The 288,358-nt window shown below is 41.9% G+C and overlaps 3 protein-coding genes and 1 non-coding gene across 11 annotated transcripts; 2 read left to right on the top strand and 2 right to left on the bottom strand.

Moving 5' to 3' along the window:
- Positions 1-9,970: 9,970 nt before the first annotated feature.
- On the bottom strand, positions 9,971-10,046 carry TRNAI-GAU (transfer RNA isoleucine (anticodon GAU)). The gene has a single exon. It is a non-coding gene; the product is annotated as a tRNA-Ile (tRNA).
- A 12,102-nt stretch (positions 10,047-22,148) lies between these two features.
- On the top strand, positions 22,149-77,332 carry JADE1 (jade family PHD finger 1). Of its 6 annotated transcripts, none has more exons than XM_008143492.3 (11): positions 22,149-22,212; positions 39,615-39,692; positions 49,844-49,929; positions 52,605-52,762; positions 54,959-55,146; positions 56,782-56,993; positions 59,955-60,122; positions 61,284-61,400; positions 64,465-64,986; positions 70,032-70,149; positions 73,619-77,332. In XM_008143492.3, the coding sequence occupies exons 2-11, from the start codon at positions 39,641-39,643 to the stop codon at positions 74,500-74,502; spliced, it is 2,505 nt and encodes an 834-aa protein (XP_008141714.3). In that variant the 5' UTR covers positions 22,149-22,212; positions 39,615-39,640; the 3' UTR covers positions 74,503-77,332. The 6 variants fall into 6 exon arrangements, with proteins under 6 accessions (XP_008141714.3, XP_054573709.1, XP_054573708.1 ...); XM_054717734.1 differs by lacking the exon at positions 22,149-22,212 and adding an exon at positions 23,678-23,734; XM_054717733.1 differs by lacking the exon at positions 22,149-22,212 and adding an exon at positions 24,142-24,172.
- Positions 77,333-82,142: 4,810 nt separating this feature from the next.
- On the bottom strand, positions 82,143-191,087 carry SCLT1 (sodium channel and clathrin linker 1). 2 transcript variants are annotated; one of them, XM_054717731.1, is made up of 21 exons: positions 190,614-191,087; positions 179,118-179,185; positions 170,398-170,456; positions 169,778-169,850; positions 166,501-166,556; positions 164,635-164,770; positions 161,431-161,553; positions 159,163-159,228; positions 148,937-149,007; positions 133,433-133,523; positions 131,790-131,881; positions 127,530-127,707; positions 124,728-124,826; positions 122,249-122,320; positions 117,942-118,016; positions 115,878-116,023; positions 113,888-114,080; positions 108,383-108,579; positions 90,502-90,580; positions 87,399-87,494; positions 82,143-82,629 (listed from the first exon to the last, which is right to left on the bottom strand). In XM_054717731.1, the coding sequence occupies exons 1-21, from the start codon at positions 190,645-190,647 to the stop codon at positions 82,567-82,569; spliced, it is 2,067 nt and encodes a 688-aa protein (XP_054573706.1). In that variant the 5' UTR covers positions 190,648-191,087; the 3' UTR covers positions 82,143-82,566. The 2 variants fall into 2 exon arrangements, with proteins under 2 accessions (XP_054573706.1, XP_054573707.1); XM_054717732.1 differs by lacking the exon at positions 82,143-82,629 and adding an exon at positions 85,086-85,448.
- A 124-nt stretch (positions 191,088-191,211) lies between these two features.
- C6H4orf33 (chromosome 6 C4orf33 homolog) lies at positions 191,212-213,043 on the top strand. Of its 2 annotated transcripts, XM_008143498.3 has the most exons (7): positions 191,212-191,278; positions 193,797-193,928; positions 199,419-199,608; positions 204,255-204,315; positions 207,406-207,457; positions 207,586-207,785; positions 212,671-213,043. In XM_008143498.3, exons 3-7 carry the CDS (start codon positions 199,428-199,430, stop codon positions 212,774-212,776), a joined length of 600 nt encoding a protein of 199 aa, XP_008141720.1. In that variant the 5' UTR covers positions 191,212-191,278; positions 193,797-193,928; positions 199,419-199,427; the 3' UTR covers positions 212,777-213,043. The 2 variants fall into 2 exon arrangements, with proteins under 2 accessions (XP_008141720.1, XP_054572955.1); XM_054716980.1 differs by lacking the exon at positions 193,797-193,928.
- Positions 213,044-288,358: the final 75,315 nt, after the last annotated feature.

The following is a 288,358-nucleotide window of genomic DNA, read 5'->3' as shown; positions in this document are numbered from 1 at the left end:
GTGGTTTGTCTCTTTCCTGATCCCAGCTTCTGCAGAACAGATTGGTCATGGTTTTAGATGTCCCAGGGGAACCCTGGCCCTTGGGGTCTGGTGACACCACTTCCTCCTTTTAGTCCTCCAGCCTTGGGATGTGCTATTGCTGCTAATCTCCAGTTGCCTCCTCGTCCTGATTGACTTCTTAACTCTTCCATCACCTCTGTAACCAATTCATTGTACCAAATGCCCTCCGCTCCAGACATCAAAACAAAACACAATACAGAACAGGCAGGGAGGCATGGAAATAACCAGTACCATTTCTGATAGGAAACTGCAGTTAACTGTGAATAGCTATGGTGAACAGGGAAGAACAAATAAAACAAGAGAAGGAGGGTGTTAGGTGCTAAACTGAAAGAACAGGAGCCATTGAAGGACTGAGCTGGGATCTGACAAGCATGTAGGAAGATCATGCTAAATCCTGGGAGCATTGTAGAGAATGGGTTATTGAGGTTGACCATGGGTGGATTAGCAGCAGAAAAATCATTCAGGGAACTGTTTCAATAACCCTGATGAGGCATAATGCTGGCATGGACTAGGCAGCAGTTCTCAAACATTTTGGTCTCAGGAGCCTTTACACTCCTGAAAATTATTAAAGGCTCCAAGGTGGAGCCTTAGAAACCACATGCAGGCACCAGCCACGTGATAGATGAGAGATGATCTGTTCATGCATATTTCTGTTTAAGAGTCAGGATAACTTTTCTCAATCATCCCTCAGCTGACTCTCTCCCAGTGCTTAAATCAGTCACTGAAAGAGGGGGCAGACGGAGTGTCTTGTTTGATTTAAACCAATCATTATTCTCTCTCTCAGGCCAGGGTTGGGGTGGGGTCCAGTCACCTCTGCAGCTTAGAGAGACATCTACCCACAAGGAAGAATGTGGAGAGGTCAGTGCTGTCAGGGAAGAAATGATAGAATTCATCAAAGGCTCTTTTCTCCTTGTGATTAACCAGAGAGGCAATGAAGTAAGATGAGCTGAGACCTGAGGACGGGACTCTAAGGAACATGGACACCTAAGGAATGAGCAAAGGAAAAGGCAGTTCTGGGAGCAACTGAGCTGGGCAGGAGGGACAGCAGAGAAGAGCATGCCCTCCAAGGCCATTCTGGAGTTGGGTACTTTCTGACCTTGAGGAAATCACTCAGGTTTTCTCATCTGTAAAATGGGAGAAGTAATTATGCCCATTTCATTAGTGCCATTAAAAGGGGAATTAAATAGTACAATATGTGTAGTTGGCATAGAACCCTTAGTAAATGAGGACTATTGTGTTAGTAGTGTTAGCATTCCATGAGGACCTGCTTCAGAGCCAGAAAGATAATCAGATGTAACAGAAGCCAGGAGAGAAGAGAATTTTAAAAATATCTCCAGTGATAAATACTAGAAAGAAGTCAGATAAGGTAAGGACCATCATGAAATGGTTAAGGGTTGTCTTGTTCACATTTTTAATATCTACTATTGCCCTATATTAAACTAGCGCCCACAAAGTTTTTCCTTTTTTTGCACAAACTCTAGCCAAAGCAGGTCTCTTTCTTTCTGTCCCTGTGTAGCTGACTGCAGGACTTAGATTTTATCCACCACTTTGTATCTAACCCTTGATTTCAGTCCAGTGTTCCAACCTGACAAGATCAATTTGCATCATGGTCTGTCATGCTTACATCAGATGGATATTCTTCCATTGTGAATATCATCTATATATGTGATGAGTGCCTCTTGTGTATTTATTATCCAGTCTTATTATACCACTGATGTGCTAAGAGTCTTTAAAAGAGAATAAATTTTCTCTTAAGCTCCATTCAGTTTCCTCATCTGTAAAATGCTATAATTATATTTTATTGATTTCAGAGAGGAAAGGAGAGAGAGAGAGAAGCATCAATGATGAGAATCATTGATCAGCTGCCTCCCGCATGCCTCCAACCTGGGCATGTGCCCAAACCAGGAATCAAACCTTGACCTCCTGGTTCATAGGTCGATGCTCAACCACCGAGCCACGCCGGCTGGGGTATATTTGATTTCACATAGGGTTGTGACAAACAAGTAAACACCTGAGCATGTCCAGTACTCTGTCTAGCACAACCATGTCTCTGACTTTGCCCTTGTTTCCTCCTCTGAGTGTCCTTCCTTTCTTTAAATTTTTAAAAAAGTTAATTGCATTAACATATTGGTGTGCTTAGGAAGAGAAATGACACATAGAACAGAACAATGTATTGAAATTCCATTGATTAAACTGAATGTGATGCTTTGAGTTGGTGACGGCTCCCTAACTTCTGGCTCCTTTTCTCTAGATCCACTGATCCCCGCTCATGCCTCTCCCTCACTGTACCTCACCCTCGCTCTAGCCCTCAAAGCAGATCACAGTTCCTTCACTGCGAGGGGAAGGATATGCATTGAGTATCTGCGATGCCACAGCACCGGGTCAGGGCAGAAGGTACTAAAAGCTGAAAACAGCCTCTCTGCCTTTGTGGCCCTACTGAGCTGGCGTTCCCGGGTCTAACCTCCTCAGGCTAGAGTCTCTTCCTGTTCCTGTAAATCAACCATCTCTTTTCCTGGGGGAAAGAAAGTCAGAAGAACGCTTCTGGTTCTTGCCCTCGCTCTCAGGTAACAGGCACATTTCACATGGGTCTTCTTCATGCTTTCAACAAATATTTCTTAAACCTTTATAACCCTGGGCCAGTCACAATAATAAATGCTAGGGATCCTGCAGCGAGCGAGGCAGCAAGGTCCCTGTTCTCCCGGGATTTACAGTCTAGGGAGGTGGGGTGGGGGGGAACCAGACAATAAACATACGGAAAAATGCACAGACAAGACAATATTAGAAATAAGTGTGCTACAGAGCATTTGAACAAGGGACATGCTAGGGTGTGGCTCCTTTAGATTGGGAAGGGGGGGGGGGGCGGGGCGCAGGGAGCAGGAAGAGCCTCTCTGAGCAGGTGACATTTCAGCTGAGACCTTAATCACAAGAAAGCACCGGGCACACTAAGATCTAAAGAACATTCCAGGCAGAACAGACACTAGCACCAAGCCCTGGAGGAGGGATGAAATTGCTGTGTCCCCAGAGCCCAAAGGAGGCCAGTGTGTCTAGATGGCAGCGCCTGAGGGGGGAGGGTGGCAGGAGATAAAGGGGCAGAGTTGAGGGCCAGGGCTGGTGGGCAGGGGCTGGCAAACCTGAGACCTGTTAGAGTCTGCTGGGGAGACTCATTCGGTGCCTCCCCCAGAGGTCAGCTTCCCTTGTTCTGCGGTGGGGCCCAGGCACCAAAGCTGCCTAGAGGGTTCCTGTGTACGGTACAGCCAGGGTTGGGAATCAGGGATGCCTGGGTTTCAGGGAGTTGGATTTCCTCCTAAGTGGGATGGGAAGTCACTAAAGGGTATTAAGCAGAGCAGTGATGGGATTGGAATAATTTATTTAAAAGATCCCTCTAGTTGCTCTATGGATTGTGGTGGATCAAGACAGGAAGCAGGCTATTATTGTCTTCGTGTGGACGTATGCTTTCATTTCTCCTGCGTAAATACCTAGGAATGGAATTGCTGGAAACAGCCCAAACATCTATCAAAAGGTGAACGGATAAACACATTGTGATATGTTCATATAATAAAATACTACTCAGCAGTAAAAATAAAGAACTACTGGTTCGTACAATAACATGGACAAGTCTTAAAACCATTATGTTGAGTAAAACCAGCCAGACACAGGTTATATATACTATGCTATTCCTTTAGAGGTTTAAGGAAAGGGAAGACTTATCTACAGTTATAGCAACCAGAAGTGGCCGCCTCTAGGGGTAGCAATTTCTTGGGAGGGGGTTCCTAGGGAATTTATTAGGGTAACAAACATGTTCTACATCTTGATTACACGGTGCACACATTTACCAAAACTCATTGAATTGTACACCTAGGATCTGTACATTTCATGGTATGTGAAGTTTGTCTCGATTAAAAAACAAAACAAAAAAAGACTGCCACACACCTACTAGAATGGCTTTAAAAGCAAAACCCAATACCCAAGTGCTGAAGAGGATGTGGAACCACTGGAACTCTCATGGATTACTGGTGGGAATGCAAAATGGAAAACAGTTTGGCAGTTTCTTATAAAATTAAACAGGTACTTATCATATGACTCAGCAAGCTCACTTCTAAGTGTTTACCCAAAAGAAATGAAGTATGTCACACGAAGACCTGTATGTGAATGCTTACAGAGATAGGCAACAGGGAGGCTATCTAAATAGTCAGGAGGCTATTTGCGATGTCCTGGCTGATGGGAATGGAGATGAGCAGGTAACAAATACATAGTGTGCTCTGGAGGTAGAGTCTAAGCTTGTTGGTTGTGTGAGAAGGAGAGAGAAATCAAGAATGATGCTTAGGTTTGGTACCGGCACTGGATGGGTGGCGATGTCATTTGTGGAACCATGGAAGACAGGGAAGAGGAGGCTGGGAGAGGAAAGTCGAGAGTTCTTTCTAGCCATGGTAAGTCTGAGTGTTTATCAGACTTTGTGGACACCTTAGCCATACATTTTCGGAAAAGATGCTTCCAGCTTTTATTGTCAAAATATGAACTCTCGGTGCTGTGATGCTAGGTGGCAGCAGATGCACCTCCTTGAAGTTGGGATAGTAGAGTTAGGAATAGGCTTATGGCACACAGATTTAGACATGCCCTAAAGTTTCTGTATCACTGTGGACCACACAGATAGAGTAGGAATGTATTCAGGATGAGATGAAGTCATAAACAGTTCAATCCAAGCAAAATGGTGTGGTCACCTGAGTGGAGGTTATAGGAGCTAGTAGGCTTGAAGATTAGATATTGATATGATTCCCATTCAGGGATGTGGGCTAGATAACTAATAAGACCATTCTTTATTAGTTATCTATTAACATAACAAATTAACCCCAAATTTAGAGGCTTAAAAGGACAATCAATGTTTATTATCTCATAGTTTCTGTGGACCAGGAATTTGGGAGCCGCTTAGTGATTTTTGTATTTTTTGAGTAGGAAGGAACTACTTAATTTTGAGGTGGGGTGTCTCGAAAGGTCAAACTGTTGGCCAGGGCTGCAGTTATCTGAGGGTTATTCAGAATGGTGTTTCCCAGATGGGTGAGTAATATACATGGCTGGCTGTTGGTTAATAAGTTAATGCTGGCTGTTGGTTGGAGGACTCAGTCCTTACCACACACACCTCTCCCCAGGGCTGCATGAGTAGCTGGCTTCCTCCAGAGCAAACCATCTAAGACAAGCAAGGTAGCAACAATGTCTTATGACCTGGCTTCAGAAGTGTCTCTCCACCATTTTCACACAATCCTATTGGTTACACAGGTCAGCCCTGTTCAGAATGGTGTATCTACCCAGGAGGCATTGGGGGCCATTTTGGAGGCTGGGAATGTCTCCTTTTTAAGTTTTGGGGTAATGACATATGAAGAGTATAAAGGGACTCATCTTGGTAATGGTGTCATGAGCAAAATTCCCCTAGGTATTTGTGGCTCCAGACCTCAAAAGAAATTTAACCAGCTTTGGAAGTATGATCAAAAGAATTTGAGATATAAAATTTTTTTAGAGTGGTAAGCATGTTTTCAAACATTGAGAAGGGTTACAGTTATACAGAGAAATCTTTAAGAAAATTAAACACATTGTACTCATATTTTCGTGCAAAAGAATCTGTATATTTAGTTTTCTAAATATTTGTCATGTTTAAGAGGATATAACCTATTAGAATAACATAGTAAATGTGTAGTACTATTTAAAATGTAATTGTAATGTAAATGTAATCTAAGTAATTGATTTACACTTGTGATTTTAAGTGGAAATCTTGTAAAATGTAAATGTAATATTAGACGCTCAAAAGAACTTAAAATTAACATATCAATAAGATTAATTTATTGGATATATATGAATTACTTAAGTACTTGGAAAGAATTTCTTTTTTGTCAGACAACTGAAGTACTTTTAAAAAATCAAATATATTAAATTTACAAATGCAGTTCAAATATTTAAAGTAGGTCAATTAAGTAAATTTGCAAATGTGACCAAACATTAATCAAAAGCCCCCTTAGAAGTGGTTGTTGAAAGGTAGCTGTATATCTACAAAATTGTAAGTTGAATTTACAAGCTTATAGGAAAATCTCCTTGGGTTTTCATTTTGTAAAGTCAAATATTAATTTCAAAATCAAAGTAACTTCTGAACAATTTTTCTGTGCATGAAAGTCACCCTGGAGTAAGCAAACTCCCTTGGACGGCAGGTGGGGAAGGGGAAAGAGAGATTTGGGCTGATGGGCCAGATGATGACCAAATAAGCTTGAGCCTGACCCTTGCTCCTGCCTGATGGCTAAGCTGGTTCACGGGATGAGCTCCTCCTTGTCGGGGCCGGAGGGTGGGGAAAGGGAAGCAGGGAGCCCCTGCTCGGCCTGGATTGTCTGTCCCCACCCCATCCCCCCTTCCTCACTGTGCTCTGTGCATGTAGTAAGTGCTGCTCTGGCCTCAATACCAACTCACAGCATGATTCTTGCTCTGTGCAAAGAAGCTGAGCACATGGAATAATGGCCTTTCTTTATTAACTTGCTCTTTGATTGTGCAAGGGACTGCTGGCTGACCTGGACTCCGTGTGGCTGTAAAACAAAGTACAGTAAAATCCTGCAGAGGTCCCTGAGCATAAAAGCTGCAAATGCACCACGTTGTAGTAATATGACTTGTGGATATGAAAGAAAAATACAGCTGCCCTGGCTGGTTTGGCTCAGTGGATAGAGCATCGGCTTGCTGAAGGGTTGTCAAACAACTGCTTATCTCTCATCATTGATGTTTCTATCTCTCTCTCCCCCTTTCCCTTCCTCTCGGAAATCAATAAAAATTAAAAACAAACAAACAAACAATAAAAAAGAAAGAAAAATACAGCCAAACCTGGTTGTTTGAAGTAGCAGAGTCTCGCATTGCATTTTTGGTATTAATATCGAAGATTTAAATTTACCATAACTTATCTCGAGCTTGAACCCCCTACCCAGCTGAGTTGTGGGCAGGAGTGCTCTAAAGTTTCCTAATAATTGTCTTTGTGTGTGTTTAACTCCTAGTTCATGCTCTTTGCCTCCGGTGGCATCCAGGTGTGGAAAGGGAGCCTCAGAAGTCCCAATGCGCCGAGGGAGGGGCTGCTCTTTTTTATTTTTTCATTTTATTGATTTTTTACAGAGAGGAAGAGAGAGGGATAGAGAGTTAGAAACATCGATGAAAGAGAAACATCGACCAGCTGCCTCTTGCACACCCCCTACTGGAGTTGTGCCCGCAACTAAGGTACATGCCCTTGACTCGAACCTGGGACCCTTGAGTCCGCAGGCCGACGCTCCATCCACTGAGCCAAACCAGTTTCGGCGAGGGGCTGCTCTTGGATCCAGAGTGGTGGGTGGCTCAGTGCTGCCATGCCCCACCCCCGGATTTTACATATTGCTAATTGGATTTTGGGAGGGTAGGGATGGGGAATTTTATTTAACAAAGAATTATTGCCTGTTGTGTGCAAAGTACCCTGTCTACAAGGATTCAACGCCCTGGAAAGGGAGAAAAATGTGTTTTCAGGTATCTTCAATAGAAGCCAGAGATGGCAACTGCGATGAAGGAAGGTCCCACAGAGTTCCTCCAGAGCCTGGAGGAGGGCGGGTGATTCTGAATGGACAGATCCAGGGAGGCTTTCAAGGAGCAGCCACAAATTCTGAGGCCTGTTTAGGGGAACAGGGCATAGGAAGGAAAAAATACATGGTTTCTGCTCTTGAGGATTCATGGTCTAATGGCAGAAATTGACATATTTTGTGGAAAAGGTGACATTTTAGCTAGACTTTGAAAGACATGTGTGATTTTTAACAGGCAGAGATAGACAATAAGAGAAAAAGGGATTTCCAGAAAAAAGAAAGCATGAGGACACTAATGTCCCATGGGCATTAAATGGTTCCTTTTTCTGTTTCCCCTCCCAGTTCCTTTTCGTCCATAGGTTTCCATAAAAATTGTCTTCTTGGCACCATACGAGCACGTGGTTTCTGTAAGAATCATCTTCTGACCATATATCAGTTGGTGAATGTAGGTAGAATACTAATCCAACAGGCTAACCAGTTCTTCCTTACAAATTTTGGAACTGAAACTGAAAGAAAAAAAAATTCTCTTTGGGTATCAGAAAGAGATAGTCAGCTGTTGATGACTATGACCTAGAGAAATGTAGGAAGAGAGAGTGAGGAAAAAAAAAAAAAGGGGAAGAGAAAGAAATGATGATCCCAGCCCTTGAGCAAGGTTTTATATGACACTAGAAGCCCGATGCACGAAAATTCGTGCAAGAGTAGGCCCTCCTGCCCTCCCCTGCCCCCCCCCGGGCTGCCAGCACCTGGGACCCGGGCTTCCCTCCCTTGGCACCGGCAGGCACCCAGGACCCCGGCTGGCTTCCCCTGGGCCACCCAGACCTGGGCTGGCTTCCCTCCAGCCCCGGCTTCATCAGGAAAGATGTCCGGAATGATGTCCAGTCTAATTAACATATTACCCTTTTATTATTATAGATTATTCATATTCTTGGCCTTGGATGCCAGTTAAGTCTCTCAAGTCTAAAACTGCTGTTTAAAGAAATCTGCCCATCTTACAGACCTGCAAGTTAACTAACCCGCCTGTTTGGTTTTGTTATTTTTCCCTCCCAGAGGATTTGGCTCTGTTGATTTCCTGCCAGCTCTTACTTTCAAATGGAAATAGTTCAATTTCTCTGTTTCTAGAACATAGAATTCATTACGCCTGGATTTTTGCCAACAATGTCCTTCTCGTGTTTTTAAAGCTGAGATGGATGTTACAGAGTGGCCTAGTGGGCTCGACCCAGGATTAGAAGTCAGGCAGTGATATATTAGATGTCTGTGTGGATGCTCTGTTCTGGGTGGCGGGGCTGCTAGGGAAATGAGTTGGGGGGGGGGAGGGGGGCAGGGGGGAGGGAGGGCACCCAGGGTGAAACCTTGGGTCTAGAGTGGAGAACTGTGTCCAAGAGATTAGGTAAGATTTGGCTGATGTGAGGCAAGATTTAGATCCTTCCTCTGCCCTCGGAGCCCTGGTGAGTATTTACCATAGAAAGGGCATCGCTGTTTACTCCTTTTGGCCACGTGGGTAGAAAGCAGAAAACCAGGTGACAGAGAATATTTATAAAGGAAGAACCACTCTGTTGTTTTTTTTTCCTTCTATTTACAATGCTCCTTTTCTCTTCCTACCTCTGCAACCCTGCTCATCCTCTTGTTTCTGCTAGTGCTGAGAAGACGTGCCTTCCTGCACAGGCAGGGACCTTAGGAATGTGTCCATCAGCATGACCTTAGGGCCAAAGGGATTTCTCATTCATGTGGCTCTGTTTCATCCCTTTACCTTTTAGATTAGGTTACTTTCTAGGAATATGTTAATGTTTAATTTTTTTTTTCTCTACTAGTTGGCTATATATTTTTTAAACTAAACTTTTCATTTTGGGACAGTTGTAGATTCACATGCAGTTATAAGACAATACTGAAGAAAAAAAGAAAAGAAAAACAAGAAAGAATACTGAGAAAACTTGTGTACCCTTTACCCCATTGTATGATGCCTTCATGTACAAAATAAATGTCATCAACATTGATATAATCAAGATACATAACAATTCCATCGCCACAAGGATTCCTCATGTAGCCCTTTTATAGTCACATACACTTTCCTCCTTCCCTTGCCCCCTCATTATCCCTTAATAACCCCTAATCTAGTCTCCATTTCGATAATTTTGTTATTTTGAGAATGTCACATAATGGAATGACACAGCATAAAACCTTTTGGTATTGGCTTTTTTTTTTTTTATTCAGCATAAATTCCTGGAGATTTGTGTATATATTAATAGTTCTTTCTTCCTTTATTTATTTTTATTGATTGATGGATTTGAGAGAGAGAGAGAGACATAAATTTGTTGTTCTACTTATTCGTGCATTCATGGGCTGCCTCGTGTATGTGCCCTGACTGGGGATTGAACCCACAACCTTGGCATATCAGGCCAACACTCTCACCAACTGAGCTAGCCGCAGGGCTCTTTTTGTTTTTTAATTGCTAAGTAATATTTCATGATATGGATGTACTACAGTTTGTTTACTATTCACTCATTGAAGGACATCTGGGTTGTGTCCAGTTTTTGGCTATTTGAGTAAAGCTGCCACAGGCTTTTATGTGAACGCACATTTTCATTTCTCTGGCATAAATGCCCAAGAGTGCAATCGCTGGGTCCTGTGGTAGCTATGTTTAGTTTTATAAGAAACTGCCAAACTGTTTTCAAGAGTGGCTGGACCACTTTACATTCCCACCAGCGATGTGATCCAATGTGATCAGGCTCCTCCCCATCTTTGCTACCACTTGATGTTGCCACTATTTTTCATTTTAGCCATTCTGATAATAGCGCAGGGTTAGCTCACTGTGGTTTAAATCTGCATTATTTTCCGGATGGCTAATGATGTTGAACAGTTTTTCATGTGCTCATTTAGCGCCAGTGTATCCTCTTTGGGAAACGTGTTCATGTTCTTCGCCCATTTTTTAAATGAGTTGTTATATTTTTTTAAATTGTTGAGCTTTGTGTGTTCTCCATTTATTCTAGATACCAGTTTTTTGTTGGATATATGGTCTTAAAATATTTTCTCCCAGTCTATAGCTTGTTTTTTCATCGTATCAGTGTCTTTGGAGAAAAAAATATTAATATTGAGAGATACAATACATCAATTTTTTCTGTTTATGGATTATGTTGTTGGTGTCTTTGAAAAACTCATGAAAGCTTTTTCCTAAAAGTTTTATAGTTTTACGTTTAAGTCATGACCGCATATTTTAAATTAGCTATTTAGACCTCTGTCTGAAACAAGCTTTCTGAAACAAGCCCTAGCATGTAGAATACTTCCTGCTCTCATTTCCTTTCTCAAGCATCCACTGAATGTCAGCTATGACTCAATCACTGATACCAAGTCCTGGATACAGTTCTCGATTAGGTACGTGCTTCTGACTTGGTGATGAGTCAGTTGAATGATGTACTTAAAAGCGTGAATGTTGGAGCCAGATTCTTCTGATTCAAATGCTGGTGCCACCCCTCAAAAGCTTCGTGATCTTTAGCAAGTGATTCAGTCCCCGAACATTAATTTTTCACATCACTCACGTCTGAATGAAAATAATCACAATACCTATTTCTCAGGATTGGGAGAAGTAAATAAAATGTCACATGTAAAATGCTTAGCCCAGTACCTGGCATATACATAGAAAACACTCAGTCATTTTTGGTGCCCCTCCTGATCACCCCCCAGGCAGAGATGCTCCATGCACCTTCCTCACCTCAAGGGTCTCCTTCCCTTGTGTCCATTTCTTCCACTTTGCCCCTCCTGGTCCTAATTATTCTACATCTTTTATGAAACCTTCTCAACCTACTTCAGCATCTGATAGAATTCCCTATCCAAATCATTGTGGCATTCGTGTACGTGTTCAGGTTGCCTTTATTGTTTAGGGATGTGGTATGTGCCTCCTTGAAGGCATGCCCCAGCTCTCCATGGAGTTTAGTGGGCAGCTGGCAAAGACGCCTCACGTCCACAGGATGCTGATAGTGGGATCTTAATTATAACATGTTTTGTAGAAAGCAATTTGGCAAAATGAAATCCAGAGCCTTAAACCCTCTAATCCAGTGATTTGACTTTTTCAGATTCTGTCCAAAGAATGGTTAGATACTTGAACCAAATTTTATGTATAGGTTCAAGGAATATTTCTCACAGCTTTATTGGTAAAAGTAAGGATTTAGAAAAACAAAATATTTTTCTATAAGGATTTAGAAAAACAAAATATTCATAGGAATATTTCTCACAGCTTTATTGGTAAAAGTAAGGATTTAGAAAAACAAAAGTGTAAACAATAAAAAATCAGGACTTGCCAAAACAGGTTTGGCTCAGTGGATAGAGCATTGGCCTGCGGACTGAAAGGTCCCAGGTTCGATTCCGGTCAAGGGCATGTACCTTGGTTGCGGGCACATCCCCAGTCGGGGATGTGCAAGAGGCAGCTGATCGATGTTTCTCTCTCATCGATGTTTCTAACTCTCTATCCCTCTCTCTTCCTCTCTGTAAAAAATCAATAAAATATATTTTAAAAAAATCAGAACTCATGCAAAGTCCACTTATATGGTGGAATATTATATTGTCAATAAAATTCTATTTTCCTAATCATAGAGTATATAGCTGTGATGATATTTACTAAAGACCTCTTTGTAATAATGGGAAAGCCCAACTATATGGATAAATGAAATCTAAAAATTGTCACAAAATGGAATTATAGTATTTCAGTATTACTAATTTCAATAGAATTACAGTATTAATCATTTTTTTTTGGTTAATCCTCACCTGAGGGTATTTCCCCCCGCCCCCCCCCCCCCATTGATTTTTAGAGAGAGTGAAAGGGAAGGAGGGAGAGAGAAGGAAAGAGAGAAACATAGATGTGAGAAAGACACATCGATTGGTTGCCTAATGCATCCCACCGGGCCTGGGGAATTATGACCCCCCCCCCTTTTTATTCTATTTTATTATTATTTTTAAATATATTTTTATTAATTTCAGAGAGGAAGGGAGAGAGAGATAGAAACATCAATGATGAGAGAGAATCACTGATGGGCTGCCTCCTGCAGGCCCCGTACCGATCAAGCCCGAAACCTGGCCATGTGTCCTTGACTAGAATCAAACCTAGGGACCCTTCAGTTCTCAGGCAGACGCTCTATTCACTGAGCCAAACAAGCTAGGATCCCCCCACCCTTTTTTAATGTATGTATATAGAGACACACATACAAGCATATAAAGAAAATATACACCAAAATTTTAGTGGTGATTGTCTTCAAGTAATAGTGTTTTTGGTGACTTTAATTTTGATTTTGGCTTCTCTAAAACATAACATTTATTACCTTTAGCAAAGAAAATGACAGGTATAATCTTTTTTTTTTCTAGACTGTTTACACAAATATAATGGTCATTCATTCATCACATTCAAAACATTTATTAACTGCCTACCAATTGTTAGGCTCAGTACTAGGAACACAGTAGAGAACACAACTGACACAGTCCTTTAATCACTAGTTCAAGTGAGTGGTGCAAACGCTTAGAAAACACAGAGAGATGTGATGACAGTGATAGTACTGAACGTTGTGGAAGCTTAGAGAAGGTGGGGGTTAGGGAATAGGATAAGGCTATTTGGTAGAACATAAGTGACTTAGAGCCAAAAGAAAGGGTGTAGAGAGGGGAGAATGATCCAAGCTTAGGGATAAGCATTTTCAAAGGTTCTAAAGGGACACACCACTAAAGAAATGTGAAAAGTCACATGGCAGGGGCATGGAAGGGGGACTGTTGGAAGGCAAGCTAGAAAAAGAAAGTAGGAATTGGAAAACGAAGGTCCTTATGGGTTATGTTGATGACATGTTCTATCCATAAGAGTAAACAAGAAAAAAAATGGCATTTAATGGGTTTTAAATGTGATATTTTTGCTCTAAAGAGATCACACCGACTACTGAGTAGGGAATGAATTACAGGGAGACAGGACTGGAGGCAAGGAGACTGTTAGGCAGTAGCTTGGGTCACTGTGATGATGATAAGGGCTGTAGGGATGGAGAGGTGAGACCTGATGAAGAAGTGACTTGGTGATTGATTGGGTTGGACTGGTGGTGGTGGTAGAGGAGGTGTCAAGGTAAAGCAAGTGTCAAGGACAGTGTTTTGGCTCCTGGGTTGGCCATTGTGTCTGGTGGTACCACTAATTGAGATATGGGACAGATGAGGAGGCGCAAAGTGGGAGGGAAATTGAGCTCCATTTGGGACACGCTGAGTTTGAGCTTCCTGTGGGAAATCCAATGGGGTGTTTAGGAAGCTGTTGGGTAGATTCAAGTCTAAAAGTGAAGTGTGACACTGGCCATAGAGACAGGCGTGTTGGGGGGGCGCGGGGGGGGCAATAATGAAGGTAGATGAGATCACCAAAAGATGTATATAAAAAGCAAAAAGAGGGCTGAGGACAGGGCCCAAAGGAAAACCAACCTTTAGGAGACTGAAAGTGAGAAAGAAAATGGACTCAAACCTGGTCTGGGACAGAAATTTGGTGTGTGATGTAATTTACAACTCCTTCTGGGAAGCAATTAGCATTCCTGATAAAGTGCGTGAACAGTTTTCTGACAGACTTTAATAAGACTGAGAACTCCTTCTGGGAAGCTAGGGTTACCCATCCAGCTGATTGACTAGCCTAATAATCTTTAACCAGATGTTCTTTTTTAAAGTTCCATTCTAAACTTGGTTGGTGAACCATTCTTTTTTTTTTCTTATAAAATGCCTCAACCAGAATTACTCCTTCAGTTGATTTTTTTCCCCAAAATGCTTCTTCTCAGGTACTCAAAAACAATTTGTTTGAGGCCTTGCTTTAGCCAAAGAGAAAGAGAAACCTGCAAGAGGGTAAGAAAAGGCAGGCAGGTAGGAGAGAATGCAGAGTCTGTTGGTGTATGGACGCCAGGCGAGAGCAGGGCATGTGTGGACAACCATGTCACGTGCCAGTGGGATGTTAAGGACAACAAAGGTGACAAATCGCCACAGGATTTAGCACCAAGAATGTCAGTGGTGATCTTGGCAAGAGCAATTTCTCTAGAGTGATTGGGAGCATAATTCAGAATGCTGTGGGCCCAAGAATGAGTGCAGACCATTCTTTCAACAAGTGTGACTGCAAAGAGAAAGGAAGAGGAAGAGAGCTTTAAGAGGGTTTCTTTTCAGTGGGAGACGTAAGTACATTTAAATGTTTGGGAAGGACTCAGTAGCCAGAGAAGGAGGAGGTACCCACCTGAATGAAGAGTTAATCTTTTTTTAAAAAAATATATTTTTATTAATTTCAGAGAGGAAGGGGGAGAGTGAGAGAAATAGAAACATCAATGATGAGAGAGAATCACTGATCGGTTGCCTCCCTTATGCACCCCCACTGGGGATTGAGCCCATAACCCAGGCATGTGCCCTGGACCAGAACGGAACCTGGCACCCTTCAGTGTCTGCAGGCAGACACTCTATCCACCGAGCGAAACCAGCCAGGGCAAGAAGAGCTAGTCTTGAGTTAGAGGCTCGTGAAAGTGAGTCAGTCTCAGGGCATTCTCAGCCCGTGGAAGGTCATCTCTCAGCCTTTGTGATAGGAAAGAAGGGGGAGTGTGGAAGGTCAAAGCTGGGCCTGTGCAATGGCCGCTGTCACTCCTGTGACGTAGGAGTCGGGAGCTCTGCTAAAGGTGCTGCGGAAGAGGAAGGATGGCAGGCTGAGGGCCACGAGGAAGCTCAGAGAAAGATCCTGAGCACAGTGGGAGATTACTGACTGGGAAAATGGTGATTTCAGGACATCCCTGAGGTGGCCGAGGCTGAGTACATAGTGGACCCAATAAGTCTGTGTTTTTCTCGAATGGTGCTTAGAAATCCTGATTTGGGCGTGAAGAAGGCTAAAATATTTCAACTAATCTGGACTGTCCTCAGTGACACCATGGAAGCTTTGCAGCTTCCTCTGCCCATCCTTTTCATACGACTCCTTCGTTTCCAGCTCAGGCAGGCTCTGCTTCGAACTCTGTAGACACTTCTGAGTGATCTCCACTCCCATGGCCTCAGCTAATCTCTAAGCTGTAGCCCCGCCTTTCCCTTCTGCCTTTTAGGCATTTTCAACTGTGTGTCTCCTCAAATGGAACTCAGCAATGTCCCCACTCTCATTTCTTTCACTCTGAAAATGAATATAAGCTCAGGAGGGCAGGTCTTTCCTTGTCTTTTTCACTCCTGCACCCCAGAGCTCAGAGCTCAATGAATGCCACTCAGTTCTCTAAACCTTTCTTTTTTTTCTTTTAATTTCTTTTTTATTGAATTTATTTTGGTGACAATGGTTAATGAAATTATACAGGTTTCAGGTATACAATTCTACAACACATCATCTAGATAATGTATTGTGTGTTCACCATCCCAAGTCAAGTCTCCTTCCATCACCATTTATCCCCCTTTACCTTCTTCTATCTCCCCTCCCCCCTCCCTCAGGCAATCACCAGCTGTTGTGGGTCACCTTTCATTCCAGCTTCTTCCTCACTTCTGACATCCAAGCCATCAAGTCTTGTCTACAACTAAATGTGCTTCAGAACAGGGGGGAAAAGTGAATTCTCAAACAATTCTAACAGAAACCGCTTGCTTTCCCTCCTTTTCTTTGCTTCATTAGCACTGGAACGAAACCATGGGGGGCACTGCCATCCAGCTTCCTTTCCCCCCACATCCTCCAGCCCACCCCCTTAGCCTCAGAGAATAGGGAAGTCAGTTTTTCATTTGCTAATGATTGGGGCTCAGCTTATAATGGGCCATTAAGGGGTTTCGGAAGAGAAGAGGAAAAATGGAGCGGAGGGATCCAGAGGCGCTGGAGTAGCAACCCTGGGAAGTGAGGGAGGAGGGGCCTGGGATGGATCGGGGCTGGGAGACCGGGGCCCAGAAGGACCTGCAGAGCCCCCCATCCCCCACCCCCTGACTGCCGCCTGAGTCCAGGCCTGAGGCTCCGCTCTTTAGGTGGCCACCGGGTTGGGAGCCCTCCGCCCGGTGTCATCAGTGAGACCTCCAACTGCTAATAAGTCAAGTGACAAGGAGTTGGGGTAAGGAAAGCGACTTTAGTCAGAAAGCCAGCAAGTCGAGGAGATGGCAGGCTAGCGTCCTAAAGAGCCATCTTCAAAAAACACGGAATTCAGGCTTCTTCATGCCAGGAGAAAGGGAGACGGGAGGGACTTGAGGTCAGGAGGTGGCTGATGACCACGGACATCTGGATCTCAGCAGGGGCCCCAGGGTGGTGGCGAGAGTTCTTTGCTTTTGGTCAACAAACTCCAGTTGCCTGGTCCCAGTCCCAGTTTCCCGTAAGTCTTTTGATGAACAGTCATCATTTTTGCACATACCTTCCTTATCTCCCGGGGGCGGGAGGCAGTTTCCAGCAGGGAGGCTGTTTCAGTCATTCCTAGGCTACCGGTTGGATTCCTTTAGTGATTAGCATCGCTATGTGCAGGACTAAGCAGAAGTCGCTAACTGACCTGTGATGGGAACTGGGCAGGCTCCAGCAAGGTGGGGTCAGGCAGACTGATTATTTTATTCCCTCACTGCCCAGCACCATGGCCTCTACTTAGTGGGAGCAGGGAGGAGCTCTCACCCCTTCCCAAGCCCGTGTTGAACTGAACAAGCTGGAGCCCTCTGGAGGGCTGGGGCGGTGTTAGCTGTGCCTCCATCACAGGCTGGTGTGCCTGCTGTCTCCACCACAGTCAGCGACTGCCGTCTAAGCCCCTATCTCACCTGGTCACTGCAGAAGCCTCCTATCTAGCCTCCCTACCTGTGTCTCACCCACACCCATCGGTTCTCCACACAGAAGCCGGAATTTTTGTTATAAACAAAAATCAACTCTTGGTCTCCCACCCCCTTCCTCACCTGGCGAATCCCTATAATCCTTCAGGGTTCAGGTTAAGGTCATTTATTCTGAGCCGTCTTCTCTGACCACCCTTCTCCCACCCTCCTCCCACCGCACACACACAAGTTTAGGGTCCACGTATTCACTTCCTCAAAACCCTGTGGTTTACTGTAAAACTTGTTTATATTTCAACTGGCCTGTGGGCAGGGAATAGGTGGGTCAGGGACTTGCCACCTTGTCTGGTGCCTGATTCTGTGCTCCAGTGTGGAGGTTGGAAGTAAGATCTACGTGAGCGGCTTTCAAATGTGGGTGTGGGCCAGAATTACTTGGAGGGCTCGTTAAAACACAGATTGCTGGATCCTCCTTTCTGATTTGGTAGGTCTGGGGTGGGGCTGGAAATAATGTGTCTCTGCCACGCTCTCAGGTGCAGCTACTGGTGATCACATTTTGAGTTCACACAGCTCTGTAACCAGTCAGAGGAGCAGACTGGAGGGCTAGATTGCAGTGACTGTTCAGGTAAAAGGAAAGGTTGAGTGAGAAGCATAAGCTTTGGAAGTCTCAGAGAGAGTAAAGTGAGAGACTTCAATCTGATATTAAAGATGGCAGCACTTTCCAATGGTTGACAAGGTCCAGCGAGTAAGTATGAGCGTGTGGGGCTAAAGTGGCCAGTAGATGAAGGTGTGGTATGCAGGCAAAGACCTGAAAGTTAAAAAATAAATAAATAATGTTTACTTAATAAAGTACAGGGCTGAAATGCAAATAATGAAAGAGGTAAGTGAAAAGGAAGATTGTAAAGTGGAATGTGTGACATTATTGCCATTTTATTAAAAATGCCTAGAAAAAGACTGAACATATGTGGCAATATTTATAATAGGTGAGCTTTATTTCCTTCCTTCACCTTTCTAAATTTTCAAAATTCTCTCCATTATCATCTTTTCTTTTCAATATTAGGGAAAATCTTTTCCTATTTTATTTATTTTTTTAAATATATTTTATTGATTTTTTACAGAGAGGAAGGGAGAGGGATAGACAGTTAGAGACATCGATGATAGAGAAACATCGATCAGCTGCCTCCTGCACACCCCCCACCGGGGATGTGCCCGAAACCAAGGTACATGCCCTTGACCGAAATCGAACCCGGGACCTTTCAGTCCGCAGGCCGACGCTCTATCCACTGAGCCAAACCGGTTTAGGCAATCTTTTCCTATTTTAAACCTCCTCAAATGTCAAATGTCTTGGACACTTCCATCTAGTTGAAGTAATTTATCTTCTCTCCTGTCCCCTTGTGAGACTTGTCTTTGATATCTTAACTTGTGCTAAAAGTATGAAAACCAACAAAATGTAAACAATCCAAAGCAGACAAAAGAAGAAGAAAAAAAAAAAGAAGAAGAAAGAACCTCAAGAAAAAAACAATTTAGTTGGTACTGACATCAACAAAAAGGTATCTTGGTTATTGGCCTTCCAATCATTCTTACAACTGAATGTTGTAACCACCTACCTGGCTATTCGGGATGGGTGACCTCATGGACTGGTCTGACAGGGAGCTCTGGTCCTAATCACCTACCTGTGACCTCCTGTTTCTTCTCATGTGGTTCAGGCATGGGCTGAACATTGTTCCCAACTTCACTCTTCTTGTTCAGAGTATCCATATATTCTTCCTTGAATTAGATCCCCTCCCACCCAGGTAACGTCATTCAAAAAAGGTAATAAAGTTATTCTTTTCTGTCATTTAGTTATTAAAATTACTGTTTTTTAAAATTACTTAACAAACTAAGCTCTCTTCATAACAGGGTTTATTTGGGGCATAAATTCAAAGTTACAATCAAAGTACAAATAAACTCTTAGAACACAACCCATTTTATCCAGGAGAGTACTTGTGCAATAGAATATTCTCTATGCAGCGTAATGTATACCAATTGGCAATGGTATTGTCAGTAAGAATTTCTTGCTCATTTCTCTAAAGGAATGAGATAGTACTTTAGCATGCGAATCTACTTCACTTCAAGTATAAATAATTCTGAATTTCTTGTCAAGACCTTATAATTCTTTACCTATAGAGTAGACACAAAGGAAATCAGTAAGTAAACATTTATAGGTGTAATTATGAATGATTTCACAATCAGAAATATGAATATCCAAATTTTTATTCCATAAAAATCCATTACATGGAAAAAAAAAACCTGTGTATGCTACAGCAAAATGCATGGAACATATAGAATTATAATTATCACCAAGAATATTGATCAGATCAGAAAAGACTAGAATCTTAATATTTCAACTACACTGACTACTTAGTAGCTATTTCCTTAGCTATCCTTTCATCTCCGAAAATAAAGTATGAATTAACAAACCCATTCAAGAGATCGGGAGATGGCAATCCTCAGCGATTGGGTAAGGCAAGACACGAAGTGACAGAGTGGAACCAGAAACTCGTTTGCCTAACTCTCAGCTTAGTACCTCTTATTCTAGCATGTATTGTCTGTGCTGCCAGAAGGCAAACCATGTCACCGCCTTTCCTATTTTAGAAATAAGTTTCTTTGGAGGTCTGATGGCAAAAGACACCTGTTATTTTAAAAATGTCAGCAGCTAATGATTTAATGACAGTGTTTTTTTTTTTACATGTCCTTTCTCCATTCAAGTTGTCTTCTCGTTAAATAATCACTTTTTAAGTTAGGTAAGAGCAATCAGAAATTAGGAGTTAAATTTGATCTTGTCTATCATCTCAATGGGAAAACTAAGACCCAAAGAGATTTGTCCAGGGTCTTCTGGTCCAGGGTTATTTATAGCACATGACACTGCCTCAGCCATAACTATTCGGAAGAATTGGCATAATTGAAAGGATGTTCCTGGAACCATCAGTCCTGATCAGTGTCTCTGTCTGCGTGGGGTGTTTGGGTGCCGTTTTACTTCTTTAATTTTCTTATCCATTTATTCACTTCTTTGATTTTGTTGCCTGATGTTTTGGGAATGGAGACAGTCAGTAAAAGACATGTAAAATAGCCAGTGGCCAGTGCAACTTAGATATTTTAGGGGGAATGAGTGAAGTAAGTCTAAACTGGAATTTAGAAGTTGTAATTTTCAATGGAGAGAAGACCAAGAAAGGGATATTGGAGAGATGGCTGAGGGAATTGATAACCTCCTACTGCCAGGGCCTCTGCTGGGCACTTTTATGGGTTTATCTCATTCCTCTTAACAACCCTTTAGGTAGGGGCTATGAACCTCATTTTATTCCTTTTGAGGCTCCGAGTACTGTTATTTACCCAACAGATACACACCGATAACAGGTAGAGGCAGTCCAATGCAGAGTTTGTCTGGCTCTGAACCTGTGTACTTCACTTCTGCAGTAAAGTTCGTGTGAGGCGAACCAATGAAAATAATAACTGCAATGCAGTACTAACAATAGTAAGAATGGTAGCCTAGTCCTTTACATCTGTGATCACTTTGAACAGGATTAAGTGAGCACATGAATTGGGCCGATGTGGTGTCTTTTACTCTTGTTAGTGAAACAGGCTATGTCTATACTTAAGATTTCCTTTGGCTTACTTTGTTTTCTGAAAAATAATGGAAAGGCTCAATTACTTTTGCCACGTTCATCAGCTTTTAAGTTCGTCATGTGGGTGGATGGGTTGGTGTGTGACCCTGTGAGGTCAAACCGGATATATTCAGAAGTGCCTTTGGGTTAGATACTAAATTTTGTAATTAGTGATCACTGTTCCTATTTACTGAATGGGAATTTTAATCCCTACGGAGGTCTTTTTTCCTTTTGAGGCTGAATATCATATGCACCCTTATTTCTTTAGGGCAGGGGTCCACGAAAGAAATATGTCAACCTTCCCATGAAAAAGCAAGTCTGTATTCAGTGGAAAATCGATAACCACTCATTTTCACCCCCAAAATGAATCTCTGATGACTAATTTTGTATTAGTCTGCAACTCCAGTTTTAGCTTTGGGCTCAATCCTCATATTTGGAAGGTGATGTCCAGTGGTGTGGTACTGTGTAACAGAAAGGTGGTGTCAATTTATAAAATTCTTCTAATGAATTAATGCTCATTTGCAATTATCAGTTTGATACTAACTTAGGTAAAGACGTGTTCCAGCTCCAACACTGGATTCTCTGTATTTAAAAATGCCATTCTAATGCGAAACTGTTACTACAAAAGAGTTATTTATTTTACCATTCAGCCTAAAAATAAAACCTTTCACCCAAATTTTACGCCTTAATAGCCACATTTTTATCTACACACTTTTAAACTGATTTGAAAGAATCCATGTCTAGATTCTGTGATGTCGGACAAGAGTTGGGACGGGGACAGTTAGAAGGGGATAACGTAAAAATCCACTCCCCAGCTGGGAGACACCTCAAGAATTCCTAGGCTCACAAGGGAGCTGACGGAAGAGACTCTCACAGCTGAGCCGGGCCTGCCCCCGCGGACGCAGGTCGAGCGGGCTGCGGCAGGGCCGCGAAGAGTTAACCAGGGTCTCGGAGCCCCCCGCGCCGCGGGCTCCCCGCGCTCCCTCCGCCCTCCTGTCCCCACCCTCTCGTTTTGGCAAGGGATTAAAGTGCTCCCCCCTGTGGCAGCAGTGACCCAGAAATGAGTTCGATTCACACAGTCCTTCCTCCATAACAAGCCAAACGCCCGTCCGAGAGTGCCTCCCCGCGCGAGTGCCGGGTGTGTGCGCGCCGGCGAACGCAGGGGCCCGCCCGGCTCCCCGCCCGCCCTCCCGCCGCGGCCCGAACTCATGCGGCGCGGAGCCCAGCGCCTCGGCCGAACCCTTCCGCAGCAGGTACGCGCGCGGGCCGCGGGGGGCGAGGGGCGCGCCGCGCGGGCGTCCGCGCGTGTCCGCGTGTGTCCGCGTGTGGGTACGTGTGCGCGTCCCGATCCCGCGGCGGCGGCGGCGGCGGCGGCGGCGGCGGCTGCAGGACGAGCCGAGAGGCTCAGCCATATTTGATGGTTTTGTTGCTTTGCTCGGGAGTTCTCGGGAGTAATTTAATGCCGAAGGTCGCTGCCTAGTGGAAATAATATAGTACGTCATTAATATGGCGCCAAAAGATTGGGTTCTCGATACGTAGCGAGGAGGGAGGGCAGGCAGCCGGCGAGCGCAGCCTTACTATCCCACCAGTAACTTGGGCATTGCCGGGGCGGGGGCCAGAGGAGGAGGAGGAGGAGGAGAGGAGGATTTTTGGAGCCTGAGAATTGATTTATGTTGGATCAGTAAGTTTTACTATGATTATTTTTCAATTTTGGGGGGCCGAAGACTTAAGAGCTTTTCCTTCTTTTGGATCTGTGAAGAACATGCGGTTTTCAGGTGAAGCATCAATTAAACGCGTTCAGGAGCAGAAGCCGAGTATAGTTGGCCCAAAGTGCATTAGGCTGCATGAAAGTGGAAAGCATAGTAGCAACTTGGTAGACAGATGGCAATGGCAGAACGCAGGTTCGCATACATACATGAATCCAGGGTGTGTGTGACCGTGGAGGGAGGGGGACGACTATATTTGTCTAAATATAGGTGTGTGTGTGTGTGTGTGTGTGTGTGTGTGTGTGTGTAGAGGTACATTGTGTAGGGCGGCCACAGCCCCGGCTCTTGTCACCGCGTCACCACATGTCCAAAATATTCATTGCATCAATTCAAGGGCAGTGAGCAGGGGGGCGGAGGGACAGCTTGGCAATTAGATTCTTCCAAATTGGGTTTCCAGTGATCAGACCTTTTTACTTACAGCGAGAGTGCCTGTGAAGTGTAAAAGCCTTCATCGGTAAAATTAGGAAGGAGTTGCATTGGTAGAGCAAAGTACCGATTAACCATGAACTTAAAACGGATTGCAAATTGCAACCTTTGGCACCATCTGCAAATTGTGGGGGTGGGGTCGCTTAGTATTCGCTGCCTTAAACGAACGTGCAGTGTGTACCCTGGGACTGCAAGTTGCAAAGCCCTTCAGTGCACGTGTCCTGTGCCTGTGAGTGTGTGTTTGTGAGTTGGGGGGCTGTTGTTCGGCAGCCAGCAGGCTTTCCGGGTTGTTGGCGCTGGCTTGCAAAATTCGGGAGAGGGATGGAATGTGGAATGTTGACCGGGGAACCGAATCCTGTCGGAACGGTCCCATTTGCTGGAGAAATTCGATCCCTTCCACCTCCTTCCCGCTCCCCCCCCCCCGCCCCCCGCGCCCGCCTGCGGGCAGGAGGCGGGGCCGAGGACCGGGCTGCTGCTCAAAGTGGCGGAGCGCGGCGGCGGGAGGCAGGTGCACGGCACCCGCCAGTGGGGGTGCTTCAACTTCCGCGGGCGTTTAAATAGCAGCCTCTCTCCCCTCCCACCGGTAATAGGTGACCTGGCGGCCGAGGGCGGCGGGGGGGGAAAGGGCCGGGGAGACCCGCGAGCGAGCCTCCGCGGCACGTGGGCAGGTGCTGGGTGGCCCGGGGGCCAACTTTTGGAGCCCGCCTCCGGCGGTGGAGGAGAGGCGGCTCGGGGTGGAAATGGGGGCGGGGGGCGGCCGAGGTGCTGCTTTCTCGGCCGCGGTCGGAGCGTCACCTAACGGTCCCAGCAGCGTTGCGGTGGTCGGGGTGGGGGGCTTCGGGGACGGGGATGCCCGGCCCGCCGCGCACAAAGCCCGCGCCGCGGGGGCGACCGCCGCGCCCCCGCCCGGGGAACGGCCCGCAGCCCGTCGCTGTCCCCACGCCGATTCCGGCGGCTGCCGCAGGCGTTTGTTTGTTGGTTCCGCGCCGCCTTCCTCGCCGGATGGCTTCCTGTGACAGAGGTGATCCACAGTTTCCAGAACTGCCTGGGGGCGGGAGCGGGAGCGGGAGCCGAGCCCGCTCGGGGCCGCTCGCCGCCGCTCCCACCTCTCCGCCGTTCTCGCCGAGCGCCCGCCCCAGCCCGGAGGTGCCGCCCGGGAGGGCCGCGGGGAGGGGGCCGGCGCGGCCGTTTCCAGCGGCGCTAGTGGCTTCTGGACGCGAGGGATCGTTTGATTTGCCACTGGGGCCGCGCGGATTGGTGCGGCGGCGGCGGCGGGGCGGGCGCAGGCGGCGGCGGGGGGTGGCCACTTTCGAACGGAGAGGGCGGCGGCGGGCACGTCGCTGCGGAGAGCGCGGCGCTCGGTCGCGCCGGGAGAAGGTGTCATCACTGCACCCGGGCTAATTCCGGCGAAGGTGCCGGGAGTTACTTTCCCCTCCTCCCCCGCTGTTGTTTCTGTCGCCTCGGGAGGAGGACGGCGAGGGAGGGCGGGAGGAGGCGGTGCCGCGGGCCTGCGCGCATCCCGGCGGGCGGGCGGGCGCTGCGCGGTGAGCACCCCGTGCAGGGCGGCGGCCGCACCCCAACCCCGGGTCGCCCCTAGCGCACCCCGCCATCTCCCCCTCCCGCAACGTCCCCATCCCCACCCCAGGGACCTCCGCCCGGCTCTCCTCGCGGCTTCCCCTCCCAGGCGCACGGGGGTGGCCGCAGCCCCGGGGCCGGGTGAATGCAGCGAGCAAACAAAAAAGCGGGCGATTTAAACGTGCCTTCGAAACCCGTTAGGAATGCGTCGTCACCCGGAGATCGTTTAAAAGCAGCCTGGGCTTTCTAGTAACGGAGAGGCGGGCGCTGCACCGCGCCTCGGCGGGGACCAGGGTCTGTCCTCCGCTTACCCCCCCAGTCAAGAGAGAATTCAAAATTTCTTTTTGTAAAGTGATAAGCTGCAGTTGAAGGACTTAAGACAGCTACGTTTTCAGGGAAGTGGCAGAGAATCTGAGGTTTCCATTAATGGGGATGCTTGGGGGCTTCTTTCCCCAAGGTTTTTATGATGTGATCTTTTTTTTTTTTTTTTTTTAGAAAACCCGCTGTGAAAGGCTAGCTCTCTAGTTACTTGTAGCTCAAGGCTAATAAATGAACTAGTTTTAAGATTCAGAGAAAATTATTTCCCTGAAAGCTGATTTAGGTAGTGATCACCAGCGGTTAGAGGTTACAATAGTAAGTTTCATTTTCATCCAGTTACCACTGATCGATATTTAATGGAGAAAGGAAGTCTTCAATGTAACCATAGTTAACACTTTTGGTGGGATAATTTGTTGCAGAGGAGGCAGCACGGATCGGAGAGAAGCTTGGGATATTCTTGTAGGTGACACTTTCTAGCAAATAACTGCAACCCAGAATCGTTTTGTCCCAGATATTTCAGTCTCATGTAATGCCACTTTTAAATAAGATGACTTTCTGATTGTTTGGCCTTGAGCTTTCTTCCTTAAATTTGTGTATTTTTCATACACAGATGTATTGTATGTGATTCCAGCACTTTCATTTCCACATCCAGAGCAATTACAGGTTTCAGGTATTTGTGAGGTTTCCCCATATCGCTCTTCATCTTTTCACTAGTCAGAGCTAAAGGGTGTTGCCTGACATGCAGTAGAACTTGACCTTGATTCCATCTTAAGATCATAGATCATACACTGCTTTCTAGTAAGTAAAGTTGCCACAGACATGTTTAACTTTGAATAAGCCGGAGAGAAGGATCCTCCCTCCCCTCACTGTGTTCGTTCCTCCTCTGTCACAGGCTTTCAGCCGACAGAAGAGTGTTTTAGCTTTTATATTAGTTGCCGGGGTTGAAAGAGTAGCTATAAAGGGAAAACGGTGAAAAATTATTAGTGTGCCTGGGAGAGAACAGAGAGAAAAAAAACTCTTTGGAGTTTAAGGAAATGTTATATTTTAAAAACGACTGTTGCTTAGCCCAGAGGCTTGGGGAGAAGGATTAACTGAAAAAACTTGGAGGCCTTGGTGAGAATAAAAGCAGATCTCTGTGTGTCTCACCTATAGTAGGCACTTCATAAATACTGATTTTTGACTTGAATGAGCCCTTGGTGGCTTGAAGTATTATTACAGAAGTGGTGTTACATGTACATTGTTGAAACTTGGAAAACACAGAGAAGCAAATATAACCACGTATTCCTACCACCCAGAGCTCACCATTGTATTGCTTTCCAGATAATTGTCTATGCATATGTGTGCATGTTTTAATCGAAATGAAATCATACTGTATATGCAGTTATGTAAGGAGTTTTATTTTGATTTTCCTGTCAGCTAGCTTGGTAAGTTTTCATCTCATCACTGGGACGTAGATTTCCTCAGTTGGCCCCCAAATACGACAGCAGCTTTGTCTATATAGCACGTCTGGTCGAGGCGCATTTATTGCATCTGGTTATTCTCCATACATAGACTTCAACCTACAGAAACTCTTTGCTAGAACCTCTGACATTGAGGAGGCAAGCCTTTGGAATTGATTGTGATGGGAGTTTTTAAAAAAGTTGGAAATCAAAATATCATTTTATTGTAATTTATTGGAAGTCTTAGATTTTGTTTGGAAAATACTGCTCTAAAGAAATTTGCCTGATGAATTTGTCCACAGACTTGTTGGAAAAAGAAGGATCAGTTTCAGTGCTGCGCTGGCTGGAACAGCAAACATCCTCATCAAACACTGATGACCTCCTGTGTCTGTAGGGTTTGCATGCCTGAGGAGGAAGCAAGCATGAGTCTGACAGTTCTGCTTCCTTACTTCCTGTTGGTGAAGCTCTTCCCTCCTTAGTGTTATGGGCACCTGTTACGCCATCACAGTTAATGGTTTGTCAGAATTGGAATTACTGACTCAGTTTTCCCACAAGGTTAATAAAGTAGACATGTTCTGGAGGAAGATATGGCCTCTTAGCCAATACACCTTGCTTCTTTATTTGGATTGGCCGTAAAAAGTTTGGCTAGGTTGTCCAAACACTGAATTATATCAGTGTTAAGCTTCTTCCCTCCCCTCCCTGTCCAAGCGTATGAGTTAGAACATCGGCACCATATTCAACAATACTGGTTAAAAATGTTAAAATACAGGGCGGCTTTGCTTGGAGTTGTTTCTTACTTGGCATCAGAAGTTTGGTAGGAACCTTAACTGGGAAAGTATTTTAATTCCTGAGATGGTAAGTTGTTTACTTGACAGTTCTGGTATTCAGTCTGCTTTCCCCATTTTCAAGATGTTGCAGCACTTTATGTGATCATGCATTTAAAATTTGAACAATTAATGTTTAATATTTTAGTTCATGATATTTCAGAAAGTCGAGACTTGATTGAAAATCTATTGTCACTTACTAGTGTGTGGTGTACTTAGTATGTGGTGTCCTTATTCAAACTGTTGGCCTGGGATTGTGAGGGTATAGATTTTGATGTTTTCCCAGTTGGCGGGCTCTGATGGCGGCAGTTATCCACATTCCTAATAAATGCAGGAGTGGCCCGGAGGGCCTTTTTACCTCTGAGTGAAAGTAGCGGCCTGTTTATATGTTTAGTTATAGTGGAGTAGCTTGGAACTGAGAGAAAAATCTAGTCTAAGAGGATACCAACCCTGACTCTGGCCATGTTATTTTGGCCTTATCTAGTCTAGACCTTGAATGATTACTAAGGATGTCTTTCCTCACCTGAAAGCACCAAAAATAAAGATGGCCAGACACGGAGTAGAAAGCGTGGTCATTGGCGAAGGGATTGTGTGCTTCCATTTTGAATCCTCTATTAACTGTAGACCAGTGGTATATGATGTGCACTTAACAAATGTTCAAGGACCAAACCTTTGGTTACGCTACAACCAGTCCAGCATCTAACCACTGATTTTGGCTTTTAAGGTAAAGACATACTAAGGCAGTGATGGCGAACCTATGACACGCGTGTCAGCACTGACATGCGTAGCCATTTCTGATGACACGCGGCCGCAGGCCGAGGATGAAACATTTGCTGCTCCTGAGGATGAAACATTTGCGACTAGAGTCTTGGAGTTAGTTTTTTCCTCAAAGTGACACACTACCCGAGTTATGCTCAGTTTTTTGGTGAAGTTTGACACACCAAGCTCAAAAGGTTGCCCATCACTGTACTAAGGTGATTGAGGACAGTTGGAATAGTTCATTTTTAAAAACGTAGGTTCTGTTGGACTTACTTCTTGAAAAAATTAAACCATATTTTTCTGTTGTTTTGAAAGCATTCCCAACTGGCATTGATATATTTTTAATATTGATCAATTAATGTCTGCATATGAGACTATTAATTTGAAACTTCACAACAGCTTCTAAGACCCTTTTTAAGCACGTATTTTAAGTGAAGCTTTCAGTGGTGAAGGTACAAACCAAAGACTAAAACCAGCATTTGTTCCCTTTACTGCTCCCTCCTCCAGGGCAAGGAGCAGGAGTTGGCAAGGTTAACAAGCGGCTGGAGTGTGAGCTGCCTGGTTTGCTTTTGTTTAGCCCAAAGTACTCTAAACATGATTTAAAATTTTTCTTGATGACTCATGGCCAGCTTTTTTATACACATCAGTTATTTCAGTGTTGAAATATAATGACGCACTTAAGAAGTGTAGGCTGAGTGCTGGTGGCTTGTAACTGTTTTAAAAGTCAGATTTAAACCTGTGGGACCTCTGCCCCAGAAAAAGCCAGGGGCACTGAAATGTACATGTCATTTCAGGGACTCACTGGATACTTTGGATCCCAGTTTAGTGTTTAAATTTTGGGGACTTCTTTTTATGATTTCTGCCTGATCCTTTTATATCACTATTAACCACGGATTGTCGTTAAAATCCCTGTCTAGAACAGTCGTTTTCCTGCTTATTGGTTATTGGCTTGAAAATCAGATAAGAAGCTTGTTAGAAGTTTTTACAACTTAGTGTACACTGGCCCAAAGTAGGAGCCTCAGGGATTTCCTTTGGAGAAAAATTCTCGGTTTTCTAGACATGGCCTTCATTTAAGTTGCTCAGAGCACCCTTCCCCCTTTCATTTCCCCTTGTGATTTCTGTCTGTTCTAGTTAAGGACTTCTTAAGGACAGAGTGTGTCTGATCCTTAACTTTGTAAGCATTAAGGTATTTGTCATCTGCCCAGGACCTGGTAATTGACATTTCATTGAACATGTATAATGCTGGTTTCTAAACATCATGCTCCCGGTCTCTTGGTTTATAACAAGGATCAGTAAACTTTTTTTTTTATGTGTAAGGTCCCAGATAAGATAGTAAATGTCAATGTTTTAGGCTTGTGGGCCTGACAGTCTCTGTGACAACTGTTCAGCCATCGTAAGTACAAAGGCCTACTACTGTGGGCAAAAGGGGAATGAATGAACATGGCTGTGTGCCAGTAAAATTTTATTTACTGTCAGTGAAACTTGAATTCTGTGTCATTTCTATGTGTCATGAAATGTGCTTTTGATTCCCTCTACCCCAGCCCCAGACGGTTTAATAGGTGAAAACTATTCTCAGCTCAGGGGCAGGACAGAAACAGCCCCGGCCTCTGATTGACAGTGAGACACAGCCTGACCTGGTCACCGGATTGTCTCTGTTAGGGCTCAGTTTCCTTTCTGGCAGGAACCTGAAATCAGAAGTGTGATAAATATGGAGGGAGCTGGCTAGTCTGAGGACGGAGGCTTTTAACCCTTTGGTCCCAAGATCCCCTTTGAGGATAGGGTGTGTCACACGGACCCTGTGTACCTAGGAAAGAAAGCACACTGGGTAGTTGCACCGCCAAGGGGGCCAGGCCAAGGAGCCCTGCGTACGGGGATATGCTTTATAAAGCAGTTTCCTGCAGAGGGAGGTAACCTCTCTCCAAGTAGGGTGTGTGTGCCGCGCCCATCAGAAGTTAGTGCCTGCTGCTCAGGCGACTCGCCCGTGACAGTGTTCAGGAACTTCTGGCGACACACTCCTCCAGCTCCACAGGCAGCATGGCTTTTGCAACCCTCGTCACATCAGCTTGCCAGGAAACCGTGTTTGCATTTCCAAGTTCACAGACTGTTGTTTCACTGATTACATTTTAGTTGTCTGCTCCCCGATAACATGACAGGGCATGGCCTTCGTCTTCTAGATAACTTCTTTCTAAATCCTAGTAGGCCTCCAGGTGGAGGAAGCCAAGGTGCAGGCACCCAGGTGCCCACCCACCTTGGGGGCTGGTCTTTGGTTCGGGGACTGGCTTTGCCCTAGACCTGAGTCTTGACTCATGCTGCTTCACCTCTCCAGGATTCAGTGCACTGGTCTTTAAAATTCGGAAAGGTAGGTTTAATTATCCTTGAAATGTTCTTTAGCACCACAATGCTGACTTGATGGGCTTCTTTTGGGAAGTTTTCCTGTAGATACCATCCATGGGGTAGACTCATCAGCTTTAAACACAGAGAATATTTCCCAGACCTGGCTGCTGAGTTTGAGTCCATCTTGTGCGTCTGTTTCCATGAACATAACAAGATTTGTGCATTGTGATGACATGTTTCTTTTCATACGTAACTCAGATGGTGTATAAATGCAATTTTTGTTCAGTGTGCCATCTAGGTCTTCCAGTTCATACACTGGGAGACTTTTTTTTTTTTTAAACAGTACTTTAAAATTTTTGGAGACAACATTGTTAGTGGTAACTGATAGTTTTTGACACCCGGCTATAATCAAGGAACAAAGTTCCTCAAAACAGCTGCATTTCAATCTGTGTGCAGTGTAATTGTCATTAGCTGGTTGAATCTGGTTTCCGCAGAAGCTGCTTTGTATATCCTGTATAAGAACATCTGGTTTGAACATTTAAAAATCTTTTAAAATTCCCCTGTAGACACTTTGCATTTATTGACTTATTCTTCCAAGGGTGGAATAGGGGTTGTAGATGCCTTTCCTATCCTTACCCTTAACTATGTTCATTCAGAAACCATCTCCTCTGAACACTTAGTTCTTTTAAACCAGGGGTCCTCAAACTTTTTAAACAGGGGGCCAGTTCACTGTCCCTCAGACCGTTGGAGGGCCGGACTATAGTTTAAAAAAAAACTATGAACAAATTCCTCTGCACCCTGCACATATCTTGTTTTGAAGTAAAAAAAAACAAAACGGCAAAAACACCTGCATGTGGCCTGCGGGCCGTAGTTTGAGGACGCCTGTTTTAAAGTGTTATTTTTGTTGTTAATTCTCACCTGAGGATATTTTTCCATTGAGTTTGAGAGAGAGAGGAAATGGGGCGAGGGTGGGAGGGAGAGAAACATTAATGTCAGAGAGACATATTGATTGGTTGCCTCCCGCACACACCCCAACCTGAGCTGGGGATCGAGCCTGCAGCTGAGGTACATGCCCGAGGTACCTGAGACCCTTCAGTCTGTGGCTCGATGCTCTGTCCACTGAGACAAACGGGCTAGGGCTAAAGTGTTATTTTTCAGTGAACTTTTAGTTTCCAGATGTGTATACGTGCGTTATGTAAATTAGAACTTGGTTCAGAGACTCCGACACAGAACGGAACACAAACTTCTGATTTCAGTGAAATGCTTTAGAAAAGACTTTATTTTCATCTATTCTGAAGAGATTGGTCTTACCAGGTAAATGGTCAAACAAGTGTGCAAGGAGGCAGTAGGACTTTATCTCTCCTATGAATTCTGACAGAGTGGGAGCACTGTGTATTAAGCAGAATTCTGAAGTCATGTCTGGAATTGTTGAAAAGAATGACCTAATATGGGTAGAAGAAAATGGTGGTTGGTAGTCAACTCTAGAACATAGCTTTTTTACGTTTATTTTTCCTCCCAAATAGTACTACTCTTAAAATGTGTAAGAAGTTGAGTGTTTATTCTTTAAAGGTAGTTTATATCCTAGTTTTCCAGTCCGGGTTAGTTTTTCTATTCTTATGACAGACATTTCTAGTGACTTGCTTCTGGCATTGGCTATTCTTATATTTTGAAAACTTTTGCTTTTGAACTACATAATGAATGGCTGATAGTAGCATTTTACAGCCTTATCCTATTACCTTTTCAATTTTTTCCCTTCTGCACTGTTCCATCGGGTATTCTTTTGAAGCAAGACAAGCCTTTGATACCCATCTCAGGAAGGAGGTGGAATATATACTTTATTGATGGCTGTTCATTTTAGGCTGGTGCCTTGCATGGGGCCAAGAAGCTGTGCCCCAGGGTCTTCTCCATATGGAGAGGAGCAGGGAGGAAAGGTTTTGTATTTTAAATCTTTACTGTTATAAGTGTAGCACAGGATCATGGTAACAAAGAAAAATTTTATAATGATCATAACGAGACGTAAAAGTTCCCAACCCATTCTATCTAGAACACTTTGGTCATATTTCTCAACGATTAAACACTATTAGCCTTTATGATCTTCTAGTAATTTTTCATGATTATGCAAGCAATTGGTGTACGTATTCTCTTCCCTCCTCCCTTTTATGGATAAATTAATCTATATTATATTTCAGGCCCTCCCCCTCTGCCCCGCCCCCCTGCAGTTTGCCTGTGTTTCTTTCTTAATATGTCTTTGGCATCTTTCCATACCTGAGCATATAAACCTAACAGAAAGGATTCTGAGTACATGAAACTAGGAATAGAAGCTCCACCTTGGAGGCCTTGATGACTGCCTTCATCGTTTGGGTGTGAATTCATTTATTTTTCTGTCCAGGAAAGTAAACAAACAAACAAACAAAAAACATTCCAAATACAAATGATTAGAATGTTCGCAGCTGCTTTTCAGTTGTTGACTCTGATTGAGTCAGCAATTACAGAGGCCTGGAAGGGGTTAATAGATTGTTTTGGGCACATAAGCAGGAATTGGATTATTTATAAATTGGCAGACAGTGGCTGCTTGTGATTCATTTAAAACCACTCAAATTTATGAATTCCTTAAAATCTTGAAAAACACTTTTATTGACTTTTAAAGTCTGAGTTTCAAAATAATTTATGAAGACTTTACAGTTAATTAATGATAGTACTTGGGCTTTATTAGTAATGTTCATAGGAGTAAATGTAGTTATGATTATCTGGTCATTTTTTAAAATCTTTGCTTTTTTGGGGAGAAATGGTTATTTATTGCTAACATAAACTCTTTTCAGCTGAATATTTTCAAGTGTGACAACTTTGCAAAGGCTTAGGATAGTAGCTTGGGCAGCATTTTCCTTAAACAAATTTTGATGTATGACATAAAGGACACATTTTTTAAAGTTCCATTTGTGGGGGTTTGAAATATTTAGACAAGGTTAAAACTTTTAACAGTTAAGCTCTAAGCAGTTTGTCAATTAAATCAAATCTATATTACTGTTTTTAAAAAATGTTTTTATTGATTTCAGAGAAGAGGAAGGAAGAGGGGGAGAGAGAGAGACACATCATTGATGGGCTGCCTCCTGCACGCCACCTACTGGGGATTGAGCCTGAAACCTGGCCATGTGGCTTGACTGGGAATCCATTGGTGACCTCCCTGTGCAAGGAAGAACACTCAAACTACTGTGCCACTCCGATTGGATATAAATCCTTTGATTAAAGTGAGAAATCTGGGTTTGAATTATAGTCACATTAGTATTTTTAGACTCTGGGAGCATATGAATTAGATAATGTTGCCAATTTGAAAAACTTCTATCTAGGCAATTAATGTTTGTTTTAAAATTGAGGTAAGAGCCCTGCTGGAGTGGCTCGGTGGTTGAGTGTTCGACCTATGAACCAGGAGGTCATGGTTTGGGTTTGATTCCCGATCAGGGCACATGCCCGGATTGCGAACTCGATCCCCAGTAGGGCATGTGCAGGAGACAGCCTGGTCAGTGATTCTCTCTCATCATTGGTGTTTCTATCTCTTTCCTTTTCCCTTCCTCTCTGAAATCAATAAAAATATATATTTAAAAAACAAACAAACAAAAAACAGGTAAGAAATCATCTGGATTTTCTTCACATTCACTTAGGGCCAGGAAATTACTGTGAAGTATTGGTCATTGTATTTGGGTACTTTGGTATACTGAGTACTGCATACTCTGTAGGGGACTAGAAGGTGACCTATTACGAAAATGTAAATCTTTTTTTCATTGGCGTGGATATGTTATGGTCAACAACTTAAGAATCAAATTACCAATTACATAGTGTTTAAAGATAGTATTCAAATTGTGTGAACTTAGCAAACAAACAGAAAGGAGTAGTTCATTACAAAATACTTTATGTGTAGGTAAGACGCCCTTGGTGACTGAAAATACATTCTTTAACACTTTTATATTATACATTTTCTAAATACATTTTTAAATACTACATTTAAAACACATATTTTTATTGATTTCAGAGAGGGAGAGAGAGATAGAAACACCAATGATGAGAGATAATCATTGATCAGCTGCCTCTTGCATGTCCCCTACTGGGGATCGAGCCTGCAATCTGGGCTTGTGCCCTGATGGGGAATGGAATGGTGACCTCCTGGTGTATAGGTCAATGCTTAACCACTGAGCCAGGCCAGCTGGGCTGAATATACCACATTTAGGTATTAGATTAACTTTCACAAAGCATGGAAGGACACCAATAAATTTAAAAGTAATTTAATGGAAGTTACTCCAGTTAAAGGTCAATTAGATATTAAAGTGAAAGCTTCTCAAATTCCATAAAGCCTGTGAGCATTGGATACAGTTCATGTACGGGAATTCAGTCGTTCATCCAAAGGTTATTGTGATGCCCAGCGCTGCATTAGGGGATAATCCAGAAATATAAGAGGTCTTTAACTGAACCTTCTTGAACTTCTTGAGAGTGAAATAAATAAGAATGGAAACAGTAGATGAAATTGATATTTTGAGGAAGAAGCTAGCCTTTCTGAGTATGAGCCATAAGATAATTAAAATCACTAGTGTATAATTCTTATTACAGCTGTAGAGTTTATGGCCGGATAAGTGGTCCCTGTTCAACCACAGTAATTCTGGTAACTGGACAAGTTTGTTTCCCTCAAATGGGTCCCTCTTTCCCAGGAAAAGCGTTGAATAAACATCCTCAAAATCTTAATCATCTTATTCTTTTGTGAAAGCCCTTCTCTCCTTGTCCCTGGGAGTTCATTTCTCATTCTTTCTTAGAGTCACATACCAGTCATGCCTCCCTGGGACCACACCCTGGTCACTGAACTTGTTCCCTTACAAATTCCTGACCCACCTTCGGGATGGGTTCCTGCAGCTAATGGCTGCTCTTAGTACTGGTGTCTCTCTCCTCCCCCCACAAAGGAAACTTCCGTTTCAAGGTTGTCAGGTACATTGCTATCTAACGGACAGGTTCCATGTCCCACCAAAAGCAGTGAACGGTAATCCGGTAACGTTTAGCAGTGGCCACATTGAAGCTGCTGGTCTAGTTGTGTGCTTGCTGCGTCTCCCTGTGGACCATCCGTATCTTGTTCACTGTGTCTCTGGCATCAAACTCCATGCACGTTTAATTGGATTAATATTAGCTGATCCACTACTGCATTTTAACTGAGGGACAAAAGAGACTGGAAGAGTGATCTGGCCCTGGCTGGTTTGGCTCAGGGGATAGAGCGTTGGCCTGCAGGCCAAAGGGTCCTGGGTTCGATTCCGGTCAAGGGCATCAACCACCTGTACCTCTCAGCAGGGCGTGTGCAGGAGGCAACCCATGGATGTGTTTCTCTCACATTGATGTTTCTCTGTCTTTCCCTCTCTCTTCCACTCTCTAAAAAGAGTGATCTGCATGGAATATTGAGGCTTGGGCCAGTGAGGGGAGGAGTCTGCTTCCTGAGCAGGTGCTGCTGTGAGCAGCCACCACACCTCCCCGCTTGGCATGCCCCTCTTTACAGCGGGTAGGCGAGGAGGAGAGGGCAGAGGAACCGCATTAGCAGAGGCTTGAGAACAGCGGAGGAGGTGTCTCCAGGGCTGGGGCTGAGAACAGAGGAGCAGGTGTCTCCAGGGCAGAGGCCTGGCCCAGCCCAGGTAAGCTGGTCATGTTGGGAGAGAGGCTTGGGCAGAGCGGAAGGGCCAGGTGGCAGGAGACCTCTGTGTTCTGCCCGGACCTGTTTGCATTGTGGAGCAAAGGGAGAGGTTGGCTTGGAGCACGGCTCGATGAGGTCACCTCAGAGGGAGGATTCGTTTTTTAGAATAATTGGAAAGGGTAGGAAACTGTAGACACCAAGAATGGAAGGGTGGTGCTTTAAGCAATGTAGGTATAGGTGGTTGATGACAGACCTCTGGGGCAGTGGACTTGAAGAATTCATACATTGTGAATCGACAAGCCTTGGCAATGGAGCATAGCATAAGAAGGGATGTGTATCAGTACAGAAATGAACAAATAGTAAAGGTTCTTAGTGCGAAGAGGCTGCTCGGAGTAATATGCTAGGTTGGATACGTGTTGTTAAATACGCTAGTGCTTTGCCCAAAATGCTGTGCTTCCTCTTCCAGTTCCCTCCCCTTTGTTCTTCCCGACCTTGCTCAGAATCCCTCCTGACTCCACCAGCCTCTGTCCCACACAGGGTGCGTTGACCGCTGTCAGGCACTGACCGTACTGGGCTCCTGTGGCCGTGCCGGTCTCCTCAGCTGCACCAGAGCTGCACGAGGTCGGGACGCTCGCCTTCCTCTAATGCCTCCTAATAGCCCAGGGATTCACGTGCTTGTGGGCCATCCTCCTGCAGCTATCTCTGGAGTGTTGAGAGTAACCCTGTGATTGATCATTACTTACACTGTTACCGTCCAGATAATAGTCAGCCATTGCCCTAAGAGGCAGCAAGGTAGTGATGCAGGGGCCCTCAGCTCTCCCACTGGCCTTTATTGCACAGCTGTTTGTAGCATTCAACCACTGTATTGTGTCCTAAAGGTAGTTCCATGTATTTTGACTTCTTGATGTCGTAAGTAACCCCAGGTGAGATACGGCAGCCTGATGTCAGTGCTTAAGTCCGCTAGAGCCACCGAGGAGGAAACTGTGCCCAGCGCTCACCCCATCACCTCTCGGGGTTCCCTACAGAAGTACATTACAGTGTTCTCAACTCCATCACTCCGATCTTCCAGGGCAGATGAAAATGGAATTCATTAGAAGAAAAGTACTATTTTCACTCTTCTTTACTTGCATAATCTTGCTTGAGAGTGTTGATGTGTGTTTAGGAGAAGAGTATCATTGCTTTTGGGCGGTGCTTGCATTTTTCATTTAGTGAGTGACTGTTAAGTAAGTGCTTTCCCTGGTTTGAGAGGAGGAAGGCATTTTGATGCAAAAAGGTTCTTCATTCTCCATGTTCTCCTATGTAGGTACATTTAAGTTGTCTGCATCAATGAAGATGTGTAGTCAGCCTTTGTTTTCCTGTTTGTCGCTGGGTGGTTTGAGGGGCCTTCTCAGCCTCCCACTCCTCCTCTCCACAGTTCTCACACCAGCTCAGGAGGTGGGAACTGCATTCTTCCCGCTGTGTTCTGCTGCTTCACACCGTTACTTTAAGGAATTCCTCTTTTGGTAGCACTTTCTAGTTTTTTTTTTTCTTTTTAAACTCGCTTATAATGTAGGCTCTGAGAGCTGTACCCTGGGGATGAGTGCTCCTTTCTCTCCCTTCCCCTGTACTGCCTCCTGTGGGGTCCTGAGGGGAGCAGGGTGTCACTGTGAGCAGTTAGTGTACGTGGTGACAGGGCCAGAAGATGAGCATTTCAAGTGGGGAGTGGGCCACAGGTGTTTGTGGGCCGTGGACGATTTTGACTTCAGTGAGCCTGCCCCAGGCCCAGTTGTAGGTAGCTGGGTATTAGTTATGGGTGATAGGGCTCTGCAAGGAGGTAGGAGGGTTTAGGACTGTGACCCTGCCCCCCAGGATGAAACCCTAGCCCATAAGACAACTCATGACCCAGATCAGGACTCATGTCCTGGCTCTGTAAATTCTTTCAATGTTTTTTGAAGAACCCATTGGCAAACAAATATCCACACATCTTAACTGGGGTAGTGTTTCAGAAAGAAAATATAAAATATTGGAATTAGAGATTAGGGGCCTGAATATTAGTGTGGGTTGCATAGGTGTATTTTGCAGGTGGGGACGGCCATCCTGTGATCATTTCTGCTTTTTTTTTAATATATATTTTATTGATTTTTTTACAGAGAGGAAGGGAGAGGGATAGAGAATCAGAAACATCGATGAGAGAGAAACATCAATCAGCTGCCTCCTGCACACCTCCCACTGGGGATGTGCCCACAACCAAGGTACATGCCCTTGACCGGAATCGAACCTGGGACCTTTCAGTCCGCAGGCCTACACTCTATCCACTGAGCCAAACCGGTTAGGGCTCTGCTTGTTTTACAGGTCCGTTTAGAGAAGAGCTCTGGGTTTTTCTCTTGGGTCTTGTACTAGCACAGTAGTTCTCCATACCATCTGTGGCCACACTCCTGTTCACACCACATTCTAATGCTGTGGGTCACACCCGCCTGTGGCCACACTCCTGTTCACACCACATTCTGATGCTGTGGTTCCCTGTGACTCCAAAGCCCTCCTCCCTTCCTGCGAATCATTGATCTGCAGTAAGATCAGGGCCCTGAAGATACGTCAAGGTGATCAATAATTGTAGTTTGGGGAAGTTTTTGGATAGTTGCCCTGTGAGTCCATCTAAGTTCAGTGACCAGCCATTGAGGCTCCATCCATGGCCCTTTCTCACAAATGCAGCCTTCCTCTTACCCGATGGGGCTGAGGCCTGTTATCCCCCGTGTCTCAAAGGAGCTGGCTAAGTGGGCGGGGTGTCTGTACAGCTGATTTCTTAGTGTGCTGCGTGAGGTTGGACTCCTGGACCTCTCGGAAGGAGCTGGGGTGAAGTGTAGTGAAATTGGACTGGATTAGGAGCTCCCCTCCCACAGAGTGACCTATTTATTTATTTATTTATTTATTTATTTATTATTTATTATTTATTTTGCTTCAGTTTCCTAATGTGTCAAGGGGAGGGCTTGGATCAGAATCCTATGGCTGTCTGGTCCCTTCCTGTCCCCGCTGTGCATCGCTGGGGGTTGGAGGTGGCTACGGGAGGCCTTTGCAATCCCACCACCCCGTTGGTCTTCTCTAGAATCTAGGTTATTCGGTTTTTAGGGCTGTTTCAGTGAAATATGCCTGAGAAGCATAATCATGCCCGGTGCAGTGTAAATATTCACACATTCCGGCACACCGCCCCCCTTCCTGAGACAGGAGGCTGTCTGCAGAGGAAGCACCGTGGTCGTTGCCTGGGTTTTTCCTGCAGCGCTTGCCACTGCCAGCTGAAGAGGCTCCTGGAGTAGTTGCCATGCTGTCACAGGAATGAGCGAGGAGCCTGGCACCTCTGGGAGACTCCTGATACGTGACTCCCCGGCCCTTCCCCCTCAGTTCTGAACCTGTTCTGTTAATGATTGCACCTAATTATGTGTCTTTGGGCTTTTCGCTGTTTACCATTCAAATGCTCCTTAGAGCCGATTGTTTGCTTTTGTGTGCTGTAAATCCTGGCTGCCTTCTGAAGCACAACTTGATGATTGTGTGTTATCATCCTGGGTTAAGTGCTGTCTCATTGCTTTGCAGGCTGCCTGCTGTTTCCCGGGGAGATCATGAAACGAGGTCGCCTTCCCAGCAGCAGTGAGGATTCTGACGACAATGGCAGTGAGTCCTGCTTTGTTGTTCTTGGAGCCCACCGGGGTCTGGGGCAGAAACGTGATTTTCTAATGTAATGCTTTAAGTAGCCGAGGCCCTTGGCCTCCCAGGCAGGTCTCGCCTGTCAGGCAGGTCGCTGGACGCCCAGGCCTGGCGAAGCACCTTGAGGGATACTGCAGGTCTGTAACCACATCTCTCCGGTGACGTGGCTGCGTGGGCATTCCTCGGGCTTCTGTCTGACACCCAAGGACGAGGAATCCAGTTCCAAGAGTCACTGGCCTGTGTGTCCTTCCTGAGCATCACTTACGGCACTTCACGTTGCTCTTTATGAGAAGGGAACTTAACCGAAGCCAGTTAATTATTAACCAGTTCAACCCGATACAAAGGGAGACTGAGGACTGCCTGGCGGGATGGGAAGTGTTCAGTACCGGTCTGCAGAGGTGGCGAGTCGCCCCTCCCCGGGTTTGACGGTGACTGTATTTAATACCGCTGCTGCCCGCACCGCAGCTCGCTGGCATCCTCATGTTTTCACAGTGCAGCTGAGAACCAGAAGTTAGTTGGCTTCCAGGCAGTCAAAATAAATGTCACACAGCGTCTGTGTACTGAGCAGCTAACAGACTGCTCTGGAGCTCCCCTCAGGTGCCGAGGGAATTTTGTCCCTAGCACAGTGCCTGAGCTCCAGCCCATTAGCGGGTGTTTTACATTAGAGACGACCCGCGGGGAACCCAGAAAGAGTGCTTGCTTTCCTGTGTGATGGCGGAGGTACCGGGCCAGCTTTCTGAGTCAGGGGTATGTAAACTCCAGCTCTGATAGACGACGTCTTGGGCCGTGGCAGAGATGTCTCTGGTGCCCTCTGCGAACGGTGAACGCAGGCACGGTTCACAGGAGTGGGGGCCAAGGGGGCCCGGGGAGGAGATGGAGGTTGGGAGGCCAGGGGCCCGGGGAGGAGATGGAGGTTGGGAGGGCAGGGGGCCCGGGGAGGAGATGGAGGTTGGGAGGGCAGGGGCCCGGGGAGGAGATGGAGGTTGGGAGGGCAGGGGCCCGGGGAGGAGATGGAGGTTGGGAGGGCAGGGGCCCGGGGAGGAGATGGAGGTTGGGAGGGCAGGGGGCCCGGGGAGGAGATGGAGGTTGGGAGGGCATGGGCCCGGGGAGGAGATGGAGGTTGGGGCGCCAAGGGGGCCAGGGAGGAGATGGAGGTTGGGAGGGCAGGGGCCCGGGGAGGAGATGGAGGTTGGGGGGCCAAGGGGCCCCGGGGAGGAGATGGAGGTTGGGAGGGCAGGGGCCCGGGGAGGAGATGGAGGTTGGGAGGGCAGGGGCCCGGGGAGGAGATGGAGGTTGGGAGGGCAGGGGCCCGGGGAGGAGATGGAGGTTGGGGGGCCAAGGGGGCCCGGGGAGGAGATGGAGGTTGGGAGGGCAGGGGCCCGGGGAGGAGATGGAGGTTGGGGGGCCAAGGGGGCCCGGGGAGGAGATGGAGGTTGGGGGGCCAAGGGGGCCCGGGGAGGAGATGGAGGCTGGGAGGGCAGGGGGCCCGGGGAGGAGATGGAGGTTGGAGGGCAGGGGCCCGGGGAGGAGATGGAGGTTGGGAGGGCAGGGGGCCCGGGGAGGAGATGGAGGTTGGGAGGGCAGGGGTCCGGGGAGGAGATGGAGGTTGGGGGGCCAAGGGGGCCGGGGAGGAGATGGAGGTTGGGAGGGCAGGGGGTCTGGGGAGGAGATGGAGGTTGGGAGGGCAGAGGCCCGGGGAGGAGATGGAGGTAGAGCAGGTCCTGAACGATGAAATAATTTTTAGGCGAACAGGATCGTTTTGGTTTTCTGGTCTCCCAGTTTTCAGTAGATTAAAAGCTGCAAATGAGAAAGCAGGGCTTTGCTGCCTTGGGGGCTGCACTGATAGCCACAGGGAACGTGGAGAGAGGGGACGAGGAACATAAAAACATCTTAAACACCGGATTTGGTTGGCACCCTGGTCCAGGCGTGGAGCAGTGGGAAGTAGCGTTGGTGGCTGTGGGAGGGGTGTCGGAGTTGGGGGGCACGAGTAAGTTAAGCCGTGACCAGATCAGGAAGCAGCTGAGGGATTGGGACTTGGGGGGACGCTGCTGTTTGGCACAGGGAGGAGTGAGTGTGAAAGGAAAGAAAAACCAGGAGCCGGGGCTCCAGAGAGAGGGTTTTCCTTTTATTTCGGGGAGAGCTCTTGAGGGTCTGGCCCGGGCCCAGGCGGTAAGCCACCTGTCCGCGCCTTCCATGCCTTCTGAGCTTCAGGGCCCTCACCGCCTGTGTCATATTTGCTTGGCTTTTTGCCCCTTGAGGCAAAAACATGCTTAGGTAATTTTGTCTGCCCCCTGTGGTGCCTGTCAAAGTGTCCTCGGAACTTACAAGAGCTCAGTAACTGCTTGTGGAGGACACACTTCAGTCCTACAGCAGTTTTAAAACTCTGCTTTTTGGTTACAGTTAGTCAGGGGAAGGTTTCACGCGCGGCCTCCACCCAGCTGTGCTGGTAGAAGGCTGAGCCCCGTGTCCGTGCTCTGTGGGCAGCAGGTTCCTGCTCCCTCTGTCCCCGTCACTGCCTCAGCTCCTCCCCGGGAGAGCCCGGCTCTCAGAGGTCCTGGAATGCTCCCCCAGAACTAGACCCTCCCCTCTCTGGACTCCAGCTGCCCAATTGGATGGAAATGTTCCAATCCGGTGTAACTGAGGAAGTGAATTTTAAAATTTTATTTAATTTCACTTAATTTCAATTTGAAAAGCCTCGTGTGACTGGTGATGACCGTATTGGACAGTGCGGCTCTGGGCGGGGGCCCATCTGCTCCACAGTAACCTCAGCTCAGGCTGGGCTTCAACAACAGAGGCTTATTTTCTCACGGTTCTGGAGGCTAGAAATCCAAGGTCAAGGTGTGGACAGGTTGACTTTCTCTCCGAGGCCTCGCTCCTTGGCGTGCAGGTGGCTGCCGTCTCGCGTGTCCTCACATGGCCTTCTGTGCGCGGGCACCCCTGTGTCCGCGTGCCCCAGTGTTTTCTTCTTAAGGGGACACCAGTGAGCTTGGACCAGGGTCCACCCGTAGACCTCATTTAACTTAGTCACCCCTTTAAGGCCCCGTCTCCAAATACATCCCTTTCTGAGGCACGGGGGTCTGGCTTCCACTTAGGAATGCTGGGGGACACGATTCAGCCCATAACAGCCATGGAAGGCCACATGCTTCATCTAAACATGCACCCCTCCCCCCCTTCCCAGACTCTGGTTAGAAATGAAGGAGGAGAGGGGCCGCAGCCCCCACTAACAGTGTGTCCATCACACGTCACCTTTCTGGTGACGGGCTATTTTCTTCCTCCTCCTAATGCGCTCATATCCATGTGGGGGGCAGAGGGTTCAGGTTGGAGTTTAGAGGGTCCTGGGGGTTAACTAGAGACACGACCAAGCTGGAAACACCGCAGCGCTGCTCCATCCAAGAGTAGGGCTGGACAGGACTAGACGTGGACAGGACAGTGGCTGCTGGTAGCTGGTGGCAGGTCATCTTTGTCAGGCAGCTGGTTTGGTGTAAAGCAGGCGTTGATGCCCCATAGCCCTGCTGTCCATCCAGGCCTAGTGTTGGGCAGTTACGGTGCCTGGTGGTAGTGGTGAGAACCCTGGCATGCCCAGCCTTAGAAAATATGCACGCCACCCACGGAACCACCCCTTTCCACCTTCTCCGAGGGAAGCTCCTTCAAGGCCCCTGCGCACTGGAGCCGCCTGCACTGGAGCCGCCCGTCCTTTTGTGAAGTGAGGTGCCTTCTGCCGCTGCAGTCAGGTCCCCAGGCCTGAGCCCACCCTCAGCGGATCTGGGCACTTGGAAAGCCCTGCTTGCAAGAAGGGCTGGGTCTGCAGTGGCCGCTCTCCAGCCTGCAGCCCTGACAGGATTCTGGCAGCAGCTCCAGCCCAGTGCAGAGCATGTCCAAGTGGAGGAGAGGGAGCTGCTGACGTCAGCGTGGGGCCGCAGCACCCGCCGCAGCCACACCTCGCCGCTGGCCTCGGGCCGGAGCCGGGTCAGGGAGCAGCAGCGTGGTGTTTACCACGGGGAGTGGACGGGCATTTTCTGTGCCAGTGCGGGCCTTCCTCCAGCTGCCGGAGCCTCTCCAGGTGCCCTGGGGGGCCAGCCCTGCTCTTGGACGGAGCGGCGTTGCGGTGTTTTCAGGCTGCGCCTGTACTTGCTGGGCTCCTGGGACGGGGTGGCCCTGCCAGCCTCTGAAGTTGTGCACTGTGCCAGCGGGTGGCCAGGGAAACGGGCCCTTCATTTCCTGCTTCCCTGCCTGGGATCCTCAGCCCTCAGGGGTTGCTGCAAATGTGCAAATGGGGTCCACCAGCTATTTTCAGTATTTCCAGAACCTAAAGGCGATCCCATTTTATCGGTAATAAAGCTGCAGAGGCTCATTAAGACACCGTGTTCTTGCTTTGGCAGGAGTCATGTGTTGCTGGTTATCTCAGGCCAGTTAACAGCTCTGATCAGCATCCTTATATATTTTTTTCATGTAAAAGTAAGACAAGAATTAAATAGTAGAACATAAAGAAGACTGTTCATTTGGCCAATTTTTTAAACACGTGTGGGCTTTGGCCAGGAGAAGGGAGCCAAGTGTAAGTGGTGTTTTGGTGTTTGGGTTGTTTTAAAATGTGCCTCTCTCTCAGAGACCCAGAGGGAAATTAAATTGGTTCTTTTATTTTCCACGAAGAGAGAAGAAGTGTGCTGATAGGTCAGAGTTTTTCCTAAAATTGTGAAGTGAGGCTTCCTTTTTCTGTCTGATGTCCTCTGTTTCAGGGCTGGGTCCACTTCCCTATGGAAAGCCGGCTGTGGCTGGGGTCGGGAGCCAGGCACCTCCCAGTGTCCACACCTGTGCCGGCTGGGACACACTCCTGTCTAGTCCAGTTCTGCCGCTGAGCTCGGCTCCACCTCCTGTCATACGAATGGGCAGAAAAGACTGCTGAGTCAGATTCACACCGACTAATGTTGCAGCTGGTAATGCAGGCCGATGGCTGGCAAGCATGAAGCTATGTGGGGGCTGTTCTTCTGGGCTCTCTCCAGCTTACAGGCAGCAGTGAAGGCACCATCGCTTTTAGCGGATGAAACACGCTTTCTGTATCGCTGCATTTGATGGATTCCCATCCAGTTTTTGATAACTTGTCTTCATTTTCTATGTTTGGCTGGCTGTGCTTGGTCACCCCCACACACGTCTTCGGTGGTTTCTCTTCTGCATGAAAGTGCACTCGGTCTCAGATCTGCTCCTGCTTGATGGCACCTTTAATTTGCTCCTTTTCCACAGGAGTTGCATCGGGTGACACACCCAGGAGGTGCATAGTTCAGTTGCACGGAAATGTGGGAATTTTGGCTTGAGTACTGCAGAATGTATACTGTACCCATGTCTCCTCAAGGCCCACAGGTGGCTCTGCCCCTTTTCAAACCCAACTTGTGACTGGACTTTGACATTTGATGAAAAGGGTAACAGCTTGGGTTCAAGGAGCCACTGGCACAAAGGATCCTGTGCATGGACTAACCTCTGTGGCCCTGGGTCTTGGATGTCAGCAGGAGGGCTAAGGGCTGGGAATCAAACGCGTGTGCCAGTTGGTTGAAGAACCCAGTGCACTAAGTATGTCGGAACGTGCCTGGGCCAGTTCTTTGAATGTATGTGTTATGCTTCTTGTTTGGGAAGTTGGCAGTGATTTGGACGATGGAGCTGAGCTATGCTGGGGTGGAAGGGCTGGGGTAGGCATAGGGTCAGCCCCTGATAGAAACGGCGGTTGTATCCGAGGCTCGCCTCCTGTCATCCCATTAGAGTGAATAGCCAGTGACGACATTAACTCAGCTAACTTTCCGATAGGAATGTCCATGGCTCTGATGGATTTGCACAGGGCTAGGCTGGCCTTCCCTGGAAGTGACGCACGGGGCCTCTCAGGTCTGCACTGTCCGCTGATGCTGGCCGGCCACTGGACTTCACGCTTGCCGGTCCTAAGCATCTTACCTTGTTAAGCCGGTTTAACGGACTGGAGACATCAGCATGTTGTTTTCTAGTGTCAGACACAGGGACTGAGACACAGGGACTGAGACACAGGGACTGAGACACAGGAGACGCACCACTGGGTCCGAGGCGAGGTTCTTCTGTCATTTGCATTTTGTGGTGTGAACACCCAGACCACCATTCATTCTAATTTCTGAACCTTTCATGCACTGCACAACCTGGGAGGCTCAACACACATGAGCTACTATGTGTGAAGTCATGTGCAACACGTATTAGGTTTACTCTTGAGGTTTTTATCTTTATTTGAGATCTAGGGCAACTCAGTGTGGCTATTTTTAATATTTCAAAGGAGCACATTTGCACCATCAGAAAGCTGGTGCGCCCAGGATCTGTGCCCACGGTGTTGCCACCTGCGAACCTTTGTAACTTTTTAATGGAAGGTGGGGATATTAAAACAAGACATTTTTTCATTCATTCTTTACAGTATTTAATATACAATATTGTTACTCTAACAAACAGCATAAGAATTCCTAAAGTTGCTTACATTTGTCACGGAGTGGACTTCGCTTCAGATACTCTCTTGTGTGTGGTCAATAAAATAATCACAGACATCATTACCAGATTAGAGTTCCCAGCTCCTCCTGAAAACAAAAAGAAAATAAAACCAAGTTGTACTTGTCACATTCTTAAATTTAGTCTGCCATTAAATGTTAGCACTCAGAACAAAGCAGAACGGGGCCCCACCCAGTGTGGCCTCAGCGCACGGTTTCTGAGAACTAGCCAGTGGCAGGTGTTTGCGGAGATAAGTCTGTCTCCCTATCTCTTCAGGGTTTGAAATACTCCCATTTCTGGTTTCATAATTTATTCCCATCCAGCGTTACCTAGCTTTTTTTTCCCCCAGTTACAAAGGGATGCAAATTATTTTTGTTTGGATCATATTCTGGGAGCTTCTTGACCATCGGAGAACTATCCGGAGAGAGCCTGGCTGAGGGAGGAGGACTGGGCAGGGACGTCAGGACCCTTGTTCGAGTCTCCCGCTGTGGACTTCCAGGGAACCTGTGGATGTTGCCGCATTCTGATCCAGAGGCAGTGGCCCCACCAGGCTGCCTTTACATGTAGCACTGCTTTATTTTCCTTGAGCTCAAACCTAACTTCTGATAGGCAGAACGGGAGCGTGTTCTCCGTGCCTGCTGCTTCAGTTGTGAAGTGACAAGGATGGTTCTCGCTGAGTATGACAGTCCTGAACAACGACACCACATTCTTGCCCACTTTTAAACACACTTATTGAGGATCTGCTGTGTCAAGGAGATCAGGAGGAAGAGACCACCAGCAACAGGGACCTGCAGCTGACGTGGAAGGGTCCACTGTCCCCGTCCCACATTCCCATCTGGGTGGGCTGCCAAGTCCCGGCTTTAGGCAAGCCACCTGTGCCAAGTAAAATGGAGCATTTCCTTTTTCTTTGTTGTCAGTGGATGATAGAAAACCATCAGGTATCTCCTGCCCACATTAAAAGTGGATACTCTGATAAGTTCTGACATGTTTACAGCCATAAAACTCAAGGAAATTCTTCCCACCCACCTTTCCCCTCATCAGATGATTCACTTTCTGTCGCTGGAGATTAGTGTCCATTTTTCAGAGTTTTCTGTAGGTGGAGTAATACGCTACAGACTGGCTGGTTTCCTTCACTCGATGTAGCTCTTCCAACATTGTCCACACGGCCTGCCTCAGAAGCTCCTTTCTTGGTGCAGGGGAGTGTTCCGCTGTGGATATACCACCGTTTGTGTATCCATGCCGTCTGTTGGCGCATGTGTGGTAGTTTCTGGGTTTTGGCCTTTATGATTAAGCTAAGGACATTTTTCACATCAGTGATAATTGAAACTTAGCTCCCTCCCCACAGCCTCACTTTCTATAAAGTGGGTTACACAGGATTAACTTGTACTTCTCTCCCGTCTTACGCATCACGTCCATTACAAGGAAGAGGAATGGACTGCTTCTGGGTGGACCAGTGTTTCTCTCGGGTAGTATTACTATCAGGTGCCAGATCTGCAGCGCCTTCGGTTCTCTGTTTTAGAAAGTAAGTGTGGTGCAGACACGCACTCCTCAAGGATAGAGAAGCGGCAGTTTCTGTATGACCGTCACTACTTCGGTTGTTCCATGCCAGCAAAGCTGCAGGCTCCTGGGGACCTTGGAAACTACGCTGGAGGGATGCTGACGGATGCCCAAGAAAAGGCCACGAGGTCCCCAACCCACCAATGACAGGAGCGTGGTTTCTGCTTAGCTCTGAAAGGACGGACTCGCCTCCCTCCACCCCATGTGAGGTTTACAGTATAGCGGGGGAATGCACGGTCCTTGTTAAATTTCCCGGTTTGTTCCTTTTCATTATAACCTTCCATCGTGACTCAGAGGAAATGATCATGCCTTCCTGCTCTAACCTCCCTTCCCCTCCTGAGATCCCCGGCACCACCTGGAGTTGCCTGCTGGTTCCCTGTCTCCTTTTAGCCCTGAGCCGGCCCTGCAGGACCCCAGGGTGAGCGAGGCCTGTCTAAAGGCATGAGCCACCCAGCACCTTCCTCTCCAGGTTCCTAACTTGGCTTCTGTCTGCTTTTGCCAGTGATGACAGGATTTGGAACTTCTGTACGTTGGGTTCACCCCAGTGGCCCAGAGTATTTCCTTCTATGTGGGTGTGAAGCATTCTAGTTCACATTCCCTATTTCTTAAAAAAGCGTTTTCTAGACGCTTTACTGAGCGTGGCTACAGGGGCCACCTGCCGGCGGAGGCCTGCTTCTGCTGTCCTAACAGTCGCCCCGTTTTCAGGCCTCAGAACTGATGAGTGTGGGTGGTGCCAGAGGGACGCTTGGCGATAGATCCCCTTCAGCCTCCGTCATCGCAAATCCGATGATAGGCTTCTGTGCAGATTCTATCTTAGTGTCCCCGAGGTCTAATGGGCACTCTGGTTCTGTCCCTTATCTCTGGAATCTGTAGAGATAAGAGCTTCCAGTGTGAGTGACAGTAGAATGGCAGTTCCCTCCGGTTTTGGTTTTGGGGGGCGAGGTGGGTTGTTCATTTCTGGGAAGTGGTAGGTATGTGTTCAGGGTGGAGGTGAGACCTACTGCAGGTGGGGCACCCACAAACAGGAGGCCGCAGCCAGTGTCTATACAGCACGTGATGGGCAGTCAGGGGAGTGGGGGCCGACCGGGAGTCCGAGGCGATGGGCAGTGAGTTAATACAACTTTGCCATTAATTCTTAACATGTACTGAGTGAGGAGGGTCTGGGGCAGTGGTTCTCAACCTTTCTAATGCCGCGACCCTTTAATACAGTTCCTCACAGGTTGAGAACCGCTGCTGTAGAGCCTAAGACCATTGGAAAACACAGATATTTACATTACGATTCATTCACAGTAGCAAAATTACAGTTATGAAGTAGCAACAAAAGTAATTTTATGGTTGGGGGTCACCACAACATGGGGAACTGTATTAAAGGGTCGAGGCATTAGAAAGGTTGAGAACCACTGGTCTAGGGAGACTTAGATTTCTGAGTTCAAGTAGACACGTGATCCTCACCAGGTTAAGAATAGACGGGGGAGGACAAGTTTGGGTCAAAGGTTGGGTCCAGTTTTGTGGCGCTGAGGTGACAGCTCTGGGGCGATGTCTTCATTCGAGGTGAACATGCACCTGGAGCCGGGGCAGGAGGAGAGTGTGAGGTGCGGGTGTGACCATCTCCTGCTCGAGCCGGGCAGGGCCTGGGCCTGGGCCTGGGCCTGGGCGAGCGGAGGGGCACAGAGAGGGGCACCAGGAGGGAATCACCACCGCTTCTGGCTTTAAGTTTTGAGGTTGGCCTTAGGATTTAGCATAAAGATCTTACTCTTCGCGTTAAGAACGTTTCCTGAAAACTCAGTGAGATGTTTCCCAGTTTGTATTTAGCACCGGGAGACGCTGACCCTCTTAACTTCAGACGTGCAGGCTTCTGGCCCAGAGCCGGCGTCCTCCTGTGTGCTGTGCTGGGGGTCCCGCGCGGGGGAGCGCGTGAGCCCTGGGAGTGGAGGGGCGCTGAGTGCCCAGCGCTCTGCCCAGCGTCATGGCTGCCTCATTGGGGGTGTGGAGGTGAGCCTTGTGGGTTTGGTTAAATAAAACTGAGCACTCAGTGATTTCCGCACTTTTAATTGTTCCTCTGTGGATATTTGTGTCTTCAGGCCTGTCCACCACTTGGTCTCAGAATTCTCGGTCCCAGCACAGGAGAGGTTCCTGCTCCAGACATGAAGATCGGAAGCCTTCCGAGGTATTTCCCGAATGCTGGCGTGACGTATGTCTGACACGTGTGCATGAGAACACGTGACGACATACAGGCCCGAGGCTGATACTGATGTCTGTCTGTGAAACTTGGGCAAGTTATGTCACCTTTCTGTGCCTCAGTTTCTATCTCTGTAAGATGGGGATAACATAGGTGGTTACCTCAGGACTATTGTGAGGATTAAGGGGTTAATACACAGAGGTCAACACATACGAAGCACATAAAAAAGTGCTCAGTAACTGTTAGCTATTATTATCATTAATTATATTCTTCTTTTCCTTTCTGTTCCCTGTTTGCTGGCTCCCAACAACTTTTCCTCTCGCCAGGACATGAGCGAGTTCGGCGGCTGCCAGTCACTGCCAGCCTCAAGTTAGTTTTAGCCGTACATTTGTGGCTTACTTGGCAACAACAATATAGTTCTGGGAATTTTGTTTTGGGGATTATGCTTAAGGCTTTTCCCTTCTTTTCCAGTTTGTTTCTCATCTTAATGTCTCCCCTGCTCCCCATTTTGTTATCTATCTCGCTGTCACCGTTCATTCTATTTAAGATTGTTTTTCGGTGCGTCTCTCTGCTGGCTTTTGTTGACTGGGGGCTCCTACCAGCCCTGAGGTGTTTCCTCTGAAAACCTCTGCTGGGCTTGAGCACTGACACCCTGGGAGAAAAGGCATTGTAGTTCATCCCCGCGTCCACGTGAGCAGGTTATAGGGGAGAGAGTCTGGTTCTGCCCCTTGGTTTTGCGCTGCCTCTTGGCGGGGAGACTTCACAGACGGCCTTGCCTGCAGCACGCCTGCTTCTCTGGCTGAGTGGGGCGTGCGGGGTGCTGTGTTAGAGTGTAGCAGAGACGCCCTCTCTAAGAGGAAGTAAGGAGTGCGCATCCGTTAGAACTGTAGAAACCTCCCCAGGAGACACTTCAACCTTCGGGAAGGTGGCGGTTTTACCGCCCCGGCCTATTCCAGGCTCTGTCCCGCGGAGCCTGCACCGCCCGCTTCCCTTTTGGTAGCCCTGGAGCGGCCAGGTCTGCGGCTCCTCTTTCTTTAATTCCCCGTGCTGCCGTTAGCACCCTGCTGTCTTTCTATGTACTCCTGTGATTTCAGGGCAGGAATGGGGGGCTGGGGGACATCGGGGTCCCCCGGGCACCTGGACTCCGCTTTGTGCCTGACCCATGTTTTGTTCCAGATTTTTTCTAAGATTTCTCTGAGTTCAAACACCTTTACACCTAAAAGCACTAACGTTGAATTCTGCCAGGGACCCGGGTGTCCATTTGGGGGCACCTGTTTTGGTTCTTGAGCATCCCCGTCCGAGTCTGAGTAAGGGCGTGGTGGGCTGCCGTTTTTCATTACTGCAGTTTGATTCTCCTTCTTCGGAACACGCCTGATTTTTTCACTTACAAGACTCAGTTGGAATGTGTTTTCAGTCTGATTTTCTTCCTGAAGCTGTGGACCTATCTTTTTGTTTTAAAGGACTTTTTCTTTGGGGCGGGGAGGCCCTGGCCTGGCGGGGCACCTGCTTTGGGATCAGTGCTTGTAAGGAAGCCGATCTTCCTGTGCTTTTGTGGGGACTGCACGAGGTTCTCGCTGTTCCTCGGGCGCTGGGAGCGGGGAGTGGCGTGCTGGGGAAAGCTCAGACACTGCCTCAGACTCTGCTCTGGTGAAGTGTATTAAAGTCATCACCAGCTTGAAAAGCCACCAGGAAAAACAAACATGGCCCTATTAGCCGGGATAGAATGTGAGCCGCGCTCCGCAGCACAAGAAAGAACCCCCTGTCCTTCTCGGGGGGAGCGAGCTCAGCATTGTGACTTGTGTAAACAGAGAGCGTGGCCTACAGATGCAGGCTCGCTCCCTGCCAAGTGCGGCTCTGGTGCCAGGGTCAGCGCTGTCGCCCAGAGACGGGCGTGGACGAGGAGACGGTGCCGGCTCCAGCCCCGCCAGGGCAGCAGGCCTGCAGGACGCCTTTGTGTGTCCCCTCGGGGCCCTGACACAGGCTGGGGGAGCTGTCTTGGCTGAGGGTCTGTTTCTGGCAGGGAGAGGAGAGGGCAGTACTTTGCTTGTCTTCTTTCCCTCTCCCTCTCCTGCCTCCTCCCCACTCGGCACAAACAGCCGTTGTGCCGGGCAAGGTGTGCAAGTGTGCACGTGCTGTGAGGCCCTTTCTCGGACCAGACTCCCAGGCCTGTCCCTGCTTCTGTCCCGGTCTGCTCTTCGCCTGGCACGAGCCAGCTGGGACCTGACCTCCCAGACACCTCGCCATCTGCCCTGGGGCCTGGGGCGGGGGGCGGTGAGGCGGAGTGCAGACGGGGAGGCCCTGGTGGTTCCCGTTCCAGGTTTGGGTTTGAAGTTGCTACAGGTCCGTGGAGCTTTGTTTCTTAAATACCGCCTAGAGCACGCCGCCCTGCAGGGATGCCGCCCACGGTTTCAGCAGCGCTCCCCGAACTGAGAGGTCGGGAAAGCTGCTCTGCTGATGCTGTTGCAGCTGCTTTGTGGACGTGGAGCCACCGAGCCTGAGGCCAGGGTGTGGCAGGCTCAGGGCTTCCTGTCACCGGCCAGACTGGTTCTCTGTTGATCCAGTGACCTTGTTACAGGGCAGCTCCATGGTTACCCTGCAGCTGCCAGTGCTCTGAATAAGAAAGCAAATATCAAATGTCCGTGACCCTGTCTCTCCCTCTCCAGGTGTTTAGGACAGACCTGATCACCGCCATGAAGCTGCATGACTCCTACCAGCTGAACCCCGATGAGTACTACGTGTTGGCAGATCCCTGGAGACAGGAGTGGGAGAAGGGGGTCCAGGTGCCAGTCAGCCCTGGGACCATCCCTCAGCCTGTGGCCAGGTAGACGTGCCCCGAGGAGAACAGCTCTGCCTCTCCCGTGGGGCCCGCCTGCCCCTCAGCCAGGTGCCGAGAAGGGCAGCGTGTCCTCAGCACTGAGGTCCCCAGGGGGCGTAGGAACATGTCAGGTCACTTGGAGGACTGGCTGGGGCTTGGATGTTTGCACCCCCTGCTGTCCCTCTTCCTGAACTTGCATCTCCACCCCTGGTCACATTCACGCTGCAAAGGTGGCTTCCTGGGTCCCATGGTGGCCACTCCCCCTTTGGAGGAGGACAGGTGTGGGGTAGCCAGGTTAGGTATGTGGAGGGGAGTTTGGGGAGATGAATGGATTAGGTGACTTTGCCCAGTTCTTCTTGTGGGGCTTTGTCTCGGACTGACTCACAAACCACTTTTCCCCCTGAGGGTCGGGTCCTCAGTGACTCGGCTTCGCTAGAAGCTGCAGCCGGTTTGCACTTGTCCTCTCATCCAGCTCCCCCGACCCTGGGCTGCTGGTGGGGAGAGGAGGGAGCGCCCTGGGCTCCGCTGTTGCATCCTCACCATCGCAGAGCGGACGGAGCTCGCCTCACCCTCACCCTCACCCTACCCACTCGGTGTCTCTGCAGGCACTGGGGATGATCGAGTGTGATCCTTGCTCTTCGGGATCTCTACGACAAATGTCCACCTAGATCTGCAGGTTTAGATGGGTTGGGTGGCCTCCGTAGGCCGGGCTCCTGGCCTGTGGGCGGGCCCGTCGCGGGGCGCTCGGGATGAGCAATGTGTTTGCCTCAGAGTGCACGCCTGGGGCACGACACCGGCCCCGCAGTCCCAAGCTAGGAATTTTTCACCAATTGGCTCGCGACATTTGGGAGCCCAGCATAACGGTTACACAGCTTATGGACATTTTTAGCTGAACAAAAGCCTGCTCTTGGTTGAGTAGGAGAAATAACTGCCTAGTTAGCCCATCTCTGTCCTGTAGCTGAAATCACTTTGTAATGATAAAGGTGATGACGAAACTTTGACACAGTCTCTGGACAACTTGGATGTTCACGCCAACTGCTGAACAGAGATGTGGAGGGCTGTGCGGGCTCCCAGCCGGGTGGTCTGATAACCTCTCGTGCCATCCGGGCCTTCGGGGGGCATGGTGGATGAGACTGCTTCAGGTGTTAGGTGGGGGCAGAGGGTAAGGTCAGGAGGAGAGGTGCGGGGGCCTGAATGCGGCGGGGGCCAAACATGGCGGGGATCTCCCTTTTCCACGAACCGGTTCTAAATGGAGGCGGCCAGGGATTGAGAAATAATAGAAATAAAGAGAGCAAGACGCAGAAATAGATTCACAAAGCTGGGGGCTGGGTGGGACGCCATTTTCTCTGATGGAGAGGCAGCATGACCCTGAGCCACACAGCAGGTTTATTTTATCTCCCAAAAATCCAGGAAGTAACACCAAAACTTAGGATCAAAGGAGCTTATTTGCGTTCTTAACTAGGCCCCAGCATTCCTGGATTTACATATCTAGACCCGCCCCTGCTGACACCTGGGCTGCTATGAAGTCAGAACCGATTAACATGTCCAGCCTCATTGGGGAAGCCTGTTCCCAGGGCGTGGCTCGGCCTACACCCTGAGTTCAGCTGACGATAATGAAAAGAAATGCCCAGGTGCCTCCCAGGCGGCCCTCTACAGAGCGGGAGCGCGGGTTCTGGTCCTGGGATGTTGGGCGAGTCCCCGGCTGGGCTCACTCTGGTTCTTGGACCGCTGAGTAATGGCTGAGGTCTGGTTTATTTTTAAGGTCAGACAGAGGGCTGCCCTTGGTTCCCCAGCATCAGCGGTGGCTGCTCTCGCTCCTCGATGTTCTCGAACCCAGTGCTTGGCGTCCAGCAGGCTGGGTGGTTCTGGTTGGAGGAAAGGGATTGAATGGGCAACGCTGGGCACCTAAGCGGCCACAGCACCTGCCGCTGTGGGTGGTGGTGGGGACGGGGTGTCGGGGAAGCTGAGTGGAAGGAGCTGGTTTTGAAGACTTCTGCAGGGTTTGCACTTGGAAGTCTCTCCCTTTGGGTGCGTTAAGGACTCCTTAGTTGTATTAGCAGTGACGTCAGGACCTTAAGCCTGTTGGTCTGGCGATGACCTGGGTTTTGGGTGGTGGTGGGGACTCCCCTGGGGCCTTTGCACAGCCTGGCTGGTCTGTGGCAGAAAGGATGACCCGGCTGCCTCGTGTTTGCTGTTAACTAGGGTCGTGTCGGAAGAGAAGTCCCTCATGTTCATCAGGCCCAAGAAATACATCGTCTCTTCAGGCTCCGAGCCCCCGGAGCTGGGCTACGTGGACATCCGTGCGCTGGCCGATGGCGTGTGTCGGTACGACCTCAATGACATGGATGCGGCGTGGCTGGAGCTGACCAACGAGGAGTTCAAGGAGATGGGTGAGGCCCGTGATATTGTTTGTAACGAGCGCTGTCCATTGAGATGGACGCAGGGACCGGGCCGGTGAGGGACCTTCCCGCTGGCCATGGAGGCAGGGTTCCCGCCCTGCCCTGATCTTCTTTACCTCATGGGCACGGGAGCCAGAGAAACAAAGTGACTGTCCCTGGACCGCAGAGGGCCCAGCACTCCTTTCCCAGTGGGGCAGTTCGGATCTCTGCCCCGCCGCGGAGTCCACTCCAGCGCTGAGTCCCCTCCGCAGTCCTGATTGCTGAGGGTCTCTCGAGGTGTCCCGATGAGCAAGACTGTGAAGTCTAGTCTGAGCTCGGTGCAGAACACCGGGAGGATTTTTGCACTGAGCTCAGACTAGACTTCACAGTCTTCTCAGAGCTCTCTTGGAGGTGAATGCTGTTTCAGCTTCACTTACCGCCTGCTTTGTAGCAGTTTTGTAGAGACCAAGTGGGCTTGACTGACCAGGTGGCCTGTGTTGGGCACAGGGTACAGCCAGAGCCACTGGTGCCTTTGAGGTGGTTTAGTGATGAGTCCTGGGCTGACTCAGTCGGAAGGAAGTGCCCAGTACGTAGGCAGCTGTGTAACATAAACTGAGCACATGCTTTTATTGGTCTTTTTAATGGTGAGAATTAATTACAGGGCATAGGATTGTATTTTCAAAACCAGTGGTGTTTTTAGAACTACATACTAGGAGTGCCTGGCCACGCAGAGACTGTCTCATAGTTAAATAGGGTTTGCGATGGTAGGTGCTTTTTTTGAATAAGCGTTTAGGGCTTATCACACTGTCAGCTCCATTGTGGTGGTTCTCAGATTTTCGTAAAAACCCAAGAAGCGTTAATTTGATGGCTTTAAACTTGCGATAGTGCACAGAGGTTGTTGTTGGCTCTAATGACATTTCTGCTGTTTCTTGCCACTTCAGTGTTCTGTCTGAATAGTATTTGCAGCCTATTTTTTTCTGTCTGCATGAGTATTGTCATTGTAGGGAGTTTGGACTATATCCACAAGTGGGAGAAAATAGAAGGCTCATCCCACCACTGGCTATAACCACGAGAACCACTGGAGATGTATTTTTGATCCTTCTTGCCTAAGAATGCAGTTTATTTGATTCACAGTGAGCTGTCTCCTAGGCTTCCGACAGTCCTTGTCTTTCGGCCTCTCATGTGTCTGATTAACTGTGCCTCTCAGTGTAAGTCAGTTCAGAGGGTGAAGAGGGATGAACCGGGTAAGAGCATCCAGGGCTCACAGGGGAATCTGTTGTCAGAGCACCATCACAAGTCGTAAGGAAAGTTTTCAAACAAACACCCAAGCCACAACACGGGGTCAGGTCAGGGCTTCGAAGTCACTCCCACGATCGTTTATGTATGACATTGTAATGAAGTGACTATTGAAGGACAGTGCGTTGAACATCCTCGATCCCTTTTGGGGTTTATCTTGTGTTTTCTACTTACAACACAGCGTCTCCCGCGGAAGGGTCTGAGGGCCTGCAATAGAAAATGTGTGGGGCGCTCAGGATGGATTTACTTATAACATTACTTATTCACTGCAAATTACTCATACATGTAAACACACGGATGCCCGGTGATGCCTGTGGCTGGGGGTCACTGAGGCGGGCTCTGCGCCCCCAGGCATGCCGGAGCTGGACGAGGGCACCATGGAGAGGGTCCTGGAGGAGTTTGAGCAGCGCTGCTCCGACAACATGAACCACGCCATCGAGACGGAAGAGGGCCTGGGCATCGAGTACGACGAGGACGTCGTATGTGACGTCTGCCAGTCGCCGGACGGCGAGGACGGCAACGAGATGGTGTTCTGTGACAAATGCAACATCTGCGTGCACCAGGTAAGTGGGCAGCGAGGCCCAGGCAGAGACACCGGGCCTGAGCCCCTCTGCCACCAGGGCACCCAGAGGGGCCGGGTCTCCCTCCAGACAGGGCCCTTCTCCTGCTACCCCGAGGGAGTTAAGAAACGGGTCCCGACATCTCGCTGTCCCTAAGCGGTTCTTAGTGTTTGAGGTATTTCTTGATACTTTTACAACCAGAAGCATAGACTCCTTTGTGAGACTCTCTCTCCTTTACATGGTCTTAGTCCTGCCCATGGAAGTCAGGTTCACTTAAAAAGAATGTACGTGCCCCTCTGCCCGGCGCCAGCACCTGAGTTCAGGTGCTGAGAACACTGAAAAACCTTGGAAAGGCGGATAGTTAGCTGGACCGGTTTCCTCGGACTGGCATAACGAAGCGCCACAAACTGCGTGGCTTGAACACAGACGCTTGTCTTGCTGCTCTGGAGACGAGAAGTCTGAAAGCGAGGTGCGGGCAGGGCCCATCACCCGAGGACCCTTCCCCGCCTCTCCCACTCTCCCAGTGTCGTGCGGTTTGCTGACCGTCGTCGGTGCTCCTGGACTTGCAGTTGCACATGTGTCTCTACCTTCGCCATATGGTTTCCTCCTGTGGGTGTCTTCACACCTGACATCTTCTCATAGGGCTACCTGTCTTATGGAATTCGAGGCCCACCTCTCCCAGTGTGACCTCATCTTAACTGACCACACCTGCAGTGCCCCCGTTTCCAAATAAGGCTGCATTCCGAGGTACTGGGTTAGGACTTCGGCATCTCTTTTTTGGGGTACAGTTTAACCCATAACACTTGCAAATGTGTTAGTGTGTAAACTGAGCTGTTAAGGGGAAGGAGTTCCCTTTCCTGGAAATTGATTTCCTGTCCTCCCGATTGATTCCGGTAGGGTCTGGGGGTTGCTCGCTGCCTTCTGTGAAAGGACTCCGTAGGCGTCAGTAAGGGCGGACACTGGGACAATCTCAGTCTTTCTCACCTCTCTTACTTACTTTTAGTGCAGTCATGAAGTGACTCGGATGTCTGTGGGGACTCACGCTCACATACACTGTTAGGATTTAAAAAAGACTACCCTGAGGTCCTTTCTTTGAATTCACCTGTTTATGCCGACATCACCTTAACTTCGACAACGGGGGAGATTGCTCGGCGACCTTCTGGGGAGAAGAGTCAGGTTTGCTCTGGGACTTCCTTGGATTATCTTTTTCTGTACGATGTGCTGCCTCTTGGCCTCCCCTCTGCCTGCAGACCTCGCCTGCCGCGGTCCTGTCCCAGAGCTCAGGCTCTGTCCCTGGCCACACAGCAGAGCAGACTCTTCTCATCCCGAGAGAGCGACACAGCCTCTCCTGCCGTCGCCGGAGCCCGGCCCGCAGCCCTGGGTGTCCAGCTGTTGAGGAAGCTTCCCCGTGATGACCGAGACTCCTTGTAGGGCTTCGTTGTGACAAGGCCGTGAGCACCGTGACCACCATCGCTGTTTTTTGTTGCTGGTGCTGTTACCTTGGATGACTTTTCAGGATTTTTTCCTATTTTACTTACTTTGCCCCTGAGAAACAGTTTGTTTGAAAAAAGGGGTTCTGCTTGGAAGCTCTCGAACCCCGTTTCATAGATAAGTGACTGATGTCAGGGGGCCTGCTCAGGGCCCCTGTGGGTGAGTGGCCATTGGAGCTGGAAGTTGGGGTGTCCGGGCCCCCAGCCACCCCTCTGCCTGGTCTTGTTCCTCCTGCCATAACCACATTGTGTCTTTCCTTAGCTTTTCCTTGTGGTTCATTTTTCCTTTGAGGCGTTCTTCTTCAGGGCTTGACTTAAAGGCATATTTTATTTAATCTTTTAATTTTGTTTAGACTTGCTTTTCTGGTAAAAGAAAAAAAAATTATCTTTTCAAATGTGACTTTCTCTAGAATGCCTGATAGAAACCTTTGGGTGTTGGAAACCTTTCTAGTGTCATTTCGCTCTATTTAAAGTTGTTTCCCGTCAGTCTGTGTTGACAGTGGCTCATTCATGGCGCTGACATCGCGCCCTGAGCTCCGTCTGGCTGCTCACTCCGCCCGCTCTCATCCCTGCGGTTTCCTTTCTGCGTCCGGCACTCTCAGACGGCACTGGGCTGCTTTCCTGTCTGGAGGCCTGGAGCCCGTGACTGTCTCCCGACTTCCTGACTCCCAGTTCATCTGAGGACAGCGGCTGGCAGTTGGCGTTTAGAAGGCTCTGAACCTGCTACCATCGTGGTTTTGTTTCCTCGCTTACCTAACACTTTGCCTTCTCGTGCTTTGAGCCATCTTAGCGACTTGGCTTGTAAAAAGCCTTGATTTCTGCGATTGGCTTTCTGGTGCGGAACAGGTTTTGCTCTAAGTGTCAGTTAAGAAGACCAGATCCTCTCGGTCTAGAAAGTCGCACCTTTCGGGGCCTGCGGGTTCACTTGGGAGAGTGTTGGGATCCGTTGGTAGCGTGTGAGCCCGGGGAACGAGGATGGATGCTCCTTAGCTCGTGTTCCATTTCATAGCTTTGGGAGGCTCTCGGGTGCCCTGTGTTGTTTTCTCACTTTGAGTCCCCCCCCCCCACACCAGGAAGCTGGGGGGCAGCTTCCCCTCTTTAACCCCGAGCCCTGCCTTGAGGATCTGCGTGCGGCTCAGGGTTGAGAGTTGGGTGGCCCGTGGTGTCCCTAGCCACACAGCAGAGCAGACGCTTCACAAACCTGTCTGTCCTCGGGGAGTGTTCCGAGTCACCCGGTGGTGAGCACGTCGTATTGTACCCGCAGACATCACGCACCTCCCGGCTGCGGGGTGAGGCCGCCTGGCTCTTACCTGAACGGAGAGGGTCCCTGTGCGGTGGGCACAGGAGTGCTTCTGTTTCGCCACTTGTCCTGTTAAAAACCTTCCGGGTGTTTGAAGAGTGATAGGTATAATGGGAAAAATGAATCCTTTTCTTTCTCTCTTTTCTCTTTTCCTCGGGGGCGCTGGCCTTACAGGCCTGCTATGGAATCCTCAAGGTCCCCGAGGGCAGCTGGCTGTGCCGGACGTGTGCCCTGGGGGTGCAGCCCAAGTGCTTGCTGTGCCCCAAGAAAGGCGGAGCCATGAAGCCCACCCGCAGCGGGACCAAGTGGGTCCACGTCAGCTGTGCTCTGTGGATCCCCGAGGTGGGTGTGGTCTCACGGGGGGTTCTGGCTTTTAGCTGGGGTGGAGGAGGGGGGCCGGTCACAAATAGGCCACATGGTAGCCGATGAGGAAAAGGACACCTTTTAAGTGCTTCCCGTTTCCCCCCCCTTCACCTGAATCTCCAGCGCACCTCCCTCTAGCCAGGGGGTGCAAACCTGTGGCGATATTAACCGAGGCAGCAGTGCGTAGGATGGTGTTCAGGCTTCGATTCAGTTGTCCATCACAGCTAATCCTCCCACTGGGACACGGGCCCCAGGAGCAGACCTGCAGCTTCTGGGCTGTGGCCTGGGCGCCGAGCCCTTCCCCCAGGACTGCGCCTGGCGACGGTCCCCGGGACACCACCACGGTTAGGAGCCACTGCTCTAGGTCATATTTCTGTGATTTTTATTGGAATTCTCCCTTAGCCTCAGCCTTTTTAATTTCAGGTCTGGTGTAATTTATTACCAGTCCCAGACCTTGACTAATTTAATTTGCATGGTTCACTGTGGAGAATATCATTTTCGATTCAAATTTCAGCGTTTTTTGGTGTGTGATTCTTGGTGCATTTTCCTCCTGAGGACAATTATCTGGGGACGGTTGGGGTTGCGGCTTCATGCCTCAGGTCCCGGTAGCGCCGGGCCTCGTGGTTTGCTATTAACGGGGACCCGGTTCAGCGACCCAGGCCCCGTGCCAAGGAGAGCTGTGTGTCTTGGTAGTTTTCCACTGTGTAGTAACCTTTCCAGTTGGAAGAGGATGGTTTTCTTTAGTGAGACGGACACTGAAGTCGGTCTGTGTAGACCCGCCCCACCGTCAGCCCTGACCGCTTCAGGTGGGCCCGCGCTGTGGTGGGCGCTGGGCTCAGCTGAGACGTGCACGCCCGGTTATCTGAGTGTTCTGGGAACAGGCACGTCTGAGTCACATGACTCCCAGATGCTCAGGGTGGAGGGAACGGACCCTGGGCTCTGCGCTCTCCTGTCCCCGAACTGTCCCCTGACCTGTCAAGTTGGGGGTGTGCCCCTCCTAGGAGGCCGAGTGCCCCTTGCCCCTATCTGGGGGCGGGGGGGGGGGGCACGGGAAGTAGCACATCGTTCAGTGTCTGCCACCATGTTCAGCCCCGGTCGGTCTGACGGCCTCGGCGCGCTCTCCTGTTTCTTGGGCCCTAGGTGAGCATTGGCAGCCCCGAGAAGATGGAGCCCATCACGAAGGTGTCTCACATCCCCAGCAGTCGGTGGGCGCTGGTGTGCAGCCTCTGCAACGAGAAGTTTGGGGCCTCCATACAGGTATGGCCTAGCCCCAGGGGCCTCTTTTCCTTCCCTGTGTTGCAGGGAGCAGGATGGGGTGGGGGGGGGGTGTCTGTGAACTCTGGAGATTGGAGGTGAATTCAGGAAGCAGGATGGGGGTCTCACGCTCTTACGGGGAGCCTAGGACTGGCTCCAGCGTGGTCTGGCCCTGTGTTGTGGGTAGATTGTGTTCTGTGTAAGCAGAACGCCAGCTTGGCCATCACAGGGCCACTCGGGCTCCGTCTGAGCCGCGAGGACGGTCCGTTTGTCTGCTGGCACCCTCCCGGCTCCCAGCCTGGCAGACGCCTCCGGGGAAGAGCCAGCCTTGGCACTGGAGGGCCGGCCACCCTCTTACCTATTTGCGGGCTGAGCAGGCGACCCACCTCCAGCCGCCCTGACACTGCTGGTTTCCCAGGTGTGCGGGGGTCATGTCTCAGGTGAGGCGTGGCAGCAGCCTGGCATAGCTGCCTGAGGCACACCACGCGGTGCTGCACCGGACACAGCCTGGCTGTCTGGTTCTCCGTGGCACCGTGTGCGCGCACTGTAGCTTTCATGTAAACCTTGCCTGCTTCCTTGTCCGCACACAGACAGGTGTAGAAAATCTTCAGGTAGATAGAGTTAAGGAGAGAATATACAGGCACGCTATCCTTTTTCATGTTGTCTAAAACTACTCGAAGTTAATTTCTGGGCCTTAGGTTATTGGCATCTCTAGATAGTCATGACAGCAGTGCTGTCCCCGCGTCTGCAAACGCCACATGTCGCTGATGGTGGCCCGGAAGGCCAGGTGCCAGCTCAGGCCAGGGCTCCCCCTCGGTCTCCCCCTCGGTCCCCGTCACACTCCGAACAGGCGCATACTCCAGGAGCTCGGTCCAGCTGCCAGTCATGGGTTTTAAGAAAATGACCTCATTTGGCAAAACCGATTTGTATATGGCGGATAAATATTTCTTTCGTTACGGTACCCACTGACTGGTGGTTTTAAAAATTTCTCATTATATACTGGTGTCCGAGAATCCAGAATGGAACAGAAATATTCAGAGGGTGAGGCATGAGACGGCTAGTGGGATCGGGCTGCGGACCTTGAAAGCAGTGCAGAGTTTTGTATTCGAATAGAATCTGCTTAAAACTAACACATGGCAAGAGCCTCGAATTAAAAAGGAACGCATTAGAGTGTGTGTGTGTGTGTGAACACTTGCAGGAACAAGCTTTGCAAACCCAGGAAGATGGAAATCCTCTCCTTCCCAGTTACCTGCCTTGAGTCCCCGTGAGGCCGAGTCGATGCCCTCCCCAGCACCCATCCTGGTCCACACAGGAGGTGGGCGAACAGGGTCTCTGTTTCTCTTTCGAAGAGAGATGATCAGATTATTTTTGTGGCCATTGACCTCTTTTCCCAGAACATTCATTTGAAAGAGAAGAGGCCAAGGAAGGCTGGTGATTTTTCATATCTGCACAGAATGGGCTGATGTTATTAAAGAATTCCTCCCTGGAATGTCTGCAGCTGTGAGGGCTGTGGTTTATGGTTCTGTAACATCTGTTTGCTGAGTCAACCTGAATCGGAAAACCCAAAGGAAGGCTGTTTGGCGTCTTTACAAAGTCCTGTGTAAATATTCCGCTGCAGCGCCTTCCTCCTGGCGGCCGGGCGCCTGGGTTAAGCGTAGTGTGAGCCAAACCCAGACCGAGTCTCCGGCCTCCGCGCCCGTCCCCGCCCCCTGGGCTGTGCTGCGCGCTGTAGGGAGGAGCCCTCCTCCCTGCTCTGATGGTGGCGGCCAGGTGTGCCCGTGTGTGTGTCCTGCCGATTTCACACGTTCCTGGGAATTGAGGTTATTTATGGGTAAAATTACAGATTTCTCTTATTTGGTGTGTTAAGTGCTGGTAAGGAGGGAATGGTGGAGGGAGCTGGATTTTCCATGCTTGTGGGTATAATAACGGGAGAAATCCTGAGTGGCAGTGAGTCACGACCTGTTACATGCTGCAGTGATGGGGGAAGAGCCCCAGCGCCATCCTCTGCCCTCCGTGGTCCTGGGTTTCGGCTGCTGAGTGAGTGTAATTAAGCTTTTCAGCTGGCCCGGGGCACGGGGCTCTGCTTCCCTCAGCCCTGGCGAGCCCAGGTCACTTGGCCTCACGCGGCATACTTGCTTTTAAGGGACCGGCTTCAGTTCTCACCAGAAGCCTCTTCCAGGGGTTCACCCAGTGAGATCAGACGGGAGACCTTAACAGCTGCCCTCCTGCCAGGCCGCCAGCCCTCTGAGCTGCAGATTGTAGCCCTGATGCCGGGGCGAGCGGGAGGCTCCTCGGGGAGGGAGGCACAGCCATGACGCCTGGCCTCCAGGCGACCTCCTGACCCGGGGGTCAGGCCCCTCGTGGTTCTCTGCCACCACAGCCAGTCCCAGGGGCCGCTGGGAGCAGCCAGCACCGCCAGGCAGGGCGCATGTGGTCTAGTGCCATGTCCACTGTCCCGGGAGCATCGGGCGAGGGTCCCAATGGGTGTGGGACCTCCCTGGGCTGGGCTCTCCTTGTCTCCTGCTCTTTTTCTCTGTGGGAGTTTGTGTTCACCTGCCTCATCTTGAGTGCCAGGCTTGGAGGGAATGTCCCGCTTGTGCTGGGCTCCGCTGGCCGGGGGTGAGAGCGAGCATTCAGGTTCCCGGAAAACCTCCGACTAGTTGTCACTCCTCCCGGGGAGATTCCTGTCATCCCGGCCTTTTATATAAACACTAAAGAGCTCAGATCCAAAGAAAAAGCACATCGGTGCTTCCGCGTGCACTCTGCTAGGTGAGCACACGTTCTTTCGTGTGTAGCATGAGCGCCAGCCCCACTCAGGCCACGCGGCCTCGTGCAGGCGGTCTGTCCCAGACCATGGGCCACAGGGGCCCGTCTGAGAGTTAGGGTTGGTTCACGAAACCTTCCATCTGAAGTTTCCTGAACTCTCAAGCCTTCCCTTGTTTAAGGGCTAACTCGGGGGGCTTTGTCATGGCCACACTGGGCGCAGCTCTGCTGTGTGCTGGGTGCCTGGCACCCAGGGGCTTCAGCCACTGTCCTGCATAACCGTCCTCCTTCTTGCCCTCGCCAGTGCTCCGTGAAGAACTGCCGCACGGCCTTCCACGTGACCTGCGCTTTCGACCGGGGCCTGGAGATGAAGACCATCCTGGCGGAGAACGACGAGGTCAAGTTCAAGTCCTACTGCCCGAAGCACAGCTCCCACAGGAAAGCCGAGGGGAGCCTCGCGGCGGGGGCCGCTCAGGAGAACGGGGGGCCCGAGTGCCCCCCCCGGAGCCCGCTGGAGCCCTTCGCCGGCCTGGAGCAGAGGCAGGAGGAGGCCCACCGGGTGAGTGTCCGCAAGCAGAAGCTGCAGCAGCTGGAAGACGCCTTCTACACCTTCGTCAACCTGCTGGACGTGGCCAGGGCCCTGCGGCTGCCCGAGGAGGTGGTGGACTTCCTGTACCAGTACTGGAAGCTGAAGAGGAAGGTCAACTTCAACAAGCCCCTCATCACCCCAAAGAGAGACGAGGAGGACAATCTCGCGAAGCGGGAGCAGGATGTCTTGTTTAGGAGGCTGCAGCTGTTCACGCACCTGCGGCAGGACCTGGAGAGGGTAATGATTGACACCGACACCTTGTAGTGACTTAGAGAAGAGGACTGCTCAGAGGCCACGCTTGCGCAGAGCCAGCGTGGCGGCCGGTCACTCGCTCAGACCCTGTACACACTGCAGCATGAGGGTGTGTCCGTTTAGTGTCCCTGGGCTGGGAAGCTCACACAGGGGGCTTCTCGGTGACTTACTTTTAAATATTTCCCCGTTAATCCCAGTATTGTTCTTCTGCGAGATCAAATGGGGTGTGTTTTCCCTCCATTCTAGAGCTAGAATGATCTGAGCCCCAGGAAAATGACCAAGGGATTGGCCCAGAATTGTTTGCAAACGGTTAGAAAACCAGTTAGAACGGACTTGCCTAACGGTGGGGCGGGCAGGGGGGTAAGATCTCTCGTTCAGCCTGGGACACACCGGGTGCTGGCCACGGTGGCTCTGAGAAGAGTGGGGGGCGCTGCCTCTGCCCCCTATTCCCGGCTGGCTCATGGGCGTCCTGTGCTGAGGGGCAGGGCAGGTTGTGGGTGCTGGCGCGTGTGTGAGCACTTACACACGCGTGTCTGCCACAGGTCCTCCTGGCAGTGAGGTGCTATGTCATCCCTGAGGCTGTGTGTATATATCACGTGTGCATGTGTGTCTGTGTCACGTGTGTCTGTGGTGTGTCGTGTGTGGTTGTGGGGGTCCCGTCCCGCTCAGCACGCACAGTATCACTGCGCATTGCTGGGTGAGGCGGCTGTGGGCTGCCTGGGGCCATGGCCGCTTCCTTCAGCTGTTGCTGCTTTGTGCCTCCGCCCGTTACCTGGGGAATCCCAGGTGGACTCCCCTTCCTGCACAGGTGTAATTAGGAGGGCCGTCTCCCCCCGGGGCCTCCTGCTCCCGGTAGGTAGTTTCTGACTGAGGCTTGCTAATTGGAGATGCGTCTTAGAGCACCTTCTGCGCAGCGGCAGCTCCCGACTGATTAAATTCATTAGCGCACAGCTGGACGCTGCTTCTGGCCGAAGCAGCCTGCACCACGGCGAGGCCTGAAACAGTTAACGCCCCTCCCTGAGCTCCTAGCGGGAAGTGATTCACCTGCCTGGGAGAGGCTGCCTCAGAGACGATTGGAAATGAGAGTGTAGGCCAAGCTTAGGGCGAATGGACGTATTGAACCAAAAGATGCAGATCTCCCAGAGGGACCTGCCTGGCCCTGGGAGAGGTGGCATCGGCGTGCACGTGTTTTTAAGTGTTCATTGGAGACCTTGTCTGCACACGACCCAGGGCCAGCTTGTGACACCCCTTCCTGGAGCAGGCTAGGATTGGGGTCAGGCGAGGCCAGCAGGGGGGAGGAGGGCTGAGGCTCTCGTGCTCCCACACGCCCCCTGGTGGTGAGTGTGCAGAAGACCTCACCTCCAACCACATGGGTGTGTGGCGTTTTTGTTAAGAGGAGAAAGGGATTCTGAGGGGTAAGCTGGAACCCTGGCGAGGAGCCAGTACCTGACGACCGCTGTCCTGGGCGCACGAGCCCGGAGTCAGATAGTCCCCAGGAGGGAGGACGAGAAGTCTGATGTTTGGACTGTGTTTGTCTCACAATCACCACAAAATAAAAGTGTAGAAAATGTTTGTGGTGTACTAACTCTTTTCTGTGCTTAAGTTACTCAGATTAACACGGACTTATAATTAAATTCTAAACATCTTTTTGGAGTCATCACTGTTGCTTTTTAAGTAGAATGATGCCAATTATGTATGAGAAACAGGGAATAAATCAGGATTTCTGTGTGTGTGTGTGTGGCATTACTTACATTTACTTTAATAAAGAGCTTAACAGATTTTAGGGTATTTAGTGTCAGTTTAAAAAACGGGCTTATTATAATGAAAAATACATTTTCCAAAATGTGCCATGAGGCCTGTGATGGTGGGGCTTTAGAAGATTAAACCTTTGCCGTGCCCCAGAGAGTCCCACGGTTCTTTGTAATTCTAAACAAGAAGTAGATCAGGCCAAAGGCTCATCAGAACAAATCATAAACGTATGCTCTCTTTGTTCTGCCTACTTCACACAGTCGCACATCATAGCAGGCACACAGAATCAGGTACCACCCGGGACAATCAGGGTTCGTGGTCAGTCCCAAACTGACCCATGAGCAGCCTTCATTAGAAATGCAAACAGCTGACGCATGACAATGGCAACTGCTCTTTCCTGCAAAGACACAGCCGGAGGCGTTGCACACCTGGTACCGGTTCTGGACCAGAAAGGATAGGGGTGGCTTTCAGGAGGGGCTGGGGACCCACCCCTTTAAGAAGACGTGGTGGCTGGTCACGGCAAGTCCCCCAGGCACCTCCCCTCCCGAGGGATTCTTCCCCCTCAATGTGGTTTGCTGCGAGAGGCAGCTGAGTGCCTGCTGAGGTAGACACGCTGCCTCTACATCAGGCGAGGCATCCAGAGGGGCTGGTCCTGGGGCCTGTCCGCTCAATGCCCAGTGGCACGGCCACCTGTGAAACTGGAGCTACCATGTCCCTGGACAAAAGGCACGCTCCGCTTTGGTGTGGCCAGCAGTGCTTGGGATTCCAGAAAACCCTGAAAGCACTCTTGGATTCCTGAGGGCAGTGGTTCTCAGAATGGTCCCCAGCCAGCAGCATTACCTGGAAACCTGAAATGCCAATTTTTGGACCCCACTTCTGACTCCAGAATTCTGGGGTGAGGGGGCAGCATTCTGTGTAGGGAAACATAGACATATGTAGGTTGATTTTAGAGAGAGAGAGAGAAAAATAATCGATTTGTCCCACTTCCTCATGTATTCATTGGTTGATTCTTATATGTGCCCTGACGGGATTGAACCTGCAACCTTGGTGAATCGGGGTGGTGCTCTAACCAGCTGAGCTACCCTGCCAGGGCCGGCAAACACTGCATTTGATGAAAGCCTGACTCGGGTGTCACGTGGTGTGAGGGTTTACTGTGAGCTGGTGTTTCGGGGTACCTCCTTGCTGGCCTGTTTGTGGGGAGTGTGCAGGAAGGGCCAGGCAGGGTCTGTTTGCAGGGCAGAGCCTCCGCTCAGCTCTACACACCGGGGCTGCTGGTGCACTTGTCCCGTGAGGAGTGTGTGTGTGCGCCCCAGGGGGGACCGGTTAGGGTGCTCACTATTCTAAATAGCCAGGCCTGGGCTCTTCAGGGGCCGCTTCGTTCCAACTGACCGTGAACCTGGGCCTTTGCCTTTTGGGGTTATAGTTGGATGTTTCTCATCAGAGGTCGTGGGGATTTCCCAATTAGCAGCCAGATGGGGAGGCCTTCCCCGGGGAGTGGCTGAAGCCCCTGAAATTAAATTTGAAGAATACACAGCGTCCCGGTCTCTGGCTCCCCAGGTCTCTGTCTCTGTGGATAATTTTAAGGGAGAGATGTGTCTGCTGTGCATCCAGCTGGAACAGAAGAACCGCCTCTACTCCTAGAGCCAGAATTAATTCCCATTTCCGGAGGCCAGATTCCTCCTGTTTGTTTTCCAGAGGTTTTGAATCTGTGACCTCTATGTAGGTCTTGCCTCTCCCTCTTTGAGCTTCCCCTCCAATCTTCCCTGGGTGGAAGATTGCTCATGAACGAGAATAGCCTGGTAGCCACCTCTGTCCCCAGGGTTTTAATAAAGGACACCTGCTTCCTGGCCTGGGGGTCTGAGGTGAGGCTGTGAGATGAAGAACCAAAATATTTACTCAGACAGGGAGCGAGACTTTCTTCTCAGGTCTTTAATGTTAAGATTTATATTCTTTTTCTGTGAAGAAAAGTGTTAGGAAGATGCTAAATACGTTACACGTGGATGCAAATGCAGGAGCCAGCGAGCTGCCCCTCTGAGAGTCTCATGTCCTCTCACTTTGAACCCAACGGGAATCCCTGGGGCTCAGGATGGACTGAGGACGGAGGGGCGGGGTCTGCAGGAGCCGGTGCGGTCCTGTGTGCATGGCTGGTCCTCATCCTCACTGCCAACCGCAAAGGGCGAGGACCTTTGACCTCTTCTGTTTCAAGGCAGGCGGCGGGGGAAGGGATTGCCAAGCATAAGGAAACGGGTTTTTAGGAGAGTTGGGAGCTGATGGGGAACAGGAGTCACTGTTCACCGCTGCCAGGGAGGATGGGGGACATCTTGTCCACGTCCCGCAGGAGGCCCGACCGTGTACTCGCATCTGCTCTGCTGGGTTTTGAGATCTGTGCGTTCAGGCCCCTGGAGTCTGGTTAGGTTTACCAACAGGTCTTAGGACTGAAGGATTTAAGGGGGTTTATTGACAAATCCTTTAAGTTTTGTTTCTGTGTTGTCTGACCCCAGGTGGCTTAGGACTGAGTCTGTGTTGGTTAGTTAGTTTCGAGTGTGTGCACGTGATCCCCGGGGGTCGAACGTCAGGCACAGAGTGGTACTGTGAGCACCTGGGTCTTTTCAGTTCCTTACAAATGAGTCAGGAAGAGGGCAGCATCCATCTCTCAAGCGTGACTCAGACAGAGCTGGTGACTCAGACAGAGCTGGACGTCCTGTTCGGTATGCGCATCAGCTGCCTGGGAGCTCCGGGTGGTTTAGTGCCCAGCTGACCGAGGCATTCACTTGGGTCCGTGGAGACCACTGGGCCTTCTGGTGAGCCTTGTGCAGGGGGTGGGTTTCTCTTCTGATTGCCCTCGACCCTGTGTTGACCTCACTTCCCCTTCAGAAGGTGCTGGGTGAAGGGCAGCGCAGGGGCTTCTGACCTCTCTGAAGCCTTTCACCTGCAGGTGCCGGGGCAGGTCCTGGTCCGACTGGGCCCGGCGGCCCTCTCTCTGCTGCGATGAGTCTAAGGCCGGGTGTGGTGGCGGCGGCGGGACTTTGGCGGGATCCCGTAGGTGCCCCTCCCACCATCTCATCCTGTGTGGAGGGGTGTACGTGGAATCCTTGTTAGCAGCCCCAACGAGATAAGAGATTGGATAACGTATTCAAAGTACATTTTGATTTCAGATGTCACTCAAGGCCCTAGTAGGACAATTTTCTCTCAGGTAAAAAAAAACAAACAAAAACAAAACACCCACCAAAGTACTGTTACAATGCATTGCTTACTTAGAATCTTTATTCTCTACATTCTAGGTTCGGAACCTCACTTACATGGTGACCCGCAGGGAAAAGATTAAGCGGTCTGTGTGCAAAGTCCAGGAACAGATATTCAATCTTTACACTAAGCTCTTGGAGCAAGAAAGAGTTTCAGGTATGCATCAGCCTCGCAGCTCCGGCGGCAGGCGGGGCTGCAAGCCTAACGCTCTGCTGAGGAAAGCAAGAGTAGCTCCTTTCACTTCCTTGTATCCGACAGGAGAACCTCAGAAGCACAGACTTGCATACTAAAGGAGACCTTTAAGCATCTGAGGCATGGGGTACAGGGGAAAGGGCTAAGGATTTGGCCTCAAATATCGGTCGCATCCTTTATCCTCTACTTCTGGGCCAAACACAAGCAAGTCTCCAGTTTTCCCAGCCGCCCCGTTTCCTCATATGTAACTTGAGGACGGTATCGCCAGCTACCGCCCGGGAACTGTTATAAGGCTCAAATGAAAGAGTAACGTCTATATTGCAAAGCACTTGATAAACGTAAGGCATCATGGGGAGGCCTAAAAAGATGGGTGGGTTACCTAGCCTGGCACCTGCCTGTAGCATGTGCTCATTGTATCTTAAGACCGCGCTCGAGGCATATGTCTATGTTTAGAGAACATTCCCAGTGGACTTCTTTTGGTGTAGGGCAGTGGTCGGCAAACCGCGGCTCGCGAGCCACAGGCTGCTCTTTGGCCCCTTGAGTGTGGCTCGGCGTTAAAACCACTTCTTCAAAATAGACTCGCAGGCCCAAAACCGCGCATGGGCCACGAAGTTTCAATCGCACTGTACGTGCGCGCCCGCACATGGTATTTTGTGGAAGAGCCACACTTGAGGGGCCAAAGAGCCGCATGTGGCTTGCGAGCCGCGGTTTGCCGACCACTGGTGTAGGGGGAATTTGCATCCTTTGGAGATTCAGCACCAAGTATTGATGCATTTCGTGCCTTCAGTTTTACATTGCTCTGGGCTAACCAAAGGGGAAAAGGAAAAACCACGGTGATTTCTTGGAGATCAAGTACACGGCTGGGCCCGCTGTGTGACCTCCCTGGGACTCTGTGGGTCCGAGGAAGAGGTCGGGTCCGGAACCAAAGTTGCCTTTTGGCGCTAAGGGTCTGTGCGCACCAACGCCGGGAAGCAGGGTTAGGCGGCTTTCGGAAAAGGTGATGTGCTGAGCGTGGGTCAGGCAGAATCAGGGGCTCAGGGCTCAGGGCTCAGGTAGCTCTGAGGGGAGCTCGTCTCGTCTCATCTCTGTGCCTGTCTGCCCTTCAAGGTTATAGCAGCAACATCTGAAATACTGGCACTGCGCTGAGCCATGGCTGGCTCGCTGTAGATTATTCTGACACGTGGAAACAAGGAAGTTGTTGCACCCTGTAGTGTTGAAATTCGAATTCTGATTTACCCCAAACCAACCAGATAAAGGTGACCCGAGGTACAGAGGTCCTCACAGCGCGTCATTTTGCTCAGTGCCGTTTCATGAGAATTTGAGGAGCTGCCGTAGGAACTGCGCCCTTGTTTCTATCTGTTGGCCTCTGGTGAGTTGGTTTCCCGTGTGCCCTTTCACGGGACGCCGCTGAACCTGTTGGCGTGAAGTGAGGACTTCCTGTAAAGTGGTCAATGGAAGAAAGAGAAAAAGGCCTACGGAGTATTAGGTGACATTCTTGAAGTAATATATAATTTTAATAGCATTAACTTACTAATAATATTATCTTAGATTTTTTTTTCTCCAGGAATGTATCAAGCTAATATCATCAGACTTTTAAAATAAAATTTTCTAAGTAGGGTGTCCTAAGTAACAGCAGTTCAATTCAGATTCTTTAAAATGGACTTCTGTCTCTTCATTGACTCTCCGCGCGGATTTTTCCTCTGAGGAAGCAGGCAGGTCCCCGCCGCGGCCCGCGTTGGAGCGGGGCAGCGGCTGAGTGCAGGCCGCGCCTCAGGGCGCTGGGGCCTTTCTGTGACTTTTGCTAAATCGTTGCTTAACGAGAATGAGCTGTAAGGAGCATGTGCGCCTGATTTCACCGAGTCATTTTTCACGGCTGTTGCCGGCAGCTCTCTGCGTTTCCCGGCTGAGGTTTTTCCTCGGCCAAGTGGCTGAGACCCTGAGCCAGGTGAGGATGTTAGTGTAACAGCTGTACTGCATCCCTCCGCTCGCAAGTCCTGCGGACAAGGGAGCCCCATGGGCCTCCCCACCACTCCAGTGGGAAGGGCTGAGCGCAGCATGTGCTCCCTGTGGGAGCCGCGGCCGGTGCAGGGCACACCCAGGGCCTTCGTCTCCCCTTTTCCAGCGTTAGACTCAGTTGGGCGCTGCCTCTGCCAGCCCATCTCCTGCTCTGGCATCACGTGATCCCAAGTGAAGCAGCGTGGACACCCTTGACTTTCGCGTGTCATTCAGGGGCCAGGTCTGCTGTGTGACTCTGAGGACGGGTAGGGCTGTTCTGCTGGATGACTGTCCCCAGTGGAGAGGCTGCCTGTAGAGGTCATGCGTCGGAGACTCTAGAGAGAGGAGATTCCAGGTCAAGTAGAGAGAATCCGAGTCAGAAAACGCGCCCCCCCCCCCCCCTTGCTATGTCCCCCCACGGGAGGTGAGAAAGAGCCACCAGTGTGGCGTGGAGGACCCTAACCTTCGATGCTTGAGAAAGCAGGCGCGTCCAAGCCTGCGGATGATGAGCAGCCGCCCCCGGGAGGTGGCTTCTGTGTTTAGGGTCGCTGGCTCTGTTCCGTTTCACGCTTGGCCCGTGCCTGCTCAGCAGTGGGTTCCTACGGGTGCTCCGGCCTGGGACTCCGGTAGAACCCACTCTCCTGCTGGTTCTCACCCCACAGGAGACAGGAACCCGAACCGGCTCTGAGGCCCTGGCAGGACCGTGGCCCTTCCGATGAGCTCACCCCGCCTTCCCCAGACCGAGGGTTAGGACTCAGTGGGTGGTGAGAGGCGTTGAGGAGTTAGTTCATCACTAGCTTTAAAAACAAGTGAAACAGAAAAGGTCAGAGTGCATATCAGATGATGAAGGACAGTAAGACTCCAGGAAAAGTGGGGCTTTTACGGAGTAATGTGAAATTTAGTTCTTACTGTGATTTGCATGAAACATGTTTGAAAAAGACCAACTTAACTTATCTCATGTTGGGTTACGTTTCAGCTTAATTCCACAAATGGGTTTTACGTCTAATAGTAAACATTTAAAAACCATTTGCTATGTGTCTGGGATGCGTTTAAACACCTTCCCTTACTCATTTCACAGCTCCACACATTTCCCCGCATCACAGCCTGCGAGGCACACGCTTCCCGGAGGAACCGTGAGAGCGCCCTCCTGCCTTAGCCTTGCTGGGAGGCAGCGCCCCCCCCCCCCCCCCCCATGGGTCCCTATCAGCTCAGCTGTTGTGTCCAAGGACAAGGTATTCCTTGGAAAGATGCTGCTTCATGAAGTGACTCGGGCTGTTTTACAAAAGGCAGCCTGCTAGTTGTCTGCAGCTCGAGGGCTGCTTCCCAGGCCGGGACACCTTTCCTCTGAGTTTTACCACCGGGGGCCCCGCCGGGTCTGGGATCGCCGGCGTGGCCTTGCCTCTGCTGTAACTTCTCTCTCTCTGCTTCTCCGCCACAGGTGTGCCTTCGTCGTCCTGCTCCGCCGCCTCCCTGGAAAGCATGCTTTTGTTCAACAGCCCTTCGGTGGGCCCCGACGCCCCCAAGATCGAGGACCTGAAGTGGCACTCGGCCTTCTTCCGGAAGCAGATGGGCACCTCCCTGGGTCGCTCCCTGAAGAAGCCCCACCCGCGAGCCCTGCTGCAGAGCAGCCCGCGCCGCGGCGGCAAGGCCCTGCCCAGGGCGGGGGCGGGGGCCCCCGAGGGCTTGCTGAGCTTGGACCAGACCTTCGCCGACGCCCGGCTCCTGTCTGCGCAGCAGAGGAACGGCGCGATGGTGCCGGATCCCGGGAGCAGGAGGGACCACCGCTTTCATTGTGAGCCCGGCAAGGGGGACGGGAAGGACAGGCCTTTCAGACACAAGCCTCTCAGGTCCACGGACGGGTCCCAGCGGCATCTGGACCCCGCGAGGGCCGCAGCCTCCTCTGCGGGGGGGCAGTCGGCGCCGGGCGCGAGGAGAGAGGGCTTGCCCAAGTGCAACGGCTCCCTGGTGCGGGGGAGCTACCACCAGACTGCAGTCAAAGTGCCTACCACGCCTGCCAGCCCAGGGAAGAACTGGGGGGGCTTCCGGATTCCAAAGAAGGGGGAGCGGCCGCCGCAGGAGGCCCCTGCCCCCGGGGGCGCCTGCCACCCGCACGCCGACTACCCCTGCCTGGGCCTGGGCCGCGGGCCCGCCAAGGAGAGGGCGAAGAGCAAACTGAGGTCGGACACCGAGAGTGACGGCTACGCCCCCGACGTGGAGATGAGCGACTCGGAGAGCGAGGCCTCGGAGAAGAAGTGCATCCCCGCCGGCAGCGCCATGGCCCGGAGGACAGACTTCATCCGCAGGGGCATCCTGGCCTCCTGATGGGCGCGCCCTGCGGCCTGGCACCCGCCAACCCAGCTCCTGAGCCACGCACACACCTACTTGCAATTCAGATGGATTTTTTTCAGTCATTTGTAAATCGTGAGAAGTGTGTGTTATTTGCAACTTGAGGAAACACGGAGGTTGCCACCGCACGGCACGGCTGAGACTAGAAGCTTAAACACTAAGAATGAATGACGTGCGTTTTTAAAGAGGGAGAGGCCTACGGAAGCCTCGTGAGTTTTTATTGCTCTGTCTTCTTCCCAAAGCACAAACTCTTGGTTACCCGACTACGCGGAATCAGATCTGGTTCTAGACACCCTCCCGTACCGTTTACTAGCCCACAACTTACTTTCCAGGACGGTGGTGGATTTGAAACCATGTTCACCGCTGGCCCCAGGCTGTTCTTGTTGCATTGCAGTCTGCAGGCAGCAGCTCCGAGGCTTGAGGAACTCGAGGGGACTTCGGTGCACATGTCCCAGATGGGAGAAGTACTGAAGGTCACCCCTGGAGGACCTGCAGGGGAGGGCAGGGCTGCTGCAGCTGGAATGAATGTAAGGGAATGTGGCGCCTCAGCCTGCAGCCCTGGGAGGGGGGTGGAGAGGCATGGTGCAGAGCGAGGTCACTGGGAAGTTCTGTCTGTGAGAGAGGGCAGCGGAGGCCCCATTTACCAGTCCTCTTGACACTCTCTTCCCTAACTGCTGTCTGTGGGCCAGCCGGGGTGGGGTTCCCCAGCCATTGGCAATCCCTGGTCCGCCGGCCTCCAACAATACAGTAGTCATTCATGTTCAAGCGATGAGCTTCCAGACTCCGGTGACTCACACTTCCCAGGGTCCCCAACTGGAACAGATTCCTTAGGAACAAGGAAAAAAGAAAAAAAGAAAAAAAAAAAAAAAAAAAAAAAAAGCGTGAAATAGGCTATATTTTAGAAACAATAGAAAGGCAATAAGTTGTGATAACCTCTTACCATTGACCAAGTTTCTACAGGAAAGAGTTTTAAGTGTAGTAGGTTTTTTTCTGGAGTCAGTTCTAGGCTCTGATTCGTAACTTGGACTTCCTAATTGCAAATGGCAATAACTCGTAAGTTATCAGCAATAATGAATTTAGCATTAATTTGAGTACAATGTTCTGTTTCTGCACTGGCTGCAGTGCATATGTGTTAAGACAATGGATAGTGTTAAGGTCCTGTTCATTTTCTTTGGAATTCAATGTAGTTGTGCATCAAACTTAAGAGAAGGGAAGTTTAAATAGCAAGTAGACTTAGAATTATGGGCACTTGGAACAAGCCCAACTTCCCCTAAATTGCCCCTTAGTTTGCTGGTATCGGTATTCAGATTCCTGATTCATTTATACATCTGTTTCCATGTGGCAGGGACATTCTGATACTTGATGAATAATGGTTTGAGTCCTGCGGTTAACTTTCAAGTCTTCCAGAGGATTGTCAACAACAAACAAGGCTTATTGAATTCCATCTTGCTATGCAAGTTTTGTCAGATGATCAAATAGTAGATCGGATGCATCCCCATTGTATGTATGACATTTTCAGACCAAGTCTTAAGCTCTTTGAATACATTGTAGTAGCTAATTCAGGAGAGGGGAAAGGATGACCCAGGTTTAGATGGACTACTTTTGAGCTGTGAGGCTCATTTTGAAAGACTGTTGTCCAGATAAGCTGTTGCTGCAGATAGAAGTTTCTTACAAATCCAAGTTGTGCTTTCACTCCTAGCCTAATTTAAAAGTCAGACTTTTTGCAGAGGAGCAGAAGCCTTTTGCTGAGCACAGAAGGTGGACTCTACCCGGTTACCTTTGGACTACAGGGACAGCTCTGCTGAGAGTTCGAGGATGTGGATTTGTCAAGCCATAGAAAGAAAACCTAAATTCTAGTAAGCGTATGACCTCTCACCATTTTAAGAGGTTCCAGATTCATTTGCACTATTAGGAATGCTAGTTTTGTGCAAAAATAATGCCTTACCTGTTTTCCCCCACATTTAGGTTGAAAAGCTTTCAAACGTTTCAAGTTATGCTGAACCAAAAAAAAACAAAACAAAAACAAAAACACCAACAAAAACATAAAACAAAAAAATAAAAAAAAAGAGCCCAAGGAAAACAAGACACACAAAATATAAAAAGCCCACTTTTAATTTCTGCTTTGAGATGCAAATGGCTAGAGCACGGTTTCTCCGGTGTAATGATAGCTTTGTAGGTCAGTTTTCTGTCCTGCTGGGATGTCTGTGAGGCCACCAGCAGCAGCAACCAACCCCCCCCCCCCCCCCCGCCCCCATGTACACTTCTTAGTGTGGGACCTACCATTTGCTCTTTTCTTTCTTTTTTGTTTTTTTTAAGCTTTATCTTTCCTTGTGCACCCTGACCAAGAAATATCTTTGATTATGATCAATGTATTATGTCAAAATGTAGGCTAGTTAAACTTTTGTAAAGTTGCCTGGAATGTCATTTGTTAGGTTATAAACACAAAATCGCAATGAAGGGTTATATGTGTTGTGTACAAATCTTAATTATTTTCAAATGGACAAACTTGTCATTACATTTGTAACCTTGTACAGAGGATTTTTCACTATGTGCCTAGCTTGGTGTCCATTCAGCTAAAATTGAAAAAAAAAAAGGTGCATGAAGAGTTACAAATCAGAAATTAAACAAAGTATATGTAGAGATGACTATTTTATATGACATGGCCCAATCCTGTATTTATTTCTACCCCCTTTTTGAAAGTATTTATAAAACTAGTTGAGGACAGCTGTATTTTTTTGTTGAACTATTTAGTAGAATTTGTGCCTTTTTGTCTGTATGTGAATAAATGCTGTACATTTTTGCAATACATCTTAAGTGTCTTTTGAAATCTGCCGTTGCTAAATGTTTAAAGATGTACAAGACTTAGTCCTGAATCGGCGTGTAGCAAGTGTGTCCTGGTTTAGATGATGAATGCAAACTGTAGGGAACAGGACAAGAGGTGGACGCCCCGCCCCCCAATGGGGGAGGGGGGGTGTCTCTGCCCAGCTCTGATGCAGAGACACTGAAAGAAGGTCACAGTTTGATTTTTGTCTTCCCTACCTCAATGGAGTTCCTTACGGAACACAAGTTTAGATCTGAAAACAACTAGTTGTTGAAGCAACTTATGTATGACCTTAGGGTCTGAGAGACTGGTCACATGACCTTGGTCAGATCGCCTAGCCTTTATAAGCCTCAATTTCCCCTTCTGTGAGAAGAGGGTAACATCCTACAGTATGACTGGGGTTACTGTGATACTTCAAGCAAGTCCATGCAGTAACTTAGGGAAAGCTGTAGAAAGATTTAGTAGCTGGGAGACTATTTTTATGACTAGGAACAAGATTTTTTTCCAACATATTGTTGACTGGTGAGCATTCTGAAGCAAAAAAAAAAATATATGTTATTCCTGAGTGACAGGAAGATTATTTTATAAGGCTCTTTAAAAAGATAACTTTTAAGAGCACGGTTTTATTAAACGCATTCTTAGGTATTATCTGCATTCTACAAAGATGTGTCGAGGTCACCGCATTAGGCCTGGGCTTCGGCCCCACTTCTAATGACTAGCTTGGTGCTCTCCCTGCCTGAGGCAGCACTCAGTCACCACACACAGAAATTGGCATCAGTGACGTGCAGTTTTCCGTGTCGGGGACAGCCAAGCCGACGTGGGTGTGCATCCTCACCTAGATTGGGGTGCACAGGACCACACCAGGGTAGCGCTACTGCCCTCATGTATAATTTTTGTAGTGATTTGGCCAGTGTTTTTTTTTTTAAACATGAATTGTTCATACATTTGGCTAGAAGTTAATTTCTCCTTGTTCCTCCTTAGTGACTGTTTACTTCCATGTTGCTTGCTCTGTAAGACCCCAGAGAGAAAGAACTGGGATTCTTCCTACAGGGTCTTCAAGTTGAATAACCACAATAGCTCCCCAGGGAAATTAAGTCCCCGGGAGCCACAGGAAGGGCTGAGCCGTGGCAGTTCTGCGACGTGATGGGGGATGCGGCACCAGGGGCCCGTGCCCCTGTGTTCACCCAGATCTTAGAGAACGGTTTCTACCTTTGAAAGTCGCCATCAGCCCCAAACTTGGCGATGAACTTCAAGGGTGCAGGAGGATTTCTCTTTATTGCTCACAACTGCGTGGGTGAAGTGGTCTGGTCTGGGGAGAGCAGGAGAGCTTGGACTGTCTGGTTATTGAAAAAGGGCCCTGAGCAGATCCCGTATCTCCTTCCCTGGCTTCAGCTGCTCTCTCCATGGCCGAGTCCACACCTGCACTTGGCTCCTCCTGCGCCGAGCCCGCGCCTTTCCTCGGGATGTAGGCAGGGGCTGGGGGTTTCGGAACTCATCCTTTCATATCCTGCCTTAGAGACCGTAGCTCAAGCCTGGAACCTGGGAGTGTGCGTGAGTCCTTCCTTCCACTCCCACGGCCAAGTCGTAGGTCTGTGGAGCGCACTTAGTATCTCCTCAGCATTTTCCACTTCTCTTAATCCCAGTACCACGTGCCACGTAGCTCAAGCTGCACCAGTTCTTGCCTCGGTTATTGCAGCTGCCTCTTGTTGCCTTCACTCAAGTCTTGCTGAAATTAATCCCTCCTCCCCCTCAATTAGCTGCAGCTTTGCCAACGCCATCTCCATAGTGATAGCTTGTGCAATTAAAATCTGATGTTGTCATTCTGCGCATAGCCTTCAGGAGAACCTCCAGACTCCTGCAGATATGACAGGGGCTTTCACATGGCAGGCACTGGGCTATTTTATGGATAATGACTGTGTTTAAGCCTCACAGGTGAGGTAAGTGTTATCTAATTTGCAGATGAGGAAACTGAGGCACAAAAGTCAAGTTAATTGCTCGAGATCAGTAGGTGGTAGAGCCAGGAGTCAGTCATTCCCTTGAGCTCGGCTGCCTCACAGAAAATAAAAATAGTTCCCATGAGGAGCTCTGGTGTTCCTGAGTGTGCTGGGGATTACACCTGGGAACTTCAGGTTAATGAATTTCTATAAAGTAAAGCTGATAATCATGGTCTGAAACCTTATGTCAATGTCCTGGCCAAATGACTCTGAAGGTAACCTAATAGATAATGGCTAATACAGTCAGCTTGTGGTCATCGCTGCCTTCTTCTAGGGAGAATGAAATTAGTTTATATGGCGTCATATACATCATGTAGCGAGCACACATACACATTTTCAGATAAAATATGTACATATATGAGCAAAGAAAAGAGCATTGCTATCAGAAACTCAGTCACAATTCTCCATATCCTGACACCTGTCTGGAAAGTTAGAGTTTATTTAGAGTCAAACAGTTTCATGATGCTGAATCTAGAATTAGGACTAATGTCCAAAAACTTTAAATTGATGCTATGTCAAACCTTCAAATCAGTATTTTTGTGATAGAAGATATAATAAACCCAGTTAATTTTTCAAATAAGCCAAGCAATGACTTATTTGTCAAATTAAATAGCCAAGATAAAAAAATTTTGTCAAATTAAATAGCAAAGATTTTAAAAAAGTACTGTCATTCCTCATTAACACTAATATATCTTGATATTCTCACTACTACTCGGCTTATATCTGGCTGAATTTTAAGTGGTACATTTATAATTATGGATTAATTATGGCTAATTTTACCCACTCATCTGGCTGAAGGTTCTAACCCCAGGAATGGTTCTAACTACCAGTGTGGCATTCCCTCTCCCACACAGCAGCCTCAGGGGCCAGGTCCTCCTTTCCTTGCTCACTGTTTGAATCGCTGAGCTTCTTTTTCAGATCAGATGCTTGTGATCATATCTTTGCCTCTACTAGTCCCAGGTCCCAAATTTTGACACAGGAAATCATACAATATTATACCAACCACTTTACAACTGCTAAACAAAATTTAACGTATTTATGATTTTTGGTAGATGCTTCATAGTGATTTTTACCACTCATTATAGAAAAAAACAAATCCGACTATATATGAAGTTGCTTTTCTTATACCAAGTTTTCTCTGTAATGCATATTAATTAAATGACCAAATGGGCTTTTTGGGTTAGTCAGAAAAGGTAAAAAGGAAAGAAAAAGGGCTCACAGTTCAGATTTGTTATGATAGGGTTGATGAATGAAAAAGTGGAAGTAGAATTTTTCAAACCCTGATTTGCACCTATATTTCCCATCAAGAACACGATCCTTGAACGAGAAGGACTCACTGATGGGTAGTGAGCAACCGGCGTGGAGGGTACCAGTAGAAGTTACATGAAGTCCAGGACGAGCAAGTCCAGGATGTGGCCCAGGTGAACTCCACCCCAGGGCAGCCGAGAATGAGAAAGGCGACTGCTCAGCCCTGTCAGCAAAGAGGAGAGAGGTCAAAGGTGTGGCTTCTGTGGCCCTGGAGATGCCGCCTGGCGAGTAGAAGGCGTCTGGTGTGGGAGAGGCCGGGTGTGAAACCTCAGAGCCACTTCCCGCTTTTGACCCAGAGCAAGTTGGTTAACGTCCGTCATGCCTTCTATCTTAGGAAATGGAATAACATCTCCCTCGCAGGGTTGTTGTATTATATGAGCTAATAAATGCAAAATGTTAGCACAATGCCTTATGTGTGTGTGATAGGTGCTCAATAAACAGGCATCATTAATACAGATCAGCATGTTTACTGCAGACCCAGGGAAGAAGTCTCCATCAATTCTTGTGGTTATTTATAGAAAGGTGATTATAGCTTCTCTCCTCTTTTTAGATGAAAGGTGATGCTAGTCTCATGTTTTTAATCTTCACAGATATAAGTGCTAACAGATTTCCTTATATATCACATTATGCTCTAATGGTTTTTTCATTCTTTCAAAAAAGGGTGAAAATATTGAATGAAAATGTCCATGATGCCATATTAAAGGGGTGAAAGGGCTTTAAAAAGGAACAAGCAGTAATTACTAGGAACTCTGTTGAGTGCTAAGGTTACAGGGATACCTCTCGGAGCCTGCAGCCTGCTGGGGTGGAGAGGACCTTAAAAGAAAAACTCAGTTAGTGACAAGTCTCGGGAAGCGCTGTGGAGAAACCCTAGAGCACACTCTACGAGCAACACGGCAGCCCTCCCCTAGACTGAGTGGCACCTGAAGAATGTGCACATGTGAGGTGTGAACACAGCCCTGTGTGGGGAGAGGAGGACGTGGTGATGGGAGTAAAAGGCAATGTCAGGGTGAGGGCAGGAGAGGAGGGGTGATGGGGAGTCAGCCCAGCACGCAAGGCCCAGGGCCAGCTCCTCCGCGCCACGGCCCCAACTCTCAGCTCCACCAAAGACCCCACGACATCCTGGTTGTCAGCATCAGTCCTAAACTTCCCACCGCGGGTGAATATCGAGACACCGCAAACTCAAGGCGCTATCTTTTACCTGAACCACCGCAGGTCTCCCAGCTTGCTGTCCAGAGCACACCTATCTGCCCCACTCCCACCAGGAGCAGAGAACAACCGCAAAATCTGCAGTCCCAAGAGCCCACACGGCGCAGCCTCAGAACCAAGTCCATCTGATCGCTGCTGCTCAAACCCTCCCACACCTCCCAAATCCTTACCGTCAGCATTTGATAAATCCTGGAAATCATGTAAGTGAAAAACAGAATCACTACAGTTACATATTAAAATACACGACAGCATCATTTTAGAACACATAATTTATTATATTTACGAGTTCATAATAAAATGGATACTTGGGAACCTTAATAATGAATTAGAAGTAACAATCTGATGTAAAATTCTCAATCTTGGAAACGGAAATCTTAAAATTTTAGCATTTTCTTAAAATTTCTTTCTCATGATTAGCATAGTCTAAAATTATTACGCTCTTCCAAAGGAGGGGGTGGGGGGTTAGACAACAGACACACAGGTGGAGGCAATGAGGTCTTCTCAGCTGCTTTATTCTCCACTGAAGCCCGTGCCGGTTGTTTCCTTTACTCCCAGGAAGCTGCCACTGTCCTGCTTCCCAGTAACCCTCAAACCCAATGGCAAACGCGCATGCCCGGTGGCAGGGCCTTGGCCCTTCTCGGCAGGTTTTCCCATCCAACCTCCTAGTGCAGCAGCTTCCCCCTCTAAGGCTGGGGGTGAACTACGGGCCTTTTAGACATTTTCCAGGTTCATCATGGAGGCTGCTTTTCTTCTCTGCACTGTAACCACACTGAGCTGCAAGTGAAATGAACAATCGGTAAGCAGTCACTTTCCTATGGAAAGTCTTGGGTGAATTTTCCACACAGTGAAATCCGCCACAGCTTACAGTCATTGAACATAACCTTCGTGGAATGGGTCTTGGGAGAGGTCGCCCTCTGTGCTCACTTGTGTTTTACTCCTGAGACACTTAACCTTTTGCACTCGGATGTCGAGTGTGACTCGACACGGTTAGCATCTTTGAATGTATCAATAATTTGAAATATAAAAAAATCCAAATAAATAAGTTTGTATGAAAAGAAACTCCAGTTTTTTATTCTACTGCCGTGCTTTGTAAAATCTGGGGTATTTAAAAAATTAAATACCGAGTAGAATAAAGGAATCGAGAAAAAAGCAAGCGAGTGCAAAGGGATAAGTGCCTGCATCACACTAGACACACAAGCCAAGTACGACATCCCACAGCTCAGTGACATCCTGAGAATTCCAAGACATATTCCACAGATGGAGGAAGAACAGTCAGAGAAAAGGTAATTGGAAAAGTGGCTAACACACTAAGTGTAAGCCAGCACACTGCAGGGCTGGTAATAAAGAGATGATAGGTCCTGGCTGGTTTGACTCAGTGGATAGAGCATCAGCCTGCAGACTGAAGGGTCCCAGGTTCGATTCCGGTCAAGGACACATGCCTGGGTTGCGGGCTTGATCCCCATTAAGGGACGTGCAGCAGGAGCAGCCGATCAATGATTCTCTCTCATCATTGATGTTTCTATCTCTCTTTCCCTCTTCCTTCCTCTCTGAAATCAATAAAGATATATTAAAAAAAAAAGAGAGATGATAGGTTATAGTAAGAAAAGTCTAATAGGAAAATAATCTTTAAGTATTAATTGGAATTGATTAAAATATGGAATATACACATAGTAAAAAAACCTAACAGTGCAAAAAATAAAACGAACAGTACAACGTAGCATAAGGGAAGTCTTCCCATCATTGTGCTATTTCCATAGCCTTCCTTCCAGATACAACCACTGTTTCCAGTTCCTAAGCATCTTTCCTGAAATATTCTAAATGGGGGTAGGTATATGCATATATTTCATCACCCCTTTTTATTTAGAAAATGATAAAGTATGATGCAGACTTTTCATCTTGTTTTTTTTGTTTTTTTGTTTTCCCTGCTACAAGATCTACCTTAAAAATGCTTCCATATTATTTTCTTACTAAAGGCCCAGTGCACGAAATTCATGCAGGGGGGTGGGGACCTCAGCCCAGCCTGCACCCTCTCCAATCCGGGACCCCTTGGGGGATGTCCGACTGACGGTTTAGGCCTGATTGGGATTGGGCCTAAACCGGCAGTCGGACATCCCTCTCACAATCCTGGACTGCTGGCTCCTAATCGCTCACTTGCATGCCTGCCTGGTCACCCCTAACTGCCTCCCCTGCTGGCCTGGTTGCCCCTAACTGTCCCCCCGCTGCCAGCCTGGTTGCCCCAACTGACCCCCCTGCTGGCCTGGTTGCCCCCAACTGCCCCGCCTGCCAGCCTGGTTGCCCCTAACTGACCCCCCTGCTGGCCTGGTCACCCCCAACTGCCCCCCCGCTGCCAGCCTGGTCACCCCAACTGCCCGCCCCCTGCTGGCCTGGTCATCCCCAACTGCCCGCCCCCTGCTGGCCTGGTCATCCCCAACTGCCCCCCTCTGTCGTCCTGGTCGCCCCATGCAGCATGCTTGTTCGGTCGTTTGGTTGTCCCTCACTAACCCCCCTGCTGGTCTGGTCGTGGGCAGCCATCTTGTGAGGGTGTGAGGGTCAATTTGCATATTATATCTTTATTATATAGGATTTTTTATTAATCCTCACCTGAGGATATTTTTCCATCGATTTTCAGAGAGAGTGGAAGGAAAGGGGAGAGGCAGAGAGAGAGAAACAACGATGATGTGAGAGAGACACATTGATTGGTTGCACACACGCCCCAACCAGGACTGGGCATTGAGCCTGCAACCGAGGTACATGCCCTTGACCGATATTGAACCTGGGACCCTTCAGTCCATAGGCCGATGCTCTATCCACTGAGTCAAACCAGCTGGGGCGAAATGGTTTCATATTAGATCTATTTTATTCCTTAACAGCTGCTAACTTTCCCCTGCCTGGATATTCTATAATTTAGCTGGTTTTCTGTTGATGGGCATTTAGATATTTTTAATATTTTAAAAGGATAAGCAACGCTGCAATTAGGAATTTTCATGCTTCTGTGTACAGCTGTGCCCAGGAGCAAGGAACCACCTGCAGAATAAATTCTTAGGAATGCTGAGTCCTAGGTTATGTTCATCTATAGCCTGTGAGAGATCCTGCCTCACAGGGCTCACTGCACCAATAGCCATTGACACCAAAGATGTGTGAACTGCAGCACTTCTTTGCTGACGTAGCCACTCTTTATATGCATTCACGACATTAGCCTCTTGGTCATATACTTGTTGCACATACTTTCCTCAGTCCGGCACTGACTTCATGACTCTCTTTAATGTAGAAATTTGACATCGTCACATTTATTGATGTCTTTCTTAGCTTCTAGGTTTTGTGTTCTTGCAGAGAAAGGCCGCCCCGCCCTGCCTTCTAAGACATGGCAGTCACGGCGCACTGTGACTCGGAACACGTGGCCACAGCACTGGCCGGGAGGCGGGAGACAGGACACCGGGGAGCAGGGTCAGGACCGGCTGAGTCAGGACTGAGGGGCTCTCCCTGGACCCAGCACAGTGCTGGGCCGCACTGGTAAGTACAGACAACGAGGATCTCTCCATTCCATCACTGCGTTAAATATCAGGCCCTTAGCAGGATATCACTTCTATTAGCAGCTTCCATTTTTTGGAGGAAAATGAAAAAATTAATTAGAAAGAATTCAGAGAAGGCAAAGATAAAGGTTAAAAAAACTGAATATATGTCTCATAAACAAAGTTTATAACTTGGACTCACTTAAGGTGGAAAAAATATTAACTCCAGGGGATAAATTCCTTTTTGTGGATGGGGAGAAGGCTGAATGGTTACTTTCCATCTTTAAAGGAGAACAAAATAGGAGAAGGAAAGCTTACGGAAAAAATTGTGATTTACTGAAAAAAACATTAAAAAAAAAAAAAAAAAAAGCTCACAAAGAGAATGGGGGCAACTTTGCCATCCAAGTTTCACAGGAGGCTGCTCAGGTTTAACTCTGTCCGGAGGGAGACGCAGCCAGATGTCACCGGGACGCTACAGCGAAGTTCTGTAACTGCACCTTTTTACTACGGGACTCGAGGTAGGTGATTTTAAGTAGGCATTTTCTTTACCACATTCCTTAAAAAAGGCAAACTCCAAGCTTTAAGGATTGTGGTGTAAGAAATTTAATTTCTTATATATCTATCTACTTACCATTTAATGACTAAGTGCTCTGTATGTGTGAATTCCCTTCATCTTTCAATAACTCTAATGGAGGCGTTATTATCCTACGCTGAGTAAGAAGAGCGTGAGGCAGAGAGAGATGGAAGCGGCCCTAAGTCACATGGCTACCGAGGGACAGCAGACTATTTGTCGACACCAAACACACGCTCCGGACACTGCCCAGCACACCCTCACTCCTACTACCGTATAATCCACATGAATAGAGGAATTCTTGAGTAACTAAGTAATCTGTTACTTCATTATTCCATAAGTAATTAAACACATTTCATAAAGCTATAATTACTTTCAAGAGGGAGGAGACAGAAGAAGGGCAAATTATGGCTGGATTTCATTTAAGTGTCGCCTCATGGTCATACCAGAAGTAGACTTAAAAAGAAAATCTGTAAATATCACAAACATAAACTGAATTCAGTATTCAGAGTTGCTTTACTATGTATAAAATGGTATAATATCTAAGAGTAATATTAATTTTAATTAAAATAGTAGACTTATAGCCAAATATAACTAGTAATGTATTAACTTGGTTTGTTTTTGTCTGCTTGCCTGCCTACCCATACCTATCTATTGGTCTGTCTGTCCATCTATCTGCCTATCTATCTATCTATCTATCTGAACTGTTTCCAGCCTATCTTTATATTCACTAAACTGATCTCATTTTGTTCCCAATAGGAGGGACTATTGCTCCTATTGCAGAACAAATGGCCCATTTCCTAATGATGTGTGTGCACTATGGATAATTACCCCCATATCAATATTTCATGGATGCATTTTCAAACTCTATTTCCCACTGGACTTTATATCATATTTTAGATTTATAGTCGTATACAAATGTGCATTAAATGAAGTTAACCTATACACAAAGTAATTTTTTTCCATTAAAAAACTACAATAAAAACCAAGTCAGTGCAATTGAAACAATGCATTCAAAGCAATGCTACCCACTTCTGAATCTGTCAGAAAACACCTGCCAGTTCACACGCACAGCCTCTGGGGCAGGACGTCGCTCGGACTTCCTGGGACAGAGCGGTTCACAGTCATGCTGTCTGATGTGACAAATGGTCATTGAGCACCTGGAATCTGCTAGTCTGACTGCAGATTTATTTTAGTTTATTTACTTTTAATTAATTGGAGCAGCTGCTGGTGGCTAGTGTCTGTGAGTGGACAGAGTGGTTCCAGAGGTGGGAGTCTACTGCAGAGACGGATGTTTATTTCTGTCTTTAAAGTTTACTTTCAACCCCAAATAATAGAGACTAATTTCAAATAGTTTAATCAGGTAAAAATAACCCTCCTAGTTTTCCGGGGACTTCTGAGGAGCCTTTCTTAGCGTGACCCACCCGGACAGTTCCCGTCAGAGACGGCGAGGAGCCCCCTACCTGCTGAGAAGCGGACGCGGCTCTCTGCTCCGCCTGACTGAGCCGCCTCTGGAGTCTGTTGGCTTTTTCTTGATGCTCGAGAATTAACTTTTCACTCTGTGAAGAGGAAATGTAAAACAAATGGGTTAGAGATCTATGCGTGACATGGAGGCGTTTGTGGAATAATCAATGGGAAATCTGGACATCATCTGACCACTAAAAAATGCAAAGAGAGTGTCTCAAAATGTACATTTTTCAAGTTATGAAATTCAAAGCTGGTTGTACATCCTCACTAAACCTTTTTACCCCTCCATGCCAACAAAAAAGTGGATTAAGTGCAAAGCAAAGAGAATCAGAAGTTGAGAACAGGATTTTCAATTTTTGACCTGTTAACCTTGAGATGCTAGCTCAGTGCTTCCAATGTGGAGAGCATGAAAACACAGACTGCCGGGCCTCCCACCTGGACCTGCTCCCAACCTGAGAATCCTTGTGTCTACCATGTTCCCAGCGGGCGTTGGCACTGCCTGCTGGTGTCCTCAGAGCCACTGTGCTAGGACCAACTTCTAGGGAAACTGGGACATTGTCATTATTAACATTCAAGAAATGAAAAATATTCATTCTAGAAATCCTGGTTTTAACAGTGTTAGATGTGCCTTAAATGATTTATATGCTAAAGGTGTTCTTTAAAAGGTGACGAAGTCTGTTTTTACATGTTCCCCAAACAGCTGTATACTCCACAAGGTATTAGGGTCAACAGAGTTATTAAGACACTAGAGGCCCGGTGCATGAAATTTGTGCCCTTGGGGGGTGGGAGGGGTGGGTGTCCCTCTGCCTGGCCTGCGCCTTCTCACAGTCTGGGAGCCCCGCGATCGATCGCCCCAAAGAGGTAGGCCCTGCCCACCCACCACAGCCCACCAGTCAGTGGCCTGGGCCTCCCTCTGCAGGGCAATCATGGGGCGATGGCCGGGCACCCGCCTTGGCTGGCCTGGTGCCAGTGAGTGTCATAGCATGGTCATCTGAAAGGTCGTTCTGCTGTTTGGTCATTCGGTTGATTTGCATATTATGCTTTTATTATTATAGATTGTTATGGGTTGAATTATGCCCCTAAATATATATTGAAGTCCTAACCCCCCATACCTATAAATGTCTTCATTTGGAAATAGGGTTTTTGCTAATGATTATGTTAGAATGATATTACCAGGCTAGGCCTTAATCCAGTGATGGCGAACCTATGACACGCGTGTCAGCACTGACACGCGTAGCCATTTCTGACACTCGGCCGCTGAGGCGGCCGCATGCCGAGGATGAAACATTTGCTGCTCCTGAAGATGAAACATTTGCGACTAGAGTCTTGGAGTTAGTTTTTTCCTCAAAGTGACACACTACCCGAGTTATGCTCAGTTTTTTGGCGAAGTTTGACACACCAAGCTCAAAAGGTTGCCCATCACTGCTTACCCAAATATGACTGGTGTCTTTATAAAAAGGGGGAATTTGGTCAGACAGACATGTGCAAAGGGAAGACCATAGGAAGACTCAGGGAGAACACCATCTATGAGTGGAGGAACGCCTGAGGCTGCTGGAAGCTAGAGACAGGCATGGACCGATCGATCCTCCTCTGAGCCCAAGAGGAACCAACCCTGCCGACCTCCTGACCAGGACCTTTGCCCTCCAGAGCCGAGACCGCACTTCACAGTGGTAACCTGGTAGCGCAGCCTTAGGAAACTCGCAGCATCACGAACATAAATCTGACACTGCACGCCGCCATGCACATGGCTCCAAGAAGCTGTGAGTTAAAAAACGCACCAGTCCTCCCATACTTACTCTCCTGAACAAAATGTTTTTGTACAACTGGTATTGTTATTCAGTTTTTCTGGCACTTGTGGGAATTGAGAGAGTAACCAGCCTAATCAGGAATAGAAAGAAAAACACGCTTTCTATGAAGAACAATATAGTTCCCATGTCTTAACACACAAGTGATTACAGGGCCTGTCATGCCTAGTAACATAAAATATTGAAATAACAGTATCCTGTTAAAATGAGCTTATTATATTTCTCAGTGTGCCCAAAAGCAAAATTAAATTTTATGATGAGAACTATACTGGCTATTCCAATTTACAAAATTGTTTAAATACGCAGTCTTAAATTTAAGAGGCACATTTTAAAACTAGAGCGAACTCGGGGAAAAAATGCCATCATCTATAATAATCATTTTCATAGTCACTATCAGACTGCACATAACGTACATATTTTTCTATGCTGTCATAATAATGGTTAAGGCACAGTCCAGATTACATAAATCATAATATATAGGTAATTGTTCTTTTTCAACGGTTCATTGTGGTTGCTTCTGATCTTCCGATATTATTAACATTACTGTGTTGAATATCTTCCTTTAAATTTTTTCCCATTTTAAATGACCCTCCTTAGACCAGATTCCTGGAAGTGGGAGCTATACCAAAGAGTACTTTAATGGCTAGGGTGGAATTGTTTTCTAAATGGTTCATATCAATTTACAATGCTACAAAACTTAAGAGTAATGATTTCACTCTGGCAGCTATAGCGGGCCACAAAGAGATGGTGGGCCAGACAGCCTGTTAAAGAAATTCCAGCAAATACATTTGAAGTTGGAACATCAAAAGGAGAACTAAAGTTCTAGAATACCCTAATCATAATCTAGAAATTGCTTCCTTTTTTAACACTTCAAGGAAAAAAACCTGAACTCTTGCTCTAGTTAGCTCTCAAGTCATCGACAGGAGTATTTTAATATATTCCAGGAGGCCAAAGTATTTTCTATGCCTCTCTTGTGATGGATGAAAAGTAAACAAAAGGAACAGGTTAAAAAATAATCTCAGACACGCACAGACCTCCGAGGGTCCTAGCAGTCTCTGAGACGGGACCAGCCCCGCATCTGTCATGTGCACATGATGGATCCCTGACTCTCAGGCTTTTAGTCACATGGTACCACCTGAGGACTTTGGGGTTATGGATGATTTCTACAAGAAATACGCACATCTGTATGGTCATTTCCAAGTAGAGAATTAATTTGGACTTGGCTCCGGTAAAATTCTCTAACATGTATATCAGGCTGCAGCAGAAGGACCTCCCGGGGGAGTCATTATCTTACCTCAGCTACCTTTTCATTTGCCATTTCCAGCTGAGAAAGCAGCTCTTGGGTATGAAGTTTCTGCCGACTCAGCTCACTCCTATTAATGAAGGGAAGGAGGGAGGAAGTAGGGAGGGAGAGAAGGAGGAAGGGAGGGAGGAGAGAGAGGGAGAGAGAAGGAGAGAGAGAGAGGGAGAGATTGTTTTTAAAAAATGAACAAATAGAATCCTTATTAGTGAGATACATGTTCATGTTTCTGTGTGTAAAATAATGTTTCTTATTAATACACCATATCTAAAGGACTCATTCATTTCTTTATAAAATGCACATATATTCTGGAGATTGGTTGTACAGTAATGTGAATACACTTAACACTATTGAATTGTACACTTAAAAATGGTTAAGCAGATAAATTTAATATTTTATCACAATTTTAAAATGGTTAACACAATACATTTTATGTTATACTTCGCCACAGGACCCCTCTACCCCACATATGTACATGTATATATACTAGTATATTAACAGTACCAAAGTGTCTTAATATCTTGAGTATTATTTGGCATTAAATGAAAGCACATTCATATTAAATAGATACAGTATTCATTACTATAACTACTCATAAACTACTGTGATATACAGTGCTTCTTAGAGGAGCTCAACTCTGGGAAAACGGACGTAATGTTAACCACTCCACCATCATTTCAGGTTGGTACATTCAGGACTGGTGTTTGGGCTGCATATGTGCTATATTTTATACATTCATATCGCTTATGTTTTATTAGCTGGAATTTTCTTATGCACAAACCTTTTTTTTCCTATTCAACATATATGCATTATATTGTTTTTGGCCAAAAATAATTTGAAGAGTCCCAGGTTAGAAGTAGATACAATGTAGTCTTAAAAATAACTTAAAAAAAGGTCAACTCAATGTCTTGCGTACTAAAATAATTATTCAGGATTCATTTTTCATCCTTTGACCTTCATTGTTCTTTAAAAAAATCAACAGATTAACACTTCCAAAATAACTTCAGCTTTGATTTTTTCCAAAGGAGCTACACAAACAGCTTAAAAACTTGGTCTCTCAGGTGTCCTATAACTAAGTGAATAGTTATTAAAATCAGAAAGCAATCTGGTATAAATACATAGGAGAGAGAAAATAAAAATGTCTACAAATCAATTCCACAAGTAGTTACTGAACATTCTTCGGGCAAAGTGCAAGGTACATGGTAGTAAACACAGACTAAGAGGGACACAGCTCATTCTAACTCACATAGCTTAAAATTCCCCACATAACAAAACAAAAAAGCAAAATGACTGAAGTGGCAAGTCTTCTAGGTTAAATGCAATTAAAGGTAAATGTTTTACATTAGTGCTGATGAGAAATAACCTTTGAGTACTACTGAGATGAAGATGAAACAATGATCATATTTATAAAGTCGGCCAACATCCAGCTTATAGAAAACACCTACTGCATAATTTGATGTCTAAATTATTATTCACTTATATACCCATGACAATTTACCTGAACGACAGTAATAATTTCTAATAAATACTATTAGTAATAATTTCCCAAAAAATTAAAAATCACTAAAATACACATTATTAAGCCTAAGTTACTTTAAAAAATATATATTTTGATTGATCTCAGAGAGGATGGAAGAGGGAGAGAGAGATAGAAACATCAATGATGAGAATCATTGATTAGCTGCCTCCTGCACGCCCCCTACTGGGTATCAAGTCTGCAACTCGGGCATGTGCCTTTGACCCGAATTGAACCCAGGACCCTTCAGTCCACAGGCTGATGCTCTCTATCCACTGAGCCAAACCGGCTAGGACAAGCCTACGTTACTTTTTAATCTGTGTAAATACTATTCTCTTGTGTGTCAAGCTCTGTCACCCCTGGATGGTGAGCAACTGGATCATTCCTTGTGGTCCCCCTTAAGGTCTGGTTCTCAGCAGAGCTGGGCAAGTAATAGTGCAGATGATGATGATGATGGTGTTAACAGCAAACACTTCCACGTGCTTCCAATGTGCCAGACACTATCCTAGGTGCTTTATTTAAATAAACTAATTCGGTTTTTATGATAACACTATGGGACCCCATTCTCACATATGAGAAAATTTAAAGACAGAGACATCCTACCTAATAAAAGAGTAATATGCAAATTAACCACCACTCTGCTACATGCACAAGCCACGCCCACCAGCCACGCCCACCAGCCAATCAGAGTGAGTATGCAAATAAACCCAACCAAGATGGCTACAGCCACAGAGAGCAGGAGGGAGGCTTGGGTTTCCCAGGCAACAGATGAAGCCAAGCTTTCCGCCTGCCCTTCCCGGCCTAAGCCTCCACTCAAGGCTACAAAGTTTCAATTATAGAAGGTAAACAAATCCAAACAGAAATGGTGGCAGCCACGGAGCTGGAAAGAGCAGGAGGCTAGGGTTGCCCCCCGCTTTCCGCACATCCTGGCCGGCCCAGGCCTCCGCTTAAGGCTACAAAAGTTTCAATTATAGAAGATATACACAAACCCCAACAGAAACGGCTGCCGGCCACGGAACGAGCAGGAGGCTTGGCTCCACTCCAGGCTACAAAGTTTCAATTGTAGAAGGTAAATAAATTCCAGATACCAGGGCCACCACTTGTGGCTGGCCTGCAAACCACCACAGGCCCCTTGCTCAGGCTGCCCCACACCCCAAGGGAACCCCCACCCTGATCTGGGACACCCTTCAGGGCAAACCAGCTGGCCCCTACCTGTGCACCAGGCCTCTATCCTATCTAATAAAAGAGTAATATGCAGATTGACCATCACTCCAACTCACAATATGGATGCCCCCATGTGGTCAAAGATCCTGCCCCCATGTGGACACAAGATGGCCACCACAAGATGGCCAGCAGGGGAGGGCAGTTGGAGGCACCAGGCCTGCAAGGGAGGGCAGTTGGAGGCGATCAAGCCTGCAGGGGAGGGCAGTTATGGGTGACCAGGCCGGCAGAGGAGGGAAGTTGGGGGCAAACAGGCTGGCAGGGGAGCAGTTAGACATCAATCAGGCTGGCATTGGAGTGGTTAGGGGGTGATCAGGCTGGCAGGCAGAAGCGGTTAGGGGAAATCAGGAAGGCAAGCAGGCGAGCAGTTGGGAGCCAGCAGTCTGGATTGTGAGAGGGATGTCCGACTGCCCGTTTAGGCCCGATCCCACTAGGATCGGGCCTAAACGGGCAGTCGGACATCCCTTGAGGGGTCCCAGATTGGAGAGGGTGTAGGCTGGGCTGAGGGACACACCCCCCCCCCCGCCCACGTGCATGAATTTAGTGTACCGGGCCTCTAGTATAAAAATAACGTGAAGTAGTTGTCTAGAGTCACACAGCTAGTCAGTGTAGAGTAAGGATTGAAAACAGGGCCTTTGCTTCCAGTGTATGCTCTGAGCCCTCCCCTGGATGGCAGGCAATTGCTAAATGAGTAAGTGAAGGACTATGAATTTGTGTGCGTATCAGGCATTCTAGATTATAAAAAGTAACACATTTACTGAAAACCGAACAAGTTTATCTTTATTTCTGATGTATTTCCCAAAGGTTCAGCCTTACATTTAAACTTGATGCCCAACATCAAACTTCTTACACTGCCTCCAAAACCTACTTCTCATCCTGCCACTCAGATTTCATCCCGCCCACACATCTGCCCTGGTGGCTTAGGTTAAAAGTGTAGTCTCACTTGCTCTGCCACGCAGGGTCTAGATTGCCCCTAAATAGACCCTTCCTTTGCAATGACTCTCAGATCTGTTCTTCCCTTCTACTCAGTGTTACCATCACAACTCAAGTTCTGAATTTTTATACTGATGGGCATAGCCAGCGGCTCAGGCGTCTGTGAGGCACCCATCACCGCACACACACAAGTGCTCAGTGAACATAGCAGCCTCCCCTTGCTAATGCGCCAGCATGCTCTCTTCCTGAGATACCACTTTAATACCTTGCTTCCCTGAATGATAACTTCTGGGCATTCTGCTACTGCACAAAACAGTCCAAGACTGGCATTCAAAATCCCCCTGAATCTTCCTGACCTTATCTCTGATAGGAGTCTTCCTTGTTATTTAGGCTCTCACTGTCCTGCAAACAAACCACATGTATCCCATTAAGCTTGCATTATGTCATTTTCTGAATCCTTGTGTTTAGATTTGCCATTAAAATCCTGCTCTTTCTTTAACCCTTTGCACTCGCTTGCTTTTTTCTCGATTCCTTTATTCTACTCGGGATTTAATTTTTTAAATACCCCAGATTTTACAAAGCGCGGCAGTAGAATAAAAAACTGGAGTTTCTTTTCATACAAACTTATTTATTTGGATTTTTTTATATTTCAAATTATTGATACATTCAATACAATTCGACATACGAGCTGCTACCGATGCTAACCGTGTTGAGTCACACTCGATATCCGAGTGCAAAAGGTTAAGATTCCACTCTGCCTCAATTCTTTCTATGCCTCCTTCCGAATTCATTTTAATTTCATCAAAGCTTTATGCTTATTTTATGTATAGACATTTAGCAATTCTGTATTGTAATGCTGATTAGTGGTTTACACACACACACACACACACACACACACACACACACATACACAAGAATAATGAAAAACTTTTAAAATGGGGATTGCTTTGCCTTGGCTGGGTAGGTCAGTTGGCTGAAGTGTAGTCCCGATATGCCAAGGTTGTGGGTTTGATCCCCAGTCAAGGCACATGTAAAAATCAACCAATGAAAAACAAAAGAATCAACCAATGAATGCCTGAATAAGTGGACATCAATGTTTCTCTCCCCATCTTCTTCTCTTTAAAAATGAAATAAAATTTTTAAAAATGAGGATTGTTTTTAGTTTCCACAGTATCTACCAAAGTTGCTTTACACATAGGAATTCAGTAAATATTTGCTGATTTATGGCTAACTTTTTGTAGAAAACCTAACAGTTAGAAAGTTTTATTCCTTATTTGCTCAGCAAATATTTACTGAGGAATCTACCACAAAACATATTTTAGATAAAGATCATTTTTATTTATTTAGATTTGTATATATTCCACTTGTTTCTACAAAGGATTTGAAGTGGCTAAAAAAAGTTTTGTTTTTTTTTCCCAGTTAAGCATTTCCTTCCATCTCGTTTCTGAATGAAATTTGGGGCGGTGTGAAAGGGTGAAGAGAAGAGAACAGTGGTTTCACCAGCTCTGTCCCCTGAGACCTTCCCAGAGCCTGCCTGTCAGTACTTTGCAGCTGCTTATTTCTCTGCTGGGATGTTTAACTGCAGGGTAAAGGAAAAACCCAGGGGATGATCCGACTCTATTATCTGTGAGAAATTTTCTCTTCATTAGAGAACATCATTGAGAGCTCCCAATATCATTAGTGATTTGGAAAAAACATTAAACAAGACTTTCCAGAAAGTTTCACAGTGGTATTATAGTGGAAACACTTGCCAAATAAAGCTACATAATCTCTCCCCTGGAAATCTTTAAGCACAGAAGCATCCTTTCCTATCAGGCGTGAATGAGGTACTGCCTGCCAGAAGGATAGCAACAGATGACATTTCCAGTTTCTGTGTGACATCGTGGTACTTAAAGAGTACTTTACACTAATTAAAGAACTTAAATGAAACAGTACCCAATTTCTCCCTAATTTCTGGCATATTATATATTATAGGTTTAAGGTAAAATTGTCTTCTACCAAGTTAATGTAAGTATATAAGAATGAGGAATTCCTTATAATATCACTTGGCCCTCTGAGTCCTAAATATTTTTAGTTTACTTACATAATTTATGTGTATGTAATAAAATATCCTAGTTATGCTTACAAATATAATTTAGAAATACAGTTGTAAAATATAATTGATTTATTACCTTCTGTGTAAGTAAAATTTAAAAACACACACATACAAAATAACTTACATTGCCCAGCTAGTGTGGCTCAGTAGTTGAGCATCAACCCATGAACCAGAACATCATGGTTTGATTCCTGGTCAAGGCACATGCCCAGGTTGTTTATCCTAATATATAAAAAGCCAGGGACTGTCACGACCTAAACGATCAGATGGATGACCAAACAGCAGGCTACGTGGGGCGACCAGGCTGGCAGGGAGGTTAGTGAGGGACGACCAAATGACTGAACAGCAGGCTGCGTAGGGTGACCAGGCTGGCAGGGGGTCAGTTGGGGGTGACCAGGCCCGTGGGGGGGGGCAGTTAGGGGCAATCAGGCCGGCAGGCAGAGACGGTTAAGGGTGATCAGGCTGGCAGGGGTGGCAGTTTGCGGTGACCAGGCTGGCGGGGGGGGGGGGGCCCGTTAGGGGCGACCAGGCTGGCGGGGGGGGGGGCAGTTAGGTGTAACCAGGCCAGCAGGCAGAGATAGTTAGGGGTGATCAGGCTGGCAGGGGGGCAGTTAGGGGCGATCAGGCAGGCAGGCAGGTGAGCAGTTAGGAGCCAGCGGTCCCAGATTGTGAGAGGCATGTCTGACTGCCGCCAGTCAGACATCCTCCAAGGGGTCCTGGACAGGAAAGGGTGCAGGCTGGGCTGAGGAGACCGCCCCCCCGCATGCATGAATTTTGTGCACCCGGCCTCTAGTCCTATATAATAAAACCCTAATATGCAAATCGACCGAAAGGTGGAACGACTGGTTGCTATGATGCACACTGACCACCAGGGGGCAGATGCTCAATGCAGGAGCTGCCTCCTGGTGGTCAGTGTGCTCCCACAGGGGGAGCACCACTTAGCCAGAAGCCGGGCTCATGGCTGGCGAGTGCAGCAGCGGTGGCGGAAGCCTCCCCCGCCTCTGCTGCAGGCGGGTGGTAAGGAGTGAGGGGTCCCAGAATGCGAGAGCCCCGGACTGTGAGAGGGATGTCTGACTGCTGGCTTAGGCCCGATCCCCGGAGGGCCTAAGCCGGCAGGCGGACATACCCCAAGGTGTCAGGCCGGGCTGAGGGACATCCCCTCCCAGTGCACACATTTTGTGCATCGGGCCTCTAGTTTTATATATAGACATTTAGCAATTCTGTATTGTAATGCTGATTAGTGGTTTATATAAGTATATAGGTACACACACACACACACACACACACACACACACACACTTAAAAAGATTTACTTAAATTAGCCTACAAGATTCTCATGATCTGATCCCTGCCTCATCCCTCAACCCAATGGCCTTCTTTCTCCTCACTCACTACACTGTAATTGCATGGGTCTACCCCCTTCTAACATGGCACCTTTGTACTCGCTACCCTTCCATCTGCCTGGAATATTTTCCTGGCGTTTTTGTATAATTGATTTCTTTTATCATTCAGACCTCAGTTTAAATGTCAAATTTTCTGATGACTTTTTAAAACACAGTCCAGCTCCTTCAGCGCCCACCCTGTCCCAGTTACGGTCTCACATCACCCCATTTGTTACTTTATACCATTGGAGACATCTACACTTGTCTTGTTTATTTGTTGGTTTGCCTTCTCGTCCGTCTCTCTCCATTAGAACTGAAGCTCCAAAAGGAAGCTATACTCCCAGGCATAGCACAGTGCCTGGCACATGTAAGGTGGTTTTGAGCCTGAGCAGATTTTAGTCAATTCCACATAATCAGTCACCATTTATAACATTTCTAATATCCTATGACTTGTTTTTTCAAAGTTTTCACTACCTACAGTACTTGCTGTCATTGCAGAACTAACTAGATAATTCAGTGATTACATTTTCACAGCAGCCATCAAGTGGTGTAATAAATTTGGGAGACTACTGCTAGGAAAACCAATGCAATTTAGAGCTTTATTTATAAATATCACTCATAGGAAGCTTATTTTAAGAAGCTATGTGAAGAATGGACTCAAAGTGTACAAAGTGTGGGTGAATTTCCTCACATCTTATTTTAAGTGTGGACCTAAGGATGTGATTGGGGAGACTGTAAAGTCCATTCATTTCATTAAATACTGAATTGAGTGCCTGCTGCATGCTACACACGATGCTGGTGCTTGTGAGCTGAGGGAGGGGGCCTGCAGAGGAGATGCAGTCACTGCCACAGTGAGACGAAGGGATACCAGAAATACTGAGAAGCTACTAGGTTTATAACAAGTAAATGCAATAAAAGTCCTGTGGAGGATGAGGGGATTAGCACGTCTCTCCAGAGGAGCAGGCTTTTAAGCTGATATATGAAAGATGAACAGACATTAGGTGGACAGAGGCAGGGTGAGAAAAGGAAAGACGTTATAATGAGATCCACATGTGAAGGCCAGGAAATGAGAAAGGATCATCAAGGTAGAAAGCTGGGAGATGTGCAGTATGGATACGCCATACAGACTTACTGGAAGTCAGTTGTAGCGGGGAGAGAAGCTGAAACACAAGGAAACACAGATTGCAAAGGATCTTCTATGTCTTGATAGGAAATGGAGATTTTATCAGCGACATGATAGGGAAGAGCTGAAGTATTTTAAGAAGAGGTGACAAGATTAGATTTGCGTATCAGGAGACTTTGCTGATTACAGCAGGAAAAATTGTAAGGATCTACGACAACAGTAAATTAGGGGGCTATCGCAGCAATCTAGGTGAGCAATGCTGACACCTGAACTTGGAGAGGGCAATGGACAGATTCAGGAGATATTTTGATGGGGGAGGAGGAGGGTAGAATTACCAGTACTTGATTTACGGTTATGAAGAGAAGGGTTCAGGATGATTTTGCTTGAGTGACTGGGTAGATAGCACCACTCATGGAAAAGGAAATGCAGGATGAAGGACAAATATGGGCCAGTGTGGAGGAATCGGTTCAGATTTGAATGCATCAAATTTGAGGTGCTATGGAAATGTTCAGTAGAAAGTTGGAAATATAGATTATTTCAAAAGGGCAGAGTTAGAAGCTGTTCTGTAATAAAAATTAGTCTTTTTCTTCTTCTCTATCATAGAAATGGGTGTCCTAACCTATGCTGAGAGAATTTTTACTCTAAACTCACTTCGATTCCCCATATCGCGGGCACATGTAATAACTGACGAGTTATGGTTACAAGGTTAAGAGCAAAGTGTTCCCTGCAATGCATTCATCTCTTTGAAAACATGGCAAATACTTTTTATAAAAGAAGAGAAGTTATGGCTCCTTAAGGCATGGAATAAGCGTTTGAAATTTGGGCCAATATCTTAGGCTTTATAATTAATTACTATAATTGCTCAGATCATTATCACTGAGGCACAGCTTAAGATAAGAATGGGCCATGCACATTTTGGTTGATACAGAATAAGGGGAAATTTCCTAATGCATGAAATCCTTTAGTGGTGTCTGAAGAGTAAATCACACAAGACTCTGTTCTTATTAGACAAGAGAATTACAAACAAAGGTGTGCTATTCGTCTCAGGGAAATGATGGATCTGCCAGCTGCAGTGAGTGCTTTCTTCGAAACTCTCTCCTATGACAAATTAACATAGCATATGCCAGATGTTTTTTTTTTTCCTGTTGAATTATACTATAATATGCTTCAGTTACTTTTAGCAATTATACATTTTGTAATCTGCCAGTACCTGCAGCTGCCTCTCATCCTGTTAATTAAAAAAAAAAAAAACAACTTAAAAAAAGCAGTATGGCAGCCAAACATTACAGATATATAGCCAAGAATAATATTTTAGAGATTAAAGAGAATTTCTTGGGCTCAGATGCTGTGTAATTGCATACACACACACGCGCACGCACACACACAGTTTTGGAGATGAAAATATTACATATTGTATATTCATTCATTCATTCATTCATTCATTTATTCAATACAATTATATTAAACACCTATATGCCTAGCAAGATTTTTGCTCAGAGTCTTGTAGAAGAGATGAATGTAAATGATAGTTATACTACAATTCAGTAAGTGCCATAAAGAAGAATGAGCAGAGTGGTATGGGACTGTAGGGAAAGGAAAGACTCAATTTGTCAGAGGAATTAAGAATGCCTTACAGAAAAAATAAAGATATTTGAGATGGTTCTGGAAGGAAGAAAATGTTTTCAGATTGGGAGTTGGGAAAAAATATCCCTAGAAAGAAATAGCACGTACATACCCCTAGAATCCTCCTTGATTCCTCTCTTTTCCTTCATATGCCATGTTAAATCCATCAACTCCTTTCATTACATCTTAAAAAAAAAAACAACAAAAAAGACTCCCATCTTTCTCTTTCTTCTTAGTCTGAGTCACGATCATCTCTTAACAAGATTCTTATAATAGCCTTCTAAGTCCTTTCCCAGCTTTCTTACCTACTTCTATTTTCCATTCAGAAGCCAATGGTCTTAAAAAAAAATCTGATCAGGTGACTTCTTTTAAAACTGTCCACTGGCCTTCATTCACACTTAAAAATCTTTACCTGGCTAATAAAACAGCCAAGATCAAGTCCCAGACTGGAGCAGAAGCAATCACCAAAAATTCTGTGTGCTCCCTACGCGTTTCCTAGACTCTTATGCAGTTAGATTAATTTGGCCAATGAAGGTAAAAGGAAGTGATGTGTATCACTCAGAGCCGACTTAGTTACGAGCAGCGTTCTTCCTCCCCACCTCACCACCTCCCCCCGAACCTCCCTAGTCCAGTGATTTCAGAAAACCACACCTTCAAGGCCGTGGAACCTCTACCACCAGAGCCTTACTGCCAAATTGTCTTAGACAGGTAATATAAGCAAGAAATAAACCTTGTGTGTTCAGCCCTGGGGTTTCAGAGTCTGGTTGCCCAAATCTGCCCCTTGTGCCTTCACTTTGTGTAGTTTCTTATACTTCAAACATACCAAGTGTCTTCCTGCCTCTTCACAGTGACTGCTCTCTCCACTCGAAATGCTCTTTCTCCTGATGCTTTAAATGACAGGATCCTTTTTGTCACTAGATCTCACATTAATTCCCTCACAGGGTCTTCCTTGTCTACCAGTCTCAAGTGCCCACCCATCCATTTATGATCACATTGGTTTATTTTAATTTTCTGTATAGTACTTTTTATCTGACTTTAAACATATTTATTTGACAGTTTCCACTGCCCATCACTCAATAAATATGTGGTGATGAGTGAATGGAGTGCAGACTAGGAGTTGTAAAGGGCCAGCACGTTTGGTTTATTGGGGAGGTTGTTCAGTGTGGCTGGAACACAAGGTAAACAGGCAGACTGCTGGTAATAAATAAGGTGAAGGAAAGATTGTAGGAAACCTACAGGCGACAATAAAACAGAAGCCGCTAAGTAGACAGGGCAAGGATCGGATTTGCTTTTTTAGGAAAATAATTCTGACAGCAGTATGAAAGGTGGAGTGGAAAAACAAAACAAAACAAAGCAGAGTGAAGGATGCTACTTTAAGAGTCCTAGTTGAGGATGTGCAGGGCCTGACCGAAGGCAAGAGCAGGTATGTTACTGCATGTTTACACATATGCAAGCGTTTCCATGGGATAAATGCTGCACCTGAGATTGCAAAAGGGTCTGCACAGACTCAGTCTTATTAGATAACTCTCCTAAAAAGGATTCACCAGTTCCCACCAATACCATACACCGATTCCTGTTTTCCCATGTGCTTTTAGGCACTGCATGTTAACCATCTTTTACATTTTTGCCAACTTGCTAGGTAAAATTATTGCTTAAATTTGCATTTCTTTAGTGAACAGCGTGGCTGAACCTGATTTGTGTTGTTTAATGGAGCTTTGCTTCTGTGAGCTGCCAGTTCACATACTTTGTCCCTCATTCTATTAGGTTGATAATCTTTTTCTTAATTATTGAAATCTTGGTGGATTCTTCATATGAATCCTTTGTTTTATTTTTTGACATCTGTCTTTTATCTTTTTTTGGTATGTTCATATAGAATTTTTATTTTTCGTTAAATCAATATTTTTCATTTTTAGATTCTGGGTTTTGTGTTTTGATTAGAAAAACTGTTATATTCCAAGATAATAAAAGAAGTCATTTCTTTTAATACCTTCTTTTTTATTTAGCTCTTTAATCCACCTGAAATTAGTTTTATGTATATGATAAGAAATATTCTAAATGTTTTAAAACATCATGTTTTCAACAGTGATTTAAAATGCCATATTATCATGAGCAAAATTTCCAATTTTACATGGTCTTTTTTTCTGTATTCTACTCAGATGATCTATCCTGTGCATTACCGCCACATAGCTTTACCTATTTGTTATTGGCAGGACAAATGTCTCTCATTTTTACATTTAATCTATAAAAACAATGTATCATTCAAGTAAGATTAGTACAGCTATATTACAGTTACAGATGTTATACATTAACAAGCAACTATTAACCCTTTGCACTCGCTTGCTTTTTTCTCGATTCCTTTATTCTACTCGGGATTTAATTTTTTAAATACCCCAGATTTTACAAAGCACGGCAGTAGAATAAAAAACTGGAGTTTCTTTTCATACAAACTTATTTATTTGGATTTTTTTATATTTCAAATTATTGATACATTCAAAGAGTAATTTTAATCTCGACATCCAAGTGCAAAAGGTTAATACTGTCCCCTCTTGAAAGCTCAAAATTCTCTGCATTACATAGATCCTATATAATAAAAGCCTAATATGCTAAGTGTCCGGTAGTCTGTTCAACCAATCAAAGTGTAATATGCTAATGATATGCTAAGGCCACTCAACCGCTAGCTATGACGTGCACTGACCATCGGGGGTAGACAGTTGACCAGTCGAACAGTTGCTATGATGTGCACTGACCACCGGGGGCAGAAGGTCGACCAGTCACTATGATGTGCACTGACCACTGGGGGCAGACAGTTGACCAGTCGACCAGTTGCTATGATGTGCATGACCACTAGGGGACAGATGTTCCGACCGGTAGGTTAGCTTGCTTCTGGGGTCCGGCCAATCAGGACTGAGCAAGATGGGCTGGACATTCCCTGGAACCCTCCCGTGGTCTCTCCCCAGTTGGTCAACCTCCCGCATCCCTCCCTGGCCCCAATCATGCACCGGTGGGGTCCCTTGGCCTGGCCTGAGCTCTCTTTCAATCCAGGCTGAGGGACCCCTCTGAGTGCATGAATTTCGTGCACCAGGCCTCTGGTTTCAAAATAGAAGAGTAACCGAGAGGGAATGATTATAAATGAATAAAATTTTACAAATGAAAGCAAACTTCAAACTGAAAGAAGATACCAGAGGAACTCACATTTTTAAAAAGCTTCTGATACTTACATGACAAACTTCCTTCTATGGAAAGATGATTTTATTTAATTAATGTGAGTTATGTGTCATTATGGCTATACTTACTTTTTGGTAGATCTTAAGAAATCACAGGTACCTGATAATCATATTTATTTGTCACTTGTCAGGAGGAACAGAAGTTTTCTAAGGCAGAAAAACCAGTCCCTAGAGGACTCTAGCATCTTAGGGGTGCTGTGGCTATGCTGGCATTTGGTTTTGTCTCTAATGCTCTTGAACTATAGTAAGTAGGTAGACACATGGAAGTCAAGAACATGGCCAATGTATAAGTATTTGTTAGGAAGTAAAGAGGACATATTTCAGGGGAAAGCTTTAATGCATATGGCATGGTAATGGTGTGCTGGCAATGGATGCTGGGACGTAACCTGAAAAAGCTCATTGTCAACAGTGATGAATAAATACATTTTGTATGAATAGTAGAATGCTTGAACGGGTGGCATATACACAGAAATCCTCATGGGAAAGTCAAATGCATCAAATGAGCCATTTGATTTTTAAATGTATTGCTCTGTAGTTTATGTTGTAATTTATTATTAATAAAAGACATAATTGGTTGAAGACTTGAATTGTATCGCTTAATCAGCCTAAAACAAAACTGTTTCTGAGGAAAACAAGTGAACCCTTCCCCAAAGACACAGAAAGACTATCTAGCAGTTAGCCTGGAGAGTTCTTGGAATAATCACATTGCTAGTACTCGTATGGAAGCTGTCCTAAATATATCCAGTGGAGAGCAACACATTCGTAACATATTTTTTTCCACTGGAATAAACATCAATTTCTACTTCAAAATTAAAAATTATAGCTGCCATGTAATTCTGTTTATGACCAATAGGTGAGGGATAGGGAAAATACTTTGATAGATACTATTTTTATTGTAGCAAGATTTTTGGCTTGATTTCATATATATCCCTCAGTATTATTTATGTCTCCAAAGAGGATACAATTCACATATATAAATCTTGCCTAAAATCTAGTGCTTTCTAGAATTAGTAATGCTTTTTTGTACAATTAAAAATGAAATAAGCACATAAACTTCTCATATACATATCCCATGCATTATAATATGGTTTGCTTGAAATACAACAATCTCTTTGCAATTATAAAGGCTATTCCCTAAGCCCTGGTTTTACTGTTTCCTTCCTAAATATTTTACATGTCAGACATGGAGTTAACACTGTATATGTATCATATAAATAAAGCCTTATAGTAACACATGGGATTACAGGTAAGTGTAAAGTGTTGGGGCTGGGTGGGATTCAAATTCAGGCTTGATCGCCTCCTGAGTTAGTGCTCTTCTCTCTAACTGCTGTGTTGCCTACTTACATGCTAGAAATATATTATATATTTTTCTCAATACTGTGTAATATATAATCCCTTTATGAAAGGAAACAAGTCTTAATGCAAACTCTTGTGAAAATATTTTCTATTTTGAAAGTAAACATTTTCGTTTTGTCATGCGGAGCATACCAACATGCTTTTAGGGACCTAGCAGAGACATCAGGAAGTCTCTCTGGAACAGTGGAGTGTCTTTCTCTTCCAACCTGGTTTAAACAACCAGCACAGGCACAGCAGGTACAGGTTAAGTATGCCGTATGAAAACCGGACTTTCCTCTGCAAAGTTCTAAATATATGCAATGGAACCCTAATTAGAATATAATGCTTTCTCATATTAAAAAAATTATTACATAACCAAGAAAGATTTAACTTAAGCCCAATTATTCCTTTTCAAAAAGATTTCTAAAGAAAATGACTAAATCTAAAATTTTCAAAGCATGTAAGATGTGTAACCTATTTATTTTTTATAAACAATTTAGTTTTAAGTAATCTTCCTCAACCTATTCAACCTACCAAAAATGCCATGGAACAAGGGGGCTTTTAAAATTTAATAAGAAGAGTGTTCTAATCCCTGGAACAAAGACTGGATTGTCAAACACACAGAAGAGGCGATGGCTGGAAAAATCTGGTTCTTTTTCTCTTGTCTTTAATAAGAGCATTCAAAGAAGGATTCTTTCCCTATGCGGTTATTGTGGATTTGTTAAAAACTGGGTTACACTGAACTGAAATGGCAGAAGGAAAAGCAGTCACAATAATTAGTATCCATATGAATTTGAAGAGATAAGATCATGATAAAAACTAAAAATTAGGATACTGAAAAGATCTCAAAGATAGTCAAGGACTAGAGATTCAGGGACAGTAAGGCAATTGAAACATGAATCCTATATAATAAAACCCTAACATGCAAATCGACCGAACGGTGGAACGACCGGCTGCTAAGATGAGCACTGACCACAAGGGGGCAGACGCTTAATGCAAGAGCTGCCCCCTGGTGGTCAGTGTGCTCCCACAGGGGGAGCACCACTCAGCCAGAAGCCAGGTTCATGGCTGGCGAGCGCAAGGCGGGCAGTAAGGAGCGAGGGGTCCCAGACTGCGAGAGGGCACAGGCCAGGCTAAGGGACCCCCCACAAGTGCACAAATTTCGTGCACCGGGCCTAGAATAAAAATATGAGTACACACTATTTCTAATAATATATAATATTTGCATGAGGCTTAGAGATGATAAATTGATGCTTGGAAAAATTAAGTGGTTTATATGTAATCACACATTTGTGGAGCAGACCCTGGATTGGAAGCTACAATTATAGCTTTTTTCAAATTGTATTTATTGGGGTGACACTGGTTCGCAAAACTATGCAGGTTTCAATTGTACAACTCAACAACACATCATCTGCACAGTGCACCATGTGCCCATCATCCCAAGCAGTCTCTTTCCGTCCTCATTCTCCCCCACTGCCCACCTCCACTTCCACCGCACCCCCCTCTTTCCCTCTAGCTACCACCACACTGTTGTCTGTGTGTGTGTGTGTGTGTGTGTGTGTGTGTGTGTGTGTGTGTATGTATTTCTTTGCTTAATCCCTTCACTTTCTTTCATCCAGCCCCTCATCCCCCCTCCCCTTTGACAGCTGTCAGTCTGTCCCATGTATCTATGCCTCTGCTTCTATTTTGTCAGTTTGTCAGTTTATTCTGTTCATTAGACTCCTTTTTATATACCCTAACTGATTCCTGTGTGAAGGTCTTAAGTGAGCTACTCATACTGTGGAGAAAAATTTTAGGTCTTTAAAATTGTTATTTCAATAGTTTACTGTTTAAGGCTGTTGATAAATATATGATTCTAAAGCTTATGTTTTTCGGTATTTAAAGGCTGTCAAATTAAGAGTTATGCATAAAAGATGGAGACTATTTTAGGAAGACATATACAGTATTCTAAGATTCTATGTAAACTGAAAATAAACATAATGCCTTCAGTTATGTGTCAAATGGATAATTTGAAAAGTTTATATTACTTCTACTTAATAAGCTTTAAGAAAAATGTAAGTTCTTAGCAATGACATACAGAGTAAATTCAAATTCATAGATTGGCAAAAAAAATAATTCACTAAAATTAGAGATCAAATTGTTAAAAAAAAGGTGTACAACCAGAACTAGGGTACAAAGTGTTTCTTGACTACTTAGGCTCGGCAGGCTTTTCTGTCTATGTGAGCTGCTGTGCATTGTCCCTGACTCCCTCTGTCTTGTGCCCAACCCCAGGCTTCCCCTGTGGAGCTCTGTGTGGTGTGCTGTGTTCACCCTGGGAACCTGGAGTACAGAAACTGTAAAACTGTCTGGTTTCTCTCTCTTTTGGTTTTCCTCTGGTCTCACTAATTTTACTCAAGGAAGTTGTGTAAAAACACAAAGGTATAACAGCATATTTCTTGTTAAGAAATAACATTAAAACCAACTGCTAATGTTTCTTAATTAGAAGTAATATGTTGTGTAATAAGTACAACATTAATTCTAATGACCCCAATATTAATTCCCTGCAATAGTTCCAATTGATTTATTTTGAAGCTACAGTTGATTTCTGCTTCCAGAATGCTGTAACTGACCACAGATGCATGTACAGTCCATATAAGGAAAAAGTTACCCAAAGCCTAGCTTTCACCAATATATATTATCATGAAATATATATTTCACCAATATATACTATGCCAAATGAGGTGGGATATTTTTAAAGAGTATGTTTGGATCCACTAAAGGTATATTAGGTTATTCAGATTAATCAATTCATTAAAAACTTCAATACTTCAAAAGTGTTAAAGAGATGAAAACACAGCAAAAAGTGCTGAGGCAATTTTTGAACAAAAGCTTATAATGAGAAAAAGCAGCAGAATATTGGAGCATCAATGATTCCTGTGCTATGGAAAACATTTACAACTCCCCACATTTAGTTCTGGTCTGTTGAACATTTAAGTCTGATCATATCACTTTGCTCAAAGCCTCTATAGCATCTCATCTCACTCAGCATCGAAGCTCATGTTTCTTCTGGGCAGGGGCCAGTAAACATCTTCTTAAAGGGCTAGAGAGCAAATATTTTAGACTTTGCAGGGCAAATGGATTCTGTTGCAACTATAGAACATCACTATGTTAAATCTATATGCAAATAGTATTAAGATTCTAAATGGCCATATCCAACAAAAATCAAACTTTATGGAATATGCATAAAATTTATAAAAATACACTATATCAGTTTTGGTTTATAATGCTCAATATTTTTTATAGTGGTTCAATAAACATTTGATGAATAAAACATAAATATAAGGTCCAGAATTATACACTTTTATAAAAATACTATGGCACAGACCTTACACTAATGGTTAATTTCTTCTTTAAAATGTATGAGACAATTAACAGTGGACTTACTTCAGATTACTAATCCTCATTTCAGAACTTTCAGTAAGTCTCTTCGTTTCTTCTTTCCACCTATTGGCCGCCTTCTGCTGAGTTGCTAAGAGATGCCTCAGTTCAACAGTGGAGTTGCGGTTACTATCTTCCATCTCTCTCAGCTGAACTTCAAACCCGTGCTCTTTTACAGAAAATTCATGTTCCATTGCACTGATCTAGGGAATAAAATGCACACAGTGTCTTCTCTTTCTTTCCCATTATTCTAAGGGATACACTGACCACTGACACCCAAAAGGAATATTCATTGTGTTGTCTGTACACGTAAATTTTTTTATGGGAAATCCACATAAAAGTTAAGTTTACAATTGTTTTTTTTCACCACTGAGGACTCATCCTGTATGACAGTAAAATTTAGCGAAACCAGAATTATGATGGACCACAATTTTTTTGTGGCACTTTCCCCAACACCTTAAAATGCTAGTAGAAAAAAGTATCTTACCTAATAGACAAACATGCTAATTGACTGTACCTTCATGACGCCCACAGTGAATCAGGAGTGAGTATGCAAATTAACCCAACAAAGATGGTGGTTAATTTGCATACGTGGCCTCCAAGTGGCCGGGGCGGGGTGGGATACTTGCGTCATCGCCATGGCAATGATGCAGGCGTTCCGCCCCACCCCCAGCTGCTATGGGCTTCTGAGCAGCATAGGAAGGTGGAAAGGCGGCTCCAGCCAGAGCAAAAGCGGTGCCGGCAGGCAGGGAAAGGAAGGCCCATTCTGGCACTAATCTTCATGCATCGGGCTTCTAGTCCTACCTAATAAAATGGTAATATGTAAATTACCATCACTCCGCTACGCCCACAATTGGGCCAGAGGGAGGCGCAGGGGGCAGGACTCGGGGTGGCCGGGGTAGCTGATTGGGCTGGCAGGATGCTGAGCTCGCGTCACCAGTGGCGGCACGAGCTCAGCGTCTGCACCATGGCTGTGCTGCGAAACAGAAGGGGCCTCTGGGGCAGCGAGCTCACGTCCCGCTGCGGACCATCAAAAGCGGGGGAGCTGGGTGCCTGTCTGCTCCGGCACCAGGCCTTTCAGAAGCCTCCGCTGAGCCGGAGGCTTCTGAAAGGCCTGGTGCACCAGTGGACAGGCACCCACCTCCACCACGATCGAAAGCGAAAGCGTGTAGGGAACCCTACACGTGCATGATTCAATTATGCACTGGGCCTCTAGTATTCTATAATCTAAAACTGCTCTCATCATTTACTATTACTTCTGTTGCCATAATCCATGGGAAATGTTCAGGCTCTCAGTCATTAAGAGTTAGGTTTTTACTCATGCCATTAAAAAAATGTTTACTGGTGTATTATAAAGGCTACAACTCCGGAACAGCAGATGGAAGAGATATACAGGGCAAGGTTGGGATGTAGGGGCTGTGAGCTTCCAGGCCCTGTCCAAGTACACACCCTAACCCCCTGACATGTTTACCAACTCAGGAGCTCCTCCAGTCACTTTAGATTAATATACTAAACTTCAGATTGTCTTTCAAAGGGCTTTATGAAGTCACAGAATCCTATATAATAAAAGCCTAGGTGGCATCGCGCAACATTGGCACAAGATGGCTGCCACGACATCATCACAAGATGGCCACCCTCACATCATCACAAAATGGCCACCACAAGATGGCCAGCAGGAGAGGGTAGTTGGGGGGGACCAAGCTTGTAGGGGAGGGCAGTTAGAGGGTGACCAGGCTGGCAGGGGAGGGTAGTTGGGGGCCATCAGGCTGGCAGGGGAGGGCAGTTGGGGGCAGGATCAAGCTAGTAGGGGAGGGCAGTTGGGGGTGACCAGGCTGGCAGAGGAGGGCAGTTGGGAGCGAGATCAGGCCAGCAGGGGAGGGCAGTTGGGGGGCGATCAGGCTGGCAGGGGAGCAGTTAGGCATTAATCAGGCACGCAGGCAAGAGAGTGGTTAGGAGCCATTAGGAGCCAGCAGTCCTGGATTGTGAGAGGGTTCAGGCCGGGTTGAGGGACCCCTCCCCCCCCGGTGCACAAATTTCATGCACCAGGCCTCTAATATTATATATGGGAGATCTTTCACCATTTCAAAAAGACTATAATAATGATTTTGAGACTCCCATATGGAAATAAGTTCAGTTCATTTCTAGGTAGTGCATGTCATAGTAAACACATCTTATGAACACACAAATAAATACTGTTGGGATACCCTAGTGGTTTTCTCAGCTGGGATCCAGGGAGAGAATGAAGCCTCAGTGCCCTAAAGCATGTAATGAAGTGCCTCCTCCTGGTGCATCTAGAATGAAACTACCTATGACCATCCTTGCGGCAACTGAGAAATGGGCACTACAACAATTTCCTTGGTGTACTCTCAGGACATCTTTATATTGCTACACTAAAGAAATATTATAAAGAATACCTAACTTTGTGATATTTTCAAGTATTGGGCTTTAAAATGGTCATAGCTGGCATGGCTTCTAGTAATTCATTAAATATGGCTACTTCCAAACTCAAAAAAGAATGAACAAAGAACCCAACTTTACCAATTCAAAAAACACCAAAGGAAACCCAACGACAGCAAAATCTCTGGCTCATGGGGAAAAACTGCAAACTGTCTTCACTGCCCCTGCTAAATGCAACATGCTTCCTAAGACTCTTAAGTCTGCTTTCTCAAAGAGTACACAAGTAGAAATATAAGACTTTATGAATGCAGGCACTAGAAAACAATACTGATTTCTTAATTTTGTATTGCATTACTATTGGGCAAGCATCCTGAGGCTCTGTTACTCCTGCTTTTTAATACTTTTTCAATTATTAGAGGCTGAAAATTTAGATTTGAATATGCTCCTCCTCCTTCCCTGCCTCAATCTCCACCTTCTCTGGAGAAGCCTTGGTTCTGGTATCTTATGTGGAATTGTCTATTTCTCTTTCTCTCTCACACACACTAAAAATGATCTATGCATATTTATATACACACACATATATATATAGTTTTAGAATTCTGCCTATCAAGTTAACTCCCCATTGCCACCTGGAAAATCTATTTGTGACAAGCCTTGCTTTAAGTCCTTCATGATAACCTGGTCCGTGCCTACTTCTACTAGTACAAGCTTGTACTATGCCACCTTCCCCTTCTTCCTTCATTTCTGCCACAATGTCTTCTCATTCTTGGGTCCTTTTGACATGTTCTCTTTGCTTGGAATAATCTTTCCCCTTCTGCTCCATCTTGGTTATTTCTATCCAACTTTTAGAATTCAGACCAATTATTGCTTCTACAGGCTAATTCTCTATCTATCCAGACAAAGTTAGGTCCCTCTCTATAAGTTCTCACAGTGTCCTATTGCATTTCCTAAAAAGTCCGTAAGTTTGCCCAACTCCATGCACATTTCAAGGTTTTAAGCGTGGGGACCATGTCTTTTTTGTTTGCTTTTACATCTTTAGGACCTGAAACATAGTCAAGTCGTCAAAACACAGCTGTGGATTGAACAAATGATGGCTTTTTGGTGTCAAAATTCAGTCTTTAAACAAACCTCAGGCCCCTTATTGGATGCAATTCCGAATGTTAAACTGGATAGGTTTGCAGTGATATCGAAAGGCCAATGGCTACAACAATTGGGCCTCCTGTAACGAAAGTCCCACAAATGATGGACTTCAGAATGTTGAGTAGGAAAAGAGGACTTAGGGTCTCCCTCCCATCTTCTTTTGTGCCCTTCATTCCAGAGAACATTAGCACTCTCGTTGGGTAAGTAGCCAGGATTATTTGGTATAGAATGTATGTCTGTCCAATTTTAAAAGATACTGTCAAATGGTGGTTATACCAATTTACATTCCGAAAAGCATCATATGAAAGTTCCAGCTGCTTTACAACTTTGTCATCACTTGATACTGTTAGTTTTTAAAATTTATCCATTCTGGTGGGTATGTAGTGGCACTTGCACCATAGTTTTAACTACATTTCCCTAATAAGTAATGAAATTGAACATTTTTTCATATGTGCTCTTTTTATAAAGTACCTATTTAAGTCTTGCCTATTTATGGAAATGGTATGTCTGTTATTTCCTTATTAAGTAACTTTTTTTTTATTAATAATTTCCTTATTAATTGGTAATAGTTTTTATAGTTTGAATATGAGCCCCCTTTTTTGATTGTATATATTATACTTTCTTTTACTTTTTATTCTCTTGATGTCTTCTGATGTCATTCATTAATTTTAGTAAAATTCAATTCATCTGTGTTTCCATTATGATTATTGTTTTTTGTGTTCTGTTTAAGAAATTCTTTCTTACTCAAGGACATGAAGATTTTCTCCTTGAAGCTCCACTGTTTTATATGTTCATTTAGGTCTACAACTCAAATCATTTTGCATGGTGGTGTGATATGAGTCAAGGTTTATTTTTAAAATATGGACCCAACTGATCTAGCATCATTTATGGTAAAGATAAGTCTTTCCCTATTGAATTGCAGTGGTGCCTTTATTATAAATGAGGTGATTATGAAAAATTGGTTTGTTCCTGGACTCTATTTTGTTTCACTGATCAAATTGATTATTTTTATGTTGATTACACATTTTTAATTACTATAGCTTTATATAAAGTCTTCATATCTTGTAGAACAATTCTTCCCTTATTGTTCAAAGATTCCCCACTGACTAAAGTATAAAGTACAAAGTTCTTTGTAGGAGACATAAGGCTCTCTTTTTCAGAATTCAAGCTTTTACCAGTAACCAGTGTTAATACTTAGAAAAAGAGGCATTCAATAAACGTCGATATTAATTTGGTTGAAATGTGACTTTATGAGTCCTCAAAGTAACAAAAAACGAAGTGAAACACTAGCATTATCACCCCGTATCCCTACTATGAAACTAGAAGATACAGATCATTAATGATACAGAGTTAATGCCACTTCTACAAAAAAATGGGAAAGGCAAGCAACATGTTGGCGGTGATACGTGTGCCCCTTAAAAGTCCCTTAAACAGGTTATCATGTTCCTATTGCCAAAGCATGTGAACATTAAAGAAGGAGAAATGAGAGAGAAAATGACGGGGACTTATTCCTGGAGGAGAGTTCCTCCCTCGCCTTCTTCCGAGTGGAATTTTTAGACTACCTAGGAGTGATTGTCAGAACACTCTGAGGTAGCATCCTCTGTACAGCCAGTTTTAGAGGTCAATTTTCAAGAGGCTATTACAGAGGGAGAAGAGAGGTAGCCTATAAAGTTATCTAATCTATAGTTTTGCTAGCATTGCTTAAATTGCTTTGGCAGGAATCTTAGTATACTTCACGGTTGGAAAATAATTTTGTGTGTGTGGACAGTGAAAGCAATCATTTTCAAGTATGCTTGCCAAGTTCTACACCACAGAAAGGCCGGTTAACGCTCTGCATTATGATTTAGTGCTATCTGATGAGAAGGCAAAAAAAAAAAAAAAAGGGCCTTAAAAATGTTTTACAAGGTCTCTAAATATCCTCTACATTCTGCTTTTCACAAGTCCATATTTAACTCTGACTACTATTGAAAATACCTTTAATTTTGCTTTTTTTTGAGCCTCGAGAACCATCTTTCTTAAATCCTCAGTCTCCTTCTGTAACTGTTCATTTTCTTGCTGAAGTTTTAGCCTTTGTTCACTGACGGAGCCACAGTTCTCTCTTTCAGAATCCAGGACATTTTGAAGTTTCTGAATCATTTCTTGGCAACGTGATATCTCTTCTGAGGAACTGATTAAAAAAGGAAACAAAAGAAACTTAAACTTAATGATAGGTAATGGATGTCAAGAAATCTGTCTATATTTCATACATAGAGTTCGTTTTATTTGTTCTGGGCCATTTGTCTTCACCGTACAACTTAACCGCATGGTGTCAGAATTCTATGTTATGCCAGGAAAGCACATTCAATTTAGTTATCTTAACAAAGAATAGACTAACATTGAGAATCAGTGTGTAAAGAAGACTTCGAGAGGGCAAACTGAAGCTAATGGTATGAAAGGTGAAATAGGTAACAAAACTTTATTTCATCAAGCAACCCCCATAGAAAGACATTAGCTGGCCATATTAGCCAATTATAATAAGACCTATTTCATATTTCAAATTTTTAAAAATGATAAAATACTATTAAATCTTTTCTTTCTGAAGAAATTAGTCTTCAAAAATAATTGTGAACAAAAATATCTATTTGGTGCTAAAGTTTGTTTTTTTAACACAAGATGTAATCATATCTAATAAAAGATTAATATGCAAATTGACCATCACTCCAAGAAACAAGATGGCTGCCCCCATGTGGACACAAGATGGCCACCACAAGATGGCCTGCAGAGGAGGGCAGTTGTGGGCAGTTAGGGGTGACTGGGCCAGCAGGGAGGGCAGTTGGGGGTGATCAGGCTGGCAGAGGAGGGCAGTTGGGGGGGGCAGGCCTGCAGAAGAGGGCAGTTGGGAGGGACCAGGCCTGCAGGGGAGGGCAGTTTGGGGGGACCAGGCCACAGGGGAGGGCAGTTGTGGGCAATCTGGCAAGCAGGGAGGGCAGTTAGGGGTGACCGGGCTGGCAGAGGAGGGCAGTTGGGGGAGACCAGGTGAGCAGGGGAGCGCAGTTGGGGGGAGGACCAGGACTGCAGGGGAGGGCAGTTGGGGGTGGGGCCAGGCCTTCAGGGGAGAGCAGTTGGGGGGGACCCAGGCCTGCAGGGGAGGGCAGATGGGGGGGGACCAGGCCAGCAGTGGAGGGCAGTTGGGGCGGGGGGACCAGGCCTGCAGTGGAGGACAGTTGTGGGTGATTAGGCCAGCAGGGAGGGCAGTTAGGGGTGATTGGGCCAGCAGAGGAAGGCAGTTAGGGGGTTCCCATGTCTGCAGGGTAGGGCAGTTGTGGGGAACCAGGCCAGCAGGGAAGGGCAGTTGGGGGGGGGGGACCAGGCCTGCAGGGTAGGGAAGTTGGGGGGGACCAGGCTTGCAGGGGAGGACAGTTGGGGTGGGGGGACCCAGGCCTGCAGGGGAGGGCAGTTGGGGTGGGGGGGACCAGGCCTGCAGGGGAGGGCAGTTGGGGGGGGCAGGCCTGCAGGGGAGGGCAGTTAGGGGTGACCAGGCCAGCAGGGGAGGGCAGTTAGGGGTGACCAGGCCATCAGGGGAGGGCAGTTGGAGGCTACCAGGCCTGCAGGGGAGGACAGTTAGGGGTGACCAGACTGGCAGGGGAGTGGTTAGGGGGTGATCAGGCTGGCAGGGAGAAACGGTTAGGGGTAATCAGGCAGAGGCAGGTGAGCAGTTGGGAGCCAGCAGTCCTGGATTGTGAGAAGGATGTCCAACTTCCCGTTTAGGATCGGGCCTAAACGGGTGGTCGGACACCCCTCAAGGGGTCCCAGATTGGAGAGGAGTGCAGGCTGGGCTGAGGGACATCCTCCCGCCCCCATGTGCATGAATTTCATGCACTGGACCTCTAGTTAATTATTAATCCTATAAAGAAAGTAAAGGATCTGTCAAAAACTGTTTGCTATCTGAAAATGTTATCACAGAAAATTCTAAAGAGTATCTTACTTTATTTCAAATTGTTTTAGTTTATTTTCTGCTGTCTTAAGTCTTAGCTGAAGATCATCTTTTGAACACTCTGCAACCAGGCATCTTTGGTGCATTTCTTCCAGTTTTCTGTAATGATTTTCATTTACTTTGCCTTCACGGTAAACCTGCGGAAGACGCTCATATGTATATTACCTTATAGAGACAATGTTCTAAGAAATTATAGATTTAGAAATGGAAATCAATGATGAGAAATCAAAACCCATGATCCTGTGTTTATCTGTTTCCACTTTAATGTAGTAAAGCACATCAATAATTAAGATGGATGTTTCACATTTACAAAATACAATGCTAAAAACTGACAAAATAATGACTGCTTCTTTTTTGAAATGATTCATGCTCATTGTAAATTATTCCAATAGTTTTAATATTTTAAAAAGAAATGTAAAATAGCTGAAGTAAAAAAAAAGTGCTCTAGATGTCACCCTTAAGAGGTAACTGCTTTGATTCTTTGGTGAAGATCCTAGAAGTCAATTATTTAAATTTTCAAATACAAATATATGCTATGTGCAATGAGCAGAACTATCTGAAAGTGACTACAAAATGCCCCTCTGTGTTAACTAGACAATGATCTAGCTGGAATGGGGGTCCCCCCTTGCCTAGCAGGAATGATTGTACCCAAGCTCAGCTTCCTATGAGACTGGCCTTCTCCCACAACATACTATATAAAAAAAGCCTAATATGCAAATCGACTGAAGAGCGGAATGATCAGCGGAATGACCGGTCACTTTTGATGAGCACTGACCACCAGGGGGCAGACACTGAATGCAGGAGCTGCCCCCAGACCCCAGGCCAGACAAGGTGGGTGCCAGCAGGGACCCCCAGATTGCCCCGCTGGTCACTCCACAGATCGGCCCTGATTGCCAGCTAGGCCTAGGGAGGGACCCTACCCATGCATGAATTTCATGCACCAGGCCTCTAGTAGAGGCTATAACACCTCCTAGAACTGTAAGGTCTAGGCAGCTCACATTTTCACACAAATCCTATACAGCCACCCTTCAAATCCAGACTCCCTGGACAGGTAACCCGTGTCTTCTCCCACTGACAAGATGCTTTGTTGCTCCCGCTCTATAAAAAAGACAGAATATCAGCACAATGTCCTGCTACCAAAATGCTGACTCATACTGCAATGTAGCAGGGGGCTTTAGCACACTTGTCTGTGGACAGTGGGAGAACCTGTTGCCTTTAGCCTTTTAAGTTTTACATTTCTCCAATACAGCCTATTCCTTAACCTATGCTATGTGATGTTAAAAATTCACCCCAAGCCCTGATCACAATTTAAATGGTACATATATGATGAAAACTGAGAAGGCATTAACCATGAAGGAGAATTTATATCATGAAGGTCCTACCTCAAACAAAACATGTGTGCTTTTTTACCTAGATAAGGGATTAAAAAGATGTTTTGCTTTTTAAATTACTCTTTTATGATCCTATGTTGTTATGATCTCTTTATGTTAATGATACAAATATATCACATGCTTTTTATGCTATATAGCTCTTTGAAGAAAATCAAACTTTGACTCTATTACTGACTATTTTTTTAAACACTGGGTGTGTGCTAAATCAAATGTAGCCCCTTTCCCCCAAGGCTCTTGAAGAGAGTGGGATATTTACTGCTAATAAAAGAAAGTTATCTAAGTAAGAAAAAATGTTAACTACAGACTCCTTACAATATTTTTTCCTCAAATATCATTGGGGTAAGTGTTTTTCTTAACTATGAAATAAAAATATGCATTTTTAAAGGTAAAAATCACAACAATGTTATAATTTTCAAGTTGGCATAAAATTTAAAATGAGAAGACAGACAAAATAAAATTTACCATTGGGATGAGGTTTGAGCAAGGAATATAGCTTTTTTATAAAAATTTATACTTTCAAGTATTCCAAGCCTAAAAAAAACACTCACCAGATGAATACTTATAATATAGGGGTTGCTAGTAGATAGCGTGATGGAAGCAGACAGTAATGTTGAATATTTGCAGTTGGGTTTTAGGCAGTTATTTTTTTTCTTTTTCTTTTTACCTTTTCTAGTTCTTCTTCCACTGCTTTTTTCTCCTTAATGACTCGTTCAATTTGACCTTGTTTTTCGGTACACTCCTATAAATTCAAGTCATATTGTAAATAACTATAGTATTTGTAAATCCTTAAGAAAAATGGGAAAACATGGATAAAATGATTTGTTCATAACAGGAATGCCACATTCACCCTATCAGTAAAGCAAGGCCTTGATTAAAACAAAAACAAACTAACAAACTCCATCTTCAAAGAGCTACCTACCCCAGGATTTCAGAAATCACCCCAATACAGAATGCCAAGTTCTAAGTAAATATACCAGTCGGGTGACAGAAGTTGAGGGACAGCAAGGAGAAAAAAAACAAATGAGATCCATTTCTCATATTTTCGTTTTTCTTTTCATAAATTCTTATCATCATATTTTAAAAGAAAATACAGGACTAGGCAAAGGCACAGCACCCTGAGGATACATGTGGACTAAAAGTATGGGTATATAAATTCTAAAAGTAAAAAAATTTTTTTTTGCAGAACTTATTAACAGCCAATGCAAGGAAAACTAAAACTAAAAACAATCATCATAATGACTAGTTCTTTACAGGTATTTATTTTTATCCATTTTATTATTTTTGAGAATGGGTATGGTTATTTTCTACTAATTATATATTATGCTTTGGATGATCCTGCTTTGCTGACAGTACACTGCTAATTAATATTCAATTATCTTTATAACTCTATCATAAATTTTATCAATATATTTAAAAAATTTTTAATGAGCCTCTAAATTTTGACTGATAATTAACTCTGATTATAATAAGACCTTTAACCCTATGCTACAAATCAGATGAGTAATCTACATTAATCATATTTTATTAAGATAGACTAAGTATATCATAAATAAAACTTTAATGTTCCATATATATTCATATAGTGAGTTGCTAATCTATGAAAAAGATAGTTTTATGGTGTGAAACTTGGGATTTCCCCTATGTTCATAAATCATCCTATGTGATTTTTTTTTTAACGACACTATTTTTTAGAGATGTTTTAGATTCACAGCAAAATTGAGAAGTTACAGAGATTTCCATTATAATTCCTGCCCCCTATACATGCGTAACCTCCCCATCATCAACATCTCACACTGTAGTGGTACATTTGTTAAAATGATGAATCTGCATGGATACAACATTATCATCTAAAGTCCGTAGTTTACACAAGAATTAGCTTTTCGTGTTTTACAAGCTATGGGTTTGGATACATTTATAATGACATGTATATACCATTATAGCACCATACGTAGTAGTTGGTTTTTGTTGTTGTTAATCATCACTAGAGGATATTTTTTCTATTGATTTTTAGAGAGAGTGGAAGGGAGGGGTAGGGACAGAGAGAAACATCAATGTGAGAGACACATCAATTGGTTGATCCCTGCAAGTGCCCTTGCCTAGGGCCAGGGATTGAGCCTACAATTGAGGTACATGCCCTTGACCAGAATTGAACCTGCAAGGCTTCAGTACATGGGCCGATGCTCTAACTACTGAGTAAAACCAGCTAGGGCCAGAGCAGTTTTACTGGCCTAAAAATCCTCTATGCTATGCCTACACCTATTTACCTTCTCTCCTCAATCTCTGATAACCACTGATCTTTTTACTGTCTCCATAATTTCACCTCCAGAATGTCATATAGTTGGAATCATACAGGATGTATGTAGCCTCTTCAGATGAGGTTCTTTCACTCAGTAATCCTATATAATAAAAGGTTAATATGCAAACTGTCCCTATGGGTGGGAGTTCAACTGACTGGAAGTTAGACGTGTGCTGACCACCAGGGGGGCGGTGCAGAACATGGCTGGCGTGGGTGACATGGTGCTGGCAGTGGGTGGCAGTGGAGGCACTGCCGACCCCAATAGGCCCTGATGAGAGCAGGACCGTGGCGGGATGGTGGAACAGGTGAGTGGGCAGCGCCAGGCCAAGGTGGGTGAGAAGGGAGGTCTCAGCCGTTGGCGGCAGAAGGTAGTCGGGGAAAGGGAGGCCCTGGCTGGCAGCCAGCAGCTAGCAGCCAGCAGCCAGCAGCCGCTAGGGACCCTACCCATGCACAAATTTTGTGCACTGGGACTCTAATATGCATATAAGTTTCCTCCATGTCTTTCTATGGCTTGATAGCTCATTTCTTTTTAGTGTTAAATAATATTCCATTGTCTAGACATACCACAGTTCATTTATCCATTCACATAGTAAATGATGTCTTGATGCCTCCAAGGTTTGGAAATTATGAAAAAAGTTTCTATAAATAGTCATGTGAAGGTTTTTGTGTAGACATAAGTTTTCAACTTGTTCAGGTACATAAAGAGGAGTGAAGTTGTTGGACCATGTGTAGAGTCATCTTCAGTTTTGTAAGAAACCACCAAACTGCCTTCAACAGTGGCTGTTCCACTTTTCATTCCCACCAGCAAAGAATGAAAGTTCCTGTTGCTCCACATCTTTGCCACTGTTGGTGTTCTGGATTTTGGCCATTTCAATAAGTATATCTGGTACCTACTTGGTGTAATGAGTGGTATCACATTGTTGTTTTAATTTGCATTTTCCTGGTGGCATATGATATGGAGAAACTTCTCATAAGCTTACTTTATATCTGTTTATCTTCTTCAGTGAGATGCCTATTAAGGTCTTTGGTCCATTTTTCAATTGAATTATTTGTTTTCTTATTGTTGAATTTTAAGAGTTCTTTGTATATTCTGGATGAGAATTTTATCAGATATGTCTTTTGCAAATATTTTTTCCTAATCTATAGCCTGAGTTTCCTGAGAAAATATAAATGCTTAATTTAAACACTTTTTTTCTTTCTTTTTATTACATTTATTGGGGTGAGATATAGAATGGAATACTACTCAGCCAGAAGAAAAGATGAAATACTGCCATTTGCAATAACATGGATGGACCTTGAGAATATCATGCTAGCAAAATTAGTCAGACAGGAAAAGTTAGAAACCATATGATTTCAATCATATGTGAGATATAAAACTGAAAGCAACAAATGAACAAACAAACAAAAACTCATATTAACAGAAACACTCATAGGCAACAGTAAACACTTTCAATTACTCAGTACAGTTTTCCCAATGGAATCAACATGACATCAGATAACATTTAATATTTTTAGAAAAAGCCACTTAGCTATGAATTAGAATTGTTTCACTGTAAAGCCCAAGAAACATGTATTAAAATAACCTGAAATTATAATTTTTTTTTTTACTCTACAGTGAGTTGACAGAGCTCTGGTTGTTACACAGCTAACAGTTTGTTTGCTTTTTTTTAAATCCCTGCAGGTCTTATGTAGTACATGTTCTTTTGGGAAAATATAAGGACAAATGTTCTTGTCCTCCCAGAGTTTACAATCCATTAAATAATCCTGGACTAAGGTATGCCCTTCTTCCTCAAAGCTGTTAATCCTTTGATAGCTAAATCACTCCATGTAAGAGAATCAGCAAAATAGCAAGGTGATAGAAGGAGAAAAAAACAAATAAACACACACACACACACACACACACACACACACACACACACACACAAACCCCCTCGAAGAATTAGACATGACTAATTTGCCACACTGCATCCCATTAATTTTACCCAATGTTTCTATATCCTTAAAACAAATGACACTCAACAGACAAAAAGTAACACTGTTCTATTGGTCTCAGGACCTATGCACAATGACTAAGTTCCCATTATGCACACTAGAGTTTGCAGAATGTGGAGAAGATGTGATCCTTCTCTCCGGGGTGATTAAATACCAATCAGATATCCTCCCAACTTCAGAAATTCTTATACCTTTATTCCCCTGTAAGCAAGGTTGTTAAACTCCATTTCATCTATCTTCAAGTTAAATTTATTTATTTAACCCACTTCTAGCCACACAAGCACTCTTTTCCTCACCCCTCTTTGCCTACTCATCCTTCGGTACTCCTGCCTTCAGGAAGCTTGTCTTTCTTCCTTCTCACTCTCAGATATACCGTTTTTTTTCTCTCTGGTCTCCCATGTGAACCCAGCTGTAGCTGGCTGCTTCACTCGTGCCAGGTGAATTCTTTGTCAAAGGTAGATAATCAGAGTAGATGTGATAAATGCCATCCATCTTTCCTGCTAGATTATAAGTTCCAAGACATCAGATAACATGTTCATTTTGATTTCCTCTCTGTCCCTAGCATCTAGCATAGTTCTTGTCTTAATAAGCACCTTTTGAATGAACTAGGTCCAATACTATGTCTCTTGCCCTTTAAAATAAGCAATTTCAGAAGAAAATATCAATACAGGCTTCTAACATACCATCCGAAGGGCTGACAGCTCTTCTGTTAGTCGAGAAATCTGTACCTGATATTGTTTTCTTGTATTGGAAATCTGTAAATTAAGATATTTATGAATTATTAAGGTCTAAAATAAAAATTAATCATATCTAATGTACACATTTAGAATAATAATTTTGATAAAAAATAAATTGTAACTTTTAGGGCATAAAAGATAAGTAAGCACATGAAATATTAAAGAATTAAGAATTTATCATGAAGTGGGAGGAAAGAGACTAAGATAAAGGGCAGTGGTTATCAAGCATTTTGGTCCAGGATCCTTTTACACAATAAAAAACAGAGATCTTTTGCTTATGATGTTTTTTTTTTCTATTGAAATGTACCATATTAGAGATTAAAACAGAAAATGTCAAAGTATTTACTTATTAATTCCTTCATAAATAACAATAACTAAGGTTTTTACAGGTTAGTACAAATAATATATTTTATAAAAAGTAAGTAACTTCTAAAATTAAAATATTTTGAGAAGAGTGGGATTATTTTACATTTTTGCAAATTTCCATAATGTCTGCTTCAAAACACCTAACAGGTAGAACAGAGGCCTGAAAGATCTTTAGATAGGGAGAAACTAGATTTTAGGAGGCAGCTGAATACTCGTGTTTGCAGAAAGGTTTGGACTGAATATAGAGATTGCAACAGTTTTGAAAAAATTACAGAGATTATTAAAGGACTCATGCAAAAGACAACCTCCATTGACCATAAAACTAATGTGAATTTATTTTAGAATTAGAAATCAATTAGAGGATGTCTCATATCATGAGCACTTTGATAAAAACAGTTTCATCATATATATATATATGTAGGAAAATAGTTAACACCTAGTGAAGGAATACACAGTATATCTAACTATTTTCTATAGAACTAACTTGCCTTATTTATTAAATTTATTTATTTATTTTTTAAATATATTTTTACTGATTTTAGAGAGGAAGGGAGAGAGATAGAAACATCAATGATGAGAATCACTGATTGGCTACCTCCTGCATACCCCCAACTGGGGATTGAGCCCTCAACCCAGGCATGTGCCTTGACTGGGAATCAAACTGTGACCTCCTATTCATAGGTCAATGCTCAACCACTGAACAGACTGGCTGGGCAAATTTATTTTTTATTAAATACAGTTGGCATACAATATTAGCTTCAGGTGTATGGGAGCTCATTTTAAAGGAAAAAGGTATTATTTTATAATAATTTATGTTAATAATTTCATTGATAAGTCTTTATAAATATGTAGGCAAGGATTTTAATGTAAATATTATAGTAAAAATTAAACTATAAATTTCTGCTTTTTCTAAACCTTGTCTCTGACAAAGTGTCAAGTTAAAAATTACAACCAAGGCTTCTTGAAAAAATGGCAGATTCCAGGTCTGAGACAGGGAAAGCACAGGATAAGAGAGAAACATCACTTATGCAAGAAAGCTAGAGAGACAATCCTATATAATAAAAGTGTAATATGGGAATTTCAAACAGGGAATGACCAGTCACTATGACGCGCACTGACCACCAGGGGGCAGACGCTCAATGCAGGAACTGCCCCCTGGTCGTCAGTGCGCTCCCACAGGGGGAGCGTCGCTCAGCCAGAAGCAAGGCTCAGCTGGCAAGCCCAGCAGCGGTGGTGGGAGCTTCTCCTGCCTCTGCTGCAGGCAGGTGGTAAGGAGCGAGGGGTCGAGGACTGCAAGAGCCCCAGACTGCAAGAGGGATGTCTGACTGCCAGTTTAAGCCCGATCCCTGATCGGGCCTAAGCCACAGTTGGACATCCCCCAAGGGGTCCCAGACTGTGAGAGGGCTCAGGCCACGCTGAGGGACACTCCCCTCCAGTGCACAAATCTCGTGCACTGGGCCTCTAGTTTGAGGATAAAAAGACTGATGGTAATATAACATAAAATGAATCCACAGTGATATTAAAAAGAGGGGAAGGGCACTTCTTTAGTGAAAAAACGACAGCTTATAAATGTATAGAAAGAATAGAATATTATCATTTTAATCACTCCATATAATATTTATTTCTGGCAAGAACTATCAATGAATGCCAAGACCACTGTATGAAAGATTTTGGTGAAAAAGGATACTAGCATGGTCTTAAGAATCTCCCCCAATTATTTATTAAGTGACAATGGAGAAATCTGATCTTACCACCTTAACCACGTGATCAAGCTTAGCATCACCAATGCATACCCTGACATTATAGCTTCCTGATATGGCAGGGTGGGAGGTGGGAGGTGTGTATACACATCACTCTGCCATTTCCCTACCATCCACTGCTGTCCCACTCCACCTCAAATTGTAGGTGCTACTATCCTGAGTTGGTTTTTATTTGAAATTTGGTACATTGATGCAATTAGCTGATATTTAAGTAACTAGGTCCATCAAGCAAAACTTAAGTAGTATTGAGTCTTAAGCTGTAAAATTTTGAAATTTAAATATAATTAAAAGCCCCTTACTTCCTTCTTGGTTCTTGTGGCAGCCTCTTGCATAAACTGAGAAAATGATGTTTTAATTTTCTCTATCTCTTCTTCTTTTTGCTTCTCCTCAAGCAGAACCTGCAGAAAATAATAATTGATGCTATTATAGGTCACATCACTAATAAAGATAACATAATAAATGGGTAAAAACTTATCCACCTACACCCTTCTTGAAAGCAAACATTTTAAACTTCTGAGACATCTCCACTTGGAGTTCTTACCTAAGTTATGAGTGGTATTTATTTTCTCTGACCTCCTCACCTGACCTTGTCCTAACTAAAAATTTATCATTTTCCTTTGGTATTTATTTCAGCCAGTGCCATCACTCCCTAATCTTTACAGCTGGAGGTCTTAGAATCATTTCTGAATTTTTCTTCTCCCTTTACAAAATAAGTCCTCAAGTCTAAGTGTTGCATTCTTGGAAAAATCTCTTGGATTTCCCTTTATATTCATTATTTGGTATTATTCCCATTAAGTCCCTTGTCATTTCATACCTCAATCACTGTAGACGCCACCTGCTCTGTCTTCTTGATGTGTTTCTATCCCTCCCATCATTTTCATCTCACCTAAAAAATAGCTTCATACTCCCAGTTCTGTTGTCAGTCACACTCATCTCTCTGCCTTCCTATGGAGCCAACTCCTGGCCTCCAATACTTTCTCCTTCAACCCATGCCAATCAGGCTTTCACCACACTCCAAACTGAGCACTCAGGAGTCATTTCGGAGTAATTATCTTATTTAATCTGTCAGCAACACTTGAGATAATGGGTTACTTTCCCCCTTATTTTACTTTCTTATTTGGCTTTTTGGGCATCGTTTGGTTTTCCTAACTCACCATTCCTTTTCAGTCTGCGTTGTTGCTTTTTCCTCTTCTCAACCTCTTTGATATTAGACTCAGGCCTTGGTCCTTTGCTCCACCTATGTCCATCCTTGGTGCTCTAATCCAATATCTTTATTTTAAATATCACTTAGATGCTAACAATTCCCAAGTTTACCTGTCCAGCCCAAATATCTTTCTGAGCCCTGAATCAATCAACCAATCTATCTATCTATCTATCTATCTATCTATCTATCTATCTATCTATCTCAATTAATCTCTTTCATGATCCCATAAGTGGCCCAGTGTTCAGATCCTACTATCTTTCAAAGGTACCACACACATTCCCATCTCTCTTTTAAAAATTCGTTTAATAACTTCCCTCCTGCTTAAATAGGTAAGCTAGTAAGAGTAACAGCTGTTTGGCTGTGACAACCTGGTGGGGGAGAAGGAAACACTGAGTAAAGGGGGAAGCACTGAAAGAGAACTATGCTAGGCCGTGCTTCATGTCTGTGTGTGTGATCAGTTTAAAGAACCCTTGACTTCTTGGGACAAGCAACTGAAGGAGAGAACCCTTTAGTAATTAAGCAATGAGTAGAAAGGCAGCTTAATATTGTAGCCACAGATAGTCTCTGTAAGGGTCTGCTGACTTAGGGCTTGGGTGATAAGATGTGAGGGTTAGGCAATGAGTGTCACTACCACCTTCTGTCCACCTGCTCTACACAAAATGTTTATCTTTCACAACCTGATGTTAAGAATGCTCATATAATTAGGCTTCAGAGGACAAAGAAGAACTATTTTGTCCTGCTCTTAATTTTTTTTTAGCTAATTTAGATGTTAAGAGAAATTCCCAAGCATTTTATGTCTATTTTGTGTGTTTCAACCATTCTAGTAGACAGCATTCAGATGGGAAGATTAGCATTCCCACAGTTTAAATTTGGATAATTATTTATTTTTTAATAGCTTCTTAATAGACAACTTATAGCTCGCTTTGTTTTTAATGGCACTCTTGGAAAACCCTCTACTCTGTAAAAAAGGAAACTTAAAACAAAGCATTTTCATTGTACTTCCCATATTTCCCAGCATTATTACACATATACTAGGTATTCAATAAATGCTGGTTAAACGAATTAATGATCTCTACATAAGGAAGGCAGCAACATTAAAAGCAAATATGCATGCTTTATGATTTCTATAAACTATATCCATTCATATGGAAGTGGTAAAAGACAAAAATATATGTGATCACATCGGAATCAATTGTTAGAAGGTTCAAAAAAAGTGAAATAAAGGCCCCAGTTAATAAATCTCCGCAGCTAAATTTAATTCCTGTCAATTAAGCTTCTGCTCTATTAAAGTAATTGTGTAGGTGATAAAGGGGAAATAAAGATAAGATTCATCTCATTCAACTGAATAAAATACAGGGTATATTGCAGTAAAGTGCTGTAATAGGTCTTTTAAAAATATTTTTATCGATTTCAGAGTGGAAGGGAAGAGGAAGAGAGAGATAGAAACATCAATGATGAGAATCATCGATTAGCTGCCTCCTGCAGGCCCCACAGTGGGGGTCGAGCCCACACCCAGGCATGTGTCCTGACCAGGAATCAAACCGTGACTTCCTGGTTAACAGGTCAATGATCAGCCATTGAGCCACACTGGCCAGGCTATAACAGGTCTTTTAAAGAGTATAAAACTATAGGGGATGAAGATTAGTTACACAAGGATTATAGACAGAAGAAAAGTCTGATATGTATACATAAGCTGACACTTTATTATGAGGGCTGACACTTTATTATGTTTTATCATATGAAGTCTTACCATCAATAATGTAGTATGCTTACTAAAGGAGAGCAAAGCAATGTCATTTTCACATGTTTATTCTGTAGTTATAGATTCCCTACTATGTCATATGGGGGAATATTCAGTATTTTATTTTTTAATAAACATGTTAACTAGTTTTCTTACCTGGTTTTTTTGCAGGTTAGCTTCTTCTAAGAGTTGCATGCTATTTCTGGAGATTACAACAGCTTCATGTCTCTCCTTTTCTAATTCATTGTACTTCGTTTGTAACTCTCTGGTCTGTTTTTCCAAATGTATTTTATCTGCTCTTAATTGGGTGGCTTCTTGGACTGTCACACATAATCTAAATATTAACAGTCACATTGCAAAAGTTAAATTTTTTTTTTAAAGAGAAGGAAGGAGATAGCATATTTACTGAGCACCTGCTATAGGACAAGCATTATTCCAGTTACTTTCATGTGTATTTTCTTATTTGGTTCACACAAAAGTTCTGCATCGTAGATTTTGTTATTGCCACTTTAAAGAAAAACAGACTCATTTAAATAGAGGTCAAACATTTGATCATGATCGTATGGCTAACAAGCAGTGGGGCTGATACTACGCCTAGATATTCAGACTCTAATTATGTTACACTTTCTATAGTATTACGGTATAATATAGAATAGTTATATGATAATGTTATAAAGCAAATTCTTAAATAATGAGTGGTTATTTTTATTTATATGGTCTTTTTTCTTTCTTTTCCTTTTTGCTTGGCTCCCGGTTCCCATGCTCTACCAGGATTACCCATATTAACTTTGAATATTTTCCCAAGTTCATAAAATCATATACACACATACACAGCATATGCACACTGATCCATAGGTTTCTAAATATAATTATTTTGTGTTATAAAAATTAAGATCACTTTTCCATACTTGCTTTTCTCACTGAATAATACCTTATAGAAATCCCCTAGCAGTACACCCAAAAGCTCTTTCCTTTCCTACTCTGATGGATGTAATTTTATGTTAATTTGTATGTCCCTGATTACTGGAGGGTTTAAGTATAGTTGAAAAATTTTGTTAGCCATGTGAACTGTTATCTTTAAATTTTTTCTTCATATCCTTTGCCCACTTTTTTCTGATGGGTTATTTACTTTGCCTGTTCCTTTATAAGAACTCGTTGAATATTAAGATAGTAACTTTCAATCTGTCCTACATACTGCAAATATATTCCCCACATCTACATTTTGGTTGTTGTTGCCTGTTGACTCTACATAGGGAATTTTTATCACAGGACAAAATTTCACGTTAATACAGTTACATTTGACTATTTTTTCCCAACTTCTTGGATTTCATTTTTTATAAAGGTGTTCTCCCTTATCCATAGATTGTGAATGTAAGCTCCGAGATTTCCTCAGAAGATTGCTATGTCTTTCATATTTTAATCCCTAAATCTTTAATAACATGTTCTGGTAGGACAACTCTTCCCTCACATTTCATCCTTTCCTTTATTTTCAGGAATTTTCCCCCTAAGTGGCGGCAGGAGAAACCTGCTCTGTCCTCTCCCCATCCCCATTCTCACCCCCAAATACACAGCACCAGAAGGAAGCTTCCCAGCGCCCCAGCACACCCCATACTCTCCCCGCTTCTAGTGGACAGGAGTTAGCCTTTTTATTTCATTCCTCTCCTTTTAAACATTTTGTTGTTGTTTATTTAGTACCTCTGCTTAATCCTAAATGGAGTTAAGGTCCATCACTTAGTCAGGGTTCTGAGCTGCCAGCAGCAGAAGCCAACCTGAGTGGAAAAGGGTTTATTAAAAGAATAACAGGGTAAATTCATAGACTCACTGGGAGAGCTGGAAAACCAGGAATGAAGCTTTGTAGCAAGGAACAGGCCCAAAACTTCCCCCACAGAATTAGCTGGTCTCCCTTTTGGAGAGAAATCTAGGGAATTCCCCAAACATGGCAGGGAGATGAGATGCAGATGGCCAAAAATAATAATTTTATTTTTATCAAATCACCTTTGCACTTCCTGGCTTTTGCATCACATATTGAGCTGTCCTATCATTTGCTGCATTTAGGTTTATTAATGTTATCTTTTTCAAAAGACTACTATTTTCATTATTTAAGGTCCCTCTTATTCTGTTTACTGCTTTTCCCTTTACACCCTACCTTGTGTGATAGTAATACTATCACTCCTGCTTTCTTTGTTTACAGGTTGCTAATATTTTATACTAAAACCTTTATTTTAAACTAGAGGCCCAGTGCACGGATTCGTGCACCAGCGGGGTCCCTCAGCCTGGACTGCAGGGATCAGGCCGAAGGGATCTTTGACATCCCCCGAGGGGTTGGGAGAGGGTGGTTCTTGGGTGACACACCCTGGAATTGAGCTCCCTCCTCTCTGGTTCCTGGTGCATCACCCAAAAACCGAAGCTGCCAAGTCATCGCAGCTCAGCAGCTCCTGTCTGCCCCCTGGTGGTCAGTTCGCATCATAGCTACCAGTTGGAGCATCTGCCCCCTGGTGGTCATTGTGCATCATAGCTACTGGTCATATGGTCGCTTAAGCTTTTATTTTTTAAAATATATTTTTATTGATTTCAGAGAGGAAGGGGGAGGGCGAGAGAAATAGATCAATGATGAGAGAGAATCACTGATCAGCTGCTTCCCTTACGTGCTCCCACTGGGGATCGAGCCCACAATCCAGGCATGTGCCCTGGACCAGAACTGAACCTGGGACCCTTGTGTCTGCAGGCTGACACTCTATCCACTGAGCCAAACCAGCTAGGGCAGCTTTTATATATATAAATTTAAAACAAATCCTCCTCTACTATCCCCTCTTGAGATCTTTGTTCTAGTTCATTTATTCTCTGTTTTAGGTGTTTTCTAAAATAATGTATTACTGAACCTTGCTTTTTAATCAAAATCTGCATGTCCCTGCCTTTTAACAGAATTTGGTCCTCTTGTACTTTAATGTAATGATTTCTCTGCAGGACATTATTCATTCCACCTTAAATGGCTGAAGCACCTGTGGCAGCAGGTGAAGCACTCTGCCTCTCCCAGAGACCCAGGACACCTGCCACTCTCCTACCAACCCTTCACCTTCCCTTCACCATGGCCCCCAGGCAGGCAGAGCAGGTGGACTCACCAGGGATTATGAAGAACTAGTCAAAGCTAAGCTACTCATTTAACTCCTGTCTCATTTAGCAGAGCAGGATCCACAGATCATCTAAAAAGCAGGGGGAAAGAGTCCTTTTTTTTGGAAGATGGAAAGAAGTGAGTTATGCTTCTTAGATGCTTGTGGCATTTGAAAAGATCACAAACAAGTTTAAATATAAATAATAATTTTAATAACTACAATAATAAGCATTTATTGAGCCCAAAATGTCTTTAATTTTTATGGATAATAGATGACCATTAAAAATATAGCTTTTCAATTGGCAGTTCCATTAAATTGGATACATTTACACCTTAACATACTGGCTGAACATTGCTAGAGACAGATATCAAGGACACTAATAACTCTGTTTGCTCTTATACAAAAATACAAGAGATTTTTTTAAAAACCATAATGTGAATTTACAGGCAGGCTGCGGTCACGATACTGTTAAAAGATTACAAATGACAATTTTCAAATTTTTTAAGGGAACAGCTAATAAGAGGAAACGAGTAAAACAACAAAAGATTCTAGAGTGAATGTTTGCATTAAGATAGCAATGAAAGACAAAGCTACAGATATATTTAAAAAGTAGTCCAGCCCTGGCTGATGTTGCTCAGTGGTTAGAACATTGGCCTGCACACCAAAGGGTCTCGGGTTTGATTCCCAGTCAAGGACAGGGGCCTGGGTTGTGGGTTAGATCCCTGGCCCCAGTCAGGATGCGTTTGGGAGGCAACCAATCGATGTGTTTCTTTCACATCGATGTTTCTGTCTCTCTCTCCTGCTTTCCCTTCCACTTTCTCTAAAAATCTGTGGAAAAATATCCTCGGGTGAGTATTAAAGCACAAAAATTAAATAAAAATGAAAAATAAAAAGTATCTAGACCTTCAAAGATAACTAAAAAGTATTGCTTCGCAAACCTCCAGAGAAACCATCTATAATGATTTCTCAAGTATTTTTTCTCTTTTGTATCTGCTTAGTAAGAAGTGGTTTTTATAAGATTTTTACCAACTTCATTATTATTTTTCTCTGCTTCAGGATAAAAAGAACATGTTTGATTTTGGGATTGATTAAACTTAACTATGATTGCTGTAGAGAAAAGGTAAAGATAGAAACGATCTTTGAATATATGTTCAAAATATACCAATCTTTTGAATACATTCTTTTAGGTAAACAATGTTCAAAGTATCAGATTTTTTGTTTAGCACTTATAAAATACATACTGATACTCTAATGTAGAATATCTTTTGAAAAGTATAGGCAAAGCTAGACGTATTTAAAAATTTACCTTGTTTCTAATTGTTTTATACTAGATTGCAACTGCTGTAAACGCCTATCTGATGCTTCCTCTCTTCTTTGGGAAGTCACCATATCCTCCTCCTAGAAAATAAAGAAACTGCAAACTTATTCTGAGTATGTGAAAATTCAATTCATCATTCTACAGCATAAAGACAATAGTTCACTCTCTAAAACACACTATTAGAATATAATTTATAAGTTTACAGCAGGACCACTTGAGGAACAAATCATATGTATACTAAAAATGGTGAAGAGAACCTCCCTGTATTAGATACCATCAATACTGTATTAAATAATCAATAATCAAATAGTCATTGCATATAGATTTCTACTACAGTATTTCTATAGTGCAGTCAGTCTGCCTTTCAGACAAGCTCTGTTAATTAGGTTATACTGCATCCATTATAATAATAGGATAGTTCTTCTTTGATATGGAGACGCTTTAAAATATATTTAGGTTTTATTTGAACAACCTTTAAAAAAATTTACTGCTTGTCTTTCCCTACCTTCTGGTGTGTTATTTTTTTGTAATACCATTTTAATTCTTCTATTGGCTTTTAGCTATATCTGTTTGAATTACTTTTTTAGGGTTGCTCTAGAGATTATAATATGCATTTCTAACTTACCCCAATTTACTTAGAGTTAATATTTAATGAATTCAGAGAAAATGTCAAACCTTGCAGCAGTGTATTTATTGCCATATACCATCCTAGTTTTTAGTGCCTTGCCTGTCATATCTTACATCTGCATACTTCACAAATCCATCAAATACAGTGCTAAGTTCTGCTTTAAAGCAGTCAAGTCTTTTAAGGTGTTAATAAGAAAAAAGAAAAATATGTCGATATATTATTTCATAGTTATAATTCCTGTTGCTCTTGATTTCTTCCTATATCTAAGTTGCCATCTGGTGTCACTTCCTTTCAGCCTAAAGAATTTTCTTCAGCATTTTTGAAGTACAGTTCTGCTAGTGACAACTTTTTATCTGAAAATGCCTTTATTTTGCCTGCATTTCTGAAGTACAGTTGCACTGCACATAGAATTCTTAGTGAGCATTTTTTTTTTTTTTGCCTTCAGCACTTCAGATATATTATTCTAATGTTTTCTGCTCCCACAGTTTCTTGATGGGAAGTCAGCCATTACTTACGGCCATTCCTGTTTATGCCATTTTTCTGTTGCAGTTTTCATGTCTTCGCTTTATAACTGGCTGTCAGTGTTGTCAGGATGTATCTAAAAGTGATTTTCTTTGTGCTTGTCCTACTTGGGGTTACTGAGATTCTTAGATCTGTTAATATTTTCTACCAAAGTTTAGAATTTTTCAGGCATTATCTTTTTAAACAACTTTTTTGCTCCCTCCCTTCTGCCTTTGCCTGTTAATCCAACAGCTGGGTCCACAGAGAGTGAGTTTCACTGACTGCCCTCACTGCCAATAACTATCCTTTCCTATCTAGTAAGTTTTGGTAGTTATTTCCAATATTATAATTTAGCTGCCTAATTTTATATTTAGAGGGAAAAATAATTAATTCCTTTTCCAGCAGCCTGTTTAACCCCTAATCCAAACAGATCAGGAATAAAATACATGGAAAACACTAAGCTATGGGCACTCAATCAGTTGTCTTAGAAATAAGAAAATACCTTCTTCTGCATCTGTTCTTGAAAATCTTCAGTCACTTTAGTTAACTGTTCCACTTTTGCAACTGCAACTCTCATATCTAACTTGGCTTGCCTAAAACAGAAAGTAAATTAGTACAGTTTTCATACACCATAAAGAATATAAAAAATTAGAAAATGTAAATTTGGTAAAATCAGTACTGACTTTTGTGCACATACATGTTTAGGAAGGATAATCTGCCCAAGACCAAGTCTGTATAATAGATGATTTCCTCATTTCTATCTAATTTGCCTAATGATTCTACTTCTAAATAGTCTCTAAACTGTGTAATCCATTTTCACTTTTCATTGTCCAAACTTTGGCCCCATCATTACTTCCCAAGACTATTCCAATAGATTACAAATCTATCTCTTCACCGTTGGTCTCCTCTTTAATTCATCCTCTATAATGCATCCTACCTGCCAAAAAGTTTATCTAGTGATAAAAATTATCGTTTAATAATGATTTCTGTATTCTCCACTTCTTTGGGTACACAATCAACACTCCTCTGCATGGCATATAAGACTAGCCATCATCTGGCCTTCAAGAGTCTCATGTCTTGCCAATTCCCCCCATGTAATTTTTGTTCCAGGTATAACAAATTACAAGCCCACTGTTTCCTAAACACATCCTTGTCTATTTTTTCACCTGTTTGATTGGACTATCTTCCTACCTTTTTATGATAATTTCTTCAATCTTCAGGACTTAGTTAAAAAATCTCCTCATTTCAAGTATTCCCTAACTTGTCCTAGGTAAAAGACCCCAAAATCCCAGTCCTCATAATACATAACACTTTGTGCATTACTAACAGATACCCCCTCATGGAATTTGAAGTTTATAAAAAATGAAATTAAGATCATTAAAGGCAAGGATAACATTTTTAAAATTATTAAATCCTCATAGAGACCATAGTGTCTAGCACATAGTAGAAGTAAATATATTATAAATGAATGAAAGAGAACACAAAAGGAAAGGAGATAATCACAGGTATATCTTGATATTTTACTTATATTGTGCCTATCCAATTTGATATTTCATGTGCAAATCCTAGAGTAATTTTGTGAATCTTTCATTTGAAACAGAATCTCTCTCCCACATAATTTAAAAACCCTTAAGATAATGGTCCTAAGACCTGATTTTGTAAGTCATTAAAAAAAATTCTTAAAGTATTTAAATTATTATATTACTAAAGACCAGGTGCATGAAATTTGTGCAATGGGGGGTGGGGAGGTTGTCCCTCAGCCCAGCCTGCACCCTCTCCAATCTGGATGTCTAAACCGGCAGGACATCCCTCTCACAATCGGGTCTGCTGGCTCCTAACTGCTCGCCTGCCTGCCTGCATGATTGCCCCTAACTGCGTCTGCCCGCCAGCCTGATCACCTCTTAACCGCTCCGCTGCCGGCCTGATTAACACCTAACTGCTTCCCTGCCGGCCTGATCACCCCCAAATGCCCTCCCCTGCCAGCCCGGTCACCCCCAAATGTCCTCCCCTGCTGGCCTGATCTCAACCCCAATTGCCCTCCCCTGCTTGCCTGGTCACCCCCAACTGCCTTGCCCTGAAAGCCTTGTCCCCCCCCCAACTGCCCTCCCCTGCCGACTTGATGGCCCCTAACTGTCCTCCCCTGCAGGCCTGGTCCCCACCAATTGCCCTCCCCTGATGGCTTGGTTGCACCCAACTGCCCTTCCCTGCCAGCCTGATTGCCCCTAACTGCCTCTGCCTGCCTGATCACCCCTAACTGTCCTCCCCTGCCATCCTGATCTCACCCCCAATTGCCCTCCTCTGCTGGTCAATTTGGTTCTGATTGGTCAATTTCTATGCCAGTCAGTGTCAAAAGCTCCGCCTCCTAGGCAGCCATTGGCTCCTCACAGTTGACCCAGATTTGGTTCTGATTGGTCAATTTCTATGCCAGCCAGTGTCAAAAGCTCCGCCTTCTAGGCAGCCATTGGCTCTTCACAGTTGATGCAGATTTGGTTCTGAATGGTTGGTTTCTACGCTAGTCAGCGTCAAAAGCTCCGTCTCCTAGGCAGCCATTGGCTCCTCGCAATTCACCCAGATTTGGTTCTGATTGGTCAGTTTCTATGCCAGTCAGCACCTCCGGGCCTATCTCTGGGCCTGATCATAGAGGCGGGGCTGATCAGCAGCCGCCCTAGGCTGCTGGTGAGTTGCTGAACTGCTGACCACTGAGAGAGAGAGAGAGAAAGAGAGAGAGAATAGAGAGAGAGAGAGAGAGAGAGAGAGAGAGAGAGAGAGAGGCTTGGCTGGGAGAGAGAAGCAGGGTCTGATCACCCTGCTTCTCTATCTGGGTCTTGCCAGCAGCTGCTGCCACTGCTGATCAGCCCTGCCTCTCTCTCTCTCCAAGAGGTCAGCAGTTCAGCCCGCTCACCTTCTGCGTGCGCAGCCTGGTGAACAGTCGAGCCTCCGGTTGTTGCGGATGTGATGGACCCAGGGTTTTTATATATTAGGATGTCTTCTAAAACACACAAAAAACTTGTTTTTTGAAGAGGAAAATAAGTAGTAATTCATATATACTTATTTATTTCTACATTATTCCACAAGATAGTTAGAAGTAAATAGTTGTTTCTATCTAGTTCTGTCATGAAATACTGAAAACTATTCTAGAATAAAAGCTATAAGGTCTGTTGTCTAGATCTGGCTCTACCAACATAATAGCCATGTGAACTGGATCAATCACTTAACCTATCTGAGTCTCAGAATTTCAGCTATAAAACAGAAATAAAAACAATATTTTTCCTGCATAGCTTACAGAATTATCATGTTTAAATAAGTTAATTCATATTAAAACACTTTATAAACTTTATTATAGTTTTTACAAATGTAATCTATCATCATAATCTTGAGCCCCCTCCCCCCCCTTTTTTTTTTAGTTGCCAGGAACTTGTGGTCTAGAGTTACTTTATGGTTGGACTGATAAAGCTTGGGGAATGTATGTCTGCCCTTGATTCCTGGCCAATAAATGAAAGTGGGATTTATGATGTGCTGCTTAATGTCTGAACCTATCAGGTAACCCCCAGCCAGGATTTGTTTACTGATGGTTTTCACCTGGAATAGCTGGTTAGATAGCTGGGTTGGGCTATGTGACTAGAGGGATAAAAAAAAAGACCCAGCCTTGAGCTTTCCTGAAGCCAAAATTCACTGCACACATGGTGGTAGTTCAATCTGGAGACAAAGCATGTCTTTGTCTGAATAAAGACCCTGGGGCACTTTGCCTGTGCTCTTTTTTTTGCTGCACAATATCCTTTGCTTTTACGTAAAAGCCTTAAGTGAGTAGCTCTGTGGAGTCTGGTGAGTCCCTTCAAATATTCAAACTTTGAATCTTTAGAGGAACCAACAAAAATAATCCTAATTTTATTTTATGAGGAAACTTCATTAACTATATGTTTACAATATTTAACATGCAAACGTTGTAGATATGTCTGCTTGTGTATAAATTATAGCAAGGTCAAAAATAATTTTCATTTTAGAAAAATAAATTTGATAAAAAATAAACAAGAGTAACTAAACAATCTGGATGTCACAACTACCCACATATTTTATTTTTGCCCCAAAGGAACATTTTAAAAAGCACATTATTTCATTTTCACACATGCTTCAATGTTAAACAATTTAAAATTTCTGGGATTTATCTTTAATATTGATCTTTATAAATATTTCATTATTTATAAAAGCAAAGCTTTGCTCTGTTATGCAAAGTATAAGCAAGTATAACATAAAAGACAGGAGATAGTACTTTAAATTATAGCATTAACTTAGACACATATTAAAATGCTTTAACATCATTACATGCTTTTGAGATTTAACATCAAACAGAAAGAGTCTACTTTATAAATTTTTTATCAGTTTCTTTTGCAGTCTCATATTAAGGAAATACTAGAAATGTTTACAATAATTTTCATACAATGAAAAATGGTAAGAATCTGAGCAAAATAAGATACAGATTTTACTTATTTGATATACAGTCTGGTTTTCCTCTTTAAAATAAAAGAGAAATGCATCCTTTGGTACTTTAATAAGTGTTCCTACAATTATACAGTACTACAATTATACAGTACTGTAGTAAAGCCAATCATTTATGTTTATAAAAAATTTTGATTTTGATTTTTTGTTAATCCTCACTGGAGGAGATGATTTTTTCCATTAATTTTTAAAGAGAGTGGAAGGGAGTGGGAGAGACAGAGAGAAACATCCATGTGAGAGAGACACATTGATTAGATGCCTCCCAGGGACCGGGGATCAGCCTTGTGCCCTTGACCGGCATTGAACGTGGGACCCTTCAGTCTGCAGGCTGACGCTCTATCCACCGAGCCAAACGGGCCAGGGCTATGTTTAAATATTTTGGGAATCCCCAAACTTAATTTTATACAAAGTTCTGAAACTTTAAGATAATTTCTGCTTTAGAAAACTGATGGTAAACAGCAAAACTGTGAAAATTTTTTATTTTAATTGTTTTCTTCTTTCAATCTTTAGTGGCTATCTAATGGTTATACCTATTCAAAAGACGAGCCTACCAAGAAAACTCTGAAAGCAAAAGGTATTAATAATGCACAGACTGAGCTGTCAAAACTTTAAAATAGAGGCGCTTGAGTCTTTAAAAATTTAATTCAAAATTATACAAAAAGTAGTTCAAATTCTAATTTCCATGTCAGAATATAATTTTCTAATATACCAATTATAGTTGTCTATACTTTCTGTTCATGAACATGAGCTTTCCCCAATTCTGTATGCACAGGCTCTCAGTCTCATTCATTTACAAGGTCTGGGGCTAGTCTCTTGTCATCAGTTTTTTAGCACCTCAATAGCTGATTCTGAGGTACAGCCATTGTTTTATGTTTATCATTTGTCAACATGTTTATCTTTATAAAAAGATTGCAAACAATGATTAAAAATATGGTTTTAGAGTCATATCACTTGGGGTATCACTGACAAACTGGAGAATATTTTAATTCATTTTCTATTATTAAGTAGGCTTATGCAATGGACACGCTCAACAATGTTTATCAAGTTGTGATGCTTGAGACACACAAGGCGTGTTGGAAGGTGGCACAAAACACACAGAGATAGGTGAGATACAGTAATCTTTAGGAGGGCCACAAAGCACACTTTAAGCATTACAAAAGTTTAAAATAAAGTTTTATGATTCAAAGTAGGTAGTACATTTGCATTTGTTCAAAGAATACTTAAGTGGGAGATACTTAAAATAAAAATTGGCAGAAGACTAGTAAGTCTCATAAACAGAGAAAAAGAGAAAGCTTCAAGAAGGAGCAAAATAAGCATAAAGGTAGGAACCTATAGGGCCTATTCAGGGAAGGTAGGAAATAAGACAAGAAAGACGATGAAAATTAGTGTCAATGACCTTAATTGACAAGTTAAACAATCTGTATTCATTTAAAGGCAAAAGGAAGCTACTTGAAGAATGGGATCAGGGCTGCACTTTAGGGATTTAAACCTGACATCTGTGAAAAACAATGGACTAGAATGATGGTTCGTTCTGTCTCTATCTAGCCAATATATCATAATAAATGAGCAAGCAGCAGCAAAAGGCTAAACCAGAGTGATAGCAACAATGAATAAGTAGTTCCACTGAGAGAGATGGCATAGATTTGACAAAGATAGAATTTAAGAGATTCTATACAATCATTCTTTAAACAAATATTTGTTGAATGCTTATAATATGCCAAGCACTGAGCTTCAAGTGCTGGTGGCTCATTCAGTTGCTTTGTTTTTTATTTTTATTAAATTTTATTGTGGTGACATTGGTCAAAATGAACATACAGGTTTCAAAATCTGTATATAGCACCATGTGTCCACCACCCTAAGTCAAGTCTTGCTTTGTTTTCCTAACTATATTTCAGGAGCCCTATATTTACTTTACAGAGCACCTACATAAACTAACAAAGCACTGTTAATTCGGTGGAAAACAAGAGAGACAAAGTCTCTATTCCCATAAAGCTTACATTGCTGTGAAGAAATTCAGATAATATGTAAGCAAATAAATTAGGTAATTTTAGAAGTGATAATTCTCTGAAGTAAATGACATAAAACAATGAGAGACTTGGGTACTCAGGGACAGCCCGTCTAAGAAGGGATATTTGAATTAAGATCTAAAGCACGATAAGGCCAACTTAAAATTTAGGGTGAAAGAGTTACAGGCAGAGTAAATTAACAATAAATGTAAAGAGTATGAGAAAAGCACTTAAAGAAACGGTAATTAGCTAGGATGTATCACTAACAGGAAGGTAGAAGATAACACAGAGAGGAAGGCAGAGGCCAGATCATGTAAGTGCAGAAAGTCCTCAATCAAGAAGAGGCAACAATCAAGGAAAATGGACCATTTTGTTTTAAATAAAAAAGGTACCAGTAATCTTGAGAAGAAGACTAGAGAGGCAGGACCAAATCCAAATTGAAATAAATTCCAGAAAGACTAGAGCAAATATACTCTTCTTCCAAGCAATTTCAGACTAGAAAGGATAAACTATAGTAAAATGAGGAATCATCAGGGGGCGGGAGGTCTTGGAAGAGCCCCACAAAAGAGAGACTAAATTTTTAAAATGAATGAATATAAGTGAAGGAACAAGATATAAGAAGAAAAAGAAGAGATTTGGGGTTGTACAGTATGCAAGAAATGGGAATAGAGCTTAATAGAAAAGATAAAATAAGAGAGGAAGGCTTCATCTAGTCCTAGGAGTTATAGCAGCAGCAACGTAGGTAAGGCTGATTTTTCCAGAGCTAGGAAGGGAAATACCTACTGCCTGTTTATGACATTAATACCAACTCTCAAACCTACTAGCATGTGCTTTGTAAGCATTTCCCATGCCTATCTACTTGGATAGGTCATATACTAAAGTAGAATGGAGGAGAGTAAAGACAATGAGAGTCATAGAATACTGCAACACTGCAAAGAAAATCATATTTCCATTATAGAGATGAGGAAACTGAAGTTCATTCGGTTAAGCAACCTGGCCAAGTCAATGAACTAGAATCAGAATACAAAATAGAATATAAAAAATAAGAAAACAAAACTAGAACTGTCTGATTTCAAAGCCTACGCTATTTATACTTCATACTACACAGAATCACATTTTTAGGTTAGGTGTGCAAATGTGAATATTTGCAAAATAAAATTATTATCAATAAAATACATATTTTGAAATAAATCAGTAATCAATTATTAGAGGCAAAACTTCCAAACAACAAAGTTATGGATCTGTTCCTACAATATGTTCTGGACATAAAGTCTAATATTCTTCTTTCTGACCCTTAAAGATTAAGCATGAACAATATGCTAGTAAACATTTGAGTAATGGGTAACTGTAATTAAAACAGTGTGAACAGACAGAAAAATGACAGCAAAGCCCTATTTCTTAAAACATGTTTTCCATGCTCAGAAGACTAGCAGCCAGCACATAAGGAACTGTCTGGCAATTCTTATGACTAAGCTCAGGCCATTTCTCACACGGGACAGTTTCCAAGAGACTATGAATCAAACATAGTGATCCAGGGATTCCAGATTTCCATAGCATTCTTATAACAGAAGACACACTATCATTCACATTGGGACAAAAATCAGCTGAGAAAAAAATATTATCTCAGCTAAAATAAAACTATTACCTGGCAAAGGTACATATATTTTTGAAAAGAAGAGATTACATAAAAATTATTGGCACATACAATGTTTTTGAAGAAAAAGATTAAAAATGAATGCAATAAATATGCAGACTGATTTATGTAATTTAGCCTTTGTTGCATTAAACATAATAGATTGATATAAAGAATCACACTGATATCAAATTGCTCTTACGTTTTTTAATAAAACTACTTATTTAAAAATCCTTTCACTATCACATTTTAAATATCTCTTGGATTTTATTTCATATTTAAATAGAGCACTAACCATTAAAAAAATACTTAAATGCATCTATCATGCATTCAAACTTTGAGATGATTGGTACTAAAAACATTTAAAAGTCGGTATAGCTTAAAGCCTGGATCCATAATGAGAAACACTGAAAATCTTTTCATTCATTTTGCAAAGCTACTATTAATTATATTAAAAATGGTTTTCTCTGGTGTGTTGTTTTGAAATCAACCACTAAGTGGTCATACATTACTGCATAGCTGAAGAATATAAAATGTAATTTTTATAAACAATGACACTCCAAGAAGACATTGTGCCCCACAAGATCAATGATAAAAGTACACAAAGAGAAAACCCACAAAAATTAGTTTAGCTTTGCCTCTCCTATGAAGTGCAATTTAATTAATTATTTAATTAACTGAATCACTCAACAATATTTTTTGAGCACTTGCACCGTGTCTAGCACTGGGCTAGATGATGGCAAGATAAAAATGACTAAATTATGAGCCATATCTTTAAGGATCTTAAAAACTAGTAAGGAGAGATTAACTTATAAAGAATTAAAGTACACTAGAGTGTTAGAAATGCTAGGAGAGAAGCTACAGCTAGGATCTGCAGCTACAGCTGAGGCACAAAGGATGGTACACCTGGTTCTACCTGGGGAGGAAGAAACCATAAAGACTCAGAAAAAGATTTCAAGAACATGTGACACTTGAATGTTGAGAGGATATTTATCAAAGAAGAGCATTTCAGGCAGCCTGATCAATGTGAACGAAATTAGGGAGTTAGGAAATAGCATGGCTTGTTTGGAAAACTAAAAGTAGTTTAGAAAATTGAGGTGAGGAGTGACAAGATCTAAAGTAGTCAGGGGTCAAGTCACAGAGGACTTTATGTTGTGCCGAGTAACTTGGATTACATCCAATGGCATTTAGTAGCCTTTGAAGGACAGTGACATGATCAGATTTCATTTTACAAAGATCATTTTGATGACAGCATGAAAAAGGAAGATAGGGAAGGAATAAGCCAGGGGTCCTCAAACTTTTTAAACAGGGGGCCAGTTCACTGTCCCTCAGACCGTTGGAGGGCCGGACTATAGTTTAAAAAAAAAACTACGAACAAATTCCTATGCACACTGCACATATCTTATTTTGAAGTAAAAAAACAAAACGGCAAAAACACCTGCATGTGGCCCGCGGGCCGTAGTTTGAGGACGCCTGGAATAAGCCAATTGGGAGGTTACTCAGATGAGATGATAGACTGAGCAAAGGCAATAACAACACAGTGACGTAGAAGTGAAGGATCTGAGAGACATTTGGGAGGCAGAGTTGAGACACAAAAGAACTTAGGATACCTCCTAGTTTTCTGAAGCAGGAACTGGATGGTGCTAGTCACAAACATAAAGATTCAGGATACATGATAGATAATAAGCTCAGTTGAGAGCCTGCTGAGTTTCAAGTGCTTCTGAACCATCTGGGTGGAGACAACCAAGAAAACTTTGAGCTAGAAAAATTGAAAGGGGTCTCATCTTTAGAGAGATCGTTGAAGCCACAAAAGTGTGCATGAGATTAAATAGGTCAAATTAAAATAATTTGAGGCTATCATAGCACACATAAACTTATTAAAGATCGTTTCTACTCCAGAGCACACTTGTGTATGTTGAAGTTCTCAATAAATATAAAATAAATTGGCAAGTTACAGATTCTTTATATGAAGAGCAGATGCACGAAATTTGTGCAAGGGGCTTGGCCCTTGCAGCTGTGCACGCTTGCCTCAGCCCTTGCAGCCCTGGCTTCATCTGGAAGGACATCGGGAAGGTCGTTCAGCTGTCTGGTCTAATTAGCATATTATGCTTTTATTATTATAGATACTACCTATGTGTGCTAATAAGATAAAATATCCTATATAATAAAAGGGTAATATGCAAAGTGACCCTAATGGCTGAATGATTGCTATGATGCACACTGACCATGAGGGGGCAGACGCTCAATGCTGGAGCTGCCCCCTGGGGGTCAGTGCACTCCCACAGCGGGAGCTCTGCTCAGCCACAAGCCCAGCTGATGGCTGTGAGCGCAGGAGTGATGGCTGGAGCCTCTCCCGCCTCCTTGGCAGGGCTCCTGGACTGCAAGAGGGCACAGGTCGGGCTGAGGGACCCCCCCACACCCAGTGCACAAATTTTCGTGCACCAGGCCTCTAGTTTTAAATAAACATTCTGATGGTGCCACAGGATAACATAGACCCCTATGCAAATATTTTAGTCAGTCTGTATAGCACATCCTTTACCAAGATAATATTGGTTAGTCCTGAAAAATATAAACAGATGAAAATCCTTTCCTTCAAAGACTTTACAAGGAAGATGTAAAATCTGAGCAGGCATGACTTGAATAACAACCATGTCCATAACTCAGTGGAACATACATTAGAAACAAATATTTATGACAAAAAAAGCACCTAAAGAGAAATAGCACAATATTTGTTTAAATTAATTAATGCTGAGAAGAGCCACAGGAAGAGTAAAAATCTGGTGGAATGAATGAGACAAGTCTTCCTGGAGATGGCAAGTTTTAACCAGGCTTAGAAAGTTATAACATTTTTGACATATAGAATAATGATCAAAGGCAAAAGGGAAGGAACCAAAATTTGTTCCACGAGTAACAATAAGATAACTGGTGTGAGCAGTTTATTATGTACAGGATATTATGTACATAGCTGGAGTGCTGGGGAAAACCAGGTGAAGTAGGTTCTTGGAAAATAGGCTGAAGAATTTCATCTGCTATGACAGGGCATCACCAGAAACTCTCAAAAGGAAAATGATGAAAAGCTTTAATTATAAATTCACAGGATTCTAATTATTTTTGTACCATAACAGCAGACAAATGAAACCAGTATGTTTTCAGTATAAGTACAAACTTAATGCTGGTGTTTAAAGAGTTTCCGATCTAGTTATTCTTGGCATGGTTATATAGGGCATCTCAAAACCTACATTCTGGTAACGTCAATATGCCCATCATTCCGAATCTGTCAAACTGGAAAGCAATACCCTCCTCTTTAAAAGAAGCATCTGCTTATCCTTCTGTTCCTTCAAGTCTGTGTCAGGAAAAGCAAGCATTAGTTTTATGTATACAACTCTGAACTGCTTAATGTTAAACTATGGAATACTGCCAGTAAATATTATGGCAAAACTGCTCATGGACAATGAAATGTTAAGACCTTTTAGAAAACCACAACTAGCTTTATCAATATCTATGGATAATCTTTGGGCCTGAATGTCCAAAAGCCAAATGAGGTGTCAAAAATAATGTAGACACACTCATCATCCTTTCTTTAACAAGCAGCTCTCACTGACTTCCTTACTTTGGTGCATACTGTTAGAGAACCAGGTATAGAAACTCACTAAATTAGCAATTACAATACGTGAGCTCTAATTTGGCTTTTTCATGAATTTTTGTGCAAGCATGAAGAAGACAAATGATTTCCGAGCTCTTGGTTCATTTTGGTTTCTTCTATAAAAGCAGAAAGTTAGCCCTAGCTGGTTTGGTTCAGTGGATAGAGCATCCGCCTGCAGACTGAAGGGTCCCGGGTTCACATCGGGTCAAGGGCACATGCCAGGATTGAGGGCTCATTCCCCAGTAGGGGGCGTGCAGAAGGCAGCCAATCAATGGTTCTCTCTCATCATTGATGTTTCTATCTCTTGCTCTTTCTCCCTCTCTGAAACCAATAAAAAATATTTTTTAAATAGGTAGAAAGTTATTTCTTTGTATATGCAACAACATGGATGGACCTTGAGGATATTATGCTAAGTGAAATAAGCCAGCCAGAGAAAGCTAAGAACCATATGATTTCACTCATATGTAGCATACAAAACTGAAACTCATGGATGCAGACAGCACTGTGGTAGTTACCAGAGGTAAGGGAGTGGGCAGGTGGGAGGGTGGTTAATATATGGTGACAGAAGATGGTTTGACTTGGAGTGGTGGGCACACAGTGCAATATACTAATCTTGTATCATAGACATGTACACATGAAACCTATATGATCCTATTAACCAATCACCCTAATAAATTTAACAAAAAAATTTTAAAAAGTAGAAAGTTAAAGACGATCATTAAAATACCTTTAGCAATAAAATTCCATGATTTTCCCTGTCCTTTATCCCAATATCACCAAGTTCTGCTCATTTTCCCTAAACAAAAATATTTATATGCATTTTTATTTTCTATTTCCATTATCATCATATGATCACAGGTCTTTATGAACCAATTTTCTTACTCATCTTTCTTCCAGGACCTCGCACCCTGTTTTATACTACAGACACCATTTTTTTTTTCCACTCTTTTCTGAACCTTAAGTGCAGAGTTAAATTAATCACACTATTCTTTCCATGATCTGTTATTATTAACTGTGAACTGTTACTCTCATTTGTTTATTTTTGTTTACCTGTGCATTCTCAATCCTTCTCTCATTCTCTTCATCTTGTGGTTCACATTAAAATGTGAAATATACTTTGGAGATATCTATCTATCTATCTATCTATCTATCTATCTATCTATCTACCTACCTACCTACCTACCTATCTATCTATATAAAAGCCTAAGTGACCATCACAATTGAACGGACGACCGAGCAGCAGGCTGTGTGGGGCGACCAGGCCGGCAGAGGGGTTAGTGAGGGGCGACCAAACGACCGAGCAGCAGGCTGCGTGGGGCAACCAGGCTGACGGAGGGACAGTTGGGGGTGAACTGGCCAGTAGGGGGGGCAGTTGGGGGCAACCAGACCGACGGGGGGGGGGCAGTAAGGGGCAACCAGGCCGGTGGGGGGGGGGCAGTTAGGGGCGACCAGGCCAGCAGGGGTGAATAGGCCAGCAGCGGGGGCAGTTAAGGGCAATCAGGCAGGCAGTTAGGAGCCAGTGGTCCCGGATTGTGAGAGGGATGCCTGACTGCCAGTTTAGGCCTGGGGATTGGACATTCCCTGAGGGGTCCCAGATTGGAGAGGGTGCAGGCTGGGTTGAGGGGATCCTCCCCACCCCCCCACCACGTGCATGAATTTTGTGCACCGGGCCTCTAATATATATATATATATATATATATATATATATATATATATATATATATACACACACACACACACACATACATACATACATATATGTGTGTGTGTGTGTATATATATATATATATATATATATATATATATATATATTATATATTGCTATTTGCATGTGTTTTTATGCTGTAGATAATATCTTTTTACTTTTAAAATACAAACCCTGTTTTATAGATCCGTGTTGCTGTAACTACATCTTTACATGCAAACACATGTTTCTAAATGATGCATAGCATTCCACAGGATGAAATTACTGCATTTTACCTATTTCCTTGGTGACAGACACCTAGGCTGCCTCCAATTCCCTACTTCTACAAATAGTCTTATTCCACAGAGGTAATCACTAATTAGAAGTAGGGTATGTCATTTCAGGAAATGTTTTTATTTTATTCTTTTATATACAGACATTTTATTCTTTTACTATATAAGTTGACATAGATATATATCTAAACATATAGGATATATATATAACTAAAATATATATACATAATCAACACGCACTATTATTTAAAACATTTAGAATGTATATAAATTGCATCATTCTTTAAGCTCCTTTTGCACTTGTTATTACATTCCACATTATATTTTTGACATTGATAACTGGGTGTGAAGAAGTATCACAATACTTCAACATGCATTTTCCTGATTGCTATGAGTTTTTACCAGCCAGAATGAGTTCTATGTTTTTTAATGATTTGTATGAACATGAAAAGAGAGTAGATTCTGAAGCACTCTTGTTAAAACCACAATGACCCCTGCAGTGGATTGAATAGTGACTATACCCCCTACCTCCAAATTCAGGTTTACCTGAAACTTTATTTGGGAACAAGGACTTTGTAGAAGTAATTAAGCTAAGGATCTCAAGATGAATTATCCTAGATTAGAATGGGCTCTAAATCCTAAGACTTTTATGCTTATGTAGGAGGAGAGGGTACACAGAGAGACAGAAAAACAAGGCCAAGTGAAGACGAAGGTGAGAGGAGATGAGAGTTATGCTGCCAGGAGCCATGAAGTACCTCAGGCTACCAGCAGCTGCAGAGGCGAGGAAAGATTCTCCCCCAAAGCCTTGAGGGAGCACGGCCCTACTAACCCCTTGATTTCAAACATCTAGCCTCCAGAACTATGTTGTTTTAATCCACCAATTATCATTTGTTATGGCAGGTGGGAAGCTAATACAACCTCTATGTTGCTAAAGTCATCCTGCTTTATCTAGCACTGACTGCACTTCACTTAGCAATCATTTCTTCCTCCTTAATATACGTCCTTCACTTAACCTCCAGGAACACTTCCTTGTGTCTCCTATCTCACTGGTCTCTTCTCAGCCTCTTTTGTTGATTCCTCCTCCTTATCCTTATGACTCTGAGCCCAGTTGTAGGTTCTTCTCTCTTTTCTATATACACTACAATTTAAAGATATTTGTAAATGTCTGTAGCATAGAACAAAACCTTAGAGGACTACACTTCTTAATTTTTTTAAAAAAATGTATTTTATTGATTTTTTACAGAGAGGAAGAGAGAGGGATAGAGAGTTAGAAACATCGATCAGCTGCCTCTTGCACATCCCCTACTGGGGATGTGCCCACAACCAAGGTACATGCCCTTGACCGAATCGAACCTGGGACCCTTGAGTCTGCAGGCCGACGCTCTATCCACTGAGCCAAACCGGTTTTGGCATACACTTCTTAATTTTAAGTATCACGAGTGAGAGGAACAAAAAGTGACAAAAATATATATTTTTTTTGTCACTTGGAGGTACTCTTGTGAATCTATTAATGAAATGATTATTAAACCACTGGACCACAATATACACACACAGTATTAAAATGCCTGATTAAAAACCCTTTATTGACTGCCTTTTCTTTCACTTCCCTGTCTCACTTCTCCACTCCCCTAATATCTAAATAAACTACATGCTCAAAACCCTTTTCTCAGGGTCTGCTTATGGGGGAATCCAAAGAAAGATACATGTGAATATGTTTTATCTAAGGAATTTGATTTTCTTCTATAACCACTGGTTTTAACATCATGAAACATCCCTTCATATATATATATATTATAGTTGCCTCCTCACTAATAGTTGTTTGTTTTTAAAAATTAATCCTCACCGAGGATATTTTGCCATTGATGTTCAGAGAGAATAGAAGGGACGGGGGTGGGGCGGGGAGACAGAGACAGAGAAACACTGTGATGTGAGAGAGTCACATCTATTGGTTGCCTCCCATATGTGGGGGATTTGAGCCTGCAACCTAGGTATGTGCCCTTGACTGGAATCGAACCCAGAACCCTTTAGTCCAAGGGCCGATGCGCTATCCTCTGATCCAAACTGGCTAGGGCTCACTAATAGTTTTGATTTCAGTCTCTTACCATCCCAACAGATCACACAAATAGCTATTGACAGAAACATAAAAGGGAAGGGGGGGAAAAAAAAACTATGGGTAAAATTATGGCATCACAAGTTCCTCTGAAGAAAAACAATTAGTAATACTAAAATAACGAAATTCATTTTTAAAAATACCTAAGTTGCTTTTGGAGTTGATCGATTTCCACCCTTTGTTCAGTTAATGTTTTCAGCAAGTGTTGGTTACCCTACCATAAGAAAAAAATAAGAATATTCAGTATCAGAACATTTAAAACTACTTCTTTAACAATGGAATTTTTATACATCAATAATGAACTCTCAGAAAGAGAAACTAAAAAATATATATCATCAACAATCCCATTTACTATTGCAACAAAAAAATTAAGATACTTAGGAATAAACTTAACCAAGGATGTAAAAGAGCTGTACTTGGAAAACTACAGGACGTAGAAAAAAGAGATGAGAAGATATAAACAATTATATATGAGAAGAATATACCATGTTCAGGAGTTGATAGAATTGACATCATTAAAATGTCCACACTACTCAAGGCAATCTATAGATTCAATGCAATCTTTATTAAAATACTAATGGCATATTTCACAGATCTAGAACAAATACTCCAAAATTTATGTGGAACCAAAAAAGACCCTCGAATAGCAGCAGCAATCTGGTCCCAGGTCCCAGGGTGTGCGGAAAGCTTTGCTTCCTCTGTTGCCGGGGGCAACCCTGGCCTACTCTCTCAAGCTCCATTCTGCCGCCATTTCTATTTGAATTTGTTTACCTTCTATAATTGAAACTTTGTAGCTTGAGTGGAGGCTTAGGCCTGGCAAGGGCAGGCAGAAAGCTTGGCTTCCTCTGTTACCTAGGAAACCTTGCTCTCTGTGGCTTTAGCCATCTTGGTTGGGTTAATTTGCGGTGGGATCGGGCCTAAACGGGCAGTCGGACATCCCTCGAGGGGTACCAGATTGGAGAGGGTACAGGCTGGGCTGAGGGACAACCCCCCTCTGTGCACGAATTTCGTGCACCGGGCCTCTAGTAAACTAATAAAAACCTGTGGTATATATTTACACAATGGAATAATATGCACCTGTAAAAAAGAAGAAACTCTTACCCTTTGAGACAGCATGGAGGAACCTGGAGGAATCTTATGCTAAGTGAAATAAGCCAGTCAGAGAAAGACAAGTATCACATGATCTCACTTATATGTGGAATCTAGTGAACAAAATTAATTGATGAACAAAACAAATCCAGAGACACTGAAACATGCAACTGACTGACATATATCAGAGGGAAGGGTGGGCAGAAAGAGATTAATGAAAGAACGTATATGCATATATGCATAGACAAACAATATTGCAGGAAAGGCCTGGGGGGAGGCAGGAGTGGAGTGGAGGAGGGTCAACAAGGGAAAAAGGAAACATCTGTAATACTTTCAACAATAAAGAGTTTAAAAGAAAGAATAAACTCAAAATGAAGAAAATACTTAAATGTAAGTAATGAAACACAGAAATCCTAGAAGAAAATATAGGCAGCAAAATATCAGACATCTCACAGAGCAGAATTTTCACCAATACATCTCCTAGGGCAAGAGAAACAAAGGAAAAAAAATAAACAAATGGGATTACATCAAATTAAAAAGCTTCTGCACAGCAAAAGAAACCAGCATCAAAATGAACAAGGAACCCATTGTATGGGAAAACATATTTGCCAATGATACATCCGATAAGGGATTATTTCCAAAATATATAAAGTATTCATAAAACTCAACAAAAGGAAGAAAAACAATCCAACTAAAAAATGGGCAGAGGACCTGAATAGACAATTCTCCAAAGAGGACATACAAATGACCAAGAGAGATATGAAAAAATGCTTAACATCAGTAATCATCAGAGATATGCAAATTAAAACGACAATGCAGTACCACCTCACACCGGCCAGAATGGCTACTATCAATAAATCAACAAACAACAAGTGCTGGCAAGGATATGGAGAAAAAGGAACCCTAATATACTATTGGTGGAAATGCAGACTGGTGCAGCCACTATGGAAAAGAGTGTTGAGTTTCCTCAAAAATTAATGGAACTGCTGTTTGACCCAGTATTCTTACTTCTGGGAATATATCCTAAGAATCCTGAAACACCAATAAGAAAGAATATATGCCTTTGGTGGATCTCTCCCCCTGTCTCTGGATTGTCTGATTGATGCTTCTCTGTCTCTGGATCTGTTTTTGTTCATCAGATTATGTTGTTCATTATATTCCATAAATGAGTGAGATCATGTGATATTTACCTTTCTCTGACTGGCTTATTTCACTTAGCATAATGCTCTCCAGTTCCATCCATGCTGCTACAAATCGTAAGAACTCCTTTTTTACCACAGCATAGTATTCCATTGTGTAGATGTACCACAGTTTTTTAATCCACTCATCTGCTGATGGGCACTTAGGCTGTTTCCAAATCTTAGCTATTGTGAATTGTGCTGCTATGAACATAGGGGTATATATATCCTTTCTGATTGGTGTTTCTAGTTTCTTGGGATATATTCCTAGAAGTGGGATCACTGGGTCAAATGGGAGTTCCATTTTTAGTTTTTTGAGGAAACTCCATACTGTTCTCCACAGTGGCTGCACCAGTCTGCATTCCCACCAGCAGTACACCAGGGTTCCTTTTTCTCCACATCCTCACCAGCACTTGTCATTTGTTGATGATAGCCATCCTGACAGGTGTGAGATGGTACCACATTGTCGTTTTGATTTGCATCTCTCAGATAATTAGTGACTTTGAGCATTTTTCATATGCCTCTTGGCCTTCCTTCTGTCTTCTTTTGAAAAGTATCTATTTAGGTCTGTTGCCCATTTTTGATTGGGTTGTTTATCTCCCTTTTGTTGAGTTCCCTGTAAATGTTGGAGATTAAACCCATATTGGTGATAACATTGGCAAATATGTTCTCCCATGCAGTGTGTTTTCTTGTTTTGTTGGTTTCTTTTGCTGTGCAAAAGCTTTTTATTTTGATGTAGTCCCATTTGTTTATTTTCTCTTTAGTTTCCATTGCCCTAGGAGAGTAGCAGTGACAAAATTGCTTCAGCATATGTCTGAGATTTTGCTGCCTGTGGATTCCTCTAGTATTTTTATGGTTTCCAGTCTTATGTTTAAGTCCTTTATCCATTTTGAATTTATTTTTGTGTATGGTGTAAGTTGGTGGTCTAGTTTCATTTTTTTGCATGTATCGGTCCAATTTTCCCAACACCATTTATTGAAGAGACTGTCTTGACTCCATTGTATGTTCATGCCTCCTTTGTCAAATATCAATTGAGCATAGTGGTTTGGGTTGATTTCTGGGTTCTCTATTCTATTCCATTGATCTATATGTCTGTTTTTGTACCAGTACCAGGCTGTTTTGAGAACAGTGGCTTTGTAATAGAGCTTGTTATCTGGTATTGAGATCCCACCTACTTTGTTCTTCTTTCTCAGGATTGCTGCAGCTATTTGGGATCTTTTTTAGTCCAGATGAATTTTTGGAAAGTTCGTTCTTGGTCTGTGAAATAAAGGACTAGTATGCATGCATATAAGCCTAACCAATGGACACAGACAACAGGGGGTGAAGGCATGAGTAAGGGGATAGGAGGTACTGGGGGGGGATAAGGACACATATGTAATACCTTAATCAATAAAGAAATTAAAATTAAAAAGAATATATGCATACTTATGTTCCTAGCAATGTTATTTACAGTAGTTAAGCTCTGGAAACAGCCTAAGTGTCCACCAGTAGATTAGTGGATAAAAAAGCTATGGTACATATACACAATGGAATATTATGCAGATATAAAAAAGGATCTATTATCATTTGAAACAGCCTGGAGGGATGTGGAAATGATTATGCTAAGTGAATATACCAGTCAAAGAAATATCACACGATCTCACTTATATGTGGAATCTAATGAACACAATAAACTTATGAATAAAATAGAACCAGAGGCATGGAAACATGGAACAGACTGAAGAATCTCAAAGAGAAGGGAGGCAGGGTGGGAGCGAGAAGAAATTAACCAAAGAAATTATATGCATTGCCCATACAGACAATAGGGTGGTGGGGGGCAAAGGGAGAAAAAAAGGAAGGGATCTATAATATTCTCAACAATAAAAATATTTTTTAAAAAGGTTATGAGAAAAATAAGGAGTGCTCTACTAAGGAAAAAAACAACAACCCTTCCTCTTTAAAGATGAACTCTAGGGCATATAAGTAGAAAAATAAAATGAAGTAATGACAATAATTAGATGTTCTGAGGGTAAAACAGAACCCTGGCCATCTTTTCTCGCCTTTACTACTTTAGTGTCACCTACTTCCCTCCAACTACCTGCATGTGCATTTCTGCCTTCTGGCTTTCTCTGGCCACCTGAGCCTCCTCTGCTCACCTAACTGTGCAAAGGCTGTGGGTGTTGTAGAATTCATGGCCCCACTGCTCTGGAAGAGCTTGATAACAATGAATGAAGGGAATTGGTGTGCAAATACCCCAAACTCTTGTGTCCCATGGCAGAATAACTGAGTCTATGCCGGCTTCCACAGTTCATTAGCAGAATTAAGTTTCAGTTACACACAATGTTAATTCACTTGACTGTTGAAAACACTTTATTGGCTGTCTCTCTTCCCTTCTTAGTCTCACTTCCCCACTCCCCTAATGGTGCTCCCTGTATTATCTATAATAATAAAAGGGTAATATGCTAATTAGACCAGATGTCCTTCAGGATGACCTTCCAGACAAAGCCGGGGCAGCGAAGGCCGATTTGGCCACTGCAGCGGGTGGAGGCAGGGGCTGAGCCCCTTGCAGGAATTTCATGCATCGGGCCTCTAGTCTCTAAATAAACTACATGCTTTGAAACCCTTTCCTCAGGGTCTACTTGTGAAGGAAACTAAAGTAAGATATGAAGCACTTTCCCATGTGCAGAAAAATTTTTCTAAGGGAAATTATTTTATTCTGTAAGTGCTGCTTTTACCATGATGGTACAAATTCCTTATCTCTCTCTATATGCTTTAGATGCAAAGCCGTATGGATGACAGTTACTTCCTGACAGTCCTGATTTCAGTCTTCCTTCCCAATGGATCATACATACATTTCTCCAGCAAAAGTTCCAGAAGCAATTTTCATTGTGCTTCTCTAATACTCTACCTAATACAATGGTATTGACTTCATATTGTTAATATACCATTGTATTTCCCTCTGCCTGGGATGTCCTCCTTCTGCCAGCATTCATCCATCCACATTCCATGTCATCCACTCAATGTAAGGCAGAATTAACTGTTTCCTTTTTGCATTTTGACAAAACTTTATATGTACTTTTACAATATATCATGCATTATATTTAAAGTTTATATATTTCTGGCTACAATATGAGCCATTTTTTGAGGATTAGCTTCTTCCAGAACTTGCATTGTCACTTAGGATATGCACCTGATTTAGCACATTCTAAGTACTTATACCTTTGAGGAATGAATGAATGAATGTCTTTATGAGACCTGAAAAAAAGCTTCTGGACTGCATCTTTATCTTTATGTTGGGAAGTAGACTACTGCAGACCAGAATTTAGTATCCAATTAACAGATTACAATTTAAGAGACCAAGTATCACATACAGAGAAAGAACTAGAAATAAGTAGGCAAATTATACCACAGCCAAAAAAAATAACAACAACAACAAAACAGCAATAAAACCTGGGTGTAACAATGGAAATGAGTCAAGAAAGACATATGATTATATGCAAATAACTGAAGGGCTGACTTTAAGAAGTGAGCTTTCTATATTCCTCCAAAAGATAAAACTGGGTATCAGTGGGAAGAAATCTAATGAGAGATTTCTAGCTTTCCAGTAATCAGAGTTGAAAGGAAAAGGCTGCTAGGGTAAGTGTAATATCTCTTACAGGGGATATTCAAAACAGGCTAAATTACCATCTAACTGAAAAGCATTTAATAGAAGGATCTCTATTTCATTTAGGGAAGTAGATGACCTTTAATATAATTTCAAATTCTCCTGTGAAGCTCTTTCAACAACTTCAGCCCAAACTGATTCACTTCTCTGAATTCCTCTATAATATCTGTATGATACCATTAACTAGGGACCCGATGCATGAAATTCGTGCAGGAGTAGGCCTTCCTTCCCTGGCTGCTGGCACCGGCTTCCCTCTGGCACCTGGGCCCGAGCTTCCCTTGCAGCCCAGGCTTCGTCCGGTCTAATTAGCATATTATGCTTTTATTATTATAGATTTTTAAAAAATTATATATACTATCTTGACACTAGCATAAATAACGCTTGTTTTATTATTTGAGAGTATCTTAAAGATAAATGATGTAGAATTAGTAGAAATATACATTAGAATTGTGAATTATAAGAAGCTAGTGTTGCTAACTAACACACTTAACTTAGTAGCAATCCTAGCAGAAGCTCAACAACTGCATCTGGTTTGGCCTAGTTAGGCATTTGTGAGCAGAAACAATGTGGAAGATTCATAGAATGTAGAGATTCATAAAGGTCCAAGGAAGTGTCCCTCTCAGTTATCATCTATTTCAGCACTTTACTCACTGATTATTTCTTCTTTCCTGTTTCTTTTTTTAATGTTTTTCTTAATTTTAGAAAGAGGAGGGGAGAGGGATAGAGAGAAACACTGATGAGAGAGAAACATGGATTGCCTGCCTCCTACATTCCCTGTACTGGGGATCAAGCCCGCTACCTGGGCATGTGCCCTGAATGGGAATAGAACCTGTGATCTCCTGGTGCATGGGTCAATGCTCAACCACTGAACCACACTGGTCAGGTATCTTTCCTGTTTTACTAAGTAGACTGGGGCTCTGCAGATACATGCATTTCCTCTTGCAACTAGAACATCTATAACAATGCAAGGAACTTAGTAGGTAATTAATAAATATTTTTGAGTAATTTTGTTGAGCTAAGAAAATCTCAAAAAAGAGTATGAATTCAGTAAAGAGAATCTGTAGGAAATATGAACTCTTACTATAGCTACAGCCATCCTCTGTAATATGTAAATATTATTATATAATAACTAGAGGCCCGGTGCATGAAATTTGTGCACGGGGGGCGGGGGGTGTCCCTCAGCCCAGCCTGCACCCTCTCCAATCTGGGACCCCTTGAGGGATGTCCGACTGCCCTCTCACAATCCAGGACTGCTGCCTCCCAACAGCTCGCCTGCCTGCCTTCCTGATTGACCCTAACCGCTTCTGCCTGCCAGCCTGATCACCCCCTAACCACTCTCCTGCCAGCCTGATTGATGCCTAACTGGTCCCCTGCCAGCCTGTTTGCCCCTAACTGCCCTCCCCTGAAGGCCTGGTCCCCCACAACTGCTCTCCCCTGCAGGCCTGGGTACCCCCAACTGTCCTTCCCTGCAGGCCAGGTCACCCCCAACTTCCCTCCTCTGCCAGCCTGGTCACCCCTAAATGCGCTCCCCTGCAGGCTTGATCGCCCCCAACTCCCCTCCCTTGCAGGCCTGATCCCTCCCAAGTGCCCTCCCCTGCTGGCCTGATCACCCACAACTGCCCTACCTTGCAGGCCTGGTCCCTCCCTACTGCTCTCCCCTGCTGGCCATCTTGTGGTAGTCATCTTGTGTCCACATGGGGGCAGGATCTTTGACCACATGGGGGCAGCCATCTTGTGTGTTGGAGTGATGGTCAATCTGCATATTACTCTTTTATTAGATAGGATAGAGGCCTGGTGCATGGGTGGGGGCCAGCTGGTTTGCCCTGAAGGGTGTCCCAGATCAGGGTGGGGATTCCCTTGGGGCGGCCTGGGCGAGAGGCCTGTGGTGGTCTGCACACCTCCGGGCAACCCAAGCGGAGGCCCTGGTATCTGGGATTTATGTATCTTCTATAATTGAAACTTTGTAGCCTGTAGCGGAGGCCAAGGCAGGCCAGGGCTTCAGAAGCTTGGCTTCCTCCATCACTAGGGGCAACCGTAGCCTTCTGCTCTTTCCAGCTCCATGGCTGCTGCCATTTCTGTTTGGATTTATTTATCTTCTATCATTGAAACTTTGTAGCCTTGAGTGGAGGCCTAGGCTGGCAAGGGCAGGTGGAAAGCTTGGCTTCCTCCATTGCCAGGGAAACCCAAGCCTCCCTCCTGCTCTCTGTGGCTGCAGTCATCTTGGTTGGGTTTATTTGCATATTCACTCCTGATTGGCTTGTGGGCGTGGCAGAGGTATGGTCAATTTGCATATCACTCTTTTATTAGATAGGATATTTACATATTATTATATAATAAAGAGGTAATATGCAAATCGACCGTCACTCCAACACAGAAATGGCCGCCCCCATATGGTCAAAGATGGCCACCCCCATGTGGACACAAAATGGCCAGAAGGGGAGGGCAGTTGTGGGCAATCAGGCCTACAGGGGAGGGCAGTTGTGGGGGGGAACCAGGCCAGAAGGGGAGGGCAGTTGTGGGCAATCAGGCCTGCAGGGGAGGGCAGTTAGGGGCGACCAGGCTGCCAGAGGAGGGCAGTTAGGGGCAATCGGGCTGGCAAAGGAGCAGTTAGGCATCCATCAGGTGGTTAGGGGGTGATCAGACTGGCAGGCAGAAGTGGTTAGGGGCAATCAGGCAGGCAGGCAGGTGAGCGGTTGGGAGCCAGCAGTCCTGGATTGTGAGAGGAATGTCCAACTGCCCGTTTAGGCTCAACTGGTCCCAGATTGGAGAGGGTGCAGGCTGGGCTGCAGGACACTCCCCCCCACCCCTGTGCACGAATTTCATGCACCGGGCCTCTAGTAAAAAATATAAACTTGTACTTTCATGTACCATTGAAGTCAGGGCATTTTTCCTTCTGCATATTATTAATGTGCACTGGCCATGAAAACCATTGTACAACTATTGAAACCTATTCTTTTAATCAGCTTAATTCATGTAATCAGAAAAGTTTTAAGTAGAAATTGCTTAATTTTTAAAGGAGACTTTTCTTCATATTGACTTTGACCTAAACTTGCCCTGTGCCTATGCTCTGAATGTGCTTTGAGATGTACAAGATCACTGCAATCACTCAGCTACCTCCAGTAATACTCATTAGTCCTGATTGATCATATGTATATACATTAAGAAACAGTTATACTTTAAAATTAATTTTAACTATATTCCATATTTTAACCACAGTACAGTCTTTTATTTGTTCTTTATAACACAACTCTCTTTTATCCATCCTGTTTGCTCCTTTAACATTTTTCTTGTATCTACAGTTGAATTTGGCCTGAAACTATAAATTCTGTGCCTTATAAATGTTTAATGTGTTCCCTGTGATTACTTAAATATTCTTTTCTCATGACTTCCATCACAATGACTTTGGGTTGTTTATAATAAAATAGGGGCTCTGTTGTATGACATACCAAAGAATTATATAATCCCCACAATTCTAGGGGATATACTGAAAGAAAGAAAGAATAATTGTGATGTTAAACTATTAATTTCATGTAGAAATAGGATTTATTAATCATGGAAATCAGTCATTTTGTTCTGGATTTTAATACTATTGTAAAACCCTAAAAAGTATATTATAAAAACTAAAAGTGGCTGGAAATTCTAAATGTTAACATAAGTAAAACAGGGGAAACTGATTTAATATTTTTACAGGGTTAAGAGAAAATTTAAAAATACAGGATAAAGTTAGGTAACTTACTTTTGGTGGCACAATTCCGCACTTAAACAAAGACATTTTCATTAGGTACTAACAAAAATAGCAGAGTAACTAAGTAAAACAAAGAAAGGAAGGAGAATAATTACCTGAGATGTCATAATCCTATTACTCAATAATGAGGTAAAATAAAATTCCAAGAAGGAAAAGAAAATGGAAGGAAAAAGAGAAAAAAAAAATCTGAAAGAAAAGGAAAGGAAAGTGAGAGGAAAAAATGGTAAAGAGCAGAAGTGGGAGGGCTGATTATATTTATTTAGGGAAAAAAATCACAGGGAAATGTAGGTGTACCAGTTAGTTCTGGTGGTCAGTCAACTAACAAATTGTTCTTAGTGTCCTGTTATTTCAGAAATGAGGCTATTCACTGAATTAACAGTTCTCTTCCCCCTACCAGTGCATGAGTCCCTTTCTTGAGGAGGTCCCAGTCTAGGTTACTCTCAGGAGATCCTACCAAGAAACCTATGAGTATTTCAAATTAAAATATATTTCAGATAGATGTTAGAAAGCTTTTGATCTCCAAAAAGTACTGTGAACTCTGTCATGTTATTAAAAATGTGAAAGAAAAAGACGGATGAAGAGAAAAGAGTACTGCTTACCTATATTAATGTCATGTAACAAGTTTCTTGTTGATTTACATTAGCGTAAATAAATATTTATGGCGACAATTTAAAGTTTATATAAATAAGTACAATAAATGGTATTATCACTTACCATTTCTATGCCCTCAGTATTAGCATAAAGTTTCTTGTTCAAGTGTTGAGAATTGGTCAGCTGATTCTACAGTAAAAAATATGGAGTACATAAAGAGCATTTGGTTTGCAACGCTTATTTAAAATTAAACTAAAATCAAGTTTAAAATCATTATGTCCAGTCTAGATTAAATCAGTGGCATTTCTTCTATTATTGTGTGAATTAATAGTGTAAGAAATGATAAATTTTTAAATAAATGATTACTGAAATTAAATAAGGTGGCAATATGGAAAGTAATGTAGCTATTTCTGTTTTTTTGTGAAAGCATAATCTAAAAATCAATTCATTAGTCAATAGACATGCTAGAGAAGTCCTGTCCAATATTGGAAAGCCACATTCAAACATATACAAAACCTACAGTGCAAAACATGGCAAAGGAGTTACTGTCCCACTCTCACTTTTAAAAATTCTCACAGCTTGAGTGCCACAAGGTTTAAATCATTTGATTATCGGTAATGCTCTTACTAAAATTACATGTGCAGGTGACAAATAGTTGGGAGTAACTGTCAGTATGTTTGGAGACAGAATTAAAGAATGTTAGATAACTGGGAAAATAAGAACAGAGTATTGTTTGTGAAGTTTTGTAAAAAAGAAATTTACTGCAAGCTACAGGGCAAACATAATCTTATTCAGGTGAAAAACAAACAAAACAAACATCTAATTGCTTGGCTGACTGACCTAAACAAGGAAACAACCTTAGAGAACTTAATTATATTAGAAATGGTTTCTAGATCTCGTCTTACGGATCAGACAACATGGGTTATTTTCAACCCCAGGCATATAGATAAGTTATTTAGTAAACTGCAAAGCATCATGTCAATATTACTATGACTTGTTTAGGTAGAAATTTCCAACAGTTGCCTTCTCAAACTCTACAGAAAAACTACTTGAACTAGAATTACTCCACAGTTGTCAATGTACCTAGCAGAAAAAGAACAAAAGGATAAAAGAGACAGGTTTTCCAATGGAATGGATGGTCCTGTACAGTGAGTTTATATCAACATGAAGTATGAAGTGAAAGCTAGATGTCCACTTTGGAAGAATATAAAATGATTTTTGCTTTTGATAGAAAGAAATCTTTAAGCAACCATTAAGATACCTTCCTATTGTAAAATTCTATTCTGATTAATTTAGACAAATTTAACATCTATTTTAGTAAAAGTTCACATTTAAAGGTGTCAATTTTTACCCGGTCAGTGTGGCTCATTGATTGAGTGTTGACCTGTGAACCAGGAGATCACCATTTGATTCCTGGTCAGAGCACATGACTACGTGGTAGGCTCAATCCCTAGTGCGGGGCGTGCAGGAGGCAGCAGATCCATGATTCTCTCTCATCATTGATATTTCTATCTCTCTCTCCCTCTCCCTTCCTCTTGCTGCAATCAATAAAAACACATGTATAAAAAAAGGTGTCAATTTTCATTTTATATAGTGTTGTCCCTATAGTTGAGCAGGTTTCTTCATTTGTCACGATTGAATGAATAGTTTCTGTCTCTTTTAAGCAAGGCAGAAATGAAGACTGTAAAAGCTTTAGAGGTCCATTTATACATAACTAGAGGCCCGGTGCATGAAATTCATGCACAGGGAGGAGGGTGTCCCTCAGCCTTGCCTGTGCCCTCTCACAGTCTGGGAACCCCATGATCGATTGCCCCAAAGAGGTAGGCCCCACACACCCAGCCCCAGCTCTATGATGGATAGCCTCCACAGAGGGAGGCCCTACCCACCTGCTACAGCCTGCTGGTCTGTGGCCTGGGCCTCCCTCTTTGGGGTGATCGTGGAGCCTCCCGATTGATCGACTGCCCCACCAGTCGATTATCCTTCTGCAGGGCGATCATGGGGCAATGGCCGGGCCCCCAACCAATCACATCACACCTGCCCTGGCTGGCCTGGCGGGATGTCATAGCATGGTCATCAGGAAGAGCATCCGGAAGGAAGTGAGAAAGGTCGTTCGGCTGTCTGGTCTAATTAGCATATTACACTTTTATTATTATAGATAATCTAATAGCTGCTTCTTAACACTAAATATGGCTTTCACTGCTGATGACATAAAATCCAATGTACAGTAGGAACTGCTTTAATTATCTGCTCAAAAGATTTTTAACTATCAAAGATTTATTTACTGTTACATAGACGACACACTAGAAACTTAGATATTCCTCTCCAAAACTGAGTTTCTCCAGAATGTGATTTCTTATTGCTATACCAGAAAACCATGATAGCCAATTTTACCTTTTGATTTTTTCCTTCAATTACTTGAATTTGGGCCTCAGTCTTATTCTCCTGGTAAATTTTCTTCACTCTGTTCAATTCCTGAGAAACATTCTGCCAGAGTTCCAAAACAAAATTTTTTTCCTATAAAACAAAAATATTTGAGAACTCATTAAATTATTAGCAGGCTATTTACTGCACAGTACAAATTAACCATATTCTTTTGCAGAAAGAATATTCTTGCATAAAAGTCATAAAATTAAAAGAACATGGACAACAGTGTAGTGTTTGTGGGGGGGAGGGGGGTGTGTGGGGGTTGCAGAAGGTATAGGGGGATAGATGATGATGGGAAAAAGTAAAAATAAAGAAAAAAATAGAACTATGTAAAGATGGTATAATTGTAATATTTTTGATGATATGAAGATGTATTAATAATTTAGAGATAAAACAAAAGGTGAAAATTTCTTTGAATTTTTTTATTTATTTAGATTTCATAGGTGAAATTAAAGCTCTTAGATCAGATAGGGATGAAACCACTCTCCTTGTTCTTCAACACAGTGTAAGCCTTAGAAATTACTGACAAAGAAAATTGCCCCTGGCAAAGTACAAGACTTTTTTTGTAATTGTAAAAGTAATAAATGGAATAAGTATAGAAAATTGGGAAAATACATAAAAAGAAAAGAATTACCTATAATTTCACCAGCTGATAGTAAATATTGCTAACATCTAGATATAATAATTTTTATAAATGTTAGATGTATTGATATTTATAAATGTGATTTTTGGGGAGAATCTTGTTTTTCTTTTAACAAAATTGGAAATAGTTTAATGTTTGTATTATACTACTAGAGGCCCAATGCACGAAGATTCGTGCAAGAATGGGCCTTCCTTCCCCTGGCTGCCGGCACCACCTTCGCTCCGGCTTGAGCAGCCTTTCTGCCTTCCCACACTGCCCCACTCCTGGCCGCTGGGCGCCTGCATATGCAAATTAACCCACCATCTTTGTTGGGTTAATTTGCATACTCAAATTATTGGGTTAATTTCCTGATTGGATGGTGGGTGTCGCAAAGGTACGGTCAATTTACTCTTTTATTAGTGTCAATTTTCACCTGGCATTTTATAACGAGAAGCTTCTCAAGTCATTATTTCTTCAATATAGCAATTCTCAAAGTGTGCTTCAGGGATCCTTGAAGTCAAAATTCTGTTCATAATAATATAAATATACTATTTTCCTTTTTCACTCATCTTCTGATGTGTGTACAGTGGAGTTTCCTGAAGTTTATATGATGTGCTGTGTGATGCTATCATCACTGATGGCTACTGGAATGTGGTCCCATGCTTCCATTTGTTTTCAAAAACATGTTTAAATTTGAAATACAATAAATACTAATAGCTACACAACCTACAAATACAAAAATATCTTTGGGATCCTCAATAATTCTTAAGCATCCTGATGAGGAGTCATGAAACCAGACTCACTGAGAAACACTAAAGGAGCATGTAGCAAGCAGTATTTTCTTAATGCTCTCCCCGGCCATTGGCATAGGGTCCCTCAGTGAGTTGATGGCAGAGTCTGGAAAAAACCTTTGTGGGGAAATTTGTAGCCAATCTGCTTTCCTCTTTTTGAGTGCTCAACTTGGACCTCACCAAATCTTCTACTAAATAACTGATCCAAGTGTAGCAAAAAAGTGGGGCCACCCTCAGAGATATGACAGGAGACCAAGCTGGATGTAGATGGAAAGGCAAAGAGAAAGAAGACAGGAGGAGAAAAGGGTACGGAATGAGAGTATAGTTTTAAAAAGAAAGTAAAAAAAATGTTAAAAAAGAATAAGTAATTTTCAAGTTTTATAAAATCTATCACTGGACATTATAGCAACAAAACTACTATGAGAGAGATGCTTTTTAGAGACATGTTATTTAGTTCATTTTATTTTGTTTTTATGAACTACAATATAGTTTGAAACTACAAACTACTATATATTTAGTCTACATATACATTTATAAGTCCTTCCTGATAACACTACTCTAGAACAAAGTAAAAAACATGAATCCCTCATTTTTCCCCCTCCTATTACTTTTTAAACTCAATATTAAATACATGCTCCTTACTAAGGTAAATATAGCTAGCTGATTACTCTACAATATCACTTTCGTAAGTAAACAATTCCAAAACCAAATTTCCAATAAAAAAATATGACTCTTCATAAGTAACCATAAAATCGAAATTGTAATACAGAATTTCTAATCCCCTTATATAAATGAAGAAACTGAGGTACACAGCAAGAAAGTAGAATAGGGATTCAAATCCATACAAGAGATGAGATACCTCAGATATAAAATTGTAAATTAGAATAAAATTCCCATAGGTATAATCACAAAAAATTAGTATTGATTTGAAATATGAGACCTCCTGGTTCATAGGTTGACTCTCAACCTCTGAGCCACACCAGCCCAGGCAATTAACACAGATTTTTACAAAGTCTCGGTTTATTCAATACTATAGGATTAGTATAGAACATGGCTTCCCAAATAGTTCAATTTCTATGAGGATAAAACAAGAAAAAATGTAATCGTATAAGTATCATTTTAGAAAAATATAATTCTATAATCTTTGAAAATGGAAGACAACAGTATCAGAAGAAAACACAGAAAAATAAAAAACAAATTTACAGTAGATAACTAATGATTTATCTCTTTAAAAATGTCCTTGATGTTAAATATTTTATAAGATAAATTCATGTTAAAAGCTTTATGATTCAATTAAAAATATCTATAATAATAAAAGCATAATATGCTAATTAGACCTGATGGCCGAACACTAGAACGACTGTCCAGACGACCTTCTGGACGAAGCTGGGACTGCGAGGGCCGAGTCCCTTGCACGAATTTCATGCACCAGGCCTCTAGTTAATAAATAATGATTAACACAGATTTTAAAAAATATTTTTTTTATTGATTTCAAAGAGGAAGGGAGAAGGAGAGAGAGGTAGAAACATCATTAATGAGAGAGAATCATTGATTGGCCACCTCCCACATGCTCGATGCCACCGGGAAATCAAGCCCACAACCTGGGCATGTGTCTTGACCGGGAATCAAACTGAGACCTCCTGGTTCATAGGTTGACTCTCAACCTCTGAGCCACACCAGCCCAGGCAATTAACACAGATTTTTACAAAGTCTTGGTTTATTCAGGATATAATTTAAAAATATATAAATGTCACTTACTTTATTGGCTAGTTGTAACTGTTCTTGAAGATTCCTGACTGTTTCATCATCTACATATATATCATTTCCCATCTCTGTGCCAAAGGGAAGGGCCTCCAACTGTTTTACAACAGCATCTTTTAATTCACTGTGCAACCTTTGGAACAAACAGTTAACACGGTAATAATCTAAATTAATTTTAGTAACAGTAATTAATATTTAAGGTTAATTAAACAAACATTTGGGTCAAAAAATCATTCTTTACATAAAAAATCATTTTTAAGCAGACCAAAAAATTAGAAGTGTTTAATCGCCATTAAATACTGTGTGATAAGAATGAAAATATCTTACAATTTCAAAAGCATTAAATTGGTCATAATGAATTCAAGTGTAACCAGTTTGCATTTTTAAATTTTCAAAAAGGTAAAATTCAGATACTATAATTTATTAATTGATAAAACAGGACATTCAGAAAAATATTTAAAATGTGATAGTATTTTCATACAGTCAATAAAATGGAAATGGGATATGAAATCTTATAGAATTATTTGTTGTTTTCTTCATTGTGTTTCACAAAGCTTATTTGACCTCTTCCTCATCTCAGTTAATAAACAGAGAATAAAATTGTTGCTAGTTATGAAATCAAGATTATTGACGCTTTATTTTCCAGCACCTTCTTACATAAGCTTGATCATAATTCTGAAAACCTTAAATTCAACTTAATTTGAAGTAGAATTTAAGGCTTTCAGAATTATAGTCAAGCGACTTAGAGAGTATTGTGCTAAATGAAATAAGCCAGTCAGAGAAAGACAAGTACCTTATGATTTCACTTATATGTGGAATCTAATAAACAAAATAAACTAACAAAGTGGAGACAAACTCATGGATACAGCTATCAGAGGGAGAGGTTGGGGGCACTGTGTGAGAAGGGTGAAGGGATTAAGCAAAAAATAAAAGAAAAACTCAGGACACAGAGAACAGTGTGGTGATTGCCAGAGGGAAGAGAGATGGGGAGACGTAGAAGAAAGTAAAGGAGGGATAAATGGTGATGGAAGGAGACTTGACTTGGGGTAGTAAACATACAATATACAGATGATGTACTATAGACTTATATACCTGAAACCTATATAATTCTATTAACCAATGTCACATCAATAAATTCAATTAAAATATTAATATTAAACTAAATTATAGATAGTTCCTACTTTGAAACAACTAAAAGAAAGCACAGGAAGGTACATATTAATAGACTGACTAAGTGTTTTATTTTAAAATGATACAAACTTAGGAGGAAAAAGGTTTTACAATATTAGAAAAACTTCAAATCAATTCATGTAATTATAAGCAGAAAATATTTACAATAAACACATAAAATAATAAAACTAAAAATTAACATATTGTTACAAATACATATACCTACCTATAAAAAACTTTTAAAAGAAAATGACAAATACAAAACTCAAGATAGTGTTAACCTCTTGCAGAAGGGAAGAAGGATGAGATAGAGAAGGAACACCTGGATAGATGCATCAATTTGGGAACACATTAGCTCTTAAGTTGGATGAGTGTTTGACAGGTTTTTGTTTTACCAGTATATTTTATAACATACATACTATATGCTATACTATTAATAATTGCTAACATTTATATGGTGCTCATTATGTGCCATATTTCATGTACTTTATAGACAAAAGAAAACTACCGTACAAAGAGGTTAAGTAACTTATCCAAGGTCACATAGCTAGTAATAGAGTCAGGAATCAAATAAGAAATCAGGCCCAAGAGACCACATTCATAACCAGTATGCCACATAAATAAAATATTAAATAACAACAAAAAAATTTAATCTAAGACAATAATAAAATAAACAAAAGTTAATTGATATACCTTTCATTTTCCTTGATGACACTTTCAAGTTGTAGTTTCATCTCACCCACTTGTTTCTGAAAGAATAAAATATGGTTGTAGTCATACATTTCCCAAACAATTAGATCTCTATAAAGTCTCCATTCGTATGCAAGCAATCATATTCTATCACACTAGTCTCCAGAAAAGAAATAATTATTCTTTACTTCTAACAAGCAATCTTAAATCTGAATATTTTAATAATATATAGATCTTGAGGAAACATTAATTTTGAACAGAATATAAATAAAAGTGTTTTACAAATACATTGAGAAAATTTATATATTGAGTAATTCCTATGATTTGTAGATGTTTATAGAAAAACAGATAAAAGATATTCCTCATTGTGTCACTATAACAAATATCAGACGCTCCCTATACAGTATATGCATATTTTAATTAATTCATCTTAGTTTAAGTGAAGCCCATGTAAGCACCTGTATTTCAAAAGTAAAATGTTAATGGTAAAAAAGAAAATATGTGAAGATCTTCTTTAGCATGATTTCATTCAGGCTGATTCACTACTTTTATTAATTGTCTAAACTCTGCACTATGCAAGGCTGCTATGTAAACCAATGTAGTCACTAACATATACTTTAGTAGGAAAGAGGGTAAAAAATGACTAAAATACAGAGAATAATAAAATATATACTGTAAAGGGAATGAGATAAAGGTAGGGTTAAATTTTCTCTGAGGGGATAAAAGGATAACAGAAGTTCAATGGGAAAGAAAGGGCATTTCAAGTAGGGAGAAATGTAAGTAACAGCAAAGAAGCAAAAAAAAAAATATATATATATATGTGTATATATATATATGTGTGTGTGTGTGTGTGTGTGTGTGTGTGTGTGTGTGTGTGTGTGTATATATATATATATATATATATATATATATATATATATATATATATATAAAACCCAATAGTAGTGAATGCTAAGTGAAGAACAGGAAGAAGGCCATGTAAAGTCACAGTTAAAACAAAACTGCAACCAGCTCCTGATCTGCCCGATTGTCTTGATAGGGCCCCTGGCCTAAAGGAGAGGAGGCGGGCCTGGAGGAACCTGGCAAGGGGCGGTGGGAAAGGTGACGCTCCCAGCCTTTCTCTCCACCTCCTGCCAAGGAAGCTGAAGGCGGCTTGGCCCGGAAAATCAGTCCCAGCTAATTCTACCTACAAAGCTGGCTCAAACCGTGAACCTTTCCCAGATCCCTGCTGTGCCTGAATCACAATTAAACCAAAAGGGAGAAATTTACTACCAGATAATTGAGAACTGACCATACAGGGAACAATGGCAGTGAGAGATAAAATTAAAAAGACAGGTGGCAGCTCTTGAATGTCACACTAACTAGGAGGTCTAGATTTTAGTATAGCAATTATTCCCACTTGGTAATTTTTTAAAAAATTGATCTTTAAAAGTTGCAACAATGTCAGAATGTCTTGAAAAGTATTTATTACTCAAATAATTCCAATTACGTGGAAGCTGTATGTATTAGCTAGGATTACAGTCACACTAAATATTTTTTAGTGTAAAATATTTCAAATTACTTAGAGGTTGGAAGGAAACTAAATCTCATATCATCAAACTTCCCCCTATTATTTACGTTTTCTGGAAGAAAATATTTTTTTTGGTGATTTTATTTTTTAAAAATGTGATTTTATTGATCTCAGAGAGGAAGAGAGAGGGAGAAAGAGAAACATCAATGATGAGAGAGAATCATTGATTGGCTGCCTCCTGCATGACCCCCACTGGGGATCGAGCCTGAAACCCAGGCACGTGCCCCTGATCAGGAATTGAACCCAGGACACTTCAGTCCGCAGGCCGACGCTCTATTCACTGAGTCAAACTGGCTAGAGTGAGGAAGAAAACCTTTCATATAGAAAACTATAGTGATACTTCTCTTGCTTTCAAGATATACTATTTTTGACTGTGTCAATAAGATAAATAAGTACTAGTTCTAATCAATAATATCTATGTAAGCAACTGTTCTTAGAAGTAGCTATCAGCAACTTTTTATCTATCTAAAAGTAGCAACTATTCTTATCACAGACCCTTGGGCTTTCAGCTTCTCTCTTGTCATTAATTCAGTAATCACTCTCAGATGGAGAATGCCAAATGGAAAAATGAAGTTAAACACCTTAGTAAAATAGCTGATTAAAGAGATACATAAATCAGATAAATTATGAAAATTTAAAATTTTAAACAGTTTAATTTCAAGATAACAAGCTACTCCATTTTATAACAATTGAAACTATATGTCATTACAGCAATCCAAAAGAGGGAATCCAGCAGAAGCACGCTGGTCCTAAGAATAAAAGCAAAATGCCATTTGTGCAAAAGAGGGCTTTCTGTTGCTACTGTCAATTAGAAAGATTAAAAGACATTACCATGGTTGGCTCAAAACTTAAATGACCGCAGGCATATTTTCTTCTTTTTGCATTACATTAAGTGAACCCTGCTACCCTGTCACAACTAAATTGATTTAGGGATTGGTATCTGAGCCAAACAAAAAGATGAGTATATTAACACTCTAAGGCCATCACTTCTTCGTGGGCTTCACTGGAACATACAGCATCTATTTAAGAAATGCTTCTACTGTGTGGTTAGCCAACAATCAGAAAGGTCAAAATTTGCGAGGAAAATGAAAAAATAAAAATTCAAATAAAAGAAAGAGATGACAAATACTAGGTATACTCTAAAAATGTAGCTAATTAAAATTCAGATAGTATCCCAAATAATGATGTGCTATACCTCTAGTTCTCCATGAACCTGCTATATACCCTAATCTTAAAAATGCTGAGACCCATGATAATATGTCGGTATGGACAGCTTCCTCGGTTTCTTCATTCCCCTTCACTCCTAAAATAAACCCTAATTACTAAGAAGTTTTAGAAAAAACCTGCCACAGCTTAGCCCTATATTAGAAGTGGGTCAATAGCGTTTAAAATCTGATAGACATAATTTTTGAAATTGGGGAGAAAATTCAGAAACCATATAATGGGAAATACAGATAAAGAGAGAGGTCTAAAAAGATGTAATGGTTTTGGGTATTTCTAGGGGGAAAATAAAGATGTAAGCAAATAATGGACTAATGGATGTTTCTACACATCTAAGAGATGCTCCTGCCAGGTAGCAGGAGCAAGGAAACACTGGATTAAAAAATAGACCAAAGATAATTTACACAAACACACACACACACACAGCTATTTTCTTCCTTATCAATATAATTAAATATTACAAAAAGCTTGATAACTGTGATGTCATACCTGATAGTATTTCAGCTGCCCATTTAGCTCTTCCAGATGCTTATCATACTCAGTAATAAGAGGTGCTGAAAAGCTAAAGAAAAAATACCAAAAAAGGCATACTCTGTTTAATCTGGTTTAACAGATATGTAACTTGTGAAATAAATTGTACATCAAGACCTTTACTATTCTTATTATAATTTTCCCCATAGCAATCAATACTTTGCCTTTTCCCCAAACCAGGGGTTCTTACCCTTAGCTAAATTAATATTCTCTGCTGAATAATTATTTGTTGTGGGGAGATGACCTGGGCACTGCAGGACATTTAGTGGCATCCCTGGCTTCCACCCAACAGATAACGGTAACACCCTCACCCTCCATAGTTGTGACAAGCAAAAATTTTTCCAGTCATTGTCAAATATCGGGGGAGGGGACAGAAGCAAAAGCACCCCAGTTGAGAACCACTCTTAGAGACTATGATACTAGCTTTTTTTCCCCCTTTTCAATTCAATGACAGATCACTCAAATTTGATTACTGTATAGCAGATTACAAAATAAACATTCCTAATTCTATGGGAATTATTTTGACAATAATTAAGTATAATTAAGAAAATAACATTTTTCTGGTAACTCAGACTTACCTTTGGTCAACTACTAAGTTTCCTAATATGTCACCTCCCTCTCCTTTGAAGGCAGCTTTCTATAAGAGAGAATACTGATTCTTAAAATGTTTTCTCAGATCATTCTAGCCAAAACTGACAGTAGTATAAAACTAAATACAATTAAAATTTTTATAACTGTAGAAACTCTATTAATGCAATTAAAAAAGAGAGAAAGGAAAAATCATCTTTAGATTTGGTAAATTTTAACACCTATACATAATAAAAAATCTTGGCATACTAAAAAACAGGAATAACTTTCTCAAATTGTTAAAAAATATATATATTGACCAGAAACCTACATCAATTATTGTTCTTCATGGTAAAACATTAGAAACAATGCATTAAATTAATATAAGTATGCTTTCTACTGTTAAATGAACTATCTTATAAAGGTCTTTTCTTATGGGTATATTAGAGGCCTGGTGCATGAAATTTGTGCACAGGTAGAGTCCCTAGGCCTGGTCAGCAATCAGGGATGATCTGTGGGGCGACTGGTGGGGTGATCAGGGACCCTCCACTGACACCTGCCATGGCCGGCCTGGCGCCACTGCTTGCCGGCCCTGCCCCCTGACACTGCTGCCAGTTGCCTCTCTCTGCGGGGTGACTGGCAGGGTGATCAATGAGGCTCCTGCTAACACCCGCTGTGGCTGGGCTGGGGCCTAAGGGCAGCTCCTGCACTGAGCATCTGCCCCCTGGTGGTCAGTGTGCATCATAGAGACTGGTCATTCTGCCGTTCCGTCTATTTGCATATTAGGGTTTTATTATATAGGATGACTGAGAGTATGCATCAGTCAGTTCTAATACTCCCACAGGCTGTATTAAGAGAGTTGTTCTATATCTTTGTCAATAGTTGTATTCATGGCTTTCACTTTAGTCAGTAAGTATGTAGTAGCATCTCACTGCAGTTTTAATTTGCAAGTATCTGACAATGAAATTGAACACCTTTTCATAAATTTATTGGCCATTGTGAGGTACATGTTCCAGTCTTTTGACAGTTTTTCTGGTATTGATTTGAAGAGATTCTTTATATATTCTAACATGAATTTTTCTGAAATTGTAAATATGTTTTGCCATTCATAACTTGCTTTTACATTCTTTGGTTTAACCCTACCAGACCTGAGGCCCTGAACCTAACTGTCCCCTATACCTGGGCTCCTGAGCATTAAAGAGAAAAAATCAACACGATATAGAAAAATGTTAGTTACATGCAAACAAGTGGTTAGAATAAGATGGAACTTGGAGACATTGTAGAAAACAGGTCTACCTTTCATCTAGCGCCAATATTCCACCTTTGTGTGCCAATCCACCCAGCAGGATGAGCCTTGTTTCACACAGAGGTACTTCTTGCAAAGTGAGCACCAGATGTTGCTCTTCACCTTCTTGCATGGATTGTCTTTGTAAGACCCTCCAGGATTGTGCTTGTTGTACCTGGAGTGCTTTTCCATGCACACAACACAGATATGATTAGACGATGTCCCAGGGGGAATCTCTGGAAAATGATTGCCTGGGGTCATCCGTTGAGGGCAGGGTTCCTTTTGTGGGTGGTGGTGGGCTGATGTCCTGTATCCACCAATAAGTTGCAGGCACAGTTTCTGAATATATCTGGTGAAATAAACTGGCTTTTTTGAAGCAGCTTGCTGCTTTGAAGCATACAAGATATAAGAATTATAATTGGCCCACATAGAAAATTTTATGAAAAGCCGCCTGGGCCAGCGGTAATGATGACGAGACCGGTGAAGGTGGGTCATCTGGTCATTTCTGTCACAGCCACCTATATATTTATTATAGTCCTTCACCAGCTGTGGCATCTGTATTTCTTGAACACTGCCATCTTTATTTCCTCTGTTTATTACTACATTTTGGGCTGGATCGTGGTAGTTCGAAATAAATGTGATGGGCTTTCTATCCTGCCAAACTAAACATTTTACACTTTCTTGACATAGATAGCAACTGTCACCCCTAGCAAGTTTTTTTACACTTTTCAGCGACTTAGGAAACTGCTTCCTGTTTTGCTGCAGGGTTCCCACAATTCCTGTGTGTAATTCTGACAGTGCATATTTAGCAAGGGTTACAGAGTTGTAGAACCGGTCCATGACAAGCACATGAGATTTATTTTCCATTGCACATGAGGTCAGGAGACAAACGACTTTATTTCCTACTGTGCCCAAGTCTTTTATAGGCATTGGTGCAGCACCAGTGTAGATTTCTGCGTTCAAAATGTAGCCAGTCTCACCTTCACAGAGAAGGAAAGACTTGATGCTCCACTTTGTGGGCTTATCCTTGATATACTCCTTGATGGCCAAGCAGTTTTTGTCAGGATCATCCCCTCATCTAGGCTCAAATGCTGCTTTGGCAGATAGAAGTGGAGAAACTTGGGGAGCAGACTTTCCAAGAAAGGCCTAACTTTATATATTCTATCTGTCTTATCGATATCTGTGTCTTCCTCATCAATTATGTGCAAAAAACTCCAAAGGGCCAAGAATCTGTCTCGAGTCATAACATTTCGAAATCCGGGAGTAAACCCAACAAAGTCAGAGCCCTCATTTGTCCAGTCATCCCGATAGCTGGGCTTCATACATAAATATTCCATATGGATCCTCAGTCCAAGAAAAGCCTTCATTTCTTCCACTGTGGCATCCTTGAAATTTTTGGCATTGTAGGAGTTGGGCTTTGCTATATGCTATTGGTGGGCCTGGAGGTTGGTTTTCTCTGTCAAATTTTGCCAGAAAGTATCATCCAAAAACAAGGATAAAAAGTCAATCGGTTCACTCTCCTCTGTGATAGATCCAGGAATGTTCACTGGGCCTTTTCCATCCTCATTGAAATTCAGATCTGTATTTGGTGATACAAAATTCCTTGTCCAACCTTCATCACCTCCTAGATCTCCCCCATCAGCTGTTTGAGGGACACGCCCCCCCTTCTCTTACTATCGATCTAGCTCTAAATCTATAAGGTTCCAGATTCTCGCCGAAACCGGTTTGGCTCAGTGGATAGAGTGTCAGCCTGCGGACTGAAAGGTCCCAGGTTCGATTCCGGTCAAGGGCACGTACCTTGGTTGCGGGCACATCCCCAGTAGGAGGTGTGCAGGAGGCAGCTGATCGATGTTTCTCTCTCATCGATGTTTCTAACTCTCTATCCCTCTCCCTTCCTCTCTGCAAAAAAAAAAAAAAAAAAAAAAAAAAAAAAAAAAGATTCTCCTCATCACTCGAGCTCTCACTGTCTGTGTCACTTGAACTGGAAACGTATTCTTTTTTTTTTTTTCTTTTTAAATTTCTTTATTGATTAAGGTGTCACATATTTGTCCTCATCCCCCCATTCCCATCCCCCCGCCTCCCCACGCATGCCCCAACCCCCTGTTGAACTTAACCGTTGGATAGGCTTATATGCATGCATACAAGTCCTTTGGTTGAACTCTCCCCCTCCCCCCCACCCTCCCCTATCCTCCCTCTGAGGCCCGATAGTCCGATCGATGCCTCCTTGCTTCTGGTTCTGTTCTTGTTCCTCAGTCTATGTTGTTCATCATTTCCCCTAGATGAGCGAGATCATATGTCACTAGATATATACTTATGAGAACTGAATGTGAGACGAGCAATAATAGTTATGCTGACAGGCAAATGAATCAGTCTGTAGTGAGTTTCTTTCTGGACCAACAGTTCTTTTGAGACCCAATTTCAATGTCCACCAGTTCCTTATGTGTACATGTCAGCACTGACCCCTCAGCTCTGGATGGTGGACAAATGGTGGTAACGGAGGTCCGACTCCCTCTGGTTTGGTCTTGGCCGGACCCAGGGGCACGGCTTCACCCGGATTAAGGGGCACGTGGCCTCACCCGGATCTAGGGACACATGGTCTCACCCGGACCCAGGGACGCTTGGGCTCTCCCAGACCCAGGGGCACGTGGCCTCACCCGGGCCTCGGTGCACGAGGCCTCACCCGGATCCAGGGACACATGGTCTCACCCGGACCCAGGCGCGCTTGGCCTCCCCCAGACCCAGGAGCACGTGGCCTCACCCGGACCTAGGTGCGCGAGGCCTCACCCGGATCCAGGGACACATGGTCTCACCCGGACCCAGGGACGCTTGTCCTCTCCCAGACCCAGGGGCACGTGGCCTCACCCGGGCCTAGGTGCAAGAGGCCTCACCCGGATCCAGGGACACATGGTCTCACCCGGACCCAGGTGCGCTTGGCCTCCCCCAGACCCAGGAGCACGTGGCCTCACCCAGGCCTAGGTGTACGAGGCCTCACCCGGATCCAGGGACACATGGTCTCACCCGGACCCAGGGACGCTTGGCCTCTCCCAGACCCAGGGGCACGTGGCCTCACCTGGGCCTAGGCGCACGAGGCCTCACCCGGATCCAGGGACACACGGTCTCACCCGGACCCAGGGACGCCTGGCCTCCCCCAGACCCAGGGGCACGTGGCCCCACCCGGGCCTAGGTGCACGAGGCCCCACCCGGATCCAGGGACACATGGTCTCGCCTGGACCTAGGGGTGCGTGGCTTCTCCCAGACCCAGGGGCATGTGGCCTCACCCGGACCTAGATGCTCGAGGCCTCACCCGGATCCAGGGACACATGGCCTCACCTGGACCCAGGGGCGCGTGGCCTCACCCGGACCTAGGTGCTCGAGGTCTTACCCGGATCCGGGGACACATGGCCTCACCCGGACCCAGGGGCGCGTGGCCTCTCCCAGACCCAGGGGCATGTGGCCTCACCCGGACCTAGGTGTGCGAGGCCTCACCCGGATCCAGGGACACATGGCCTCACCCGGACCCGGGGGCGCGTGGCCTCTCCCGGACCCAGGGGTGCGTGGCCTCACCCGGACCTAGGTGCGCGAGGCCTCACCCGGATCCAGGGACACATGGCCTCACCCGGACCCAGGGGCGCGTGGCCTCTCCCAGACCCGGGGGCGCGTGGCCTCACCCGGACCCAGGACCCAGCCTCACCTGGATCCAGGGACACATGGCCTCACCTGGACCCAGGGGTGCGTGGCCTCACCCGGACCTAGGTGCTCGAGGCCTTACCCGGATCCGGGGACACATGGCCTCACCCGGACCCAGGGGCACGTTACCTCTCTCAGACCCCTGGTCGCGTGGTCTCACCCGGATCCAGGGGCGCACGACCTCACCCGGACTCGGGACCCAGCCTTACCCAGATCCAGGGGCCCACAGCCTCACCCGGACCCAGGGTTCAGATTCACCCGGACCCAGGGGCACATGGCCTCACCCGAACCCGGAATCCAGCTTCACCTGGACCCAGGGGCGCGTGGCCTCACCCAGTGGAAACGTATTCTTGATGAAATTCTGACTCCTCAGAGTCTGAATCAACCAAAGTATCAATCACCTGTTGGACTGTGATAATCCTAGACCTAGTTCGCTTTCCTGTTGAAGTGCTTGGTTCATCAGCCACTCGTTTCATTGTGAATTTTCAGAATTTTTTCACGTCATACCACACAAAGTCAATTCAAACACATGGGGGCAGACATTTGCAATGGCTAACCATGAGGTGTGACCATGATTGGTTGGTTATTTTTAGTTTCTGATGTATTTTTTTCATGTACTAGGCAAAGTACCAAAAATCAGGTACAGCGGTATAGCGGCAGATTCGGAAATTACCAAAAAATTGGTACAGCGGTCTGGTAGGGTTAATATTACCTCCCCTCTGACTATTGCAATCCATGCAGTGAAAGGCAAGACCTATGACCAGTGGGGCCTTGAGAAGCCACATGTTCTGAAGAGTCAGCTGCAGGAGGAACCTTAAGCAGTAACATTATACTACCACTAAAAGTAAGAGCTAGCAATGAAGATATGATTGTATGACTATAAGAATGGTACATGGAAGAGAAGAATGTATACTTTCAGAGAATTCAAGGAGCTATTATTTCATCATAGAATTCACTATTAAGTAAGGGTAGATGTGCTCCTACTTGTTTACCATTAGGCTTTAAGGAATTATAATCACAATGCATAATGTAGGTACATCTAATGGGCTAACTATTTTATCTGGTAAAATCATCTTTCATAATCAAATCAGACATAGCTTCCAGGAGATACTAGTATGATGCAATACCTTGCCCAGAAGTCTTCTCAGGATTTAAAATGAATCTTTAGTTTGAATCCCTGCTTCAGGCATCCTATCTAATAAAGAGGTAATATGCAAATTGACCATCACTCCACCACACAAGATGGTCACCCCCATGTGGTCAAAGATGGCCGCCCCCATGTGGACACAAGATGGCCGCTACAAGATGGCTGGCAGGGGAGGGCAGTTGTGGGTGATTAGGCCAGCAGAGGAGGACAGTTGGGAGGGACCAGGCCTGAAAGGGAGGGCAGTTGAGGGCGACCAGGCCAGCAGGGGAGTGCAGGTGGGGGGGACCAGGCCTGCAGGAGAGGGAAGTTGCGGGGAACCAGGCCTGCAGGGGAGGGCAGATAGGGGCAATTGGGCCGGCAGGGGAGCCGTTATGTGTCGATCAGGCTGTCAGGGGAGTGGTTAGGGGGTGATCAGGCTGGCAGGCAGAAGTGGTTAGGGGCAATCAGACAGGCAGGCAGGCGAGTGGTTGGGAGCCAGAAGTCCTGGATTATGAGAAGGATGTCCGACTGCCCAGTGGGATCAGGCCTAAATGGGCAGTCGGACATCCCTCGAGGGGTCCCAGATTGGAGAGGGTACAGGCTGGGCTGAGGGACACCCCCCCACACCCTCCATGCACGAATTTCATGCACCGGCCCTCTAGTGGAGATAATAAAACAGATGATGGCAGTCGGACATCCCTCGAGGGGTCCCAGATTGGAGAGGGACCCCTCCCCAGTGTACGAATTTTGTGCACCGGGCCTCTAGTCTATAATAATCTATAATAATAAAAGAATAATATGCTAATAAGACTGGACATCCTTCTGGACGTCCTCCCAGACGACCTTCCAGATGAAGCCGGGGCTGTGAGGGAAGCCTGGGTCTCGGGTGCCTGCCGGTGGCCAGGGGGGAAGCCCGTGTCCTGGGTGCCAGAGGGAAGCCGGTGACAGAAGCTGGGGGAAGGAAGGCCTACTCTTGCACAAATTTTGTCCACTGGGGCTCTAGTATTCTATAAAACATTACACAGAAGCAAAAGAACCTGAGAATTAGAGCAAAGTTCAGAGGCTATTGTATTACAAAAGATTCTCTATCACCTAAACACTAGTTTTTTAGTTAAATGTTCATAAAAAAAATAATTTAAGAAAATATATGATTAACATAGTGAATTAATGGATGGATCGTTTCAAGATCCTTGGACTCTGGTCTTTGAAAATAAAAACATAGAACAGTAGCTAAATGCTGAGTATACATTAGGGCAAAAAATATCTATAAGGATAAGTATAATCAAGTCACCCAAACTAACTATTCCTTTTATAATACTTTAAAAACAATTTTCTTTTTAATACCTTAAAAACAAATTCAGTTTTAATTACAAGATTCACTTATGTCAAAAGCAAAACACTTTCTGACTGACTCAGTAGACAGCTATCACTAATCTAAGAGCTATAGTTTTTCCATTTTTAAAAAATATATTTTTATTGATTTTAGAGAGGAAGGAATAGGGAGAGAGAAAATGAAAAATCAATGATGAGAATCATGTCCCCTACTGGGGATCAAGCCCGCAACCCAGGCATATGCCCTTGATGGCCAGCAGTAGGGGGCAACCAGGCCTGCAGGGAAGGGCAGTTAGGGGTGACCAGGCTGGCAGGGGAGGGCAGTTGGGGGTGACCAGGCCTACAGGAGAGGGCAGCTGTGGGTGACCAGGCCTGCAGGAGAGGGCAGCTGTGGGTGATCAGGCCTGCAGGGGAGGGCAGTTGGGGGTGACCAGGCTGGCAGGGGAGGGCAGTTGGGGGCCATTGGGTCAGCAGGGGAGGGCAGTTGTGGGTGACCAGGCCGGCAGGGGAGGGCAGTTGTGGGTGATCGGGCTCGCAGGGGAGGGCATTTGGGGGCAATCGGGCCAGCAGGGGAGCAGTTTGGCGTCAATCAGGTTGGCAGGGGAGTGGTTAGGGGGTGATCAGGCTGCCAGGCATAACAGTTAGGGGCAATCAGGCAGGCAGGCAGGCGAGCGGTTAGGAGCCAGTGGTCCCAGAATATGAGAGGGATGTCCATCTGCCAGTGTAGGCCTGATCCCTGCAGGCCTAAACTGGCAGTTGGACATCCCCTGAGGGGACCTAGATTGGAGAGGGTGCAGGTGGGCTGAGGGACATCCCTCCCCCCTGCATGGATTTCGTGTACCAGGCCTCTAGTATTTAAATAAAAACATACAACCAAGGAAAGCAATATTTAAAACAATGCCATGTATTATATACTACTTTGAGCTAGTCTATGCTTCTGTCATAATCTATGAAAACTCAGGTAGTTAAAGTTTACAACTGGCTGTATACTGAGAAACAATTTTAGAATGTTTTAAATCAACAATGAATTCACACTTTGGAACTCAAAGATGTTAACAGTATGCATAATATGTAAAATCCAACTCTAAAAAAAAAGGGCAGTTTCTATGTCAAAGAATTTACATTCATTAAGCAAAAACAAGCTTTTCTCCTTACAGGCATCACAGTTTTAGGTAAAATTTCAAACTGCTGTAGGCAACTTCACATGAGACTAATCCAAAGTAGAATTTATTTCAATTCATATTTATACAGATATATTTACAACCGAAGTAAAGCAGTTTGTTAGACCTTCATTTACATACCTGCACTGTTGAATATTTGGAAACATTTTCCATTTGACACTGCCTAAGAACTTCGTTTAGTCTTTGAGCTGAGAAAACAACAACAAACAATTTGTAGTTCATTGGGTAATGTTCAATTTTTAAAAACTAGAAATAATGACGTTATTATTTGATATAGCCAATGCAAAACTGCTAGCCTCCACTACTTCTTAAAATAAAATGAACTATCATTTTCAACACAGACACCAGGGGGGTAAGGGCATGAGTGGGGGGTGGGGAGACAATGGGGCGATAAGGACACATATGTAATACCTTAAGAAATAAAGAAAAAATAATTTTAAAAAATTTTATCACACCACTTTGAGTTTAAGAATAGGGCCCCTTCTACACACCTAAACCAACTATTGCCAATGGGAAAAAGAAGAACAGCTGCAAAGAAATAATTTTCCTGATCTCATAAATTTTAATTTTCTCTCTCCCCTAGCTTTCTCAAAAAAATATTCTGCACATTTCTTTTTAAATTCCTGCTACTAGAAGTAAAAAGAGTTGAAAAGATTACTTGAAGCCATATTCTTTAGAACTGTTAAAATCTGCTGAAATTCTTTTTCAGGACAAACTTCCACATTGAGGAGAAACTACAGGATGAAGAATCCCAATTAAGCAGGAGTGAGCAAGAGACAAAAAGGGGGTCCATTAAGTACAAGGTGATATTTTTAATTCACAGTATAATACAGCACCTGATAAATTTACAATACTCATTCTTTCAATATCACCTGGAACATCTAAAACTGTACCAGGGCAAGTCTCAACAACTTTCAAAAGACAGAAGCCAAGGACAGCAAGTTATCTGATATAGCACAATTAAAGTGCAGTCGAGAACCAAAAAGTAAAGGGAAAAGTTTCCATAAATTTTGAAGTTAAAAAATTACTTTTCAATAACCCATAGGTCTCAGGAGAAATTAGAAAACGAAGTTGAAAGTACTGTAAACTGAATGGTAGTGAAAACGCAATGCCTTGACACCTGCTTAAAGAGAAATCTATAGCTTGAATCTCAAATATTCTAGGAAATCTTGCATATACTACGAAAAAAAAAAAAAAAAAGACTGAGGACAATAAACTGCACTTCCATCTCCAAAAGTTAGAAAAAGAACAGTAAGGGAAATCACAAAGATTAGCCACCATCCAAAAGAAATAGAAAATAAGCATATCCAAAAGAGGGTTAACAAACACAATCATTTCTTAAGTTATAGAAAAAACATCTGATGAAATTCAAGATATATTCATTATAAAGTTTTAGGAAAGTAGGAACAGAATGTTCCTTAATATGATAATGGATTTCTATATAAACATGCAACAAACATCATATTTACTAGTAAGTGTGAAAAATGTTGAAAATTTTCCTTTGGAAATTGGGAATGACAGGAGATAAGTTCTTTTGACATATGTTCACACTCTACTAGAGGTCTAAGTTAACACAATAAGGTAAATAAAAGAAATAAAAGGTATAAAAATTTAAAAGGAATAAAAAGTTGTCACTATTTAGAGTTATATGTATGTGGTAAATACAAAAGAACAAAGATAAAACTCTTAGACTCAATAATTAAGTTTAGCAAGATTGTTAGATATGAGTCAATATAAAAAAGTAATTATATTTCTATATACTGGCAACATAAAGTTAGAAAATACATTTAAAGTAAAATAAAAATATCAACACCCAGAAACAAATTTAGCAAAAAATGTGTAAGACTTGCACAGAAAACTATGGAACATTGAGGAGATTAATAAATTAAAGGCCTAAATACATGGAAAGATAGTCATGGTGTCTAGGATTCAGTATTGTCAAGATGTCAATTCTCCCCAAGGCAATGTTTAGGCTCAATGTAATCCCAATTAATATTCCCAAAGAGAATTTTTCAGAAATTTAAAAGTCGATCTAAAATATAAGTGGAAATGCAATGAGAATAGCTAAGACATTTTTGTAAAATAGGAACAGGGGAAGACTTGCTTTACCAGATATCAAGAGCCCAGGCAGCATGACTCAGTGGTTGAGTGTTGAAAGATCTATATATATAAAAGGTTAATATGCAAAGTGTCCCCTCAGGAGTTTGACCACCAGGGGACGACACAGAATGAAGGAAGGCCCTGGTCAGTAGCCAGAAGGAAGACCCTGGCCAGGAGCCAGAAGGCCCCGATTGGCTTTGATCGCCGGCCAGGCCTAGGGACCCTACCCATGCACAAATTTCGTGCACCAGGTCTCTAGTTTATTATAAAACTACAGCAATTTAGGCAGTGTGATAGTTATAAAAATATACAAAACCAAACAATGGAAGAGAATCCAGAAATATATTTATATATATATGAGCACCTGAATTATGATCAAAGGGGAACAATGATCCAGAGCAGAGCAGGAGAAAGAAGTGGTTCTGGGTCAACCTGAGAGCCTCATGGAAAAAATGAAACATCATCCATAAAAATTAGTTCTAGCTGAAATGAAGATCTAACTATGAATGACAACAATAAGTTCTAGAAGAAAACAAAGATAATATCTTCATAACCTTAGGGCAGAGAAAGATTTTAAAATCAGAACACAGATAACACTGGCCATAAAAGAAAAAAATCCTGATAAATTGGACTACATTAAAGTTAAATACTGTTCATAAAAAAGAGACTGTTAAAAAAATAAAAAGACAAAAGAAGGTTAATAACCTTGATTGATAAGCATTATTCTCAATGGCCCCAAGATGGAAACACATGCAAATATCCATTTTAAAAAAATGGATAAATGTGATACATTTAAAAACTGAAACACCCTACAAGAATGAAATTAACAAAGCACATCTACATGCAAAAATATAATGTTGAATGAAAGAAGCCAAATACACAAGGATACACAGTTTATGGTTCCATTTATATAAAGTTCACACACAGGCACAACTGAACTTTAGTGTAAACTTAAAGACACCAGTTATCTTCAATTATCTTTGAGGAGAAGGAGTGATTATGATTACAAGGGGGCTTGTTTCTGAGGTCCTAGCAATCTTGACCTGGGTTGCAGTTGCATGAGTTTTGAACTTTGTAACAATTCACTTAGCTTTATATTTGTTTTCTTTACTCTTCTGTATGTTATGCATAAGCAAATACGCACTTATATGGAATACATATGAATGATATATACACATATAAATAAAAAATGTATACATAATATGCACACATATAGTGTATCATTCTATGTTGAGAACTTCAGATAATAGTTCCTTCCTTAAAAATACACATAATTTAGTGGAGAAATATGATAGATACATGTGATTCTCACAAAGGAACGTATTATGGGGCATTAACAATGTAAATGGCCCGGCCCTTCGTTTTCCAGTCAGAGCACACGCCCTGGTTGTGGGCTCCATCCCCAGTAGGGAGAGTGCAGGAGGCAGACGATCAATGATTCTCTCTCATCACTGATGTTTCTCTCTCTCTCTCCCTCTCCCTTCCTCTGTGAAATAAATAAAAATCTATTTAAAAATAACGTAAATGGTTTTTAATTTTTTACTGAGTTTAAGAGGAATTATCCACAATTTTTTTTACTGTTATTCTCAAAACTTTAGAAATAGCACTAAAATTTTACCATGACTATAGGAAGGATCTAGTTTTTGTTTATTACTCTTCTTCACTCTCAGTCTTAAAAGGAGATTAGAGTTTTGGCTATGGATATAATAATTCCAATACAAACTACCCCTGAATAAGACAAATAAGACAAAACACTAAATCTGAGTTGTGATTAATATGTAAAAAAGTAATTAAATATGTTTAAAAAGTCAATTGTGGATTAATAATGCGGGAAACATCCAATCTTTACAGGCTTACTACTAAATGGAGAAAATTTTACTATGACTTAAATCTAGTATTTCTTTTTTAAAAATCTAGAATTTCCTTCACTCGTTCAACAAGTACTTATCACACAATTATTTACTTTACATTTTCTAGATGACTAACAAGATTGATATCTTTTCATATTTTTAGTAGTTTTTCAGGTTTTAAATTTTATAAATAGCCTGGTCATATTCTTTAACCACTTTTCCATTAGTGTAAATGTATTAATGTTTGTGAAAGATCTTTCCAATTCTAGATGCTAATCAACTCTCGGTTATATTTATTGTCAATACACATATTCTCCCCTTCTATAGCTGGGCTAGTCATTTACTGATGATATCTTTTGTGATATCCAATTTTTTATTTATAATGTACTCTATCCATATATCTTTTCTTCCAGTCAAAAATCTTTGAAGAAGTCTTCTATCCTGAGAAAATAACGATACCCTCTTGTATTTTTTTCTGAAAGTTAGAGAATTTATCCTTCAATCAACCTGAAGGTTATTTTCTATATAGTGTACAAAAGGCATCTTTGTCATTTTTTCTTTCCTATTTGAATAGCTAGTTATTCTAGCATAATTTGCTGAATAGTCTATCCTTTAGCCACTGATTTTTATTGCCTATTAGAGGCCTGGTGCATGAAATTCAAGCACTGAAGTGGGGGGACCCTCAGCCTGGCCTGCGCCCTCTTGCAGTCCAGGATGCCTCGGGGGATGTCTACCTGCTGGCAGTCAGACACCCCTCTTGTTGTCTGGGACCCCTAACTCCTTACCGCCCGCCTGCAGCGGAGGCGGGAGAGGCTCCCACCACCACTGCTGCACTCTTCAGCCACGAGCCCGGCTTCTGACTGAGTGGCGCTCCCCCTGTAGGAGCACCCTGACCACCAGGGGGCAGCTCCTGCGTTGAGCGTCTGCCCCCTGGTGGTCAGTGCACGTCATAGCAACCAGTCGTTCTGCCATTCGGTTGATTTGCATATTAGGATTTTATTATATACAATTTTTTCAGAGATATATGTACTTGGATATGTATGTCTTTTTCTGTGCTAATTTATTCCACTGATCTATATATTTATCAATCTGCCAATATACTATCCTATCTAATAAGAGTAATATGCAAATTAACCATCACTCCACTACATCCACAAGCCACACCCATCAGCCAATCAGGAGCGAGTATTCAAATTAACCCAATCAAGATGGCTGCAGCCACGGAGAGAGCAGGAGGGAGGCTTGGGTTTCCCTGGCGATGGAGGAAGCCAAGCTTTCCGCACACCCTGGCCAGCCCAGGCCTCCGCTTAAGGCTACAAAGTTGCAATTATAGAAGATAAATAAATTCCAACAGAAATGGCTGTCGCCACGGAGCGAGCAGAAGGCTTGGCTCCACTCCAGGCTACAAAGTTTCAATTGTAGAAGATAAATAAATCCCAGATACCAGGGCCTCTGCTTGGGTCGCCGGGAGGTGTGGCCGGCCTGCAAACCGCCATAGGCCCCTGGCCCAGGCCACCCCACACCCCAAGGGAACCCCTACCCTGATCTGGGACATCCTTCAGGGCAAACCAGCTGGCCCCCACCCATGCACCAGGCCTCTATCCTACCTAATAAAAGAGTAATATGCAGATTGACCATCACTCCAACACACAAGATGGCTGCCCCCATGTGGTCAAAGATCCTGCCCCCATGTAGACACAAGATGGCTGCCACAAGATGGCCAGCAGGGGAGGGCAGTTGGGGGCGATCAAGCCTAAAGGGGAGGACAGTTAGGGGTGATCAGGTCAGCAGAGGAGGGAAGTTGGGGGCAAACAGGCTGGCAGGGGAGCAGTTAGACATCAATCAGGCTGGGAGGGGAGTGGTGAGGGGGTGATCAGGCTGGCAGGCAGAAGCAGTTAGGGGCAATCAGGAAGGCAGACAGGCGAGCAGTTGGGAGCCAGCAGTCCTGGATTGTGAGAGGGATGTCGTGTCTAAATGGCAGTCAGACATCCCTCGAGGGGTCCCAGATTGGAGAGGGTGCAGGCTGGGCTGAGGGACACCACCTCCCCTCCCCCCATGCATGAATTTTGTGCACCGGGCCTCTAGTTGATTTAATAATTGGATATTTAGCTCGGCCATCATGACTCAGTGGTTGAGCATTGACTTATGAACCAGGAGGTCATGGTTCAATTCCTGGTCAGGACACATGCCGGGGTTCAGGCTTGATCCACAGTAGGGGGGCTTGCAGGAGGCAGCCAATCAATGATTCTCTCTCATCATTGATGTTTCTCTCTCTTCCTCTCCCTCCTCTCTGAAATCAATAAAGATATATTTTAAAATAATAATAATTGGATATTTATAAATTTCCCAACTTGATGTTCTTTAAAACTCTCTTGGCTACTCTTAGTTCTTCCACATAGATTTTGGAACCATGTTGTGAAGACTAAGTTAAGGATTGCATTGAATCTACCCATAATTTATGGAAGAATTGACAAATTTACTACATTAAGTGTTCTCATTCACAAATTTGATGTTTCTCTATTAATCCAGGTCTTCTTTAATGTACTCAATAATTTCCTAATGCTAACTATCCTTCCATTGTTGGGATGACCCCAATATGAAGACAACTGTATGGGTATGTACATACACACATTTATTGCTGGATTCGATTTATTAGTATTTTATTTAGTATTAGTTTCTATGTGTATAAATGAAACACGACTATAATTTTTCTTTCTTATAAGTGTCTTTGTTGGGTAGTAGTTCAGAACACTGAAACTAGACTGCCTCAGTTCAAATTCCAGCTCATCACTTATTAGTTATGAGTTAACCTTGAATTTGTGGTGTCACTTGACCAGAAAGTTGATATTTTATGTATGGTTACTGAACAGTTGGGTGTGAGAACTGTAAGGGCAAACTGAGGATGAGGTATTACTGGGCATGTGCTGCAGAAAAGTAGGGGCATACTCATTAAGGTTACTAACAAGAAAGCAGATGAACTAATGGGCAATGGGTACAGCCTGTGTAAAAAAGCAATAAAAGCAAGCTGGGGAAGAGTTTAAGAAATGAAAGAAAATGAATGGTTCAAAGATAAAGGTCTTAAGTCAAAGAATAGTTATAGCTGGGTAAGATAGTTGTGTTTGAAATTTCAAAAGTAAGGTAACTTGAATAGGAGTTCTGCTTTTGCACAAGATGAAGTAACAAGGACTACCTTTTCACCTCACACAACCAAACAAAAACAAAACAAAACCCAAAATAACAACAACAAAGAAACAATGGTCTGCAAGACACTAGACATCAGACAATAATATGAGAGACATAAAACAAATAAGGTGAGACATGTAATTGCCCCAGCTTATTGACCTGAGAGACTTTCCAAGCCATGGCACAGGGAGGGAAAATGCAGACAGAAATCAAGCAAATTCTTTTGAGTTAAGGTGATGGAGCTGAGTTGATGAAGATAAAGTAAATTAAAATAGGCAGTTCAAAGTGTAGGAGAGAAAGCTGCACAGCGACAGAACTCTGGACATATGAGATCTGCAGAGAGCCTCTCTCAAGTACACAACAGAAGATGGAGTTGTCTATTAAAGAAATTGAATTTGTAGTTTAAACTTTCCATGAAGAAAATTCTAGGTCTAACTGGCTTCAGTGGTGAGTTCTACCAAACATTTAAGGAAGAAATAACACCGATTTTACATCAATTCTTTCAGAATATTGAAGAGAATAAAATATTTTCCACGTAATTTTATGAGAACAGCATTATCTGGGAATAAAACCAGACAAAGACATTAGGAGAAGAAACAAAATGCTTTTTATGAACATAGATGTTAAAATTTTAAACAAACTTTTAGAAAATGAAATTTAACAATATATAAACAGGATAATACATCAAGACCAAGATGAGTTTATCTCCTCACCCTCCCCCCCAAAAAAAAACACAGAAAAGGAATTTAACATTTGAGATTTAATCAATGTGAATCACCCTATTAACAAACTAAAAATGAAAAAAAAAAATCTTATCTCAATAAATGCAGAAAAATCCTTTGAAAAAAATCTAACATCCATTCTGATAAAAACACTCAGAAAACTAGGAATAGAAAGGAACATCTTCAACCTATTAAGAACATCAATGAAAAACCTACAACTAGTATCAAACTTAATTTTGAAAGATAGATGTTTCTTCCTAAAATCAGGAACAAGACAAGGATGTCCATTCCAACCACTTCTGTTCAGTACTGTGCTGGAGGTTCTAATCAGTGCAATAAGGCAAGAAAATGAAATGAAAGGCATTCAAATTGGAATGAAGTAAAACTGTATTTATATGATGAAAAGATCGTCTATGTAGAAAATCTAATGGGCTTTACAATAATAAAACTACTACAACTAATTAGTGAGTTTATAAAGGTTGCATGGTACAACTGGCAAAAATAAAGACTTCTCTATAATAGCAATGATAAATAAAAAAATGAAGGTAAAAGTATAATTCTGTTTACAATAGTATCAATATTAAAACAGCAATCCTACCTAATAATATCCTACCTAATAATAGACAAATATGCAAATTGACCGTACCTTCGCTATGCCCGTGATTGGCCAGGAGGCGCGGGGGGGCGGGACTTGGGGTGGCCGGGGTAGCCGATTGGGCCAGCGGGACGCTGAGCTCGCGTCGCCAGCAGCAGCTCGAGCTCAGTGTCTGCGCCATGGCTATGCTGCGGCACAGAAGGGGCTTCTGGGGCAGCGAGCTCCCGTCCCACTGCGGACCATCAAAAGCGGGGGAGCTGGGTGCCTGTCTGCTCCGGCACCAGGCCTTTCAGAAGCCTTCGCTGGGCCGGAGGCTTCTGAAAGGCCTGGTGCACCAGCGGACAGACACCCAGCTCCCCCGGGATCGGAAGCAAAAGCGTAGGAGCTGGGTGCCTGTCCGCTCAGGCACCAAGCCTCCGCCGTGCCGGAGGCTTCTGAAAGGCCTGGTGCACCAGCGAACAGGCACCCAGCTCCCCTCCTAAATGTACATGATTCAATCATGCACTGGGCCTCTAGTATATCTGATAAAAGGTATGCAAAACCTACTAGTATATACTAAAAAATACCAATATTGCTGAGAGAAATTAACAAAGCAATATTTCAATGGATATACAACTTTTTAAAAAAATATATTTTATTGATTTTTACAGAGAGGAAGGGAGAGGGAGTGAGAGTTAGAAACATCGATGGATGAGAGAGAAACATCGATCAGCTGCCTCCTGCACACCCCCTACTGGGGATGTGCCCGCAACCAAGGTACATGCCCTTGACTGGAATCGAACCTGGGACCTTTCAGTCTGCAGGCCGAGGCTCCATCCACTGAGCCAAACCAGTTAAGGCGGATATATAACTTTTAATTAATCAAATAACTCAATATAATCTACACAAATTGATCAGTAGTTTCAATGCAATACCTATCAAAATCCAAGCATCTGTTTTTTGTAGAAATTGACAAGCTGCTTCTAAAATTTATATGGAAATGCAAAGGACTTAGGATAGCCCAGTGGTCGGCAAACTCATTAGTCAACAGAGCCAAATATCAACAGTACAACAATTGAAATTTCTTTTGAGAGCCAAATTTTTAAAACTTAAACTTCTAATGCCACTTCTTCAAAATAGACTCGCCCAGGCCGTGGTATTTTTGGAAGAGCCACACTCAAGGGGCCAAAGAGCTGCATGTGGCTGTGAAAAAAAAAAGAAAAAAAAAAAGCACATTTGAAAGGCTAACACTATCTAATTTTAAGACTTATTATAAAACTTCAAACATATTAATGGATCAGAATTAAGTCCAGAAATGGACCTACACAAATACAGACAATTGATTTTTAACAAAGGTCAAAGGTACTCCAATGGAGAAAGGATATTCTTTCGATTGGGCATCCATATGCAAAAAAAATGAGCCTCGACCCTTATAAAATTCAACTCAAAATGGATCATAGATCTATAACTTAAAACTACAAAACTTCTAGAAAAAAAAAAAACATAGAAGAAAATCTTTGCATCCTTGGTGTAGGCAAAGATTTCTTAGATGTGACACAGATCCATAAAAAAACAAATTGAGGAATTGAACTTCACCACAATGAGAAAGTTCTGTTCCGTGAAAGACAGTTAAGAGAATGAAAGGAAAAAATGAGTCCATCCCCACTGTCCTTAATCACCACTACAAGAACGAATTCTTCATTTCTTAGTTTGATATACAAGTCCCTCTTTGAACAGATCCCTAAGAACTATCAGATCTCCCTTCTCAGATGGAAATGGAAGAACAGTGTTCTGCAAATATGCTAGACGTTTACTAGAAGCCTGACTGGGTGTGGAATTGCCAGTGGTTATGATGTATAAAGCTGACACTTTATCATAAAGAGGCAGTGCCATGTGGAGTTGCCAGATGAAAAGTACCAAATCACACTGTCTTGAGCGAGACTCTCAAATCCCAATGGAACAAACGAAAAGAGGCAATCAAGTTCAATAGAAGCCAATGTAGAGAATGTCAGTGATGGGCAGAGTTCTTCACCACTGGTCTATAATGCTTCCAAAATGAAACCTACTGTTCCCCGCGCCCCCCCCCCCGCCCCCGCCCTAGCTTCCTGGTTGCCCACCACCTCTTGCTCCCAAACCCCCTAATCTCCAATCTCATTGTACGACCTTAGTTCATTTCTTACCTGGATAAGTCACCTAATTGCACTGTGCTATAAGGCATGTTCCTCGTAACAGCCACACTGGGCTTTCAAAATCCCAATTTGATCATGTTATTCTCAGCTGATTTCTTTTCAGTGGTTCCTGTAACCTGTGCAATGGTCCAAACTCCTGAACACATAGCAGACAAGACTGTTGGCCATCTAGCCCCATTCTTCCCTTTCAGCTGCACTTGTCATTTCTCTCTATAAAGCACATTCCATCCACGCTAACCTCCTTGCAAATTGTTAACTAAGCATATTTCTAATCTCCTCAATGTGGAAATACTGTTCTTTTTGGGGTGCCTAGTAAATTCATATTAGCACTTCAAATTCCAGCCCACTGGCACCTTCCTTGACCGCAGTTAATAATAAGCCTGTACAATACTAGTTAGTATTTGTTTAGCACTATGTGTCACATACAATTCCAAATCCTTTACATATTTAAACACTATTTTAATCACGCCAAGAACCTAGGAAGAAACGGAGGCAAAGGAGTTAGCAGTTGCTGCCACTTCAGTGTACTTATGGAATTTATTTATTTCCCTCCTTGATTTAAATTCCTGGAGGGTAGAGTTGTCCTCTTCACATTGGCAGCTGCTATGCTTGTATAGCTCTGGCACATAACTGAAAAAGGAGGACTTCCCTAAATGGCCAAATGGCCAGAGCTGTGCCTCCAGGCTGCAGACTGCAGGCTGAGAGACCCTTCCCAGCGGTGGCCCTCTAAGGTCCCAGAGCATGTGAGAAGCATAACAAACATGTTTAGTGTCTAGCAGAGTCCCGCGTAAGCTAAGGAGCCTGCAAGTATTCACCAAACGGTTCTGCTCAAGTATATACACATCCTCATATAATCCCACCACGCTTTTCTGCAGCGGACTTCTTTAAGATTCCACACCTGTCCACGCACCCAGGAGGCATTCAAAAAATATTAGTTGGTCAACGATGACATGAAATACCAAGGCTAAGCATTCTCAGGAAAGGAATAAGGAGCTTACTTTTCTCTCTCAGTGGGTCGATTTCCGTGGCCATTTGGATGAAATTTGAGTTTGGAGCATTCACCACCTTTCCTTTCCTCAAAAAGACACAGGACTCGTGTGCGGGAAGACAAACCTAGGGCGCCGCTCTGGACGTGGTCAAGCGTAGTAATCAGCACCCCACTCCTGAGGCGCCCACAGGGGCCGCGACTTCAGATTTCAGGTTTGCCGGGGGCCCGCCAAGTGCATTCCGTTCCACGTTCACACAAATCTCAGCCGGGTGGGACGGGACGCGGGTGGATACAGGCGTCCCACGGGACACTCCGGGTCGTGTCGGGCCGCCTACCAGAGCGCGGAGGGAGCCGGCGGGCAGCCCCGTGGCGGCGTCCTTCGCGGAGTGAGTGGCGACTTCAGGATGGCCCGGCCAGAGCGGAAGTCCATGCGGCCCGCCCTGCGACTTTGAAACCGGTGCCCTGGACCGCTCCTTGGAGACGGTGATGCCGGGTGCGTCACCACGCGGGCGTCAGCGCTGACGTCATCACGCTTCCTAGCGTCCTCGCACGCTATTGGCTATTTGTCCAGCTGGGAGCGGAGCTGTGGGAAGGTGGATGACAACCAGCTGAGCCGGCAGAGTGGTGGCGGGAAAGCTGGCGGGCCTGTGTCTTCAGGTGTGGGGGACCCAGCTGGTATATATATATATATATTTTTAAAGAAAACCCCCAAAATGTAACCCTAGGTAGGTCATTAAATAGATATTTTCAATTCCCCAGTATCTTTGCTACCTAGACTTCTGGACTGGGAGAACCCGCTCCCCAAAGGGGGGAAGGGGAGGTTTGGAAAGGATTTGGGGTTCTGTGGCTGCGGGCGGGTGGGGGGGGAAGGGGGGATTGGAGGGGCGAAACCCAGACTGGCGTCTTCAGAGGCCACACCTAGGCTGACCCGCTGGAGGATTTCTGAGTAAAAGGACTAGGCAATCTGCAGAAACGAAGTACCGTCCTAACCCTCTTGGGTCTTTGGAGGAAGGAGACAGTTGTTTGAATATTTAACTGTGTAGCAATGAGGCGTGTAGTTAGAAGTACTCCCAAGGCCCTGCAAATTCAGCAGTTGTTTCTTTAGAGATAACTTTCTTCCCCAAAAGGGGGAAAGACAAAAATTACATTTTTGCAAGGAATTAGGCAAAACTTTACATCTATGGGTGGATTACAATTCCCATGATTAAAAATTGATTTTGTCTGGATTTAAACCCTATCATTTTTTTTTCAACAGTTAGCATTGGAGGAAATTTCAGTGCTAGCAATATAAATGTTAACTTGAACTAGCCAGTAGTTTTAGTGCTTTTTAACAGACTGTGTTTTTATGGATTGAAGTAGTTTCACTGAACAGACATGTCATAGATGTAGCTCAATTTGGCTTTCTCTTTAACAGTTAAATTTTGTGGGCCTGTACTCGTAATGTTATATACACAAAGTAATGTTAGCAGAATGTATTAAGAAATTTAAAAAATTTGTCCAAACGGTGTCCAAATAGGTACGTGTTTGAAGTCCTGTTATGGGCTTTCTCCATATTCACTATAAAGAGAATAAGATGGTCCCTTCCTCTAAAGATTGGCTGTTAATTATGGAGGTATATGTAATGACCATACAAAAGTTTAATTTAGCTTTGAGTTAGTGAAGATTGAACTTGATTTGGCTTTTAGCAGCCATTAAATTAACACAAAAACTTGTTGAAAGGAGAAATTGAGTGTACAAGCTCCAACTCTTTTTCAAAGGTCAGTGTATGACTTTTTCTTCCTGAACTTCTCGCTGTCTCCCCAAGGGTTTGCTTGTACCGTGTCTTACCTTTGAACCTTGAATATTGTCATATTGTGATTTACGTTGGCATCGAACAAGTAGGTATAAACTTGATTCTACATTTACACTGAAAGTTGATAAGATATATTAGTGTTGGTGAAAGCAAAGAGCAAGCACCCCCTGGATACATCCAATCCTGTATAGAAACAATAAGTCGACACTGTTGATGGAGACAGGAAATGTAGGCAAATAGGTTGATAAATACTGAAACTGCTTGGACAGGTGGAACTGAACTAACCAGAAGCAGGTGTACATCTCTAGAACACTTAACCATATTTTATTATCTCAAGGGTCAGTCAGACTACCTCTTTCATTGTTTTCTATAAGATAACCACTTCAGTTCAAAAAGCACCAATAATACCCACCAGCACAAACTTTGAAATGAATTTATTGCATGAACAGACATATAATAACTAGAATAATAGGGTAGATATTTTAAAAACATTGTAATTAAGTGAATATTATGAGACTGAAAATATCCTTTATACTCATGTAATTGAATAAAATGTTAAAATTTCAGAAAAAAGTTTATAATCAATTCACGATCAATATATTCTACATATATAACTTTAAAAAATGAAACTGTGAAATTTAGTCCAGCTTTTTACCCCTTCTATTTAAAAAAAAATTATCTTTATTGTTGAACACAGATGTCCCCTTTTCTATATTTATTCTGTAATTTATATGGAGCAATACAGAACTACTCCATTATTGCAGAAAGAGGTCAAGATATAAAGTCATTTGAAAATCTACCTTTTCTATGTTACCAAAGACAGCAGCTGTTATTTTCTTTTAAGAAAACACCCATGCCAACAATTGCTAAACAGTCAAAGAACATTTTAGGACTTTTACTTTTCACTGTTGTTTAAATACAAATAAATATATATGATATACTAATATGTGGATATATACAAATTTAATTCTTACAAAAACCTTTTAAGGTATGTGCTATTTTAAAATTATTTTATAACTTTCTGATTATAACAACTAGAAAGTGCCTGAATTGGAATTTGAATCCAGGGACTCTGGTTCCATTGTTACCATTGTTGACCACTATGTAGATGCCACCCAGTAGAGTAATATAATTTATAGCTAGGGTAATATTATTTATAGATGGTATAATATAATTTCCAGGTTTGGCTTATATAGCCAATTAGCCTTTAGTTGCATATAGTGAATTATCACTGTACATGTTCTATTTTAATCTTAATACTTTACAGTTGATTTTAAAGTTGTTGCACAGGATTTATATTGCGGGGTTCCTCTTCCATCTAGAAAACCGCTCACACTTCAATAAAATTATTAAAAGTCTTCAGATGTTCACTGATGGTCCTTCAACATTTTTCTTTCCTAGAAAAATCAGATGTCTGCTTCAGTTCTCCAAGCCCCGCCCCCAGAATGTGTAGGCAGCGGGGCGGAGCCTAAGCTGAGTCCTCTCGGTGAACTCAGCTGGATGTAGCAAGCTTGGTGGACGAAGAGCTTCCTGGTCTGTGTCTCTTATGTTTTTGTTGTTGTTTTATTTTTCATTCTCATTCCTTGCACCTTCCCCATTCTTGTCTTTAGCTTTTTCTCTCTGGTAACTTATTCAGCTGCCTCCTCCTGCTGGCACAGTTGACTCCCTCTTTTCGCCTGACTTCCTCATTTCTCCTTTTCTCTTAATTGGAGGGGAAGGGGTGTGTGTGTATGTGGAGAATGGAAACGGAAAGGAACTAAGTTTTGTAGAAAACGAAAGAAAATTTCGTGGAATTTGGAAATTTTCCTTGCAAAACGTTCTGTTGAGAAACACCTTTTCCATAATTCCCTTCTTTTAACCTTCCTGGAATTTCCCCCCTCTCCTAAGCTTCTAATACTCTGAGCTTCTTTCTCCTTTCTCTTCCTCCACTTCCTTTTAAATGTCTTTGCATATAGGGAAAGCATGAAAATAATTTAAAATTAATTTTGACTTTTTTTGATGAAAGAGTAATTTGAAGAATAGCAGTTAAAATGTTGGGGGAAAACAGGATTAATAGTAAACATTCTTTTAAGAAAGTTTAAGAGCCAACATTAACATTACATAGCAAGGTGGTGATCATCTTGAATTAATATATTCCTCATCCATTCTGACTTTTTAGACATGTTCAGCATAAATAATATAAAGGAGAAAAGAGGTAGTTACCATACACTTTAAAGACACCTAGCCTTCCCTCTGACCAGTGTTTCTCAGTGGTTAGAGTGTCTGCCTGTGCATCAAAAGGTTGCAGGTTAGATCCCCACCCCAGGTTGGGGCTCTTGCCACAGACAATGTGTCTCCTTCATCTCTCTCTCTCTCTCTCTTCTACTCTCTCTAAAACGCAATGAAAAAAATATCCTTGGTTGAGGATTAACGAGAGAGAGAGAGAGAGAGAGAGAGAGAGAGAGAGAGAGACCTAGCCTTAGATTAGACTTTAAAAAAGTTTTAAATTATTCATGTATTTTTGAATAGTAATGTGTATCTATCATAGTATAAATTCAAACAGGTAAAAAACAAACAGACGATAAAGTGATATTGTTGAACGTAAGCCTGCCTTCCTCCCCTGTGTTAGGCAGATCCAATGAGGCAACCACTGCTGCCCCTGGCTTGTTTATGCTTCCTGAGTTAGTGTGTGCATTCACAAGCATACATGCAATTGGTCTTCCTTTTAGTTAACTGAATACTTACTTTTTCGCACCTTGCTTTTTTCCACTTAGTATGTTTTAGATGTATGTATAGAGGTGCCTCACTCTTTCTAACAGCTATGTAGTTTTTCCTTGTATGATAAAGTATATTTTCTGTATCAGTCCTCTACTCATGGGTATTTAAATTGCTTACAACATTTTGTTATTCTAAACAACATTGCAGTGAATATTTTTTACACTTACGTTATTTTGAATATGTGCAGGTCTAATAACTTCTAGAACTAGAATTTTTGAGGCAAAGGATATTTGCATTTTTTATTTAGGTCGTAGCTATTGAGGGGTTGCCCTTGACAAAGGCAGTGCCAGTTATGCCCCAACAGCAGTGTGTGATTGATTCTCAGTGTCCTCATTAGCATGTTATCAAACTTTCTGATCCTTGAAAATCTAAGTGAAGAATAGTAATTTATTTTTTTTATTTTGCATTACTTTAAAAACAAACAATTTATTGATTTATTTCAGAGAGAGAGTGGAGGGGAGAGAGAGAAAGGGAGCAAGAGAGAAAGACATTGATATGGTGTTCCACTTATTGATGAATTCGTTGGTTGCTTCTTGTATGTGCCCGGACCAGAGATTGAACCCTCAACCTTGGTGTCTCAGGTCAACACACTACTCTCTAACCAACATGCTACACATTAACCAACTTCTATCATTATAAGTGAACTTGAACATTCTGCATTTTCTTTCTGTGAATTAGCTGTTCATATCTTTACCCATTTTTCTGTTCGGATTTTGGTCTTCTCCTTATTGACTTCTAGGAGCCCTTAAAAAATTAAATAAATTAGTTATTTATCTGAAATATGAGTTGTAGAAAATTTTCTTATGGAAGCCCATTGAATAGGATCACACAAATCCTTTAATGTGTTTAGCATTTTGTGGATATGATACTTGTATGGAGAAAGAGTAAATCTACCAACACTTCCTAGTTGCTGAGCTATGTTTTGCCAGGATTGTCAAATTCCAAGTTAAGAGAATAGCATGTTCCCTCAGTATATTGCCACCAGAATCAGCTTTAATGAGCATTTCTAATACCTTGATTTATCCTTATTTCTTCCTATATGTAATAAGAAGATACCAAATTTGGGGTAGAGGATATGCTAGTAGATTTATTTTTGAAGAAGGTATCTGGATATTATAACTAAAGAAAATAAATGTATTATTAATGTTTTATTCCATGCAAGTCAGGACTAAATTCCACATACATCAAGATCAATTTATATTTATAGTCTTATCACTCACTGAGCTTATTTCAATACTAGTGGCCGGGCGCACAAAATTCGTGCACGGGGTGGTGGTGGGGGGGGTGTCCCTCAGCCTGACCTGCACCCTCTCCAATCTGGGACCCCTCGGGGGGATGTCCGACTGCCGGTTTAGGCCCGATCCCACAACCGGCAGTTGGACATCCCTCTCGCAATCCGGGACTGCTGGCTCCTAACCGCTCACCTGCCTACCTGCCTGATCGCCCCTAACCACTTTGCCTGCCAGCCTGCTCGCCCCCATCAGCCCCCCCTGCCGGCCTTATTGCCCCCAACTGCCCTCCCCACCAGCCTGCTTGCTCCCATCTGCCCCCCCTGCCGGCCTTATTGCCCCCAACTGCACCCCTGCCAGCCTGCTTGCCCCAACTGCCCCTCCCCCACCGGCCTACTCGCTCCTTACTGCCCCCCCCCCTGCCGGCCTGCTTGCCCCCAACTGCCCCCCCACCAGCCTGCTTTCCCCCAACTGTCCCCCCCACCAGCCTGCTCACCCCCAACTGCCCCCCTTGCCGGCCTGATCACCCCCAACTACCCCCTCTGCCAGCCTGCTTGCCCCCAACTGCCCCCCCACCAGCCTGCTCACCCCAACTACCCCCCCACCGGCCTACTCGCCCCCAACTGCCCTCCCCTCCTGGCCTGATCACCCCTGACCACCTCTGCCTCAGCCCAACCACCATGGCTTTGTCCGGAAGGTCTCCCAGTCTAATTAACATATTACTCTTTAATTAGTATAGAATAGAGGCCTGGTGCACAGGTGGGGGCCGGCTGGTCTTCCCTGAAGGGGGTCCTGGATCAGGGTGGGGGTCCCCTTGGGGGGGCGGGACCAGCCTGGGCGAGGGGCCTGGGGTGGTTTGCAGGCCAGCCATGCCTCCATTGGGGTGGGGATCTCCGCTGGGGTGTGTGGCCGGCCTGGGTGAGGGGCTGAGGGCCATTTGGGGGCGGTTTGCAGGCTGGCCAAGCCCCCGGCTTTGTCTGGAAGGACGTCCAGAAGGTCTCCAGAAGGTCTCCCAGTCTAATTAGCATATTACTCTTTTATTAGTATAAATTGTTGAACTTATCCTTTTCTAATATGCTTTCACTTGGAAATGGGTTGTAATCCCAGAACTACTTTTTAATTTTAGAGGTTACCCCCATTGACTCCCTCCAGCCTCCCCCTCCCCACGCCCTTGCCCCAGGCCTTCAGCACCCTATTGTCTGTGTTCATGGGTTATGCATATATGCATACAAAGTCATTGGTTGATTACTTCCCACCCTCCACCCTCCTCTGCCTCCCCTCGAAGATTCCACGCTCTGTTTCATGCTTCCAATGTTTATTGATTTTAGAGAGAGAGGAAGGGAGAGAGGGAGAGAGAGAGAGAGAGAGAGGTAGAGATAGAGATAGAGACAGAACACTAATGTGAAAGAAACCTCTATCGGTTGCCACCATATGCACCTGACCAGGTGTAGAAACTGCAACCTAAGTATGTGCCCTGACTGGAAATGGAACCTGCAACCTTTTTGTGTATGGGATGACGCTCCAACCAACTGAGCCTGGCCAGGGCACTACATACTTTAGCAAAAGGTTTTCAGAGATGTTGGATTCCTTATGTGATACAGAGCTTATATATTTGGATCTTACAATGCTTGACACATAGGTAGTACTCCATACATATTTAATGAAATTAATGCATTCAAAATTTAGTACTTTACTACTTGCAGGAAAAATAACATATGAAACAAGGAAATGCCTTCAAAGATTTCAGATATATAAATTACAGTCTGAAAATATCATCATTTACTAATCAAGATTCTCCTCTGAACATGGCATATGAATCTAGTATAATTTGGAGAATTCACTACCTCTAAAATAAGGTTTTCATCTCCCTCCAGATTCCTAAAATGACTTTATCTGGGTAAACATGGTTGGCATTGTTTCACTTTCTTGATTTGCCCGCTATGTGACCTCTGACAAGTCAGTTTCTTCTTTTGTACTGAGGATAATAATAGTTCATCTGCTAGTTTCTAGTGAAATTAAATCAGATAATGTTTATAAAATGCCCAATTTATAATTTTCAACAACATGTAATTTTATTAGCATAATACTGTGTTCTTCAATTTAATCTTTGGAAAAACAACATAAAATGCAAATACTGCTTGTGTCACTTTTTGATATTTCAAGTGTTAAATGACCAAATTGCTTGATTAATCTCTTTTCACCCTTAGAAAAATGGAAAAAGAATCTGTCAGCATTTAAACTTTGAAATAGACTAAGAAGCCCAGCAATTAGTGGGCTTAGAGGTTGAGCGTTGACCCAGGAACCAAGAGTTCATGGATTCGATTCCCGGTCAGAGCACATGCCCGCAGTGAGGGCTCGATCTCCAGTAGGGGATGTGCAGGAGGCAGCCAGTCAATGATGTTTCTCTCTCGTGGATGTTTCTGTCTCTCTATCCCTCTCCCTTCCTCTCTCTTTAAAAATAAATAAAAACACATTAAAATTTTTTTAAAAATAATTAAGAAAATCTATACTCTGAGAACAAGGAACTAACCTTCAAATAGTTGGAGCCCCCATTCCCCCCCAAAAAACAGGGTTTTAACCAAAAGAATAGGTATTAACAGAAATGCTTCTGCTGATTGATAGAATATTTTAATCAAATTGAATTTTATTTTAAAGATCTTGGTTCTCAAGGGCCCCAATGGTTTAGACACCTGCACATTTTACAGTAAATGACAAAGAATGGCATAAAAACTCAAAATGCTTATAGTTGTTAAGTACATGAACAATTTCTGCAGTGGGCTTACAGTTGTAAAAAACAATTTTGGTCTAGACTTAAACTCTCAAAGCTTTTTGGGTCCAACTACCTATTTTTGGTAAAACTCAGTGTCCATTATTTTGCCATAACACAAATGGCCTTTGGACTCTCAGAACCGCCTTCTCGTCACTCTGCTATCGTCCTACTTGGCTTACTGGAAATTTTCACTTCATTTCTGACTAAAGGAAACATTTCTGTATTGTTAAAGAGTTTGTTTTAATATATCTGTTTTTTTTTCTTTAGACTCTAAAGATGGATTTTAAAATTGAACACACTTGGGATAGTTCTCCAGTGACGCATGAGCCAGTGTTTGTCAGGCTGAACCCAGGTGACGGAGGAGTGATGTTGAAAGTTAGTGCTCCATTTTTCAATGATCCTCCAGCCCCGCTTGGAGAACCAGGAAAGCCTTTCAACGAACTGTGGGATTATGAAGGTAAGTGGAAGTATGGTGTTTTATTGCAAACATAAATCTTTTTATAATAACCTCTCACAGAGCTATTATTTTATCTTGCTGTAAGGAAGTGAGTGCTTCTGAGCAACTGACATATGCAGTGTGTGATATTTCCTACCAATCTCTCATTCTGACTTTTTCACCATTACCTATGCGACTTCAACTCTATAACTAGAACAGTGAAAAATGGCAATTACAAATCCAGACTTCTAAATTGCTGCCATATGTCCTTCTTTTACTTCTGTTACCTAGTCTGAGAAGAGTTCAGCATTCTTGTTTTGTCTTCAGATTGCCACTTTAACCTTATAAACTTTCTTTATGGAAGTTTGAGGGTGTTTTACTTATTATAGAAACACCATCAACTTCAATATGAAATGTAGTTTTTATTTTATATGTACTAACAAGTAATCTCACATATCAAACGAAGGTTAAAAGACGCCATAAAATTACACTTTCAGGTTTGCTATATGATCCCCATCTAAAGTCTCCTAATTAAACTACCAAACTTATCTTTCTAAAAGACTCTTTATGATGCCATTCCCCAGATCACAAAACATTACTATCCCTGAGATAATGTTCAAATCCTTCCTATAAACTTTCTGGGGACTCATGAATGGGGCTATCATATTCAACCAAAACCTTATGATTTCTAAAAGGCTACTATCCATGTTACTATCCATTCACATTCTCACCCATGTACCTTTTCTCATTCTATTCCTCCTGCCTCTAATGCACATAGTTCAAGGTCTAAATTAGGTTCCATTTATTCAAAGAAACCTTTTTTTTTTTTTTTTAAATTGATTTTAGAGAGGGTTGGGGAAAGAGAGAAAGAGAAACAGCCATGTGAGAGAGATTCAGTGTTCAGTTGCCTCTCAAATGCGCCCTGACCGGGGATTGAATCCACAACCTAGGTATGTGCCCTGGCCTGGAATTAACCCATATCCTTCCAGTGCACAAGACAACACTCCAACCAACTGAGCCATATCGTCTAGGACCAAAGAAACCTTTTTTTTTTTTTTTCTTCAAATTTTTATTTTTTTATTTATTTATTTTTCTCTCTTTTTTTTTTTTAATGAATCTTTATTGTTCAGATTAAAATTGTTTCTCCTTTTTCCCCACATATCTCCCCCCCACCCAGTTCCCACCCCCCTCTGCCCTTATCTCTCCCCCTCCCCCGCACTGTCCTTATCCATAGGTGTATGATTTTTGTCCAGTCTCTTCCCATACTCCCCACACAGACACCCCTTTCCCCCTGAGAATTATCAATCCACTCCCATTCTAGGCCTCTGATTCTATTAAGTTCACCAGTTTATTCTGTTCCTCAGATTTTTAATTCACTTGACTTTTAGATTCACTTGTTGATAGATATGTATTTGTTGTTCATAATTTTTATCTTTCTTCTTCTTTTTCCTCTTTTTAAAGAATACCTTTCAGCATTTCATATAATGCTGGTTTGGTGGTGATGAACTCCTTTAGCTTTTTCTTATCTGTGAAGGTCTTTATCTGCCCTTCAATTCTGAATGATAACTTTGCTGGGTAGAGTAGTCTTGGTTGTAGGTTCCTGCTATTCATCACTTTGAATATTTCTTGCCACTCCCGTCTGGCCTGCATGGTTTCTGTTGAGAAATTAGCTGATAATCGTATGGGAGCTCCCTTGTAGGTAACTAACTGTTTTTCTCTTGCTGCTTGTAAGATTCTCTCTTTGTCTTTTGCTCTTGGCATTTTAATTATGATGTGTCTTGGTGTGGTCCTCTTTGGATTCCTTTTGTTTGGGGTTCTGTGCGCTTCCTGGACTTGTAAGTCTATTTCTTTCATCAGGTGGGGGAAGTTTTCGTTCATTATTTCTTCAAATAGGTTTTCAGCATCTTGCTCTCTCTCTTCTTCTGGTACCCCCATAATTCTGATGTTGGTTCGCTTGAAGTTGTCCCAGAGGCTTCTTACACTATCTTCAACTTTCTGAATTCTCTTCTCTTCATGCTTCTCTGGAGGAGTGTCCTTGGCCTCTTTGTATTCCAAATCTTTGAGTTGATTCTTGCAATCCTCTAGTCTGCTTTTGGGTCTCTGTATAATATTTTTTATCTCAGTCAGTGTATGTTTAATTTCTAGTTGGTCCTCATGGAATTTATCGGCCTTTTCCATGAAATTCTTGAAAAACCTTATAACCGTGGTTTTGAACTCTATGTCCAGTCGCTTGTTCTCCTCCATTTCTTTGGTTTGGGATCTGTTTCCTTGCCTTCTCATTTTCGCTGCTTCCCTGAGTTGGTAGGGTAGCTTTGTGTACTAGGTGTCCTATTGGTTCAACGGGTCAGCCTCCCAGTTACTTGAGGTGGACACTCTTGGTGTACCCTTGTGTACTGTGTGTCCCCCAGCAGGAGCTACAGCAAGGGCTAGTTTTCTCCTCCTTTGCTTGGGCGGATTTGGAGCAGTCTGACTAGAGCTACAGTTAATTTGGTTGAGCTGTCACAGAACAGGCCATTTATATGCAAAAGCCGCTGTGTGGAGCCTGGGCGGGTTTGTAGAATGTGTGGGGCGGGGCCTCAGGGCTGGGCGGGGTTTCAGGGCGTCACTAGGCTGGGGCGTGGCCAACGGCGATGGCTGCCGTCAGCCCTCTCTGCCTTTCCACGTTTCCAAGTCCCTGCGCCCAGCGCTCCAGTGCAGTAAACAATGATTGCTAGGCGCACCACTGCAAAAAAGTCACTCTCACTTTCCGACCCGATGGCCGAGAGTCCAGCTTCTCCCCGTAGGTGTCTGGGTCCCCCGAGTGTCCCCAGAAACTGGATTTCAGAGTGATCGGGAGCTTGTCTCCCTGCGGGTTGAAGAAAAGCCGCGCACCCAACCGCCCGCCGCCGGCCCGATTCGCGTGCCTCCGTACCTCAGCTTTTCAGCGTTTGTGCTCCTTTCTCTTCTTAGCTGTATATCTTCCACTCAGCCAGCTTTCCCGTGGTTCTGGGTGGTAGATGTTTTGTCTTTTAGTTGTATTTTTGAAATTGTTGTGTGAGGCAGCAGATTAGTTGTTTAACTATGCCGCCATCTTGGTTCCTCCGAAAAACCTAGGACCAAAGAAACCTTTGATGATTCTTCTAGTCCCTACTAACATCTACTTTTCTCTATACCATCTGTATGGCATGCATTTTGTCAAGATCCTAATATATAAAAAGGCAGGGGGGCAGTTGGGGGTGACCAGGCCGGCAGGGGGCTGTGGGGGAGCAGTTAGGGGTGACCAGGCTGGCAGAGGGGGCAGTTGGGGGTGACCAGGCCAGCAGGCAGGTGAGCAGTTAGGAGCCAGGGGTCCCGGATTGGAGAGGGTGCAGGCTGGGCTGAGGGGACCACCCCTCCCCCCCCTGCACAAATCTCATGCACCGGGCCTCTAGTTAATTTATAAAATGTTAACCATATGTTTTCTCTATACAGAGCTTGTATATATCAGCTTCCCATTGGTGTACACACCAGTTGACTTATCTACTCAACAAGTCCCAAACTCAACTTATCCACTTTTCTCATAAACCTGCTCTTTCCCTAATTGCCCAGTCTCAATCAATGGCAGTCAAATACATCAAATCACTGAATATAGAAATGTGAATTTTTTCCAAGATATTCTCTCTCACTCTCTATGTTTGGATTTATCTACTAAGTCCTACCAATTTCCCCTCCTAAATGTTTCTCTATTTCAGTATCCCTTCTTCATTCCCATCATCTCTGCTATAGGTTAGGCCTTCATCATCTTTTACCTCAAATAGGACAGACTTCTAAATAGTCTTTTTGCCCTTAAGTTTATCTTTCTCTCTTAAAAGCCAGAGTGATCTATCAATAGGGGAATAAAGGGGACATCTGTAATACTTTCAACAATAAAGATACATTTAAAAAGAAAAAAAAATTAAAGTCATCATTCAGCTACTTAAAAACCTTCTCAGGCTTCTGCTCCTCCCCAGATAAGTTCTACTCTTCTTAATATGATTTCTATATACCATTTTTTCATGACCTGGCCCCTTATTCTCTTTGCAGCATCTCTTATTAATACATTGAAAGGTTTGCTTATTTGCTGATTTGGTTATTGCTCTGTAGCCTACTTGTCAAATATCATGGAATATCTTTTCATATCAAAAAATATTTAACTGTCTTTGATTTTTAATGGTTACATACATAGAATACATAAATTCCATAATTTATATGGTAGCTTTTCTATATAATAGAAGATTTATTTATATAATAGGCAATGATCCTATGTAATAGGAGATAATCATTTAGATAATATCTAATTTTTGAGCAATACTTTGATGACTAGCATTATATTTACTTATTTTTCTAGTTATCTGATTATTTCCTTAGGATAAATTTCCCAAAAAAAGATAACTGGCCTAAAGTCTATATGATAATGTTGATTTCTTTACAACCTCACCAGCACTAGACTTTATTCATCTTTTTAATTTATGGCAATCTGATATGGGAAAATTTGATGGTGATTTATTTCTAAGCAACATCTATTTATTTTTTTTGTTCCTTTTCCTACTGAGGATACAGCTATAATTAAAAATAATGAGTTAATTTATTTTATACTCTAAAGGAATAAATAAGTAATTTATTGTTGAAGCATAATTAAATTCTCAATATATTATATCTGTTTTCAAAAGTTGTAGAAGCATTTTTCTTGAATGACATAACTGAACAGTACTTAGAAGTTGAACTTTGCCCGTAAGTATAACAATTTTTTTTCTAACTCATTACTATGTAACTTGAACACATTGTTTTCTAGTTATAAATCATGTGGTCATAGTAAAAATTTACTAATTTCAACAAACTAGGGCAAATGCCAATCTGAACTATGTATAATTTCTTATTTTCAAATAACTGTATAATTTAAAATATATGTTTAAAACAGGTTTGGCAAAAGTAGGTTTAAATTTGTGAGTATGCAAAACAGAGTTTATTCTTATATTATTATTTATTAATTATTGTATTATTTCCCATACAAACAATTGTAAGCCTACTTTTGTCACACCCTGTATATATTACAGATATTTGAAAATAGTATGTTGATGTTATTTTCATTTTACTATGTAGTTGGTCTTTTTAATAAATTTGAAAATAATTTTTTTGCAAAATGAAATATTATTATAAAACAGAAACTCATTATTTATTCTAAAAATTGGCGTTATCATGTCCTAGCTACTCAGAAATAAAGGGAGACGTATAGATATAATAAATTAAACTAATTTATGAAAACGTCTCTTTTAGGAAATTTTTTTTAAAAAAATATATATTTTATTGATTTTTTACAGAGAGGAAGAGAGAGGGATAGAGAGTTAGAAACATCGATGAGAGAGAAACATCGATCAGCTGCCTCTTGCACACCCCCCACTGGGGATGTGCCTGCAACCAAGGTACATGCCCCTTGACCGGAATCGAACCTGGGACCCTTGAGTCTGCAGGCCGACGCTCTATCCACTGAGCCAAACCGGTTTCGGCTCTTTTAGGAAATTTTTTAATAACTAGATTACACTTTCATTTTATGTATTTGTTAATAATGTATTCATGTGTTTCTTCATTTAGTCCTCATTTTTTTAAATTTAAATTCTTTATTCTTTAAAGTATTAAATGAGTCTCCTTTTTCCTTCATTGACCTCTCCCCGGCCCCCCCCCCCCCACCTCCCAGCACAAGCCCTCACCCCCCTATGCCTGTGTCCATTGGTTATGCTCATGTGCTTGTATACTACTCCTTTGGTTGATTTCTTACCCCCTCACCCCCCGCCTTCCCTCATAGGTTGTACAATAGTCCTCATTTATTTATTGAGTGTGTACTATGTCACTTTGAAGTGCCAGGGATAAATCACACATGTTTTTTTCTAGATTCATTTAAAGTGTTAACCTGGGACTCTCTTTGTTCAAATTTAACCATTCCTTTGGGAACCTTCTTTACCTGGTTGACAATATTTGTCCTGTAGATATGAAAAAGTGAATTTGTGCCCACTTCTCATCTATATTATAACAAATTTTAAGTTAGTAAAATATTGAGTAATGAATATATTTTTTTGTATTGTGATTATCATTTTAAATGGCATTTAAATGTCGTTCAGTAGCTAATATCCATTAGCCTTTGTCTCTTTGTAGGCTGGGCAGAAAGTTCCAAACAATCAATTTAAATAAGATTTTAGATATAATTTTCTTTTCCCTTAATTTGATTTTTTGCTAACTCTAATGTGGAAAATGTAGCTGTTTCCAATTATATTTTTCAGAGGAATAACCTTGTATCTTTGTATGTTACCTTTAAACTAACATGCCAAAATATTTTATTGAAAAATATGATTGTCATAAACTGTGACATGAGGAAAAAAAATATTCACCCATTGTGTGATTATTTTCATCATGCAAGTGAGAAAGCTAAGGCAAATAGATTTATAACTTGTCTACAAGACAGTAAAGAACTTGGATCTACTAGAATTCTAAAGTTTCATACTTGGTTTTACTTTTATTAGATAAAAATACCAGTTTATTTTCATAAAGAGAATACTTAGCACTGCATGAATATGATAATTAGATTCTCTTTTGGTAAGCTATTACATAATAACTATTATGTACAAAATTAATAAGTTCTAAAAATTAAAAAAATCCTTAAAGTAGTGTGGTTTCATATATATCAGGACAGTCAATAATCAAGAATCAAGGTTTTGCTTCAGGCAATCAATTCCTGTGGCAATTAATCTCTAGGAAAACAATGTGAAGAATATTGTTGTTTTCATTTACAAGAACTTTTACTTTTCCTAGGATATTATTAAGCTTGCATCATAACAATAAAAATAAGCAGAGGAAAGAATACTTGTCATGTGTTAGAATAGTTTTCTGAAGGAAATCCTCCCTGAAAAGCTCACAATAGACTATTTTTATAGAAGTGTTTAGATATGGTCTTTTCCAGAGACAATAAATTTATTTCATGTAACTACTCGAAAATCTTTGATTCTTATTGACCCAGCTAATCCCAATTATGCTCTTTTATTAGAGTTTCCTTTTGAGGATATGTTGTGTTTCTCTTTGAAAATGTGACATTGGTGTCTGAACTAATGGTAGAAAGCAGGAAAACACAAGAGGCAGATAGATACAGTTTTAAACAATCTATATTTTATATTTTCTTTATTCCTAATGAGCTTCAAGACAGTTTTCTTATAGAAATAACCTTTAGTAAAGTTGGATTCATCTAGAAATTGGTGCCAGCTTCTCTTAGGGTACTTTTGTTTTTGAAACTAGTTTTATTATAAATGCCAAATACTATAATATCCCTCACCCCTTTGCTGAGTTTTCATCTTCTAACTGACTGAAATCTTTTATATATTTTATATTTAAATAATATAAAAAGCAATCTGAACATGTGTAACTTTTTACTTTAATTATCTGGAAAATGATGACATTTCTAAGTAACTGAACACACTGGCTCTTCCTATAATTATCCAGTATTCAATTTGCATCTTTTTTAAAAAAATGATTTCAGAGAGGAAAGTAGAGGGAGAGAGAGAAACATCAATGATGATAGAGAATCATTGATTGGCTGCCTCCTTCACGCCCCCTACTGGGGACCAAGCCCACAACTCGAGCATGCGCCCTTGACCGGAATTGAACCTGAGACCTTTCAGTCCACAGGCCAACACTCTATCCACTGAGCCAAACTGGCTAGGGCCATCTTTTAATTATTTGGAAATTTAGTTAAAATACACACATTGCAGATATAAAGAATAGTGAAGAAAATAATGTTTGTTTCTTTCAAACACTCATGAGGAATTTTAATTTCCACAGCCATGGACAACATTTGGTGCTTTTATTATCTGGAAGAAGAAATGTGTGGAAAGTAAGTAAATAAAAATATGAGACAAAGTTCTTAAGTAGAAGATCTGTGTATATATTATAATATTTAATATATATGTTTAACTTATAAATCTGAATTTACCTTTTATATTTTACATATCATTTCTGTAGCAAGAACTTGCTCTATCCTTCGAAGTGTCCAGAGGAGAGACAAAATGGGAAGGCAGAGCTTATCTTCCTTGGAGTTATTTTCCACCAAATGTGACGAAATTCAATTCATTTGCAATTCATGGATCAAAAGATAAAAGAATCTATGAAGCTCTTTACCCTGTACCTCGGCATGAACTGCAACCAGGACAAAAACCTGATTTGTAAGTAGAAAATGAATGAAGATATGTTCCTACTGTGAGGGTTTGGGGAAATTAATTTTTGGTAGAGCAGTGATAACATTTTTTGGTCAAAGGAGACATGTGTACAAGCACCTAGTAGGGTACTGTGTTCCCTGATGGTTCTCAGTAAATACTTGACAGACTGTGGACACGCTTAGTCTCTCTCACTGCTGTAAGTAGAGCACATAAGTTTCCATGGCAATATGAGACAAATCTTGCTTAGTGAATATTGCAACAGCTGGTATAGAAGTATTGTTACAAAATCATTTATGATCCCTTTCAGAGCTAACTGGGCAGAGACATTCAAATTCTTGGTGTGAACAAAGGGTTAATAAATTATTTCCCTTGCTCCTTGAGAATATGACCTTCAATTAACTCTCTAGCTGTCTTCCCTTGGTAACCTTATAAGGATAAAAATGTCAACTAGGTTTCTAAGCAACATAATAATAAAGATGACTCCTAATTGCTAAATTGCATCTGGACAGATAGTTTTATGAATAAATTATAAATACCTGCTGGGGACAGCATCGCTTTGGGATAACAGTCATATTCCCTGTGGAGACCCTAGAAGCTATGGCTGTGGACTTACTACAAGAGATATTGGCCCCTGTGAGCACTAGGCATGTAAGCCCAGGTATCTCCTACACTTGCCCAATTTGAAGCTGTCACCTAAGAAGAATATAGCTCCTGTCCAGCCGTATGAATATCTCATGGATTGCAGTGAGCTCTACTCCCTTGGGAAAGCCAGATCCTGTCCTAGGGCAAGCTGGGATTCCTGCTCTCTAGCTCTCTGAGTGTACTCTGTGTGGCCGAGACAGTCTGGTGAATGTGTGTGTTCAGAAGAGCTAACAGAGACATCCTAGTGGAAATGGGGTCCTTTCACAGAGTGATAGGAAAGCATTCTTGAGACCCATGTATGGGAGGATGAGAAGCAGTGGTAAGATTTATTGTAGAAGCAAAATCAAAGGACTGCCCTGGATTCAGCTGTGTCCTGCTGTGAAAGAAGTCCAGCCTTGTCTTCATCAAGCCAAGAGCAAAGGCCAGTGCCCATAAATTCTGTGCCATTGGTTCAGTCAAGTTCAGTCCCTATCTTCACTGACTTGCTTAGTCTGTGTTTCCAGCTGTGCTCTGGCTGGCGCTGTGCCATGGTCACCATCTTGGCCCCTATTGCACAAGCGCTTACCTCCCCAGCACCATCTTGGCTTCTACTGGCCATGTGTCTAGCAGAGGAATTTCTCCAGCTGTTTTTATTCTTCCCCTGGTAATGACCAATAATGGACCTTCCTGTCCTCTTCAGGGATTAGGCCCCAATGCAGCAGTCCCCTCGGGAGCCTATGAATGCTCAGCCTCCTACTGAAGCAGGCTCAGTGTCCGATTCAGCTTCTTAGTTTATTATACTTAACTAGAGGCCCGGTGCACGAAATTCATGCACGGGTGGGGGGGGCGGATCCCTCAGCCCAACCTGTACTCTCTCCAATCCAGGAGCCATCAGGGGATGTCCAAGGCCAGTTTAAGCCCAATCCTGCCTAAACTGGCAGTTGGACATCCCTCTCGCAATCCGGGACCTGTGGCTCCTAACTGCTCACCTGCCTGCCTGCCCTAACCACTCTGCTTGCTGGCCTGATTCCCCTAACTGCTCTCCCCTGCCGGCCTGATCCCCCTAACTGCCCTCCCCTGCTGGCCTGGTTGCCCCTATTAACTTTTTAAAAAAATCTTATCCCCTTCACACACAATTGTATTTGACTTCCTTATTGGCTTCTCCCTCTCACGCAATTTTTCTCTCTCCTTTATGTAACACTTTTTCCTACTGACTTATCATTTATAAACTTTTCTTTCCTCCTTATTTTCTACTTCTGTTCCATCATCCTTCTTCCCATCTTTCTCCTACCCTTTCTGCCTTCCCACATTCCTTCTTTCCTTTATCTTTACCCCTGTCCTCCCTCTCCTTTTCCTTCCTTCCCACCTTAATTTTTTTCTTCACTTCCTCCCTCAGATCTGCTTTGCTCCCTCTCCCATTTCTTCCTTCTTCCCATTCTCCTTTTAAGCTCTACCAGCTCCCCTTTAAAACTTTCCTCCCCTCCCTCTTTCTCTCTCATCCTCCCTTTCCCATACATTCTTCTCTACTTACTTCCACTGTTTTAATATCTATCTACCTGCCTGAGTATTCACTATCATTTATCTTTTTTCTTTTCTGACTCCTACCTGTAAAATCTGTCCCCAATACACAACTCTACTTGATTTTCATTATAGCTCCTACAGTTCACTCATACATCCTCTTTCCTTCTTTAACTCTGTTCTCTATTGACTTCTTTATAAAGTTCTTTCCTCCCTCCTTCCCTTCTTCCCCATCTTCCCCCCTTCTCCCTCATTCTTTTACTCTTTTTACTGGCTAATTAAAATTCTTTGCTTTTCGTCCTTAGTACTGACTGCTTTCCTCTCTGGGACCTGTAGCCGCCTCTGTTTGGGCACTCAGGCCCCTCTCGTATCGGCTTTGAGGGGCCGAGCGACAACACAGCTGTGTCTTGCCTACCTTGGCCCACGCCTCCCCCCTCCAAGTTTGGGGAGGGTCCAACCGGCCAGGGCTGGCGTCCATCACGGGGACCGCTGCGTTATGTGCACCCGCGTGTGCATTCACACGTGTGTGCGAGGCTTTTCTCCCTTTGAGTGCTGAACGGGGGGGGGGGGGGGGGGGGGGGTGGTGGGGGTGGTGGAGATGAGGAGGCCTTTCCCGCCCCCCGGCGTGCCCGCTCCCAGGCCTCAAGCAGCTCTCCGTCTGCTCCCCTCCGGAATGTGCAGGTGACAGGCGTGCTTGTGCAGGCACGGTCAGGGCCCGGCTTGTCCTGGGGGGTTGGGGGGGGGGCGTTCCACCCTGGATGCGAGCCCCTGTCCAGATCGGACCGGGCAGATGAATGGATGGACAGCTGGAGAAAGCCGCGGCAGCTTCCCTGTGGTGTGAGAGTTGCCTGTGGTCTCCATGGTGGCGGGGCTGGGTCCGCGGCAGGAGGAGGCTTCGAGGCTTCGAGGTTGTGCGCTTGGGAGGATCAACCGATGTCCTGGGCATTGCGGGGCCGCACTGTGTGTCTGTGGCGTTGTTTACCCAGTGGCCCGTCCAGGTCCAGTGCCTTACCTTGACGTCCACTCTCTGTTGTCGTGCCTGGGCCCTTCCTTCATGTTGGGTCCGCACCCTCTCAATTTGCGTGTGCAACCCCTCCTGGGGGTCACTGCCGATGCACGTGCCCCTCGGTTGGTGTCTGCCGACTGCGCCTCAAGAACTAGCCTTCTGCTGTGCGGGTGTTGCCCCTCGCCGCCCCCCCTCAACACTTCAGGGGGGGAGGTGGTGGCGTCCCCAGGCAGTGCTCTTGGACAGGGTGCGGTGTCGCGGGGGTGTTTGTTGGGTGCCTGCACCCGGGAGAAAAAGAGAACTCCAGTGCACTGGGGGTAGGGAAGCGAGCCTCACGTAAGTCCCCCTGCTGCGTGCGCAGCCTCCTGCTGGTCTGTCAATATGCAAATTGGTCATTACTGTGACACCGTTAGGACCAATTTGCATATTACCTCTTCATTATATAGATAATGTCCGATTCCTTTGCTCCCTTCCTTTATTAATATCTAGCTCTCTTTGCTAACACTAGTGGACTTTGCACCATGGCGGACTGACTCTCCTGCCTTTTTACTCCTGGAAAATGCTGTTCCTCCTCTCCCTGTTTGCCTTCTCCTTCCTGTCATACTATTTCTTCACTTTGCCTTCATCTCTTCTAGCCTATTCCTTTTTTTCTGCCTGACACACTTTGCCTTCTTCCCTCTGCTTTTCTCCCCAGTCCTGACCCTTCCTAATTAGCCTCCCTTCTTTTCTCTTAACCTTCACTGTTGGTTCCTGAACCTCTTCATCTAGAATTGACAGTTGAGACTCAAACTGGTTCAGTCTGACCAAGTAAGCAGATGGGCCCAGAATCTAGATCAGGGGTCCTCAAACGTTTTAAACAGGAGGCCAGTTCACTGTCCCTCAGACCGTTGGAGGGCTGGACTATAGTTTAAAAAAAACTATGAATAAATTCCTATGCACACTGCACATATCTTATTTTGAAGTAAAAAAACAAAACGGCAAAAACACCCGCATGTGGCCCGTGGGCCGTAGTTTGAGGACGCCTGATCTAGATGCAAGTGACTCAGGGCCCTCATATCAAGATGGCTTGTTTCTCTGGCTCTTCACCAGCTAATATCTTCTTATGTTTTAGCTCCTTAGTGCTATAATATGTTTGACTCGTCAATGTATTTGTTGTTGGAGGCTCACCCTCGGTAAAAGTGTGACTATGCCATTGGCCAGGGCCCAGCCAAGGCAGAGTGATCTGCTGCAGAGCTGAGTTCCACTGCAGCATGTTAGCTAAACCTTTCTCTCCCAATGAAACCACAATAGAAATCTCCGTAGTAGTTAAACGGTGTTGCCAGGAAGAAAAGAGCTAGGATTAACACTCTTTCCACCTTCTTTGCTTGGGCAAAGGAGTCTATCCTCTTATCTATGGAGTTGAAACTTTTAAAATAGTAGTTCACATTACTGATATAAAGTATATCAAAGTTTAAATGTAAAAACATCTGTAAAAATATAATATGATTTGTTTAAGGCTAGATGGAATGAGTCAGGTTTTGAGGGTAGATTTTAAGTGCTTTGGGATGTGGGTGAATGTTTTCAGAGCTTAATGTTTGAGAGCTAGAGTGAGAATATTATACATACAGAATATATCTTACCTTTGGTGTTCTTAAAAATAGAATGTTGTCCTATCACAGATGTGACAGAATGAATAGCCTTTCAGGTAACCTATTTCTCAAATGCATAATTCATTTCAATTCCCACTTTCTTTTTCTTTGCATTTAGCCACCGTCTGGAATACTTCAAGCCTTTCAATTTTAACACACTGCTTGGAGAAGAATGGAAACAACCAGAATCTGACCTGTGGCTAATAGAGAAACCTGATGTATAGGAGTATAGTAGATGACCATATCAATCATTTCTTCTCTATACTTTTTAAGGTAAATCATCCTATGTAATAAAAGCATAGTATGCAAATTGTCCCCTCAACTGGGAGTTGTCTGGGAGTTCGACAAGAGGGTGGCGCCGGCCAGGGGGAAGGGAGGGAGGCCCGGGCCGGCAGCCAGTAGCCACTAGGGACCCTACCAGTGCATGAATTTTGTGCACTGAGCCTCTAGTAATAAATATAGTCTCTTTGAAGCATAATGTGAAAACATTTCAACAATAAATATTTTCATAAAGGTCAATGAAAATATAGTATCTCTCTGACAAATTTTGTATAAATTAACAAGAAAATGGAAAGTTTATAGATTATTTTATCTATAAAGTTAAAATTTTTCTTATAGTCATTTAGTCCAGGAGCCACAGTGTCAATGAGTTCTGTCATCTTTGCATCACCCTTATACCAAATATCCCTGACTCTGTCAATAAAATCATTATTTCTCTTCCCACTTCCCTAAACCTTAGCTAGCCAGCCTGAAATAGGAAAATCTTATTTTCACACTTTTGAACTCCATGTACATTAATTCTTTACTCAGAATCTTTTGTCCATTCTTGAACTGGGTGGAAAACAAGTATATATTTCAGTTGAACAGGAAATCCACATCTGTTAAGGCATCATTAAGATACATGTGTTATTTAAATTAGCTATTTTTCCTGTCTTATGACTATTTTTACTTTGTAGAAGAAATGGAATTCAGGTAACAGCTTCTGCTTTTATTTATAAAGAAATGCCATTTTCTGAATGCTAGTAAACAATGTGTTGAATTACTCATTTTATTTTGTAAACATCAAAACATCATGGTCTACAATTTTTAAAATTTCTCTTATAACATATTTCAGAGCTAGAAGCCATCTAGTAAATCATTTATGAACTTCTCTACCTGTTCCTTCTCCAGCATTCTAAACTCAAAAATTAGCAGTTTTACAGAAGAAACTTAAAAAAAATAAATCTTTATTTTTGAAAGTATTACATATAGCCCCCTTTCCCCACATCGACCCCTTCTAACTCAACCCTGCCCCCCCGCCCCAGGCCTTCACCACACTATTGTCAGTGTCCATGGGTTATGAATATATGCATACAAGTTCTTTGGTTGATCTCTAGAAACTTGATTACTTATGCAGATACCTAGTTCCTACCCACTACATACTTTCTCCTGTTCTTTACTGACAGAACATTAATTTTTAGGGGCTCTACTCAAAAACTACATTTTCCCAGATTCCTTTGCAGATAGAAATGACTCTCTAAGACAGTTCACATCAATGAGAGATGAGTATATAGTGTTTGGTGGGGCTTAAAGAAAAGATGCTTTAAAGATGAAAGACTCAGCTGCCATACACGTTTTATCCTTCACCCTCCCCTTCCTTTTTGATGAGTTGCAGAATGTTTCCTTGAGGTAACACACTAGCTTCATTGTTAACAAGGAGCCAACCCAGGGATAGGTAGTTGAGTAGAAAGACAAGGAGCCTGCGTTCTGAACTGTGCAGTAGAGTAATCTATCTGGATTGTCCAGCTATACAGGAGAGAATAAATATCTAATTTGTTTCCCCAAAGTGATCTATTGATTCAATGTAATCCAAGTTTAAAATCCTAGAAGGCTTTTTGGGGATAGAAATTGACAAGCTGATTCAAATTTTGTGTGGAAATGCCAAAACAATTTTGAAAAACACAATGAAGTTGGAAGACATATACTAACTGAATCAAGACTTGTCACTAATCTTCAATAGTGAAGCAGTATGACCTTAGCATAAATTTAGACAAATATATCAATGGAACAGATAGAGAAACCAGGAAGAGAACTATAGAGTCAGTTGACTTGTGACAAAGGTGCCAATGCATTTAAGAGGGAAAGGATAGTCTTTTCAACAAATGGTGTTGGAATCACTGGGGAAAATATGAAAAAAAAAAAAAAAAAAAGAACCTTGACCTCTGTCTAACATACTCAAAAAAAAAAAAAAAAAAAAGAACCTAAGTGTAACTGGTGAAATGAAAAATTCTGGGAGAAAATCTTCACAATCTGAAGAAAACAAATTTCAAATAGGACATAAAAAGCACTCACTAAAATAGAAAAAATAAATAAATAAATTGGACTTCATCAAAATTAAAAGCTTCTCATCAAAAGTCTTCAGTGAGAATGTGAAAAAGCAAGCCAAAAATTGGGATAAAATATTCAAAATACACATATCTGCCAGAGAACTCTTACCCAGAATATGTAAAGAACTGAGTATCAGTAATAAAAAGACAAGTCAGTTAAGGAGCAAGAGTTGAACAGACACTTCCCAGAGGAAAACATACAAAAGGCCAATCAGTATATAGAAAGGCTCACAACCTCACTTATCAAAGAAATGTGAAAACCACAGGAAGATGCTACTGAGTGACTAAAATTACAAAATACGCAATGGCTAACTGGCTAAAAACAAACAAACAACAACCCTGAAATACCAACCTTAATGAGAACATGGAGTAACTGGAATTTTTCAACATTGTGGGTAGCAATGTAAATGGTACAACCACTTGGGAACTATTTGGCCATTTCTAGTATAGTTAAATATATTCCTACCCTATGATTGAGCAGTTTCATTCTTAGATATATACTCAAGAAAAATGAATGTTCTTAGCAGCTTTATTCATAACAGCACCAAACTATAGACAATGAAATTTCCATCCCCAGGAGAATGGATAATCTGATGGAATACTGCTGGTAAAAAAGAATGGCCTGTTGATGCATGCAAAAACCTAGATGAATTTGAAAAGCATTATGCTGAGAAAAATAAATCAGAGAGAATATACTGTATAATTATTTTTATGTGAAGGTCAATTATAGGCAAAACTAGGCTATCCTGAATCAGAACCACAGCTGCTCTGCAAAAGGGCAAGGGATTCAAATGACCTGGGAAAGGGCATGAGGGAATTTTCTGGGTTGAAATGTTTTGTATTTTGATCTGGATGTTGGTATATACCTGCATACATTTGTCAACATTCCTCAAGCTGTATATATTTTAAGATTTGTGGTTGTACTATATGTAAATTATTCCTTAATAAAATGCTGTTATAAAATAAGCTATAAATAAAATGGTGTTCACTTCAAGTTTATGCCGTTCCATTAAATAATCATTAATGCTGGTTAAATGTGACTTATCAACTGACTTTTCTTTCAGTTATTAATATCTTCTCTATATGAAAAGAGCTGGTGTAAGATAAATGCTGACTTTTACAAGAGGCACTATAACTACATATCATGGTGACAGTGTTAGGCATCTTTGATTAAATACAGAAGTTATGTTAGCAACTAACTAATTTGATATAGTAACAATCTGCCAGTTTTGGATAGGAAAGGCATATTTTAAATAATCTAGGGTGATTTATTTATGTTACCTGAAATAATTTTATAAATGCATATAAAACTCTCAGGACAAAAAATAAGATAATTTTAGAGTATCTCGATTTTAGAAATGAATCAATCACTATGAATTATAGGTTCAGATATAAGTCATCTATATATATAAAACCCTAATATATGCAAATAGACTGAACGGCAGAACAACCGAACGACCGAACAACCAGACGCTATGATGTGTGCTGACTACCAGGGGCACGCACGGAACATGGCGGGTGTCAGCAGCAGGCGTCAGAGCATGGAACATGGCGGGCATCGGTTGTGGCAAGATTGTGGAGCAGGTGAGCCGGGGCGCCAGACTAAGGCGGGGCGCCGGTCGCTATCATTAAGGCGAGCCTCGTGGTTACTGAAAATTCTTTGCTCCTGCGCACCACGGTCCCGCCGGGTGCTTGCACCTGCTGCCAGTGCCGAAGCCCCCGCTCGCACCCGCTGCCAGTGCCCAGAGCCAGCCCTGATCGCTCAGTGCCATCAGGTGCAAATGGCAGCTGCTGGCCCCAATTGCCCCTCAGGGCTTCTCCACCTCCCCTGCTCCTGAAGGGCGATTGGGGCCAGCAGCTGCCTCTCAAACCTGCTGCTGGTGACGGCCCTGCTTGCACCACTGTCAGTGCCAGCCCCGCTCGCAGCCAGCAACCGGTCCCAATTGCTCAGTGCTGTCAGCCAGCAACCGGTCCCAATTGCTCAGTGCTGTCAGCAGGTGCGAGCAGGGCTGGCGCCATCAGCGCCTGGGAGCTGCAGCAGCAGGAAGGGGCTGCTGGCAGATCAGACCAGGGTCCATGGTGGGAGGGGCCAGGCGGGGGCTTGGAGGATGGGCCAAGACCCGCCCCTGTGCCAACTGCAGCCTCGCAGCCCACAGTTCCTTTCAAGGTGCACGAATTTGTGCACTGGGTCCCTAGTAACTTTATAATGTGGAGAAAAAGTAAAGCCCAAATATTCTAGATCACAATCACAGCCATATAAAATATTGACTTGGATGTGATGGTTTGTGGGCTTTCTAAAACCTATTGTGTATTTTAAAAATCTGTTTAGATGTGTGTTTTTTAAACACCTCTTAACTTTCATCTAGATAATATGTTCCTCTTTCAATATCAAGCAAGCAAAAACACTTTATGAACATTTTCTTTTGAAAAGAACATGCAATTTAACCACTTAATTTTTGAAAAGTTGTCCATTAATAAGATAGAAACAATGCACCCTATAGAAACTCAATATTTGAGAGTGGATGTTTATGATAACTGTTTCAAATTTGTTTTTCAACTTGAGGGTCATGAAAGAGTAATCATTCCTTCGCTAAACAGTATGCGTGAATGCATTTCCTCCCTGTGCTTTGAATTGTTCACTACAGTGTCATGCCAATTCTCTCCTCACCACCTAAATAGATTACACAGTGCCTGCATTTATTCAGGTGTTTTTTCATGCCCTTCCCACCCTGTGCCAATAAAGTATAAGTCACAATCCAAAGGGAAGTATTTTATTGGACATTTAAAAAATTTACTTTAGAAAAATTTTTTTTCTCATTTTTTTTTAAGTTAGACTTTTGGGGCAGAAGATAATGAATATAATTAATCTGATACTCAAAAAGAAAAAGGATAGCAAATGGTGGAAACAATTAAATTAAGCCCTCAGCACTTCTATTCATGCCTCAAAACCCCAAAATAATTTCCTTCTTCCCATTTAGTTTTACATGGTATTTTACACATTGCTTTATTAGCACACTTACATCCACAGTGCATTAGCAAGCTCTTCTGACTAACCGCTAATCCTTTCAGTCTTTTTACTCCAGCAACGAATTGCACTCTTGTGAACCGACAGCACCTTGCGTCAGTTGCGCTGTGTAGCTTGCCTTCTGCCAGGGCTTCGCTGCTGCGTCAGCTGCGTGGACCACCCGCAGGAACCCACTTGGTCGTTCTCACACATAAACTATCCTGTGTGAAGAGCTAACACCCCACAGACAACTCTTGACCAAGGCGGACAGGAGTCAGTGGACACATACTCCTCCCTTTCATTCCTCGGATTGACATTTCTCAGGTCCCTTCCACATCGCGCCTTAGAGGTTCCCTGAAGGAGTCATACCCCAGTGGCCAACTAATAATACTCCTTGTTTTGCCTTTTCCTCATTTCCTGTTTCGCTCTTCCTAGTTCCTCATTCGTTTGGAATGACAGCCAAGCCAAATTCAACCAATCCTGAGCCCTTGTTCCAGATGGGCTTTATGGATTGTTACCTGATTCTACAAATGAAAATAACGTGGAAGCAAAAAGATGTTCAGAAGCCCTTAATGCGGTACATATGCTCTCAGAGAAGATGAATGTTCAAGCTACTCCTCATTAATAAATCACTTGCCAAGAGAGACACATTTCCCCCCAGGCCCCTTTTATTTATCGCAGCAATGTCTCTGTCATCGCAGCAGTAGACTTCGGTGGACTAGTGGCTCATCTGATTGCAAATCTCTTAGTATTTACCATGAATAGGGAATGAGTCAGAGTGTAGTAGAATATGAGAGAGGAAGAAAACCCAGTCTGCATCTGTACTAAACCTTTCCTAACTTGCTATTTGTGGAAGTTCAAAAGACAAGCTTTAGAAGACATGACAACTTGGGCAACCAAGCTTCATACCCTTGAGTAACTTGCAATAACTATAATGGTTTTTTATCTCTACTTATTAGACACTGAAGTAATTTAGCACTAATTTACTCTAAGTGATTGTATAGTCTACTCATGCAGAAAACCTGAAGGTTGTGCATGTCTTCCTGTCCTTAACATTTTATTGTTTGCAACAGTGGCAATGCATCTTCTCTCCTTTCTGAGATCATTTTCTTTTGAAAGTAATGAAGTAGAATGATCTAAATCAGTGGCTTTTCAGGCTGCAGGTTGCAAACTTATTAGGAAGTGGATTATGGAATCTACGTAGTAGGTTATAATTAAATTGAAAATATCAGAATACATCACATTTATGAGTGCATATATTGTTTCAAGGGTTTTGCTCTTACTTTGGGTGTTGTCACAAAAGTTCAAATCCATCAGTTTTGAGTGGTTACAGAGCATACGTTTTAAACACTTTGTTTACAATATTATCTTTTGGATAACTAGTTAATATCCAGAAGATTCTCAATGGTTAGTGACTGGAGAAGATTTGGAGGGGAACCTCACACTCAACCATGTGACAATGCAGCTTAAAAACCAGAAAGAAATATAACCTTTTACTCTTCAAATTGATTTTATTTATAAATTGAAAAAAAAACCCATATGATAGGTAAGACTTGCATATATAGATCCTCAAAATTTAAATACATTCATTGGAAGTGATCCCATTTCACAGTATGTAGTTCTTTTTTCAATCTATAAATTAGGATGATTTGAGTTACAAGTAAAAGTAAGCTCAACTGAAACCAGCTGAAACAATAAAAGGAAGTAGAGGAATCCTGGAAGTTTGATGTAGTGGTTGTTAATCTCGCTGTGTCATCAGATTTCCAGCTCCGTTTATACGTGACTTTCTTTCCCTGTCATCTTCTAGATCATCTTCATCCAAAGACAGCTTCCGCTTTGTATACAGAGTGAGTGTTGGAGTTACAGGCCTCAGAACCACAAACCACAAAATCCAGCACAAGAGAAAATGCCCCATGATTTATGACGCTATTCTAGATATTTTCCTCATATTTTAGAAAATTACATATTTTTTTGATAATTGTATTCCCATGCTTTCATCTGTCTTCTGTATTTTTCGTGCATTACATCTAAAAGCTTGATTATGTTCAAGTTCAACTTTTGGTAAAAATATTTCATAGATGGCATTGTATTCTTCTATCGGGAGATGCATAATGTCTGGTTCTCTCCTTTTTGTGATGTTAGAAGCCATTGATGAGTATTGCCTAAATCCATGAATTCAGTATGTCAATAATGCAATTTTGTCCTCCCAGATTTCTTAGCTGGAATACTTGTATAAAAAAAAATCATCCCAATTCAACTATTTTGATACAAGAAGCACTGTTTTTACAGGACAAATTCTTTTATTTAGCAGTTACCCTTTTTCCTCTATTCACAGTGAGTTGAAACTTTTTATAATGTGTTGATGGAAGCAGTTAACTTGAGCATATAATTTTTGTAAGGCCAAATTCACTGTCTTCTCTGGCCAATCCATTTTTATAAATATTGTACCTATTGGAAGATTTAATTCAGCTTCTCAAAATATTTTCTTATCCTGGGGGTCATGGTTTACATAAATCTTGCTTTCTACTTAATTGTATAACTAAACTTAAAAATCCTTTGATAGACCTTGTAACTCTTGAAGAGAGACTTGGCCTAGACTGGGTAGCTCAGTTGTCTCAATACACCAAGGTTGTGAGGTTTGATCCCCAGTCAGGGCACATGCAAAAATCAATGAATGAATGCAGACATAAGTGGAACAACAAATCAATATTTCTCTCTCTCTCTCTCTTCTCTCTCTCTCTCTCTCTCTCCCTCTCCTCCCTCCCTCTGCTCCTCCTCCTCCTCCCTTCCTCTCTCTCTAAAATCAACCAATAAGAGTTTAAAGTGATGTTTGACATACCACATACCAGTCAATATTACAGGAAGGATCATTCTATCCCTTCCCATCAGAAATTACATCTCATATACCACATTCCCTATTACAGGAGAGGTGACTAGATTCTATTTTTCAACAAATTCTGGGTCTCATCTGGTTTGTTCCAGATGTTTTAGTACAGTTTTTAACAGGTGTCATTAGGTAACATCTACCTCTGCTAGGGAGACACAGGTTGTTACTGTATCTGAAACTACATACCCTCTGGTTTCAAGAACCCAGGTAGCTGGCTCAGGAATCTGATTAAGGCATCTGTCTCAGCATTTCAATCTCCTTTCTGAGCTGGAAACTTGATTTTTTTTTTTTTTGGTGAATATCCACATGATCAGCTTTAATTTTTTCTTAATTCTCAATGAGTTTTCCTTGAGTGCCACTTAAGGGCATTCTCTATTGTCTAGTGATCTAGGACCCATTTGCTCTTGACTACAGCCCAAAGTCTGTAAATATCTAAATGCTCCTCTGAGATCAGGAGTGTAATTCTTCTCCCACTGCTAAATTAGCAGCTCTCAACTCTGCCAATTTGCAGACTTACCTGTTCTTTCTCTCCTCAAGGTTTTTTCTCCCAGTAAGGCACATACATAGCTGCCAATTTCCAAGCAGGAACATGGCCCTCAAGCCAGGAACTACCATCACAGAACCAGGCAGCTGCTTTGTCTTGGCTGAGAAAGAATCACAGGGCTTGGACCACAGAGCAGTGTGGGGAAGAGGGAGGGGGGTCCTTGCAGGGCTCTCTCAGTGACTCCATGAGCAGCTTGCTCCTGGCTGCTGCCCTCTTCCCCTGCACTTCCTACCTGGCAGCATCTTCCACACAGCATTTTCTCTTGTGCTGCCCCTTCCCTATTCAATGTCTTTCTGACATCATCCAAGGCATGATTGACACCTAAGCCTCAGATTTATTTGATGCTCTTGTATGGTACAGCAGTTTTAATCAACTTCTGGGAACAAGCTAACAACTGTCTTTCAAATGGGCTTTAATGAGCAGCTGCCTTCGTTTTCAAGTCCAAAATCCAAGGGGTCTTTGCAGAGTAGCCCTATTTGATTCCTCCCAGAGGCTTCAAATCTGCATATATTCTAGGAGGCAGACATTGTATAATGTGAGCAGTTGGATCATGAGTTCTCAGTGGGGCTCCCTGTACCACCATCCTTTATAAATCTTTTAAGACATTTCTGCTAAGGACCACAGTTACAATACCATTTATTTTTGATGAGTTTGTGATCGTGGCTAGCAATATTCTCATAGGTGCAATGTGATTTTGCCAAAACTCAAACTTCCCTCTTAGCTATGAGTTTCTTGCATGTTGGAAGGGTCTGTGAGAGAAAATGACTTAATTCTCACAGTTTGAGGACTGTCTCTGGTTGCTCCAGGAATTTCTCAGATTGACTTGGATTTAATTTTAAGCTAGATTTGTCAACTATCCTCTAGTCATCATAAAGGAGATTATAGAATCAGCCAATTCCAAAGGTTCTCATTTATGTTTTTAGCTTCATGGACTTAACTCCAAAGGGGCTACATTTTAGTCAGTAAACAGCTCCATTTTATATTCAGATAATTACATTGCTTATGTGACATTTTCTAAGGACCCCATACCCCATCCATCCAAGTCTAGTTGTGTTTTTTTTTTTTATCATAAGCAATCTTAAACCAACCAAAAACATCCTGCTCAAAGCTTTCCATAGGTAAGGAATCTCCTGTTAGCTAACATCTTTAGTTTGCAGGATTTGTCATGACTTGGTTTACAAGGGGATTTGACTGGCTCACTTTCTTTGCTAGGGCATCTCCATATAAAAGAAGAAAATAGGTTGTCATTCTGCTGTTTAACTATTTTCTTCACAAAGACTTTTGTATTTTTTGCCAGGATATCCTTGGTTTATATTCCTGCTGCAAAATCGTACTCTTGCCCATATCTCTATAATACACATTCCCCTAATTTCCTCAAATATAACCCTGTTCTCTAAATATATTTATATATAAAAAACTTACCGTTTTATAGACTCACTCCAACCCAGATTCACATGGGGACAGGAAAATTGGTGCTTTGGAATGACTCCCCCCTCCCCCTCATTCTTTGAGCTCCTGGTTTCATACAAAACATAGGCTACAAGACTTCTCTAGAAATTGATGACAACTTCTATTCTTTTGGGTTTAGAAGTTTTTAATGATCACTTTATCTTCCTTTTTGTTCTTTAACAGATATTTTATCTTTGATAATCATATACCTCTTTTTAAAATTTATATGTTTTGAATTTTTCTTCCATCAATCTTTAGCTTTTCAGCTAAGATTTTCTAAGAACCACCAAAAAGCATGACACAAATATTGAGCTAATTGCTTATTGGCTACCCAAAGACGTGAAGGCATTGTTTAAAATATATTTGAAAATTGTTTAAAAATATCACCATGCCTATTTCCAAAGGTAAACTATGATAAAATATTTGCACCAAAGGGAGTACTCTTAACTTTATTTTACAAACACGTGTAAATAGATGTTAGATGCCATACTATGTGCAGGATAATGTGCTACAAAATTCTGGGTATATATTAGATACCCTATACATAGTAATGTTTCATCTCTATTGAATAGTTACTATTTGCCAGCACTTTATGTGTATTTTCTCATTTAGTTCCTGATAAAAACCTTATTAGATGGGCATTATCATTACCTCTGTTATACAGATCAGGAAACTGAGGCCCAAAGAAGTTACATGATTTTCCCAAGGTGCAAGAAGCTCATACAAATAATGAATAAAATATTAATGATGATGACTACATATATAGCTTGCCTGCAGTTTGCTTCTCAGGAACTGAGCTTATCTATTGCAAAAGAAAATGTTAAATGCCAAGGTCTCCAGTTTTAGCAAAACCGCATTATACCATGATATAAGAGACGTACGCATTTCAGTTACCTATAATGTGGGCACACATGATTGTGAAGTCAGTGAAATGAGTAATGCCAGGCTAGGTTCCAACCACCGGGGCTAGCAGTCCTGATGGCCAGATACCATCACCATTTTGGCTCCAGCTGGCGCCATATGGTAACAACTGTTTGTGTCAATTTAATTACTGAGGGTGAGGCGTCAGGTCTTGTGGCTGTTGGGATATCTAAACAGTGGCAATGGCTTCAGCAGCCTCCCCATCCTTTCCTGGCTCGATCCAGGGAGACTAGCCATGAGAATCCTGGAGAAATGAGAATCACTTCTGCCTTGCCAGTTTTGCAGATGGAGTTGTCCAATGAGCCCATCTCCGTTGCTTCACCCTCTCCTCTATGTCATGCCCCACTTCCCCACCTTCTCTCATTTGTAGCAGAACATACATTTTTAGGCTACTTCCATTGCGTGGAAAGGGTGGCTAGGGAGAGGGGGAAAAAAACCAACAGCCAAATTTGTGTTAGGGGTTGAGGGTGTTAAGGCAGCATTTTTCTATTCTTGAAAATTCTGATGTTCTGGAACAAAAAGTCAGTCTTTTTTTAATTAAAAAATATTGAATTTGAAAGAATCATGATATTCTTCAACACTTCCATTTTTCCCTTATGTGGTCTTAATATAGTTTTAAACCTTGACAACTCAATTTATATACCATTACATGTTGTTAACTGGCTCACTTGAATAGGGGGAGGAGAAAAGCTTGTTGTCTTGGGGAATGTTTATTCCATTGTTGCAGAGCCCACATTTAACTTCTAAACGTTAGTTACAGAGTGTTAGAAGGGCAGTCCAACCTCTCATATTATGGATAAGCTTTGGCCTTTGAGAGTGTGGAGAATGCACAACTATGCTGTGCGTTGCATGTTATTTTTCATTGATGCCTTTGAAGCAGCTCTAATAATGTAGAGCAGATGATTGTACCTCCTTTAAATGTTGTCTCTTTCCCGCCTCCTCCCCCCTTTCAATTGACTCCATGCTTCAGGTCATAAAGTATTTCACTGCCTATTTTTGAAAAATTATTTTAACTGATAATTCCAGTGGGATAGGCCAATTTCAGTGACCCGCAATTTTATCTTTTGAAACCTATAACAGCACTGTAGTCCTGGACCTATAGTTGAGGAAATAATGAAAGTCTAAATAGTTATCTAACAATTTGGTTCAGAAACATAACTACGTATACACAAACAGTTTCACCTCGCTTTAATGTGGAGTGATATATACTTTTATATATGTAGCAGAAGTCTTTGTTAAAAATGTGCTAATACACTATGTATTTAAGTAACTTCGATATTTATCCCTGCTGAATACTGTCAATTTGCTAAAATACTTATTTTAAAAAATAATTTAAACCTTGGATGTTGGACTCGTACCATCAGTAATTCCTAAAATGGCATTTAGAACCATTTGACCCTGGTGTTTTTCTAGGACATTGTATCTTACTGCTTTTTGCCACTAGATGGAAGAAGCAGGTTAACAAAATGATATTTTTGGTGCTTCACTCAACTCTACCCAGAAACAACCACAAGGCTGTGTTTAACATAATGACAGTCTCAACATTCTTTTATTTTTGTATTCTTACTGAAGCATTTCTTTTCATATGAATAGTAGGTCTAAATACTGTATTTTTCTTGCTATTTTTTGGTAGAGATTAATTTTTATTATTATTATTTTAAAGTCCTGGGATTTTCAAAAGTCACCAAGAAAGAAATCACCTGCCAGCTGGAAAAAGTGAAGTAAGAATTACATAAAGGTATTGGTAACAGGCATGCTGCAGAGTAACTCTTCCAGTGAGTTATTGTCCAAGGAAGCACACACCTACATAAACATCACCTCATTAATTTGATTATTCCTTCATGTTTCCTGAGCAACTGGTACAGCAAAGACTAGGTGCTGAGAAACACACAAAGGATGACTCAGCAACAGCAACCATTTATGAGAACTTTACATTCTGCAACAGAGCTAAACAAGTGGTAAACCATATGCCTTTATGCATACATCTAGAATAAGACAGAAATGGGTATCAGAAATACAGATGTAATGTTTTGGATAAACAGGGTAGATGGGGAGAATATGTTCGGGGTATGACTTTTCATCTGAGGAATCAGAGATCTCTTCATGAAGAAACTGAAATTAAAATGAATTCTTGAATTGGGAGGGACAGAGAATGGCGTTCTGGTGACAGAGGCAGACTGAGCAAAGGCACAGAGGCAGGAAAAGCAATTTTAAAAAATGTTTAAATATGAAAGGACAGTACATTTCCAAAAGCAGTTAAAAATTTGCATAGATAGGACATTGAATTTGTATTTTTTCATGATATTCATCTTTTTGCTTTCTCTTAACTTTTATTTTTAAATTTACATTTGGCATTCAGTATTAGTTTATATTAGTTTCAGGTGTATAGCATAGTGGTTATATATTTATGTAATTCAGGAAGTGATCCTCCTGATAAATCTAGTACCCACGTGGCACCACACATAATTATTACAATATTATTGACTATTTTCTCTATGCTGTACTTTATATCCCTGTGACTATTTTGCAACTACCAATTTTACTACTAAATCTCTTCATCTGTTTCACCCAGTCCCCCAATTCCCCTCTTATCTGGCAACCATCAGTTTGTTCTCTGTATCTACGAGTCTGTTTCTGTTTCATTTGTTCATTTATTTTGTTCTTTAGATTCCACATATAACTGATATCACATAGTATTTGTCTTTCTCTGTCTGATTTATTTCACTTAGCATTAATACCATCTAGGTCCACCCATGTTGTCACAAATGGTAAGATTTCATTCTTTTTTTATGGCTGAGTAATATTCCATTGTATCTGCATACAACATCTTCTTTATCCAATTGTCCATTGATGGGAACTTAGGTTGCTTTCCTATCTTGGCTATTATAAACGATGTTTCAGTGAACATAGCAGTTCATATATCTTTTTGAATTTGTGTTTTGGATTTCTTCAGATAAATACCCAAAAATGGAATTGCTGGATCACAAGGTAGTTCTATTTTAAATTTTTTGATGAACCTTCATACTGTTTCCCATAGTGGCTGCACCAGTTTGCAGTCCCACCAACAATGCACGGAGGCTCCATATTTCCACATTCGTTTTTTTGTTTGTTGATTTATTGATAGCTATTCTGACAGGTATGAGGCAATATCTCCTTGTGGTTTAAAATTGCCTTTCTCTGTTGATTAGTGGTGTTGAGCATTGTTTCATATGTCTATTGGTCATCTGGAAAAAAAATGTTCACCAATGATACATCTGATAATGGGTTAATATCCAAAATTCATAAAGAACTCATACAATTTAATAGCAAAAAACACCAAACAACCAATTAAAAAATGGACAGAGGACCTAAATAAACATTTCTCCAAAGAGGACATACAGACAGCAATAGACATATAATTTGAATTTTTAAAGCAGATGATAGAAACGGGAGGTATTTTCACAAGTTAGAGTACCATGTGGACATTCTGGAAAATGGAAGCTTCAGCTTGGAAACAGAAGATCACTCAAGATAAAATAACCTGAAAATGGGGATTCTAGCATCCATCTGATGCCAGTGTAGGCTTACTGTGCATGTGGGCCTGTAAATGGATGAGAAGACTTCAGAAGAAAATGATAAATTCTGATTCTTAAGGCAGCTGCTATGGCTTCTATGCTCCTTCATCACTCTGATGCATGTTAGAAAGGAGACTAACATGGTAAATGGTGTCATTTGACTCCAAAGAACCAATACTTAACCTTTAAGACAACATGTACCACCTACCTTCAGACCTAGTAGTCTACTGATATGAATGATCAAATAATTCTATTCCAGCTGCTGAAGGCAATGAGCTTGAACACTGATATTATGAGTGCTATAAAATTACCCATCTTTTAAATCCTACCACAGAATTTGATTTTATGACCTCCTATGGAACTGTAGCTACAGGTTAACGAAAGGTTATGAAGTAATATTTCCTTTTTATGGTTCTGAATTCACTGCCTTGTAATTTCAGAGATCACCTTGTTCTACAGTAGGACAAGCTTTATAGCATTATAATTTTGTATAGTTCAATGAGGATCTTGTAGCTTTCTTTTTAAACTCAGATGTTATATTATTCCCATGATATTATTTGTATCTAGGTCATCAATCATTATTTTAATTGCTGAAATGTATATAGGAGACTTTATATGATGTTAAGCCTTATTTTCCTATTTTGTTCTGTGCCTTGCTTATAAATAAGCTATAATTATAACAAAATTAGGTATTATTTTCTATCTTAATGGAGGGGGGGGTAAAATGCTATGCATTAAATCCTACTTAAATGTGCTATAATAGTACATAGGATTACTAGATCATGTAGAATATATATGTATATATACTTTTATATAACTTCAAATGAATACATTCAGATTATAAACATCCCACCTTTTTATTCTACAAAGAAACTTTGTATTAGTAGCTACATATATGCTTCTTTCCCTTAATTCAAAATAGTAACTCCAGTGATTTTAATCCTATATAATAAAAGGCTAATATGCAAGTAGACCAAATGGTGGAACAACCGGAACAACCGAACAACTGGTCACTGTATGATGAGCGCTGACCACCAGGGGGCATGTGCAGAACATGGTGGGCATCAGCCATGGTGGGATAATGGAGAAGGTAAGCGGGCAGCGTCAGACCAAGGCAGGGCACTGGTGGCTGCCATCAGGGCAAGCCTCTGGTGGTTACTGAAAATTCTTTGCTCCCACACTTGCATCTGCTGTGAGCTTGCACCCACTGCTGGTGATGGGCGCCGGCCCTGATCGCTTAGCTTCAGCAGCCACCTCTTGCACCTGTTGCCAGCAATGGCCCTGCTCTCACCCACTGCCAGTGCCGGCCCTGCTCGCACCCACAGCTGGCATCAGAGCCACCACTTACACCTGCTGCCAGTGCCCAGTGCCAGTCCTGATCGCTCGGTGCCATCAGTGGGTGCAAGCAGCAGCTGCCTGCCCTGATCGTCCCTGAGGGCTTCTCCACTGCCCCCTGCTCCTGAGGAGCAATCGGGGCAGCAGCTGCTGCTTGCGCTCGCTGACGGCACTGGCCCCACTCATACCTGCTGCTGGCATCGGCCCCAATCACTCTGCGCCTTCAGCAGGTGCAAGTGGGGCTGGCGCCATCAGTGCGTTGGAGGGGTGGCAGTGGGAGCGGGGCTGCTGGCAAACGGGACCAGGGGCTGCAACGGGAGGGGCCAGGAGAATGGGCCAAGACCTGCCCCTGTGCTTACCACAGTCTTGCAGCCCATAGTTCCTTTCAATGTGCACGAATTCATGCACTGGGCCCCTAGTGTGTGTGTATATATATATATATATATAAAATGTTAGTCATGTTTACATCTCATTAGATAAAACTAATGATTTTATATTTTTGACTCTTCTTATACTTTATAAAATAGAAGGTAACCCCCATACAAGGAGAATGACATCAGTTTGATTTTATAACTATTCTGCCCATATATAATTAAAATCTTTAAAAAATATTGTGCGTGACTCAGTAGTAGTATTATATATGAAAAAATATAACTTCAAATGTGTTTGTCAGAAGGATAAAAAAAGCCCTAGATGCCTACATAAATTATCAGCTTTCTTTTAGGGCTGTGTCCTCATAGGCAAAGTAGGGAATAGAGGTACTTATTTGAAAAGTGCTGGGCAAAAATGTTAAGTTCAGTGCCATTGGAGAAAAAAATTAAAAGACAGGAGGAGCGCCTAAGGGAGCTTTGGGACAACATGAAATGAAGCAACATATGAATAATAAGGATGCCAGAACAACAGAAAGAGGAACAAGGGTTGGAAAACCTATTTGAAGAAATAATGTCAGAAAACTTCCCTGATGTGGGGAAGAAAAAAGTCACACAAGCACAGAGAGTCCCAAACAAGATGAACCCGAAAAGATCCACACCAAGACACATCATAATTATGATGGCAAATGTTCAGGACAAAGACAGAATCTTAAAGGCTACAAGAGAGAGAAAGAAACGTACAAGGGATCTCCCATTAGATTATCAAATGATTTCTCAACAGAAATACATCAGGCCAGAAAAGAACGGAAGGAAATTTATAAAGTGATGCAAAGGAAGGGACTGAATCCAAGAATACTCTATCCAGCAAGGCTATTATTCAAAATTGAAGGGGAAATAAGGAGTTTCATAGACAAAAAAAAGACTAAGGGAGTTTATCACTACCAAGCGAGCAATGCAAGAAATGCTAAAGGGACAGGTGTAAAAAGAAGAAATAAAAAGGTAAGAAGGAACGCAGGCACAAAAAATAAAAATGGCTAAAACAAGTACCTGTCAATAATAACTTTAAACGTAAATGGACTAAATGCTCCAATCAAAAGACATCAAGTGGCTGAATGGATAAAAAGAAAATGACCCCATATATATATGCTGTCTACAAGAGACCCACCTCAGAACAAGGGACTCACACAGACTGAAAGTGAAGGGATGGAAAAATATCTTTCAAGCAAATGGAAATGAAAGAAAAGCTGGGGTAGCAATACTTATATCTGACAAAATAGACCTCAAAGTGAAGGCCATAATAAGAGATAAGGAAGGCCACTTCATAATACTAAAGGGATCAATACAACAAGAGGACATAACACTGATAAACATATATGCATCCAATGCAGGAGCACCCAAATACATAAAAAAAAAAAAAAACTCCTGGAAGATATCAAGGGAGAGATCAACAACAATACAATCATAGTAGGGGACTTCAATACACCACTGACATCACTGGATAAATCCTCTAGACAAAAAATCAGCAAAGTAACAGCAATCCTAAATAACTCACTAGAGCAGATGGACTTAATTGACATCTTCAGTACATTTCACCACAAAGCCACAGAATATGCGTTCTTCTCAAGTGCACATGGGACATTTTCAAAAATAGACCACATATTGGGTCACAAGCAAAGTCTCCCCAAATTCAGAAAGATTTAAATCATGTCAAGCATCTTCACAGACCACAATGGCATAATATTAGAAATAAATTACAATAAAAACAATCTAAAAATTTCAAACACTTGGAAGCTGAATAGCATGCTATTAAACAATGATTGGGTTACCAAAGAGATCAGAGAAGAAATTAAAAACATCCTGGAAACTAATGATAATAAAAACACAACAATCCAAAATCTATGGGACATAATGAAAGCAGTCCTGAGAGGTAAGTTTATAGCTCTACAGGCCTACCTCAAAAATCAGGAAAACTTGTTGGAAATCTTCTAACTCTACAACTTAAAGAATTAGAAAGAGAGCAACAAGAAAAGCCCAGAGTGAACAGAAGGAAGGAGATAATAAAGATCAGAGCAGAAAATAAATGACATAGAGACTAGAAAAAACAATACAAAAGATCAATGAAACCAAGAGCTGGTTCTTTGAAAGGATAAACAAGATTGATGAACCTCTAGTCAGGCTCACCAAGAAGCAAAGAGAGAGGACCCAAATAAACAGAATCAGAAATGAAAGAGGCAAAATAACAACAGACCCCACAGAAATACAAAGGATTCATAAAAAATACTATGAACAACTCTATTCCAACAAAGTAGACAACATGGAGGAAATGGACATATTCTTAGAAAAATACAATCTTCCAAAATTCAATCAGGAAGATTCTAAAAATCTCAATAGGCCAATAACTATGGAAGAAATTGAAGCAGTCATCAAAAAGCTTCCAGCAAACAATAGCCCCAGGCCAGACATCTTCACAGTGGAGTTTTACCAAACATTCAAGGAAGAACTAAAACCTATCCTCCTCAGACTATTCCAGAAAATTCAAGAGGAAGGAACACTTCCAAGCTCATTCTATGAAGCCAGCATCACCCTAATACCAAAACCAGATAAAGACAATACAATGAAAGAGAACTACAGGCCAATATCCCTCATGAACATAGATGCCAAAATCCTCAACAAAATTCTAGCAAATCGGATTCAGCAGTACATCAGAAAGATCATACACCATGACCAAGTAGGATTTATCCCAGGAATGCAAGAATGGGACAATATCCGTAAATCAATAAATATGATACATCACATAAACAAATAGAGAGATAAAAATCACATAATCATATCAATTGATGCAGAAAAAGCATCTGACAAAATCCAACACTCATTTTTAAAAAAATATATATATTTTATTGATTTTTTACAGAGAGGAAGGGAGAGGGATAGAAAGCTAGAAACATCGATGAGAGAGAAACATCAACCAGCTGCCTCCTGCACACCCCCTACCGGGGATGTGCCCGCAACCAAGGTACATGCCCTTGACCGGAATCGAACCTGGGACCTTTCAGTCCACAGGCCGACGCTCTATCCACTGAGCCAAACCGGTTTTGGCTCCAACACCCATTTTTGATAAAAACTCGCAGCAAGGTGAGAATAGAAGGATCATACCTCAACATAATAAAAGCCAAATATGACAAACCCACAGCCAACATCATACTTAATGGGCAAAAACTAAAACCATTTCCCCTAAGAATAGGAACAAGACAGGGATGCCCACTCTCACCACTCCTGTTCGACATAGTACTGGAAATACTAGCCATTGTGGTTAGACAAAAAGAAGAAATAAAAGGCATCCAAATTGGAAAAGAAGAAGGAAAACTGTCCTTATTCGCAGGTGACATAATACTATACATAGAAAACCCCAACAACTCCATCAAAAAACTATTAGACTTAATAAATGAATTTGGCAATATAGCAGGATACAAAATTAACGCCAAGAAATCTATGGTATTTCTATACACCAATAGTGAACTAACAGAGAGACTAAAACAGCAATCTCATTTACCACTGCACCAAAAAAATTAAGATACCTAGGAATAAACTTAACTAAGGAAGTAAAAGACCTATACATGGAAAACTACAGGACACTGAAAAAAGAAATAGAGGAAGACATAAACAGCTGGAAGAACATACCTTGTTCATGGATTGTTAGAATCAACATCATTAAAATGTCATACTACCCAAAGCAATCTATAGATTCAATGCACTCCCCATTAAAATACCAACGGCATATTTCACAGACCTAGAACGAACTTTCCAAAAATTCATCTGGAATAATAATAATAAAAAAGACCCCGAATAGTCACAGCAATCCTGAGAAAGAAGAACAAAGTAGGTGGGATCTCCATACCAGATTTCAAGCTGTATTACAAAGCCACTGTTCTCAAAACTGCCTGGTACTGGCACAAGAACAGACATATAGATCAATGGAATAGAATAGAGAGCCCGGCAGAAATCGATCCAAATCACTATGCTCAATTAATATTTGACAAAGGAAGCATGAACATACAATGGAGTCAAGACAGTCTCTTCAATAAATGGTGTTGGGAAAATTGGACAGATACATGCAAAAAAATGAAACTAGACCACCAACTTATACCATAAACAAAAATAAACTCAAAATGGATAAAGGACTTAAACGTAAGATGGGAAACCATAATAATACTAGAGTAATCCACAGGCAGCAAAATCTCAGACATATGCCGAAGCAACTTCTTCACTGATACCGCTCCTAGGGCAATGGAAACTAAAGAGAAAATAAATAAATGGGATTACATCAAAATAAAAAGCTTCTTTACAGCAAAAGAAACCATCAACAAAACAACAAGAAAGCCCACTGCATGGAAGAAGATATTTGCCAATGTTATCACCGATAAGGGTTTAATCTCCAACATTTACAGGGAACTCATACAACTTAACAAAAGGAAGGTAAACAACCCAATCAAAAAATGGGCAACAGACCTAAATAGATACTTTTCAAAAGAAGACAGAAGGACAAGAGACATATGAAAACATGCTCAAAGTCACTAATTTTCCGAGAGATGCAAATCAAAACGACAATGTGGTACCATCTCACACCTGTCAGAATGGCTATCATCAACGAATCAAGTGCTGGCGAGGATGCAGAGAAAAAGGAACCCTCGTGCACTGCTAGTGGGAATGCAGACTGGTGCAGCCACTGTGGAGAACAGTATGGAGTTTCCTTAAAAAACTAAAAATGGAGCTCCCATTTGACCCAGTGATCCCACTTCTAGGAATATATTCCAAGAAACTAGAAACACCAATCAGAAAGGACATATGCACCCCTATGTTCATAGCAGCACAATTCACCATAGCTATGCTGAGATTTGGAAACGGCCTAAGTGCCCATCAGCAGATGAGCGGATTAAAAAACTGGTACATCTACACAATGGAATACTACACTGCAGTAAAAAGGAAGGGATTCTTACCATTTGCAACAGCATGGATGGAACTGGAGAGCATTATGCTAAGTGAAATAAGCCAGTCAGAGAAAGATAAATATCACATGATCTCACTCATTTATGGAATATAATGAACAACGTAAACTGATGAACAAAAACAGATCCAGAGACAGAGAAGCATCAATCAGACCGTCAAACCTCAGAGGGAAGGTGGGGGAGGGTGGAGGTAAGAGGGAGAGATCAACCAAAGAACTTGTATGCATGCATATAAGCCTGACCAATGGACACAGACAACAGGGGGGTGAGGGCATGAGTTGGGGTGGGGTATGGGAGGAATGGGGGGATAAGGACACAAATGTAATACCTCAATCAATAAAGAAATTTAAAAAAAGTTAAGTTCTGTAATTGAAGAAATGATATAGCATGGAGTTTTTAGTTAGTTATCCAGACTCTGCATTACATTGATTCTATTGACTTGATAAAATTACATAATTATAACTCTTTATCCTTATAAATGCTGCTAGAAAACTCTAGAAATAAAATTCTCTAATTTGAAAAACTTAGCCCTAACTTCAATGCAGCTTCATTTCCTATTATTGTCACTTGAAAAATCATTGGTAATTTTCCTATAGAGACTTTTACAAAAGAAGTCTATCAAGAAAAGTTTATAAAAGCTAAACAAAACATGTCTATTAAGATTGCTGTCTGCTCTTTTATTGACTTTTAGAAGTTTATTTCTTCAGTTTAGAAAATTTTAGTTTTGCCTCTCAGGAGTCATAGCACTTTCGGCCAAATAACATCTCTCTGTTACTACAGGTGATATACTGTTTCTTTGTGGAAACATGATGAAAATGAACAAAATAAAACTCATCAGGCCAAATTCTGTTCTATGTAGTGCTAGCATCAAATGAGCATTTCCCAAGCTTAACAGAAAGCAGACTTTAAGTGGCTGAGAGTTTGATAAAGATCAAGTTATTTCAGAAAGGAGTCGACTTCATTTTTACCTCAGAGTTGAGCACAAGGATGCCTAGAACTGTTGTGTTTGGTGTTACGGGTTTTTTGTTTAGTTTCTCCATTTAAGTTTTTCCTTATATACAAAGTAGGTTTCATAGTATAGATAGCTCGCTTAAGAAATTTCATACCAGAGAACATTTGAATACTAGAATACAAAATATGTGCTTCTTGTCCACCTATGTTAGTACAATTTTGTTCCATAAATTTTCAGGTTGGTATTTGCTATTTCTAATCTATATAACAAAACAAGTAGAATTTCCTATAAAATTAAGATTATTTTGACATTCTAAATTTTAACTAAAGGTGATATTTTCACCAACACTTATAGGTTAGCAGAAGAATGCCTTTGACCATTTGGGGATATTAGAAAGATTAAAATCTATTTATAAAGAAAGGGGAAAAACCCTCTACTGTATACATTTAAAAAATTATTCCAACTCTTTTTTAAAGCAAAAGTCAATCAGGGTTAAACATAACTTGAGAATATTTAGTGGCAAAAGAACAATAATACTACTGCATATGTGGAGTTTTAAACTTTTGTACAGATAAATTTCTTTTGCTTTTATGACAGGATAGTTGTCTAAATGGCTGTTTAAACCTATAGCATTCAGAGCCTACAGTAATTTATTCTTGGCTCTAAATTTCTTTTTTAATTCAGTCAGAACCACTTTGGTTAATTTTCTTTACATAATGAGAAATGAATAATTGAGGGGCATGAGTGTATCTGTCACTAGGAGGTTCAAGAAGTATTTTGCTATAGAAAGGAACATTGTTATTGAATTGAGGTCAATTCTGTTCTTGAAGATCCTTTTCTCCTACAGACATTTCACAAGAGTCATTTGAAATAAAGGCTATAACTTTGAAAATAAAAGAACTACAGTGTAGTTAGGGGAAATTGGGATAGAAAAGTAAATCTTGAATAAGACTTCACATTTCTTAGAGTATATTTGTTCTTCTATACATTCTCCAGAGTGATAAACCTCATCAATAAGTTCTCTGCTTAAAACCCTCCAGTGGTTGCACTTGGCTTTAGCACACACATTACTGTTTACCTGCAGGGTCTTCACCCCTTCTACAACCCGGACCTCTCTCCCCACCCTGCACCTCCCACCATGAACATTGCTCTCAGTTTATATCTGCTCTCCCCTCTCCCTTCAGCTCACACATGGCTCCGTGCTTTTGTTCATGCCATTTCCTCCGTTATAACCACTCCCTTCCTTTCCTGTTCTGTTCCTTCATGTCTGTCACCTGTAAGTTCTATGAAGTCTTTGCATGCTGTCCACTCTTCCTTTCCCACCCTCAGAACCACAGGCTCCCTGCTCAGTGCTCCCACGCTTCTGCTGGAGCACTTGCCACAGCTTCCTCCTGTGTTGTGTACAGGTGTCTTTTCCACTAGATTGTGAGTCACCTGAAGGCAAGGGGAATGTCTTGTTTTTGTAGTTCTAACATCCAGAACAGAAAAGGTGGATGGTGGTGCACGCAATTTTTTTTCTTAATTTTTACAAATTTGTTATTGATTTTTGGAGAGAGAGAAGAAGCGGAAGGAGAGAGAGAGAGAGACAGAGAGAAACATCGATGTGAAAGTGAAACCGAGTCCGAAACCTGGGCATGGAATAGAACCAGCAACCTTTTGGTGCACAGGATGATGCCCAACCAACTGAGCCACTCTGGCCAGGGCAATAATTTTTAAAATAATGACAAAATTCTTATATATGTGTGTCTTCTTGATGACATATGTTTTTCATGAGATAATAAATTATTTTAATATATTTACTACATTCTAGTGTGGTTTATTGAACAGCATTATTTTGGCGAATAGATAACTGATACAAATCTGCAAATCACACCCCCCGCCCCCTCTTTTATTTTTTTTATTTGTTTTTTCCTTTTTTGCCCCTATTACCCTAAATAGTAAGGGGTTAGCACTTAATAAGCATTTAATGTATACCTAGGTAAGAAGAACATTATAATACATTTTGGGGACTTAGGGGAAATACATACAAGTCAGCAGCTAACTTGGAATGTGAACAATAAATGCTGACAGATTGATGTCATTATTTTCAGTTCTAAAGCTTGAAATTAAAGTAGGCAAAATAAACATCTAAAATAAACTATCCAAAACACTTATATTTAACATATGTGTTCTCCTTTCTTGTGTAGCTCAAGTCCCTGGAGATATTTTCTGATTATCCAACCCATATTTTTCTTCATGTTACTATTAGTTTTTTGTGTTATCCAATTGGGTTCTAAGCCTTTGCTTCATTGAATTGTTCATTAGTTTGTAAACGTGCGTTTTGTCTTTCCTTCTGCTTATAAAGATTAGATGTTATTTTAGGGCAGGGATTACTGCATCTACTTCTTTGAATTTTCTCTGCAGGACCTAGTGAGGAGCTGCACACATATTTTGTCCTCAAAAATTCTTTGTGGAATGAATGAAAGAAAATTTCCATCATTAAACATGATAAATACTACACAAATAAATGTACCTGTGTATTAAGTCACAAAAACAAATTCCTTGAATATTTTTTTTGTAGATATTTTGCTATGGGTGAATATTACACCAAAGTGTTTTGCTGTAATCAATAGAATTCCCTAAAATGTAGTGGGGCATTGATTGCCTTGAGGATATCAGTAAAAATGTTATTTCAATTTAACTTGATCAAGACCAGGGGAGCAAGAAACACGTTGCTTTACTTATATCATGGTATTTGCTCTTCTGTCTCATTTCGATAGTTGGAGTCTGGAATTCCCACAACACAGAACAGTTTGCCAGTGCTGCATGGGCCTGTGACTGTCGAGGTTAAACCTGGGGTTCAAGGACTTACAGATGGAAGTGAATGCTCCTTTCTTTGATGGTCCCCCAGCACCACCAGGGGAGGCAGAACAGACTTTTCATGGGCTCTGAGTATGAAGGTGTATGAAGGTGAGAAATTTTCTATTTTGAATGCCAACACTGAGAGAAATAAAGAGTTATGATATATGGCAATTTTCTCTTACAATATCAATTTATCCTCTCACTGTTTCCAAATACCTCATGCTACTCATGCTGAGAATCTCAAAAGTCAATGACATAGAAAGATCAGGTCAAAAATTATGGGGCCTAGAATTGAAAGCTTGGGGAGTTAATAGTCTATATCTGATAGGCACTTAAGACAATTATTTATGAAATAGTATTAATTGGCAATCTATGTGAAAATGTTAATCCAAGTAATAGATATGGGTAATTGTTTTTTTATTTTTTTAAACTATATTTTTATTGATTTCAGAGAGGAAGGGAGAGGGAGAGAGAGAGATAGAAATATCAATGATGAGAGAGAATCATTGATCGGCTGCCTCCTGCACGCCCCACACTCGGGACTGAGCAGGCATGTGCTCTGACGGGGAATCTAGGGTAACCGTGACCTCAACCACTAAGCTATACCGGATGGGCTGTATTTGCAATTTTGAATTTAAGTGCTTATATTCAGAGTGCTTCTTATAGTTAAAGTGCACGTCTGGTTCCCTGTATATCTGAGCATGAGATCTCTACAATCACAGCACAGCTTTTTTTTGGAGCATGTTATCATATCGTGGGAGAAAATAAGAAAAAACAATCAGCATTAGATTCCTTCAGTTTCAATTCCCAAGTTTCCGGTCAGATAATTTTGCTTTCTATCTCATCCCTCTCCCTGAGAAGAAAGGGGTGAGTGGCAGAGGAAACCACCATGCTATTCTTGGCGTTAGCACCAGTAACATTGCTAAAATGCTTCACCGATTTGGCATGCACACCTGAAGTTTCATGCAGCTATCAGGCAGATCTGATCTTCATTTCTTCATTGAAGGGAAGTGTGAGATGATGAAATGATCCAACCAATGAGGCGTTTGAAAGCATTCTATTGTTGTTGCCAAGTCACACTAGGGAAACTAGGATCTGCTTATGGCAATGTCGGTTGTGTTATATAACAGCAGCAATGATAGTGATTAACAATGATAGTGATTAACACTAATGTCATGCTTACATTGTATCAGATACTATTCTGAGTACTTTTTTCTCATTTCAAATCCGTAATCCATTTTACAGGCAAGGGAACATATCTCTGTTGCCTGGCTTGACCAACATCTCGCAGCTTGTAAGTGGCAGTTCCTACTCTGAACCCAAGCTCTCTGGTTTTAGAGTCCATGCTCTTTGACCCTTGCCTTTGTCACTAACTTAATCATAATTATATTAACTTGAGTTGCTAAGGTAAAAACTCCAAAATGAATCAGTTGTTTTCTTTTCTCTTATTAATTGTGTGGATATTCACACCTCAAAGCAAAGGATAGTTTCAATGAGTGAAACTCAAATGTTTTGCAGTTTTAATCATATAAAATGCACAAGCATTAAACGCAGAACAAATTAGTGCTTCTAGTTTAAAATATTGAATATCCATGACTTGAAATATTTTGATTTATAAACTTACATTTTAGCTCTAGATATTTTGTAACTAAGTAAAATTGAAAGTCTCCTGTATTCATTAATTTTTTTTTTTCATTATAAGTGAAAGAAGTACAACTCAAGGAAATTTGAATGGGAAGAGAATTATTGGCTTAGATAATAAAGATCTGAGGTGGACTAGCTGACCTGCCTGAGTTTGCCTCAATCCAAAGATTAAAGTGATGTCAATGGGTATTTATCTCTTGCTCTTTCCTCATACCTCCATATCCTACTCCACCATCATCTCTGCATCTCTTCCATATCTCAGTGTGTCTGTCTTTATTCCTCCTGTAGAGAGAGTTTCCTTTATGAGGTGGTGGTGAAGGAGATGACTCAGGCTGCCAAAAATGTGCACCACTACCAGTTTAGCCACCTAAGAGGAAACAGAGATTATACATAATATAACAGATTTCCTCTTTCCAGTTCAGTATGTAAGGAGGCCGAGATAATGTAATTGGCAGCCCTACCAGAATCACGAAGTAATCGGAACGAATCACAATTTTCCAAAGGCCGTGAGGGTTCTGAGAAAAACGGGGAAGAGAAAACTGGCGGAGAGAAGTGATTGGTGTCCATGACATCCCCACATCTCTAGGACACTCATTACCTAAGTCTTAAATGTAAATCCTTGAGGGTTCCTCATGCTTTTTTCTATTCCATCTGGAACCTACCTTTTGGCAAGTTTTCTGGTGTACTAAATGGGAAACAAGTGTTCAGAAGCTATTTTGCCAGGCACCAGGAATTACTAAAATATGTTGTTGGGAGATAAGATTGAAGTTATTAGCAATTTTAGTTTCTTCTGTTAAAAACATTTGTCTTGTGTAGTCCCAAGATTAATAAGAAAATTGAATTTATCATTTTGGGTTTTTCAAGTTTTTATGTGGTAAATTTTTTTTTGAGTGTCTAACGGATATGCTTAATTAACTCACCACATTTATTGCCAATTTGAAGATTTTATTATTTATATTATATATAGAAGTAGGCATTTTACAATAAGTCATTATTGCCTATGTAATATAATTTCTAAGGCAGGATGCTGGAAGGAACTAGATTATCTTGATATGTTAGAATCTTGCTTCATTTAATCTTGCTAGAGCATTCTTCCCTGTCATTTGTAATTTTTGAAATAAATGTTTATAATAGAGAAAATGAAATTATTTTTATGTGAAAATGTCTTGATTCATTTATTAAACACTTTTCTTTTGAGTGCTTACTGTATTAGGCACTGTTTTAGGCACTGGAGATACAGCAATGAAAAAAAAGGCAAAAGCCTTCTGCTGAGAGAACTTTATTTAATGAATTTTAATACATAGATGATAATATGAATGGCTGTATTATTGCCATTATTTTATAGATATTATATGATTGACTTATAAACAACATTTATTGAGGATTTGCTATGTGACAGGCTATGGTAAACACATTACACGTATGATCTTTTTCATTCTTCACATGGGAAGGAAGTATTGTTATTTATTATTATTTTGCCCATTTTATAGGTGAGGAAACAGGTATAAGAAACTGAGGTATACTAAATGGAAGAGCAGGGATTTGAACAGATTCAACTGTTCTGGAAGCCCCCACTCTTAGCCACAGCACTGTTTTGCTTACAATACCCAGAGCATTGGCAGGTACACAGTAGGACCTCAATAAACAGTCATTGAATCAACGTACTTCTGAGCCCCACTTACAACAGTGACATTGTGTTAGGTACTAGAGACAATGCAAAGATGAGCATGACATACTCTTTTACCTTATTTGCTTTAATTAAATATATTAATAATTTGGAAGAAGAATTAATTAACAGCTTGGTAAAGTGACAGAATCTCGAGAAGATATAAATATAAGTATGGCAAAAGTCAACAGATATCATGTTATAAATTAGGATAGTAAATTACTCCAGGATTGTAGTATAAATCAATCAAACAGTCTGAACCAGCTATATAAATGATGAATGAAAGGAATTTTCAATCCCAATCAAATTTCTCATGAGACATAATTTTATTCCTATATGCTGAATCTAGAGCTTGCCTTCTAGATTTTTGAACATATTAGTTTAAAAGATGTGGTTATTTTTTTAAAGGTTAGTGACATGTGAAACTTGGTAGTGTATAAAAATGATAATTAAAGCACATTTCCCTCTAGTGAGTCAGAATTTATTTCCCTGTAATCTACTTCTTGGTTATAAGTTACTTAGTTGAGAAGGTTGCCTTTTCTTTACTTCTTCCTCTTCTTTGCCTCATTCTCTCTGGCTCTTTTGTCCTGCCTCCCTCTTTCTTCTTCTTCTCCAAACTTTCATTTTCCTACCTGTCATAAAATACCAGGGCTGGAGAGACTTTAAGGGCCATCTATTCTAAACTTTTATTCAGTTCAGAGATCTCTCCTTCCATCCTGTTGCTGGAGCACATTATCCAGCCTTTGTTTGAAAAGAAGACCAAGTAGTGGAAGTGCCATAGCTTCTAAAGAATACCATTGTGAAAAAACAACTTTGTATATTTAATGACACTCATTTTAATATAATTGCTAAATGTTTTTCCTAGTTTTGCCTTTTAGATGAACAAAAACACATTTTATTCCTCGTCTCTGTGATGAGTTTGGCCAAAACCCAATCACAGGGCCACATCTGGCTGTGAGGGAGGCTGGGAAATGCCACCTCTCGCCAGGCAGTTGTAGGCCAGCTAAACCCAATGGTATTTATTGCTAAAAGGTAGCAGGGAAGAATAGCTATGGATGGACCATCAGCAGTAATGCTGCACGCAGAGAACAGGAAAACAAGTGGAACATAAGCATGTCCTGTGTTCTTTTATGTGCTGGTCAGTCAGGTGCGGTCACAAGGGGAGACACAGAGAAACTCAGGAAACGAAGTTTATTATATTCCTAGGTCCTTGAAACAGGAGGCATGGCCACCACCTTTACTGGAGTTTCTGAGAGAAAGGTAAGGCAGGGCAGGGTCAACGGTTTAGAATTGGGTAATTTGAATAATTTTGGCAGGCTCTAAATCCTAAGGGTAGTCAGTCATTGCCTGGTGGTACCGGGCCCTGGGATGATTAAGGTAAAGAAATATTGCCTCCAGGCTGATATGGCTAGATGGAGGGGTGTGGCTCTGAATTAGTTAGTTTACGGATCAAAGGTATGTTCTAGGCCACCCTATGTCTTTTGATGGGAGTATTTAATCCATTTACATCTCTAAGAGTTGCCTAGCCCAGGGAGGAGCAGTCTTTCTTTAGCCTGAAAGATATCAAAACATTGTAATACATAGAAAATAAAATATAAATAATACATATTACTATATGAAATTGAAAATTTCAGGGCAGTGCTAATTTTTTTAACCACATCCCACTGCTTTTCATTTTATTTATTTTAAAATATTAAATTTTTTTTTTGGTTACAGTTGACATACAATATTATATTAGTTTCAAGTGTACAACATAGTGATTAGACATTTATATAGTTTATGAACCAACCACAAAGATGTGTCTAGTACCCATCTGACACCATGCATAGTCATTACAATATTATTAACTGTTCTAGAGGCCCGATGCATGAAGATTCATGCAAGAATAGGCCTTCCCATGGCGGGGGGGGGGGGGGGGGCACGGAGATATATGTACTACTATGTGTAATACTTTAAACAATAATAATAATAAAAAGAATAGGCCTTCCTTCCCCTGGCTGCTGGCACTACCTTCACTCCAGCCTGGAGCCACCTTTCTGCCTTCGCTCCAGCCAGAGCCGCCTTCCGCTCTCATCAATTTGCATATTCCCTTCTTATTGGCTGTGGGCGTCGCCATCTTTGTTCCAGAGTTATGGTCAATTTGCATATTCCATCTTTGCAGGATTCTCTATGCTATACTTTACATACCTGTGACTATTTTTATAATTGCTGATTTATACATCTTAATCCCTTCTCTTTTTACCCATCTCTCCTCCCATCTTGTAACCATCAGAGTATTCTCTGGATCTATGAGTTTGTTTCTGTTTTGTTTTGTGGATTGCATATATAAATGAAATCATATGGTATTTGTGTTTCTCTGTCTGACCTATTTCATTTAGCATGGTCCATCCATGTTGTAGCAGATGGCAATATTTCATTATTTTTATGACTCAGTAATATTCCACTGTATATATGTAGCATCTCTACTTTATCCATTAATCTGGTTATGGACACTTATGTTGCTTTCATATCTTAGTTATTGTTAACACTGATGCAGTAAATATAGGAATACATATGTCTTTTTGAATTAAAGTTTTGAGTTTCTTCAGATAAATACCCAGGAGTGAAATTGCTGTGTCCTTTTTTGTCTCTTGTTATAGCCTTTGTTTTAAAGTGTATTTTGTCTGATATAAATATTGCTACTCCAGCTTTCTTTTTCATTTCCATTTGTGTAAAATACCTTTTTCTCTCCCTTTACTTTCTGACTATGTGTATCTTTTGATCTGAAGTGGGTCTCTTGTAGACAGCATATGCATGGCTCTTGTTTTCTTATCCAAGTAGCCACCGTATGTCTTTTGATGGGAGTATTTAATCCATTTACACTTAAAGTAATTATTGAGCCTGGCTGGTATTGCTCAGTGGTTGAACATCGACCTATGAACCAAGAGGTCACAGTTCAATTCCTGGTCAGGGCACATGCCTGGTAGTGGGCTCGATCCCCAGTAGGGGTGTGCAAGAGGCAGCTGATCAATGATTATCTCTAGTCATTGATGTTTCTATCTCTCTCTTCCTCTCCCTTCCTCTCTGAAATAAAAAATATATATTTAAAAAAATAAAGTAATCATTGATAAGTATGTAGTAATTTAGTAATTGCCATTTTATTATTCATATTTTTTCTTCCTTCTTTTTAAAGAAGTTCCTCTAGCATTTTTTTATAATTCTGATTTGGTTGGTGATGAAATTATGAATAAGATTAAATAAAAATTGGATGACATTTTAATTTGAAAATGTCTGAACTTTCTTCTAATTTCCACTCTATCATCATTCTCTTTTTGTGCATAGGCATGGACAGCATCCTGTACTCCTACTATTTTCCAAGGGGGATGCATTTGCAGTGAGTACTACAAATTTTTACTCAATCTAATCAGCCTATGTTTTATAATTACTATATTGTTTAATGTAGGTTAAAATGTTTTTGGAAATTTGAATATTTATATTCTTGGTGTTTAAACTTTATTTTCTTCTCCAAAGTTATGGGGAAAGAAGCAAAATAAGAGAGTGAAAGGGCTTGAGTAGGGCTGATGTGCACAAGGCTAATTTTTAAAATGGTCTTGCAGGTTTATGGGTGTGTCGTTAATAAGGCTTGCTGTTCTACATGTGCTCTTGAACATTGGTTTTAGTAATGATAACCATGCTTCTGGGGATAGAGTTTCTACTTAGCTCTGTAAAAGGAGCAGCAGAGAATAGTGTGTACTTGGTTAGAATATCTTTTATAACTGAGGGCACTTTCAACAATCAAAAAGCAGATTATTTAAGTGAAATATTTCAACGCAGCTAAAAAGTACGGAAAATAATGGATACCACCACCTAGATGTAACATTCACCACTTAGACTTGCCAGGTATTAAAAAATATCTCCTTAGAGATACACCCAGTGCCCATCTCTTGTCCCTTTCTCTTCCTTCTCTCATTTCCTCTTCCCATCTTTACCAGTTTTTTTCGACTTTTACTATTGTAAAATTTATTCGTATCATTTCCATAGTATTTTTTTGTTTTTGCAACATGTGTATATCCATAAAAACTGATATAGTGTATTTTATATGTTTATGAAATGATATATTCTTCTTTATAAATTGGGAAGAGCTATGAACTAAAATGATTTAGCAATTATATAAATGATGGAATCTAGGGCCTATATATATTAAATTCTTTTTTAAAGTCATATGTTTTGCAATGGCTTACCCATTTTAATTGCTGCATTTTATTATAATACATAAAATTCATATGTTCCTCAAATGATGAACAATCAAGTTTTTTCCACAGATATTTTTTAAAAGCAAACAAATGACTGACTCAAGGTCTGTTGGCTATTTTGTTTATGAAAACATCATGGAAGACCTTTAGAATTGGAGGATATTATTGATCTTATATTGTAAAATATTTCCAGCATGAGTTTTTTCAAAGTAGTGGTGAGTAGAAAAATTAGCAAGGCCTTAGTGTTGGCAATAGAAAAAGAAAGTAGGTAGGAAAGCAGGTAATAATCTTTATTTTCCACAATGGCGAAATAATAATTTATTAACTGTCATTTGTAGTTCTTTGGCTCATGTGAGACATAGCACTATTTAAGTTTTTTATTTTTTTATTATGGTAAGGACAAAAACATGAGATCACCCTCTTAAAATTTAAGTGTACAATACACCATAGGCACAATGTCATATAGCAGATCTGTAGAGCTTATTCTTCTTGCTAAACTGAAACTTTATGTCAATAGCTAGTAACTCCTCATTTTTCATTCCGCTAGATCTTGGCAACCATCATTCCTCTCTCTGATTCCATGAATTTGACTATTTTAGATACCTGATATATTTGGAATCATATAGCATTTGTCTTTCTGGGATTTGCTTATTAGTTCTCTTAGCATAATGTCCTCAAGTTTCATCCATGTTGTTGCATATTGCAGAATTTCCTTCTTTTTTAAAAGTCAGGATGGTACACATTGTATGTATATAGCACACCTTCTTTATCAAATCATGGATGAAAATTATTTTAAGAGAAATAGCAAGACATACTAAATATTGACTTATGGATTGAATCACCTAGATCAGTGGTTGGCAAACTCATTAGTCAACAGAGCCAAATATCAACAGTACAATGATTGAAATTTCTTTTGAGAGCCAAACTTTTTAAACTTAAACTTTTTCTAACGCCACTTCTTCAAAATAGACTCGCCCAGGCTGTGGTATTTTGTGGAAGAGCCACACTCAAGGGGCCAAAGAGCCGCATGTGGCTTGCGAGCCACAGTTTGCTGACCATGGACCTAGATTATTACTGTCCAATAGAAACTTCTGTGATGATGGAAAAATGTTCTGTATTTTTGTTCTGTACACTCTTTCTAAAATGGCAGCCACTAGCCACTTGTGGCCTTTGAGCAATTGAAATATGGCTGTTGCAATGGAGAAAATGAATTTTAACCTGTATTAATTTTAATTAATTCAAATTTAAATTTAAGTTGGCAGGTGTGGCTAAGGGCTATGATACTGGGCAGAGAAGTTCTAGAGAAAGCATCACATAGATAGATGCATGGCATCATCTTTTTCCTTTTAAATATAGTTGTGCTTTTCAATCTTAACGTGTTTGAGAGGATATCAGTATAACTAGTATTTTAGTTATGAAGTGGAAAAGAGAGAAAAGTTAGAAAAGGAATGTAGTAAAGAATCAATATATTCATTGTTTGAGAACTATCCTATCCAATAAAAGAGTAATATGCAAATTAACCATCACTCCACTACACCCACCAGCCACGCCCACCAGCCAATCAAGAGTGAGTATGCAAATTAACCCCAACCAAGATGGCTGCAGCCACTGAGCGAGCAGGAGGGAGGCTTGGGTTTCCCTGGTGATGGAGGAATCCAAGCTTTCTGCACACCCTGGCCGGCTGAGGCCCCCACTCAAGGCTACAAAGTTTCAATTATAGAAGATAAATCCCAACAGAAATGGCTGCAGCCATGGAGCTAGAGAGAGCAGGAGGCTAGGGTTGCCCCTGGCGATGGAGGAAGCCAAGCTTTCCACACACCCTGGCCAGCCCAGGCCTCAGCTTAAGGCTACAAAGTTGCAATTATAGAAGATAAATAAATTCCAACAGAAATGGCTGCTGCCATAGAGCAAGCAGGAGGCTTGGCTTCACTCCAGGCTACAAAGTTTCAATTGTAGAAGATAAATCCCAGATACCAGGGCCTCTGCTTGGGTTGCCGGGGTGTGTGGCCAGCCTGCAAACCACCACAGGCCCCTTGCCCATGCTGCCCCACGCCCCAAGGAAACCCCCACCCTGATCTGGGACACCCTTCAGGGCAAACCAGCCGGCCCCCACCTGTGCACCAGGCCTCTATCCTCCTATCTAATAAAAGAGTAATATGCAAATTGACCATCACTCTAACACACAAGATGGCTGCCCCCATGTGGTCAAAGATCCTGCCCCCATGTGGACACAAGATGGCCACCACAAGATGGCCAGCAGGGGAGGGCAGTTGGTAGGGACCAGGCCTGCAAGGGAGGGCAGTTGTGGGTGATCAAGCCTGCAGGGGAGGGCACTTAGGGGTGACCAGGCCGGCAGAGGAGGGAAGTTGGGGGCAACTGGGCCTGCAGGGAAGGGCAGTTGGGGGGGACCCAGGAGAGAACTTGGGCCCAGATAAATAGATGTGGGGAAATGTGAACAGGAAGGAAGGCTGAAGGCCTGCAGGGGAGGGCAGTTAGGGGTGACCAGGCCTGCAGGGGAAGGCAGTTAGGGGCAAACAGGCTGGCAGGGGAGCAGTTAGGCATCAATCAGGCTGGCAGGGGAGTGGTTAGGGGGTGATCTGGCTGGCAGGCAGAAGCGGTTAGTGGCAATCAGGAAGGCAGGCAGGCGAGCAATTGGGAACCAGCAGTCCTGTATTGGAGAGGGTGCAGGCTGGGCTGAGGGACACCCCCCAACCCCCCGTGCATGAATTTCATGCACTGGGCCTCTAGTCTATCTAATAATAGAGGAATATGCAAATTGTCCAGGATGCCATCACAGTAATAGTAACGACCAGCAGGCTGCCTGGGGGGACAAGGCCGGCAGGGGGGTTAGTGAGGGACGACCAAATGACTCAATAGCAGGATGCGTGGGGTGACCAGGCTGGCAGGGGAGCAGTTGGGGGCAACCAAGCCAGCAGGAGGGGCAGTTAGGGGTGACCAGCCTGGTGGTGGTGGGGGGGGAAGTTAGTGGTGATCAGGCAGGCAGGCAGGTGAGCAGTTAGGAGCCAGTGGTCCCAGATTGGAGAGGGGGCAGGCTGGGCTGAAGGGACCCCCCATGCATAAATTTTGTGCACCAGGCCTCTAATCCTATATAATAAAAGCCTAATATGCTAAGTATCCAGTTGTCCAGTTGGCCATTCAACCAATCAAAGTGTAATATGCTAATGATATGCTAAGGCTGCTCAACTGCTTGCTATGACGTGCACTGACCACCAGGGGGAATATGTTCTGACCAGCAGGTTAGCTTGCTGCTGGGGTCTGGCCAATTGGGACTGAGTGAGATGGGCTGGACATGCCCTGGAGCCCTCCTGCAGACCCTCCCTGGCTGGCCAACCTCCCACGATCCCTCCCCAGCCCGATCATGCACCAGTAGGGTCCCTCAGCCTGGCCTGAGCCCTCTCGCAATCTGGGACCCCTCAAGGGATATCGGAGAGCCGGGTTCAGCCCTATCCCGCAGGCCACTCCCCTTGGGAGGGCTCCAGACACAGGGCTCATGGCTGGCGAGTGCTGCTGTGGCAGCGCAAACCTCTTCCAATCAGGACTGATTGGGCGTGAGCCTGTGGCAGGCACAATGGGGCGAGGATGAGCGGGAGCAGCAGGTAGAAGCTGCAGGTGGCATTGGACTGCAGGTTTCAGCCCAATTCCTGCAGGCCACCCAGAGGGACCCCACCCATGCACGAATTCGTGCACCGGGCCTCTAGTGTAATATAAAACATACCACTGGCTAATACCATTAAATCACATATATGTGTGTATATATGTATTATGATAAAAATTAAGAAATCATTATATTCACACTAAGGTACATAATATAGAGACATACTTCTAACTTAATATCATCAAATAGTGTGTATATATATACTTAGTGATACATAATATTGTTATATTTTATAAGAAAGAAGATATCTATTAAAGTCAAGTCTAGAAAATGTGGGTATCATAATATTAAAGAAAATTAAGGAATAATCTCCAATTGTGGTGGTCTTATGCACATTTATGTTATCTATCAACAAAAATTATTTCAGAGTAATTAGAATATAGAGAGAATAGAACAGAGGAGGATATCCATTAAAACAACTCATGAGTCTCCTGGGAGACATAATAAAAGTGTGAAGAGAGGAGAGAAGAAGGAACAAAACAATTCTTGAATTCTATTCTTTTGGATATTTTGCATTAGGATGTAACAGAATTGACAGATGCCTGCTTTCGCTAATGAGAATTTAATTGTTTTGTGTAGTGTTCCAACAATGAAAATGTATTAATTGACAATTGACATACTTACAAAGTAAGATTAAAGGATTGAAATAGAATTTTCCACAAGATAGATGATGACTATTGGACTCAAATGGATGTGGTTTCAAACTCCAACTCTGGTGCTAACTTGCTGTGTGCCTTTGGATGAGTTAGCTAACTTTTCAGACACTGAGTTTCCTTGTCTGTGAATTGGAGAGAATAAAAATATTCACTTAAAAGGTTTTTGGAGATGATAAAATGAGATAATGAATGTTAGGCACTATATTAATGTAAAATACATAAAGTAAGCCCTCAAATGGTGGTTATCATGAACTATTAATGAGAATATTTATAGCTTAGAAGAAACAAATTTCAAATTCCATGTGGTGCATGTCAAGTATAGTGATAAAAATATGACTTAGAAAAATGCTTATGAAAAGGAGATACTATCCAGATACAATGAATGAAGCTATGGAAAATTCCAAAGGGAAAAGTGAAATTTATGAATTTCAAGTAAGGAGGTTATTAAGGAAGCTGTGAACATTTTATTATAATTTAAAACCTTAGGAAGAAGGTGATAGAAATGGAGAAATGATGCTTAAAAAATGAATATACATGGAATGGGAACAAAACCCGAGTTGATGGGAAGTAGAAATGGAGAAAGAGCTTGGTTGTTGAATGCCCAAATGCTCTTAGGCCTTCTGGGAACTAGTGAAAGCTACAATCATCCATCCTTGTCACTGAGGTCCTATATACAAAAACAATAAGCTCCATAAAAGACTTAGCTGAAGGCTTTTCCCATTGTAATATCCCAGTCATGCAAGAAGAAAATTGTAAGCAGTGGCAAGAAATCAGAAATCGATAAGATGCTTACATATGCTTCATATCTACTACTGTATTTAAAAAGTCTCTCCTGATCCATCTCCAGTGTTCTCCCAAAAGATTTTCTCATTTGCTTTCTGTTCAGAAAACTCTACACCTGCAGCTCCTTTTTCTTAAATGTGTTTATTTCTTAAACTCTTGTATTTTGGGTTTTATCTGTTGAAGTTTATCTTGGTGAACAGATTTAATGAAATCTTCTCATTCTTTGTGATTTCTCTGCAGCATGTGTGAGACATTGATGATTACTCCTTTTTCTTGAGATTCTTTTCAGGATTCTCCTACTTCTCCGATGAGTCTTTTTTGATATTACTCTTTTCTCTTCTCTTGGTCCTCCAAATAGGTCTGTCTCCTCTTTGTTTTTGCTACCAGGCCTCTGTCTTTACATTTGCCACGATGGCCCACCTGATCCTCTCCCATGCCTTCAGCCTTCCTTTCTGTTCACATTTCCCCCACATCTATTTACCTGAGCCCAAGTTCTCTCCAGGGTGTTGTTCCTACATTCCCAATAATATTTTCAGGTATCTGCACCTGGGTGTCCTGCCAGCAACTCTAGCTTAACATTTCTGAAACTAAAATCAATTCCCAGGTTTTGGTTGGGCCTTCCCTATAATGGCACCATTATTTTCTAAATTGGACAGATAAGAAACTTCTGCCATGTTCGATTGTTCCATCTCTCTTGCCTCCCGGATACAGTCAGTTGCTATGTTTTGTGACTTTTTAGAGTTTGGCTCTGAAGCAGTCTGTGAAGTAGTGTGAGTGACCACTGCATGGAATTCCTGTTTATTAAATCAAACTTAGCAAATATTCATTAGAAAGTCTATTAGAACTCTACACAGTTCCTGATAGGTCAGTCATGCAAGGGGGTGAGTATTGGAAATAAAGTGAGGCTGGGCTGTTAGAGTAGGATGCGGTGGAAGAGAGAGAGGACTGGACCTTGCCTCTCCTTGACAACCACAGGGTTTGTGGCATGGCTCTCAGAGTCATCTCCTCTGTATGGCTTTGTTAGAATTCTTGGATAGAAACATCTCTAAAAATCTTTGAATGTCTTAGCAGACTACATTCTAGTGTTTTTTAGATATGAACAGGACAAGAAAAAAACATTTACTTATACATTGCAGATAAAATTTCTTTAATTTGATTTTCCCCCTGCTATAAATAATTTTAAAAATATAATAAAAAGAAGTGTTTTGAAGAGCAAACTGTGAGTGCCCCAGAACAATGTGTCGCGTACTGTTGAGTTTTGTCACCTCCCTGCCGTGTATAACTAGAGGCTACATGTTGTCAGCTGCTCTCCTACGCCATGCTTCCTGGCATCTCAAGGTTAAGTTCTGGTCATTTGTTTTTTTGAACTCCTTCCTCTTTCCCAGTGGATTTATGACAATCTAGTAAGGCCCATTAATACAGCATCTTTTTTTTTTTTTTAAAGTAAAGCAAATGGATTTTTGCATCTTGCCTTACTGACAAGTTTGCAAATTGCCAATCTTTGCTCTTTTCTCTCCTTCCCAATTTTTCATGGTGATAATTAAGGACTGTAAATTTCACTTTATCATTTGTGTTAGGAAAGTAACATAAATCATAGTAATAGCACCGTTTATTTTAGTAATGCCAGCCTGCCTGCAAATCACTTGTAAATTGGTTCCATGGATGTACCTCTATCAAATCAAAAAAACCACCTGCATACATTTCCTGAGCTTATTCCAGAGGCTTAGTAACAGTGAAGAAAAAAAACACTGCTGACCTTTTCATCTTTATTTATCTCTAAGTTCTAAATGGCTCATGCATATATTTTCATTTTGAAGTCTGGCCATATCTAACTGAGCTTTTTATGTAGTGCTTTCTTTTTAAATCCAGGTAGGGATTTGTGCCCCAAATAATATACCTGCCACATGGTCCTACTCTGATCCACACAGAGTAATAACAATGTTTGATTGGATATAAAATTATATACCACTTAAGAATTTATGAGAAATTAGAGGCCCAGTGCATGAATTTGTGCACAGGTGGGGTCCGGCCGACCTGCCCCAATCAGGGCTGATCCGGCTGGGCTGGCCAGAGGAGGGGATGCGGGAGGGGCTGGCATGTGGGGGGAGAAGAGGCCATGGGTGGTTGGCGGGCCAACCCAGCTCCCTGGTCGGACTCCCGGTCGAGGGGATAATTTGCATATTACCCTTTTATTATATAGGATAATGCTTTTGTGCTGAAAAAAAAAAAAAGATTTTTCAAGTGAGCATAATAGTTTTCAATATTGGAAAGTTAGGCAACAGTCATTTTTGTTAGTCTCCCTGTACCCAGAAAGGTGATATGAATGTGTCATTCTGAATCTGGAGGGAAGGAGAGAATCTTTCTTTATATGCCTGCTGGTGCTCCCTGGAGTAAAGCTAAGACAACTCCAGTTCATGTGTGCTACTCCAGTGCACTGTGCATGTGACATGTTGAGTTCTACAGGTGGTGTCTCCTTTTGGGTACTTCCTGATTTGTATCACTTAGGTCCAGCCTATCTCTTACTTATTTGGCCCTACCCTAAGAGGAGAAAGGGGAATTTAAATTTAGTAATGACTTACTCTTAGCCTTACCCTGAGTGAGCCATTCTTAAGGGGAAAAAATGCAGGCCATTTATTTTAATTTTACATTTGAAATTGCAAAAATAAGGCAAAATCAAGTTCTAGGGGGTCAGAAAATAAAAATATAATAAACACAATATATAACTTTATATTTTTGTATATACTTTTTTCCTAGTTCTGTTTATGGAATATAAACTTGCTTTTTGAGAAACTATTATTTGTATGTGGATTAAATATTTAAGTGGAGATTATTCATTGTAGAGTTTTCAAGGTTAGTTTAAGAAATCAGAAATACGTATAGGAGGCATAACTTTTATAAGCAGCCTGCTTTTGCATCTAATTAAGAAGATAATGAAAAATTCCCTTTAACTTTTAATAATTATATATGGTTTTCATCTCTGTATATTCTACATGCTAGTCTCTCTACTATTTAATGGTCTATATCAAAGACTTCACACTTGTGAAGTTAGAATAGTTTTTTAAACAAATCCACTCACTATTCTTTCTCTTCCTCTCCCTGGATGAACTTGTAAGTAATTGGCAGTAACTTACTTGAATAATTTCTTTTATTATAAAAAGAAGGGACAAGAGCAACAGATTGTCCTGAACCTTGCTATTCTCTAAAGAAATTAGGCTAAATAGTTTATTTCTATGTAGCAAAATTTGAGTGGCCCAGAGTGAGTTTGATACCTTTTGAAATATTGTTGAATAATTGTTTCAGTAACCATTTTATAATTTAGGCCTAAGTATATATTCAATAATTCTCTCAGGGAGAGAGAGCTTTGGAAAGCAACGGATTAAAGTGTCAGGGGTTAGGCAGAGGTTTTACAGAATGACAATTTGGATTATTTTGCAGTCTTCCATGTGTGGAAGAAGCTCGTTTTGAAAATGTCTGAAAGGACACCCGCAGTTTAAATAAATACTGGTTTATATATAGATTCATGTATGAGCAAATGTATTTGTAAACATTGTAAACATATCTAGGTTAAAGCATGCTTTTATTGTCTAGTGTTGCAGTAATCCATTTTACCAAATTTTTGTGGGAAAGCATAAATTAAAATTAATTTAGCTACAGGAAAAAATTTTAGCCTATTTGCAGTGGTTTACTATTCATGAGACTTTAAAATATTTCCGTGTTATTCTTAAATAAAAATAAAAACAATAAAATTAAATGTTGAAAGCCATCACATTTTATTTAAAAATAAACCTATGATTAACTGATATGCAAGTTCTCCAAGTTGGTAGAATAAATAATCTTTCTACTCCCTTCACATGTACTCTCTTCTAAACCAAATCATTTCCAGACTGTCAACAGCCTGAAAAATTAAAGATCCTTCTTTCTATAAGGCCTCAGAAAGAAGGGCCCAGTGTGAAAAGTGCCATAAGTACAATAGTAAGTGCATTCTACCAAGAATAAATAAAAATTGCAAAGCCTGACAGTGAAGAATATAGAGAGGAATTCAAGTGACTAAAGGATTATCCTTGTTTGTGAGGAATCTATCCCAGTAAGAAACTGATCTTGAAACCTCTGCCTACGAAAGTGGCTGGGCAGATTTTGAGCCACAGGGAAATTGCAGCTGAGGCCAGTCATCCTAACAGGGCAGTGGTCTGGGAGCAGGTCTTCAGGCTCTAGCAATGGACACCTGTCTTGGCCTTTTTCTGTATAGTTATTAGGCTGTGAATTTATTTATCCAGACAGCAGCTGTCCTAAATCAATGACACTTGATCTATCATGAAAGTAAATTTGGTAGTATATGTTTTTACAGCTCTATTAACTTTACCATTTGACTTTCTACTTTGTAAAAGGTGGAAAATGGACATTGAGAACTGTGAATATATTGTTTGTTAAGTGGATGCCAACAAGATTAAAAACCCATCAACAGCAGTGGAGGTAGCAAGAACTAAGTGACAGATTTAATGCTGCTGTCTATTTAGGTGTCAGATAGAGTTAAGAAGGCTGCTGAATCTTGAACTGGTTTGCTCCATTGTACTATAGTGTCTAGCAGAGTCCACTCTGAAAAGTAGAGCACAGTTTGTTTTAATTTGTGGAAAAAGTATGTACACTTGAGTATCAAGCAAATTGATACATTAAAAATGGGTATTATTAATGAAGACACAATTAGTTATTTATATATATTTATTAGGCAGAAATAAATTCATTCATTCATTCCTTTATTATTTCATTTGTTCATTTATCAAAGTTTCCTTGAGTACCTTTCACAGGCCTGGCTCTGTGTCAGGGGCAGAGGATACAGACAGAGTCTAATACGATGTGGCTTCTGCCCTCCTGGAGCTTCTACTGCAATGGAGTATATTCACCTTTTCAGAATGTTTAGTTAATAATTTAGTTAATATTCATTAAACTTCTTACAAACAGGGTTTCTCCAAATTTTTCGTATATATTTTCTTTATGTCTACTTAAATATTTACATAAAAAAAGAAAAATTTGATTTCTAAATAAGAGGTGTTATAATCTTCCCCAAAGTGTCAATATTATTGTTTGAAAAAAGGAAATAGACAGGCTATTAAAATGCATTGAAGTCATCATTTTCAATTTTCAACTTTTCTGGCTCAGCTTTATCTATGTGTAATATGGTAAGTTCTACTCTGATTTAATACTCTTGGTGCTGTATGTGGGGTTTGACAAATATAAGGGTTCGCAGACCAATTCATTTATCCAGCAAATATTTTGTCAGCAGTTACCATGTAGGGAATTGTTTTTGTGGCTGGGGTTATATGCATGAACATGAATGATTGTCAAAGCTCCCATCTTCAAGGAATTAATATTCCCAGGAAAATCCAGACCTGCAGATTGTAGATGGAGAGAATCCTAGTGATTCTGTCCCGCAAAATGAACTATCTGTCTTGAGGAAATGCAACATTGCAGTATGAAACGCAATAACTCATGCATTGACTCTTTTAACCGAAACTTAGTGTGTGCCTACTATGTGCTGAAAGACCCTGTTCCAGGCATTGAATTTTCCCTTAACATTCAGATTCAAGAGATCTTGAATGGATCCCAGTTGTTTGTATTTTTATAAGTACCTTGTGTGAATTCATAATCAGACAGTTTTTTTTATATGACCGCTTTAAACAATTCCTTTTGAATTTAAATGATTTTACCTGGGTTTATCATAAGAGCCATGTGGCAGGAAATTTACACTGGGAAACAATAGCAAACACACTGTGATGATGCCTTCTAGTATGTGTAGCTGATTGACAGAAGACTGTTGTGACCTTACTCAGGAAAACTGATGGCCAGGATGGTATTTCAGGGGGAACACTGAAGAACCTCACTCACATTATTGCTGGAATGAAAACTCCACCTACTGTAAAGGAAGCTGTGCAGGTAGAGCCAGAGCCTTCCTCAGAAAAGCAATTCTAGTTCCCCTCAAATGCTTAAATAAGCACTTCTTTGAAATTATAGAATATTCACTGTAAGCCTTGAAGAGATTGGCCTGGAATGTTTGTGAAGCCAGATTTTGTTGTTGTTGTTAATCCTCATGCAAGGATATTTTTCCCATTGATTTTTAGAGAGAGGGGAAGGGAGGGGGAAAGAGAGAGTGAAAAATATCCATGTGAGAGAGACACATTTGATTGGTTGCCTCCTGGATGTGCCCCAACCGATGCCCACGACTGGAATAGAATGCACGACCCTTCAGTCTGCAAGCCTATGCTCTACCCACTGAGCCAAACCAGCTAGGGTGTGAAGCCAGATTTTTAATGAAGCTTTCGAAACATGCTTATGTTTTCCAATTAAAAATTTGTGCAATCTGGTAGGAGACACTGGAGGAGGTCTTGGGGAGGGTGGGTAGCAGGCTGATGATGCTGCCGTTGGGGAAACAAGGAGCTCTCATTTGTGATCATACATAAATGGCACATCAGTTCCCTCTTGCAGTTACTACATGGTGCCTTTTCCTCATCACTCAGAGCAAATTCAAAGAATTTAGCAGCAGAATATCCAAATGTTGGGAGGAGTAAGGGACGGGGGACAAAGAACACAGGAATAGCTACTTCAATCTGTTACTAGTGCACTTACATTTTTTCTTATAGGATCTTGCCTGCTGCCTAATATACTGGAAGGTCACTTGACAGAGTCACTTTGGGAAGCAAGAAGGATGATACTGTGAGAAATTAAGGGTGTTAAATCAACCACAGTTATAGAGTTCCCAGTGAATCGATACTTTAATGATATTCATTTATTCATTCATTACTTGGCCTGTTGCTCATTAGTCATTCAACAAATGTTAAGTGTGCTAGACAGTGAGACATTCTGGTGTACAGTCAGACATCATCCTTGACCTCTTCGAACTATATCTTTCTCAAGCAGGAAGAAATAGCGGATGAAAAAAATAAAAAAAGGCTATTCAACTGGATTAGTCATTTTTTTGGGCAGCGTTTTCAGCAAATCAAATATGTTCTTCTCTTGGTAAATGAGTAAAGGAATTTCAGGGGCTGACAATCAGGAGTCTCTTCTCTGAATGTAGCTAGAACATAAGCTCCAGGAAGGCAAGGGATTTTTGTTGACCACATATGCCCAGTTCTTTGAAAAGGTTCTGCTACATGGCAAGCACTTGATAAATACTTGGTGAGCCTGGCCGGTGTGGGTCAGTGGTTGAGCATGGACCTATGAACCAGGAGGACATGGTTTGATTCCTGGTCAGGGTACATGCCCAGGTTGCAGGCTCAATCCCCAGTAGGGGGCATGCAGGAGGCAGCTGATCAATGTTTCTCTCTCATCATTGATGTTTCTATCTCTCTTTCCCTCTCCCTTCCTCTCTGAAATCAATAAAAATATATTTTAAAATATACTTGTTAAGTGACAATCCAGAGCTTGATAAATTCAGGAATTAATTTAAGTTTGTTGATACAGAAGCAAGTAGAATGAGGATAAATATAATGGTGCTCCCTTTGGATCTTATCATTTGTTGGAATTTGAAGAGCTTAGATCTTGATAAAAATATCTTTTTGTGAAAACTGTTTTTGGAGAAATGACATCCCAAACAACTAGTGCTTGGTTCCTATGATTATCTCTCTATATAATCTCTCTATATAAAAGGCTAATATGCTAAGTGTCCATCTGGGTAATGATGTCACGTGGCAACACCTGGCTTCCTCTCCTTAGCGACTAGCCTCCTTGGAGTTTCTTCAGCCCAGAAACACCCAGGTGGAGACATTTCACACTGTAACCAAATATCTGTGAAGCGTTTTCCCATTTGGTCCTTACAGAAGTCCTGGAGTAGGTAGATAGGAGACTCTGTGGAATTCTATTTTCTTTTCATTAGCTGGAAAATGGAGATTTAGAAAGCTTAGAAACTTGACCCGGCTGAAAAGAAGTAAGAAATGGTGGACCTTGAAAGTGACTTCAGGTTTTCTCTCTGTACAGAATATAGTCAAACACTGCTGCAGTTAAATATTTTATCTTTTGTTCTTCCTGTGTGATCTACAATAATAATAAAATTCAATGTGCATGAATTTTTGCACCAGGCCACTAGTCTTAAAATAAATTGAGAAATTCTAGCCATAATGGAGAACTCTGGTGAATGCCAATTTCAAAAGGATGCCAAGCAACTTACTCAAGTTTGTCCTGGCAGCAGAATAGTAGGTAGGGTTTCAATTATTTGATGATGGACCCTCTATTTAAAAGCTTTTCTTTAAAAAAAATTCTGAAAGGGAGACAACTATTGGCAGCTCTGTGAAATTATACCAGAGTGAGCTCCGAAGCTGCCCTGGATCAACTTCCTCATAGACCTTCTTCTCTGGATACAGAATAGTCTGTATAAGGAAAATGACGAGGATCAGTGGATTATGCTTATAAGAGATCATAGATTTTAGTTTATGGGTCTTTTCATAAAAGTTGTCAACTGACCTGTGAATAACATAGTCACAGCAGTCCTCTAATAGTTTTTTAAATTAAGTAGTCTTGATCTCTAAGGGAGTGAAATTGAAAGAGCAGAGAAGGTAATTTGGCTCTTGATCACCACTGTTTCCCAAATGGGTACTGTTTAGAATGAGATTGTCAATGATTCTGGCTGACTTCAGTTAATATTAGATCCTTCTTTAGAGTTGACAGGATCTGCTCTGGGAGCAGGGGAAGAAAGTCTATGGGGAGACAATCTGAATAAAAAAGAAATCCAATATTCTCTGTTTGGGACATGATGGTTTCTAAAACGTATCCCTCTTATGACTTATCCCTGTTAAAATATTACATTGATAAGCATAAGGAGATGTTTAAAAAGGTAGAAGTTGATATTAGCAAAAAATTTTATTAACAAATAAAATAGTAAATAAGACCAATATAATAAATAGGACCAGCTTCTGAAATATTGAGAAAGGACAAAATGATTTACTCAAGCAGGTAAGTGCAGATAGGGTCCATTAGAGATTATCTCTGTGATGCAGGTCAAGTTCCTTGGGCTAAGGTGGCTGGGTTTGCTGGGAGGGATCATCATAGATATTTACAGCTATAATAAAGTTTGGGAATAATCAGCAAACAAAGTGGTTTCAGTTTCTTTTCCTTAGAGCTCCAAGCATGAAGAACCAATGCCTAGATGAGCAGTATCATTATGCCCTTTAAAAGTTAGCCATTTGCACAAATCGAATCTGACATTTTTACATGTTTTGTAGCAGACCACAAATACTTTTAACTTTTAATAAATAATAAAACTGTGAATGGGGTGAACACTCAGTGGGATTACTAATGGATCGTCAACCCAGGAACCATTACTGATGAACTTGCCTCACAAAGCAATTATATAATTTTATTTAATTTAAACCTTGGTTCTATTTGCCTAACACATAAAATTCATCAATTTAAACTTATGCTGTTTTGATTAATTCTTCCTAACTGTGAAAGAAAGAGCCAAGTTTACAATTGAAAGTCAGCATTACCTGGAACCAGTGGACTGGGATTGGATCTCTTCCTCGGGAATATTGCCCACCTGGTAATGAGAAAATGAATTTATATGCAGCTCATGGATTGGGGATTAGAAGAATTTATGAAGCCCTTTGTTCAATACCACTCGAAGAGATTGAGGAGGAACAAGGGCCTAATTTGTGAGCATGCAACAATAACTTGAGTGCACATTTATTTTCGGCTTTTAGTTACAATGAGTTTTGAGAGGGAGATAAGAGTTTTTAACAAATCTTTAAGTTTTTTTTTAATATCCAAGGAAGATCTTCATTGTATTTCTGGCAATAATAAGTGGCTCTATTCACAAATGAGATTTTTACAAAATTAATTCTAAAACATTTTCTGCTTATACTGTATAAGCTAATAGAAACTGAAAGCCAAAGGACAATTTTAAATTATTTAAGCTTTTAAAATTGTAGAATTAAATCTATCATGTAATCTTTCTTGTTTATTTACATTATTTTCTCAGCTCTTCATAACTCATAAAAAAAACTGAGATATGGTTTGCCTTTTGGAAATATCCCCTATATATTATATTTTGTGAATATTTGAGTTTTTTGGTTTGATAGCTGCACATTTCAGATACGACACATGTTTTTAGAAGATACTTTAAGCATTCATCATTTTTTTCACAGTGCCTAAAATCTAAAAAAAATTACATGTTCATATAAAACTATAAGTATACAAGTATATAAATTTTATAAATATAGTTTTTGTGTTTCTTCTGTATAGCACGGGTGAATTTTATTCAGCATGTTTGTTTGAACTGCTTTTTATACTTTTATACTTTAACTAGAGGCCCAATACACAAAAATCGTGCAAGAGTAGGCTTTCCTTCCCCTGGCTGCCGGCACCGGCTTCCCTCTGGCACCTGGGACCCGGGCTTCTCTTGCAGTGCTGGCTTCAGTCTGGTCTAATTAGCATGTTATGCTTTTATTATTTTTATTATTATAGATAACTCTATCATTTGGATCAACTTCCACCTAATTTGAAGTGAATCTACACAGCAGTCAGTTTGAATCCATTTTGCTCAAACTGTACTAGGCACTGTACAGCATGGCATGATTCCTATTTGTAGTAGCAGTATTAGTAACATCGCTGCTGGTAGTGAAAGCTCACGTACTTTGATAATCTGTATGTAAAGCTCATATTACAAGAGTGTTGAGTGACTGGAAGTACTTAATTAGTGTTAGTATAAAATGGGATTGTTGTTGCTTGAGAACCCACACAATGTCGGAAGCAGAGGCTGTTCTCCATAGTCTGGGCAGCACTGACCAATAGATTTCCTGCAATGATGGAAATGTCCCATCAATACAGCAGTCACTAGCCACATGTTGCTTTTAAGTACTTCTAAGATAGCTAGTGACACTGAGGAACTGAATTTTTAACTTTACTTAATTTTATTGGATTAAAATAGCCACATATTGCTAATTACTATCCTATTGGATAGAACAGATCTAGAGGAATAAGATTCATGGTGGAGTCTTATTAGAACAAAATAAACCAACCAACAATAGAAACAGTGTCATAAAGACAGAGGACAGACTGACAGCTCTCAGAGGGGAGGGAGTAGGAGAGCTGGTGAAATAGATGAAGGAATTGAGTAAAAAACAAAAACAGAACCTCGTAGACAAATAAGGGGCTGGTGATTACCAGAGAGAAAGAGGGGGCGGGGAAGATAGAAGAGGGTATAGGAGGGATAAATGGTGATAGGAGGAGACTTGACTTGGGGTAGTGAACACACAATACAATATACAGATGATGTGTTGTAGAATTCTACCCCTGAAACCTATATAATTTTACTAACCAATATCACCCCAACAAATTCAATAAAAAATATTGGAAATATAGGACATTTGAAATGACAAAAGAATTTAAACCAACCAGGAACCATGGTTTCATGCTTTTCCTAGCTCTATTGACCTACATAAAATGAGATAAGCTGTTGGAACTTAATCTATACTATACTATACTATACTATACTTCTGTGTGAATTGAGCCACTGTGTTTAGTAATTAGGGACTCACAGAAACCATCAATAAGTCATGTGAGGTTACCTTCATTTTTACATGGGGAACATTAGATTTACATTTGAATTCACATTTGAAAACATCTTGACATGTTTTCAAATGTGAATTCAATACACTGCTTATATAAACCTTTTTAGGTGTGATTGAATTAAGAGATACATGTATAAAAATACATACATAATTATGTATACATTAAAGGCCCAGTGCACAAATTTGTGTCAGGCCGGCCCACCCCAATTGGGGCCAATTGGGTCTGGGTCCACCAGGGGGAGGGGCCGCAGGCTGGCCCCGCCCCTGATTGGGGTGGGAGGGGCTGATCGGGCCCACAGTGCCCATCAAAGCTATGGGTCATTCTGTTTGTTTTGGTCATTCTGGTCATTCTGGTCACTTGGATTTTATATATATATATTTATATATATATAAAAATATATGTAATCATTAGCATAGAAAGAAAGGTTTCTCATTCTTCAGTGAATATTGTGGCAAGGCCTAAACAGGTATACATAGAAAAATTACTTATGTCATTATGTAATTATACAAATATCATTTAAAATATTATAATAGATATATTAAGCATACTTTGTAATGTAATAAAGCACATATATATTTTTCTTTTACATTTTTTTTTTTTTACAGAGAGGAAGAGAGAGGGATAGAGAGTTAGAAACATCGATGAGAGAGAAACATCGATCAGCTGCCTCCTGCACACCCCCCACTGGGGATGTGCCCGCAACCAAGGTACATGCCCTTGACCGGAATCGAACCCGGGACCCTTGAGTCCACAGGCCGACGCTCTATCCACTGAGCCAAACTGGTTTCGGCTCTTTTACATTTTTTATACTTAATGAATAAATGAAAACATGGCTATGTGTTGAATATTTAAAATTTGATTTTTTTCCTATTTGTCCTTAAGGATTGCTGTATTTTAAACTTTTGAATCTTTGTATCTGAATGGATATTGGGAGACAACTGGGAGCAGCCAGTCTCAGAGTTGTGGAGGGAGCTTTGCTGTGACCCTTTACTTTCTGTCAACAGGGTTTATAGTTCATAAAGATACTTAACAAATAAAACTCCATTACCACCACCTTTTGGCCTCAGTTGGATAGCTGGAGTAAAAGTCTTTGTCTGCTACCATGGTAAATGTTCCAAGACCATGCCAAAATTGAATAGGACTTTTTATGTTTTACTACATAATGGTTCTCTTAATAAATGGTAAGAGAAAATAATTTTTAGGGTGCTTCTCTCCCATAAACTCATCCTTCCTAGCAAGTTTTCTGTTCCCTGAAATAGAACTTGGGAAAATCAGGGAAGAGCATGCAATGTTTCTTTTAAAATGCCAGTGATAGATTACATGGTGCTGAGACTCATCTAGAAAAATGAGCTGCTGCAGATTTTGCCCTAGATACATTTCAGTACTATGTAAATACATGGAGGTGACTATTATAGCTTCTACTCAATGTTACATTGAAATATAGTCTGGTCTAATTCCTATACATGGCAATGATCTCAGGGATGGCACGCAAGTTATCAATACTAAGCCTAAAACACCCTAAACAATATTGGTTTAGGGGACCAGAGTAAGTCCATTAGGCATTATATTATTAAACTAGGGGCCCGGTGCACGAAATTTGTGCACTGGGGGGGGGGGTTGCCTCAGCCCAGCCTGCCCCCTTTCACAGACTGGGAGCCCTCAGAGGATGTCCTACTATGGGAGGTGACTGGGTTGATCAGGGCAAGGCGCCAGCCCCATCACCCCACTGCTGCAGCCACTGCCAGCCACCACAGCCGCCAAGGTGTTTTCATCAACACGGACTCCAGTCCCTTCACCATGAAAAAATGGCAATTTTCTTTAGGCATTTTCAAGATATGTCTTTCATAGGATATGACATTTCTTTCTTTCTTTTTTTTCAATTCTCACCTGAAGATATGTTTCCATTGATTTTTAGAGAGTGTGGAAAAGAGAGGGAGAGATAGAGAGAAACATCAATGTGAGAGGGACACTTTGATGGTTGCCTCCTGCATGAGCCCTGACCTGGGCCCCGGCCAGGGAGGAGCCTGTAACCTAGGCACATGCCCTTGATCAGAATCGAACCCAGACCCTGCGGTCAGCAGGCCAAGGCTCTATCCACTGAGCCAAACAGCTAGGGCAGGATATGATATTTCTTAGCCCCTCCAGCAGTGGACCTTCGTTTTTTCTCCAGGAGTGAGGTGGAAAAACCCTAGATCACCTTCTTGGATTCTTATAATCCAAGTTACCAAGAACACTGCAAGTGGTGGTGTTCAGGGAGCTTAGCCAATGAGCGGTCAGAAAAGATGTTTATGCTTGAACTGGTTTGGCTCAGTGGATAGAGCGTCGGCCTGCAGACTGAAGGGTCCCAGGTTTGATTCCAGTCAAGGGCATGTACCTTGGTTGGGGGCACATTCCCAATGGGGAGTGTGCAGCTGATTTATGTTTCTCTCTCATTGATGTTTCCAACTATCTATCCCTCTCCCCTCTTCTTTGTAAAAAAATCAATAAAATACATTTTTTTTTAAAAAAAAGAAAAGGTGTTTCCTCTATGGATCATGCTCAGAGGACCCCTTGTGTTGTGTCCACTGGGCTAGGGGCATGTCCCCACCACGTGGGGTGCCAGGCTGAGTGGCGTGTGGAGACCCTGGGCCATGTGCGCGACAACCACCGCCAGGGTCTCCTCACGCTCCTGAGGCTGGCAGCCAGCCCCGTGTTGTGGGCGCTGGGCTAGGGGTCATGCAAAGACCCCAAGCCACGCGTGTGGCGGCCACTGCTGCCAGGGGCATGTCCCCCAGGCCGCAGCCCCGCAATGTGGGCGCCGGGCCTGGGGGGCGTGTGGACCCAGGCCGCCGCTTGGCGCAGGTGCATGCACAAGCGGTCACAGGGAGGGAACATCTGCTTGGCGCCTGTGCCCATAAGCCCAGAGTTGTAGGGGGCATTCTGGGACTCCGGCCACTCAGGGCCTATGTGTGGGCCTACAGGCTAGGGACAGCCTGGGTCCTGAAGATGTACCTGGGACCCAGGCCTCTTGGCAACTGCATATGCAAATTAACCCACCACCTTTGTTGGGTTAATTTGCATACTCACTCCTGATTGGCTGGTGAGTGTAGTGGAGGTATGGTCAATTTACATGTTTCTCTTTTATTATATAGGAATATTGGGCACTTGTTGGATACAGGAATGTCTCATGTGTCTATCTAGTCTTCTTTTTCCAGCTCTCAACATTTTAACTGATTCTTTGAAGAACCAGTTTATTTATAGTGGTAACAATAGTCAATTTTGAGGCCATCAATTTAAAAATAGAGTGTTTTTTTCATAGTGGCCTCTGAATTGGGGTGGCAAGAAAGAGAAGAAAACAAAAAACAATTGCTAGGCATAACTGTTGGGCAGAGATTCTCATGGAATCAGATCTTCAGAAATTGACCTATCCTCTTGTTTGCCTCTCTGAAAACAGTTTAGATTATTTGTAAATTGAATCTTTGCTTAGTTAAAACTTGCTATAAATTACACAATGTAGTTCTTATCTTGTGGCAAAATCATAATCAGTTCTGGGCATTGCAAATAGGGAATATTCTTAACAAAACAAATAAGCGATGACAATAGCAAGCAAACAAAAAAACTCAAGAGAATCTATTGAATAACAACTTCATTTAGAAACTCACATGAAGTACTCAAGTCCTGAAAGAATGAATAGAAAAAAAATTCCATTATTTCTGAGCACTTATTAAGACCGCCCAGTATTATAAATCTTAAAATTACCAACACTTCAGATGGAAGTTTGAAGGCATACTATACTTTAAATATATGGTGCAGTGAAATTTAAATGTGAAATCATCCCCTCCAGGCTACCAGCCTTCCTAGTTGGAGTGAAAAAAAGTGTATTCTTATGTCCTGATTCATCAAAGTCCAGTTTTTAGGTCTCGGGTGATGATTAAATCTGTCTGGCAAGAGGCAATCAATTTCATACAAAGGTTTTTCCGTAGGGCTGACTTGTCATACACTTCTGTAAATGGGAGTTTGGGAACTTTAAATGAAAGAGTGTATAAAGTTTTCTTTGCTGAGTGTGATTAACTGAGGGACCCTGGATTAATTTAGCAGCCAGGTTTGTTCTCTCAGCCATAAGCCATGCTGTCAGAGAAACTTAATTACACTTTAAGTGGGATGCAAATGAGTTGTGACACTACATCATTTCACATGAAAGGTTCATTACTTACATTAACTTGCACAATGCTTTCTCCTAAACCTAGACCTCATTACAGTATTCCTGGGATTATTATTTTTTTTAAACATAGCTAAATGCAAGTAGGGTTTTAACTTTTAATAGCCTGTTTCTTTCTTAATATTTAAGACTACAAATGTTCACTTTATTAAATGATTATGAATTGAACTACTGAGTACGTGAATATATTAAGGCTGGCAGGAAAAAAAGTGTTCTACCATGTGTCTGCTCAATAGCGTATTCTCAGATTATTCTTTAAAGTAACTTTATCTGAATAACTTCTTTAGCATTCCTGCGACTTGAAACAGGAAATTTATAAGCTTTAAAATAAAAAGTCTAAGCCTTTATCCCAGGGCTTAATGGATTTTTCTGAGCATCCATTGGTTGAAGAAATACATAAATGAAAACATACATGTTTTGTATTGATAGAGCAGAACATTGAGTGATAGGGATAAAGCAGTCATGACTATCTGGCAAGGTGTTAGAACAAATATAAAACATACAGTTGGTCCCATTTTGAAGAAGTAGTTAAATAGTCTAGAATTCTAAGGGGAGAGAGTTCACTTTAGATTTATTCCTCTAGTCTTTGATGTGATGATGAGAGTTTTAGGGAAAAAAAAATGGTTGTTTCTTCTTTATATAATCAGTCACCATAATTCTTCAAGAGTGTTGGCCATAAGTAGTAGGGAATTTTCCCTACAATGGTGAACTTTTGTTTTACTTCTATTAGCTCATTTAATACACAGAAAACTCCTATGAGGCAGGAACTCAATCCCCATTTTACAGATGACAAAACTGAGAAAGAGAGGAGGTTAAACAAATTGCCCAAAATTGCCCAGTAAGTGTGAGTCAGGATACAAACCTAGTTGGTTTATTTTTTAAGTCCATGCATTTAACCACTATGCATACTGCCTAAATCACATAAGAGATTTTTATATTTATTAAATATAGTAGGAAAAAATTCTGTTAATTGAGAAACATGATGGATTAATGCTATCTTATTGTCTGTTTATTCAAGTAAATTCCTAGAGATTCGAGTCAAAGGTTTTTATCTCATACTAACTTCTAGATGCTGTTTCATTTTGTCACAAGTTTATATATTTTCCCCCAAAAGAGTAACTTGTGGTATTTATTAAAAATAGATTTTAATATCAAACTGGAACAGATTTGGGATGATGAAATATATTCTCTACGTGGAACAGACAGGTGTCAGAGGGGATGGTGGAGGGGGGCTGGATGAAAGAAGGTGAAGGGATTAGTCAAAGAACATATATGCATAACCTATCGACAAACAGTGTGATGGTCAGAGGGAAGGGGGTGAGAGTTTGGCAAAGGGGGTGCAGAATGAGGACATCTGTAATAGTGTCAACAATAAAAATAAAGTTATAAAAAGAAAAAATATTGAATAAGTTAAAATCATATAATGCACTGAGATGCTCCCCTAAAATTTAATTCCCTGAAATTTTAGTTCATTAACTAATACTGTTTAAAAGAATTATACAGTTTTTAAAATCCAAATTTACATCCTCATATCATAACATGACCATCCATCTTTTACATTTTAGAAAATCTGCTCCTGGATTAAGGACATAATGAATGCAATGAAATTTATATTACTCATTATGCCACCTATCAATTTCATGCCCTCTCAGCTTCAAACCATTCTTCATTGCCTGCTCTGTAACAATGGAGCTGAATTCTGTATCATTTCTAATTCTCAACACGTGTTAAGCAAAGACAATACAGGGCAGTGGAGAGACATCTTAGGAGGAAGTTTTTCTTTCTGTTTCCCGTGTTTTCTATTTGGCTTTTATTTCCTTCTACTGCTTGGCTTCCAGCAATGCGTGGAGAGCCAGGAACCTTGAGTTGCACTGTACCCTAGCTGTGCTCCCAGAGCACAGTTCCTTGGTGAACCTGAATTTCTGACCATGACCAGTTGACCACCTCACTGCCAATGTGAACACTATGCCCCTTGACTGAAATATTCATGAAAATGTATATGAAGTTGGTGAAAAAATATTAGCATATTGATGATAGAAGAAACCTTAGGAGTCTATGTGTTGTCACACCTTTTATGTAGCATGTAACATTTTAAAATCTTCCCTTTCAGGGTTTATATTTTAAATAATAACACATATAATTATTTAAAATAACCAATTTGAATTGTAAAGAAGCTTTTTACTGAAATTCAATGAGTATTTATTGACTTTCTACAAATTCTCAAAAATTTTCGTGGAATGTAAGAAAAAAAAGATAGAGACTCATATTTTCTAAGCTAAAAAAAAAATTTAAATCCTGGTTAAGCAATAAATCAAGATAGAATATGATAAGGACCACAGGAGTTATGCCAAAACTGGAGGTCATATCTGGGGCAATAAAGAGTGCTTTCATGAAGATGATAGGCATATAAAGAGGCCTTGAAGAATGTGTAGGATTTGAGAGTTGGACTTGAGGAATGAGGAATAAAGACATATGGATATTTAAAGTAAAAGCAAAGCTCTTGCTGGTGTGGCAAAGTTGGCTGCGTGTTGTTCCATGCACTGAGAGGTCACCAGTTTGATTCCAATCAGGGCACGTGATCAGATTTAGGCTGGATCCCCAGTAGGGGTGCGTATGGGAGGCAGTGTATCGGAGACAGCTGATTGATGCTTCTCTTCCTCCCCCTCCCTTCCTCTCTTTCTAAAATCAATAAAACATATTTTAAAAATTATAAAGTAAAAGCAAAGGTTCAGAAGCAGGAAAATGTTCCACATTTGGATGGAAAATGCCCTCCAGTTTGCTTTCCTGTGGGATAGGCTAAATATGGGGAATAGTGGGAAAACTGGGCAAAATAATTGGCTGACATATTGAATTCTAATAGATCCTGATCATGAATCAAGAAAATGTTAGATGAGATGAGTTGAGTAAATGAGTTAATCATAATTTAAATTCCTATAAATTAAAATACATTAATAAATTACATGAGTTAAAAAATAGAGCTTTGAAAGCAATCAAATTTTTCATCTTTGGCCTCTGAAAAAAAGTTTTAAAAAGAGCTAAAACTATTACGAATGTGACATTAATATAAAGATTTTTCACTGAATCTTATATGTCAGATATGGTTTCATTTTTAGTAATCCTAAAATTATCTTCTCCATTATTGAATTGAATATTAAACCTAATATCCAATATTGATTTATATTAAACTAACTTAAAAGGCTTAGTTTTTCTGGATAGTGGTGATTAGAACAACCCAAACTGCCTTCAGTTTTTAAAAACCTAGAAATACTAGATAAAACATAAAAACTATTCATTAAAATTCTCACAAGAGAATTTGGAAAATCACAAAGGATATAAATGATGAAGAAATGAAAGCTTTGTGGCAGCTATTTTGGGAGGCGGGGATGGTAGTGAGGCTTGGTACCATCTCTCAGTTATCAAGAATTGGAATGTAATGCCCTGTGGGGACAGAATATGATGCTGTGGATCCATATGAGCCAGGGAGTTGAAAATGAAATAGAAAATGAAATGAAAAACTATCAAATAATTGAAACACCAGTGAATAGGTCAAGGGTGAATTGGAAAGATATCTACCCACTGGCAGAGAACACCAACTAAGCAACTTATCTGTCTCAGCCTGAGCTGGGAGTTGGGGTAGCAGAATTTTCCTCTGAGAATTTACAAATAGAGGCCCACCTTCACACTCATTTGGAGCTCAACTTTACACTACCTAGGTGGTTTATATATTGAGAAGTTAACCTGAAGCATGATTTCAGTGGGTAATATCTCTGAGAACACTGGGTTGAAGCAACCATAAATAACTAGGAGCCAGGCTTCATAGAACTTGAAACATTTTATTGTTGGGTAAGATTTTTTTATTTTTTATTTTTGGAAGGAGGGTAGAGACACACATTAACTTTAGACTGATTTAAATCAATTGTTTTATTCATATGAAAACAAAAATGAGTCCATCGATTATAACATGAGCAAAAATCAATTCCAGATGGGTTAGAGACCCAAAAATAAAATGCAAAACTAAACTCCTTTCAGAAGAAAATACAGACAAAACTATTTTGACCTTTTATGTTATGAATAGATTTCTTAAATAAGATCCAGAAAGCATAGAAAAGATTGATTAATTTAAATAAATTTTCTGTGCATCAAAAGACACTGTAAACATAGTTGGTGAGAGTATAAATTAGTACAGATACTTTGGAGAGCAATAGGAGATACAAACTTGAAGATGTATATAACTGTAGAACTCAATAATTTCATTCCTACATATGTAATCTAGAGATACTTCCTTATATATGTATAGGATATATAAATGTTTATTGAAGCATTTTTTTTAAAAATTGGAAACAACTTAAATAATTATCCATAGGAGAATGAATAAGCAAATTAATCACATTAATTTTTTAGAATGGAACAATTAAAATTATGAGTTATAGCCTAATTATCAATGTAGATATTCTCAAAAACATAACTTTGCATATATGTGGTATAAGTATAATATGCTACTATTTTATGAAACATAAAAACATGCAAGATGACACTTAATGTATACATACTAGTATATAGAGTTCATATGGTAAAATTATAAGAACATGATTGGAAATGATAAACACCAAATTTAGGATAACCACTATTTTGAGAGACACAGGGAGACAAATGGATTTTTTTTTCTTAAATTGGGCGTGTTAAAAATGATTTAAAAAGACAATTTAGATGTTACAAACAAACTCTACTTAACACTGCATGAAGTAGTTTCCAGTCAGAGAACTGCAAAGTAGGGCAGACACAAGAAGCTTTTATAGGATAAAGAATAAATAAAAAGGAAGAGAAAAATAGAAAATATCTGAATGGCTGGGACCACACAATCAACCTTGTTTGGGTGAGAAGGAACAAAAACATTAGTCCAGGAGTCCTCTTATCTGTGGTTTTGTTTTGCTTTCTGTGATTTTAGTTCCTGAGATCAATCAAGGTCCAAAAATATTAAATAAAAATTCCAAAAATAAACAGTTCATAAGTTTTAAATTGTGTGCCATTCTGAGAAGTGTGGTGAAATCTCCAGAGTCCCGCCCTGTCCTACCTGGGACGTGACCCATCCCTTTGTCCAGCATCTCCACGCTGTAGAATGGCCCCCAAACTGGAAATTTGGTTATGTCAAAGAGAAGCCAGAAAATGCTTCCTTTAAGTAAAAAAGTGAGTACCATACAATAAGGTATTTTGAGAGAGAGAGAGAGAGAGAGAGAGAGAGACCACAATCACATAACTTTGACCACAGAATTGTTCTATTTTATTATTAGTTATTGTTGCTAATTGTTTACTGGGCATAATTTATAAATTAAACTTTATCATAGGCATATCTGCATAGGGAGAACATAGTATATCTGGGGTTTGGTACTGTGGCTTTAGGCATCCACTGGGAGTGTTGGAAGGTACCCCCCATGAATATAAGGGGACACCTATATAGACCCCAGAACTGGCTTGGTGTTTGGGGATTGCTGAGTGAATATACTGTGTTTTTGGTCAAGTGGAGCATTTACAGAGACAGGGAAGTTATCTTACATTTCAGTTTGCTGATATGGCTTCTCAGACAGGAGCAGCTCCATCTTGGGCCTGGAAAGTTATTTCAATAGGTGATTGATGCTTAGTATATCTATACTTTTTAATATGGCTGAAATATTTTATAATATTAATTAAAACACTAATGACAGGTTCTTAATTAATATTCTAATTTTAGTATCAAATAAATATTTTTCACACTGGCTTGCACAACAAATTTTCCCAATATCCTTTATGGGTGTGATTTTTAATCTATGTAAATCCAAAGATTAATATTAAAAGTAAACAGATAAAATTATAAAAAGAGGCATAGATAAAAATCTTTGAATATTTTAAACAGATAACATTATAGATTAATATCTTAAGAAAATTATGGTATTTTGAATATAAAAGCAAACTTTTTTTTTTTTTTTTACTTAGAGTTTTAGAATTGATGTCTCTTTTCACTTTTTTTGACAGATGATAAAACCCTAGATGCACAAAGATTAATTTACTGAAACCACTCCGGAAAATAGAATCCAATTCTTTATTCCCTTATCTAAGATATCAAAACTTTAGACTTCCCTCTTGCTAGATTATGTTTTAAAATAAAAAAAAACTTGAAACTATACTGATTGTTATCACATTCTTCCTTTAATTTTTTTCTTCATTTTATGCATATGCAGTTCTAAATTTGAGTATGTAACAAAATTACACAGGGCAATCAATAATGGAAAATGCACTAGAGTGGCAGTCTTTAGTCTTTTGGAACTTTAATTTTGTACATCTACAGAACACAGATAACAATGGCTCATTAACCATGAAATCTGGGCAATTTGTCAAAAAGTTACCAATGTTGCAAAGCACCATTTGACTCAGCATCCTAGTACTACCCACCAACTCCCTACCTGAAAACTAAATAATCTGCCTCTCTATCAAGATCTGAAGTACGGACTTTTTCTCTCCATTGGAGATGGACATTAGGAGGAAGGTTTCTTAAATGTTTTGTTCTTATTTCAGAACCTCAGCAAAACCACTTTTCTGATAGATTATCCTAAGACCGACAATCTTGCCTCCCTTGAGGGATAGGAAAACATATACCAGGATATCAGGCCTGAAAAATGGCATATGGATAATCACCACAGTCCCATTGTCAGCCTTTAATCTGCTGCCTGCATCCTTCAATCTTGGGAATCCTATTTTAAGATAATTTTCTCTTTTAGCAAGAATATCTGGCTCCCCACACAACAAGATTTTAAAAAGCAGATTTTGGGGAAAATGTTAGTAGGAATTTCCTACGCCTGTGGTTACTTTCAGACAAGGCTACTAAAAACGTCTGCCTACATAGAGGCTGCTTTGTCACCCAGCAAGGCAAACCTCCATTGGTGGAGTAGCATTAACAAAGTGAGGATCTCTATAGCTAAGAATGTTGTTGTTTTTTCTTTCTAAATGACTGCAGAAATATTTACAGCCCCAAACATGCAGTAAGATGAAAAATCAGTGCAATTGGAGAAAAAACACTGGCTTAAAACAGTTTGGAAGAAAAGAAAGTATCCCAATAAATCACTTGTCATTGTGGATAATAGAATACTGCATCATCTTCTATCAGCCAGAATAAAGGTTGAAACACTGCGCTTGCTCTCTAAACTCTATGATCTCGCTGGCATATTCAGTAGTGCCTTCCATCATTATTGCCTGTTTGATATTGGAAACACTTTTCTTTCCTGTAATTGTTTATAATTCCTGAAAACCCTTAGGGAATGTCATCTGCTCTAATAAGTAATAAATTCTCTGCTGAATGTGTTCAGAGATAGCAGTAATAAGAAGAGAGAAGGAAATTTCTTTTCCCTGTAGCATACAATACTGACAGAATGCTTCACAAATTATTTAAAACATTTTGCATTAAAAAAGGAAGTTTCTAAAAGAAAGCTTGTCTTGCTCTGAAAAATGATAAGTTTGAAATGCAAGGCTATGACATTGAAAACTTAATTTGAAAGCCTTGAAATATTCCATCTAGACTATGATCAGCAACAACCCATCACTCAATCTAACCATTAGTCCTTATGAAGTTCATCTCCTGACTGATAACCTCTTAATCTCTTTTGCACCACTCCCATCTTCTTTCTGAAAAAAAAATTGAAGATATTATTTAAATAAAAATTGTGAATGCACATTGTTTAAGGAGTTGAAATATTATCCCAGGTTTACTACAAAATCATCAGTCTCCAGATATGCTTCCCATCATTCCCTCTACCCAGATGGACCCCTTTCACTCCTTAGCTGATTATTTAACCCCTTTCATATTTCTATTGTAGTTGGCTAGATATTTAGTGATTGCATGATTACAACCCTGCAAATGCTATTCAAGGATCCAAGTTAGGGAATAAACTATGTTTATGTAATTTTCCTGTATAATTTATGGTTTTCCTGGAAAAAATAATTGTCTTATTCTTCTTGCTCTTCTATGTATCTTTCACTAATTAAACCTAATTGCCTAAATCTCCTCTCTAGATGTTCAGATGTATTAGGCATTTATCAAATTGTTATTATTTTTGGAGTCATTTTCCCTAGAGCTTGTTCCAATCTGGGCTGTTTTCCCAGGGACATTCTGGGATTTATTTATTTATTTATTTATTTATTTATTTATTTATTATTTATTAATCCTCACCCAAGGATATTTTTTTCCATTGATTTTTAGGGAGAGTGGAAGGGAGAGGGAGAGAGAGAGAGAAATACCAATGTGAGAGAGGCACATCCATTGGTTGCCTCCCGCATGCCCCCGACCAGGACTGGGAGCTTGCCACCGAGGTATGTGTCCTTGATCGGAATTGAACCCGGGACCCTTCAGTCTGCAGGCTGACGCCCTATCCACTGAGCAAACTGGCTATGGCCATTCTGGGAATTATTTATCATGATGCTGGGATCCCTTCATCTTCTCTCCTTGGTTTGGTCTATTTTTTCTATCCCAGATCTTTCTCTTCGTTGGTTTACTCTCTCATTTTGCAGACTGCAGCCTTGACTAGCTTTCACAGAAAGCACAGTCTGTGACTTTACATGTCTAAAAATGTTTACATTCTACCATGAAATATCAGTAAGCCTTTTTAATTTTATTGAGGTAAAATTGATATAGAGTAAGTTGCACAAGTCTTAAATGTACAGTTTGATGACTTTTTACACATGTATACACCTGTGTGCACCACACAAATCATTTAATCAAAGGTGGAGTAGGCTGAGTGATGTTCTCCTTAACCCCGGCCTCCCAAGATGTCCATGTCCTAATCTCGGAATCTGTGAATGTCATCTTAAACGGGACTTTGCAGATGTGATCAAGTTAAGCATCTTGAGATAGGAAGATTATTCTGGGTTTTCTGGATAGGCCTGATATAATCAGAGTGATTCTTATACAGAAAAAGTCAGAGTCAGAGAGAAGGCCGCATGAAGACAGAAGCAGAGATTGGAGTAATGTACTTTGAGGATAGAGGAAGGGAACCATATGCCAAGGATTAGCAGTGGTTGCTACAAACCAGAAAAGGCAAAGAAATGCATTCTTTTCTAGCACCTCCCAAAGGAACCAGCCCTGCCAACACCTTTACGTTAGGCCAGTGAAATCAACTTTAGTATTCTGGTCTCTAGAATGGTAAGATAATATATTTGTGCTATTTTAATTTTGTGGTACTTAGTTACAGAGGCCATAGGAAAATTATACATATGGTTTCCTCCTCCTTTTTCTCTTCTCTATACAACTCCTATTTTATTATAACTTCTTGAGAAACAATAGCAATTTTTTAAAAATATATTTTATTGATTTTTTACAGAGAGGAAGAGAGAGGGATAGAGAGTTAGAAACATCAATGAGAGAGAAACACCGATCAGCTGCCTCCCGCACACCCCCCACTGGGGATGGGCCCGCAACCAAGGTACATGCCCTCGACCGGAATCGAACCTGGGACCCTTGAGTCCGCAGGCCGACGCTCTATCCACTGAGCCAAACCGGTTTTGGCAACAATAGCAATTTTTAATGTTTATTTAATCTTTTTCTCCTTTTGCCCAACTTTCTAGAATATTTCCTAAATTTCTCTTCAAATTTCTCTTTTCAAATTTTTAGTTTCTACTAAAAGTTCTAATTCTTCATAAATTTATCCTTCTTTTTGTTCTCATAATGTTCTTTCTTGGTTTTTAAAAGGTGTCCTGTTCTCATTCATGGTTGCAGTGTTTTATTTCTTTTATCCCTAAGAGTCTAGTAATTTTCTTTGGAATTTTATTCTCCCTGGAAAACCATTCTCCTCCAACTTTTATTTAACTGTCTGTTTTGATTTTTGTATTTCACAGTAGAAACTCTCTTTTGTTGTTTTGTAATACTTGGTTGTCTGCTCATACTTAAAAGTTGACAACTATAAATAAAATGGAAACACTGAAGATGTGGGTAGAGCTTTAACCCAACTTTCTGAAGTATGTAACGCTATCCATTCTTACTAAGCCTTTTGGGATGATGTTACAAAATTGGCTTGCTTCTTGGCCACCCTTAATACTGGGTAAGATTCTGGTGTGTGTGTGTGTGTGTGTGTGTGTGTGTGTGTGTTTACAGCTTGCTAAATTGTTTATCATTTGTCCAATTGTTTTTCACCTTCTAAAGTTGTGTGCTTTTTTCTTCTCTTCTTGTGGTACTCCTGTTCTGCATGTCCTCCTTATGTGTTATACTTTTAAATGAAGATATACATATATATGTATATATATATGTGTATTTTTTAGTATGATTTATGAATAGACTGAAAGTAGATGGATGTATTCAATCTGCCACTTTTGGCAGATATACTATGGCTTCCATTTTTTAGCCTACTCCTTAAAATTGATGCCCTTTAGGTATCGTCCTCATCATCTTTTCTTTTCACTCTGCATACTCTTGGTTCTCAATGTTATCCATTCCTATGACTTCAACTATCATCAATAGACCAATTACTTACAACTTTGTATCTTTATTTCCTACCTTTCCCCTGCATTTTCAGAGCTTTGCTTCTCATAGGAGGTCCTCAATCAGTAGTTAGGTCTTCTACATTTTCCTCAACATGTTTTCAGACTTGACCTCATTATTCCTCTGCAACCTTATTGTACTTTCCCTACCACAAGCTTGCTGCTTTTTTTGTGTTTCCTCTTTTATCGGTGTCACTAACTCTCTAAGATTTGAAACTGGAGCTCATTCTTAACTCTCTCCGTGCCTTTACCTCCTACATCTAATTAGTTATCAAGTCCTGCTAAATTTACTTAACACTTTCACTATACTTCATTCATCCATCATACATTATCAGTCCTCTTGCCTTATTTCAGGTTGTTAACATCTACTATAGACTATCACAGTAACCTAACTTGACACCTTCCTCTGGTCTCTCTAAAGCTCCAACATATTGATATAAATTAATCATTCAGCAAACATTTATGGACTACCTAAATCTGTGCCAGGTATGGTATTCCCTAGAGATAATGGGAAAAGACATGGGTTTTCTTTTTGTTAGTGGAGAAATTATTTGGCTGGGAAATTTTCACATTAATGGGAATTAGAAAACAGAGTGCTAAGTCTTAGGATAGGAGAAATACAGGGCACTAGTGAGTGATATAGGAAAGCAATCTAACTTGTACTTGAGGACAGTTGGGAAGACTTACTAGAAAAAGATTTTGTATATAAAGACTACAAAATTAGGGAATATGTTTCATACAGAAGAAAGCCCCTGCCAAAGGCTCTGAAGTGGTGGGCACATTTGATAGACTGAGAGAAGTTTAATGACTGAAGTGAAGAGTGAGAAGAAAATGTGGTGCGTAAAGCTGGAGAAGTCATGAAGAGCTATATCCCTCAGTGCCTTCTAAACCAATTTTAGGAAGGAGATGGGGAATTTCTCCTGAGAAAAGAAGGAAACAAACCGGAAACTTTATGGTTTGCACTGCATTTTAGAAAAATAGTATTTTCCTATGGGGAATGGATTGAAAACAATCAAGTTTGCAGAAGGAGACCAGTTGTAAATAATCTAAGTGCCAGATGGTGATAGCTTGAAATAGAGTTAGGGAAGTGGAGAGTAAGAAGAGTAACTAGCCTTGCAGGATATGAGGAGGTAGGTTTGAGAGGATAACAAAAGGAGGGGGAATTAAGAAACATAGCAATGGTAGGTTTGAAGGAATGGTTCAATGATGAGTTAAATTGTGATATTTAATTTGAAATGCTTATGGGACATCCAATGATATTACAGAAATCTATTCATATATTTTCTCCCTAGTGTGTTCAACAAAAAACCGAAGCCCTTTGTATGTACACAGAGTCCATTCCATGCTCACCCTAGCACATCTTTCTGGCTTCATCTCTTAACAACAACTCTTAGAATTCTTCATCTATTTATTCATACTCTTTCATGCCTCCTTGTCGCTAAATATGCTGTTGTACTTAGACCCACATCACATCAATACGTTTGTGAAATTTAGCTTCATCGTGATTCGAAACACCAATCTCTCACCTCAGGTATTTGTGAGGATGGTAGCCTTGACTGATGATCATGGGGGTTAACAGGGAGAGATCACATCACATTACATAGCACACAGGCTCCTACCATCTCATTGGTCACTTCCCCTTCTTTCACCTACTAGATCTGTGCTGTCCAGTATATTAACCACTGGTCATCTGTGGTGCCTCTTGGACACTTGAAATGGAGCTAGTTTGAGATCAGATGTGCTGTAAGTGTAAAATGCACACCAAATTTTGAAGACTTTTAAAAAAAAGAGCATAAAATATCTTGGTAATAAATTTTAAAATATTTATATGTTGAAATAACAATGTTTTGGATATATTGAGTTAAATAAATCATTAAAATTAATTTCATTTTAAAAAATTATGCTTTTCTTTAAAAAATATTTTTATTGATTTCAGAGAGGAAGGGAGAGGGAGAGAGAGATAGAAACATCAATGGTGAGAGAGAACCATTGATTGGCTGCCTCCTGCACACCTCCTACGGGTGATGGAGCCCAACCCAGGCATGTGCCTCGACAGAATGGAACTTGGGACCCTTCAGGCCACAGGCCAATGCTCTATCCACTCAGCCAAATCAGCAAGGGCTAAAATTTTTGCTTTTTAAAAATGTGACTACCAAATACTTAAAAATTATATATGTGGTTCACATTATATTTCTACTCTACCTCAGTAAAACCTCAGTCCTACATTGACTATTCTTTTTCCTTTATTTTGCAAAACAATTTAACTCTTAAAGTTCAGTTTAAAATTATCTACCCAATTCCATCACGGACTTTAATTTTATAAGCTCTCCTCAGGAGGAAGTTATTATTTACATAAAAAACAAAAATTAAAAATCCAAAACACTCATATTCCTACTTTAGTACTCACTCCATTTTGTATGGTTATTTAAAAAAATGTCTATGTGAAAAAAAGCTTGCCTTACTCCTCTTTTCATTCTTGATACTTAACATGGCAAGCACATAGTAGGTACTAAGAAGTGTTTGTAAAATGGCAGGATTGGGTTCTTTACTATCTGAAAAGGAAATATTAGCTGAATTTGAGAATTACATTCATGGCCATCGGTTTGGTATAATTAAGAATGGCAGTAAACATGTCCTGATAGCCTTATATACCTCTATTTTCCCTTGACCCTACGAATTGATCCAGGAGCGATCACTTTAAGCTGTTCATTGTGTCTTTGTCACAATGTCTGTGCTAATATCATTCTCCTCTAGACATGTAAGTAGAAGCAGGGAAAGAATTTAAATCAATGCAGCTAACAAATAAATAACAAGCTGGAGAAGTGGAACCTGTCACTCAAGAACATACGGGGTGAAGGGCATATTGACAGTTTCTGGTTACTAAGTAGGTTGCATATTGATAGCAGAAGTCCCTATGAAATGAACACTTACGTGAGATCATGTTTACATGAAACTGTTATGTAATATTATAGCAAGTAGGTATTACAGATACCACTCCAGCATTGTCCTTGAGCCCATTAGTCCAAGGCTTATGTCGCACTGCAATTATTGGCTGCAGATATAATTCCTTTAATGCATATTTTAAAGTTTGAAATGTACTTGCTGACTTCACACAACACTAGACCCCTAATGACAGAAATTTTGCCTGTACTTCAAAAGAAAATTTCCAGAGAGACCAAGCATAACGTGATATGGTGAAAAATGATAATACAAATTGAGCCAGATTTCCCCAATGGTTTAGGTACACCTTGACTTTAAATTTAAAGCTTTTGGAAATTGCATTTACCATGTAAGGCCACACATTCAGTAATCTCAGGAGGTGCCTTATAATTTCTGTGCATAAGAGACTCTAGGTTCTAAGGGAATACATATGGATAAGAAGAGTGAGATGGATATTAGTTTACATTTTTGACAATATGTGAATGTCATCCTGAGACCCTCCAATATTTCAGATAGGGTGTGTGTATCTTTCTTCCAGAATCAAGGGTACATGTTTAGCATGCAGTAGTCATGTTGCAGGTGAATGGGTGACATGACGTGCCTGGGAATCATTGTAGGCCATGGCACAGGAGCTGCTGGGGTAGCAGGCAGGCTTCACAATGTGCCTGCGTGTCTACATTTTCTCTTCCTGAAACTTGGTCTCTAAAAGGAACAGCAATCTTAAACCATGGCATCCTTTCACCACCTCCCATCCCTGCATATTTTAAGCATGCTAAAGAAAAATATAAATAAAAAAAGTTAAAAACTAGCAGTTTATAATGCCTCTGTTTCCATAAGTACCTTAGCAACAAACTCTTTGGGTTTCATCAAAAAACAGTAAATTTGCCAGAAACAAAAGTAAAGACATGTATACTATATTTTATCTCCTCCCCCCTCCTCCCAGTGGTCCCAAAGCATCAAAAAGCCAGCCAAGGAATGGAACTTCTCAACAGTTTAGAGAAGTCTTTGTATAAGATGAGATGCTTGGAGAATTTATTCCATTGTTACCTTTTAGTATAATATTAAACTAAAGTTCAGAAAGTGAAGTTTGCCATAATAAAATTTTCTAAAACTAAAAAAATCAGCAACCCTTTCACTCACTTTTTAGGAAGTCTTCTCATAAGGGATAAGTTGTACCACAGCACAATGGCTCCTTGACTGATTTAGAGGATGAAAAATCACTACCCTTATTTGTCATTCATCCCTAGAGATCCCAAATCTAAACAGGTTTCAACTAAAGTCAGTTTACTCAGGGGAAAGACTATTGATAACATGGGAAAATATTTAATTATATATATAACTATTCATTTAATCTACTGGTAGTCCGCCTTTTGTTTTCTTCTTTTTATGTGACTAAGTAGAACTAAGCAACTAATTTATTGCCTGTCAACTGACAGTCTTTCATATTTCTCTGCTCATTTGGCCAGCACATTTACACTGAGTGGCCAGATTATTATGATCTCTGAACGCATAATAATCTGGCCACTCAGTGTGTGTGTGTGTGTGTGTGTGTGTGTGTGTGTGTGTGTGTGTGTATATATACTGGAGGCCCAGTGCATGAATTCGTGCATGGGTGGGGTCCAGCCAGCCTGGCCAGGGGGAGGGGACATGGGTGGTTGGCCCACCTGCCTGCTGGTCAAACTCCTGGTCGAGGGGACAATTTGCATATTAGCCTTTTATTATATAGGATATACACTGAATAGCCAGATTATGATGCATTCAGAGATCATAATAATCTGCCCACTCAGTGTATATGTTGCCTTTTATTTTTTTTTATTTTTTATATTTTTTTAAATATGTTTTATTGATTTTTTACAGAGAGGAAGGGAGAGGGATAGACAGTTAGAAACATCGATGAGAGAGAAACATCGATCAGCTGCCTCCTGCACGCCCCCTACTGGGAATGTGCCCTTGACCGGAATCGAACCTGGGACCCTTGAGTCCGCAGGCCTACGCTCTATCCACTGAGCCAAACCGGTTTCGGCAGATGTTGCCTTTTAAATAGTAATATGGCAATGAATATCCAAATTTCAAATTGCAGGGTAGTTAAAAAAATTTCTATATTGCATGGGAAGAGAGAGAGAGAGAGAGAGAGAGAGAGAGAGAGAGAGAGAGAGAGAGAACGGAGGAGAGAGAGGGAAGAAAAATAGCGAATAGGCAGTTTAAATGATAAGCTGACTTTGAATAGCAATGACCGCCAAAAAAATACCTAAAAAAATGGAAATTGACCAGCACAGCTAACCTGGGTATCATTTATCATACAGTGTGAAAGCAGAGTAGGAGGGAATAGCAATTTCACTCTAATGCTTCTCTAACTCAAAGCCATTTTCCATTAAGGAAAGTTTTTAGATATTCACAATATTCATTCTTCCTAAAATTAATGAACTTTCTTAAACTTTTTAATTTTCTCTGTTCTAGTTGATCACTTTTGTGGTTATGATCAGCAAAAGCCCAGAGTAGACATTTCTTCCAAAGTATTTATCTGCATTCATATTAGAGTAAAAAACAGAGCAACTGGTAGACTAAGCGTGACCATAGGAGCCAAAAGCATTACTGGTTTTCCAGAGCAATTCACATAATCCTCTCCACTCCTTGAACAGTATTTACCTCTAGTGCCATACTCTCAATTAAATTGAATGGTGACAGTTTAGGATTATTTCTTCTTTATAGATCTTAACTGAACCTTTTTGATTTAAATAATGTGATTCAGTCTTTTTGTACAATTCTCATGTTTTGCATAGTGCTGCAGTGCAATGTTGCACACTGATTAATATTCGTAAAAGTCTCAAGATTTAGGATTAGAAATAGAAAATCAGATGAGCAAAGTATAACTTCTCAAGGTGGTGATAAGGATAAGAAGAATTACAGCTTCAGTCCCTGTGGGTAAGAAGTGGAGACCAGAGAACCAACTCTCCATGAAGTTCAAAGCAACTGTACCAGAAGCAACCAGCTGAACATCAATTAAGGCGTCAGCCTGAAAAGGATCACGTTTCAGAAACACAGGCATTTAAATGGCTGGAGCCGTGCGGATAGACTTTGTGGAGAGGATGGAAATTGGTATGAAGTAACTGGTTTTGGCTAAGATTAATGTAATTATGTTAAAATAAAACTTGCATTAACTGAAATGTCTTCAAGTCAAGTGAAAGACTTCAACAATTTCGTTAAAAAACAAACACCCAATATCTTTATTTATCCTCCCTCTCCTATTTCCCCCCACCTCCCTTTCCCTCTGATAATCACCATACTGTTGTCTGTGTCTGTGAGTGTTTTCTGTTTTTGTTTTGCTTAATCCCTTCACCTTTTCACCAAGCTCCCAATCCCGCTCCCCTGGGACAGCGGTCAGTCTGTTCTCCGTCTCTCTGAGGTCTATTTTATTTGTTAGTTTATTTTGTTCATTAGATTGCACATGTAAGTGAAATCATATGGTACTTGTCTTTCTCTGATTGGCTTATTTCACTTAGCATAATACTCTCCAGGTCCAACTGTGCTGTTGCAAAATGTAAGATTTCCTTTTTTTTTTTTTTACACCTGAGCAGTATTCCATTGTAATAAATAATGATGTACCACAGCTTTTTAAATTTTTTATCTGCTCATTCACTGTGGATACTTGGGCTGCTTCCAAATTTTGGCAATTGTAAATAATGCTGCAGTGAAGATAAGGGTGCATATATTCTTTTGCATTAGTGTTTCAGGTTTCTTCGGATATATTCCCAGAAGTGGAATCACTGTGTCATAAGGCAGTTCCACTTTTAATTTTTTGAGGAAACTCCATAATGTTTTCCACAGTGGCTGCATCAATCTGCATTCTCAGCAACAGTGCACGAGGGGTCCCCTTTTTTTTTACATTCTCACCGACACTTGTTGTTTGTTGATTTATTAATGATAGCCATTCTGACAGGTGTGAGGTCGTATGTCATTGTAATTTTAATTTACATTTCTTTGATGATTAGTGACATTGAGCATCTTTTCATATGTCTATTGGCCATCTGTATGTCCTCTTTGGAAAAGTGTCTATTCAGGTCCTTTGCCCATTTTTAAATTGGATTGTTTATCTTCCTTTTGTTGAATTGTATGAATTCTTTATATATTTTGGAAATGAACCCCTTATCAGAAGTATCATTGGTGAATAGGTTCTTTTATTCAGTGGGTTGTTTTTTTCATTTTGTTGATGGTTTTCTTTGCTATGCACACCAACAATATCATTTTAATGGCAACTCAGATTATTCTCACATAGGGTAGATATAATTTTCTTATTTATTTTTTGGCCTCTGGCATATTTTTCAGTTTTCTTTTCAGGAAAAAAAAACCACACAAAACTGAATAGAAAAGACAAAAGACCTGATCCATCTTCATAGAAAAAAATATCAGTGATGAGCTCAGCAAAGAAGTTTAGTCTGTTATCCAGAAGAGGTCCTACCAAACTCAAAGATCCTCACTTGACTGCTTTCCACACTAGAATGCATCTGTAATAATAAAAGCATAATATGCTATTTAGACCAGATGTCCTTCCGGATGTCCTCCCGGGCGACCTTCCGGATGAAGCTGGGGCTGTGAGGGAAGCCCGGGTCCCAGGTGCCAGAGGGAAGCCAGTGCCAGCAGCTGGGGGAAGGAAGGCCTACTCTTGCATGAATTTCGTGCATTGGGCCTCTCATTCAATTATAAGTCTTTAAAGAGAAAGGCAATCTTTGTATCAGTTGTTTTATGATCATTAAATCCAAGGAACTAAGTGAGGTATCAGGAGGTAAGGAATCTAGATGAGTGTCCAGTATCAGTGTCCTGAGGTCACTAACATGTGAGACAAAGGAGACACTGATCTGGCACATAATCCTGGTAGGAGGGAGAGAGATCAGCCAGAGTTAAAGGTATATGCAGGTGGTCCGAAGACATTCTGATCTATATCTAGTGTCACTGCTATACAAAACAGTAACCCTTTTCCCCTGAATCTGGTATTCATTCTCCCTTCATCTTGTTTTATTATTTCCTGACTAGAGGCCCAGAGCACGAATTTCGTGCACTCGGTGGTTGTAGGGGTGGTCCCTCTCGCTGTCCTGGAGCGGGGGATATCCTTAGCACTGCCACAGAGGTGGGAGGAGAGGCTTCCGCGTTGCTCGCCAGCTGTGAGCCCAGCTTCTGGCTGAGTGGCGCTCCCCCTGTGGCAGCACACTGACCACCAGGGGGCAGCTCCTGTGTTGAGCATCTGTTCCCTGGTGGCCAGTGTGTGTCATAGCGATCGGTTGTAAACCGGCTTTCCGACATCCCCCGAGGGGTCCCAGATTGCAAGAGGGCGCAGGCCAGGCCAAGGGGCCCCACCAGTGCATGATTGGGGCTGGGGAGGGACGTGGGAGGTTGGTCAGCCTGGGAGGGACCGCAGGAGGGCTCCAGGGTGTGTCCTGCCCATCTCACTCAGTCCTGATCAGCTGGACCACAGCAGCAAGCTAACCTACTGGTTGGATAGTCTGCCCCCTGGTGGACAGTGCATGTCATAGCGAGCAGTTGAGCAGCCTTAGCATATCATTAGCATATTATGCTTTGATTGGTTGAATGGCCAACTAGACGACCGGACACTTAGCACATTAGGCTTTTATTATATAGGATAGCACTAATCTCCATTTAGCACCATCTACAATTAATTGCTTGTTGGTTTACTGACTTTCTCTGAATGCCAGGATGTGAGTTCAATGAGGTCAAGGACTTTGTCTTATCACTGTTGCATCTCCTGCACGTGTTGGTTAAATGTTTGTTAAATAAGTAAATCAGTTATGTTTGGCTTATTGGGATGTATATCTTAAAAAATACATATCATTGTCTTAATAGCTATTCTTCATAAACAAATATGAGAACTTATAGTTGGAGGTTAAGCATTGCCTAAGGATAGTATCCAAGTATGAAAATTTAAGGTTATTTTGTAGAGAATATTAAAATGAAATTGCAAATAGGCTGGGACATGGGATGTCTCACACTTTAAACCCCTTTAGTCACAGAGAATAGTGAATCCTATTTCTAAGCAAATGGCTCCAATTATTGCACAGTGTTTTACCTTTAGTCAGAGCCCATGGATTATGGAGACTAAGGAAGTACAGCTGAAGAGTAAAGTTTATGTATTTGCTATTAATCTATTTTTAGAAAGAAGAATCACAATGATGGCTTAGGTACCTCATTCAACTTGCTTTGCGTACATAAAATGAATGTTTCAGAAATCTGTTTGAAAAGAAAGAAGTATAATCATTTTCAATTCTCCTTATCATAATGAACCAGGACCAAGGTTATAATAAGAGTGTCAAATAGAACACAGATAGCAAATTTTAAACAGAAGTTATTCTCAAGAAAGCACATTTTAAGTGAGTTTTGCCAAATTTAATAAAAGCAGTTCTTGATCAAACCATTTTGAGGTATAGTTCAGATGATTATACCATATAATTAAACTTGCTAATAAAAATGTATGATAACTTTAAAGCAATATATATATTTTTTGGATGGGATGAAAAAATAAAATATATAGCGATATCTTTGGGAATCTCCCCAGTAACAAATTGTGAATAGGTAAAAGGCAAGCTGTAGCCCTAGGCAAATCGTTTATTCTATTTTATAGACAGGTGAGTGAAACACTGAAGTATCAAACTATCAGTCATTACTGATGTCATAAGTAGAACTCAACTACCTTGACTTTCCAAGCAACTTGTGCACATTTCAAAAGATTAATTAACCCTTTTGTATATCTGATTTCCTTCCTACCAGCTACTTGAGGGTCATTGAAATGGGTTAGTTACCAAGAGACAGGGAAGCAGGATGGCTTCAGAGAGAGTAATACATTTCTGAGCAGAAGATTCTTAAGGTTATACCAGACAAATTGGTATTAGCTCACAGAATGGGATAAAAGTGGGAGGCAAAGCAAAAGGGTAGGAATTGAAAAAATACAGTGACAATTTGGAGATAAGTGGTACAAAGGAAGACTGGGGGAACTGAGTCTAGGGAGTTGGTTACTAATAGGGCTTATTGTTGTTGTTTTTTTAAAATATATTTTATTGATTTTTTACAGAGAGGAAGAGAGAGGGATAGAGAGTTAGAAACATCGATGATAGAGAGACATCGATCAGCTGCCTCTTGCACACCTTCTACTGGGGATGTGCCCACAACCAAGGTACATGCCCTTGACCGGAATGGAACCTGGGACCCTTGAGTCCGCAGGCCAACGCTCTATCCACTGAGCCAAACCGGTTTCAGCAGGGCTTATTGTTAAAGATGCTGGTCTCAGGGTGCATGGGTGGGTATTGAATTAAATATGGGTACAAATTCTAGATTTTGGATTTTGAGCCAGATGCTGTGATTGGAAGAGACCTTTTTTAGGTCTTAAAAGGGTGTGGTAAATATAGCACATTCAAGGATTGTAAATAATTGTGACCAGACACGGACTGTAGAAGAAATTCTTCCAGAGGTGAAGTATATTTCTCCATCCTTTGAATCTGGGTGGTCCTGTGTCTCTGGGAAGTATCCCATAGCAACTCAGGAAAGGTGGTCATATTTACCCTTCTGCTATATCCTAATTTATAATAAATCTTTTTAAAATCTTCAGCTTTGTTTTAGTTGAACCATGGAAATTAAGAGTGGGGTTTGTGCTTCCTTTTCAAAATAGGGATAATACATGACTCAAGGTTATTATGCATACCAAATGAAATAATTTGCCCCCAAATACTCTGAATCTCCAAAGGACCATGAAAATATTTAAAAAATATATAGTAAATCCTTATATTATGTTGTAGTCCTTACAAATTCCTGATTCTGACCACACCTTTTTTTTTGAAACTGCATTTTATGCAGTAGAGGTTTATACTTATATTAAAAATAAAACCCATGAATTAGAACTCAGAATGAGATAGTCTATAATAAAGCTGGTCATGGTACAACTTTAACTCAGAAAGCTGAGGGGAGAGAACAGTAAAATTATGGTAACAATTGTGCTTCTCCACAATCAAAGTTCTTTTGGGAAAAAGGAGAGAATTCTTAAATAGAGTAATGCAGCCAGGGAAAACTGTTTGACCAAGGTTTTGTTTCTAAGAATCTGTCATTAACAACATAGGAACCCAAAGATAGCCCTTTTTCTGAAAAAGAATGGCCAAACCCTCAGATTAATTGAGTAGCACAAAATTAATACATGTGCTGGCACTCTCCAAAGACCCATAGAAAGTCTGAGTCCTGTCAGATTTTGAATAGTAATGATGTATTTTGGGGATAAGTCATTAGAGAACCTAATTTATGTCTTAATCAAGTAAATATGTCTTAATCCCTTGTTTTAGTCAGTTGGGGCCACTATAACAAAACCCAAGACTAGGTAGCCACTGCCTCTTCTCATGTCTTGTGCTTAATGGGATGGAGGCTAATAATCAAACTGGAATAGGACTGGCCACTTCCTTATTTATTCAACATGGGCCCATTTCTGGAATCCTATGTAGTTGAAAAAGCTATAGGAAAAGTTGTTCTTTGGACAGCTGACAGCTAAGAATCCAATTACATCCTAGAGTAATTTATACTGAAGGGAACTGACATCCATATCTTTGGTCCAGTCTAAAGACAAAGGTTAGAAAAAATAGTATGGACCTTAAGAATTGCTCATTGCCCTAGTCTGTTTGGGTGATGTAAACCATTATGTTTATAAAGTAAAGTTGACTTTGATGTTTATGGCAAACCCAGTTTGTGTAGTTTT

This window comes from Eptesicus fuscus, chromosome 6 (genome assembly GCF_027574615.1).
Source record: "Eptesicus fuscus isolate TK198812 chromosome 6, DD_ASM_mEF_20220401, whole genome shotgun sequence".
Classification (NCBI taxonomy): domain Eukaryota; kingdom Metazoa; phylum Chordata; class Mammalia; order Chiroptera; family Vespertilionidae; genus Eptesicus; species Eptesicus fuscus.
This window is presented reverse-complemented; position numbering and strand designations above follow the sequence as displayed.

Coding starts and splice junctions, on each gene's coding strand:
- C6H4orf33 (XM_054716980.1), top strand. CDS start 199,428: ATGGATTTTAAAATTGAACACACTTGGGATAGTTCTCCAGTGACGCAT. Junction 204,316..207,405: donor TTAGAAGTTGAACTTTGCCC/GTAAGTATAACA, acceptor TAATTTCCACAG/CCATGGACAACATTTGGTGC. Junction 207,458..207,585: donor GAAGAAGAAATGTGTGGAAA/GTAAGTAAATAA, acceptor TCATTTCTGTAG/CAAGAACTTGCTCTATCCTT.
- JADE1 (XM_054717733.1), top strand. Junction 52,763..54,958: donor ATCCCTCAGCCTGTGGCCAG/GTAGACGTGCCC, acceptor GCTGTTAACTAG/GGTCGTGTCGGAAGAGAAGT. Junction 56,994..59,954: donor GCAACATCTGCGTGCACCAG/GTAAGTGGGCAG, acceptor CTGGCCTTACAG/GCCTGCTATGGAATCCTCAA.
- SCLT1 (XM_054717731.1), bottom strand. CDS start 190,647: ATGGCCACGGAAATCGACCCACTGAGAGAGAAAA. Junction 170,457..179,117: donor CCAAATATTCAACAGTGCAG/GTATGTAAATGA, acceptor TCTCTCTTATAG/AAAGCTGCCTTCAAAGGAGA. Junction 131,882..133,432: donor AAGAACAGATGCAGAAGAAG/GTATTTTCTTAT, acceptor TTTATTTTCTAG/GAGGAGGATATGGTGACTTC.